This window comes from Camelus dromedarius, chromosome 8 (genome assembly GCF_036321535.1).
Source record: "Camelus dromedarius isolate mCamDro1 chromosome 8, mCamDro1.pat, whole genome shotgun sequence".
In the NCBI taxonomy this organism is placed as follows: Eukaryota; Metazoa; Chordata; class Mammalia; order Artiodactyla; family Camelidae; genus Camelus; species Camelus dromedarius.
In genome coordinates, this window is record NC_087443.1 from 57,725,147 (window position 1) to 58,013,504 (window position 288,358).

The 288,358-nt window shown below is 40.3% G+C and overlaps 6 protein-coding genes across 17 annotated transcripts in view; 1 reads left to right on the forward strand and 5 right to left on the reverse strand.

Annotated features, from left to right (window-relative positions):
* The first annotated feature begins 6,811 nt into the window (after positions 1-6,811).
* On the forward strand, positions 6,812-63,560 carry ABCC2 (ATP binding cassette subfamily C member 2). 2 transcript variants are annotated; one of them, XM_010974424.3, is made up of 32 exons: positions 6,812-7,076; positions 9,104-9,277; positions 20,275-20,388; positions 21,796-21,930; positions 22,132-22,239; positions 22,798-22,853; positions 24,062-24,296; positions 26,146-26,309; positions 27,125-27,302; positions 30,288-30,542; positions 31,583-31,648; positions 33,652-33,789; positions 34,335-34,481; positions 36,135-36,219; positions 36,928-36,994; positions 38,451-38,577; positions 40,187-40,363; positions 42,037-42,204; positions 44,747-44,927; positions 46,745-46,868; positions 47,157-47,292; positions 47,996-48,215; positions 48,366-48,520; positions 51,025-51,180; positions 52,683-52,882; positions 54,355-54,481; positions 55,843-55,944; positions 56,368-56,511; positions 57,359-57,517; positions 58,468-58,634; positions 61,093-61,287; positions 61,935-63,560. In XM_010974424.3, exons 1-32 carry the CDS (start codon positions 7,044-7,046, stop codon positions 62,065-62,067), a joined length of 4,626 nt encoding a protein of 1,541 aa, XP_010972726.2. In that variant the 5' UTR covers positions 6,812-7,043; the 3' UTR covers positions 62,068-63,560. The 2 variants fall into 2 exon arrangements, with proteins under 2 accessions (XP_010972726.2, XP_010972727.3); XM_010974425.3 differs by having other exon boundaries at positions 47,163-47,292.
* Positions 63,561-67,015: 3,455 nt separating this feature from the next.
* Positions 67,016-159,686, reverse strand: DNMBP (dynamin binding protein). 4 transcript variants are annotated; one of them, XM_031461585.2, is made up of 18 exons: positions 159,495-159,686; positions 157,400-157,515; positions 129,721-129,875; positions 128,101-128,223; positions 119,127-121,133; positions 86,952-87,145; positions 85,989-86,088; positions 81,344-81,491; positions 80,712-80,729; positions 80,132-80,331; positions 78,652-78,782; positions 77,611-77,715; positions 76,055-76,183; positions 74,571-74,903; positions 74,019-74,198; positions 72,630-72,828; positions 70,067-70,605; positions 67,016-68,640 (listed from the first exon to the last, which is right to left on the reverse strand). In XM_031461585.2, the coding sequence occupies exons 3-18, from the start codon at positions 129,863-129,865 to the stop codon at positions 68,455-68,457; spliced, it is 4,737 nt and encodes a 1,578-aa protein (XP_031317445.2). In that variant the 5' UTR covers positions 129,866-129,875; positions 157,400-157,515; positions 159,495-159,686; the 3' UTR covers positions 67,016-68,454. The 4 variants fall into 4 exon arrangements, with proteins under 4 accessions (XP_031317445.2, XP_031317444.2, XP_064344397.1 ...); XM_031461584.2 differs by lacking the exon at positions 157,400-157,515; XM_064488327.1 differs by lacking the exon at positions 159,495-159,686 and having other exon boundaries at positions 157,400-158,501.
* Positions 159,687-172,123: 12,437 nt separating this feature from the next.
* On the reverse strand, positions 172,124-205,997 carry CPN1 (carboxypeptidase N subunit 1). 4 transcript variants are annotated; one of them, XM_064488328.1, is made up of 13 exons: positions 205,825-205,997; positions 204,192-204,358; positions 203,816-203,924; positions 203,185-203,234; positions 195,107-195,281; positions 190,833-191,029; positions 185,308-185,463; positions 182,436-182,618; positions 181,271-181,382; positions 178,997-179,136; positions 177,659-177,758; positions 175,300-175,418; positions 172,124-172,400 (listed from the first exon to the last, which is right to left on the reverse strand). In XM_064488328.1, exons 5-13 carry the CDS (start codon positions 195,228-195,230, stop codon positions 172,242-172,244), a joined length of 1,290 nt encoding a protein of 429 aa, XP_064344398.1. In that variant the 5' UTR covers positions 195,231-195,281; positions 203,185-203,234; positions 203,816-203,924; positions 204,192-204,358; positions 205,825-205,997; the 3' UTR covers positions 172,124-172,241. The 4 variants fall into 4 exon arrangements, with proteins under 4 accessions (XP_064344398.1, XP_031317449.2, XP_031317450.2 ...); XM_031461589.2 differs by lacking the exon at positions 205,825-205,997 and adding an exon at positions 204,467-205,469 and having other exon boundaries at positions 203,816-203,921; XM_031461590.2 differs by lacking the exon at positions 205,825-205,997 and adding an exon at positions 204,467-205,469.
* A 5,178-nt stretch (positions 205,998-211,175) lies between these two features.
* Positions 211,176-230,735, reverse strand: LOC105084313 (cytochrome P450 2C23). 2 transcript variants are annotated; one of them, XM_010974429.3, is made up of 9 exons: positions 230,526-230,735; positions 228,315-228,477; positions 220,654-220,803; positions 219,868-220,028; positions 219,204-219,380; positions 216,443-216,584; positions 215,282-215,469; positions 213,234-213,375; positions 211,176-211,818 (listed from the first exon to the last, which is right to left on the reverse strand). In XM_010974429.3, the coding sequence occupies exons 1-9, from the start codon at positions 230,703-230,705 to the stop codon at positions 211,637-211,639; spliced, it is 1,485 nt and encodes a 494-aa protein (XP_010972731.2). In that variant the 5' UTR covers positions 230,706-230,735; the 3' UTR covers positions 211,176-211,636. The 2 variants fall into 2 exon arrangements, with proteins under 2 accessions (XP_010972731.2, XP_064344399.1); XM_064488329.1 differs by lacking the exon at positions 228,315-228,477 and having other exon boundaries at positions 230,526-230,585.
* Positions 230,736-238,168: 7,433 nt separating this feature from the next.
* Positions 238,169-271,143, reverse strand: ERLIN1 (ER lipid raft associated 1). 3 transcript variants are annotated; one of them, XM_010974430.3, is made up of 12 exons: positions 271,070-271,143; positions 270,623-270,746; positions 268,775-268,856; positions 264,974-265,020; positions 263,487-263,548; positions 261,025-261,150; positions 259,051-259,124; positions 252,273-252,331; positions 250,279-250,370; positions 242,805-242,894; positions 241,834-241,913; positions 238,169-240,433 (listed from the first exon to the last, which is right to left on the reverse strand). In XM_010974430.3, the coding sequence occupies exons 2-12, from the start codon at positions 270,733-270,735 to the stop codon at positions 240,212-240,214; spliced, it is 1,047 nt and encodes a 348-aa protein (XP_010972732.1). In that variant the 5' UTR covers positions 270,736-270,746; positions 271,070-271,143; the 3' UTR covers positions 238,169-240,211. The 3 variants fall into 3 exon arrangements, with proteins under 3 accessions (XP_010972732.1, XP_031317460.1, XP_064344400.1); XM_031461600.2 differs by having other exon boundaries at positions 271,012-271,128; XM_064488330.1 differs by lacking the exon at positions 271,070-271,143 and adding an exon at positions 270,047-270,167 and having other exon boundaries at positions 270,623-270,742.
* Positions 271,144-273,180: 2,037 nt separating this feature from the next.
* Positions 273,181-288,358, reverse strand: part of CHUK (component of inhibitor of nuclear factor kappa B kinase complex) — a 29,204-nt gene continuing 14,026 nt past the window's right edge. Inside the window, exons 10-21 of one of the 2 annotated variants that reach the window (XM_031461596.2) lie at positions 288,141-288,335; positions 287,031-287,133; positions 285,087-285,210; positions 284,531-284,682; positions 283,746-283,807; positions 282,695-282,804; positions 282,008-282,057; positions 278,277-278,373; positions 277,865-278,012; positions 277,211-277,327; positions 275,128-275,227; positions 273,181-274,387 (exon numbers count right to left, since the gene is read on the reverse strand). In XM_031461596.2, the coding sequence (XP_031317456.1) occupies positions 275,159-275,227; positions 277,211-277,327; positions 277,865-278,012; positions 278,277-278,373; positions 282,008-282,057; positions 282,695-282,804; positions 283,746-283,807; positions 284,531-284,682; positions 285,087-285,210; positions 287,031-287,133; positions 288,141-288,335 (1,227 nt within the window). In that variant the 3' untranslated portion in view covers positions 273,181-274,387; positions 275,128-275,158. Of the gene's footprint in view, positions 274,388-275,127; positions 275,228-277,193; positions 277,328-277,864; positions 278,013-278,276; positions 278,374-282,007; positions 282,058-282,694; positions 282,805-283,745; positions 283,808-284,530; positions 284,683-285,086; positions 285,211-287,030; positions 287,134-288,140; positions 288,336-288,358 lie in introns of both variants that reach the window. The other variant, XM_010974431.3, reaches the window with a different exon arrangement.

Sequence of the window (288,358 nt, forward strand, 5' to 3'; positions counted from 1 at the left end):
CCAGCTGGCTAGCAAAAAAAAAAAAAAAAACATGAACAGCAAACCAAAACCAACACTAATTAACTTAGATTTACGAGTTAGTCCAGCTAAATTTCCTTCACTATGTGGTTTGCAGTATTTTTCTTTCACATATTGTAATTGTGGATACAGTATGCATTTGTCAAACCCATAGAACTATTCAACACAAAAGTGTAAACTATGGACTTTAGTTAGTAATTATCAATATTTGCTTATCAATTATAACAAATGTACTACACTAATGCAAGATTATAATAGGAGACACTCTGTGTGTGTGTGTGTGTGAGGTGGGTGGGAATTGGGGGTATATAAGTACTCTCTCTACTTTCTGTGCAGTTTTTCTATAACTCCCCCTGCTACCAAAACAGTCTGGAAATAGTTTTGGACAACACCAAGAAGTATGAGACAATTTTGAGATAGTAAATATCTTTTCTCATTCGTGATGGCAGATTATTTGAATAAATCCTTGAATTTATCTTATTTAAAATTATATAAACACTTATTAGTCATATTAGCCAATCAGAAAAGGAGCTCCATTAAATTTTAAGAGGCCTTATGTGGTGGTGTGAAGCAAAAGCCGGGCTGGGCTAACAAGCTAACTCACAAATCTAAGTGTAACAAGTGTCGGATTACTGATCTGAGTTCTGCTGGGCTAACTCGTAAATCTAAGTTAATTAGTGTCGGTTTACTGATTCTCTGTTCATGTTTTTTTTTTGCTAGCCAGCTGGATTTTCAAAGAGACATATCTGGCCTTGAAATGTTGGTTTGCTGCCTCCCTGCCTCTACTTTTGTGATAATGATGCTGCTAAAGCTGTTCCATACCTATTGGCCAAATACCCCAAGCTTGTAATTAACCCTATAAAACCTCATGTGCACATCTTGGAGGTGCTCAGAGCTTCAGAGCAGAAGCCCCTCTGAGCCTGCTGGCGTAATAAATCTGAGTACTCCAACCCTCCGAGTGGTGGTTGTTTCTTGGCTGGCCTGTCATTTCTGTAACAGTGGTTTTAAAAATAAGTCCACAAATAATTTGACATATCTCCCTTCAAAGGTGATATCTAATTTCTTGAGTGTGGGTAGGGCTTAGTGATGTACTTCTGAAAAACAGAATATTGCAGAAGTGAAGGTATGTGACTTTTGAGGCTAGATCATGACAAGTTTACAGCTTGCTCACTCTCTAGTACACTTGCCTTTGGAACTCAGGTGCCATGTTGTGAAGAAGCGCAAGGCACAGGAAAAGGCCGTTCTGCCAACAGCCCCAGCAAGGCCACCAGTCAACACCATCATTAACTGCCAGACACACGAGTGATGATCCCACAGTTGTTTCAGCCTCAAGTCTGCCTGCTAAGACCTCAGATAGTATGGAACAGAGACAAGACATTTCCTCTTTGGCTGAATTCTTGGCCCACAGAAACTGAGAGGTAATAATCTGGGTTTAAACTTAGACTGATTGTTATGTAATCACCTATATTAAAAAACAGAGAACTAATACAGATTATAATCTATTTTATTCCTTTTCTCCAGAGGTAGACAAAATATATCACTTTTTTGCTCAGAAAACATTTCATACTCATAAAATGAAAAAAAAAAATTAACTCCTCTAGCAAACCAGAGGAACTAATTGTGATAAAATAGCCATATTTAAGGTGGAAACAGAGGTGCTTTTCTCTATTAGGAATTTAAAATTATTAAGATAAAAGTGGTGGTTCTCGAAGTGCAGCCTAGGGATATCTAGGGTTTATGAGACACTTCAGGGGATCTGCATAGTCAAAACTATTTTCATTATAATAGTAATATGTCTTTTAAGACTCTCATTATTTAGCAAGTGTACAGTGGAGTTTTCTAGAAACCGCATAGTGTGTGATATCACAACACACTGAATGAAGAAACAGATATGAGAATCCAGCTGTCTGGATGTCCAGCCAGACATTAAAAGCTATTTGCAAAAATGTGAAAAATTTTCAGTATTTTTAAATTAATTTGGAAAAGATAGTTATTTTAGATAGAAATACATTATTTTTGTTAACATGAAATATATTTGTTATTTTTAAATGAACTAATAAATATTTTAAATTTTTTGTTTTAATTTCTAACATAGTAAATACCAATTGATGTAACCTACATAAAAACATTATTTGGGAGCCTCATAAGTTTTTAAGAATATAAAAAGGGCCCTAGTACCAAAAAGTTTGAGAATCACTGAGTTGAAGGAGCTGTGAATGAAAAACATTGCCTGCCATATCAGTAAACAAGGGATGTAGCAGCCATCAAGCCACTACAGCCACCTTTGATGGTGACCCCTGAGGGAATTCAGGATGGAGATAAGTGGGCTGCCTGCTGCCAAGCCTCAGCCACTGCAGCCACCCACAACAGTGCACCTTGAAGGGACTCAGGATGGGAAAGAACAGGATACTGGCCCTAGATAGCAAAGGTGCATATCAAAGGAATGATTTCAAGGAGCCCAGATCTTGCATCTTCCTGTACAAAGAAAGCACTAAATTCACTAACTTGGGGTGTCTGGTTTTCTTTAATTAACAGTAATCTTTTGACGTTCCAACTACCTGGTTTTTGTTATATATACCTCCTATATATCCTGGTTACTCTCTTACCTCTTCAGAGCAGTCCCTCAGAGCTATGTGGGAGGCTGCCTCCTAGGCTTGAAGTCCTTAGAATTTCCACCGAATAAAACATAATTCTCAACTTTTAGGGTGTGCTTTTTTTTTTCAGTTGACAGCAAAAAGACATATTCGGATCCCTTGGAGGAATATCATTACAGTGATTCTGAGTCATTTCATGGTTTCCTTTTGAATCTGGCAGGGAACTGTAATACTGGCATTGTTTTTCAATCAATTTTTTAAAAGAATAAAACTTGCTTAGAGTTTGGCAATGTATAAACCTTAATTTATGTAATGGAGCCTCATTTTAAAAATTTTAATTTCCTAAATTTTAATAACATAGTTTTTTTCTCTCTCTAGCCTTATTTAAAGAGTCCTGAAGGGACCTAAATTGGATTTCTGTGTTAATTTAGAAACTTTAGTGTGCTAATCAAAGAAAGCTGACACCTGTATGCTAGTGATTTTTGTTCCTTTCTGTTTTAAGTCCACTTAAATATTGTCCTTTATTAGAGTCAAAAGTTCCTGTATATTTTTGTCATCCCTGGCACAGGAATTCCATTTAACAGATATTGACAACTAATGGGTAGACATGAAAAAAGCTAGAGGTTTAGAGGGAAGAGAAAGGCTCTGAGCCTTAGAATTACACATTGGTGTTCATCCAATATACACAATGTATTCTTACTCTGATCAGAAGCACATGATAATAAGAACAGTCTCAAACATAGTTATAAATGCCAGGAAATGTAACTATGCAGGACCCGATAGGACCTTCCTGGGACAGACCCCTCCCCCATATCCTCTGCTTTAGCTCCTCTCTGAAGTACCTAGATAGTAGTATCTGATTCACATTTCCTGAGTTGTTTTACAGATGCTAAAATCATCACCAAATGGAAGAAATTAACTACTTGATGATCATGAGCACGTAGCCCCCAGACCTACTGGCGCCTAAGGATTGATAACCTTCTGACACCGCCCTGTTACCTCAACATCAGCCAATCAGAGAATTGTGCACAAGCTGATCACTTACCCTGGGAAGCCCCTCCCTCACCTTGCCTTTAAAAATGCCTTCCCGAAACCCATCGGCACGTTTTGAGTACTGGCTGCCCTGGACTCCTTGCTTGCCCCCAGCAATAAATGCTGCACTTTCCTTTACCACCACCTCGTGTCAGTAGGTTGGCTTTACTGTGCATGAGTGAGCAGACCCAATTTGATTCAGTAACAGCAATATTAGAGTTATGAAAGACAAAAAAATTCAAGGCTAAAAAAACCCAAATTTCCTGTTGTCTGCCACCTGCCACAGAATGGATTCCTGTTGAACACTACCTGATGGAAATCACCACCAGTGAATGGTGAGACAGCCAAAATCCCACATCACTGATGCCAGAGGGGAAGAATAATTTGATAAATGCAACTCTGAAAAACGTTTCGGCTGGTGAGAGCCAAAAAGCTCCATCGCTACCTGTACCACTCACCAGACGAGTCAGGGAAGGTGAGCTGTGGACCTGTGGGATCTGGGTAAGCTGGAATGAGATTCACCTTGAGGCTGTGTACTTGTTTTGATTCTGATGGTAGGACCCAGCTGAGAAAATCTTGGTTAAAGCTCTCTGGGTTGTTTACCCTCGTTGCTGCTCCTTGCTTTCTGTTTTCTTGGGAGACCTCCTTCAGCCCCGCTGCCTCCCTTGGCTGTTCCGAGGATGATTGGGGTTGTCTCACTCTCTGTGAAGGTGTAATTGCATTGGAGGGATTTCTCTCAGCTCTTTCGCCTCTGCCCTAACTTTCTGTAGGTGAAAGCTTAGAATGCCAGGTGTTTACTCTCAGCTCTCCTAACTGCCTCCTCCCATTTTGTCGTACTGTTTTTAGCATTTAGTAAGTCCAGTGTGGCAAAGAGTTGGGGTTAGTGCAGTCTGTTTCTGGGGCTCCTCTAAATTATAATGCTAGCCCCACACATGGCCTGGAAAAGTTCGTTAGAATATAGACTGGTTTCTCCTGAACCCCCCTTATGGTATATTTTTCCTCCTTGCTCCCAGGCAGAGATGAAATCTTCTGTGCCTCTCTCCTGTCTTGTAAAGGTCTTGTCATTTCTGGAGTTTAGTTGGCAAACTTTTTCTTTAAAGGATCAAAATAGTAAATATTTTGGGCTTTGGGGGCAAGAGGCAAAACTGAGAAATTCTTATTGAAATTCTGTTCATGCTGAATAGTCTTTTTCACACTTTATAGTTAAAAATGTGAAAACCATTCTTAGCTCCAGGGCCAGACAAAAACAAGTCAATTTGGATTTGGCCTACAAGACAAACCAAGCTGTCATTTGGTTCGTTTAGATTTCTTTGTATCCTCACCGTGGATTTTTAAAAATCTATAATTACATCATCTTTCCAGCTTGATTCTGTTGGTATGGTTAGAGGTCTGTGCCAAAGTCACTATACTGATGTCATTCCTTTATCTGATCCTGGATCTTACTTCATACCAAGGCCTAAATCATTTTACGCTGCTATAGACACATAGAAAAGTGTGGAAGTTCATCTTATGGTTATCTTATGAGAAGATAACTAAAGGAATGTCTAAATAAAACTTATATTCCTTTCAGATATTAATAATCCAGAACATATCCACCTGTACTAGTGGTAAATATTTTTATCATTTGTGAATTTGAGGTAACCAAAGGTATAGTTAACCTTTGGCCAGACATTAAAATATACATTAAATTATATGGTATATATACATTAAAGTATGCATTACTTTCTTGTTTTGTTAATTAATCTCTGTAGATACAGTCTGTATATACCACAGAACGAAGAGTGTTTTTTTGTGTTAACAACTAAAATGGTACCACATGATCCTCCAAATGATGGTGTTTACACTTTAATATGTTGGCAAGCATGTCCAGCTGCTGTTATTTTAGGGTACACTGCTTTTATTTTATTTTACTTTATTTTTATAACAGAGGTACCAGATTGAACCCAGGACCTCATGCATGCTAAGCATGTGCTCTACTACTAAGCTATACCCGCCCCTCAATGTGCCCTGATTTTAAAAGAAAAACTAAGGAGGGTGGAGGTGGTTGTCTAATGGGTATAGATGAAAAAGTTTGCAAGATGAAAAAGTTCTGGAGATTGTGCACAACAGTGTGACTGTACTTAACATTACTGAACAGTACACTTAAAAATGGTTAGGATGGTAAATTTTACATTACAGGTTTTTTTTTTACCACACTACAAATAATTTGCTTTAAAAATATTATTACAAAAATAATAGCTGACAATTATGGAAACATCAGAAAATACAGACAAGCAAAAAGGACAATAAAATGGTCCACAGTCCTGTCGACTGAAATAAAATCACACAACCTAAAAGTTGAGAGTTACATTTTATTCGGTGGACATTTCTGAGGACTCAAAGCCCTTCAAGCCCAGGATGACAGCCTCCTAGATCACTCAGAGGGACTGCTCCCAAGAGGTAGGGGAGAAGACAGAATATATAGGAGTTTTACAGCAAAGACCAGGTAGTTGGAACATTAAAAAGAAAACCAGACATCTCAAGTTAAAGAATTTAGCACTTTTCTATGTATGACAAGGAGCGAAGGTCTGGGCTCATTGAAATCATTCCTTTGACAGGCACCTAGCTATCTAAGGCCAGTATCCTGTCCTTTCATATTCTGAGTCCTCTCAGTATGGCTGCAGAGACCGGCCTCCCTTCTTGTGTGCATCCTGAGCTGGCCAATGACTTGATGGCTTCGGCATTCTTTGTTTACTGATATGGCTTACAGTATTTTTTCGTTCACAATCCTAACAGCTAAATTAACATTTTATTGCATAAATGCGTAAATTACGTATACATAGGTAGGTTCACATTGGATATGCTATTTTAAGCTCTGACTGATTCAAACAAAGTTTACACTATTTTTAACCATATTTTAAATTCTAGTTCTTAATTAAAAATGTAAAGAAGTAGGATATTTCACATTTCTATAAACTCTAAGGCCTGAAAGCAGAAGTAAAATGGCATGTTTAGGAGTACAAGCCCTCCCCAGTGATGCTTCTCTTTTTAGGTCAGGTGTCCTCAGGAGCCGGAAAGGCTGGCAACAGCTGGCTCTACTGACATCTTTCAGGGGCTTCTTTTAAATATCTACACATCAGCAGAAGTTTCTGGTACTTTGGGAATTAGTGCGTCTGCCTGTCCTCGGGGCTCTTCAGTCACATATCTATCCACTGGGATGATGTAAATACACATCTCAGCAAGGTTAATGATTAAACTGTTGGGATGAAAGGTCAGAAGACCTGCCTTTGTTGGAACATCAGGACATCAGAATGGGAGATAACACATTGCTACTTGCCTTCCACCTTCTTTGAGGGAAAGAGTGAGTAAGAAACAACACAGTCATACAGGAGTCTTCATTCCAGAAGTGATCCAGGAATCATGCTGGAAAAGTTCTGCAACTCTACTTTTTGGGTAAGAAATTACACTTGTCCTCACTGACTCTTCTCAGACTCAGAATACGTATTAGATGAGCCTAGAATAACAAACAGAAAAATTAGATGTGCAGTTGGTCTAATGCTCAGTTTTTTGTTTTTTGTTTTTTTTAAGAAAAGTCATCATATCTCCAGAGGATATTTTATGTGGGAGAGATAATATATTTATTCTCTAACATATGTTTAATTTGTGTCCCAGACTTTCTTCTTAGATTAGCTAACTGAAAAACTGCCTTCTCTAAAGAGAAATAGGGGAAAGGCTTCCAGTTTCATCAGTGTTATGAGGGGAAATTATATAGTTTGTGGAGGATGGAGGAAGAAGAGAAGGTCCATGGTTGAGTCTTGTTGAGATATATTGATGTCGAAATGATACTGATATGTTCTAGAGTATCTGGCAATTAGTAATAAAAATACGGACTAGAAGTTGAGGCTAGGGATGCAAATTTGGGCATAAAGAGAACTGGGACAATGTTTGAACCATCAGAGCAGAGAATTTCAAGACCGGGTGAGCAAGAGTACCAGGTGGTTTAGTGGAATAGAAATTTAGTGATTTTTGAGAAAGTGTGATCTGAAGACTCTTGGCATCAGCATCAGAATCACCTAGAGAGCTTGTTAAAATAGTTTAACTGTCTTAGGTAATTCTTTTGCATTCTGAATTTAGATAATTTAGATAAGAAGTTCAGGCGGCATTTCCCTTCCTGGAAAGAACCTGGGCCTCAAGGCCGAGGCACGTATACCACAGGAAGGTGGGGCTTAAGATTGCCACAGGATCTCGCCAGGCCGCCTTCTGAGAATTCTCTCTGAGAATCATCTGACAGATCATCTTGGTCAGGGCACCTCAATCTTTAAGAGTATGTGCAAACAGCTGTACAAAGCAAAATATATTTATTTGTAAGAAAAGAGAAATATACCTCCACATGACTCCGATATAAGAACTGGTGCCCCAACCTTCACCTCACAAGACACTTCTATTTTTGCAGAATGCAAAGACTGGGAGAAAACTTGATGAGAATAAGCCTTCCTCCAGTGTGCCATTGCTGCTCCCATGCCTAAGGCCCTTGAGTTCTGACAGAAGCCCTCAGGGCCATAGGAGATTGATTATTGGAGTATGACTAAGCATTTTTGAGCATTAAGCTCAAAACTAAGCATGAAGCCTATCTGTTTGAATGTCTGCCAGTGAGTTCAATCAGTGCTAGAAGCTAGAAAAAGAAGTTTTTATAACCCAGGGGTATTCTCCCCTTTGGGTCGGTCCTCTTCCCACAACTTGAGGAATGGTCCCTCTTCTTGCCACAACTTGGTAAATGTGGTGTTGAAGTTTACTCAGAATAGTTGTTGGAGAAATTCACTTAGAATCACTGAAAGAAAGGTTTTTAGAGATTGGACTGGCCAGAAAAGTCACTAAATGTTATTAAATGGCAACTTTGTATCAGTGGAGTTGAATAGTTAAATGGTCATGTTGTTGAGTCCAAACTTGTTCTGCTCACAGCACGACAGGCCAATAAATCCGGAGATGAGGTGTTGGGGCAAGGAACAGTGACTTTATTCGGAAAGCTGGCAGACCAAGAGGATGGCAGACTAACATCTTGGAGAACCATCCTGCTCTAGTCAGAATACAGGGTCCTTTTATACAAAAAAATGAGGGAGGGGATGTAGTTGATTGTTGTAATCTTGCTGCAGGCATTCTTTGTTCTTGCAGCCGTCCCTGTGGGCTAGGTCATGGTGTCCCTGTAAACCTCCAACAAAACAAAGGTTATTCTCTACTACAGTCAGGCTGAATATGGATATAGAACTGAGTTGGGCTGGGGAGTGGGTAATAGCTCAGTGGTAGAGCACATGCTTAGCTTGCACAGGGTCCTGGGTATAATCCCCAGTACCTCCATTAAAAACAAAAAACAAAACTGTGTTATAATTGTTTAGAAGCAACGGTAGGGGTGAGAGTAGGCAGAGGCTGCTTTCCTCTCTTCAAAAATGTGTGTATCCAACAACCATTTTGTTTTGGTCTTCCAGAATTCCTCATTCCTAGATAGCCCAGAGGTGGACCTGCCACTTTGTTTTGAGCAAACTGTTCTGGTGTGGATTCCCTTGGGCTTCCTCTGGCTCCTGGCCCCTTGGCAGCTACTCCATGTATATCGCTCCAGGACCAAGAGATCTTCTATAACCAAACTCTACCTTGCTAAGCAGGTATGGGAACTCTGTTATTTTCCTAACTAATTTCGTGATGCACAATAGAGACATTTTTTTAGTAGTTAAAGTGTCTTCTTCCATTTCTTGAATCTGCTTTCCCAGGTGCTGTTGTCTCAAGAAGAGCCATGCTCTCAATGTCCCTGTCTCTACCTGCCCTATGCCTCATTGGTCCCTTGCCATATTTCTTAGTTAAGATTACTTTGATTTTTGCATAAGAATAATGACTGTTACATTTTATGGATATTGGACTCCTGAAACACCAATGATGAGTAATCAGTCAGTCAAGTAGTTGTCTTTTCAGCAGTTGAGGAGCAAACACTGGATTATCTATCTTTAAGCTGTTATAATAAATCAGGAGACTATAATTCAGTTGGTAATTTTCACGAGGTAAAAATTAACTATATATTGTGTCCTCTGCACCATTCAGGCAATCCAAACATTATCTCCCAAAACTTGCCTCTGAAATAGGGTTTCCATTTTCCCAAAGTCTTCTATGAGTTGAGGATGATCATCACAGTAGAGGAAGGAAGGGTGAGTGCTCAAGGTGACATGCCTGAGTAGAGAAATAATGGAAAGGACAGGGGCTGCGGGATAAAGCCCAGGAGGAATAAAGGTAGGAGCCCCTCAGCCAGCTGCACTGATTAATGCAGAGAAGGTCTTACGGGAACTGAAAGATTCTCAGTTGAGGTTGTAAAAGCTACCTCTTAAAATCTACCATCTGCTTCTTTTCACAAGGCTTTTTTCTGTTTGTCCTGATCATTAAACAGAGCTTTAGAAAGGTAAATTACTGTTCTATGGGCATACAGACCAACGACTCCAGGTTACTGCAGTCTTAAAAGAAGGAAGGAATTTGGCCAAAGGAAGTTGGATTTACACTGACACCCTGAGGTGGAGTGGCGGTGGGTTTTGTGTACTCTGAATAGGAAAAGAGCAGTCTCTGAGAGTCCAGAGCTGAGTCATTGTCTCCTTTGTTGACCTGAGTGCCCAGCACAGGGCCAAGCACTCAGTACCCATTTGTTGAATGTTAGTATTAAATGCACTCCAGGTATTGGGATTGAATCAAGAATATGTTAGACCCTGAACCTTGGACAGCATGCTTCAGTACCCTTAGGGATGAGATAGAGCTTTGGGTTAGAGTCAGTCAATTAAGAGGTCTTCTATCATTTTCTGCTTCCAAGAAAAGGTTGGGTAATGAGTAAATCAGTGTCTTGTTTCTTTCATAATTATTACTTAACTTTAAAAAAATAGCTTCATTGAGAAATAATTCACATGCTATACAATTTCACCCTTTTAAATACAATTTTTAAAATATTTTCATATGTGCAACCATCACCACAGTGAATTTTGTTCCTTCAAAAAGAAACCTTTTATCTGTCAACCCCTGTCTCCCCCTCTCCCCCAGCCCTAAGCAACCAGTAATCCACTTTGTGTCTCCATAGTTTCCCTATTCTAGACATTCCATACAAATGGGACCATGTAATACGTGATCTTTTGTGATTGGTTTCTTTTACTTAGAGTAAGGTTTTCAAGGTTCATCCATGTTGTTCAAGTTTCAACCATAATATTCCATTGTATGGACATATCAGTATTTTGTTTAACTTTTATAAACACAAGTCTCTATAGATAAAAGGAAAAGCAACATAATTTGCTTCCCCTCCCCCCTATAGCTAATAATCATTCACCCTTGCTCAACTAATAATCCACTCATCCTTGCTCATAGTTTCAGGAGCTTCATTTATAATTTATACTTTTTTTGGTCCTCCACCTTGAGAGTGACAGGCCCAGATTAGCTTCCTCTTAAAAATTTCAAAATAATGGTTTCTTCTCTGGAAGAATTAGAAGCATAATTCCTCACAAAGTAACAGTTCACTTCTTCTATGAGAACCTTCTAGGCTCACTCCTCAACTTGACTTCATTTCTCCACCTCCTGTTCTACCTGCCTTTGGGCTGTTTGTTCCTCTCTGACTCTCTTGAACTGTCATTGTTGTTTGGTCATTAGTGCAGGGTTTACCTCATCTGGATTAAGTCAATTTGCTTGACTAAGCTGGTAAGAGACTCTACCAGTTTGTTCAAAGGTGCACCCTTACTGAAAGGACCCTGTGCACAGTTGGTAATTGAATGCATTGAATTAAAAAATAAATGAATGAACGAGCTCATATTTAGTCCCAGGGCAACAAAAGAATTTTGTTCTGAACGTTGTCGACATGCTGAGGTCAGATGTGTAGCAAAAATGGGCTTAGTGTTGTGAGCCAGTGAGATGTGGTAATCAGCTTCAAGTGTTTGTAGAAAAATATCTAGAAGATTGCCTAACTTGTTCTGAAAAGTTTCAGACAGCAAGATCAAGGTAAGCAGTATCGGTTGTTTCTGGAGACCCAATTTTAGCCCAACATACAGAAGAATTTTTTCGTAATAATATCTCTTATAATAAAATGGACTGCTGGGGGATATAGTTCCTGAAAATATTGGAACTAAAGTTAGACATTTGTCTGCCAGGGAGTTGGTAGAAATAGGCACCCTCTGTAAAGGGTAGAATGTTCAACCAGAGCGCATTCATAAAGCACTGAGAAAAGGAGGACTGTGCGGAGATGGAAAGATATTAACTATGGCCAAACCACTCTTTCTTTTTTAATACCAATGAGACTGTGTCTCCTTAGGAAGTTGACTTTAGTAAACTCCATGTGTGCTTGCATCTCCTCCAGTGAATCAGAGATTAAGGGCAAAGACTAAGGGTCTGGTAATCATTAGACAACCGCAATATTTCCCTGACCCTGATTAGAAAAGCCTGCATGTGTTTCTGATTATAAAAACAATGCATGATTATTGTAGAAAGTTTGTCTACTCTATGGAAATAGGAAAAAATGAAATCCATTGATAATTTTATCAGTATGATAAAAGTACTCCCATTAACATTTTGAGATGTTTCCTTGTGTTCTCTTTAAAAAAAAAAAATGAAAAGAAAACATCTTTTTTCACCCCTCTACTTTCTGGTCCTGTTCTTTAGAGGCCTCCATTTAAAATTATTTTGATGGTTAACTCCATGTCTGCAAATAATGTGTTTAGACCTATATTTCTTGATCCATCAACTTAAAAAAAGACCTATTTCTGTCCTCTATGAAAGACAAGGAATTTAGCTCATTGACCCAACTACCTAGTTTCCTTTTCCTCTCTTCCTCTTTCTCTTAGTCTTTTAATTTTGTATGATTATTTTCTGTTCTTCTGTAGGTTACCTTTTGTACCTAAAAAAATCTGCCATCAGTTTTATACTCTACACTCTTCCTTCCTTTTTTCCTTCTTTCTTCCTTAATTGACATACAACATTGTATAAGTTGAAGTATACAATTCGACAATGTGTTGATTTGATACACTATATATTGCAATACGATTACCACCATACCTTTAGCTAACAGTTCTGCCATGTCACATAATTATTATTATATTTATTTTATTTTTATGAGATATATAATGTTATATGTTAATTATAAGTTTAAGGTATGCAACACGTGTTATTTGATACATTTACATATTGCTATATGATTACCACCATAATACTAGCTAATGCCCCTATATGCAATTTCCTTTTTTTTGTGGGTGTCAATTTCTGATGTACAGCATAATGTTTCAGTCATACATATACATGTATATACTTGTTTTCATATTCTTTTTCATTATCGATTTCTACAAGATATTAAATATAATTCCCTGTGCTGTACAATAGGCACTTGTGTATCTATTTTACATATAGTAGTTAGTGTCTGCAAATCTCAAACTCACAATTTATCTCTTCCCACTCACCTTCCCTTGCTAATAACCATAAGTTTGTTTTCTATGTCTGTGAGTCTGTTTCTGTTTTGTAAATAAGTTCACTTGTGTCATTTTTTTCATATTCTATGCATAAGTGATATCATATGGTATTTTTCTTTCTTTTTCTGGCTTACTTCACTTAGTATGACAATCTCCAGGTCCATCCATATTGCTGCAAATGGCATTATTTTATTCTTTTTTATGGCTGAGTAGTAGTCCATTGTATAAATATACCACAACTTCTTTATCTAGTCATCTGTTGATGGACATTTAGATTGTTTCCATGTCTTGGCTATTGTATATAGTGATGCTATGAGCATTGGGGTGCATGTATCTTTTTGAATTAGAGTTTCCTTTGGCTATATGCCCAGGCATGGGATTGCTGGATCATATGGTAAGTCTATTTTTAGTTTTTTAAGGATCTCCATTCTGTTTTCTGTAATGGCTGCACCAAAAACTGTATTCCCATCAACTGTGTAGGAGGGTTACATTTTCTTCTTACCCTCTCCAGCATTTATATCGTTTGTGGACTTTTGAATGATGGCCATTCTGACTGGTGTGAGGTGATACCTCATTGTAGTTTTTTGATTTGCATTTCTCTGATAATTAGTGATATTGAGCATTTTTTCATGTACCTATTGGCTATTTGTATGCCTTCATTGGAGAAATGTCCATTTAGGTCTGCGCATTTTTGGATTGGGTTGTTTAGGTGGTTTTTTTTTGTTTGTTTTTTGTTTTTTGCTTCTTTGTTTGTTATTAAGTTATATGAGCTGTTTGTATATTCTGGAAATTAAGCTTTTGTCAGTTGCATCATTTGCAAATGTTTTCTCTCATTCCTTAAGTTGTTGTTTTGTTTTGCTTATGGTTTCCTTTGCTGTGCAAAAGCTTACAAGTTTAATTAGGCCCCATTTGTTAATTTTTGCTTTTTTTTCTATTGCCTGGGTAGACTGTCCTAGGAGAATGTTGCTGAGATTTATGTTGTAAAATGTTTTGCCTTCTAGATTTATAGTGTCTGGTCTTATGTTTAAATCTTTAAGCCATTTTGAGTTTATTTTTGTATATGGTGTGAAGGAGTGTTCTAACTTCATTGATTTACAGTTTTCCCAACACCACTTGTTGAAGAGATTGTCTTTTCTCCATTGTATATTCTTGCCTCCTTCGTCAAAGCTTAATTGACTGTAGGTGTGTGGGTTTATTTCTGGGCTCTCTAGTCTGTTCCATTGATCCATATGTCTGTTTTTATGCCAATATAATACTGTTTTGATTACTGTAGCTCTGTAGTATTGTCTAAAGTCTACAAGGGTTATTCCCCTAGCTTTGTTCTTTTTCTTCTGTATTACTTTGGCAGTTCTGGGTTTTTTGTGCGAGACTCAGAATTTAGGATAAATTTTTAGGCTTATTTGTTCTAGTTCTGTGGAAAAATGTCCTGAGTAATTTGATAGGGATCACATTAAATTTGTAAATTGCTTTGGGTAGTATGGCCATTTTAACAATATTAATTCTTCCAATCTAAGAGCATGGGATATCTTTTTATTTCTTTAAATCATCTTTAATTATCATTTCTTATTTTGTGTGAGAACACAAGATCTAGTCTCTTAGCAAATTTAAGTATGTAACAGTATTTTGACTATTATCACAATGACAAACTTATAGTTAGAATATAAGTTCTGGAGACTAAATGAGATTTTTTCAGTTTATAGTCTTTCTTTTAAATTAAAGGTATAATTCACATATAACGTTATATTAATTTCAGTACATAACATAATTATTTGAAATGATCACTATAATAAGTCCAGTTAACATTCATCATCATACATAGTTACACATTTTTTGTGTATGATGAGAACTTTCAATATCTACTTTCTTAGCAACTTTCAAATAGACAGTACAGTATTGTTATCTATAGTCACCTTGCGGTACATTATGTCCTCATCTTGACGCCCCTTTGTGTAAGACAAGAGAATTAGTGCCCCCACATTTCTTGGAGAACAGCCTCAAATTAAATTTTCATAGACAACAATAGTAAAGTCTCTAGGTCCTTGCTTTCTGAAAATGTTGATCTAGAAATGGAATGTTAGGTTCAAAAAAAAATTTTTTTTAACTCTGAAGATGTTGCTGTGTTGTTCCCCCAAATCCTGTGTTACCAAGTTAGAATTCTTTTCATTCTTTGTTATCCTCTCTTGAAGCTTTTATCCTTTTTCCTTGATGTCCTGAAATTTCATGAGGGTTTTTATATTTTTCATTCAATGAGTTCTTTTTTTCATTCAATGGGTTCTACACTTTCAACCTAAAGACTCATATCTTTCTTATCTGCATAATACATACATTTTTATGTATTATTATTTTCATTTCCTTTCCTCTAAGTTTGAAATTCCATATCTCCAGAACTTCTTTTAGATAGATGTTGGACTCTGAACTGATCATCCTTCTCAACTTTTTAGAATTTCTTTTTCTCTTTTCCCCTATGTTCTGAGAGAGTTTCTTAATTTTTTTCTTTTAATCATCCTAAAGAGCCTTTATTTTAGCAATAATGGATTTGATACCTAAGAATTCGTCTTAATTTCTGAATATAACTTTTTTTTTTTTAACAGCAACATATTAATGGATGCAGTGTCTTCTCAAATCTCTCTTAGGACACTAATTTTAAAATAATTTAAAATTCTCTTCTGCTCACTTCATTACTGTTTGTTTCATCCCAGAATCAGTTGTTCTGTTTAATTATCTCAGCTGTATTCTTTGCTAGTATTGATTTTTCTCAGCTTCCTGGTGGTTAGTCCCCACAAGCTATCCCTCATTTCTCTTTGGCCATAATTGTGTCACATGCCCATGGCTAAAATAGTCATAGGCCAGAGGAATGGGACCATCATGATTGGTTTTAATTCCCTTCTTAGGGTTGGAGATGGGTGCAGCATCCACCCAAGCATATGGCTGAGCTGAGTAGGATAAATATTTTACAAAAGAGGGGTTCTGTTAGGAAGAAGACATAGCTTTGAGTAGGCAACTCTAATTGTCAGGGTCCTAACAGGAGACAGATGGCTGAGGCAAAATAGGATGATGTCAGGAGGTTGTATTTACAAAGGAACCTGGGGCTTGGCAGTGAACTGTTACCACTCCTGGCTCTAAGGGACAAGGGTAGAGAGTGAATCTGGGGGGACAGACAGACAACACAAGCACAGCAACCAGTAATGTCTATCTCAGGCTTTCACTGCTGCCTTTTCTTGTGTGTATTTTGGGCCATGGTTTTCTCTGCTCTTTTATCTGACACCATTGACACATTGTTTTTTGTCTTCTAAAACGTAATCAGTTTACCGAGTTCACCCTTTCCATTTCATACTCTCAGTGCTATTTTGGATTTGTTTCTTGTGTATTCTTTACCATCATTTCAGTGGGGTTGGGAAAGATGGGAAACAGGTGGACTAACCTTGCATCCTGGACTGGAAACTCTTGTCTTTTTCTATGCACATTTGAAAAACATAATTGAATTCATTGAATGCAATTTTATAGTCTACTTTTTTCACTTAAGATGATATAAAAAGCATTTCCCAATGTTACCAACATTATTCTTGAGCATAATTTTGATGACTACAAAATAGTTCATCACATGAATATACCATAACTTATTTTAACAACTCTTGCAACACCTCCCAACTGTAAAAAGAAATAATTAACAGAAACCTCAATGAAATAGAGGTGGGAGACCAGAAAAAGGAGCTCTCACCCACTGTGACAATAGCTGAGCCCAACAGCAAGAAGAAAAGACTCCTTTCTTTCCTGGCTAGGACTCAGCCAAAGAAAAGCCCATGGCCTCTTTGCTAACTATAGTCTTCCCAACTTCCTTTTCCTCTCTGTAAAATGAGTTCTCCTTCCCTTGTCATGGGGGGACTTGCATTTAGCTCACTGTGGTTTCAGACCTGGAAATGCAGTTCTCTGCTGAATAAACCCATTTTTGCTGGAGAAATATCTGGCGGTCTCAGGTCAACACAATAATCCCTCCATCACTGTTTTGGGTTATTTTAGGTTTTATAAATTCTTCACTATTAAAAATGAGATGCCAGTTAACATTCTTGTACATAATATTTGCCTGCAAATTGGATTATTTCCTAGAAGTGGATTTACTATATCAAAGTATATGAGCAGCTTAAGGCTTTTAAAACAGAATAGAAAATTTTTATAATTTAGAAAAGTTTTTACCAACTTACAGTCTCACCAAAAGTGTGTTCAAGTGCTTGCCTCTGTTCCGTTGCCAGCACTGAGTAATGTATTTTTCTTTAATTTTGTGTGCAAAAATGGCATTCTGTTGTCTTACTTTGCATTTCTGTAAGTACTAACACAGTTGATTCTTAAAAATTTGTTAAGGATATTTCTTCATTTGTGAATTGTCTGTTCACGATGCTTGCTCATTTTTTAAAATGAGGGTTGTTAGTGTATTTACCTTTTTTTCTTTTGAAAGATAACTTGCAGAGGGTTACCAAATTCAAAAGGTACAAAAGGATACACAATACTCTTGTCACTCACTCCTGTCTGAGCTCGCAACCATTGATACCAGTTCCTTGTATACTCTTCCAGAAATAATGTATGCTTTTACAAACACCTCCATATGTATATTTTTTTTCACACAAATGTTAGTATCTTAAATACACTCTCCTGTGTCTTGGAGATGTTTCTATTTTAGCACATAAAGGTCTGCTTCTTTTTAATAACGACTTTGAAAGTGCTGTTATTTGGATATATCGTAATTTATGTGTCCTGTATGATAGAAATTGAGGTGATTTCTAACCTTCTGCCGTTATAAGCAATGCTGCAATAAGTAGCTTTATACCTGTGCATGTGTCTGTAGGATAAATTCCTAGAAATAAAATTACTGGGTTAAGAGCATGTGGACTCAAAATTTTCAGGCTGCAAATTGCTCTCTAGAGGTTTTTCCTTAGTTTCAATAACTTTTTACTATTTGCTAATCAGTTAAGTGAAAATTATATGTTGTTACAATTTGAAATTACTCCCTTATTATTAGTGAGGTTAAGCATCTTATTATGTATTTAAAAGCTATTTGTGTTTCTTTCTCTTTAAATTATTCATGTATATTCTATGCCCATTTTTTGCATTGGGTTGTTAGTTTGTTGCTGTCTTTTAATTGCTTTGTAGGAAATTCTGATAATGTAAGTTGGTCCTTTTTGATATGGATTGCTCAGTGTACTTCTAATCAATTTGTATGAGTTTAATATATGTAAGATTGTGGCAAAGTCCCCTCCTTTTCCTTGGCCTGGGGAATGGTCTGCAGGTTTGTAGTTTCTTTACTCAGTGGTCCTAAGTTTGGATGCTTTAGCTCCAGCTTGCTCTGTTTTATCTCATAACTTACCTTAAGGGAAACATAACCTACCAATTAAAAAGCTATGAATTTTCTCAAAAACTCTTATGTCTCATATGAGGAAAGTGCAATATACTTGGGAAAAATGCATTTCTCTTATTAACATGTCTTTGACTCTACACCTTGCCAAATAATAGCACTGGTACTGTTAGTTAAAGGTGCATTCATCTCCCTCCTTGGCTGGTTTTCATTACTAAGGGCTCAATATCTCTGCCTGAGCCATTCTGGATTAATGAGATTTACAGAAATGAGTAGGCATAGACGGACAGGAGTAGGAAGTGATGAGCATAGGACAGGTGGTACTAACGATCTTCATTTTGAGGGCTAAGATACTGGAGTACCTCCTCAGCAGAGGTAATAATTTTCCCTCCTGATGGGTGGGTAGGGGGTGGTCCTTTAGGACAATACAATGTGTATCATGTCTTATGAGATCATAGGACAAATATTGACTAACTTGGAGTCATCCTGGGGTCACATATTTGCAATCATTAACTTCAAAGTTTTATGGAGAAAAGGCTGGCATTAATGACTGAGGAAAGGGAATAGTGCCATCCCAGTTGGGGTGGAGAAATTCCCCCTTTTAAATCTGTTTTATTAGTTATCTATTGCTATGTAACAAATTATCCCCAAACTCAGCAGCTTAAAAATAAACACTTTTTATCTCACAGTTTCTGTGGGTCAGGGATATAAGAGCAGCTTATCTGAGTTCAGGGTCTGTCATGAGGTTGCAATTAATATGTAGTCTGGGACTAAGGTCAACTGAAGGCTTGACTGGGCTAGAAGATCTGCCTCTAAATTGACTCACCCACGTGGCTTTTGGCAGGAGGTCTCAGTTCCTTACCAAGTGGACCTCTCCATAGAGCTACTTGAATGTCCTCACAAGGAGGCTGGTGGTTTCCCCTGCTGTGAGTGGTCTATGAGAGAGAACAAGGAGGAAGCAACATTGTTTTCTATGACCTCTCTTGGAAGTCACACACCATCACTTCTGTCATATTCCATTCATTATAAGCGAGTCAGAGTTAAGCCCATACTCAAGGGAAGGGGAACTACACTCTATTTTTTGAAGGGAGGAGTATCAGAATTTGTGGACATACTTTAAAACCATCACACTCAACATTCCTTAGCAACACTTATCATACCACACTTTGAACATTATTCTATTGCTTGAACAGTATGTATCCATTGATTCCAGAAATATTTATTGAGTGTGTGATCTGAATCACTGCCTGCTATTTTTTTAATTGAATATAGTTGATGTACAATGTTACATAAGTTATAGATGTTCAACATAGTAATTCACAATTTTTAAAGATTATACTCATTTGTAGTTATTATACAGTATTGGCTATATTCCCCATTTGTATAACACATCCTTGTAGCTTATTTTATACCTAATAATTTGTACCTCTTAATCCCCTACCTCTGTTGCCCCTCCACTTTCTCTCTCCCACTGGTAACTACTAGTTTGTTCTCTATATCTGTGAGTCTGTTTCTTTTTTGCTATATTCACTAGTTTGTTGTATTTTTTTAGAATCCACATATAAGTGATATAGAGTATTTGTCTTTCTCTGTCTGACTTATTTCACTTAGCATAATGCCCTCCAGGTCCATCCATGGTGCTGTAAATGGTGAACTGTCATTTTTTTTTATGACTGAGTAGTATTCTATTGTATATTTATACCACATCTTCTTTATGCATTCATCTGTTGATGGACACTTAGGTTGCGCTGTTATCTTGCACTGCCTGCCATTTTTACCATCCATTACTAAGAACCATTCTGTTCTAAAGAATGATATCCTCCTAACAGTGGTCTTTTTGCCTTCTCAGGTGATTGTTGGGCTTCTTCTTATTCTGGCAGCCATAGATCTGGCCCTGGCACTCACAGAAGACACGGTCCCTGCCGTTAGATACACCAATCCAAGCCTCTACCTGGCCACATGGGTAAGGCCCATCATCACTTCCACCCTGTTTATCTTCTCCCTACTCATAGTCAGCTGAAATTTGCTCTGGTGGATTGAAATTTAGTCCAATTTCATCAACCTTTTTCACGGGACCTATGATGAGGCAAAGCTTGGTTGTAATAGGGTAAAACAAACTTTAGCTTTTCATTTGCTTTTTAATACTTGTTTATCATGTTTCCTTCCTAGGGTAAGTACTAGTTTTAATGACTAAGATGTGTCCCTTATGCCCTCATATCTTGCCATCTAAGGATCATAGATGAAACCCAAGTTTCTTAATGTAAAATAATTTTCTAAATGCTGTAAACATTATTTTTAAAAATTGATTTGTGACTCTAATCAGTGGATCACTGAATCTAAAATTGTTTGTATAAACTTGACAGCAGAAACTGCTCTGTCTCCTGCAGACATAGTTTTTTTGGTAGGGAAGGGAAGCTGTACAGTATTTAAAAAACAGTTGATTTAGCATCATTTTAAAAGAGGACAATCCAATATAATTGTTTGGATTTCTAAACTTTCTTGAAAAATCAGAATGCCTGGGAACTGTGGGCCTACATTCCCATAGGGCAACAGTCAGCTAGGACTGAGTAGCAGTTGCTCCCATTAGACCAGGCTTGTGCTCAGCACCATCCTCCATCCTCACTTCACTGAGCAACATGGTCTGCCTGGCCCCTGTAGGAACTTTGTTACCATTTTATAAAACAAACAAACAAGGGTCTAGGCAGCGGTGTGCTGGAGCTGGCTCAAAGAGCTGACTATGTACCTCTCTTCCCAACCCTGTGTTTGGTGACATCTTGTAGGAGATTGAAATTCACTATGGTGGGAGTATTTGTACCATGAAAATTGGCAGATGCCACAAATCATGGCTTGGTTTTCAGAATGCTGATTTACTATCATAGCACTGGGTCTGGGAAAACAATTCTTAATTACAACTAAGTGAGATGATGCAAGGCAAAGTTTTTGTTATTGTTGTTAATTGCTTAGCCTAATATTTTTAGAAAATAGGATACAGACACTTGCACCTATCCAGCAGAATCTGCCTCCCCCACCTGATTACTGTAGTGCCTGAAATTATTTCCTTGGGCCTTGAAAAGATTTATCTGCCTCCTGAAGTTACTCCATTTAGATGCAGGTGGTGACCCTTTGTGTTCTTGGCTAACTCCCTACCCAAGTGTAGATATGGGGTAGGGAACAGGATCCCAGGAAAAGCACCGGGGCCCTGAAAGAGACAGTTGGATGGTATCAGGGAGGAAATGTCCTATTTGGCATGAGATTAGTTACAACAATCTCCTCCTTCAGCCCCTGTTTCCCCCTCTGTTCTCTGCCATCCTTCTTGCCTCTTGTCCTTTGTGACAGTACTTTTCAAAACATAATGTGAATTTCTCTCTAGATCCTGGTTCTGCTGGTCCAGCACAGCAGGCTCTGGTGTGTACAGAAGAACTCTTGGTTCCTGTCCCTGTTCTGGATTCTCTCAATATTCTGTGGCACTTTTCAATTTCAGACTCTGATTCGGACACTCTTAAAGGTAAGGAGGAGAGAGAAGGTGACGTGAGGAGGTACTGCTGGGCAGCTTCTAAGTTGGAATAAATGACATAAGGTAAATTGAGTTCCAGTACAGAATTGTATTTAGGGGATTTGATAATAAGTTTAATCACAAGCATTGCTAATATGGAGGCTGTTTAGACTTAATTCGGATAAAATTCTTTGTTTCCCCCTCCTCTCACAGGGTGACAATTCTAATCTGGCCTACTCCTGCGTGTTCTTCATCTGCTATGCATTCCAGATCCTGGTCCTGGTCCTTTCAGCATTTTCAGAAAAAAATGACTCATCAAAAGTGAGACTCTAAGAGGTGGAGGGTATAGCTCAATCGGTAGAGCACATGCTTAGCATGCACAAGGTCCTGGGTTCAATCCCCAGTACCTCCATTAAGTAAATAAATAAATAAACCTAATTACCTCCCCCTCAAAAATTGTTTTAAAAAAAGGTGAAACTCTAAATATGCCAACCTCATGTATTATTTAATTGGATGGTATCTTGACAAATGTAACTTTGAGATGTCTAGGTCTCATGAAGGTCTCACAAGCCCAGAATACAGTAGTATAGACCATTTTGTGACATAAGGAAACGGAGTGACTAGAATATGGAAACATTGGCTTTTACATTGACCCAGTAAGCTTCACGTTAATTCATACATCTATGCCAAAAGTCTTGATTATCATTCTACCGGTGACCTTAGGGTCTCCAGACAAACATTGACCAGCCTGCTTCAGTATCGTATCTAGTTGCTAGCACAACATCATGTTTAGAAAAATCAGTTTCTAATTTTAGAGTACCATAGAATTCCTGTTTCTAATTTGATTTGCTTTATGATTTTTTTTGGTGTGTCTTGCAGAATCCTTTATCCACGGCTTCATTTCTGAGTAGCATCACCTTTAGCTGGTATGACAGGTAGGAAATGCCTGGACTGTGGCTTGTCTATAGGCCAACCCCCTCCCTTTTCTGAAGGTGATGGAAATCTTAAAATTAAAGTGCCTCCTGTGGCCTCCATTTCTTTTCTACTTAGAGATTGTTAAAACATTCATATCAATTTACTGCAGTTCCTTCACTGGGCAGATTGGGAACCTAGGAGAGAGGATGGAGGGGGATTTGCTCTTGGTAGCCTGAGGGTTCCACAAAAAAAAAGGACAGAAGGAAAAGGAGGCAATAGGACAGGAAAAGGGAAATTAGGGGGCAGGGTGGGTGGTACAGACTTGGGTAAAGGATAAAACAGCCATCCCGGGCTGCCAGAGGATCTGAGCAGTCATCCTTGGCCTTTGAAGTTCCATGGACCCCTTTGGCAGCCTGGTAACACCCATGAATCCCGTCTCAGATGTTTTAAATGTGTATGATAAAAGACATGGGAGTATAAAGGAAAATAAATATATTGAAATATAGTTACCTAAACTTTTTTAAAAAACCAAATTTGTGATGTAGTAATACATGTGCTTTTTATTAACGCATTAAATAACAAGACCTAGTGGTGGGTTTAATAGTTTCAAAGCAGCGGTGAGTGTAAATGAGCCATGAAAACATCTATGACATCTCCTGGTGACGACACAAGCGCTCATTTTTATAACTGTGGTTGTAATATCTTAGCATTACATTCATCTTAGAAGGAAAGGCTAAATTTCAGATAGAAGGTAGTAAAAATAAAGATGTGATTTATTTTCCATCCATGTTCTCAAATCCCAGGGTGAGGAGCACTGATCTAGAGAGACACTATAGGGGTGGCCTCCAGGTCTGCTCAGTTCATTAAGGGCATCGTGGAGGCTCCTCAAGGAGATGCCAGAGTGGCAGAGAGGCAACCAGTGTTTGAGGAGGAAGGAGCAGGAGCAGGGGGAGGTGATGCTCTTTTGGCTCCTTAATTCAGTAGTACCCCTTCTCCTTCTCTTGTTGTTTTCTTCCCCCTTCACCTCCCATCACCCCTACCTGCTCCCTTTTCTGCTCTCCCACTCCTCTTTCAAGTCCAAGGGCTAGGAGATGGGGTATTGAGGCAAGGGAGAAGTCCTATTCTTCTGTTCCTCTATCCAGAACTGGATGGTTTTGATAGAGACAGCAAGGAGACAGCCTCTGGCCCCACCTGTAGGGCTTCAGTCTGTGGGTTGCTCTTGTTCCAGCATTGTTCTGAAAGGCTACAAGAAACCTCTGACACTTGACGATGTCTGGGATGTTGATGAAAAGAGTAAAACAAAGATACTAGTCAGCAAGTTTGAAACACACATGACAGGAGAGCTGCAGAAGGCAAGGTGGGCGTTCCAGAGAAGACAGCGAAAGAAATCCCAGCGGAACTCTGGAGCCAGGCTGCATGAGCTGAACAAGAACCAGAGTCAAAGCCAAGACGTCCTTGTCCTGGTAACTTTACCATGAGTGTCCGTTCAAATGTGTTGTGTGTCTTAAGCAAAAGGTCATCAGTGTTCTGGTGATTCTGTCCTTCCATTTTGACAGCACTTTATACTTTGCATTTTACTTTATTAGTAGTTTTCACAATACTAATAATCCCTTAGTGGTGGCTACATCAGGGTATAATGTCGCACTATTATCTCTCCTTTGGGGAATATTGAAAATGTCCACAATAAGATGTTTTTGAAATAGAAAAATAAAATAAAAGAATACCTTAGCATTACTAGAATGTGCGCGTTGGTGGGATTTAGCATTAGCAGCTAATTTATTTATTTATTCACTTGAAAATATTTATCGAGCACCACTGTGTGTCGGAGACCATTCTGGGCACAGGTATAAAGAACAGCCTGAAAGAGTCCTCATCTTTGGAGAGCTAGAAAATAAATAATAAACCAAATATGTATGTTACTTTTTCAGAGTACTAAGTGCTATTAAGAAAATAAAACACAGTAATATATTTGGGGTGAAATGCTATGTTAGACAGAGGAACAGGAGAGGGTTCTCAGAGGAGCTGACATTTGGGCAGAGATCCAAATGATGAGAAGAGCCCATCAGAAGGAAGCGTTTTCCAGTCAGAGGGAGCAGGAGGGCAAGGCTGAGAGGGGAATGTGGTTGGCTTGTTTGCAGAAGTAAAAGAGGCTCTGGGAGCATGGAGGGGGAGACTGAGTGAGGGGTGCAGTGAGCTCAGGGAAGTGGACCAGGGTTAATCAGTGCAGATGCTTGTAGGCCATGGTAAGGGGTCTGGATTTTATTTTAAGTCTGCTGGAAAGCCAGAGGAAAGTTTTGAGCAGGGGAGTAATTTACATTTTTTAAAGCCCGTTTAGGCTGTTGCCAGGAGAATGGACAGTTGGAGGGCAAAAGTGGAAGCTGGGAGGCAGGCTGGGGCAGTTGTTCAGGCAAGAGAAACTGGTCAGATGGGACCTCAGTGAGAGAAATGACAAGAGGATGTCACAGAGGCTGAGAAGCTGAAACTGGGGTCATGGCAGGACTCCTGAGCATGTAAATGAGGAGGCCAAACAAAACACAAGAAAAGGAAGAGGCGGGTGAGTGGGTGGGGATGCCCCATGTAGTAAATTCCCAAGGTTGCTGAAGCAGCACCACTAACTGCATGGCTTACAACAACAGAAATGTATTGTCTTACAGCTCAGGAGACCGGAAGTCTAAAATCTAAACATTGGCAGGGCCACAGTCCATCCAACACCTGGAGGGGAGGAACCTTCCTTGCCTCTTCCACCTTCTGGTTTTTGCCAGCAGTCTTTGGTGTTCCTTGGTTTGTGGATGTTTCACTCCACTCTCTGCCTCTGTCATCATGTGGCCTCTTCTCCCTGTGTCTGTGTCTCTTCTTGTAAGGATACCAGTCATGTTGGAGTAGGAACCATTTTATGACACAATCTAATGATGTCATCTCAACTTAATTACATTTGCAAAGGCCCTATTTCCAAATGAGGGCACATTCTAAGGTCCTGGGGGTTCTCATGTCCATGCCCTTCATTCCCATGGCGCCCCACAGGCCTCCACTCAGTCTGTTTTTTTTGTTATTACATAGTATTCCCACTGGCTTATTTGTCTGTCTGTTTTCCTAATCCAGAATAGATCACAAGTATCAGACAGGAGTGGGGGAGCGGAACAGTGATAGCAGCTGAAAGGGTGGGTGGTGACCAGGCAGTGGAGAGAAGACCAAAACCTGTACGAGGAAGACAACAGGGCTCAAGGGCTTAATACTCAGGAGCTGTTTAGAGCAAGGCAAAGTCTTCCACCACACCGCTCTGTAAGCACTGTTGTCATTTGGTTTTGTACCTAGGAAGAAGCTAAAAAGAAAAAAAAGAAATCAGGCACCACGGAAGACTTCCCCAAGTCCTGGCTGGTCATGGCCCTCTTCAAAACTTTCTACGCCATCCTCTTGAAATCATTCCTACTGAAGCTAGTGTATGACATCCTCACGTTTCTAAATCCTCAGCTGCTGAAGTGAGTCCCCCCAGTCCCAGACTGTCCTTTCAGGGCCTCCTCTGCCACTCTCCTTTTTGCCCCTTGTACATGCAGGCAAGAGCCTATTTTTAAGTTTTCATCTTTAAAAATGCTCATAATTTTCTTCCACCTTACCATGTTGTGTTCATAAAAGGCACAAGGCATTTTCCAAGATCTAAAATGATCTGTCCTTTAGCCTCCCTCTTTTCCACATCCTTCCCCTCATAGGAAGCCAGAGACTTGTTAGGGGCACCTTCTTGTGAAACAGAGCTGCTGTGAGCTGAGCCATATCCAAGAGGTGAGCAGAATACCCCAGGGAAGGCGTGTACCCAGCGTTTGTAACCTCATTGCTCCACAGACAGGCCTTCATTGGGAGGTTCAGGTTAATCGTGACAAGACTTCACAGCTACCAGGCTCTATGGAATGAACTGTCCTCCAGAGGAAACCCTTCTAACTCATGCTGGATACATGTCCTAATTCATTTTCAGGCTCACATTGTCTGGGAATAAATCAGCTTGCCCCACACAGCCTCTTTTCCCAGGGGGTAGGGAAACAGAGGGCCTTGCAGTGCGGTGGCTGTTCTGGGGAGCACGTAGTATCCCTCCTCACAGCCATGGCTCATCAACCCTAAGCTCTTGCTGCTCATCTCCAGACAAAGGCAAAAGCGCTAGTGTGACTGTGGGGCTCAGTCTTCCGAGAGCATTGAACAAGTCTGGTCACCTTTGTTACCCACAGGAGAGGGTTGGGTGGCTGGCTGTGCATGAGGCGCCCCCGGAGGCTTGATGGGCATCACTTACTTGGTTTTGCTCTGGCAGATTGTTGATCTCCTTTGCAAGTGACCGTAGCATATATCTGTGGGCTGGATATATCTATTCAATCCTCTTCTTCGCCGTGGCCCTCATCCAGTCTTTCTGCCTTCAGTACTACTTTCAACTGTGCTTCGTGCTGGGCATGAAAGTACGGACCACTGTCATGGCTTCTGTGTATAAGAAGGTAAGTGGAATATGCCAGGCATCACCAGAGAAAATCCCCTTAGTAAATGTGAGCATTTATTCCAAGATTGAGGAAAATTTGACAGAAATGATAACTGACCTCAACACTTGATTTTGACCCACTGTACAGCCTTCTTTAGATGTTTCTCTGGAAATTAAAATAAGGAAAGTGTGTATACAGATTGGGAGTGAGAGAAGGCTGAACGCCAGGGAAAACTGGTACACTGCTCTCTGCCCAGCATCTGCCTTTCGGCCTTGAAGGCTTGCATACTGTCCCTCTCTTCCTTCCTTTCTCCATGAGCTGAGAACACCTTGGGAAAGAATGTAAGGTCAGAAAAGCTGGCCAAAGGCAGACTCCTAAAACTACCAACATTTAAACCAAATAGTACTTGAAATTGGGCTCGTAAGACCTGGTGCATCCATCTCAAATCACAATTTTGCTGTAGATTAGAACACACTGTGGACCAGGGCTCCATCTCCCCAGACCCACTTTTGTCTAGTGACTTCTTTTTCTAAATCTTTTATGGTGACCAACCCTTTCTCTGCCTGATTCCTTTTTTTTTTTTTTTTGATTTGTAAATACCTTCACCCTGGTTACTAAGTTCTGCAGGCTTGGGAGCTTTTCCATTTCCTTAAGGTGATTTTGCCCATCTTCCCTTTGATACTTTACTTTTAGTGTTTAACTTTCTCAGAGCAACTCTATTTTCCCCTGCCCTGGACACTAAGGTGAAATCTCATTTTGTCCCCTTATGCAATGAAAATAGTCAATTGTATCTTAAATAAAAAATAAATAAAAAAGAAAGAAATGAAAATAGAGGAGTGACTACAAGCCTGAGGAGGAAACTCATACATGAGGAGATGAGACTTTTTTTTATAGGTCCGAACATCAAACAGTTGCCTTTTCTTCCTCTTTTGCATCCACCACTGGAGAGTTCTATCATCATGACTTCTCTATTACAGCTCTTGATTTTCTCCTTTACTTTCCTCTCTTAAAACTCCAGTGTGTCTTTGTCTTCCCTGAGTAGATGCTGATTTGTCAAGGGACCCAGACAGGTATTCCAAATGTCTTAAGATCAGAAGTCTAGGTGGGAGGGTATAGCTCAGTGGTAGAGTGTGTGCTTAGCCTGCACAATGTCCTGGGTTCAATCCCCAGTACCTCTATCAAATAAATAAATAAACAAATCTAATTACCTCCCCCTCCAAAAAATAAATGAAATGAAAAAAAAAAAAAAGATCAGAAGTCTGGTCAAGTTTTTTGAACTCCCAGATACCTTTACACTGGAATTTGTCGTCTCCAAAATTAATTTTTTAATACCCTTGTTCCTTTTTGAGATACTGGATTTCTGCTGGTTTGCAGGATATAAGGTCACTCACCAGGCTGTCTCAGACATTTCTATGAACGTACACTTTTACAGTTGTGATGATCCATTCCTACTCTTTTGATTCTTAATATATTCCAGGTTTTCCAACTGTTATAATCAATGAGGAATGTGTAAAATAAGCCCTTAATGAGACCTTCTTTCAAAACAGTATTGCTATTAGAATAGAATTTAAAATGGCCTAATTTCATATATTTAGATAATGCTCATTTATGAAATGTTATAATAATATAATGTTATAAAACATTTTTTACATCCATTATTAATTCACAGCCCCGTGAAGTAACCGTGTTACCCCTAGTTTATAGAGAAGTAGGGCTTAGATCATTTCAATGCCTAGAATCGCATAACCAGGACCTGCCCCCAGTCAAGGACTATCAAGACTAAGTAACTTTTCCACTTTGATAAAAGAAAAATATAGTGATTACCTTGAAAAGTAATTATGTATTACTTTTTAAAAAATTTTTTTCAATATCAAAGGGGAGGCATAGTAATAGACTGACTTCTCTAGAATCTTGGTAGCCTAACATTTTAGGAAATTTCTGTCTTTTTACTGTACAACCAAGAATCCTGGTATGTTCCAAAGAAGAGTATATTGATGGATTAAGGTGACAGAGCTTCTAGGAGGAGGGTGAAGGTGCATATCTAGGGCCACTTGTAGCCCATACACTGCCTTTTGGGAACCTTCCTCAGGAGAGATGTAGCCCACACCAGAGGGTGGCTTGGCGAGCGTATGCAAGCCGATTTCATGCAGCCCCCAACCCCTCCTCCCAGAGTCCCTTGGCTGGGAGCATTTGTACAAAGCACTGCCGTAAGTGACAGACTCGGTATCAGCCTTCTTCTCATCTCTCTAACATGAGAACAGGAGGCCCATGCCCAAGATTCAGGCATCTATGTGTTTCCCTCAAATTCCTGACAATAGACAATCATTTTGCTTCCAATATGTAAAACCTTCCTCTCTATTCTGAGATCTCTGTCCTTTTTGGGAATGGTTGCCTTCTCCTTATAATATGGCTCCACATAACCTTGCCACATTAAAGTCTGCAAGGCCAGAATCAATACATGCTTCCTCTCTTCATCCCTCCGTCCCTTCCATCCTTCAGTATTTGATTCCCCGCTGTGTGCATGTGATACAGTAGTGAATTGGACAGATGTAGCCCTTGTCCTTAAAGAGTTTACTACTGGTGGAGAAACAGAAAAACAAGACAGTTACAGTTCAGTGTGATGAATGTAATGGCAGAGGTGAGCACGGATGTTAGGAGAATCCACAGGAGGGGTATCTAACCCAAACTTGGGAGTCAGGGAAGCCTTTACAGCACAAGTTCCATCTAAGCTGACACTAAGGGATAAATAGGAGTTTTCTGAGAAACAAAAAGTATGTGTGGGGAGGGGACAGTTGGGGAAGGTAGGAATAGCAGAAAAGAGTGGTCAAGAATGAGGGAACACTGTAAGATTTAGAGGCAAGAAGATCACAGCCCCTTGGAAAAGTTGTGTCCGTATGGAACCCATCCTTCTACTGTCTCCTCACTTCCTTCCTGAATTTCCCTTCTTACTCTCCAGTACCTTTGGCCTTGTTCATGTATCCCAATTCCAATCTTTATTTTTAGGCGTTGACTCTATCCAACCGGGCCAGGAAGCAGTACACTGTTGGAGAAACAGTGAACCTGATGTCTGTGGATGCCCAGAAGCTCATGGATGTGACCAGCTTCATCCACCTGCTGTGGTCAAACCTTCTACAGATTGTCTTATCTGTCTACTTCCTATGGGCAGAGCTGGGACCCTCAGTCTTAGCAGGTGTTGGGGTGATGGTGCTCCTAATACCAGTAAATGGAGTACTCGCCACCAAGAATAGGGCTATTCAGGTAAAGAAACAGAGTCACTGGGGATGTATACACATTCTTCAAAATCTGAAGTCTTTTACTTTATTCTGACTTGTGATCGGAGTTTGGGCAAGGCAAAGCTGATAGGAGACTTGCCACTATCCCAAAATAACTTGGCTTTATCTTCCCTTTCATCTTCTGACCACTCGTAGGGTATATATACTCTATCTTTATTCGTGTTCCTGATTGGAGAGAAGACTACCCAGGGACCCTGCATGTAACTCTTCCACCCTACTCTGCTGGGCTGTTCTTAGAACAGTAATATTGGCCCTGTTTCTCCATAGCATTACAAACCAACCATTCAGAGCAGTCACATGAGTAACCCAAACTTTAAACCTAAATCCTGGCAATCAACCCTGCTGCCACCAGGTAGCCGGGCTCCTTATGGATAGTCCTTAGCTTGCCAGAAATCATTGATTGGATGGGTGGGCTCAGTGGTGTATGTGATTTATTCATTCATTTGTTTTGCATTCATTAGTTACAAATATTTTTAAAGTATTTATTGCACATCCTGTTTTGGGGGAACACAGCAAATTACACAAGGCTTCTGCTCTTGTGGAACTTACTTCCTACTTGGGGTGGAGATTCAAGCCATAAACAAATAAAAGCAGAGAAGAAAAATATCAGTTATGATAATTGCTATGCAGAGAATTAAACATGATAATGTGATCGTGAGTGGGTGATTGTTTTAGGTTATGGGGCTAGGAAAGGCCTCTGTGAGGAGAGGACATTGAGCTGAGCTCTGGACAACACAAACCTGAGTGTGAAGGAGGAAGCCTTGGGAAAAACACGCTGGGGAGTGGGCACAGTCAGGCCAAGGCTGTTCAGGCGCAGCGAGGAGGTGGGTGTGGCAGGAGCAGGGAGGGCAAAGAGGAGAGTGGGAGAGACACATCCCATCACTGGGCACCTCAAGTTCTCACCAAGTGACAGCCACAAGTGCCACCGAGACTTAGCATCCGCAGCAAATCTGGACCCTCTCACATGGAAGTGTGTTCTGTTTTTGTTTTGCTTTTTCCCTGCAGGTAAAAAATATGAAGAATAAAGACAAACGCTTAAAGATCATGAATGAGATCCTCAGTGGGATCAAGGTGAGAAGCTGGGCGTGGGTGGCCCTCCGGGTGCAGTGACAGCAACAGTGGGTTCTGGGCCATGACAAACCCTGCTAAGAGATTGAGGGCTCCCGCATCGGGGCCTGTGGTGTGTCACGGCTCCTGATTCATCAACCCCCAAGTCTCCTGTTCCTTCTGCTACCCCTCTCAGGCCCTCTTTTGATCATGATTTCTATTTATTCATGTTAAATGGTTTTTTGGTTTTTACTATAGAAATTGTCAAATATGCACAAAAGTAGAGGGTATGATATAATAAACCCCCATGGATTTATCACCCAACTCCAGCAATCATCAGCATGACCTAATTTGTTTCATCTCTATCCCTGCTCCCCACTTCATGCCTGCTAGATTATTTAAGAGCAAATCTCAGGTATTTTGTCATTTCACTTGTAAGTACTTTGTATGTATTCCTAAAAGAGGGATTTCAGTCTTTAATATACAATACCTAAAATACCTAATAATACATTATAATACCTAAAAAAATTAAAAAGCCTTCTTTGATACCATTAAATTTCCCCAGTCACCTCATACATGTCTTTATTTTATTTTTTTTTAACTGTTGATTAGTTTGAATAATGATCCAAACACTGTCCACACTTGGCATTTAGTTGATAGTGCTTTTCATCTACAATGGTCCTTTTCTCCTGCCACCTCCTCTACTTTTTTTTTTTTTTTAATTGTAGAAACCAGGTTGTCTTGTATCCTGTGTTTCTCTTAAACTGGTAGTTAGATCTAGCGTCTTGATTCAAATTAGGCTTGTGGTTTTGGGGTTTTGTTTTTGGGTAGGGGTTGAGGAGGCAAGGATACTTTCAGGTAGGGTTGTGTACTTCCAAACTTAGCTATGAGTGTTTGGGGTCCAGGCGTTGTCAGCCTGATTCATCCCTTATTGAGTTTCCAACCATTCTTTCACCCAGAGCAGTGATTTGTGGCCCTTGCAGGACATTTCAATCCCCTGGGAAGTTTGTAAAACCCACTGAGGCTTGGTCCCTACTTTAAACCATTTAAATTGGACTCTCTAGGGGTGAGAATATATGTATTATATATATATATATATTTTATATATATATAATTTTTTTAAAGCTCCCTAATTGATTCTAATATGCAGCCAAGGTTGAAAACTACTGTCATAAAAGTTTTAGCAGCCACTGATGATCCTTGCCCTGGTCTATTATTTCCTTAATAGTTGCAAAAAAGTGATCTTTTAATTCTGTTATTCCTTTGGCATTGATTAGCTGGAATTCTATGATGAAGAATGATCTCAATGAACTAGCTGGTTACCCTAGAATAAAGTTTGTACAGGATAGGCAGGATAAATGCATGCTTCTTTCCTCTCCTTACCAGCTTTCAAAATAATGCATTTCATCCTTCAAAGGTGACCAGTAAGTTCTTTGTAAAATATATATGTTGTTTTGAATTCATGGATTTTAATATTACCCTAAACCTCTTGAAAGTGAAATAGCCCCTTTGAACATCCTGATACTTCTCCACACAGGGCTCTGATATGCCTTCTTGCTAATGTGGCAAAATGAAAAGATAGACCTGGTTTTGAGTCTCAGCTCTACCACTTGCTAGTGTGGTGACTTTGGGCAAGTTACCTAGCCACTCTCAGCCTGTTTCCATATTGTTAAAATGGATACAATAATTCTAGAAGAGTAAGCGGCTAACTCTTCCTGATTTGCTCAGAACTTTCTGGCTTTAGCACTGAAAGCCCCATGTCCTGGGCAACCCTTTAGTCCTGGGCAAACTGGAACCATTGGTCACACTTCGGTTGTTATTAGGATTAAGTAAGATAATGAGCATAAAACGTGTTGTGCATAGGAGGTTGTCAACAAACACAAGCTACCTTTTTGTAATCGCACTTTATAATCTGGATTTCTACTTCCCCAATTTGGGGGAGCATATCATGAAACCTGGGTGGATGAGATGTACCTGATGTCCTTTGGGGGCAACAGTGTGAGCTGTGCTCTCTTCTATCCTGTTAGATCCTGAAATATTTCACCTGGGAACCTTCGTTCAAAAACCAAGTCTATGATATTCGGAAGAAAGAGCTAAAAAATCTGCTGATGTTCGGGCGTTTGCAGTCTGTGATAATATTTCTATTATACTTAACTCCAGTCCTGGTGAGTGACAGGAGTCAGTGAGCTGGCTCAGCTTCCTGGAGAGGAAGGTCTGTTTTGATAGATTTCCCAGCACCTGTCAGCCTGACCTTGAAATCCAGGGAACTCTGTCCCGCTCCTCAGCTTCTCATGCTACTATTCCTACCTCATGTCCCTAGATCCAGCCTCACCATTGTGCACAATTTGGTGGCCTGGATGCCCAGGGCAAGTTTCTAGGGGGTTCAGCGTGAATGTGGTATCTGGGCATGGTTTGCATGGGAAGACTTCTCATCTTCTCAGGGAGGCTGCATGAATCTGTAGTGGAAGGAACCCTGATACAGGAGCCAGGAGACTCGAACTCTGGTCCAGCAGTGCCATTAATTGACTTTGTGACCTCAGGCAAGATATTTCCTCCCCTTCCAGGCTCAGAATTCTTATCTGTAACATGGGAAGGTTGAGATATTCCCCAAGACTCCTTCAAGCCTGATACAGTGCTGTGTTCCTGAGACTTAAAACAAGGTTCCTTGATCCCTTTTAGGAATAAATCACTGTTGGCTTTGCTTTTCCAGGTGTCTGTGATCACATTTTCAGTTTATGTCCTGGTGGACAGCAATAATATTCTGGATGCACAAAAGGCCTTCACCTCCATCACCCTCTTCAATATCCTGCGCTTTCCTATGAGCATGCTTCCCATGTTAATCTCCTCCATGCTCCAGGTAGGTAGGAACTCTCACTGCTAACTGACTCTCTCTCTGGTTAAAAGTCTTATATTATAGAATGACTGATCTGTCATACCTCATTTCTAGCTTCTGCTGGTGAACTTTAAACTAGAGAGATTTGTTTGGTCTCTGGAGACCAATAGTTTGACCTTAGTATATTCAAGGTCTCCAAACCCCAATTTTTCTGACTGTAAAATGAGGATGTAACCATACCAATCTCATCCATCTCACAGAGAGACAAGGCTTGTGAGAGCATTTAGTGAAATTGATGATTCTGGTACCTGGAACATTTCTAGGCCCTTTTCCCAGCTCAATTTCCTCCACATTTTCCCAATGCTCTTGGGGTATTTATATAGCATTAGAGAAATAGGGCACAAAAAGGAAGAAAAGGCTTCTCTCTGTGTGAAGCCCTCGGGGGTTAAAACCTAACATAATCAGGAGCCTCAAGCTGTCAGACAATGAGTTTGGAGTCCAGGAGGCCTTGGGTGGGCCAGAGGGAGTATATGCATCCTGAAAACTGAGCACAGTCACTGAGGTGGACCAGGCACCAGACCTCAGGAGGACATTCAGAGGGCAGGTGGCAGACTGGTGAGGCAGCCAGGATGACAAAGTGTGGTGACCTGCATTTATCCCAGAGGTGGTTGGCTTCAGATAGCTCAGGCCATAGGAAGGACTGGAGTTTAGGAGAAGGCCTCCTGGTTCTGGAGAGTGTTAAGGAAGCCTGATAGATTTGGCTGATAAAGAAATTACATGCTCTTTTTAAATTCAGATGGTTTAACACATAGCAAAAGCAAGATCAGCAAAGGGGACCCTTTGTGTCCTTCTCCCTGCGTAAAAAGGGGCCAGGTGACCATGAAGCATGGGCAGTGAGGCACTCTGTTTCTAGGAGCTGATCCATGAAACAGCTTAGAAGTTTTATAGCCTGCAGTTGCACTCCAAGGAGGGGGCAAGGCAGAAAGTATATTTCATCAGAACGCAGGTGGTGGTGAGAAGCTGTCTCATGACAGCCTTCCTGGAAGGGAGGCAAGTGAGAAACATTCCTGTAAATCCTCCAGAGTTCACCTGTTCCAGGAGGACCACAGGGTTTTCTACCAATGCTTAGGTCAACTGCAATTTAAGCTTGACCTATGTGGAGGTGTGCAACGTCCACTGTGGTTCTATGGCCACTTCCTCTACAGAGGATCCTAGTAGTGGCTCAGTTAGGACACTGCATGGGTCATCAAGGTATGGACTCAGTTAGAGAAGAGCACACCAGGGGCTCAGTCACCACAACCAGACAGTTTTGTCTTAGAAGAAAGCTGGAGACTGTTTCTGGAACTAGGTCCAAAGACTGGAGAGAGAATAGTAGAATTGACCTCCCCCTCTCCCAGGTGAGTTTTTCTGAGGGGCTGAAATGGAGCATCTTAATTTCCCTCTGTTCAGAGTGGGATGGCTCCCAGGGCTGAAGTGTGGCTGAATCTATAGGGGTGTGGGTTGGAGGGTGGGAAGCCAGAGGTTTCGGCTATGGCAAATTGCAAATTGCGGGCAAGAAGTCTGGTAGGTTGACTGTCTGCTTCCACATCCAAGGCTGATAATGAAGTCAAACTCCTCTCTCTACTTGGGCTTGTCATTGAATTTTTTATTCTTGAGATCCTTTGTGTCCTTCTGTAGGCAAGTGTTTCCATAGAACGGCTAGAGAAGTACTTGGGAGGAGATGAGTTGGACACATCTGCCATTCGACATGACTGCAATTTTGGTAAATGATTTTGGAAAGTGCTTCCTAAACTAATTCACAGTGCTGGCACCAGAACTTTGATATACAAGGGCATAGCAGCAGCAAACTGATGGGGAGAGAAAGAGGGGGGACTTATCTTGCACCTATATTTGCATAATATGCATACTGTTATTACTTAAATTATGCTTTCATTTAGAACAGATTGCCAAGCAAAGCTGGGCCAGCTATTCTGAGGATAAGCAGGGAATCCTGCAAAGGATCTAGAAAACAGAAGTCAGGGTGGAGCCAAGCATGTGGAATTGGGAAGATAGGTGGGAATGAAAGAACAAACAGGTTCTGAAGGTTTAAGGATTGTGGAGCATCCTTAGCCAGAGTGAACAGTGGATCTGGAATCCAGGGCAGGGAGTGGCTGGGTTTATATGTGGAGGTGGAATTTATACAGGAGACTAGGCGACAGAGGGCCCGGGAATGTACCCAGAGTGTCTGTAGGTCAAGAATCTGGGCTACCAACAGGCTTGGGACTCCTAAATCAAAAAGGACTTCATATCCAGGCAGCTTTTGGTCTCACCCCAGAAGCTTCCATTTGCCTCTTGCCAGCTTAGGAGTCAGCACATGACAGAAGTGATCTTGGGCTCTGCTGGAGGAAGTGGAGAGGGCACACAAGGGCTGAGAAAGGGCACAGACTTGGGGACCTACATCTGACTTAAAGAGGGGCCTTTTTCTCAACAGACAAAGCTGTGCAGTTTTCTGAGGCCTCCTTTACCTGGGACCACGATTTGGAAGTCACAATCCGAGAGTAAGTTGCTTCCTTTGCATCTTGCTGTTTTTTAAGGATGCTCCTTGCCAGTCTTGTTGTTGGAAAATTTCATGTAATAGAACACATGGGAAAATGAGCTATGTGCACATGTTCAGTTAGATCCTAGTGCAGGCTAAACCCATGGAGGGATGAGCTGACAGCAGAGATCCCGAGCCCCTTCCCTATAACGGCATCTACCTCCTTGCTTTCCTACTGTGGGACAGTGTACATCCAGCTGAGAACCCATGAAGACACTGGTTGTCCAGACTGTGGATGGAGGTTGTGCAGGGTTGGCAGGTAGCCAGGGTCTCTAGGTATGGTAGAGGATACACACAAGAACCTGAACTCAATTTAAGTTTACTTATTCATTGAAGAATAGTAATCATGAAGAATTCTTCATGAAGAATGAAGAATCAAAGAAGAATTGACCTTCTTTGCCCAGAGAACATCATATCTGGAATTTTTCATCTACATAACCCATTCTCACATTTCACCCTGTAGGCTACCTCCTCTGCCTTAAGCCAACCCTTTCTTGCCACACTGCTGCATGTAATGTGTTCCTTAAGCTCTACATGTAGCAGTGCATCCAACTCAGCCCCTGAGCACAGAACAACAGAGGACACCAGGAGCCTGAGCAGGCCAGATCTTTTTCTTCACAACTGAGCATAACTAATCCTCTCCCTGCTACACCCAGGACTTTCCACTCTTCTGTCCTATTCCTACATCCTTTAACATGGATTCTGGAGCTTGCCCCAGCAGGTGTCAGGCCAGAAGCTCCGCCTCTGAACCCTCCCAACCAGGAAGTCTCACTTTGCAAAGAGGAAACTGGACATAGCTCCCACTTTGCTAGCAATGTAAGTCTAGAAGGAAACCGGTTCAATGGGCAGGTTGAGAAAGCCTGTGAACAAGTTCCCCATGTTCCTAACATTCTAGGGACTCAAATAATAGGGCCAGTACAGAGAGTTTCCAGGAGCCTAGCCCAGTGTGGGCCCCTCCCAGCCAGACTCAGCCAGACCTCCAGGAGAGGGGACAGGGAATCTGTGCTTTCAGCAAGTGTTCCATTGGATGGCCAAGTTTGGGAAACATCTTGTTCAACCTCATTGGTTTAGAAATGAGAGTCCAAAAGAGGTGACTCTCCAAGATCATACAGCTCAGCAGTGGCAGAGTTGGGACTTGAACTCAGGTCTTGTTCAATGGTACCATGTTGATTCTAAAATAATTTTTCTAGTGGAAACTCACATTTGGCACAAACAACTTACAGATGCGGGCTCACTCTAACCTCTTAGAGCTAAAAAAATAATAATCATTAGAGAAATATATTGGACTCTTGTATATCAGGGCAAACGTTCCAGTCTTGAGGGAAAATCCCCTATACTAGACTTCTCACCTAAGGAGTGGCTTGAGCTACTCTTGAATAACTCTCCTCATCTCCTTCAAGTATACTTCTTTCTTTCAGCGTGAATCTGGACATTATGCCAGGCCAGTTGGTGGCTATAGTGGGCACTGTGGGCTCTGGGAAATCCTCCTTGATGTCAGCCATGTTGGGAGAAATGGAAAATATCCATGGGAACATCACCATCAAGGTGAGGAGGATGCTGGCACTCAGATGTGGGTCTCTCAGTGCTGCTTTCTCATTGGGAGGATGGCCTAGAATCTGATAACTACTCCTGTCTTATTTCTGTAGGTGAGGTTGTGGAGACATCTGGGAGACTTGTAAATTGTAGATTCTTTGCCCCACCCCACATACATAATCAGATTTTGGTGTAGATTCTAAAAACCTGCATTTTTAATAAGCTCCCCAAGTGATTTTTTTTTTTGGTGGGGATAGGTAATTAGATTTACTTATTTATTCATTCTTAGAGGAAGTACTGGGGATTGAACCCAGGACATCATGCATGCTAAGGATGTGCTCTACCACTTGAGCTATACCCTCCCCTCCCATTTTAACCTCCTCTCCCAGGTAATTCTCATATGTGTCCTGAAGTTTGAAAACTATTGAATAGTGCTGTCTTCTTTCAAAGTATAGGCAATTCTACTATATCTATGTTTCTGAAAACCTCAAGTTCTGCAAAACCATACAATAAAAATAACAAGACCTGGGGGAAAGAACTAGAACAGTATAGATTCTGAAAAACCAAGGTACCAACAAAAGCAGTAACAACAATAATCATAAAAACGATAACCCTGTAAAACCTCTACTGATAATTGCACCCAGCTTCACAATTAGTTCTGGGCCTCTCACCTCCTCCTTTGAGAGGTTGGAGTTTAGGACATTTGCTTCCAATACAAAAATATGACATAGGATACAGACATCATCAATTATGATTACTTTAAATAGAGAAAAAATGTTTTCATGGCATCTTTATCAGCACTCTCAGCTTCCCCTGAGAGCTAAATTTAGGGCAAATTATAGGTACTTGGAATCATTTAATGAGCCACTACTTACACCAAAAAGAGGCATGTCTATGGATTTTTAGCTTTTCTTCTTAAGATCTTCATATATTGCTAAGCCTTTGTTTTTAGTAAGAAAGCTTGCCCCTAATTGCTTTCACAGACATGCTTGGAAAAATTTTAAGAACTAACATTTCTTCCACATTACACTGACATTATTCCCTGATTTACTAAGGAAATAATTTGCATTAAATAAGCACGCAGTATAGCAGAGTAGACTCTATAGATTTAATTCTGTCTCTGAACTCCTCTCAGGAAGCATTTTCTTACTAAGTCATAACTGAGTTTGTCCTTACACAGAGGCGTTTGTCAGGCTCCATCTCTCCTTTGACATGATCTGCTTCATGTATCAGCCTGGTGCCCAAATGTCAGTCTCTTAGTTCTTGCTTGCTAGGATGTCATCTATCCCATTCCCCAACAGTGTCAGCCTTCTGCTGGTCCTAGTAACCTCACTGGGGTCTAAAACCCTGTTCTGGAAGCAGCATATGCATTCATGCACCAATTTTTAGATCATAGCTAGAGAGTGATAGTCCAAAAAAGGAGAAGTTAAGTGATGAATAGGATATTGAATCTTTCTCTCTGGTTGATGTAATTTATAAATAGCATGTGCTCAGCCAGCCTGACATATACCCTTTTCAGATCTAAGTTCCATTTGTTCCTCCCACCTCCTGCCACCCCCTTCTTCAATCCTGCTTTTCCAGAGGTACAAAACTGTCACATGGTCTAATCCTTCCCATCTAGGGCACTATAGCCTACGTCCCACAGCAGTCTTGGATTCAGAATGGTACCATAAAGGACAACATCCTTTTTGGAGCAGAGCTGGATGAAAAGAAATACCAGCAAGTTCTGGAGGCCTGTGCCCTCCTCCCAGACTTGGAAGTGCTGCCTGGAGGAGACCTGGCTGAGATTGGAGAGAAGGTATTTGGGACACCAAGGGGTCACCTTGAAGGGTGAAGAAACAGTGAAGAAAAAGAGTGAGGATGGTGAAGAAGTACATGGCAACAAAATAGTTGACCAATTTTGGTAGCCAAGTCTGGAACAAACACCAGAAAATAGAGGAGTTTGCACAATATTTTGTGCAAATAACTCAGAAATTTAAAATTTTGTTACTGGAAGCAAATATAGGAATTGTGTAAATCTAAAGGAAAGATGATGAGACTAGGACCTCAGAGGTTAACTAGCCAGCGGCGGATCCAAGGTTGACCCCACAGGTGGAGGGGCAGAAGTAGACCAGAGCCTAGTTGTCCTAACCCTATTCTGTATACTAGTGAGGGCCAGAGTAGGGTTCTTATCTGCTTTGAACATTTACAAATTTAGTATGTATTATTTTCTCATGTTATTAAATGTCCTTTTAAAAAATTAATTTTTAATGAATTACTATATTCATTATATGGATGTAGCATAATTTGTTTAGAAATCCCTGATTACTACATATCTAGGATGTTTTAATCCTCTTTCTCTATTACTAAAAATGAAATAGCAGTCTTTTGGGGAAGGATCTTGAGATGTTAGATGACTAGTGAAGATATAGCTCTAGAGTGATTTTGTTCACTAATTCAGCATACAATTATTGAGTACCACTGTGTGCCAGACACTGTTTTAAATGCTGCAGTTACATCCACAAACAAAATAAAGAAAATCTACCTTGGTAAATTCTACATTCTCATGGGGCTGGAAGCAACAGCAACAAGAAAATAAGTAAATTACATGATACAAAATGGTAAGTTGGGCACACTTTTAATTATTAGGCCTAAAGTATTTATTTGAATCAAAGATGCTTATTTGTATAAAGGAATTATGTTACTGAACCAAATTTGGGTCCAGTCACCCACATTGCAGCAAAGCCAATCTACTGACAGCGGGTTGCAGTGAAGGAAATTACAGTGTTTATTGCAGGGTGCAGCAAGGAGAATGGGCAGCTCATGCTCAAAAGACCCAAACTCCTCAGTGGCTTTCAGGGAAGGGTTTTTAAAGGCAACATTTGGGGTGAGGGTTGCAGCTTGTGGACTTTCTTCTGACTGGTTGGTGGTAAAGTAACAGGGTGGTGTTTCGGGAATCTTTTTTTTTAATCATCAACTTTCTGGTTCCAGCCACTTTGAGGTCTAAGTGCTTGTGGTTAGCATGTAATTACCATCTTCCACCGGGGTGAGAATCTTAGTTTCTGCAGAACAATTCAAAAAATGTGTCAAGATTGTTACATACACCCCTTGAGGAGGAACTAGGACTCTGTTTTATTGCTGAACTGTGGTTTCTTGATTGTTTTTCCCTTGTTTCTGCATTCCTGCACTTCCCTATGAGTAACTGCTTGAGCCTGCTCTTTAGAACTCAGGGAAGGCCTAGGAGACTAAAGCTTTTTTCTACAACAAGAAACAAGAACACAGAGGGGCTTTGGTACCCAGGAGGGCCTCGCAGAGTTCTGCTTGCTTTCAGTCCCCCCTTTTCATTGATGCTCCTCCATCTTGAGGGGAACAGGTGTGGGACAAGAAAGGGAATCGACTTTTAGTAGCGATGTGAATCATAAATTCAATAGAGGAACTCAACTTTAGGGGGACTTGGTTTCAGTACTTAATAGAAATTATTTTCTTCTTCAGGGTATAAATCTCAGTGGGGGTCAGAAGCAGCGGATCAGCCTGGCCCGAGCTACCTATCAAAATACAGACATCTATATTCTGGATGACCCCCTATCAGCCGTGGATGCTCATGTAGGAAAACATATTTTCAATAAGGTCTTGGGTCCCAGTGGCTTGTTGAAAGGCAAGGTGAGAAATTAAAGTGATGAAGACATGAGGAGGGGCACATATCTCTTAGGACTGCTGGGTCCTGAAGCAGATTTCCTTATTCACCTGCCCCCCTGGGCTGCTGAGGAGATACAGGGTTGGACTTGTCTTTCAGGAGACCACCCAGTGAGGGCTTCCATCTTGAGGTCATAGCTTACGTATGGACTGGCTAATTTGAGCTGTATTCTCTGGCTCCGACACTGAGCCTCTTAGGATGACTGATTATGATAGAAGGTCCTTTGAGATATGTGGTTATGTGGTATCATAAATATATTTGGTCTTTGTCACTAGTTCTTGGCATAGAGCTCCTCACCCTTAGAACTTCCTGAGTGACACTAGGAGTGTCTTCTGCTTTTCATAATGAGCCCCGTTAGGTCACACCTGAGTTTATGCTAAATTAGTGATTTAGGGAGGGGCCCTTAGGCAGCCTCTGGACAAGGCTGTTCCTCAGAAAGACCAAGTGATGGGAAGGTTGGAACTTTCAGTCCCACTCACCAACCTCTGGGGAGGGGAGGATGGGCTGGAGATTGGGATATAAAAATTCTTGAATGAGAAGATTCAGAGAGCTGCTGGGTTGGTGAGAACATTAAGGTGCTGGGAGGGTGGCACACCTCATGAGAGCATGGAAATTTTGCACAAGCACCTCCCCCCACCCAGACCTTGCCCTATTCAGCTCTTCCATTTCACTGTTCCTGAGTTGTATCCTTTGAAATAAACTGGTAAACAGTAAGTAAAGTATTTTCCTGGGGTTTATGAGCCATTCTAGCAAATTATCAAACCTGAGGAGGGGGCCATGAGAGTCTTCAATTTATAGCTAGTTGATCAGAAGTATGGGTGGTCCAAGACTTTGGGCCAGCATCTGAAGTCAGGGCAGTCTTGTGGGACTGAGCCTTTAAGCTGTGGGGTTTGTGCTAATTCTGGGTAGCTAGTGTCAGAATTGAAATTGAATTGCTGGACACTCAGAGAATTGGTTGATGTCAGAAAACACCCTAGAGGACCCAACAGTTTACCTTGCTGGTGGGACACAGGTCATCCTGCAAGTATTAGAGCTATACTCTAAGAAGGCATTTCCCTAAAACTCTGGCAGGATGTAGGAGCACTGTGCCTAGAAAGGATGACCCGACCTGAATATAGAAATAAAGCTTACATTTTCTGAGTATTTATTATGTCCTAGGCATGTGCTAAGCATTTTGATTGCTGTCTCATTTGAGTCTCACAATGCCCTGTGAGATAGTACTGATGAAGTGGCCAGAGCAAGTCACTAGAGTCATGGGCTTTCCTTACCATAGGCAAGTTAGCACAGTGGGCTGAGTGGGAGAGGGGCTGACAGAGCCCCTCGAGGGTTTGAATATGCTCCTCACCAGCAGCAAGTGTAGAGTGCGAGCTATCAGCACGCCATCTGTATTTGGCCTCCCTTCAAGATTTTTTGAGAGCTGCCCATCAGAGGGTGAGCTAGTATCCCACTGAGGCCTTTTGCCTCTCTCTTGGATCAGTGAGTCGACAAGAACTCACTCTCCCTCCTATTCCTGGTCCTAGCTTCTGTTCTTAAGGCTAATTGGCTCTGTTCTTTCATGAACTAAATACCCACCCTGTACCTGGTTCTTTGCAAAGACTGCCAGTGCACAGATGGTAAGGTCTTGTCCCTGCTCTCAAGTAACTTACTGTCTAATTGGCAGATACACCAAAAAGCAAACAATAATATGACACAGGGATTAGTTTAATGGCAGTCTATACAAACTACAGTGGAAACATTGGAGGAATACCTAGTTCTTGCCTGAGGACTCAGGAAAGGCTACCAGGAGAGTTGGCCTTGAGCTGAGACTTGAAGGATGAGCATCTCCTGAGTCTTCCTGGTAAGAGGGACCTAGTGCCTGTAAAGGCAGTGGGCTTGGACTGTCTCTCCAGAGGCCCATCTCAACCCCATGGCCCCTATCTGAGCCTCATTACTGATCCATGAGTGTTTGTCTTTCTCTGAGTGGAGTCCCTGATTCAGGAGTCAGTGTGGTCCATAAATAGACAGGAATACAAGGGATGCCAAGTCTTCCACATTGGGGAGGGCCTGGGCCAAAGACAAAATTTCTTGCCCCGCAGTGTGTCTAACATGCTAAAAGAATCTGGGCAGTTCTTGTTAGTTCAGTTGGTTCGCTGTTTAGTGAGAGGGGCAGTTAGTTTTGCATGCCTCAGTTGTATTGATAGCTCTTGATCTCAGGTGACATTCCTAAGCCCAGCTCTTAGCTACCCTGGAAGCTGGAGGAAAATGTGTGCAAAGCTCACTGCCACTCCAGGAAAATAACTATGAATATACCCATGATGACAGGAGTCTCATCTTACACACGGGGGTCAGGTCGTCTGTTAGGTTAGGATAAGATGCTGGGAAGCAAAGAGAAAGTAAAAGAGGGCAAGTGATCAGGGCCATATTTTGAAGCAAAGCCCCACAGTAAATCTTTTTTTTTTTTTTTTTCCTTTTTAAGAGTAAGCTAAGGAAGGTAGTGGACAGAGGGTCAACTTACTGTCATTTTTACAGACTCGACTCTTGGTGACACACAGCATTCACTTTCTTCCCCAAGTGGATGAGATTGTGGTTATGGGGAACGGCACCATCTTAGAGAAGGGGTCCTACAGCACTCTGCTGGCCAAGAAAGGATCGTTTGCTAAGAATCTGAAGACATTCATGAAACAGACGGGTCCTGAAGACGAGGCCACAGGTATGTGAAGAGGACTGGAGCAGGATAGCACTTGGGTGTGGGAGAGGGAGGAGTAGTAAACATCACTGTTTACCTCCTGATCTGTTCAGTATCCAGTGCACTAGACTTGGAAGTGAATTATCCAGAGCTCTAAAATCTGTGTTCTGTGTCTCTATAAAGAAATACAAACATAAAAACTTTTTATATCTGAGCCAAACTGGGGGTTACCCTGCTCATCTGGTCTGTGACATGCAGAGGGCACTCTGAAGAAGGCAACTAGAGGTTTGTGGTGATCAGCTCTTACAGGAGACACACCAGTGGCACAAGGGGCCCCCTTTCAGGGAATGCCCTGACTAGTCACATCCCACCCCATCTACCCTAAATCCATTAAAATCATTTTCTGAACACCTTCATGATACCCGGTACTAATAGTGTGCCGCTAAATTGTTAAGCCCTAACAAAGGGATCTTGACTAGTACACCAAAAACCACCGAGTGGTTTGCACCAGAAAAAAATGATGGCAGTTGCATAGTCTCACAGTGTGTCCCAGGAATAGCCTCTGCCCAACACCACTACCCCTGGGGTCACCGATTGGCTTCAGTTCCCTGGGGCTCTTCCTAAGAACCTCTCAGCAGCAGTCATGTGCGCGGCTCTGGGTATCTGCATCAGGTAGCAGTCGTCAGCAGGTCAGGACTGAGAAAGCAAGGTCTGGAGGGTACAGGGGACATTCCAGAAGTCAGTCAGAAGAGGCAATAACTACAGAGCCTACAAGTGGGAACACATATAGGCCTTGAGGTCAGGACATGTAGTGGTTTAAAACTACAAGAGTCAGAAAAGCCTAAACCATGAAGTCTATAAGCATTGGCAGCACAGAGCAGGAACAAAGAATAGGATGGTGTGGGCTATGGGACTGGGAGCCAGCCCCGGGAAGTAGGTCAGGGGTACCAGCGGGACGGGAAGGGTCAGAACTTCCCATCATTCTTTATGTGCTCCAGGGACTGGCCTGGAGAAAACAAAAAGCACCTGCCTGGGGAGTGAAGGTCTCAGGCAAAGGGCAGTGTCTGATGCTGGATCTCCCAGAGTCACTGCTCAGGCAACCACATCACTGTAACCTGGACAGTTTTCTCATACTAATTCTAAACTTTTTTTTCTGATTTGCCTGGATCTGAGTTTCTGAGTTCTGTTATAAACCCCCATGGGTAGACGGCCCCTTTGAAAAATCCTATCTTTTGTGTACAAAAGACAGTTTGCAAAATAGCTCATTAAACCCTTGTTCTTGTAAACATTACTAGGCCATTTCTGAGAAGTGATGTAAGCCCCAGTGCCTGGCATGGTGCTGTGTTGGTTCTGGGGCTCAAGGTACAGACCACAAGATGGCAGAATAAAGGGAAGGGCAGGAGGGCAAGGTAACCTGTATCAGTATTGACTCTGTGTATTTCCTAATTAGCTGCCATAACAAAACCTTACAAACTGGGGGCTTAAACAACAGAAATTTATTGTCTCACAGTTCTAGAGGCTAGAAGTCCAAAATCAAGGTGTCAGCAAGATTGGTTCCTTCTGAAGGCGATAGGGAAGGATCTGTTCCAGGTCTCTCTCCTAGCTTCTGGTGGTTTGCTGGCAGTCTTTGGCATTCTTGGCTGTAGACACATCCCATCAGTCTCCACCTTCATCTTCACATGGTGTTCTCCCTTATGTGCATTTCTGTGTCCAAATTTCCCCTTTTTACGAGGACATCAGACATTGGGTTGGGGTCCAACAAGATCAGAAGACTTCTCTTTCTTCATAGAGCTCTGAGAGCTCTATGCAGCTCTCTCTCTAACCTTTGATGTGTCTCCTAGTCAATGAGGACAGTGAAGAAGAAGATGACTGTGGGCTGATGCCCAGTGTGGAGGAAATCCCTGAGGATGTGGCCTCCTTGTCCATGAAAAGAGAGAACAGCTTTCATCGAACACTTAGCCGCAGGTTGGTCATCTATTGAGCAGGCAGCCCCCATCACTCCCATAGATCCACTTGATCATTCTGCTATTCTCTGTGGACTTTTCCTAAGGGAGTGGACACCATGGACACTCCCAGCTCTTCCTTTGTTTCCTTGCATGGGGAGGAGGGTGGAGGTGGTGTGTTCCCCCCATGGCTGTCCGCTCTGAAATGCACTTGGAGGCAAGCAGAGCGACTGTGATATCTGCTTGCAGGAAAACCCTAGGGATGCACCTGCATGCTCAGGAAAGCATCCCCTGCATCTCAGTCTCTCAGTTCTAGGTCCAACAGCAGGCGTCTGAAGTCCTTAAAAGACTCCTTGAAAACTCGGAAGGCAAATATCCTGAATGAGGAGGAAGAAGTAGTCAAAGGACAAAAACTAATTAAGAAGGAATTTGTACAAACTGGAAAGGTGAACATCACAGTAAAAAGTATCATTAGAAGTGATACAAAGCTTGGGATTCAAACATTTTAAAGTTTCATGACATAAATACATATCTACAGAGGGATGTATCTTAAACGTGGTTTGCAGGTCTTTAAATTTATCATTGAAATGTTAGCAGAGGCTCTGGACTTTTTATGAAATCGTATTTCTATGAAGAATGACATGTTTCCTATGAATATCCTCATACCACACTTTATGAGTGTTTGATTCCATTCTGATGTGGTGAAAACAACAAAAGTGCTCTGTTCTGTGGCTTTTATTGGATCGAACCTTTTGGGAGTCAGAGAACACCAGTGTATCAATTTCCTATTACACAATTCAAAGTAAGAAAACTTAAAGCCAAGGTCTTAAATTTAAGGTCTTAACTTTGACCTTGGAATTTGTTTTACTAATGTTTGTGGTATAGATTCATCATTCTTACTCTATTTTTATACCTTCCCCTCTTCATTGCACCTAGAGGCTCATTAATTATCCTGATGGCTGTTTACCCTGCATTATATCTCAGCATTATTATCCTGGCCCAGTACAGAAATGGTGATCACAGACTAGCAAATGTTGCTACCTGCTATCCACTTTTCTAAGAGACTGCACTCCCCCTAGGATTGGCATTTTAGGTAATTCCTTACCAAAATCCATTAGGAATTCTAATGTTGACATGGGGATTTTGCAGGTGAAGTTGTCCATCTACCTGAAATACCTACAAGCAATAGGGTGGCATTCGATGTTCTTCATCATCTTTGGGCTTGTGCTTTATTCTGTGGCTTTTATTGGATCAAACCTCTGGCTCAGTGCTTGGACCAGAGACTCTACAATCTTCAATAGCACCAACTATCCAGCCTCTCAGAGGGACCTGAGAGTTGGCGTCTATGGAGCTCTGGGATTAGCACAAGGTATGTGTGATGGCTACAAAAGCCATCTCTTAGAGAATCTGCTAGGTCCATGTACTTTGCCTGGCCTCAGAAGAGTTTGCCATTATGTCCTTGGTATAAGTCTTCAGGGATCCCTGTGCATGGTGCTGACTAAACTGGTTCCATTTCTAGGTGTATTCGTGCTCATATCAAATCTCTGGAGTGTCCATGGTTCCACCCATGCATCAAGCATCCTTCACAAGCAATTACTAAGCAATATCCTTCGAGCACCCATGAGTTTTTTTGACACAACACCCACAGGTCGGATTGTGAACAGGTTTGCTGGTGTAAGTATCTCAAGGACTGTAAGAGGTATTTAAGTGCTCAGGATCTTTCCGTTTCTGACAGAAAGAATTCCCATGTGCCCCTAGGCAACACTGTGCAGTTCCTGTGCTTTTGTCCACTCAGTATGCAGATGTTTCTTGAGTACTTGTCTGAGGTCCCAAGGATCCTGGGGGTATAGGGATGAACAGCTCTGGCTCTTTAAGTAGCTCACCATCTAGTGAGGGAGATGGCCAAGGAAATAAAGGGCTAGGATAGAATACGGGAAAACCAATAACCACCGTGTGTACAGTAGCATTCCAGGAGTCCAAAAGAGGGACAGAGAAAAGTGGTACCAGCTCAGCCTCAGTGACTGAGGGTGGGAAATGTCAGGAAAGGTGACACTTAAATCATAGAAGTTAGCCAGGGAGATGGTGGGGATCTAGGGTAGGTGGGTGGCAGTAGAAGCAGGATGTGAAGGATTTTTCTGAGGAGAGAAAAAACCAAGTGAAAATACCACCACTGGTTGTGACTGAGTAAAAGGGACAGCAGGATAACCCTTTGCTTGGTCGCTGCCTCTATTCCTGAAGCTCCCATCTTTGATGCTTTAAAAATAAGTAAATGAAAAAAAAAAAAGTAAATGAGATCTGGATTGTGGAAGAGAGCCACCTACGATTTTAATGGGGTTCTGAAACATTGTCTCCATCTACTATATATCCTGGAACCCTCGGCATTCATTCATTCAACATTTATTGAGTGCCTTCTATGAGCCAAGGACTGTACTAGGCTTTGGGATGCTCAATAAATGTTATGATCATAGACAGCTCTCTTCCATGGGCCAGACCGAATCCACTGATTTTTAGCGAATATGAGATGGATATTTCAGGAACAGAGGAAACCAGACAATTCAGTGTAATATTCAACCATAACAAACAGAGTCTTCAGTTCTCTGTTTTTAGAAGAAGGCACACATTTAAAAAAAAATAAAAGGTATCTAAGCAGCTTGAACTCTGATTTGTTTGGTCTTGGAGCAGACACAAAGTCCAGCTCACAGCCCAAGCCAGGTTCTGGGGACAAGGTGATTGCTTCAAAAGTGGACAGGCCCTCACTTATCACCTCCCTCTGGAACAAAAATGGTGGGTGTGATGCCATTGGTGACAACTTAAATGGGCTTCCTGCTCTTTAATAGGACCTTAAAAAGTACCCAATTTTGGATATGGAGATTTCCCACGGAAGTTTTGCAAAGATCGTACACTCTTTTCTGATATAATCTTCTGAAAAAGAAAACATAGAGATCTTACTGTGAGTTACTTAGGCAACTGTCATATTTTGCTACCTGCTTTTGCATGAAAAAGGAAACTGTCATTAATTATATGGTGACTTTTGGGGGGGGGAGATGGATCAGATCATAAAGGAAAGTTAAGTCTAGTGTCCTCTGGAGCTGATGACTGAGCCCTTAAGAGATGAAGGTAAGGGTGGAGGAAGAAAGATGGAGATTTTGTGCGAGGTCAGGGTCAAAAGTCTGCACAGAACTAATAGCTGTGGGGATTTCTTTTTTTCTGTCAACCCTGGACATACAGTTATTCGCATTCTGATATGACTTTGGGAAGGATAAATTAGACTCAGGAGTCATCCACTATTCAGGGCTCCCTAGGAAACTGTTTTCTCTTACCCAGTTTGGAATACTCCAGAGATAATTTGGGTTTACGTTGATACTCACATATTATTAATCCTAGAATTAACATAATCTAAAAATTAAGGCAAAGGAAACTCAAAATATAAGCAAGGCTTCCTGTGTGTACCAAACCCATCCATCCATCCATCCATCCATCCGTCCATCCATCCATCCATCCATCTTTCCATCCATTTGCTCATTTATTTGATATGATATGTAAGCACTATGGTGATTAAGACCCACCCATCATCTGTGGGTTCCTTGGTTAGAATAGTGGCCAGGCACGGATCACATTAAGTCTCCACCTCACTCCTGCAAAGAGCTCTATGCTCGGCAGAGGAAATAACTTCCCACGCAGAAGATGGTTCTTCATTCAGTGGTGGGTGACAGAGCTTGTTGACTGGAGCCTCCAAACAATTATTTATTAAACATGTTATGTGCCAGTCTCTGTTCTAGGTAATCAGCAGAATTAGAACCTGTGTAAAGTTAGAATAATTGAATTGGCTCAGGTATAGGAGGATTTACCTGTAAGGCTCTGTTAGCTTACAGTAGTTATATAAATTTCAAAAAAGGAAATTTCACTGAGAAGAGTGCAATTCTATCACCAACTCTATTGAAAAAGGTGAAGGATGACTGCCAAATTTGTTTGGAGGGATTTAGAAAGATGAGGAAATTACAAAAATGAGCTTGGTTATTGAGGTGAGCAGAACAGTGTACTGCAAATGAAAACCATGACATGATTAAATGAAGGAGTTACTGGGAACCCAGAACTGAGCAAATTCCCTGCCAGAACCGAGAAGATGTAAAATGTCATAGGAACTCATTAGCACACTGTCTCTCCTTATGTGTCCCTAGGATATTTCCACAGTGGATGATACCCTTCCCGTGTCTTTGCGCAGCTGGCTTTTGTGCTTCCTGGGCATAATTAGCACCCTTGTCATGATCTGCCTGGCCACACCAGTCTTTGTTGTCATCATCATTCCGCTTGGCATCATTTATGTGTCTGTTCAGGTAGGTTTGGAAACGGCTAGGTTTCCTTTTCTCTCTACTTATAAGAGCCCAAGCTCCTTCCTGAGACTCTTTTCTTTCTTGCTAGTTACTCTCTCCTCTCCAGCATCTTTGTCACTGAGCCATATATTAACATACCAAGGAGCCCCTGGGCCACTCCCTGAAGCTGAAGGGTCAGCCCTGATGGGTGCGGGTTGACAGCAAATCTCACCTTAACTGCTGCCCCCCTACAAGTTTACGTGGGGCAGATTTACATGTGGATCCAAGACTACTTTGAGGTTGGCTCTGGATAAAGTCTTGAAGCTCAGTAAGACCCTTCACAGTGGCTAGGTCATTGGTTGCTTCTAGAAGAGCTGTGCTGTGGCTACTTCCCTGGTTGACTCAGGCTTATCTCCTTGGAGATGTCTCAGCAGGGGCTCAGTCTCTTTTCACTTCAGGGAAGTTCTCCTTCCACTGGGGTGTCTGTAGATGGCCTAGACTCAATTCCAGTGTGTTGAGGACACACGTTGCTTGAGAGCCAACCCTCACAGCAAAACTGGAGCAAGTGGAAGGGGCTTCATGATAAAAACCTGATGAGGAGAGGGAAGCTGTGGATAGAAGTTCTGTCCCACTGTTATCTTCAGGATGAACTGTGAGCCTTGAGAAAACAATTCTGAAGCCAAGGGCAGCCTTGTGGCCCCTGGTAAGGTGACACCCCCTGGTGTTTGTGTTGAGTTCCTCAGGTACATTGTCATCTCTGTTAGTAACAAACCAATGAACAGAGGCAGGATACTTGAGGAAACTTCCAGGTGTAACATTTTGAATTCTGACTCTCAAATACCCAGCTCTTCCCTGGTCTCAGCAAATCCTCTTGGAATCTAGTAGCACCACTATCCCATTCCACTGAACCTCCCACTAAGCCTTCACATCTCGGACAGCCTGCCTGCACTTGTGTGACATCCAGTTCCAGTTCTTAGACCCTCAACATTCCACACACCTCCAGAGTGATCTTTACCTTCATACGCCATCAAAGCACAGTCTTGATCACTTACATGATTCTATTCAGTTTTTATCCAAACCTCAGCATACCTTTCTCGGGCCATTTGTTGCCCATCTCCACTTTCCACACCCCTCCGTTCCCAGCTGCATTTATCAAATCCTTTTGGAGACCATTTTTCTAACTACTATAAAAATGTTATTTAGACAATGTGTGCAGGTTCTTGGGGAGCATATGGATTAGGCTGACAAAACTTACGTGGTTGGAAAATTCAAACCTCTAGGGCTATGGTATCGTGCCCTTACTTTCAAGTTGCTCTGTTCTCCACCAGCCCCAGCTCTTCCCACCATCCTCTTCCTCTGAGCCTCTCTCATCACTCCTCTAGTCAGAGATGAGACCTGAGGCCTCTTCTCCATTCAGATGTGGGCTGTGACCTCCATGTAAAGAATGTTGGGTCCTGGCCATGAAGGAAGAGGTCCAGCATATGTGACGTGATTGCATGACTGGTTCTTTACTTTTTTGGCTCCAGATATTTTACGTGGCCACTTCTCGCCAGCTGAGACGACTGGACTCTGTCACGAGGTCCCCAGTCTACTCTCACTTCAGTGAGACGGTGTCTGGTTTGTCTGTTATCCGTGCCTTTGAGCACCAGCAGCGATTTCTAAAACACAATGAGATGTCGATTGACACCAACCAAAAATGTGTCTTTTCCTGGATCACCTCCAACAGGTGAGGCTGCCCTTAGGTATTCCCCCCAAATATGTATTTTGGGGTTCTGCACGTTTGATATTAGTTGTGGGCTGGCAGGCTTGGCCAGTGATGTGAAATTCACTCTGGCCAAACATGACTGTTGTGTAAGTAGAGAGAAAGCATGAGCTTTGGAGTCAGAGGCTGGGTCCCTGCGCCTGCTCTGCCACTTACAAAACTGGGCAAACTGTCTTGACCCCTCTCAGGAAGATCTCCTTTGTTTTCACAATGGCTGGAACACAACCTATCTCACAGGCTTACGGAGGAAGTCACATGCCATCTGTGAGAATTTTGTAGCCCGGGTACTATACAAGTGCTCGGTGAACTGGATCTCCTCTGGTTGCTTCCCTGAGAACGGATGTGGGATTCTTCCCAGGCAGGACACTCCTCATAGGGTGGTGAAAGCAGCAGAGAGGGAGGGAGAGAGGAGAGCTGGGAATTTTTAGGTCGAATCAGTGATGACAAGAAATGAAAAGCTCGCATCCTGTGAGGTGACTCCAAGAAGAGTGAGCATTCTTTATTCCTCCAGCTTTATTCACCCTGGCAAGAAGTGGCATGTCCTTGGAGGAGGAAGGTCTTTTTCAGGAAGTGAAAACTCTTGGGTGGCTTCCATTTCGTCTTGAGGTGTGAAGGGCAGGCTAATGACGCTTAGTGTTATTTGGAATATGAAGAGGTCAGGAAATTGATTGTAAAGATTTTTTATTTCTTAGATACTTTCCAAGAAGGAAACAGGTATAAGTCAGTTTTCTCTAGGACTCCCCCCTTTTGTAAAATATATATCATATTTATTTGTACATATGCTAGAATTATTTGTGCAAATTTATTTAAGTACATTTTACTTAGGAAAGTCAGTTTTTATAAATTATGTCAATCTACATACTATTCAGTTCTCTACAAAGCCCTGACATATCTCCCTGTGGTCAGCTCTCACCTAATTTCCGTCTTTCTCCAGCTTCTCCCTCACTTTTTTAAGGCCATGAAATCAGATAGAGTACATTGGACCTTCCTGTGGTGCTTATTCTTTATGCCATTGTTCCCCTGCCTAATCAAACAAAATAACTTGGAACATTTGTTGAAAATGCAGATTCCTGGAACCCATCTCCTGAATCTCCTGGGGAAGAGTCCAGGAATTTTTCTGCACAAATTTGCGTATTTTTAACAATTGCCACCGGATGATTCTTATCATTTGGCAAGTTTGGGAGACACTGAACTATAGGATTCCCTTAGTGTAGCAAACTCCTCTACTATCTTTAAAATGTAATTCATTTTCTAAAACCCAACTTATGAGGCCTTAGGAAATCATGGTATAGTCAAATTGAGGCACCTCCTAAGAACACAGCCCTACCAACTTGAGCCCTCTAAGAATGTTCTGTGAACACCTAGGTTGCTGGGTAAGGTAAGGAAGTGGACACCTGTTAGTGACACCTCTTTTCTCTGGTTCTGTTGCCCTGCAGGTGGCTTGCAGTTCGTCTGGAGCTGATTGGGAACCTGATCGTCTTCTTTTCATCCTTGATGATGGTTATTTATAGAAAGACCCTAGATGGGGACACTGTGGGTTTTGTTCTGTCCAATTCACTCAATGTGAGTCTGAGGTTGGGAATCTGATTGAATTAGTGCATCATTCTTAAATGGAGTCTAGAGTGTACCATGGAGTCTGGACTTGTGATTCCTTTCTAGATCCAGAGGGACCAGGGGAGACTGAGATTCAAACCCTGGCTCCATCTCTTACTAATTGTGTAACCCACAGGCACACTCCTTACCCTTTCTAAGTGGGTACCAGTGCCACCTGGGAAAATGGACATAAATTTTGTTGCCCTTGGGAGTTAAAGAAGCAATTTCATATAATTCAATTTAGTAGTTTCCTATCTCTTTGCCTGTTTGCTTGATTATAGTTAAAAGAGAATAGATGAGTTTATTTTATAATATAGAAGTAGCCAGAAAGTCTTTTGAACAAATAACTTCTGCTACCGACAGGCTCTGTATAGTGCTGTTTTCAGTAGGAGTTAATAAGGCCCAAGGTGATCATAGCCAGACACCCAGAAGGACTCTGTCATTCACCAGAATCACTGGGTTCCTTGTGCCATTGCCCTTTAATCTCCCCATCTCTAGGCTTATTATCCTAGGACAGATGGGACAAAGAATTGGACAACTATTAGATTGAACCAAACCAAAACATTCAAATATCAACAAATTCATATAGTTCAGCCTACACCAAGTGGTACTCTTAGTCCCCACCCTCCTGCGCTCTCCTCTCTCTAACCATCATGAGCTCAACAAAAATTCCCTGTGCATATGTGCCTGGCCTACGGGCCTTGCCTGAAAGAAGTTTGCATCTGAGAAGCTTGCATCTGAGTAACTCACTGATTCCCTGGACTTTAGACTGGCCCAGATCATGATAACTCTCTTCCTGGTGGTTAGATGTATCTTTGTAGTGGCAGGAAGGCCCCTGGGGTTTACTGGTATAAAGGAGGACAAGGGTCCATGTGGATGTCCCACTCTGAGGGTTGTGTTCTCATCCAAGCTGCTGTTAATTAATTGAGAGCAGACAGGAGGCAGCTTTTTGGAAGGCCTTTTCCTACCCTGTGTCTTTCCTTGTGTTTCCCCGTTGGTGGAATGCCACCCCTACCCACTAAGAGTTTTATAGGCAGGAGAGTTCAGGTCCCACCCCACCAATCACCAGCCTCAGCTTTGGCCCCAGGCCACTCCAAGTTTCCTGTGAGCACCACACAGTTGAGCACTTAATTGTCCTCCAGCCATTCCATGCGTTGGCCTCACTTCCTCCCACAAGGAGGTGCAGTTTGTCACTTACACGCTTCCTTGCTTTCTTGCAGAGTCTGGCATAGTACTGGGTACAAAGGCGGCACTAGATTGACCTTGTGGTTTGACTAGTTGAGTTGGTTTCTGAGCCTGAGATGATCTTTAGTCTTCTGGTTTTTCTGTAGATCACACAAACCCTGAACTGGCTAGTGAGGATGACGTCAGAAATAGAGACCAACATTGTGGCTGTTGAGCGAATAAATGAGTACATAAAAGTAGAAAATGAGGTAAGGAGGAATCAGAGGAACCCAGGGACAAGGGGGAAAAATGTGATTGCTTCCAGAAAGCAACTTCACTTGTTTGGAGATAATCAAGGGGGGGTCATAAAGGTTCTCTGAAAATCTTCCTTGCTCTAACTCAGAGGACGTAACTTCTTGAAATTTAAAGTAGGAAATGGTTTGGGGGAAGTCAGGTCCTGGGATGCAGGACTGGCTTCATTCTGGAGATCCACAGAGAAACAACCTTGTGGGATAGGATTTCTTTAATTGAATCATGTGGAACCTTCTGGAAGTACTGGTCTAGCTTAGTATATTCAATGCAGATGTCCACAGGCTGGGGCACTGCTACCCTGTTCTGTGACATGAGTCCCGTGGGGACTGATGAACGAGTTGTCACCATGTAAAGCACTTCTCCTCCTGTCTCCTTGCCAGGCACCTTGGGTGACTGATAAGAGGCCTCCAGAAGGCTGGCCCAGCAAAGGGGAGATCCAGTTTAGCAACTACCAAGTACGGTATCGGCCTGAACTGGATCTGGTTCTGAGAGGGATCACTTGTGAAATTAAGAGCGCAGAGAAGGTAGGTGGAGCTGAAGAAAGGCCTGGATGTGAGTCCTTGTGGACACAGAGGTGGAGAGCAGTGGACTCTGGGCTTTCATTAACCAGGTGGGAGTGGGAGGTTCAGGACACTTCCTCTGCCCTGAGGAGGTGTAGGGACACAGTGCCACCACCAGAGGGCAGGAGATTGGCACAGGATTAAACAGGTTTACGGGGGCTGTAAAGGCTTTCTTGCTTAGCCCTTCCCTGTGTCCCTGTTGGCCACCTCTACTATGGCTGACAGTGTTCATTTCCTGTTAAGGGCCACGGTGTGTAGAGGGGAAGTCAGGAGGCACCAGCCTGGGGAAGGAGCTGGGGGGGAACAGCAGTGTGGAGGTTGTCTCTGCAGAGAGAATGGCCCAGTTCTCCTGGTCTGCAAAGTCCTGCACCCCTCTATGGTGTTCTTGTTCTCTGAGGAATTAGGGTCTGATGTAGGTAGGACCAAAAAATATCTACATCATTCTGGGTGAGGATGCTGGGTCTGGTTCTCAGCTGATGGCAGGCCTGGTCCTGCCCTTTTCCTCAAGTCTAAATAAGAATTTTTAAAAATCTATAATTTCCAAGAAGAATAATTATAACAATGACAGCTGCTGCTGTGTCCACTTCTAACAGTCACTGTAGTTCTCAGCAAGCAATGAGTTAGGAGTTAGGATGGGAGGGACATCTTTTTCTCACATCTAGGCACTTTTTTCCCCACCAAAATCAATTTAACATCTTAGAGATGAAGTAGCCAATCACTGCCTTTTCCCACCTGTGATTGTGAATGCCCCAGGCTAATTTCCCCCAAGAATTATATGGTGGACCAACACGCAGAGGAATTATATTTACAGATTGGTGTGGTGGGCAGGACAGGAGCTGGGAAATCATCCCTGACAAACAGCCTCTTCAGAATCCTGGAGGCTGCAGGTGGCCAGATCACCATTGATGGAGTAGATATTGCTTCCATTGGGCTCCACGACCTCCGGGAGAAACTGACCATCATCCCCCAGGTGAGCTCTAAAACTTGCAGTCACACACAGCTTGTTCTGGAGGAAACATGTGCATCTTCTTCTTGATGCACGTTTGTAGAGCAGTGTCATTTCTGCTGTCTGTGCTGGCTACCTAAGCCAGTTTCCTAAGACACGTTGCTTCCAGAACTTAAAAGATAAGTTTTGCGTTGTTTGGTAATCCATTTGTGTGACTGCCAGTATCTAACCGGTAGGTGGCAGCAACACAACAGAAGTCAAACAGAGCAGATGATGATTTAGCATTTCTATAGCCCATCACAGTTGGCAGGACCTTTGCAATCAGCATTAGCAGTTTTGCCACTGAAGCTTGAAACCATTAAGCTTTATACTCCCCATTTGATGTGGTTAAAAGAGAGGGGAGGGAATTGGCGGCAGGTTTTTGCCAGCAAGTGGAAAGGTTTGTGCATCAGCAAGAAAGGCTTCCCTGCAGCTTCTTCTCTGGACCCTCCCAAACCAGGACTGCTCTGGGGTGTGTGGGTCCTCACGAGAACCTGGCCTGCTCTGCTCACTGCAGCAGGTCTCTGGGCTGGCTTTGGCTCGTCTGGTGTTTGCTGCCTTTTGATACACTCCTTTCTCCAGCCTCTTTAAAAGCATAATAGATTGTTCTCCTGTGATTATTACCATCCCTCCATCTCCACACCGTGAGTTTTCATTTGAGGGTGTGGGACATTCCTCTTACCTTCTTAACAGATGCTGAGGCAAATCTGGAAATCATAAATGAATCTCACAAAAACACCAAGGCCTCCTCTCAGTGCTGTGTTTAGCTCCCCATGTTCTACTCGATGCCTCCAGCAGGGAAACCATGCGGAAGCTTGACAACTAAACAGTGTTCCATCTTAGACCAGTCCTGCCACTTTCTTGGCCACAACGAGCTGCTGGTTCCTTTTCCAACATTAGCCCCAGTGACCCCCACCTTGTCCCTTGACTTGCAGGATCCCATCCTGTTCTCTGGGAGCCTGAGGATGAATCTAGACCCTTTCAACAACTACTCAGATGAGGAGATTTGGAAGGCCTTGGAGCTGGCTCACCTCAAATCCTTTGTGGCTGGCCTGCAACTTGGCTTGTCCCACGAAGTGACAGAGGGTGGTGACAACCTGAGGTAATGGTTCAAAACCCTCTTCCCCCACAGGCCGTGGAGGAGGCGAGACCACTCCTCTCATTACTCATGCAACATGGTGCCTGGGCATCAAAGAATTTTCACTCCCAGGTCTAATTCCCACTTAATGCTTAAAACGAACCCACTGTGAAGATTAAAATAGATGTGAATGTGCTTCAAAACTCTTGAAAACCTTTGTTGGTCAACAAACCCTTACAAGACACTACAAACGTGAGCTTACAGATCCCATGTAGTGAGGTTCTCAGCTGCACTCTGCCATCAGGCTGGAAACCATCCCCGTGCCTGGTCCAGCCCCAGAAACTCTGATTTCATTGGTCTGAGGCAGTGACTGGACAGGGGCGTTCCAAAGGATCCCCAGGGGGTTGTATAGGCACCCCAGTTTGAGAAGCCCTGATCTAAGGGACATGTGGGTGATGGAGGTGTGGTCTGCAGGGTCCTTGGGCAATGCTGAAACACCATAAACTAGCACAAAGACTCAGCCCTTTTCAACTTTTCAAAGCATTTCTACATACGTTAACACTTCACGCTTCCTGTCGGTTAACAAGTTGACTTGGCATTTTCTATACAACAATCTGTTTTTTCCCTCCATACACTGAAGGTCAGCTCTCAGCCAAAGCTGGTGGCTCAGGGGCGGTCTCACTGCAGCCCTGGGTGCCTTCAGTAATGGGCAGGGCAAGGACCATTAGCAGTTGGAGCTCAGAGAAGGAGGGAGGGCTCGGTAACTCAAATTAATGGACCAGCTGCTCTGGCTTCACCTGGGAACTCGGGCTTTAGTCGTACTATTTGGAATCCGCACTTTAGCAAGAGTCCTGGGTGATTTCTGTGCACATTATAGCACGAGAAGCCCTGCCTAGAAGGGTGATTCTTAAGTAGGCTGCACATAGAATCACTCAGGATACTTAAAATGTCCCAGTGCCCAGGCTGTACCCTAGACTGGTTGAATCAGGGCCCTGGGTGATTTCAGCGGGTAGCCCCAGGGATCACTTGTGAGCCTTGGTAGAGAACATCAGCAGGTTTGTTTTCCCTCAGCAACAGACCTAGGAACTAGCAGGACCGAAGTAGGTCTTTAGGACTATTAAACAGGCCATTCAGGCATTCAGGCAGTAAGTAAGTACATACTGAGCACCACTGGAGCTACAGAGGGACATGCTGCAGACACTCTCGTGACCTCCCCACACTTAACAGCGTGATGGGGAAAGACCCGGCTTGTGCGCCATTAAATGCTGCAGGTGTGGGGCCATGTGGGGTGCTCAGGCAGGATAATACAGGGGCCTTGACCCGTCTGCTTTCTAAGAACAAAACCCCTGTCCGTGCTGGGAGACACTTACGTGGCATTACCAGTGCCTTGATTTCAGACCTCATTTGGGAGTGCTGAAACTTCAAATTCTCTGATCAGAGTTTGGAGAGCAATCAGCTTGGGGAGAGAGCCAGCAGCTGAAAGGCAAGTTGACGCCTCGGCAACAGCCTGTTACTGTGAACGAGCCAGGCAGGAGCTGGCTACGAGTTAGTTAGGTAAATAGTTTTGCAGCGTCTCTGCTCTTACATTACAGAGAAGAACTGGAAGTTCATCTTGGGTGACTTCTCATCTCCTGCAGAAATTCTCTTATGGAGAATTATAGAACTTTAGTCTAGCCACCCCTGTTTGATATGTTCCCTAACGGCCACAGCAGGAAAGAGCAATTAGCGAATTCCCGAATATTTCCTCCACATCACTTCCCAAAGCTTCTTTATGTAAGAGGGCCAGCGTTCATTATTGGCTTTTAGCAAATTAAAGCTATTTGCATTTTACAGACATATTCGAATTCCACATACATTGCATCTCACACCAAGACATCACGTTCATTAGATAGCTACTATCTCTAATCAAGGCAGAAGGCCTCGCACAAATAATCAGCCTTGAGACTATAATCACACATTAAAATACCTAATGGATTTGCTAAGGCCACTAAGAAGTGCCACTGGGCATCCGTGTGTGCTGTCACTCCATACTAATGGTGTCAAGCCAGATATTGCTGAAGTGAACTTGGTGGCATCCATCTTATTTTGAAACTTGATGGTGTACTGAGATATCATTGTAGCCAAATGCAAAGCACTATTCCTGGGCTAGTGTTTTCCAACCTGGTTAAACAAAAATGTCCTGGGGTGCTTATTCACAGTGCATGTTCCTAGCTCCTCCCCATTCTGACTGAGTAGAGTGAATACTTAATATGAATTTCTAAATTAACCTGTGGTGGGTTTTCCAAGTAATTGAGAAAGTCTGGAAAACATTACTCTCTGCAACAATGAACAGCTGGTGGAAGAGGCGAAGGCATTCTAAAGGGGAATTCAGGAGTGAGTTTTGAAAGCCTGATCTGGAACAAGAAATCTGCCCCCTACTCCCCATCCCAGCTCATTCCTTGGTCCCTAGGGGCTAATGCTTGGTTTCTCCCATTGGCTGCAGCATAGGGCAGAGGCAGCTGCTGTGCCTGGCCAGGGCTCTGCTTCGGAAATCCAAGATTCTGATCATGGATGAGGCCACTGCTGCAGTGGATATAGAGACCGATCAGCTCATCCAGACGACCATCCAAAATGAGTTCTCTCACTGTACAACTATCACCATTGCCCACAGGCTGCACACCATCATGGACAGTGACAAGTGAGTGGGGGGACAGCGCTTCATAGGCACACAACTTAGTCCTTTTGTTGACGTTAATAGCACCTGCCGTGAGATACCTTATAGTGGAAGGTTTAACCACCATCATTGTACTGACGAAGAAACAGAGGCTGAGAGATCTCAATTTGCCCAAAATTATACATCAAGCTAATGAAAGCCAACAGGCTTGTCATGAGGGTAAAATGGGAACCTATGTGTAACTCTTAACCAAGTACGGGAGGTGGAGGCCAAGACACGAGTGGTAGATAGTGAGCCACAGACCTTCCCAGCTAAACGGGGCCTCAGCTGCTCCCCCTGTAAGCGGAGCTTTCTGTTCCTTCAAACTCTGTCAGATTATATTCACAATGGGGGTAACAACAGTAATCTTGAAACTAGTGAGAACAGGCTCCTTTTTTAACCAGTATATCCTTAAACAATGTGTATCCTTAAAAAAAAAAAAACTTATGTAAATGGACTCAGATTGCATATATTCTTAAACCGGTCTTCTGTTCAGTATTCCATGTGGATCTGTGCTGATGCAGGTAGCTGTGGTTCATTCATTCTCACTGCTTAGTAGCCTGGTATGAATGAACATAGTCCTGGTTTTCCTTATAAATGCCAGGATATGAGATTTTGCTTTCTTGTTTCAGGGTAATGGTCCTAGACCAAGGAAAGATTGTGGAGTACGGCAACCCCGAAGAACTGCTGAAAAACCCTGGCCCCTTTTATTCGATGGCCCAAGAAGCTGGCATTGAAAATACAAACAGCAGCACAGCATTCTGACAGCAAGTCCCACGGGGTAGAGAAGGGCTATTAGGATCATTGCTTATTTAATTTTATTTTTTGTGAAATATACAAAAGTATGCATAAAACGTACGTTTTAAAGAAGGATCACTAGTGCATACCCATGTCCCCACCTCTTGAGATTTTTTTAAAAAATGAGGATTACTAGCTATATCAGAAACCTGATGATTTCACTTTGATCAAACCTCCTTGCTACCTACCCACCCTGCCAGAGAGAAACACCACCCTGTATTTTGTGATAAATTATTCCTTTGCTTTTCGTTTTAATTCTACCACTTTGTATGTATCCTTAAACTGTTTTTTAAACTCATGCAGTGTGGCCTGACTCATCCTGCGAGTATTCTTTTATGACTTGCTTCTTTTATACAGTATTGTAGTTGGGATTCATCCACGTTGATGCACGTAAGGAGGCCGGTTCACTCTTACTGCTCTGTGGTACAGCGGTGTGTGAATACACCACAGTTATCCATTTTATGTTGGTCAGCAGTAGGATTATTTCCAAGTCTTTTCTCTCTTTTTTTCCTGTTATGAACAATACTGCTATGAACATTCTGGTATATAACTCCTAAGATATTCGTGTAAGAGTTTCCTTAGGGTTTAATGTAGGAATAGGGGGTATGCATGTGTTTAAATGCATAGAGTAGGTAATACCAATTTAAGACATTTTTGTCAATCTGATAAGTATGATAAGAGGGGGAAAGGAGTATACAGTACTTTTTAAGTAAAATGAGCATAAAAGAATTTTAGGAAGAAAAATTACTTAGGACTACTTTGGTTCTCACTGAATTAAAAAAAAATAGGCTAATATAGAGCTCCTTTCTTCAACTCTTAACAGTCATGGACTTGGCTGACATGTTGGTAATCTCTTGAATGGACAGTCATCTTGGTCCTCACTATGACAGCCATCAGGCTATTCTGCCTGATAGCTGCAGTCACTGATTTCAGATCCACTTGTCCTGTGGATAATGGGCTCTGTCAGAGCAGCAGTCTTTGGAACATTTATTTGCTGCTCAAGCCCATGGCCACTTCTTCCTCACTGGGGAACAAAGGTGGTGTCCATCTGTAAAGACTGTTGAGTTGTCTTCTGGTTACACCTCCGAGAACAGATGCCTCTCCTGGTACTTGGTACTAACACCCTTGCCTGCTGGCTCCTTTGCAGGTTTGCATCCATCAGCAGGTAAACTGTGAACTGGCTTGTCAGGGTTTACATTCTGGCATCATAAAGATGCCTCCTAGTTCCAGAAATATCTGCGAGGCTGATACATTTATTAGTTCCAATCTGTAAACCAATTCCACCTTGGCTAGCCTTTCATTTTCCTCTATCAAAATGGCTAATTTTTCCCTGCATACTTTGCTTCAACATTAATGTTGGACAGAATCCTTTTGTTTTAGCAGGACCTAGAGTTAGGGGTATGATATAAGGGCCAAATCTGGCCTGCTGTTTTTATAAATAAAGTTTTATTGAAACACAACTATGTTCATTTGTTTCTGCATTATCTATATCTGCCTTTGTATTACAATGGCAGAGTTGAGGAGTTGTGACAGACTGTATGGCCTGAAATACCTATTTACCATCTGGCCTTTTATGGGTAAGGTTTGCTGATTCCTGCTCCAGAATCAACAGTGTGGTCTGGACTGGATCATATTCCCATTCTCAGAAATGCCTCAAAAATGTCCTGTGGCTCCCTACCTGTGGTAGCTAGAACAATGGTCCCTAAAGATGTCCATGTCTGAATCCTCAAAACCTTGAGGATTTATCTTACATGGCAAAAGGGACTTTGTAGATTTTGATTAAGGCTACTGAGATGGGGAGATTATCCATGTGGGCCCAGTAATTACAAGGATCCTTCTAAGAGTCAGGAGGGCAGGTGTTGGAATGAAGATAATGAGATGACAGAAACGGACCTTTGAACATGCTAGCCTGCTAGCTTTGAAGATGGAGGAAGGGGCCACAAGCCAAGGAATACAGGCAGCTACAGAAGTTGGAAAAGGCAAGGAAACAGATTCTCCCCTGGAGCCTCCATAAGGAACCAGCCATACCGACCTTGACTTTAGCCCAGAGATTGATTTTGAACTTCTGATCCCCAGAACCATAAGATAATAAATGTGTTGTTTTAGGCTACTAAATTATTGGTTTGTTAAAGCAGCAGTGGGAAACTAATACAACACCATAAGCCCAAGTAGCTCTGATAAAACTACCCATAGTCTCCAACTAAAGTCAGTTTAAGAACTCATTGACCTTCACTGAACCCCACTGTAGCATGAGTTTGTAGAGGATTATGTCATCTTTTAAGCCCAGCTGTAAGTGGGTTTCAGTGCTCATGGCTGTCACCCCTTCTACCAAATTGCAAAGATCTTATTCAGCTTAATCCTATTTGGAGGTAATCTTTGGATCTCACCTGAGAGACTGCTGGAAGTTCCTTTGTTCAAATGAATCATGGTGATTCTGACGGCAGGTGGCGGCCATGACAGATCTGGAAGCTTTCACTCTTATCTGCTCTGATCCTGGACCTGGGGAATAGTTGCCATGGGAAAGGATTAGAGCTTGACTCCTCTCAAAGTCCCGGGGATGCCTAGGCACAGCAGTGCACAGGCAGTGCCTGTGACATGGCTCTGCTGAGTCTGCAGACCCCCTGGTCTGCTGCTGAATCCCACCCACCTGCCTGCTCCCCCAAAGTGTTCCTGAACAAAGGCATGGCTGCTGCCCTAACCAGAGCGCTCGCTCCCACCACCGCACCACTACTTACCTCTGGGAAAGCACTGCTCCTTCAGGGTCACCTCTGAGCGGTGTTAAGGAAGATACCCCTATGTAGCTTGCAAAGTCTGCAATTTGTTGTGGAAAACTTCCTTACTGATACATGCAAAACACTCGTGCTGATCATTACTCACATTAATCACAGTGGCCTGGGTGAAACGAAGCAGCACAGACTAGAGACTGGAGATGATCATCCCTGTTCTGGCCTGAATGTCTGCCACACCTCGCCCAGGTGAAACGGTAAAAACTTCGACATGACGTACTAATAGATGGGAGAGTTTGGAATCCTGAGTTGTGTGTAGTGACTAGAGAGGATTTAGAAATTAAGTATATGATGCTCAAGGTTTCCTGGTCCTCAGCCCTAAGGTTCTAGAACTGAAAACACAACTCACAGCATAACTGTGTTCTTTTAGAGCCTGTCTGTATCCCTGACCCTGAAACAAAACGCACACAGAGTTCCAGCTTCACAATTACAATAGGGTGACACAAAATTCTATCTTTATTAAAACCATGTACTTTCAGAGCTCACAGTTCACAGAAGTTTGTAGGATCATCTTATTTGTTCTCACAATAATCTTAAGGGAGGCCCGAAATCTACACGTTTCAGATGAGGACAGGGTCCCACCACCACTCCCTGTTCTCCAAGGACACTTGCAAAGAAAGCACCACTGACTACTTCCAGGCAGGAAAGGGAGAAAATTCATGACAGGAAGCAAGCAGGCAAACCGGATTTGGAAATTTTCTTCAATAACATTTTCTTCTGTTTGTGTCTGAAACATCTGACCCCTCCTCCTTCCTTGGTTTTTGTAACAGGAGTTCCGACAGTAGAAAGTTCTATTAAAAAAAAAGAATTGCCTGTACAGGTGCTTCTCAAATTGAACAGGCACACAAATCAGCTGGGGACCTTGACTCAGCAGGCCTGGGATGAGGTCTGCATTCCCAGCGAGCTCCCAGGTGCTAGAGATGGACTGAAGCCCACACTTGAAGAAGCAAGACCTAGCAGAGATCGAGTGTCTAAAACAAAACTTTTTCTCATAAACCTGCTCCCACCCCAACGGTCTCCCCTTTGTCAGTGATTCCATCATTTCTTCAACTTCCTGTTCTTCATAGGATGTTGCTGCTTTCCCATTCTGAAGCAATCTTAGGTCCAAATCAGTTATCTTCTTCCTAATTAGATTTCCTGGCCTTTGATCCAGCTTCCCTCCAAATCATTCTGCTACCATTTAATTTTCCTAAAACAGGCAATCCACCCAAGAACCCACAGAAGTCTCTTATTAGCTGACTCATCAGATCTAAGTCCCTTGCCTCGGACCTCGAGGTGCTCCAATTTGTTTGCTGTGTGCCAGGCAATGTTCTAGCACTCTCCACGTAGGAACTCACTCCCTCCTCACCACACCCCCATGAAGCAGATGGTAGTATTTTCTGTTACTTTACATGAGGAAGCCAAGGCATGGGTTAGGCAAGTTGCCAAGGTCACAAAGCTCTTAAGTGTTTGAAGCCAGACAGTCTGGCTCCACAACAAGGTGGAAAGACTGAGCCTGAGGCCCAGGTTTAAATTCAGGATCCATCGAAAACTTGATGTCAGACTTGGGCAAGTAATGTCACTGGACCCCATCATTCTGGTTCATAAAATGAAACAATAGCTTCGCTGGCCTATAAGCTTCTTTCCCATTCTGCCTATTAACCCACGTTTTCTATTCCTTCATATTAGCAGGCACTTGCTTCACTGTCCCCCACACTGTCCTCAGTGCCACCTCCGCCAGTGCTCCTGCTGCTCCTCCCCCTGTGTTCCTGCTGCTCCTCCCCCTCCCACACTGAGCTGGGTGAGCTGCTGTGTGGCCTTGCTACTTCATCACTAGTGCATCAGTTTCCACATCTGTACTGGAAAGAAAATACTTACCTCTTAGAGTTTCCAGCTCTTCTGTTCTGCTAGGATTTTATCGTAGGAAATGGCTTAAAATGAAGAGGTCTGCAGCACGGGCGTATTTTGAGTAGGCAGTGATTCTGCTGAAATCGTATTTGACAAAGTGAATTCTGAAACTGAATTTTTTCAGTTAACCACTCTGATCTCCTGGAATCTGAGCATCCCTGAATTGTCAAGAAGGTACCTCCAGAAACCAGAGAAGGGGGTTCAGGCTAAACATGGAGGGAAATCAAGAAAACATACTCAGGGCCCTTAGAAATGCTTTTATTTATAAAATAACTACTTAAATATAAACATCTCTAGATATAAACACTATTCACAAGAGACTTGCATTGCTGCTTTCTGACCGACCATCAGACTAAGGGGGCCAAGGAGTCCACAGCTGTCTCCAATTTCATCAGGACTTTAAGGCAAAGGTGCATTTGGAGGAGCAAGGGCTGTAAGGCTGTTCTTAATTCCCGTTCTTAAAAAACAAAATTCGCGGCTTTCTGCTCCAAAGTAGGCTTCCCATCCAGGGAAAACCTTAAGAATAAGAGCTCTGCTCAAATAGCAACTTTAGGCGGAGAGTCTGAGCGTGAGGATTAGCAAACATCTTCTTGAGGTGGAGGGAGGTTCAATCAGGCACTTTAGAATCTGTCTGGCGTAGACCAGGGTCTCGGAAGCATGGGGGCTGGTGAAAAAGAAAATGCATATTTCCAAGCCTAGGACAAGCTACTTCTGGGACTGCTTATCCTAGTCAAATAAGACACACGTGTTTTGTTTTCTGCATCTGCGGACAGTAGTGTGCTTGGATGAAGGAGAGGCACCCAGTCTCCCACCAGGCTGGACTGGCTTCAGTCCACTGCAGGAGGAATCCTTTTAGTGGAATGGCAGGAGCTCTGATCCTGTTCTAGGAAAATCTATCAGTTACTGGGCTGCAGGAGAAGCAGCGGAGGGCAGGAGACATTGTCACGCACGGACTGTATAAAGTGGAGATGTCTGCCATGACAGCACCTAATGGGAAGACAACCTTTCAGATGAAGGTTCAAGGTTCTATTTTCAGAGAAAGAAAGCAGCTGAATTTTGCATAAACAATCTGGAAATTCAGTGAAATAAACAAGAAAAAGATCACAGATGGTAGTTTTTTAGAGACTTTCAGAAAGTCTCTAGTGTGTGTGAATGTGTCCCAGACACTGGGATTTTTGAAACACCAGATGTGGTACAATCTCAACTAACTCCTTGCCACATGTGGAGGCACAGCCTAAAAGGGCTCTCAGAGAATTCTCTTCATCTGAGTTGGTTTCTGGATAGTTGGTCGTGGAGTATGGAGCCACCCCAACTCAGTGTGGTACAACCGACGCCAGCATCTCCTAATGCTAGAGCGCAGCCTCGGGCAAACACGGGACGCTGGTCTTCCGACTGGAAACATCTCATTTCCAAAGGCTGACCCCAGGACTTGCCTCTTCTTTCACGGTCACTGAATCACTCGCAAGCCCCAGGGTCCATTTCAAATTCTAGAAATTCTAGCGAGCATCAAGGTTGACAACCCAATCAAGGAGAACAAGACTCATCTTGTGTCCAACAGTGCCGTGGCTAAGCAATGCAGGCAGGGCCTGTGTCTCCGGAGCAGGTGCCCTCTTGGTGGACACCAGAACCCTTCTGCAGATGCAAGCGAAGGCAGCAAGGTTGAGTGGGAGGCAGAACAAGTTCAGGTGTACTCAGTCTTGCGAATATAATTGGATGGGACATAGCCCTTCTTCCCATTAACTTCGGCTAACCACCATTCTGTATTTCCTGTGACATCTTTAAACTCCAGAATCTTGAGTCTCTGATTGGCTGACACACTCAGCTCATTTGGGTTCCTTGCCTTGAAGGTATAGACAGCAAAATAGACCTGTGTGAGGGAGAGAAAGTTAGGAAATAGAAAACTGCTTAGAGCAGGGCTGTTTGACAGAACCTCCTACAGTGATGGGGATGGTCTATATCTGCACCATCCAACGAGGCAACCCCTAGCCACACGTGGCCACTGAGCACTTGAAATATGGCTAGTGTAATGAAAAACTTAATTTCTAATTTTGTCTAATTAACTAAATGTAAATAGCTACATATGGTTGCTGGCAACCATAATAGGGCAGATTCAAAGAAAACCAAAATTCATTTTTACTCTTTCAGAGTTGCCTTAAAGAGTAGAAGGAGAAATCTTCAGTCAGTATGGAAGATGGATGAGACATGAGGATGCCCTTCCATACCCCAAACATAGAAACTCTGAATTTACAAAGCTTACAAACAAAATCAAAAAAACAACTAACCTCAAAGCAAGAAAGGATGATCTCTAGGTGCCCACAGCAAAGCTGTCATGCAAAGTGAAGGTGGTATTCAGTGATCAGAAGCAGCCATGAGGCCCAGAGAGGCATGGGGATGAATACACAGCCGAGGGCTGGGGGTTTAAAACCTGCTCAGGGACTGGAGCTGATGAGGCTAGACCTGGGCTCCTTGCCCCTTAAAGGTGTCTGGAAAAACTGCCCACTGGAGGGTCCAGAGCTGGGACGTGCGTCCTGGGCTGTGGGTAGTAAGAGTTACCTGAGAGAACCAGGCATGCACTATGCTCGCCTGCAGGACTGAGGGGAGTCTGAGCTGAGAAACTACCATGAAAACCGGTCTCTGGGAACCCAAAGCTTGGCAGAGGGAAATGCCTCCATGGCCCAGGACACAATCAAGTCTCTCAATAAAGGCAACCACACACAGGAGGCGAGCTCACAGTCACACCTGGAGACTCACTGCCGTAAGTGAGCAAAGACAACAGGAGTGGGCCCAGGGATTCCGCAGCTGTGGATGTGAAAGTGGCCTTAAAATATGTAGGTTTAAAATGTTTAAGATAGAAAGACACAAACAGGCCATTATAAAAAGAATAGGAAAAGCTGAAAACAGCTAGAATTTTATTTCTGAATTTTAGAAATAAACATATAGTGACCTGAATAAAATAATAAGTAGAAGGTTAAACAGCAGACTTTATGCAACAGAAGAATCGGTGCAGTGCAAGAGTGGAAAGAGCTTCACAGTTAAGACCTTGAAAATGCCCCCGCGCCACAGCCGACGGGCCGGGCACCGGCTGTGAGGTCAACAGTGGAAGGTGCCCAGAAGGGGTGCTCACTCGTACAGCAGTGAGATTCTGCGTGTGCCTCCCAGGACTGTCTGGAAGCCCAGCTCCAGGTTCCCCCCAGGCCCGGGCAAGCCTCTGACCGCCTGCTCCTGGGCGGCACGACCTGCACCCACAGAGTGCCTTCTGCCACCTGCTCGGCACCCTAACCGGCAGCACTCACCTGGTTGCCTTCTGCCTCGCTGCTTTCTGGCTCTCCGTTACTGTCCTCCAGAGGCGGGGCCTTTCTTGCACATCCTTTTACGAGGTCTCTACCCTGACCATTTCGCCCTGGCACGGAGTGACCAGCCATTTCTGGATGTCTGTAGTTTCGGGAGCTCCTCAGGGTGGGAGCGGGCTGGTGACAGTCCGCTGAGTCCCAGGGCCGGGGCTGGGAGGGGGAGTCTGGGTCGGAGGGGCACATGGAAGGACTGCTCTCTGAGTTACACATGTTTAAGGATGCGCTCAGAGTTCCTGGGTCAAATTCCTTCAGTGAAGATGCATCTTGAGGCTGTTTCTGGCAAGACCCTGAGCTAAAGGACACGGCCATGCTGCCGGGGTTGAAGGTCAAGGTACCGCCGCTGTTCTGCCGCCGCGGGAATCTGGGGGAGCAGCCGCTGAGCTCCGACTCGGTGGAGGAGTGGCTGCCGACAGAGACGTCGGAGTGGCTGCGGCGAGCATTGTAGGGCCTCAGGAAGGAGCTGTACACGAAGCCCTTGGTGACTGCAGGGAGGAAAACACACATGAAGAGCTTTCTGGGAGAGGGGGACGGCACGGGGCGGCGTTGCAGGGAGAATCAACAGTGAAGAAACTACCGTGAAACTTCACTTATTTTGTGAAGAGACACAAAATAAGATGTGGAGAGACCAACAGGACAGACACTCCATCCCAGGACACCACGTGGTGCAAGAGAACTGCTGGGGCCACCTGCCAGTCCACGCTGGTTACGACCACACAACAGATGAGTGACGAGGGGCCTTGCGGAGAAAAATGACCATATGTCTGAGCACAAGCAGATGAAGAAAACCTAACAAGAGAGCCAGACCTTGGAAACAAAGGCTTAGGGAAGACTTAACTAAGGAGTGTACATGGAGTACGGGAAAAGGGATCTTAAAAACCATCCTCAGTGTGCAGAGCCCCTCAGATAGGCCCCCCTGCCCTCTCTGCACTGCTTACCCAAATCTCCCCCTCTGGTTTAGGACTGCAATGGGAATACTGTGAGAACTGAAGTAGGAGCTGCTTGCGTTAGAATACGCATGGAACACATGTACAACACATGTTCACATCCATAAACTGCCTAAGCTGGAGACAGAGGGCCCTCCGCTAAAACTTTCAAGCACAGATTAGAGATTGAGATCCCTAATCCACAGGAAAAAATCTTATATTAAGAAAGAATTATCTATCAAGGCAGGGTCTTGAGCACATGACCTCCATGAGAGAAGAGCCAAGATCTTCAATGTGCTTCCAGGACCTAAAAAAAGGCCAGCCTGCTTTTGTTCCATCCGCTGGGTGATGGGGAGGAGTCTCCTGGGCAGAAGGCGAGAGCTGGAGGGTCCGAGAGCTGATCCTGATGCTGTGGGCTTCCTGCTACCACTTTACTCACCAGGACTGAGGAGACGGAACCCCGAGATAGGGCGCTCCGCCAGCCTGGATCTCCACTACGTGCTCACTGTCTGGGCCCCACCAGTGCTCTCACCTGCCGTCACCCTGGGGACCCCATCCTTCATCCTTCCTTTCCCACTTGTACTATTTTGGGGTAGGCAGAATGGGGGTTTGGGGAAGGAGAAAGAAAATCCACAAAATGTTTTTAGAGAAATTGAGAAATGTTAAAATTTTAAGTTCTGGTGGTATGAACACAGACGTTCATTACAAAGGCATGATCCTTATCTAAAACACTTGGGGCCAGATGTGTTTGGAACGTGTTTTTGGATTTGGAAAGGAAATCAAATATATTACGTATTTCATGATATCCCCAGAGGGTCTGGGTCAATACCTTGCAGTCAAACCATTACTGTTTCTGTAGCAAAACATGACTATTCACACCAAAGGGGATAAGCAATAATCATAAACAGCCTCACGTCACTTTGTTCAGGTTTTGTCGCCAAATGAATTCAGATCTGGGCAGGTTTTGAGTTCTGAAAAAAAGACTTTTCAGTTCTCAGGGTATTTTGGACTCTGGAATTGTGGAAAAACGATTATGGATCAGTATTATTCTTTGTACTTTTCTTTAAATTCTGTACCACTTCCCCACCCCAACTCCCACCAAAAAAAAAAAATCTGTGAGTTGTTAAAGTCATTCCCTAAATAGTCATGAGGCAAAACTGTTTGTTAGGGGGGAAAACTCAACAAGCAAGCAATGCTTTCTTACAGGTTTTAAATTCACACACTCACAAAACACATCTACAGAACTTAGAAGAGGGCGGCTTATTCTGTGGTTCACTCAGATTTGGATCAAGACAGGACCCATCAGGCAGGATTCACTGCCTGAAATGCTGTAAAACAAGGCAAGATCTTGCAAGGTAAGTAAGGGAGTCTCCTCTGGAATTTCTAAAAAACGAAAACAAAATCAAAGACTGATTTTATCTCAGCAATGACTGGGCAGTGCACTCTCTAGAGATGGAGAGAATTGTTAAGGTTACTTTCTCTTTTAATCGAAGATGCTCACATTTTTTTCTGGCCCAGACAGGATTCAGGACAGCCCAAGTCCCTCTCTCCTCATTTACAGATCTGTCATCCACTGTGCTTACCTCCGTTGTCAATCAGCCAGCGGTTCTGACTGCCCATGGGGTCCTTTTTCTTGATCACGCCCACCAAGTCGCCTTCCAGAAGGGAGACATCCAGGTCCTGAGCAGCGTTGAAGTTCCGCTCTGCTTGAAAGAGTTTTTCAGGGGGATACTTTGCCAGGAGGGAGGCCCGGAGTTCCTCTGTCTGGAGCATATAACTTGGCTGAAAGGCAATACAAGAAATACCATCAACAAAACCCCTTCCCAGCCGTTATCCCAACAGCCATATACAATCCCACACACCGCCAGGCTCTCAGAAGTGGAGGCAGTGATGGCCAGCCGCTTCCTACCCTCATCAGATGTTTTTGTGCCTGAATTAGACCTCGGTAAGAGTCCTCATCTCTTAGGTTTTGGTGCCTTTGTAGCTAGTAAGAAGATTTAACACACCCTTAGTTTTACACCTGTTATTCTGTGACTGAAAAACATGATTAAAGTACCACCTAAAAAATTAAAATAACCAAGACTTTCCCTATCTTGACTTCCCATCTATAAAAAAGAAATAATATTTATAAGAAAAAGCAAAAGTAATAAAAAATTGGATCCCCCTTTAAGATAATGTAAATTAATGTCTATGAGATTGTATGAGGCACAAATGTTGCAAGCAAAGACAAAACAGCAGTCTTTCAGATTATGACCCCATATAATCTGGTGTTTCTTATCCTATTTTTCAGAATATGGAAGAATTGAGTTAAAAAAGAGAATAACTCCAGGTAAAAAGGCAGTCGGCCATTAACTGTCTGGCAGTGTATCAGGTAATCACCTCTTCTAAAACACGATCAAAACTAGGGAGCCTGGCAGAACTAACATCCCCTTAAACCAGTTCCCTTACTTAACTGGTCAAAGTATTAATATCAATGCTTTCTTACTCCTTTTACTGTGTAGCTGAAGATCCAAGAAGGCTTTTCAGAGGGCATTTTGAAGTCAAATCAGTGGGCACACTGGTGATGCCCAGTAACAGTGAGTGAAGGAATGAATGACTGAGCCTATGGTAAACAAGAACTCAATAACCTTTATTCTTTGTTTATTACAAAATATTTAAACTTCTATTAAATTGCTAATCTGTAGAGACAGAGCTGAGTCCATCAATATGAATAACAACAATGACAACAGCTTACTTGAATAGTGGCTGCCATGTGCCAGGTAACATCTAAGTGCTTTACATATTTTAGCTCATTTAAATCTTGTAGCAACTCTGTGATGTAGGTATGACTATTATCTGTGTCTTAGAGACGAGGACACCAAGGCACTGGCTCAAGGACACAGAGTGTCAGCAGTGGGCTCTGAGCCCAGCCGGTCTAAAGCAGAAGCTCACATTAACCACCAGGCCGGCCGGGCGTCTCCAATTCCACTCACCAGGCCCAGGAACGGCTTTCGGGCAGACTGGCGGTCCACAGTTTTCCTCTCGAACGGCCTCCTGGTCGAGGGAAGAGACTCTGGGAAGAAGGTGAAAACCTGGAGCTGCTGCAGGACCCTGCTGTGCTCCTCATGGAAGATGGCGATCAGGTTCCCCTCCCTGCCGGCCACTTTGAGTAACTGGAGTCCACGTACCGGGAGAGCAGAGAGGAAAGAAGGGAACACGCATGAAAGATCCCAGGAATGACAGTCTCCTTAGAGCCAACCAGAAGCTCGCGACCAGCTGCGGATTGCTCAGTGTGAGCTGCCAACTCTGTGGCCCAGGGCCCGCAGGCCAAGCTGCCGGCAACGTCGGGGTAGAGAGAGCCATTTAAGGCCACAGGTTACCGGCACCACTGAGGGATCAGGAATTTCGATTCCTGATGGCCTGGACCTGATGACACAGTTAATCTACCTAGTTTGAAGCTGTCTCCGACAACCTTGCTATGCACTCCCAGGAAAACTCTGGGAGAACTTCAGAGACGACTTCTCCACAGGGAGGGAGGGCCTCACCGAAAGCAGTGGCTTCAGCTGCTCCAGAGCCTGGCGCACGAAGTCGCTGTGGGCCTGGGCGTAGCCATGGACGCAGTTGCTGAACAGGCCCTGCGCGTACTGCTGGAACTTGGGCAGCTCGTCCAGCAGCTGGGCGTTCAGGGCCTCGTAGTTGTTCCGGGCCGACTGCAGCTCCTCCAGCGTCTTCTTGTCCTTCAACTTTTCTGCCCGTTCCGTGCAGTTGTAGAAATCCAGCAGCTTGTCAAAGCGTTTCTGCACCAGCTTGTGGGGCCCTGTGAACATGCTCAGTAGCTGATTCAGGGGAGAGATGACCAGCCGCTCCGTCCTCTCCTTCTGCAGGGACAAGAGAGGCCCAGTACTCAGTGGCCCTATTTGTTATTCCCAAAATACTCTTCAGGCGTATTTTATGTCCTGTACCACCTGCCTGCTTCTACCGCACAAGCTAAACCCATGCAGATCTGACAGAGTTCTGCTTATCGGACAGCACATGTACCTACATATTCCACAACACTTCTCCGTTCATAACTCTTCACCAACTGCTTGCACACACCAAAGAGGGTGCAAAATACGCTAGTCCCAGCCTAGTTCCACAGTTGCTAACAAATGCTGAACTATATACATTAACATGATGTTCGCACTACAACCCAGACACAATGGTCTGTCTGGTATCACTTCTTATGTGTACATGTCTATATGTACCTTGAATTTAACTTAAGATTTGTCACATAAATCTGGGGCACAGAAACTTTCACATACCCATCATACCTCTTCTAATCATAACTACTTTATAATAATCTGTTTTCACTTTTCAAAGGACTTTTCTCTAATTCTTTCTAGAGGGATAGACAGTGGGGGCACGGTACTGACACATAAAGAACATAAATGGGTACTTAGTGGATTACTTTAATAACATGCTACTGTGAGAACACCTGGAAGGTCCCCAAGTGAGCATGTTTTCTTCCACCTCAAGTCATCCAGAGATCTCCAAAAGACTACCCAACCCCACACATTTCATTTGGGATCCAACAATCCCATATACACCCACTTAGAATTCCCTAAGCAATCTGGCCTCTGGTACTTTCTTTATAAAGTAGCGTGTGCCATCTCAAAGATCTACTTGTTAACCTCATAACTATCCCTAAATATTCCTTTTTAAGTTATTACTCCTTTAGTTGTTTTCTCTTGATCAGCTATCAATAGTGATGCCAGATTAAATTTCCTACTTTTCCTTTGTCCACTGAAACTAGGCTGATCACAAGTTATAAAAAATCCATTTGCATATATACAGGTCCTACCCATCCTTTCAGCTGACTGAAGATCATGTTCTGAATATAAAATCTGGATACAAACAGAGCTAGAGGGTACTGGGACTCCTGGTCCATGGAAACTCATCCCCATGGAATTAACTTTTCCACAGGCTGAATGCTGGAACCCCAGGAAGAGGACCAACCCATGAAAATTGGGTTGAAGAAAGAGTCACTTACAAAATTTGTGAAGAGCTGGTCACTGATGTAGCGATGCACCCTCTCGAATTGCTCCAAGTCTCTGTGACCCCTCTCCATGCATACGTCCCACATGCTCACAGCAGCCACCACCTTCACACATGCTGATTCCTGCAGCCATTACAAACAAACACAAGATGAGATGGAACTTTCTAGCCTTCATCATTCATCCTAGATAGCAGTTAACAGTCAGAACAAACTGACCTGTCCAAGAACTGTCACCCATCGCTATGGAGAAAAACCTTTCAAGAGTTGAGTGCTCAAGTGTATACTTGCTACACATTTAGAAAACACAGGGGGAAAATAGCCAGGGGGAAATATCAAAATTAGAGCAATTGTCCTAAGGCAAGGGAACCATATTTGGTAGTTGTCAAATCTCTCACTTTAAGCCAACATACTCCTGAAAAACCTTGTAAGCCCTAATTGTTACCTAATCACATATTTAAAACATGAAGGGAGAGAGTCTGCTACTTAAAAGAAATGCAGGAAGCACTTCAAATCAGTGGGGATTACTCAATAAACGATAAGAATTGGATAAATGGATGAAAAACAGAAAGCTGGATCCCTACTTCAAACGTTATATACTAATGCACATTCCCAGCTAGACTGATGACGTCAATTCAAAAAAATTAAATGATAAAAGTCCTGAAACACGGAGATTTTTAAAATTATCTTGGAATGAGAAAGACCTTTTAAAGTATGACACAGAACTAAGAAGTCATAAAAGAAAAGTTTAATTAGACTACACAAAAATAAAACTTCTCTACACAGAGAAAACATTTTAACCAAATTCAAAAGTCAACAAACTGGAGGGATATATGTAATAAGAACATGTAAAAAAAAAAAAAAAAGAAGAATGTAAAAATAAGAAGAAATGGTTTTTTTAAAAAAAGCAAAGTATCTTTTTAAAAAATTACTTGTTTCGTAGGATGAGAATTTAATGTGGGAGGGACAGGTTTAGTATATAATTATATAAACACTATCCTAGTAAATCAGCAGAGAAATTACAGATATGAAGAGGAAGGATTCTAGTCCTGGTTTTGACTTCATGAAGGAAACACTGCCCGAGGCATTAAAACCTGGGCCCGGCTGATCTCCTCAGTTCTTCTGGCTCTCCAGACCTATTTGTGGTTCTCACAGCTTTAGGTAGGCCTTATGTACAGCAACTAAGTAAGCTGAAAATGAGTATTATTATTAGGAAGCACACTGCCCTAGGAACCATTCTCTTATTATTTGATCTTCAAAATGACTGTGACAAAATGAACTGTGACAAGTGCTTAATTCCACATTCTTTGTTGTTGTTGTTGTTTTCGGGGGGGAGGTAATTAGGCTTATTAATTAATTATTATTATTTTTATTTTTTAATTTAATGGAGGTACTGGGGATTGAACCCATGACCTTGTGCATGCTAAGCATGTGTTATCCACTGAGCTATACCCTCCCCTTTAATTCCACATTCTTTAATCAATATGCTGAATGAACAGGAGAACAGACAGAATTATATCAAATACGATCTGAAGAGTGATGTCTTCACTCACCCGGATATGCTGGAGGTAGAGAGATAGGTCTCGGATAAAGGATTTGATCAGTCTTTCTTGCATTCGAAAGTTCTTCTCTGTTTCTTCAAATACTTCATCTTTTATCTGTTCAAAATAATCAAGTGCTGTTAGCAAATCTGGACTCTCCCTCAATCTACTGGCAAAAGCATCTTTCTTAAAAAAAAAAAATCTTTTGTTTAAATGTTAAGCCGTTGCTGTTTCCCTGAACCATACCGAATTGGGTTTAAACACCTCCAGCGGCTTTGACAGATCTCCAAAATGCACACACAGGCCCTCCGGGGTCCACCTGGGCTCCCCTGCTCCTCACAGAAACCCTCTGCTCAGGGCAGGCTGCTCTCTAGCCGTTCACGGCGCCCTCGCTGGTGCTGCCGCCTTGCCGGCCCTCCCTGCTCCCTATGCCAAACCTGCCCCCTCCTTTAAGGCTCGGATTAAATCTCCCACAGGGCTCCTGCTTTCTGAAGTACTACTGCTGTAGAGAACAACCTGCAAAGCTGAGCCACTGATTCCTTTCTAGCTGGTATTTCGCACTGATTGTATTACATACACGTGGTTTAGTGAACGAAGTCTGGAGACTTTGCATCTACTCCTAGCCCTGTCAATGAACTGTTCAAATCACTCAAACCTTAGACTACATTTCCTCATGTGTAACATATGGTGTTGAGCTAGGTGATCGCTTAAATCCCTCCTTGCTTAACGTGTCTACGGTTTTAAGTCTGTCTCCTCAAACTGACGATAAGCTCCTTATGAGTGTCTAAAGCCACAATGACTATTATACAGGGTCTGATTTGGCCTCTTGACTTGCCTTTGTACACACTGGAAGCAGGTCACCGAGGCACAGATGGAGGGTTGGGGGGGGATTTAAACAAACAGTAGCTTCAGGGCCACTGTGCATCCACCAGCTAGCCAGCCCCAGAGGAGGTACTAAGAGGGAATCTCGCCGATTCGCACCACGCAGGCCGAGCCATGGATCCCTGAAAAGCGGCCAAAGACGTGCTGAGCCTTTTAGCCCAGGAACCTCACCTGTGGGGCAAAGCCAGTGAGGTGCTTCAGGTGACTGCTAACCCGGTTGGATTTCTTGATGATGGAGTGGATGTTCAGTTTGGAAATTTTCTCCATGAGGCTATCTTCATCACCCTTTCGGTACTTGAGGACTGGGGAATGAGTTAGATTGATGAGTCAGGAAAGCCCTCTTCAGAGCATGGTCAGACTACAAATGAGACTAACAGTCCAACTAGACCTACTGCTTATTTTTAATGAGCTTGTAACTGGTAGACAAAGTATTAATCCAAATCATCATTTATAGACAAACTGGATACCCAAAGAACAGCAGAGACTGTGTGCAGACTGGAGGAGGTTAGAGACAAGGAAGGAAGGAATATCGCAGAGCTGTAAGGAAAAGAGCCTAAGACTTTGAGTTAAGGAAACCTGAGTTCAATGCGTAAGCCTACCATTTCATCAAGGTGTGGCCTTAGGTCACTTAACTTCTCGGAGCCTCATTTTCCTCTCCAAAAAAACGTAGAAATTAACAGTACATGCCTTATAAGATCATCTTAAATTGTCTCATATACAATGAGATATTTATATCCAATCACCTCACACAGTGAAATGATAACAGGAGTTATCTGATTAATTTCTGTGTCATATATTAGGCACAGTCTGCAGAAAAGCCTGGAGAAAACAGTAGAAGGGTAGCAAGGGAAGGCTGGGTGGCAGCAAAAAGGCACACTTTACTGTTGTGGAAGATGAAGACGGCATTACAAGAGGAAACATGAACCAAGGCAGAGGGCTAGATGGCTAGATGGCCGGACAGCTTTAATAGCCACAGTCAACAGTACATATAAACATGCGCGACACGCTGAAGTAGGAGGCAGAGAAAACAATTTTAGGTGAAGTGCGAAGAAAAGTGGAGAGACAGGTTTATGTAGTTTACACTTATTATATGTTCTTTGAGGATATGAATAAGTCAATGTAGCATGGTCATTATGCTATATCCCTGAGAGTTCCAAATCAAAACCTCAACAAGAGGTTTGATGAAAAAAATGAAATGGTTCAGTTCGTTCTACATTGTAAAGGAGTGGGTAGTGTGGCCACTGACTGTGTTGGAGAGTTGAGGAGAGGCTCAGACCAGAGAGGCAGGACTGATGGGACCAGAGACGTGGGCAAATTGGGGTCTTCTTCCAGAAGACAATCACCCACACTTGAAGGAACTCTCCTGATGAGCAGTTCTCTAATCGGTCTCCGTATCTCTCAGGAAAGACTCTTATTGCTATAAGCTTTATCACAGATGCCTTATTTCCAATATTCATGGTGGTGCTTTTATTACTATCTCCTTTATTTCTTTCATATCACATTTCCCCCAAGTTCTATTACCATTTCTTCATCACAGCCCTCTTACCCACCATCTGCCTTGTCCATCTCTGGTGAAGTAATTACTTTTTTTGAGCAGAAGAACATTCTCCAGGGCTTAACACCTCCTCCTCAGAAAGCATGCTTCTCTTACCCAGGTCCTTTCGACGCTTGTATTCATTGATGTTAACGTTGATTTCCTTGACTGCAAGCACTGCACTGGTGAGAGGCACTTTATCTGGGTGGGATTCAGGAGTGGAATTCAGCAGCTCCATCAGCAGCAGTGGGTAGCGCATCACTCTCTGCACTGGTTTGATGAGGAAGGAGCCCAGGTTAATGTAATTGGTGCATCCCCTGTAAGAGAAGCAAACACAGGGACCTTAGTCAACCATCAGTGATACAGGGCCTACAGGTAGTACTTGTTATTCCTAAATACAGCTCTATTCTTTCACCCTACTTGCCAACTTCATTCATTCATATTTACTGGGTATTCAATAAATACCAGGCAGTGTCTACCCACAGGCCCCTGGCACTGCTGGGGACTTAGCAGTGACCCAAAAAAGGCCCTGCCCTGGTGGAAGGAGATAGGCAATAAGCAAATATTATATGAAATGTCATTTGGTGCTAAGTGCTAGGGAAGAAAATACAGCAAGGTAGGTCGACGTCTAGATTTCTGCCTATAAAGGGAGAAAGTGAGGAGACCAGATTCTGCATGGAGTGGCAAGGGAACTCACCATTCGTTGTACAGGCTCCTACAGGCAGTGAGCGTGAAAGGAAGAGAGACAGCTGATTAGCGAGAACGCTGATGCTGATTTTCACATTCTTCTCAGAACATATTAGTCCAACTAATGCCTATTAGCTGGGCAGACAAAAGCCACACGGGATAAAAGGGGAATTATGAACATCTGTGGTGGCACATCTAGTTTATTTTTAAAAGTTAATAAGCCCCTAATTTTGCTTTGACCTACTTAGACATATATTATATCCTTATAACCTGCCTCCCTAAGACCAGGAGAATCTCACCTGATGATCGAGAATAACTGAATTTGGTCTTCTTACCTCTGCTCTTGTTATCTGGACCAAACTATCTTCCTGGAAGCTTCTTACCTGGAAATGCTAACTTAATACTTTATATGTATGGATACAAGTGTATGGATAAAACTACTAGCAGGACGCTACTTAAGATTTCCATGTTCTGTAATGGGGAAAAGGGCGAGTTACATAACAGGACCTATCATAACATATGACTTCTGTTTAAAGTAAGCCAGATCCACAGATGTCATATAAGAAGTCTACACATATACATGGGAATGACTTCCAAAAGGCAGAACTAAAGAGGTATGATGGAAGTGTTCAAAACTCCTACTTAAGATCTGCCAAGGAGTCTTGAAGATGCCTCTGGATCTTTTCATCCTTCTCATAGATTTCCAGCAGGGAGATGGCCTCATCATGATTCTGGCAGTAAACCCTGTATGTTCCTTCGAGCTCATCCCGGTGATCAAGAAACACAGGTCCTTTGAAACATACACAAACAGTGTTTTTAGTAACTTTCTTTTCAGTATCCTAAATGCGAGGTATATAGCCAAACTTTAATACCAGATAATAATCCTATCACAAGAAATGAGTAAGACTATCTATCAAATTAATAAGAAATTTCCATGTAATAGCTTAAAATTCTACTTAGAGCAAAATTTAAGAGAACTATGTCATCCACGTAGTTACTTTTCAGAATGCATACACGTGTGTGCTCACGTGCACACACACATACACAGCTGGTCCCTGAAACAGCCTCCAGCCCCTTTTCAGTCAGGCAGAGTAAGGCGTTCACAAGTAGTCTCCGTACAGGTATGGGATCAGAACCTGTAAGGACCCCTCAACTCCCTAAGCCCCGGAAAAGTCTCCACAGGGATGATGAGATCCTTCTACAGCAGCGGCCTCCAACCTTTCCTTTGTGCATAAGGGAAATACATGACTATAAATGAAGTTTATTATATTAAAATATCTATAATATAAAATCCCCCAAATCTGTGATGTAACAACTCACGTTCTTCTTTATAAAGCACTGAACAACAAAATGTAGCAATAAATCTAATGACCACAATAATTTCCAAGTATAATGAGTGACATAAGAAACTGGTAACAGGTTGTTTCTGGTTGCTACCGAAATTTTGAGATAACCTGTAAGAACCTAATGTGATATGAGCATGTGACTTCAGCTGATGGCAGTCACAGGTTCTGCTAATACTGTGTGGTTCGTTTCCTATATTCATACCTTAATCCAATGCTAAACTTCACTTAGAAATAAATTGTGGTCTCCTCGAAATCTACCCACAGACCCCTGGTCTATGGCCAGTTGGGCATAGGAAGGGTTCCTAAACAAACTTCCCCAGGAGAATTTCACTTAGAGGAGCTGCTTGAATATGTGATTCTCCGACTTGCTAAAACCCCCTTCCTCTTGCCCGTCTTCCCTCTCTCAGTGCACCTGGGCCTTTCTTCATCAACTTGTACTACTCCCTCCAAAATACTGTCCTCTCATCCTTGGGCTCCTTCCTCAGAATGGGATCCTATTTACTGCTTCCCCTGTTACTCTCTCCCAGCTGCTCTGGGCATAACCTCTCCCTACTTGAACCCTATCCCTTTCTCTACAAGGTCAGCTCTGTTCCCTGTGTTGTGCCCTATGGAATTCCCTATTCTCCTGCAGAGCACTTTCTACTTAAATTAAATGTACTTTCTGTGAGAGACCTGTCTGTGGCCCTACACACCACACTCGTGCTGCAGTCTCCCTGGCAGCCAGCACTCCCAGGCCTTCACTCTCACGCCGGCGATGCTGCACGGTCCTCCGCTCACGGGTTGTCAGCTTCCCTGATCATCACTCTTCTACATCAGCTACAAACTAGCAAAGCTACACCTTAATTACTAGGGTCTTTCAAACTTGGGCCACAACCCATGAATGGGTCGTGGAATCTACTTCATGGGTATGATCAGTACTTTTTTGAGGACATGAAATAGAAAAGAATATATTTTCTGCGTAATATATATTTGTCCTGTAATACATATTTAAATATATAAGATATATTTTCCTGTGGGACATGTTTAAAGTAATTTAAAAGCCAGTCCCTTATACATTACTACATACCCAGAGTCTCCTGATACTTCTCTCTCATCTCAACCTCCTGAACATGCCCTGAACACCCACTATTCCTCCTTCCCCACCAGACCCTGTCCTGGCTGTACTGGAATCCTTCTCCAATCAGGACCATTAAACTAATTCAGTGATGCTTTCTCCAGCACCCTGGATTATCTTACATTTTTGCCAAGTTATTCCCCTCACTGTACATTTTGTCCATTTCTATTCCTGGGTCATAAAGACTGCTCAAAAGGGACACTTTTGAGAAGGGGGGAAAGGCATGGTGCAGAACAGTGTGAAGAGTATGCTACCATTTACATAATTTTAAAACATGGGGATGGGGGACTGGGGTAGAGAAAATATATATGTAATTGCTGTTATATGATAAACTATCTCTGGAAGGAGCTACAGGAAAACTAGTATCATTAGTTGCTTCTGGTTGAGAATAGCTGGATGGTAGGGGACACACAGAAGAGTTCTCGTTAAATAGTTCTTTGTATCCTTCAGATTTGTGCCATGTGAATGTATTAAAAATAAGTTACATTTAAAATATATTAAAATAAACTTAACCAAAATTTAAAATTGCTTATGTAATTCATGTCAATCTGCCCTTTGCTAGTGGCTCAACAAAGCTTTCATCTGCCTTCCCCTGCCTTCTCAGAACCTTCTCTTATCAGATGTTCAAGCCTTGTCCTTTATTAATTTCCCACTGAATGCACAACCTGCCTTTCTGGTCAACTAAGACTGGAGTCCCCTGCCATGCTGCTCTCATACAATCTCAGGTCTACCTCACACACATCACAGCCACTGCGTGTCGTCCCTCCTAGTGAATCTAACCCTCCTCCTAGGCCCTGAGCCCTTCAGCTCCCAGGCCCTCCCCTCCACCATCCCCCATGTGCCTTCAGCACATCTCAGGCGGCTACCTAAGTTCTCATTTGTCTTGGGACATGAAGGGGAAAGGGAGAAGAAAAAATAAAAAGTCGATCCATAATCTCCTACGAATATTTTGTTTTCATTTCCTCTTTTACTGTTGTCATAATATACAGGTAATAAAATACACTGGAAAAAATGATTAATTTTTTGATAAATAAATAATCTCTTTCAGGTATCAACCAATTTCTCTCTTTTCTTTCATAATTCAAATAAATGATCTACAGATACTTATTTCAAATGTCTTACGAAATCTTAAAAATTGGCTTTTATGCTTTATCATCCTATTAAAATGGGATCACCATGGCTTCCTCCAGTCAATGAGTGCTTCTCCTTCCTCAACCTCCCTGACTACTGACTTCTGACCTCTGACCTCTCCAGTTAGACTGAGAGCAGGATCCCAGGCTTCAGTTTCTCTTGCCGTTCCATACAGTACTAGACATAAGGCTGTTCTGTACAGAAGTTAACAGCGTGAGCAGGGACGACAGAAGACCTGAGTTTGGATGTCAGTCCTGTCAAGTACCAGCCATGTGAGCCTGGGCAAACTACTTTCCCCTCTAAGTCTGTTTCCTCATCTGTAAAGTAAGATTAATTATATTAAGCCTCATAAAGTGGTTGTAGGGAACAAGTGCAATCAAGCTTGACATATCTTGAAAGGGCATGTGGTGTATAATAAACACTCAAGAAAGAAACATTAACAAAGTTGCACTATCACCTCACACCCCAGAGCCTGCTTCCTGCAGGAGGGCAGAGTCCTGACTTTTTATGTCCACTTCTCTCCTAGGTGAGCCAGGCAACACTGCCTAGTCTAAGTCAACAACATAAGCCCACTCCCCTTTCCAGTGATCTAGGTAGGCATATGCATGTGATCCAAGTCTGGCCAATGAGAAAGAGAATTCTGGTGAGGGAGCTCTGGAAAAGGTCTGCTTATTCTTAAACAACATGGGGTCACTTTTTCCTTCTGCTGGATGTTGCCATGTGTGCAGTGGGATGGTTAGAACTGTGCAGCATCTTGTGGCTATTCTAGTACAATAGCAAAGGGACAGGATGTCCCCTCCCGCAAGGTACCAGAGCTGTTCTGTATGACCATCAGAATATGGCAAAAGTGATGGTGGGTCATATCCAAGACCAGGTTATAGAAGATACTGGTTCCCTCTTATCTTGAGCTCTCGCTCCCTCTTGGATCATTCACTCTGGGGAAAGCCAGCTGCCACGTCACGAGGATGGTGGAGAGGCTCATATGACAAGGGACTGAGGGCTGATGAGCTGAGTGAGCTTTTGGAAGCAGATTCTTGAGCCTCAGAAAACAGCCTGACTCTTTAACTCCAACCTCATGAGAGACTGTGAGCCAGAATCACCCAGGTGAGGCTCAGCCACTCCCAGATTCCTGACCGGCAGAAACTGTGACATCATACATTTCTTGTTTTAAGGCATTAAATTTTAGTATAACTGGTTAAACATCAATAGATAACTAACACAATTCCATTGTTTATAAGAAAAAGATCGTTGTTTTTCAGACATTTTTGACAATGACCCATGTGAATAAGTACATATACACAGAATTGAAAAAGTCTGGAAAAACTGTACTTATTATTTACAGTACATTCTGATACCTTCTATTTTATTTTATTGGAAAAATATACTGGGTGCTAAATTGATCTTGCAACCCACTAATGGGCTGCAACTGTCAGTCTGAAAAACATCATACCATGTGACATAAATATTTCTATTCCAAGCATTCTCTATCACCTCAAAGCAGGCTGCTGATAAAAAGAGAAGAAGGGGGCCAAATAACCTTTGAACTAAGTAACTAAAACTTCATTTTCCTAGAAAAACTGCTCAGTACCAGCCAGGCCCTTCTCCCCCTGCCTCCTACAAATGAAGTAAAAAGCAAACAAAAAAAACCAAAGAAACAAACAAAAAGTTGCTTCTGAACAATGGCAGGGGCTCATACCTACAGCATCGCTGAATTCCAGATCGGCTAGTAATTGCTTTGAGACCTTAATCACCATCTGCATATTTCCAAAAAGCCCCTCAAAATCAATGTTTGGTATCTGAGAAAGGAAAACAAAACATAAAGATGCATGGAAATTAAATTGATGGCATATCTTTCACATTAGGAACATGTCTTCAAGGATGACACAGAAATTGCTCAAGGTCATCTTCACTCACTCTCATGAAGTTTCCAGAATGGGAACATCTAACACCATCTTTAGTGTCACCCTTTGTTCTTGGTCCAACTACTCTGTTCTCCTCTCCCCTCCTCTATCTTAATAAAGTGATTGTGAACCAATCTGGTCTATAATTGTCCTGGGTAACAAATTCCACCCAGTACCCAAAATCTGATGTCACCACTCACTCCCTTGAGGAGTTCTTGGGAGAGAGGAGCACTCCAGGCGTACACACCCAGGCCAAGCCCAGGTGGTCAAGTAACAAGCAATAAGGACTGTAAATCCCTGGGATACTGTTAACCTTTTATCCCCAGTCTCCAGCATTTAAGAATGCCTAGCATACACACATTAGTAAGGGTTTGTGGAATAAGCCAGGTACTACCTGGTACTAGAGCCAGGTAACCCATCACCCTCGGACCTCATTACATTATTACACAGCCTTTCCAGTAGAGTGACAATCCTAGACTCACTGGAACTGTTTTCAGGAGCCACAGAAACAGGAAATGTCCTGGGAGTTACTGCAGTAACTTAAGTTAATAATAGTGGACTTGGTAAGTGACAAGATGCTGAAGGCTCAAGTTGATGACATGTATATTGGGGTCCCTGAGTTAAGAGCAGCAGCAGTAGCAGGCAAAAGCCTTTATTTCAAACCCAAGAAATCTTTATGGTGCAAGCTCCCATATCCTAATGCTTCAGGCTTGGAGACCACATTCAAGGCAAAGCTAACTTTCTCTCATAGTTCCCACCTGTGCCTGCTGCAGGGGTACCATGATCCGCTCAATACACATTTCCAGATCCCGAATGTAGTCTCTTTCTGTCTGAAGAAGTTCCTCTATCACCTTGGCTCTCTTCTCCAGTATCCTCTGCTCTGGGTTTTCAGTGGACACAGGCCCAGAAGGGGCCACCGGTGATGCAGACTGGGAGGAGAGGAGCGTCATTTCTAGAAGGGAAAAGAGACTGGTCAGCAGTTCTGGTGTAAAAGCAGGACTCTGCAACAGTTCAAAAAGAACACATTCTTTGAGAACCAAAGGTCTCACAATTGTCAACTGTCAGGAAATCTAATCCCCAAGTCAGTTCTAATCATCAACAGATGAAGACCTTAGAAGGCCAACCCTGCAGAGAACTTCTCCCATCTGTGCGATATCATTTCTAGAATTTGTCCTAAAAACAAGTAGCCGGCCCATTTTATGAGGTCAAATCAGTGTCCACAACCTCCTCGGGAAAGAAGTGAAAAGAGGTGTTGTTCTTACAAAGAATCACATTTAATTAGATATAAAACTCATTTCATGATCTTAGCAGCAGGAATACCAAGCTGGAAGTTAAAACCACTGACACAGTACATTAAAAACAATATTATGGAGAACACCATAGTGCCAACTAAGGGGAAGGTAAGAATTAGGTAGGAATTACCTGTCTGAGATCTGGGTGACTATAAGGCCCACCTTATTCCAGTTACTGTGATGATGGATTAACATTAGCATGCAACAAAATATGTAAAAATTGCTCAGACTTTCCCTATCAAAACAGTAAAGAAGACTTACAAACAGGTTTTGTCATTTCAAATGTCCTGGAAGATACAAACATACTATATAAACATGAAGTTCTCTAATAGTATTTTCAATTAAAAAAATCTCTACAGAACCATACCACATAATCTAAAAATGAAAACAAATATGTATTTTATCATTAGCTTTTACAATTACCTGATTGCTACTTAGAAACACATGATGAGAGGCATGTTTACAAAGATGAGATGGTGTTTGTTCATTTAAAATGAATACTAAATACTAACATTTCAACAGTGAAGCAATCTCTGCTATTTCAAATACCTTAAGATCCACTTTAAAAAAATGACAAATTTGGTAAGTAAACATACTAGCCAGTCTGCGTATGATAACAGGAATATTTTTACCCAGATCTATGAAGCAAAAACACAAATGTTCAAACTATTTACAGAAAATGAGGCTTTCACAGCAGATCTTAGTCTCCCAACCCCTTTCTCTAAGAATTTAGGAATTTCAATGTTTAAAAAGTGCAACCCAGACTCTGGTTTCTAAAAACTGTTCTCCACTAAAAGGAACTAGAGTTCTTTGGAGAAATGGCTCCTTCCATGGCAGGAAAAGGTATAGATGAGCCCAAGCTGTCTCATGGCAGAAAGTAAGGAAATGCTGAACAAAATGAGGGTCCGTGTCAAAGGGGCACAGATTCAACTTGAAGGGGCTCCCACTGGCCAAATCTGTACAATTCGAAGATCAAAATAAATATGCACAGCAATGGATTGCAATCCACTGACTAAAATAAGAATCCATGTGCTCGTATCGGTAATACATAAGTACATAAGTAAACAGGGGCAGAAGAGAAAGCTCTTACAGTAGAATGTCAGCTAACAAATATAGAAGAAGCAACAAAATTTAAAAATCAATATTTTGCAACGATCAAAACCATCAGTGGATGATTCTGGTGTTGGTGGTGGGGTTTGTATGATGACCAAAATATCAACATAGTTTTGAACTAGTTATTACAAATTACTTATTAATTACAAAAATGAAAATATAGTGGAGAAATGAATAATACCATGGCCTAGTAATCAAAAATTAACACCATCAAAAGGGGACAAACAGACATCATGTGCATCCAAATGTCATGTCTAGAAACAACACAGTATCCCTCATGTAGTATCCCAGTCAAAATGCATAATCTGACATGAATCTTGAGGGAACATCAGACAAACCTAGGGGTTTGCATTCTTCAAAATGTCATGTCATGAAAGACAAAGGAAGCCTGAGGAACAGTTCCCAATTAAAGATCACCAAAGATGTCCAATAAATGCAATGTGTGATTCTGAACTAGATCCTGATCTGGGGAAAAATATTGCCACAAAAGACATTAATAGGACAAATTGACAAAATTGGAATATAGCCCACAGATACATGATTAAGCCAATTTAAAATTTCCTGACATGGCAAAACTATTGTGGTCACGTATGAAAGCATTCACAATATATGCAACCTAGTCTCAAATAGCAAAGAACCCCCCCCCCCGTGTGTGTGTGTGTGTGTGTGTGTGTTTGTGTGTGTGTGTGTGTGTGTGTGTAGAGAGTGGAAGAGAATGAAAATAAGAACATGGCAAAATGTTAAATGCTGGCACATCTGAATAAAGGACGATCTTTGTACAATTGCAATTTTCCATAAATTTGATATTATTCAAAATAAACTTTAAAAAGACATAATAGGAAAATTTTCTTTCTTGAACTACTTTTTTTGTTAGAAAGAATGAAAATTTCAAGCATAATTCTTGTTTCATCAGAGTGCTAAATTATGACTAATTGTAGTGTACACAAATTTTCAGTAGCCTTGTTTTAAATTTTCTTTGCAATTTCAGAGCTATCGTATCTCAGTCTGAAACATGGCTTCATAAGCAAGTCGACAAAAGAAATTCACTTTTATAACACAAGACTAAAAAGCTCTAGAAAGGGAGAACACGTGTTGAATTCCTACCACATGCCAGGCACTTTACAAATATTGCGTCCCTGAACTCATTTAATATTCATACCAACGCTGTGAAGTAGTAGTATTATTCCCATTTAATAGATAAGAAAACCTAGGCTTTTAGAGATTGACCAACTTGTCCCAGGTTATGTAATGAGTAAATGGCAGTTCTGGCATTTGAATCTAAATATATTTAAATCCAAATCCTGTACTCAAATCCACTTAATCCTGCACCAGTCTGCCTCCCTAGTGTTGGAATCTCAACTACAAAAGATCAGGGGCTTATCTGCTTCAAATCTTAAAAATTCCCTAGAAACTATTCTCTCCCAAGAATCAAAGTTCCATTAATTATAACACTAAAAGCATAAAATACCAGCAAGCAGTCATCAATCAGAAGCCAGCAACCTGTATCAAGAGACTCAATCAGATTTTTATTTACATTAAAAGAGAGAAAGAAACGGTAACAAGTCTTATAAAATATCAGCATGCCATTTTTCCCCGCTGCCGGTGGGTTTATAAACTCTTGAACAGCCTTTAAAAAAACACCACTAAAAACAGTTTAGCTCAATGAAAAACCCTTGTGGGATATTTTTGCTAAACCACAGTTTCCTGGGTACCACCCCAGAGACTCTGATTCAGGCAGTCTGGGTGGGACTCAGGGACCTGTAGTTTTAACAGAATCCTAAGTGTATCTGAAGATGCAGGTGACCTTCGGGCACACACACATTAGTACTTAAAGATTAAGTCAAACTAGGAATATCTGGCTTGAAATGGCTCCAGATATAAAAACTGTTTTTCCATTATTCTAAATATTGTAAGGGGGAAATAATGTGGGAGAAGGAGCCCCCACCCTTAGAGCCTTTGAACTAGTTATTACAAATTATTTATTAATTACAAAAATGAAAGTGCGGAGAGCCCAGGAAAGCCCATGTCCACCTCTGGGCCTCAATGTCCTTATCTGTAAAACGAGGGTAAGAATACCTGCTTTGCAGAACTGTTGAGGAATCAAACAAGGTAATAACTTAACACAAGTCAGGGCTTTTCCCACGAGGGGCCAGAAAACGACCCCGGCACCGGGTTAAGGTAAAATGCACTGGGTAGAAATGCTCTGTTCAGATGCTAAAAAATTCTACCTTTCTGTAAGAACAATAAAATCTGGGGATGCGGAAGCACACGGAGGAAACTGAGGCCCAGTGCCAGCCTAACAATAAAATGGGCAGACTAGCTCCCACTTTCTTCCTAGGGTGCCCTGGAGGTGTTAAGGAGCTGGGGCTGACTGCACAAACTTACTGTGATAAAACAATTAGTGATGGGTTGTCTTTTCCTTTTGTTCCCCTCCCCACCCCCATCCTTCAAAGTCCCAATTCCAATCCTTCTCAAGAAGGACCTCCATCTCCTCAGGCTAGTGCACTCTCACCAGGCTCGTTCTTCAGTATTCCTGGGGAGCGATTCAGTTAACCGGGAGCTTCTCACAACACCACCGACCACACTTCAAAGCAGAGTTAAAGAGAAAAGCCACTCACTTTTCCCTCGTCTCGAAAGCTGGCTCCGTCTTTGCTGGGGAAAATCTCTGAACTCCTGGCCAGGTCCCAAGCGGCACTTCAATGAGGAAGCTGACTGTTTTACCTGTTTTCATGGGAGCTCCAGCAACCCTGGGAGGTACCTGCAGCACCAAAATTCTGGTGCAAGTGTTTGCGCGGGCCGAAGGGCCGGCAGGCAGAGTAGAATCTTCCCAGAGCTCTGGAATGCTCCACAACCCCCTAAAATCCTTTGAATAGGGTAGGCATTTCCCCTAGGCTTTCCCATATTTACATATGAATCGTCCGGAGTCCCCCAGGCTATCACAACGGGCCTGTTCTAAAGGATGGAGCTGGAATTCTCTGCTTCCTGGACTGAGATGCAAAGAGTGGGCCCAGCGCTGCTCTGGCCAACACCTTTTCCCTATTAGCTTTCCTTTCCTGGCCCTAAACAGTCACAATTTCACTTCAAGAGTTTTTAATCCAAGAGTATTATCTCCTCTTCCTACCCCTTGCTACATGTTGGTTTTTAGGGAGACTCTTTTCAGGGAAGAATTCTGAAGGCCAATCCAACTCTTATGATAGGAGGCAAAGCTTGTAAAGTGGGCAGCGATTGTCTACTTTCCTGCCCTCGGCCCTCTCGCTCCGCAGTTCTCCTCCCTGGTCAGGTGTAGCCCTCACTTTCCCTGGGGTTTTGCCAACTGGACCTCCTACTCTACGTACCTTACCCTAAAGCCATCAGAATGCAGACCTCAGCAGGCTGGTCCCAGGACAGCAAGAACAGCACAGAATATTCACAGCCCTACTCACAGCTCACAAACATTTACACTTTAAAAGTAACAGAGGGGAGAGGAGGGAAGGGCAAAGGAGAGGGGGAGGAGGAGGAGGAGGAAGGAAAGGAAAGAGAGAAAACATGCAAAACTCTCTACATATCTCCATATACACATATATAATGTGTAAGTGCATAGAAAAAGGTCTGGGAGGAGAACACACTAAACAGAGAGTTTGTCTCAGGGAGGGACTGGGATTTGGGGTAGAAAGATCAACGGGGACTTGAGCTGAATCAGTACTTTCTAATCTCACAAGAATCTATTAACATATTGCCAGTAATTCAAGACAAACTGTCACGCTAAGACACATCCGTGTTGGTGAAACTTCAAGCAGTCCAAGAGAAAACAACTTTTTGTAAAGAGTGGGCCACTGCGAAGATGGTACCACTGACTCGTGAGGCTTCACTGGATGGAGACGTCCAGGGTGCTGCTTCCCTCCACCATCCAATGGAGCACCTTTTAACTTCAAATTTTAAGAAACATTTATATGGCACTTACTCTGTGTGTCAAGCATTGTACCTAGCACTTTACAAATACTGGCTTATTTAACGCTCATAATGATCTTACTATGTCCCCATCTTACTGATGAATGAAGAGGAATTCAGTAACTGGCCTAGTATGTGGAAGATCTGCGCCCACACTGCTCCAGAGGCTGCAGTAGCTATTCCGCCTCCAGTCTTTTTTCCAGGCAGCCAAATCACAGGAATTGTGACCCAGAATTCTACCTGTGGGTTTTGGTGGCCACCTGGTAGCTAATGATAAAACAGTACAATTCTGAAGCACAACTTAACCTCTGCACCGACACCATTCACCCACTATTAAGACTGTGAACAATTATGTACTTAAGCACGTGTACATATGTTCATTTCATTACAGCTATAAAATCCTACTCAGTATAATGGAAATAATCCCTCAGACAGAATCAAATCTAGTGTGTCACACACAGTAAATAGTTTATGGCAGAAATTATGTGTGACTGAAGGGAAAAGCCTATTTCACCACATCCTTTGATGGATCTCTCTGACTTAAAAACACTGATCATCTTACTCAAGGAAGTGGAGCACCCTCTTCATGAAACCTCAGTTCCTTCCTGGTCACCTGGAGAAACATGGCACCCAAAGGGATAAGTGCAGTAAATAAAAACTTTTAATACTGTCTCTATTTCTTACAAAATAAAAGGCAGAAACTTTTAACTCATGAGCCTACTTTCCGGAATTTATTCTATGTAAACAATTGGACAAGTACACAAAGCTGTAAATACAGGGATGTTCATCAATGCATTAACAAATTTAGAAACAAACAAAACTTCTCCCAAAAGGGGCCTGTCAAATTATCTGCATAACAGAACACTATTACAACCACTGAGATGCAGATTTATATTTATATTTATAATATGGAACATTGTCTAATGTGTACTGTTAAATGTCTCAGGGAGGGAAGGTTACAAAATAGTTTATGAAAGAACTGCAGTTTTGTTGAAAAGGGAAAAATATTTTCAATGCATATATCTGAAAATGAAAAAGTCTTGAAGGTGAAAGAAATTCTGATTTTTTTCCCTTTTCAACATACTGTATTTTCTAGTTTTTCTCTGGTGAATGCGTAATTATTGATATGACAAAGAAGAATAAAGTGCAAAAAGAACATCTGCTATAAAACAAGAATATTCTAATACTCACAATCCTTTCTCAATCACTCTGTTAATCTCTTTCAAATTCTTTCCTCACATTTTAATAATCTGAGATTTCTGGCCTAATATCTTTTTTAACTGCTGAAGAAAACGGGTAATAAGACACTGTTGAAATAACAATTTGCTGGTCTAATAAGAAAACAAAAAAACCTGCCTGCTTAGCAGTCTGTCTAGAAAACTCTGAGAGGGAATGATCTTTATAAATCTGCTCATATTCCCCCCAGCCCAAGTAGAAGGATCATAAATCCTGGTTTTCCATGCGACCACATCAGTCCAGCTGGCCCACCCAGCCCCCACCACTGCTTTTCCTTCAGCACCTACACAGCTTGCATTTGGAGAAAGTTCATCCTGCTCGAGGTTAGACTTTCAGCTCTGTGGTCCCTGGCTTTTCTGCAGGACTCACAACGACTCTTCTTAATCACCAGACTTCAGGAAGGAACTTACTACATGCAGGTCCTAAATCTCAACAGCAACTGAAAAAACTTCCCCTGTGCCTTTTGCTCAGCCACTGCCCTGCCTATCTTGGCAAGTAGCCTCCAGCACAATCCCTGCTGGGAGGGTGTCCACCTCAGAGGAGGGGGAAACCTACCTCAAAGCTTCCCGTTTCCCACTTCCTACCCAGCCCTTTAGAAGAGCAAACAAGAGTCAGGTGCCCAGAGCACAAGAGTCTGCAACTTCTTACATCTGCCAGGACAGCGAGACCAACACCAGATCCAGTGAAACACCACTTCTGAACACTCACCCGATCCTACAGAGGTGTGCTGTTGGTGTGCTTAAAACTACGAGGTTACTAGTATTACTGAATCTTTAGGCAGCAGAAGTGAAATAATCAAGAGGGCAAAGATAATTTTCACAAAATAATAAACAGAAATAAATCGTCCCTGTTTAATAAGCAAATTTTGATTACACTCATTCAACAAAACTATTTCCTAAACACACGTCTGAGGTTATAGTCGCCAGGTCTCCCGGGGGAAAGCATTACTGCTCTCATTTTACAAATGAGGAAGCAGGGGCACAAAGCAATGAAGTGACTGGCCTGACGCCACACAGCGAAGGCTTCGAAGGCTTCGTATTCAAAACTAGCGTCTCCGGCCTGTGCTTTCCACTAAAAGTCAAGGCTAGTTCTGGATCACATGACTTTTCCATGTGAGTGTGGCCATTTCCTGCATTGTAATTCCATTTTTTATAATAACACTACGATGTTTCAAATTTTGCTCATTTACAGGACCCTCTGGCTACTTTTCTATCCTACCCTATAAAACCAGACTTATTTCAGCTTCTATTAGGTAGTTCACTTTTATTCCTTCCATTTTCTCTCATAACATTTTATGTATCTTTTATAACTGTGTACCAAAACAATCAGTTGATTTGTGTTATAATCATGTTCAAACTTTAATTACAAAAATGAATACTGAATAGAGAGCTACCAAGCAGAGTGCTAGGAGATGGGGCAAAGGGATCGAAAGTTGAAAGCCATTTCTTTAATCTCAGGCAATTCATTTCATCCATCTAGTGCTCAGGAAGAGCAAACCAAGTGGGGTGATTCTACATGGTCTTGGACATAAAGAATAATACAGAATAGAATGAACTTAAGCATTAAGAATTTTGGTTACATTTATTTAAAAGGGTGAACCCAGTCTCCCAAAATAAGGATTCTTTCCAAGTGTGATTCAATATTTTGATGGTAAAATCTGGTTAAACCTAGGCTATCGGTCAGTACTGTCAAATTCATTTCCTAGCTGAAACAGAAAAATAAATTAAACTTCAATATGCCAGAATGTACACTGGGATCTTCCTGGGACTCTAATCATTCGGGCTGTACAGGCTTACATGAGCTCTCGGCATCCCAATTCCCCCGGATGTGCCCTGGCTTCCATTTCTAGGGACACAGGTGGAGCTGCTTCTACAGCTTGAGAGTGCAGCAGGCGTAGTGAATAAAGCACTTAGACTACAAGTCAAAAGACCTGGGATCTATTCCTGCCTCCCCTCCTATCCCTGACATGTTACATAACCTCTCTGGGCTACGGTTTCCAGGTGTGTGTAACAAACAGGTTGGACCTCTTTGGTTACTTCCAGGGTCTAAAATCTTATGTACTTTCCTACTGTTACTTCACTTACTCCTCTCAATTTGGTGTAACTACACTAGTCTCTCACTAGTTCCACAAGGAGTGTCACTTAGCGTGTCACTCAGTGTCGATCAGTGACTAACCTGGGCAGTTAGTCACTTCCTCTCTGTGAGCCTCGAGGCCTGGGCACTTGCTGCTATTACGAAACTGAGCGCAGCATACTTTAAGTATTTGTTTCCTTATTATTCCTTGAACATAACAAGCCCAGCTTGTCTCCGTGCCCTTCTGCTCACTACTGTCCTGTAAGCCCAGCCAGGTGAAGGCTTCTCTAGTCCCTGGATTACTCTTTCCTCTAAACTTCACTTCTTGAGTAACAGTACAAAGAAAGATTTACTGCTTATCTTTTGATGTGCATGTTCTGTGCCCTCAGAGTTATTTAATTTGATAACAAATATTCATTGAGCATCTATTATACACCTATTATACTATGAAAGGGCCTGGAAACACCATTCTTACTGCCAGCATAGAAATTAGACTCTTCTGGACGTTTCTGCATACCTAACATGCACCTAATCGACAGTAATTAGCACAGCAACCAGCACTTAATAAACACCATCAATTATTACTGTTTAGAGGGCCCTAAGCATTGCTCTGCTTTGGTTGTGATGGAGAAACACTATGCAAAGATTTTTAAAAATCATTAAATATCCTAACTTTTGTTTGCCTTAACTACTTGCTGCCACACCTACGACACTGGGGTTAACTAGGTTTCAATCTTCTCCTAAGACGGGCGGGGGCCAGAGAGCAGAAGAAACTAAATTTCGTATCTCCAAATGACTGAGGAAAGAACTAGAGGAATTCTACAATAATTTTCATCTAAGTATTGCTGTAAGTCAGCGATCAGTGAAAGCACCTCTACATTTCAGTAGATGTTAAGATGCACATTTTTTCATATTTTAACATCTTGGAAATCAAGGTGTGTTTTCCAATTAGCAGCATGTTAATTTGTCTTCTAATTAGAAGTCTTTCCTTTCTAATGCTACATAAAATTATTCGATGTCTTATAACAGATGGTATTTTAGATTCAACGAAATGCAATATATTTCTTCTCTTTGCCTCCTCTCGGCTTATGATTCAAAGAAAGGGGTTTCTAGACAGCATGGAACAAGGTCAGAGATTTAGAACCTAGCCCTGCCCACTGCTGTGGGGCAGTGCACATAAATGTGCATCTTCCCACCAGAAATGATTGTGTATTGCACTGTCACACCCCTGTGACTTCACAGCCCAATGTTCATGCAGTGAGGGTACTTTCTGGCTTCTCAGGAAACATGAAATTGGAAAACTCTGTGGTGTCAGGGTGGGAGTGGCAAGTTTCTCAGCTCCCAGCCCGACATTCCATGAAGGCTGGGCCTGCCTTGACACTGCAAGATAGCAGCTTGGATTAACCCCCTCCCACTGCTCCCTTCAACCTCCTCAGGTCCACAGGAAAGAGGATGCCCTAGAAGACTGCCTCCTCCTGTCCCACCTAGATTGCTTACCTTCCCTGGAGATCTTTTGCTTTTACAGAGACCTGGGATCTCCCCAGACCAATATCCCTTTATTGTTGATGAAACATTACATAAAAATAATTTAAGCAACAACTTGTGGAGAAAGTAGAGAGCCCAGCTTCTTCTTCTTCTTTTTTTTTTTTTTTTTTTTTTGATTTATTTTTTTGTGGGGGGAGGTAATTAGGTCTTTTTAGAGGAGGTACCAGGGATTGAACCCAGGACCTCATGCATGCTTGAGCTATACCCTCCCCACCAGCTTCTTAAGAACGTAACGCATGATCCCAGTAGGCAGGACTGCCTTATTTTCTCTAGAGCTTAGATTATCTCCCAACTCTTGATGAAATAGGGCCCTACATTTATTTCCTTTTGCCTCCATATGTTTACTTTTTCCTATTTCTTTGCCTCCTACCTACCCATCTATTTTCAAACAAGCACTGACACCCTGATTTTAAAAAGTAAACACAGACAACTTTGTTCAACTCTGCGCCCCCCTCAGCCACAGTCACCTCTCTTTGATTCTTTTTGTGCAAGGTCTTGAAAGAGTAGTCTTCATGCCCTCCCTTTACCACCTCCACCCCATAATTAGTTTTGTGTCATCACTTTTCCAGTAATACTGTCTTTTCAGTCAACCAATAACCTCCTCAGCAAATCCATGGCATCATCCTTGACTGTCCTGTGGCGTGTGAAACTGCTGGCCATTCCCTCTTACATTAAGCTCTCAGGTCTTCTTCTGCCCCCTTCCAGTGCCCCTGCCCCTACGCTGTGGGCATCCCCAAGGCCTGGTTCTCAGACACCTGTGATTTCCCCAGCCATTCCCGTCCTCAGAGAAGTCATCTACCCACGGTTTCAGTGATTACATCACAGAGGGTGAATCACCACGTGCAACGTCCAGCTCTGACTTCTTCCTCAGGCTCTGGTCCAAACTCTGATCTGGTTTCTAAGATTTCAATACTCCAGTTCTTCCCCACGCTGTGTTCCTCTTTGTCACCACAACTCTGCATCTTTGCTCATGGAGTCTCCCCAACCAGGAATGTTCTTCCTGCTTCTCTTTGCCAACCTCAACCCCTCTACTCCTTTAAGTTTAGTTCAAATTCAAACATCTTCCTAAGTCTCTTCCATTAACTCAGAGAAAAACTGAGCTTTTCCTCTTCTGACTGTCCACAACATTTACTGTCTATGCTATATGCTTCTGTACTTTATTTAATTATTCATATTTTTACACTTAGTCTCTTCAACTGATCTGTAAACTCCTGTGGGGGTGAGGGTTAGAGGAGGAGGTATCCTTCCCTGGGTACCTCCAATAACTGGTACAGTGCTAAGTACAAACACTAGTTAATAAACACTTATTGAACTGCATTCAAAGGGGATATGGGATCTATGTCCTGGTATAATTATGATTTATGATGATAATGACAGCAGCTTCTGTTTATTTAGCATTTACTGTGTGTCAAGCTCTGATGCACTATTCTAAGTACTTGCACATCGATAAACTCACCTAATCCTCATAATGTACCATGTAAGTACATTATCTGGTTTTACTGATGAGGAAACTGCAGCCTAGAGAGAATAAGTAATTTATACAAGGTTACACAGGTAGTAGAGCCACGTAAGGGAAGGTATCTAATAATTCTCCTTACAGCACCTACAAAATTGTGTTTGAATCACTTGCTTATATGATGTTTTCTGAAACTGAGTTCCTGAAGGCAGGCACAAGTCTTACTCATCTTGTCCAGTGTCTCACCAGGGACATAGTCTGCACTTAGGGCAGAACAGTTCTTCATTGTGTGTAGGATGGTCCTACACACTCAAGACATTTAGGGTTCCTGGTGCCTGCCTCCTAAAAGCAAGTAGTCCCCTGCACCGTCATTGTGACCACCAAAAGATACCATCCCCCATCTCCAAGTGCTGGGGCCGCACTCACCAGGCCTCAGAAAGCCTGCGCCTCCAGAGCCCACTACCTACCAAACCAGCACATCGCCAGTCCCTGCGGCCATGATTCAAACCAGGTGACTCCCCAGCCCAGCCTCTGCCATCTGGACCACGGATGGGCACCTAATCAATGAGTGGTTAATTCCTATGATGAGGCCTAACTAAAAAATTCAGGCTGAGTCAATTATACTCACTCTCCTGGGATCTGAATTAAGAACTCTAAGGCAGATCAGACAGGACAGAGGCAGAAGCAGCAGGAATGCCCCAGAGAGTGCTGGGACAGCTATGATTTTGAGTAATCTAGTGAAGAAGGAGTAGAAACTATGAGTAAGTGGAAGGTGTCAGTCAGAGGAGACCAAAGCAGAAGCCCAGAGGAAAGGAAAAACATCATGAGGAAGATGGCCTGTGAGAGAAGGATACAGAGAAACATAATAGCTGGTCCACAGGGTACCTGACATCAGTTCACTTGTCCTAGAACAACAGCCCCATCCCTCCTCAGGGTCTCAAGGTCATCTCTGTCCAACCAGAACACAGCACAAGGTTTGTTACTCAGTAAATCTGTTAGATAAAAATACACGAATGGCTCACATTTCTCATAACAATGAAATCAGAATAAAAGCTGCACAAAGGGCTTTGAAACCAGTAAAGCATATAAATTAAAGGGTACCGCTACTACTTCTGCTGATACTGAAAGGCTACATTTGTTCTGCTGGCCATTTGCTACTGTCCAGTTAATTCCTAGGAGCAGGCCCCTGGTTTCTAGGTGTCTGCTATACTCATGGCTTGCAATCAGCTCATGAAATTATTCAGGACAAAAAGCTCAGTGCCTTTCACTGACTGGCAGATATTTTATTCCAGGAGTTTGAATACAGACTATTGCTACAGAGATATCATATTCATTTATTTGCAATGAAAAGGAACCTTCACTGTCAAAGTCCTAACACTTTGAACTATCTGGGTAACACTGGTACAAGTTTCAAATCTGTGCAGGTTTTTATCTTGGGAGAAAAACAAAAGATTTTCTTGGATTCTGCTGCTCCACTGAGGTTACTGTCCAAACTTTTAAGGAACTGCTTTCACAGTTGGCCCTTCATATCTATGGATTCTGCATCTGCAGATTCAACTGAGGATCAAAAATATTTTCTAAAAATTCCAGCAAGTCTCAAAAAGCAAAACTTGAATTTGCTGCACTGGCAACTATTTATACAGCATTTACATTGTATTTACAACTATTTATACTGTATTAGGTATTATAAGTACTCAAGATGATTTAAAGTATATGGGAGGATGTGTGTAGGCTACATGCAAATACCATGCTGTTTTATATAAGGGGGTTCAGCACCCGCAAATTTGGGCATCTGTGAGGGTGTGGGGGGGTGCTGGTATTGGAACCAACCCCCCCCCATGACCACAAATACCAAGAGACGACTGTATACCCCTCACTACCACTTCCCTGCTAAACGTCCTGTAATGTTTTGTGCCTCTGGTGCTCCTATTCCTCAGCTCATGGACCAAATGCAAAGGTCTTTCCTTAGAACACATCCTCCTCTCTTATATCTCTGCTGCATGTAACTCAGCTGCACTCATTCACTGGAAACCCCTTCTCTGGCTCCCCAAACACAACACTTTTCTGCTCTTCTAAGTTCATTTATTTGAAATGAACTTATAACTGCACTTCTGGCTTCAACTATGGTGCTGCAGCAAAAGCACAGATCTGGGTATCAAGAGACCCAGCTTCTATTCCTGATCTAAGGATTGACCAATTACCTTGGACACACGGTTTAATTTCTGTGAACTCTGTCTCTTTGTTTATAAAGTGAATGGATTTAGGTATTTTTCATACCGTGACACACATTTTACACTGTGGCTCAGTATATACATACACATATTTACACAGTACATTGTGTCATGTATATATTTGTAGGTACACACACTCACAGACAAGTATTATATGCTTATTTTTACTCCATGAGATATACTTGAAATTTTCTAATCACTTCTATTTTATTTTTCAAAACATGCTAGTTACAACCCACTAAATAGACTTTAAAACCCAATCATGAGTGGTTACTCACTATATATTAAATACTAGACTTGTTGAAGTGTCAAGTTCCTTCTAGTAATAGTATAAGAGGATTCTGTGTTGTAGCCTTCCAACCTTGAACCATTAGTCTTAACTCTCGCCTGAATTCAAGTTTCCTATTTCTCTCTGTAAGAGTTCTTCATTTAGATATTTTCATACCACATAAATTAACCTAGTTAATGTGGAATTTGAAGCACCAGGTCCCCTTGGATCATAACTATTTATGTTATTAGTAAGTGTAAAACCCTAGTGCTGACTTTTGGCCTAGTAATGGTAGTGTAGCTTACATTGGACTAACTTCCCTACTGATAACTATTAGCAACTCTGGACACAGTACTTTTAAAAAGTAACTATGTGAAGGCATTGGAAAGCAACCAAAAGCAGCCAGAAACTGGAGGGGATGTGACTGGAAACATGGGAAGAAAACAAGGTTAAGATCCCTATCTGATCCCTGTCCCCCCACCCCCACCCCAAGGCAATCCCTAGTCTTTCAGCATGTAGGGGAATAAAGCAGAAACTGAAAGCCAACAAGTGGCAATATTTTGGGGCTACAGAATCAAACGTTCAGGACTCTGGCTCTGAAGTGGCTAGACATGAAGGGAGAAATCCTGAAAAAGAGGAGGCCACAGAGAAGGCAGCCCCAAAAGCTGTGTAGAAATTCCCTTCAAATCCTTGAACTGTGCACACAGGTGATGAGATTCCAAGGAACCTAGCAGGAAGCAACAACAGTTGGAGGCTAGAGAGCTGGGCAGATATTCCAAATGTATAGGGCTGGGAAGACAGAGTTAGAAATTTGAGTCCCCCCAAGTTAGAAGGTTCAATAAACAGGTCCTGTTTGGAAACCACTTGGAAGAGCCTTACCTTAGGAGTAAGGCCCTCCTCCCAGGAAGAGAAGCCACACCCTAGGTCTAAGGGCAAAACCATAACAGACCTGCCCTAAGCTTGAGGCCTTCATAGGGGAATGAACTGATAAGGCAGAAGAGAGGAAGGAAAATTCCTGACAGAACAACTTTGTTTCTAGCCTGGGAGATGGGCTAGGAGCAAGCCCTGAACAGTGCTTTGTTTCTCAGATGGAGTAGGTGGAAGGTGGGGAAGAATGGGAGAGAGGAAGGGATGGGGCATTACACTTGGATAATTACACCTGCAAACACAGGGTCCGAGGGCAGATGTCCAATGGGGGGGGGGTGTCAATCTGGATCTCAGGAAGGAGGGGACCATGCAGTGACAGTGGTGGGGTGGGGGTTGGGGGTACTTGCAAGGGTGAAGGGAGATGGATAGATAAAAGATAAAGAAATCATAACTTATGAGCACCTATGTTCCAGACATGTGATTAAGTGTTTGGTTTATATTATCTCACTGTGATTCAGGTATTATTATCGTCATTTTACCAATAAGGAATCCAAAGCTCAGAAAAGTAATTCATGTGAAGTTACACTATTAGTAAATGGTGGAGCTGAGATGTGAACTCAAGGCAGAAGACCAACTCTGAAGCTTGTTGCTTTTCTATAATTACATGCTGTGACTGAGTAGCTTTCAAGAAGGGCAGTGGCACATGTGCTACAAAACAGCTAGCAAAGAATGTTAGAAAGCAAAAAGACCTCTGGGACAGACTAGACTTTGTTATAGGTCAAGGAGGATTTAGAGGTATAAAAAAAGGTGTCAATATGAATACACTATCAAAAGTTAAGTCCTCATATAGTATCACCTCACACCAGATCGAGATGGTTATCATCAAAAAGTCTACAAATATACAAATGGCCAATAGGCACATGAAAAAATGCTCAGTATCGCTAATTATCAGAGAAATGCAAATCAAAACTACAATGAGGTATCATCTCACACCAGTCAGAATGGCCATCATTCAAAAGTCCACAAACAATAAATGCTGGAGAGGCTGTGGAGAAAAGGGAACCCTCCTACACTGTTGGTCGGAATGTAGTTTGGTGCAGCCATTATGGAAAACAGTATGGAGATTCCTCAAAAAACTAAAAATAGAGCTACCATATAATCCAGCAATTCCACTCCTGGGCATATATTCAGAGGTAATTCTAATTCAAAAAGATACATGCACCCCAATGTTCATAGCAGCACTATTCACAATAGCCAAGACATGGAAACAACCTAAATGTCCACTGACAGATGACTGGATAAAGATGTGGTATATTTATACAAGAATACTACTCAGCCATAAAAAAGAATAAAATAAAGCCATTTGCAGCAACATGGATGGACCTGGAGACTGTCATTCTAAGTGAAGTTAAGTCAGAAAGAGAAAGAAAAATCCCATATGATATCACTTATATGTGGAATCTAAAAAAAAAAAAGGCAAAAGAATTTATTTACAAAACAGAAACAGACTCATAGACATAGAAAACAAACTTACGGTTACCGGGTAGGGGAAGGGGTGGGAAGGGGTAAACTGGGAGTTTAAGATTTTCAGATACTAACTAATATATATATATAAAATAGATAAACAACAAGTTTATACTGTATAGCGCAGGGAACTATATTCAATACCTTGTAGTAACTTATGGTGAAAAAGAATATGAAAATGAATATATATACATTCATGTATGACTGAAGCATTATGCTGTACACCAGAAATTGACACACTGTAAACTGATTATACTTCAATAAAAAAATATATATACAAAAAAAAGTCTACAAATAATAAATGTTGGAGAGGGTGTGGAGAAAAGAGAACCCTTCTATACTGTTGGTGGGAATGTAAATTGGTGCAGCCACTATGGAAAACAGTACGGCAGTTTCTTAAAAAACTAAAAATAGAGCTACATATGATCCAGCAATCCCACTCCTGGGCATATATCCAGAAAAGATGAAAACTCTGATTTGAAAAGATACATGCACCCCAGTGTTCACAGCAGCACTATTTACAATAGCCAAGGCATAGAAACAACCAGTGTCCATCAACAGATGACTGGATAAAGAAGATGTGCTATATACATACAATTGAATATTACTCAGCCATTAAAAAGAATGAAATAATGCCATTTGCAGCAATAAGGATGAACCTAATGAATATCATACAAAGAGAAGTCAGACAGAAAATAACAAATATTATATCACCTATGTGGATCTAAAAAATAATATAAATTAATCTATATACAAAACAGAAACAGACTCAGACCTAGAAAATAAATTTAAGATTACCAAAGGGGTGGGGGGAGGGAGAAATTAGGCATATGGGATTAACAGATACAAACTACTATACATAAATTAGACAGGCAACAAGGATTTACTGTATAGCATGGGGAAATATAGTCAACATCTTGTAAAACCTATGAGGGAAAAAAACATATATATAACTGAATCACTTTGCTGTACACCTGAAACTGACACAATATTGTATACCAAATATACTTCAATTTTAAAAAAGTTAAGTCCTTAAATATAAAGAGAATTGCAAAAATGGAACTGGTATAAGGTGGAACTGAGCAGGTTTCAGAGAGCTCATAGGGCATATTACAACACTCCAGAGAAAAGGGTTTGACTCCTATTAAGTCAAACATAATAAACAGAGTTAGGAGGCTTAATACAATAAGGAACTAAAGATAGGAAACAAAGTTCATCTAAGGAACAGCTGTGGGGGAAGGGAAAAGGGATTATATAAAAACTAACTTAAGGAATCACAGGATCAGACTTTTCTGAGCTGGAAAGAATTAAGAAGTCATCCAATCTCCATCATTTCAGAGCAAAAATGCACCTAGGGAAAAATAGCTAGCTGCTAAAGACCTCAAACTTTCAACCTCTCAACTAAAGCTGGGCTTGGTTTCATTTTTACCTTTATGAATGCAGGAAGAGAGCCTGCTTTGTCCAAAACAGTGCCCTGAAAATTCAGGTTAAGTCAAGCCTGTGTTGGAAGACCACTAGACAAACCACTGGCAGTTCCAGGATCACACCAGGGCTTGTCTTTTCAGTGGCTCCCACCACAAATTTAACCAGTGGGTCTATTCTGAAGGAGACCTGGACAAGAAAGCTAGAAAGCTTCTACTTGGGAGAAAGCTGCGAGATGGATTTTCCAGATCGTTCACATTTTCTGACTCTAACCCTTATCCTCTCGCCATAACCTGGACTCCCCCAAATTGGCAGAGCCAGAAAGTCTGCTTGACATGAGGATAACATATATTAAAAAAAAAAAAAAGGTTTTGGCAGGAAGTCCAGTAATTACAAAAACAACAAAATAAAATAAACAGTTTGCTCCCCGGACCTGGAGAAGAGATGACAAAGTGGCAAGAAAGAAACTCTACAGGATAAAGGACTCTTAATATCCCCATTTTACAGGTATCTTAGTTAAAACTCAGTGAGATGAAGTCATTTGAATTCCTAACATGTACAAAGTACAATGAAGAATATAAAAAATCTCATTTCCACAGGAGTTTTAGTGCTCACCATTCACTTCAGATTCCTGAATGTCAAGTAATGGATAATCTATAAAACAAAATAAGTCTTCTTTTCCCCTGATGTCTAAAGGATAGGGACCGAAAGAAAAAACACGCCAGGAAAATAAATTTTCACTTGGAGCCCTGCTAATGAACTTGCCATCCCTATAAGACAAACAAAAGTTATTAAAGTAAAAATGGAAAGATACTTGGGATTAGAGACATATGACAGACCAAGAAAGGTCAAGGAAAGGTCCCACGAGAACAGTCTGATTTTGAAAGACATCTCACAAATTTACAGCCTTATGCATGCACTGTTCTGTAAAGTGCTACCGAGGGGAATTAAATCTCTAAGGCTGTTCTAACTCAAGATACTATGAATAAGAACTTTGGGGGCCAGGTTCCTTAAGCACGCAAAGGTTCCTAGTACCTGGTAGAACCACCCTTTTTATCTATTCCAGGCCATATCCTTCTAAGGCTGGCTGAGTCCGTACCTTGGGCTCTTGTCCTGTTTTGCATGAACTCTGAGCGTCTCAGGGTGCTGGGTGCTGTGCGGCGGAGGAAGTTATTCCTTTTCCAAATCTCTGGGTCATTTAACTTTCTCTCTTCCTCTAAATCCCAGCTATCCTTCTGTAATGAAGTGCCCCAAGGAATGCCACAGTGATGTTCTCCTTGGCCCCCTGTAGTCCACTGATTCCGCAGACCATCTGGGAGGACCCCTCTGCTCCCATGTGCCGTCGTTTCTGGTGTACTAATTCCATTACACTCTGAAGTCTTCATTGGGTGCAGAGAATCTGTTCCTCTGTAATTCTGAAATTTATACTCACAGGTTGCAAATAGAGTATCACAGCTTCTATTTTCTGTATCAAAATTACTCTGATCCACGGCATGAGTCTTTGCTTTGAGATCAAGTTTATCATTTTGATAAACATTCTTGTCCCCATCATTGTATTTGACACATTCCTTACCTTCACTGACACCATTTAAATCTGGGAAGTCCACAGACTGACCATTAGTACAATGCTCAGGAACATTATATAATTTGTTGAAGTCTCTATAATGAAAATCAACTTCTTTACAAGCCTCAAGATTATAATCAAAATTCCTGCGATTTATGTGCCGGTTTTGAGGTTGACCAAAATTCCCCACAGATTCATCCAAACCCCTGTAGCCAGTCCACTGTCCAGTTTCTTTACAGTCCTCAGGATTATGATTCAGATTCCTATGATTTACGCAGCCATTCTTCTCCCCATATCCTCCAGCTTTCCAGGTTTCATCTGGGCTTCCTGTAAACCAATCATCCTCAGTCACAGGGCTCAGATTCCCATAATCTCTATTTTCTGAATTCTTAGGACCATCACAGCTTGGAGTCACACTTCCATGCGACACACAGTCCTTTCTACTTTCCTCTGTTTCCTCATTGTCCATATAGCTCGGTTCACTCTGCTCAAAATCCCAGTATCCACAATGCCTTTTTCTGTAGGGCCAATTCTGCCCTGTAGTCTGGTATCTGGAATCCAAGTCATCATCTCTGTAAAGTCTATCAAGCGCTGTAAGGTCCCTTTTCTGTAGACTCCTGCAGTCTTCATACTCCCAGATGGAGCTCCAGTGCCCTTTCTTCTCCGATTCTCTTTCTTTTTTAAACTTGTGGCTTTCACACATATTCACTGTGCTTAAAGACACACGTTTCACTGCTCCCTTCCATGGGCCTGGGCTGGGCTGAAATGTGAACAGGTGCAGTGTAGCCTGAGGCTGTACCTGTCCCTCCTAAAATGTCTCCCAAAGCACTTTAAACATTCTTCTTGCTACTCCGGTTGGAGCAGAGAGAGATGTGGAGTTATTTCGACCTCAGGATCCAATCAGTGAGCTGCTCTGTCTTTCGCCACAGAGCCCAGAAGATAATTAGTAACTAGCGTTCGTGTGATTGGAGTTGGCAGCTTTGTTTGGTGTTTCCCTCAAGCTGGTCAAACTGGTTTGGCTGCTTTATGTGCTAAAGGTAGAAGCATTCTGCTGCTCTAAAGGTTTTGCAGAAAAAGCGGAGTGAAAGAGAAACAGCCCCCTTTAAAAGCCCAAGGCAAGATCATATATCAGTCTCACGGGCTTCTTTAATCCTTCAATAATCAATCAGAGGTATGAATAAATGCTTTCACATGCAGCTCAAACTAGACCTCCACTGCCCCCGTGCCTGTCCTCCAACTTTCTACTCCTTAGACACCTGAAACTCTCCGGGACTCCCTTCCCTTTAAGTTAGAGACAGGACTCTTCCGCCTCTGAGAGCTTTGCTTTTACAGGGTTCAGGTTACCAGTTAGGGTGTACTCAAATCACAAGCTGTTTAACTTCCTGTCGCAGACACTTTGGCTGTCCCCCTCAAGGAAGAAAAAGTACGTCTTTTATTCTGATCTGATGTATGGGTAATTTTATAGCGTAAAAACTCTTCCCCAGAGGAATACAGTTATGTATGCTGTCCCATTTTTCTTGACACTTGTTATGCCAGAGAAGCATCAAAACCATTCCTCTCCTAAGTTTCTTTTCCATCTAATTCATTCAGCGTATTTAGGAACTGGAGAATGAGGTTAGAAATAAAAAATGTGGGTATAAAAATATCATTTTGAATTCATCAAACATTAGATAGATATCTATTTTATGTGAAGCACTGTGGAAGAGAAGAAGACGACATTAGTCCCTGCCTCTTAAGGTACAAGAGCAACACACTATAAAGTTAAGACTGGACCTGACAAGTGCTGTAACAAACACAAATTGTGACGGCAGCAACCAAAGCCCCTGGTGGGGCAACTGGTGGTTTCATAGAAGTGGTGGCATCTGAGCTGTGCCCTGCATAAGCAGGATTTCCAAAGACTGTCTACACATGGAGAACTAGGAAGTAGGGAACAGTCTGAAGGATACAATATGCAGGAAAAGTGATAGATCAGGCTGGAGGGCAAGGTTGGACCAGGTCCCAAGGGATAATGAAGAGTCACTGAAGGTTTCTGAGTAGGGGAGTGACATGCTAAGAGAGTCTTTAGTAAGGCTACTCTCTTGGCTATCTGCTCATCTATCAAGAGTCCTTGAACTTTTATCTAATCCCTATTTGTGAAATAATACTAAAAACTCTGAGATCAGGGTTACAGGCTTTGTCAATAATTAGATGTTTACTCTCGGGTAAGCCACTTACTCTCTCTGGGACTCAGTTGGACCATCTATGAAACGAGGCAGCTGGCCCCAATGACATCCCTGATTCCTTCAGTTTCAAAAATCCAAATTCATGCTATTTTCCTCATAACTTCTTTTTCCTTTCCTCAAATATATAATGTGCTATTATGCAACTTTTGGATACTTTACTAGGTTACTGAACAAACCTCTAGATTGTCAAATCTTCTGATTTTCACACAAAGTTTGTCATTTGTTCTGCTGCAGTAGCAGGAACAGTCCCAGTGGTGTCCATGTTGCCAGTGTTTGGCTCAAGATAAGCATTAGAAAGTTGATGTACGTTTTGTTGGACCTTCACTAACCTATAAGAAGGGTGTATTGTCTTTATTTTACCACTAATAAAGACAATCTCTGAGAGTATGAAAACCTGTCCAAGAGCCCATACACCAGCACAGAGCAGGGCCATGATGTGAACCCAAATCAGCAGCAAAACCTGAATTCCCCTCAAACCAAGTAAATAAACAAGAAAATCCTATCATGGTCTAATTCAGGGGTGGACCACTGCGGAGGCAGGTGTGCACACAGCATCCCTTCCCCCTCCCTCGCCATCCCTCTCTGTCTCCAGTCCTGGTCTCCTTCCACCTGCCACCCTCACCGCCCAGCCACGGCGAGCACACCCACCAGCACAGAAGCAGACTCTCTGGTACTAGCTGACTCAGAAATCTAAAACCTACTGCCTAAACCCAATAAAGATTGTGATTTGGCTCACAAAACAACAGGATGGCAACATCATTTGGGAGGACAGCTTTCACCATGAATGACAGAGTGTGAGATAAGGAATCAGGACAGCTAGCTTCTAGAAGTTCAACGTCTGTTAATAACCAGTGTGCAGCCATGTTTAACTTCTCTGGCTGTCAGTTTTCTTATGTGTAAAATGAACAAGTTATCAGTTTCTCTTCTAGTTTAAACCTAATATTCTTTGATCTTACTTATTTCTAAGTAAGGTTTAAAAGTAAGGATTTATCCTTCCCTACCTGTTATGGAAAGCAAAATTTCCTTCAGCAACTTTGATATCAAGTGTTTGATAAAGGTAGCATGATAAGAAACACACATCTAGTAAATTAACCAAGAAAAGAAACAAAAGAGGATAAATTATAGGTAAGGATACTAGCTATAAAATGATCCAGTAGAACAGGTTACATAAAGGTAAAAAGAAATGATCTTTGGATAAGTGGAGAGTGAATGGCTGGTTTTAATATGGGGCTCCCACTCCCACCTCACCCCCTTTCTCTTTTTCTAAGCTCTACAGCCCTTAAGGTTTACATAAAGATGTAAAATTCCTCAGCTTTACCTCATTACTATGACCCAGAACTAATCAAAAGCTGTGATTTTTCATGTGATAAATCGATGTGCATAGAAATGTGGCCCAACAGTAAGAGGAGAATAACTTTTCTATTTTTCCCAGTCCTAGTCCTACTGGTGAAATGCAGCCTTGTAGATCATTATCCCTCTCAGCTGCTCTCCCTTTCGTTTGATAGAACAGTCACATTCCACAGGCTCTTTTCAAAAGCCCCAAGCGGCACTCTGCCATGATGTTACCTGTGACTAGAGGGTGGGCGACCAGCTACAATGACTTACCTGTGGATAGAAATTCTGCTGTAACTAACGCAAGAGGTGAAAGTGGGTGAGAGGAAAGGGAGAGAGAGCAGAGGCAAGGTCACGGAAGACAAGGGAAGAGATATAGTTTAAAAAAAAAAAAAACACCTAGCAAGACCAGGTAATTACCTAAGCCTCTGTTAATGTGTCTTTAACTGCTCATGTGCTTCCTACAGTCTGATGATCAACTCCTCACTTTCTAAGACTCAGCCCCAATGACGATCTCTCATTCCCACAGTTCTTGCTGTTTTCCAGAGCACAATGCAAATATCCCTCTCATCTTACCTGCTATTTTATCATACTTGTTTATCTCTGTCTATTACACTGAAAGCCCCTGGAGGGCAAGGACCATGTCCAATCTCCAGCACAGCTCTGTATGTGGGGCACACAGGAGGTACTCCCATGTTTAATGAATTGATCGTGGTTGTGTTTATTGGGCACATGCTAGATGCCACGCAGAGAGCAGGACAGCTTAGAGGTTAAGAGCTGTGTTAGCCCTGGGTCTGAATCCTGACTTTGACACTTACTAGCTGTATAGTCTTGGGCAAGTTACTTAAGCTCTCTAAGCCTGTTTTTCATCTTTTCACTACTAAATCCACCATCTTACCTGCACCTGTACTGGGATGCTCTGCCTTCCCTCCAGTTAAAATGGAGGAACTGTCTCTGCTCTGATAACAGGCCAATCTCTTGGTTGGTTCACTGGATCCCATTCCTTGCTGATCCCTCAGACTCTGCTCCAGCAGTTAGGCCCTCTTGCTCTTGCCTTTTCAATGTACCCACTCTAACAATCAATCCCATCAGCCAATGAACATGTGGCAATGTTTCCCATATTACAAAACTTCTGTTGGCCCCTCAGTCTGATGCCCCCTCCAGCTACTACCCCATTTCTTTGCTTTCCTTTATAGCATAACTTTTGCTTTGAAAGACTTTTGAGCAAGCCAAATACTCAACACCTCTATTTCCTTACCTCCCACTGGATCTTTCATCCACTCTAATAAGGCTTTTATCCGTTCCTCATCACTTCACTAAACCTGCTCTTGACAAGGTCACTAAATCCAACAGTCACTTCTGAGACTTCATCAGACTTGGCCTCTCAGCAGCTTTTTGACACACTCCCCTTCCCTTCCTTAAAGTTCTTCCTTCACTTGGCTGGCTGCTCCTTCTCCTGTGCTAGTTCACCTCCCTTGTCTTCCACATTCCTAAACCTTGGCGTGCCCCAGGGCTTCTCCTAAGGATCCAATTACCTAGCACACAGTAGGAATTAAAGGAATTTCTTGACTAGGAATGCAGTTTCCACTCTTAGTGTTGCTTCCTCTCTGCCTCAGGGTTACCCTATCATTATGGTTAAAGTTACTCATGGGTTATCAATATAGCTACAGCAATCTGGCTGTGTGGGAGGGTCTGGAAATGAGGGAGAAGACCGACACCCAAGATTTAAAGGTAAATAAGTTCCCTAGTAAAGAAAGAGACTAAGCACTAATGAAAAGGCCGACTGATGGGGACAGGGGAGGGGCAGAAACAGAGAGGAAAGAGGGGAGAGGAGGGCACTGTAGAAGGAAATGAAGACTGGAATATAGAGAAATAAGAGGTGTTTGGGGGCAGGGGATCAGATGTACTTTGAAGGATGTAAATGCTTAAAATGGGTCAGGTCTGTAAGAAGCATCTGAGATGTTGTAGAGTTTAAACTTACGAGGAACTTAAAGGGTTATGAGTTAGGTGAGGGTTCAAATAGAGAAACCGGAACTGTGAGCAGCTTGGGGATGTTATTAGCATGAATGGGTCAATATTTTGGAAATTGTAACTCCATGAAAGCTATCAGTCAAAAGTATATCTGTGAGGAAGAATGAAATATTTAAAAATATGTATATCAAGACATTCATACATGCTCTTAAATCCACAAATACACGTAATTTGGCACAAAGTTTTCAACAGAGGAGAGTACTGAAAAATGTTATTGTTGGCATAAACTGTTTTGGAAATAGGCTGGCAAGAGTCTGTTGGGATCCCTCTACCTTGACCACCTGTAGGTCTGAGTTTTTCAAGTGGTGCTTCCTACCACCCACTCTCAGAGATCAAGCAGCCCCTCCTTAAGTCGAAACACACTGGCATTACAGTGTAGCAAGGTGGAGAAGTACATAAAGCTGTGAGTGAAACTCACCTGAATCTGAATCCCATCTGTGAGACTTCGGGCAAACCTCGGTTTTCTCATGTCAGATGTGGGCAATTTGGGAAAAGTGTATAAAAGCACCTACCACACTGTGTGACAAATAAAGTCTCAATTGCTGTCACCATCCTACTCTTTCAGTTCCTTTCTTCCAGAGAGCTCACAGTGAGGCTTACTCCCCAGGCCTCTTCTCTTTTTCTCTATCTATACTTTTTAAAAAAAGTAATCTCATTTAATGTCATGGCTTTAGATTATGTCTATGTGCTGTCAAAATTTATTTGTCCCGAATTTATGTCTCCAGGCCTAATTCCTCTGAACTCTGGGTCTGTATACCAAATTGTGCAGTTGACTTCTGCCCCGTCCCACCTCCACCACCAACCAGCACACCCTGCAGTCTCCACCATTAATTGAGAAATTACTGGCAACTCCAGTCCTTCCAGATGCTCAATCTCAGGGTCATCCCTGACTTTTCATTCTCTTACCCTCACACCCAATCCACCAGCAAGTCTACTGGCTCCAACTCAAAATAAACCTAGAACTGAGCACTCTTCCTCATCTCCGCTCTACCATCCCAGTGCAAGCTACCACCAACTCTTGTCTGGGTCACTGCAGGGGTCTCCTATCTGGTCTCTCTGCCTCTGACCTTGTGTCTCAACACCCTAGCCAGAGCGACTCTGTAAAGCTCTATGTCGGATCATATCGCTCCCCTGCTCAGAACCTTCCTGGGTCTTACTCCAAATGATGGGCTACAAAGCCCACGCCTTTGCTCTAAGCTGAACTGGCCTCCTTGTTATTCCTCAAACACCAGGCACACTCTTATAGTTGCTGTCCTGACTCCCAAAATGGCTTGGCTGGCTCCCTACAATCAGTCATTCAGATCTTCACTCAAATGTCTCTTTTCAATGAGGTCTTCCCTAATTCCGCCCACAGGTTCTTTTGCCTTCTAATACATATTCATACTTTTACTTATTGTTTGTCTCCCCCCATGGGGGCAGAGATTGCTGCTGTAACTCCAGAACACTAACTAGAATATAGTAGAAGCTCCATAGTATGTACTGAATAAATGACTGCCCCAGCGTTTTTTGTCTTTGAGGTCTTGCTATACATCTGGTAAAGTGAACAGTAGGAGTCAGCACACTTTGGTAGTCAGCGGTGGCAAGAAAGTTTGTGGCTGAGGGGTCCCATGCTAGCAGGAAACAGGTCCTTTCATTCAGCACTGCAAAGCCTGGGTGAAATCTGATTATTGAAGTTCCTGGAGCTATTCCAATTTCTCCATCCTTTTGCCTGGAGCTGAGGATGAGGAAATGTTCATAAAACCATACTATAAACTGCAAAGAATAGTGATTCACAGGCTAATTATTACTAAGTTATTCCTAGCTACATTTCTTTTTTTTTTTTTTTAATGGAGGTACTAGGGATTAAACTTCGTGCATGCTAAGCATGTGCTCTACCACTGAGCTATACCCTCCCCACTACATTTCTTGACATATTAAACCATCTATCCTAAAAGGAAAACTAGTCTGTCCTGAATCAACATAGACTCTTAATGGCTTCTGACTATGGTTGCTGTTTTAAACCAAGATAAAATCCATTACAAGCAACTAAGCTAATTTTTACTGAGCCAACACCCTGAACCAGATGTTACACAAGCTGAGGATACTGACTTTTTTCTTAGGTACTGACAAACTAGAAAGAAATATCATTATTTCTTTTACATGAACTTTTATATCTCGAAAGACCACAAAATGTTTTAACTTTTTAACTCCATTATCCTTTACTAGTTCAAGAAAGACTTTTTATATCTGAGTAATTACAAGGAGTCTTCAAAATAACAAATTGCTTCTGTATGTAGAAAAAGTATACTTTCAATTTAAAAAAATATGCCTGGAATATTATGTATCAATTTAGTATAAAGATGTTATTGTTCCATATCAGTCATTCTCCAGCTGGTTATAGTTTATATTCTCCATTAGGTTATAATGGCTCTCTCTAGTGGGCCTCAGATCTCACCCAGTATCTTGCTGAAAATGTTACTTTCCTGGAAAACATATTCTGATTTAATGTGCAAGAGTCATTTAAAACTGAAATTAAAAATTACCCTGAGAGGGGAGAAAAGTGAAGAAATAACTAAAATAGTTTCATATTAAAAAATAATTAACCTGGGAGACTCTGGTCCTCTTGACATGACCAAGGGGAGAAGTTGAGGAGTGAGGTTTCTGATGTGGAAGAGGCTGACTCTCTCTACAGTTTACCATCCACTGCACTGATTTAGAACAACAGGGCCTTGGCCCACACCGAAAGTAACTATGGCAGTAAGACACATAGTGTGATTAAATACAGAGGCTAATATCAGTATGATCACTAGAGTTTCAAAGAAACACAAATATGAATATACTACAACTACATCCTTTTTGTTAATCAGTGTATAGCCAGCGCCTAGCTCACAGCATATGCTCAAGAAACATTTGCTGAGTAAAGAAATGAATGCACAACCCTGACTGTCAGATTCACCATGTGAACCTCTCCTAGAGGTAGAAAAGGACTATGATATGCTAAAATGAAATCCTCTCAGGGCTACAGGATGTAGTCCTAATCAGGACTTCTAAAAGTAACAATGTACTGGGAAATCTGAAAGTCTATGGACTAACTCTGACTATTTTTATTGGTTCAGAAGTCAACCTATTTATCAGATTTGAAGGTAATGTTTTAGATATGGACTTTAACTTATTAATTAACAACTCATTTGACCAGAAGCTCCTGGAGGGCAGACAGCACATCTACGTTTATATACCCTGCCCTTAACATAGCTCATAGTTAAAAAGTCAACCAACATTTGCTGGATGAATGAGTGACTGACCTGAATACCATCCTGAAGCCTGCAAAATGACATTTCATTCCCCAATACACTATACTCATAAATGCCTCCTAGTATTCTACCCTGAATCTACATAATTCCAAATTTAAAACTCCTAATTCTCAGACAAAGCCAAATACTGGCTTAGCTAAAACTTCTAATATTGGGCATCTATTTCCAATAATTAAAATTTTGGTTATTTAGACCAAGCCTCTCACAGAAAGAAAGCTAAAAAAGTTAGAGGAATTATTTCAAAAATCTTAAAACTATCAATACAATGACAATGGTAGAGTTACAGGCCAAAACCAAAAGGAAAACTAGAATCCAGAAAGGTTAATAACCACAGAAGCTACACTGCCCTGGGACATCTGCCAGTTTCAGAAAACTCAACTTTCGTTTCAATGGCCCTCTGGGAAAAAGAGGTCAAAAAATCAAAGCCCAAGGCAAGGTAAGGAGACTAAAAAGAGACCTTTTCTATAATAAGCTAAGATTCCAAAGGACTCCTGATAGTGAATCAGAATTGGACTAACCCTCTTGCAAAATTAGCTGGGATTCTAATATCTTTATCGTCTAAGGTACTTTAAGCCTTGAAATTAGTTTAAGGTGGAGCTGGACTGAGAATGACTATTGTTTCCATGTGGGAACTCCTTCTCAGCATTTCTTGGGAAATGTGTATGTCTTTCTGAATCCTAAGAACCGAGAAATCAGGAAAAAAGGGGAAGATACTGTAATTCTCCTGTGAGAAAGCTTAACAATAAATGTAGGGACGTTACTGGTTTGAAAGTATCCACCAATGTCAATTTGAAAGCAAGAGCACAAAATACTGACACACAGAGCAAAAGATTACGGTTGACCGGGAAACGAGAGTACATAGGACAGAGTGATCAGGATCTAATCAGTATTGTTTGTGACTGTTGCTATGCTGTGAGTGTGTTTATAAAGAGCAGGTGTTCATGGCCCTGTGTGCAGCTAACAGTGAGTCATTCTTACAAATAAAATAAATAAATAAGCTTAGTTGCCTGGTGTATTTTATACAAATCTTGTAAGTGATGGCCCAGGAAATACTAAATTTTAGAAGCAAAGTAAGTCCCTAAATTGGCAATTTTGACACATGATTTTGTGTACTGTTAAATCTTGCTCAGAGAGGCTTAAGTTCCACTATTTTAATAGTATCAGAAAATGTTTACTCAGTATTTTCTAGTGTTTATATTTGCTACAGTTTATAATTCTTTATAAATGTGTTAACAGAAGAAATGCAGAGATGTAAATATTAATATTGAATCATGTTGTACATCTGAAATTAAAATAATGTATATTAATAATCTCGATAAAAATTTTTTTCTTTAAAAAAAATTTTAGTGGGGAGGTAATTAGATTTATTTATTTATTTTTAATAGAGGTACTGAGGTTAAAATTTTTTTAAAGATGTGAATATTGTCTAAAATTTCAATTAGCAAAACAAGATTGATTTCAATGGCAATGTCAAAATTGGAGTAAGTATCCAAAATATTTTCATTGTTAAAAAAGAAAATGAGTTTATGCAAAGCAACATGCACCCTAATGGCCCCACCTGAAGATGCTCTTGGATACACTCTTAGCAATTCAAACAACATCAATGCAAAAGGGAAACATTTTTCTGTCTGGAATACTAGTCACAAAACAAAGATCAATACCATAGACATTGTATGGGACTGAATTCGAGGGGTAAAGCATGGTGCTCAAACTGATTAATTTTTGCTTCTTTCAAGGAACTGCTTATATTGTTGGATATACTTTTTATGAAGACAGAAAACGACGACCTGAAGAAGCATTGTCGGTGATTACAAGGAATAAGTAATTTCATCATATTAGCAATTGATATAAACAATACAGCCACTGAAAAGCAATCAACTCAACATCAACACAGCTAATGCTGCATTTGGTAGATTCAAATAAAGTCTTCCTGATTAAAGACTCCACCTACCTACTGTAGATCTTTCACAATATCAAATTTTTAGAATTAAAAAACCTAACATAGTAAGATCATAGTAAGAACACCAGCTGAATCATTAAATTGGTCCTGAAAAAGGTCAGTTGAATGAAAAAGAATACCAATCCTTCACTCCATGCATCCCTTTAAAAACACTGCACAGTGTATATAAGCACAGAAGACATAACATTCCTGTGGGACACTACTAATTCGAAAACGTATCATTATTGAGAAATTCCTACTACCTGGAATTTGGGAGACTTTTGTTCTGCCACCTGTATACCTAATGCAAAAATAGTTTACAAATATATCTCAAAACTTGTAGGTATGAAAGGTGATGAAGAACCTGGGGCTTGCTATGGCTTTAGGGATGTAGTGCTGAGTCAACGTTCCCTCCAGATTCCTTTTCAGGCACTCTGAAATCATCCAGGTACCTGGCATTCCCCCAGGAGTTCAGGCACTCATATTAAAGGAACACCCTTTAGAGGACAAGTCCAAGTGCTTATGCTTGTGCTTTAGCTTGACGGCAAGTGTTGCTGCTGCCCCGTTCAGCACAGACGACCCAGGGCCCAGCAGCCTGGGCTGGCTCTAATTTACCACCCTGCACTTGCTCCAGGACCCCCTCCCAGAGTCACACCTCTGAGTCTGGAGTTCCCGCAGAACTGTGCCCAGTTGTACAGCAACCCCAGAGCATATTTTAGATAGAGGTTTCCCTCTCTTTCCATAATGCCACCTGCTTTCCATCTTTCAGAAAATTACTCAATTTCTGAGCTTCTAACAATACTTTTGGGAATTTTTTTTCCATTTATTTTTAGAGATACAAAGGACAAGGGGAGGCAGGTATGTATACTTGGTCTGCTATCTTGATCCAGTCTTGCTGGGCCAGCATTCTCCTGCTTTTATTTACTGGGATCCTGCAATTCCTCGATGCACAGAGTGCTTTTTATTACCGACTTTCCTGAGGTCATGTAGGGTCAGAGCTCTCAGGCGTGCATAACAAAGGGCATGCATGAGTGCTCCCTGCGGGCCCTAGAACAACTGCTGCTGTCTCACGCTCTTCCTCTTCCTACTTCACACATTATTTCTCCTGGTAGTCTGGTGAATACGAGTAAAGTCTACAGAGGCTGGCCACCCCCAAGTTAAGGGACAACGTTTGAATTTCTGAATGTGCAAGGTGGGAAACGGTAAACCACAGTAGTCAAAGACATGAGCTCAAGTCCCCGCTCCCTTGACAAGTTATTTAATCCCTATAAATCTTGGTTTCCTCATCTCTAAAGTAGGCATATGAATTATCCTGGTACCTTCAAGGTGGCTGTGAAGATTCTTTGTGACAAATGCTTATTAATACATTAATAAATGTTTGTTATTATTATTATTATTGAAATCTAGTTCCTGGACCACAAAGATAAAAGATGCAGTTTTCTCATGAGTATAAGCCTGGAAGTCTTTAGTCCTTAGCAGAGCCTGGTTAAAGAAAGTTACAGTCCATCAAAGATGGTAACATATCCCTTAAAAACCTAGGTAGGCTGTTACTTGCTTGTGGGTGTCAAGAAACAAGTATATATTATTTCCTCAGCACTTACCTCTAAGTTGCTGGAGTTCCATATTCAAACTCTCAATATTATTCTCATAGAATTCAAGATTCTCAAGGGTCTCTGCCCTTAGTGATTCTTCTTGCTTCTCCTCCAGCAGTAAGTTCAGCTCTTCTTGAGCCCTGCGACACATATCCAAGTCCTGTTCCATTTCCTGAATCCTCACCAAGACTAAGGGACATTGGGAAGTTTGGTCCAAAGTCTTTTCCATGCTCTCAGGGCTCTCCTTTTCTAGAGTCTCCCAGCCAGGACGGTTGCAGGCTAGGAGCTTAGGGGATACTGCATTCATTCTCTGCTGGCCCGAGGGAGGCAGGGGAGCTGGTCGGGAGGGTCGCATTGCCAAGGGTGGTTCTGGTCTCAGGTTCTGGTCCACTGGCAAATGGAGAGAAGTGGATGCTGGAGTACAGGGACGGGGTGGTGGTGGCCTTAGAACCTTTCTCCTCTCGGGTAGCTCCTGCTGGGTGATTAGCTTCGAGGAACCTCGGAAAATATCCTTCTCGGAATTAAAGTCCATGATTGAAAAATGGCGCAAAATTTTATCTGGTTCTGTGCCAGGCCCTGACAAGCTCTTCTCAAACTCCATCAGCTGTTGTGTCAACTTAGAGTCCAGGTCCATGCTGCCGTCTCCCTGTGAAAGTACCGCTGCTTCAACGGCGGGTGCCTTATCTTGCAGACCAGGCTTCACCTCTGACTTCTCTGATGCAGAGCAAAAGCTGGAAGCATCTTCTTTGGGTGTGCAGAGCTTTTTCACATACTTTGCCATGCCCTGGAGCTGAGGGCTCAGCTGGCTGGGTCTGACCACCCTGGCGGCTGAGAAGGAAGAGCTGTTGTGAAAAGGAGACACTGGCTTCTGAAGGGTTTTTGGCTGGGAGTATGTTCTTCTGGGAGGTAGGCTGGAGTAGTCTCTAGTCCTTGCTTCTAGAGGAAGAGGGTCAGAATACCGGTCAGGGCTTGGATGGCTCCCTCCTGCTGTGGAATAATACTGGTTTTTCTGCGATTTGGAGTGAAAAGGTACTTGAGGTTGGGAGGCAACACCATTGACTACTTCGTGTGAAGGATCTTTCAAGGAAGCATCTTTGGCAAGAGGCTGTTCATGCCCCGTGCACGTGTTTCCTGGGGGCCCTCCTGAGATGCCCTCCTCCCAGTGAGAGATTTTATCTACTTCATACTCAGGAATCAGATGCTCCAGGGGAGAAGTGGATGTTTCAGAAATAACACAGTCGGAATCCTCTGCTTTATTCTCGAGAGATTCATGTCTTTCCCCCTCCGCTACTAAGGCGTCCTCTGAACAATCCAAAGTGTCAGGGACCTTGACGAGGCTGCTTTCCTGTGGCAGATCCGCGGTTTCCTCTACCCTTGTTTCAGGACATAACTTTACAAACCGATAAGGAAAGATGCCTGTCCTACCCTTCAGTGACCCTTCTAGCCAGCCATCTTCCAGCGTCCCCAGGATTCGGATTTTATCGCCTACCTCGAAATCCAACTCATTCGGCTCCAGGGCCTGGAACTGGTAGAGGGCAATCCCGTAGGTGCCTGGCTGCTCGCCGTCCTCTTCTGGCTCTCTCTCCTCTTCTCCTGTAGGGGTATCCACTTCCCCGTTAGTCATGCAGTCATCACGGTTTCCAGAATTTACTGACTCAACCACAGTCCTCAGGGGCCCTAAAAGCTCTACAAAACCTTCGGGAAAAATGCCTCTTCGACCCTCTAACTCTCCTTCAAACCAGCCTGGTTCAGGAACTCCAATAATGGTAATCACATCCCCTTCTCTGAAGTCCAGCTCCTCGTCCAGCTGGGCAGAAAGCCCCATCAGCGCCCGGGCCTGTCCCATTGAATATTCAGGAATCTGGAGAAGGGCACTCTGTGAGTGCCACCGCCGGCTCCATGAGGAGAGGCAGAGCTCCCTGACACAGGAGGATGGGAAGAAGCCCCGGGCTCCCCAGCAGCTTCGGCCCTGCAGCCAGCCGGCCGTGGGAGTGCCATCGAGAATCACTAGGTCACCTAAGAAAGAGAAGAGAAGCAAAGATAATGACCTCAGTCATCACCCCATCAGGACGTTACTATAAGAGTGCAACTTGTCATCTTACACATCTATCAAATTCAAGGAGATATAAACCTAGAGTCTCAAGGGCATGAACGCTTTTTGACCAGTCAGTGACAACAGAGTGAACACCCCTATAAACCTGGGTTTTTCAAAATGTGGTCCATGGAACCCTGCGGGTGGATCCCTGGGATCCTTTCAGAGGATCTGTGAGGTCAAAACTATCATCATACCTTCTTCATATACTTCAGCAAAACAATGTATCGCAGCACACTGAATATAGAGCAAATAAAAGAATCTAGATTTCTTCTATTAAACCAAATATCAAAGAGATTTGCAAAAATGTAAACCTGTATTACTCTCCTCATTAAATTTTTTTTTGTTTAGGAAATTAGCTATTTTTCATAAAATGGGTTTTAAAAAATAAACTAATAATTTAAAGTTTTCTCAGTTTTAATAGTTAATATGGTAAATATCACTAGGCCCACATAAGCAAGAGCTCTTTAGGGTCACAATAACTTCCAATAATGTAAACGGATCCTAAGATCAAAAAGTTTGAAAGTGCTACTATAAACAATGTTTTTACAGTCTATGCCACTGGATTTGTTTATAAATGATAAACAATATTCATGTCCATTACAGACATTTGAATAGATGGATCTAATTTCTCACACTAAATTATATTCAATATCAAATAGGGAAGAAAGAAAGAAGTCTTCAGGAATGGGTTGGAGGTGCAGCATGTGGGCAACAAATTCTTTGTTTATCTTCTCCAGAGGCCTTCTTAAACTATCCTTAACCTGAAAATACATCATAATGAAATCTTAAAAGATGTTCTAGCAATCAGCACTTTTGCTTTTGAAAATAATCAATGCTTCCAATATTGGTGTTTCAGACTATCTTCACAAAATATAAGCTGAACAGTTAGCATCTGTCTTATAGTTGAAGAAAGTGAGGTAAGAAAAGGATGGGGGCACAGCGCTTGCTTCTGGAAAAAAACAAAACTAATATTCAGTCTTATAGGATCTGGTCCAGCTAAAAAAATTATTCTATGGTTTTTCAATAAATTGTTTTATAACAAACTTTTAATTATCTGATTATCAACTATTCATTTTGTGGATTATATTCTTTTTCAGATTCTTTTCCATTATAGGTTATTACAAGATACTGAATATAGTTCCTTGTGCTATACAGTAGGTCTTTGTTGTTTATCTATTTTATATATAGTAGTATGTATATGTTAATCCCAAACTCTTAATTTATCCCTCCCTCTGCCCCCACTTTCCTCTTTGGTAACCATAAGTTTGCTTTCTATGTCTTTGACCTATTTCTGTTTTGTAAATAAATTTGTTTGTATCATTTTTTTTAGGTCCACAAAAAATGATATCATATGATGTTTGTCTTTCTCTGTCTGACTTACTTCACTTAATATGATAATCTCCAGGTCCATCCATTTTGCTACAAGTGGCATTATTTCATTATTTTTTATGGCTGAGTAGTATTCCATTTTGTGTATATGTGTGTGTGTGTTTGTGTATTACATCTTCTTTATCCAGTCATCATCTGTCAATGGGCATTTACGTTGTTTCCACGTCTTGGCTATTGTAAATAGTGCTGCAATGAACACTGGGGTGCGTGTATCCTTTCAAATTACAGTTTTCTCTGGATATATGCCCAGGAGTGGGACTGCAGGATCATATGGTAATTCTATTTTTAGTTTTTAAAGGAATTTCCATTACTGTTTTCCACAGTGGCTGCACCAATTTATATTCCCACCAACAGTGTAGTAGGGTTCCTTTTTCTCCATGCCCCCTCCAGCATTTATTATTTGTATACTTTTTAATAAAGGTCATTCTGACCTGTGTAAGATGATACCTCACAGTAGTTTTGATTTGCATTTCTCTGATAATTAGTGATACTGAGCATCTTTTCTTGTGCCTGTTGGCTATCTGTGATCATTTGCTCTTTGCCACCACCTGAGTCCAACTCCCATCATCTCATTCTTTTAAACCTTGCCCCAGACATCTCTTCCAGTGTACTAAATGATGCATACCAAACTAAGATTATAAATGTACCAACTTTATCATCCCCCACCCCTGCTCAGACTTTCACCATGAGGCATGAAGTCTTCTTATTGCCAAAGGCATCTTCTCTAATAATCTTATTCTTACTCTGAGAAATATATAAAAAAATAAGTTTGCTTTGGATACTTTCTAAAGAGGTTCAGTTACCAAGCTACCAAAAGTCTACTCTTAAGTTTTCATCTCCGTGCAACCTAGCATTCACATCCAGTCACAATCTCCCCCGGCCTCACCTCAGCTATCCAATATTATCTCACCTATGAGACCCTATTCCACACAAAGGGACTTTCATTGTCTCCTATACAAGCCTCTCCATCTGAAACCTTAGCATGACCTAGTATCACATACATCCTGGCCATCTGTAGCCTACTAAAGTAATGATCACTTGTATCACCAATTTTGACACTCGTATTTTCACATACTACACAGCACTTAATGTAAGATTTTGCACTTAGTGGTTGGCACCCAAAACACTTTCACTGATTTCATACTGTTTTGCTTAGATGTTCTTGAAAAATAGGGTCTTGGTCCTATATTTCTATTTTCCTTTATGATTCAATATCCATTGGTCAGAGCTTAAGGTCTTGAGAATTACAAGTGATACAAGTGATTTTTTCCCCCATTAGTTCTAAGGCCATTCCATCAAGACCACAAAGGAACTCACTGGAGACATGGCTACTGTTCAGACACAATAGGCCTTTTGGTGAATAATAAGAATAAAAGCGTGCCATAACTCCCACTCTACTGGCTTCTAAATGAACTGGCTTTCTTAAAGCTGCAGAATTACAGTATTTTCTTGTTTTGCCAAATCTCCATGAAACTATTATAATAGGGCTTGTTTTCCTATTTTCAGCTGGGTGACTGTTTTGATAAGCTTTATTACCTGGCAGGCTATCATTCTGTTAGTTCTTTCTATATAACAAAGGTGACTTTTGGAAAATTTTTAGGCCCTGAAAACCACTTTAGAGGTAATTTTGTTGAACACTCTTATTTTATATTGAGTTTTTACATGAGTCTCCCATTTTCATCAGAAAGAGTATGCAGCTCTTCCCCTGGCATCCTAGGTGATTCTTTAGGAATGGAGGCTACTTAGTGGTCCATTCCCAGACTCTGGAAACAACAATATGAGGAACTCCCAGAATAGAGTGACCAGATTTTGAGAACAGAAAAATAGGAAGTGTGATGACCCTTAGGGTCAGCCTGAGCCTTTTGCTGGACATGGTAAATCCCAGCCATCACAGTGCTTGTTTCTTCCAGTTGGATTTTTTTTATTCGAGTAAGAAATGCATTAGAAATAAGATGATAAGAAAGAAAATTTCCTCCTTTCTTTTCTTCTAAGAATCTGATCAGAAGTAGTCTGACTGCAGTATTGGGTCCCTCACTGAATCCTTATGCCCAGGGGACTGTGCTCTATACAGACTGACTGTATACTTTACCCAGGTTTCCAAGTATCTGACCCTTAATTCTGACACCTACACACATGACACCGTAAACTTGTGACACGAGTGCTTTAACTGATAGATATCAATTATCAATTTATTTAAATAAATATAGCAATTTAGTTTTTATTGGTCTTTTTTGGGGGTGGGGAGGTAGCCTAGAAACATGAGGTTATAAGCAAGGGATAAGCATTCTGTGTTACGTAAGGCAATTATTGTTATTTCACTACTCACACTAATTTTTTTCTCTCCTCTTTCTGTTTTTTCCTTGTGATACTCTCATTTTTTTTGTTTTTCACTTCTCTTTCTTTTTTCCTTCCTGTCTTTATTTTTTTGGTATGGCATCTGCATTGTCTTTTAAGAGACAGACTTATTTTTGAGTATAAATATAACTCAAAATTCAGGGAACAGTCCAAAACAAATGGATCGCTTCAGGAAAAGGAGGGAGGGTGACATCTGCTGGTAGAATCACTGGTGGTTATAATTCCAGATAGAATCTACCTGGGAAAACGTACATATAGACAAGATATCACGTAATTATCAGGAAACAAGGTCCCCCACGCATATCTATGAACCCTAGGAATTCCATTTGAAGAATAAAAAATTAATAAATAATTTTTATGCCACTAGACTAATCTTTATTAAGTGACTACGCTGTGCCAGCTGCTTTACATGTATAACCTCATTTAATCCTCACAACTCACTGAGGTAGGTATTATTATTATCCTCACTTGCAGACAAGGAAACTGAGGCCAAGAGAACTTAAGTGACTAGTCTGAAGTCATAGCTATTGAGTTGTGAAGCTGGCTTTAGATCTAGGGCTGTGAGAATTCTTATCCCCTAAACTATCCTGCCTGCTCTAAATAAATACATATATCTATTTTTTGTAATATAGCTTATAAAAATATATAATTTTTTTCTTATTCATCCTAATGATATTTCTGAAAGGTAGATAATTAACAATTAACTAAAGGCAGCAAGGTAAAACAAAACAGGTCTCAAATATTATCCCACATGCTCTTAAGGTTTCCAAATCCCCTCTTGACATATATTAAATCACAGAAGAGAAGCTTCACTGCTAAACTGAAGGGTCAAAGGAAAGGGAACTGGACTGAGTCCTAGAGGGCAGAGATAAAGAATGTGTATACTTGACACAACATTGTACACTGTCTATACTTCAATAAAAAATTAACGGGGAAAAAAAAAAGAATGTATGTACTCATGAGCAGAGACACTGACCTACTGGAAGAAACAATTTTCAGCCTAAGAAGTAGAAGGGCCATTCCAAGCACAAGACTTGAAAATCAGGAAGCCTAGTTTCAAGTCTTATAAACTATATGTGATATAAAACAATAGTTTCATTTTTTAGTGATTTTGTTTCTAATTAGTAAAATTAAGATCCATTATGCATAGAAAACAAAAGGAAATAAAGTCATTTCTGTGTCTCATGCTAAACTTCCCAGAAAAAGACCAATTGTGTAGATACACCTAACATCCCCATCCTCAAAGGCTGTATGTTCAAATCCGAAGACATACAGAGCTAGAAGAGAAGCAGAAAGCAGAGAAGGAAAGAGAGCTGAGCAGTCAGTGTGTTTACGGGCAGCAGAGTACCAGGGAAGAGAACAAGCTAAAACCACCGATGGTGAGTACATCTGTTTCTATTCTCTCTTTTTCTATGTATTCCCATTGCCCTCCATCCTCTTCTTTTGAACTCCACTTACATCTTCAAGCTCCTCAGGCTTATCTGGTTAAAAGCTATCAACACAAGATCTACAGACTCCAGGACCCAGCCTGACCGTGAGTCAGTCCTGGCACAGGGGCTCACGGCTGAAAGGTCCATGTCATCGTCTTCCTGAGAATCTCTTAGGTAGCCCTGGGATTCCTGAGGTGGATTTTAACTTCAAAGCAAGTTCAGAACACATTAGACCAGTCTTCCCAGGGAAGGCATTCAGTAGAAAATCTCTCTTTGTGGTACCTAAGACTTGACTACATAAGATATAATTGTAAAGCTAAAAAAACTAACTCCAGAAGCCACGTTGTCAAGTTCCTCAAACATCGTAGACATACTGCATATTCCCACACAGTACATTCTTATACACAGTATTTGCTCCAGAAATCAGGTGTAGGATAAAACAAGTCCATGCCATCCACATCCTCTGCGCAGCTCTGCCAGAAGCACTGTGCTCTGGCCCTTTCTCCACACCTTTTTACTTGTCACATGTAGACTCAGCCCTGCAGTAGGAAAGCTGTGAGTAGGGACAGATAAGGTTCCCTCCTACATCTTCATCTATTTCTGTCTGCTTTCCCAACATTGATGAGCAAAAAAGCATAAAGAGCAGAGGTAGAGGCTCAGTGTACAGTGAAGTGCAAGCAACTCTGAAAACAGATTTTGAGGATTAAGATCAAAATCCAATATTTCTTTCTTCTCACTAACGGTTAGGAAATTTGCTAGGTCTCTCTGCCCACCTCTGCTCTCCCCCACCACTCATATGTGTACATGGTTTAAGAAATTAAAAAAAAATAAGCTTATTCCTTTAAGTGCCATACTCAAAAGAGCAAGTAACAATATTAATAACATAGCCAATAAATTCTACCATTTTGATTACTGTTCTGAACCCTCACAAAATTGCACTGATCATAAGCCTCAGTTTGTGGAACATAACTGGTTTCTGTTTTTATGCAGAAATGTATGGACTTAGTCAAGTATATGAGGTGAAATGGTTTACAGTCACTCTTTAGAAGTTCATATGTCTATCAGAGTGCAAGAAGTGAGAACTACTTGGAATATCATTGAGACATAGCTATGACCATTGCTTTAAACAACTTTATTTTAAACTGGCTCTGATGAGAACTTTAATAACATTACCTAATAGCTGAGTAGCAAGGGGGCTGTTTTGCATCTCTCTCTCAATCTGCTTACCACAATTCCTGCTCTACTATTATGCATTAATAATAGTGATGTTGTTAGCAAAGTTTATCAGTTTTTATAGGAAAAAAAGATAATTGTAGTCTGAAGTGTGGTTACAGCCTGGAGCAGCAGAAGGAAATACTGAACTTATGATCAGGTGATAGGACTTCACTTTCTGAAGCCAAAACTTCTCAACCATAGGCAACATTCTTTGAATCTTATTTTCATTACTTTTTAAATGCAGTTAATAATACCCACTTTACTACCTCCCAGGTCTGTGTTGAGGATCAAATGAGAGTGTATTTGTGAGAAAATACTGTGGAAACTGTAAAATGCTATTCAAATATAAGGCATTGTTATGGTCAGCACTCTCTTGATATTACTGAAGACTCAGAAGTTAGTCCCTTACAAAAATTCAAAAAAAGAGCTCTAGTTGTCAAAATGTACTGACTCTACCAATCTTATTTTTAAACAATCTATTCTTGGATGATCAACTTACCTCGATGGAGTGGAAGACTGTTCAACTCTAGGGATGTAAATTCACAGATACAGACAAACAGTCTCTCTCCCTCTTTTAGACTGGGAATGGTAACAATTTCCACAAAGCTGCTGGGGAACTGTCCTGAAAATAAAAGCAAACATTTCCAATATTGAAATTCCTTTGTTTCTGTCTGTGTACCAGGACAAAAAACTTTTTTTCTGAGTCCATTTATAGATCCTGAATTGAAAACTCACTGAGTACTCATAGTTGGAGAATCTACTGTAGAAAACGTGCAGTGCACAAAATTAGATGCGTGCAGAATACAGAGCATGTAATTCAATCCAATGTGCATTTACTGGGTGCCACTCTATCAAGGTGCAGTGCAGAGTGAAAAATGAGTGAGACAGTCTTCACCCTCGAAGATCTTAAAATCTAGTTCAGAAATATAATCTAATTCAGACATAAACAATAATTCAGTTCTGACATCCGTGTCACATCATAGGTACACAGATTGCTATGGAAGTTACAGAAAGTAGAAAATGGGTCAGGGAGAACGTGAAAACTTTTATGAAAAAGATGACAGTTGAGTCTGAAGATGAGTAGGGTTTTAATAGGTAATAGTAGACAGACAGGGTCTGTCAGTTGGAAAACATCCGAAAGTTTAGTTGATTCTACCTTTTAAGTACCTCTTGTATCTGTCCACTCATCTCCATACTTACCACCTCAGTCCAAGCCATCAGCACCGCTCAGCAGGATTACTGCAACAACCTTCCATCCCGCCTCCCTGCCTTTGGCTTTGCCCTTTCTTATCATTCTTCAATCTGCAGCAGTGACCTTTCTAAAATACAAATCTGATTGTGCTTAAAGCACATTCACAGTACCCCATTTCCGGAACTCATTACCGTGGCATGCGCTGTCCTCCGTGATCCAGCTTCTGCTCATCTCCCCATGTCATATCCCCTCCTCCTCTTAAGCCTTCATGCCAGACTGAACTGTTCTCATGTTCAGTTCTCTCCATGTTCTCTCCCTCTCGTTCCAGGGTCTTTGAATAAGCAATACTCTCTGCCTATCCTCTTTGCCTCTTTATCTTAGTGGAGACATCATTTCTACTGGGAAATAGACTATCATCTCCCAAATGTGGGTTAAGTGTGAACTGAGTTTGTTCTAAGGACTGTATGATGTACTCCTGCCCAGACTTACATAAATATATGTATTAAGGACTGGATTTAACATAGGTACACAGTGTGGGGGGGAACTTCCAGACTTCCCTCAGCAAATTCATGAAAGAAACTGGCACTAACATACGTTTTCAAGAACAGAAGAAAGGAAACCAGGTGCATGGAAAGTGGGAGGTAAGTGCATCTAGGGTAGATGGCAGCTTTAATAAATTTAGGCTAACCACAGATCTAGAGGGCAGCTGGGACCTAACCATGTCAACCTTTGAAGAGCAAATAAGGAGAGATGGAATGATAACAGACACTCTCCCCTCACTGGTAGAAACCACAGCAAAGACATAGGGAAAACACAAAAGGGTCTGAAGTTTATATATGGGGCTTCCCACCAAATCTTTATTTTTAATATGGAAAGAAGGGAGGGCCTTCGCTCTACTTTGTACGTAAAGAATTATGAGCCTCTTACCTGTCACATCCTCTTTCTTTCCTAGAAGCCAAAATTCATCCACCACTGCCAACACCTCGATAATATCTCCCACAAAGAGTGGCAGTTCTTCTGATACACTAGGGCAGAAGTCAAAGATGGCTCGAACCACTGAGCCAGCCTCCATGCTTTATAATCTGGAAAGAAAGGTCAAAGAAGCGGGAAAGTGTAAGTATTTAAGACATTGTAATATAGATCTGTATTTTGAGAATTATGATTAAGATATAAAGGTACTTATAATGAAGTCAAAGCTAAGCAAATAAGTTTGTACTCTAAAAAAATCAAAGTACTGTCTCATTTAATTCTTTAAAAACATATAGTTTCATCTGATTTTCAAAGTCATTCTGGAATTCAAAAAAAAAAGTGACCTATAGCTGTGAATGACAGAAAAGATGCAAGTTGGAAACATAGACTTCAATATGCCCGAGGAAGGCAATATGGAAATTAACATTTGTGAAGTTCTGAGTAAGAAAGTACTTTTAAAATATGGCATTTAAAAAGTTGGAATTTTAAATATGGCAATTCATCTATTCCCCATAACTACCTTTTTTTGCTTACTTATTTTCTCTCTTTGTATTTCCACATATATTTTAATTTTTTTCTTTCAGTTCTATTGAGATATAATTGACATACAGCACTGTATAAGTACATCATGAAGTGATTATCACAGTAAGTTTAGTGAACATCCATCGTCTCATACAGATACAAAATTAAAGAAATAGAATAATATATTTTTCCTTGTGATGAGATCTGAAGATTTACTCTCTTAACTTTCATATATAATATAGGACACTGTTAATTATATTTATCATTTGTACATTACATCCCTAGTACTTATTTATCTTATAACTGGGAGTTTGTACCTTTTGGCTGCCTTCATCCAATTCCCCCTTCCCTCAACCCCACCTCTTGTAACCACAAATCTGACCTCTTTTTTCACGAGTTTGTTTTTGACGTATAACTGACCTATAACACTATGTTAATTCCTGTTATACAACTCAGTGATTCAGTATTTCTGTACATTTCAAAATGATCATCACAATAAGTCCAGTTACAACGTCACCACAAAAGATATTGCATAGTTATTGATTATATTCCCCACACTGTACATTTCACACCTATAAAATACACCATTATTTTACAGCTGGAAGTTTATACTTCTTAACCTCTCTCACCTATTTCTTTCCTCCCCTCATCCCCCTCCCTTCTGGCAACCACCTGCTTGTTCTCTGTATTTATGACTGTTTCTACTTTGTTTGTTCATCTGTTTTGTTTTTTAGATTTTACATATAAGTGAAACCATACAGTATTTGTCTTTCTCTAAATTATTTCATTTAGCATAATACCTTCTATGTTATCAAAAATGGCAAGATTTCATTCTTTCTTATGGCTGAGTAGTATTCCATTGCATATATATATATATATACATATATATATATATATATACACATATATATATTCTATATACACACACACACAATATCTTCTTTATCTGTTCATCTATTGATGGGCACTTAGGTTGCTTCCATATCTTGGCTATTGTAAGTGATGCTGCAATGAACACAGAAGTGCACATATCTTTTTGAATTAGCTTTCTTTGAATAAATACCCAGGAGTGGAACTGCTGGATCATATTGTAGTCCTATTTTTAATTTTTTCAGGAGCCTCCATACTATTTTTCATAGCAGCTGCACCAATTTACATTCCCATCAACAGTGCATGAGGGTTCCCTTTTCTCTACATCCTCACCAGTTCTTGTTATTTGTTGTCTTTTTGGTAATAGCCATTCTGACAGGTGTGAGGTGATATCTTATCATGGTTTTGATTTGCATTTCCCTTATGATTAGTGATGCTGAGCATCTCTTCATGTACCTAATGGCTACCTGTATGTCTTCTTTAGAAAAATGTCTATTCAGAACCTCTGTTCATATTTTAATTTTTTTAATGTTGCTTGCATGAGTTCTTTATATATTTTGGGTATTAACTCCTTATCAGATATATCATTTGCAAATATCTTCTCCCATTCAGTAGGTAGCCTTTTCATTTTGTTGTTAGTTTCCTTTCACTATGCAAAAAGCTTCTCAGTTTGATGTAGCCTCTCCCCATAGCTATCTTAAAGATGGAGGTACTGAGGTTCAACAAGTTAGAAAACTTAATTTGTCCAAGATCACAGAGTTTAGCAGCAGGGCCAGGATTCAGACTGAGGGCATTCTGGCTCCTACCTACTGAGATTGTGTCTGCCAAAAAATGTAACCTGTCCTGAAGAACAGCTGCAGGATCACACCCCAGTGGCCCAGATTTAAAATGCACTGAAAAATAAAAATCCATAAAAAGAACAAGAAAGGGCTATGTAAATGGTGCCTCCAAACAAGATTTAGTACACTATGCCAGATCAAGAACATGTATTTGGTTCAAAGACACCTATGCCCCAACCTTGCATACTACCTGTTATGGAGTCTGTCCTATAATAAGATGTTGTGTCCATTACTTTGTGTCAAGGGAGCTTAAGGACACGGTTAAGCAACAGAAAGGGAGGTAATAAACAGAGTGCATATGTCCACCTGTAAATCATCAGCCATGATTACCTACACTTCTAGGTCTTTTATAAGGAGCAGTAGAAGATCTCCAGTGTCCAGACCCCAAGTCTATTTTCCTTTATTTACCTTAAGTATTCATTTGGTGTTGGTGGAGATGAGGATTCTAACTTTCATCTCACATATAACTATAATCTGCACCAAAAAGCACCAAGTGCCTAATTACAAAAAAAAAGATGGTTATAGCTTCATAAAGTTTAAATCTAAGAATGATGTGGATAAATATGTTAGGCATATAATAAATTGTTCCATCTATTAATGCTAAGTACTTATAAGATTTTAATGACTCATGCAACACAATTAAACATTACATATGAAATCTGAACTGTTGAGTGAAAAGAGCTTATCATTGTGTTACTGAACCTTTTTTTTCTATAATGAGATGACTTGGGTACACAATGGAAAAGAGAAGTGGCTAGAAACATTCCCACAACCTCTATCCTCTCTCACCACATATTTTCTCTAAGTATTAAACATATATATATAAAATCACACACCAAGGAGGCAGCATAATGTGAATGCAAAGTACTAGGTGCCTGGAGCCATAGAGATCAAGGTTCAAATCCCAGATCCACTATTTATTAGCTTTTTCACCTTGGATATGTTAACTCAACTCTCTGGGCTTCAGCTTCCTCGTTCAGAAAAATGGAGACAATTATATTTGCATAATAATTATCAAGAGGATGATGATAATGATAAAAATAATCACATTAATGCCTGATATTTGAGCACTTACTATGTGCCATGCATTGTATTATGACTTTCATTGAGTCCTCACCACAACCCTGTTGTATATAATTGGTTCCCATTTTACAGGTGAGGATACAAGTTCAGAGAGGCTATATAATCTGTCCACCCAGATCTACCTGTCTCCAAAGCCTTAACCAGTATGCTAATAGCATGAAAGGACCTGGGACAGGGCTGATACAATAAGTGCTCAAGAAATGTTAAACTGTTACTAAACACCATTTCCATGATCAGCTACAAGATCACATCTGTGTCACCAACAGCATCACCAGAGAATGGGATATTTCAAATATATAAACACTACAGAATTTACCATTTCAACATGTCAGAACTTGGTTAAACTCTGACCATGTTTAAAAATAGACACATTAAATTCATCCCTGCCAAAAGACATTGAACATGATTTCCTCCTTGCCTGATGGACACAAGTTCATTACTAAGACCTTACCTTACTGTACCCTGCTGTAATACATAATGCCAGTACTATGTAACTTTTGGGTCTTTCTCTTTTAATGTCAGCCTTCCCTCTACTATGAGTTTATCTCTTCTGTTAACTTTTCTACCTTTTTCTAGACTGCTGTTTATAATCTGCTGGGGGCAGGGTACCACACATACACCACCAAAATTATTAAAAGTTCCCAGATAAATAAAAAGTAAACATGCTCCATATGCGAGGCTAACAAATTCTTCTGCGGTGGTCAAGTACATGTGGTAGGGCTAGAGTTCTTCAACAGTTATTTTATGTGTTCTGAGGCCCCTTTCTTATTTCCTGGCTGTCTTCCAGTTAGCTGAAGTTGCCAGATGTCTGATTTCCACATAAGGGTGGTATAATAAATATTTTTTCCCCTAAAACAAACAATATTTTGCAAAACCCTTAACCATCTATACATTATTAAAACAACTCCTCAAGGTTGGGCCAAAGTGGATATTATTTGCCTTCTTCTACAAATACACTTTCTCAAATTCCATCTCACTATCAGATTAAATATATCTCATTATCTAAAATATCAAGTAGAGAATTAGAATTAGCATAAACCCCAAAGGATGACTTGGAAAGCTATCCTCTTACATAGAGGAGTAACCTTTGTGATCTGAAAGAGTTAAAGCTTCTCCCTGAGAACTTCTTGCTTTACCAGAAAATGACTCAGAAGCAGAGGAGGGTCTGGCTCAATAAATACTTTTACTGACTGACCTCCTACCCTATTGGAAGGAGTGTGTAATCACTGAGGAATACACACCCTGGAAGGGGGCTGAAGTCAGAGCCTGGCTAAACTACAGGACTCGTGGGTGAGACTGGAGAGGAGATCTTAATGTCCTCTGTTTTACGTGAAATATCATGAATTTCATCTCAGTCTTCTCTGCTCTGTATACAGTATGAAAAGCAACAATGACCGTTTCTGCCCAGGGCATTTTAGAAGACAGAGCATGTTATTTTGAAACTTAATCATAACTAGCTTATACATAAACTGTTCCACCAACTCCAGATGGAAAAAGAACTGTGGAGGAAATCAGAACGCAGATGGGCTTGAGAGAAAGCAGAAGTAACTGCCTATATGGCATGATGTCAGGGCCATCAGAAAGTTTGCTTTGAAAACAACACTTTTTCTCTTGCTGGTAAATGCCTGCCTTTCCACCTCTAGAGAGTCATTCTGCATTTGAGGCTCCTTGAAGAGCCTTCCTTCTTCAAACCCTTACAAGACATAAAACTCTGTGAGGGAGGAGATTTTTGTCTGTGTTGTTCACTGGTCTAGAGTGATGCTCAGTGAGTAATTTTTGGTGAGCAAATGACTTACTGAATTTTAAGAAAATATGTGGAACTAACTATTCATATCAAAATCTCTACTTCCACTTATCTAAAACTAAATTAACCATATAAGCCTTTCAGATCAAACATTAAAATCTTGGACTTCATCCTCCACAGCCCACAGATGGTACACTAATAGCAACAGCTACCATTTGAGAATCTATCATGTGCCAGACACTGAGCTAGGAGCTTGTAACACCCCCGCACTGCAAGGTAGAGGCCAAGGTGCTAGAGCCAGGGTTCTTGGGTGCAAATCCCAGGGCCACCACTGAGTAATATACTTAACTCTGAAGTTGCCAGAGAGTCCAGAAATAAACCCACACATCTAGGGTCAATTAATCTTTGACAAAGGAGGCAAGAGTATACAATGGAGAAAAGATAGCCTTTTCAGCAAGTGGTGCTGGGAAAGATTGGACAGCCACATATAAATCAATCAAGTCAGAACATTCTCTCACACCATACACAGAAATAAACTCAAAATGGCTTGAAGACATAAACATAAGACAAGCCACTATAAACCTCCTAGAAGAAAACACAGGCAAAACATTCTCCAACATAAATCTTAGCAATGTTCTACGGCAGTCTGCCCAGGCAACAGAAATAAAAGCAAAAATAAACAAATGGGACCTAATTAAACTTATAAGCTTTTGCACAGCAAAGGAAATTATAAACAAAATGAAAAGACAACCTTTGGAATGAAAGAAAATATTTGTAAATGATGTAACTGACAAAGGCTTAATTTCTAGACTATACAAACAGCTCATACAACTCAGTAACAAAAAAATAAACAACTCAATGAGAAAATGGGCAGAAGACCTAAACAAGTATTTCTCCAATGAAGACATACAAATGGCCAACAGGCACATGAAAAGATGCTCAATATCACTATTAGACAAATGCAAATGAAAACTAAAATGAGGTATCACTTCACACCAGTCAGAATGGCCATGATTCAGAAGTCCACAAACAATAAATACTGGAGAGTGTGCAGAAAGGGAAGCCTCCTACACTGTTGGTGAGAATGTAGTTTGGTGCAGCTGTTATGGAAAACAGCACGGAGATTCCTTTAAAAACTAAAAATACAGTTACCATATGATTCTGCAGTCCCACTCCTGGGCATATATCTGGAGGAAACTAATTCTAAAAGATACATGCACCCCAGTGTTCCACAGCAGCACTATTTACAATAGCCAAGACATGGAACCAACCTAAGTGTCCACTGACAGATGACTAGAAGAAGAAGATGTGGTAAACATATATAATGGAATACTACTCAGCCATAAAAATGAATAAAATAATGCCATTTGCAGCAACATGCATGGACCTGGAGATTGTCATCCTAAGTGAAGCCAGAAAGAGAAAGAAAAGTACTATATGATGTATCACTTACATGTGGAATCAGGAAAAAATACACAAATGAACTTATTCACAAAACAGAAGCAGACTCACAGACACAGAAAACAAAATTATGGTTATTGAGGGGAAAGGGTGGGGGTAAAGGGATAAATTGGGGGTTTGGGATTTGCAGATACTAATTACTATACATAAAATAGATAAACAGGAAGGTCCTACTGTATAGCACAGGCAACTATATTCAATATCTTATAATAACCTATAATGAAAAAGAATATGTAAAGGAATATAGATATGTGTAACTGAATCACTATGCTGTACATCAGAAATTAACACAACACTGTAAACTGACTATACTTCAATTTAAAAAATAAAAAAATTTTAAAAGCAAAGCAAAACCAAAAACCTCTGAAGTTGCCAGATGTCAGATTTCCACGTACAGCCAAAAAGCTAGCAAAAAGCTAAGCCAGAACCAGAATTCAGGTCAGTTTGACTCCAGAGCCCACATTCTTTCTACTATAAACATTGCTACTCTCAAATCTCACTGGTTCTTCCTTCAAAATCTCTTGACTTTCATTTTTCTCTCTTTGGTTCTCCAACATTTTACTATGAAAATTTTCAAACAGCCAAGTTGAAAGAATTTTACACCTACCATCTAGGTTCTAGCATCTTACTGCAGTCACTTTATCACACATCACCTATCTCTATCCATTTAACAATCCATCTTATTTTTTGATGCACTGCAAATATTTTTTTTATTTTTGACACATTTCAAAATAAAGTACAGTTATTTCCCCCAGAATTTCAGCATATACCTTAACTAGAATTTACTATTTGTTTACAGGTTTCTTCCTTTCCGAAGTACCATTTTCCTCTCTTCTTGGCCAAAGATACAAGTCTTTTGTCCCCATTAATCTGTCAGTGAACTTGGTTAACCTTTTAAACTGTCAATTTTTACATACTACATAGTTGCTTAAGGATTTACAAGGTCTTCCTATTGTCTATAATTCATTCACATATTCAACAAATATTAAACCAGATAAATGGAGTCAAATTCCCACACAGGCTAAAAATTTGGCTCTACTGGGTAAGCTAATAATTTTATGATCCTTTAACCCAATATTCTTTAAATATTTATTCTCTAATTCTGCTGGTGACTGACAGGAGCCTGTAAACTCTCCTCTACTGTTCTAAGCAACTCAACCCCTATCCCAAAGTACCCACCCTACACAGGACAAAATAAACCCTGCAGATAACCTGACCACTGTCTCAGAAGGAGATACTCAAGCTTATCTTTCAGAGAGAAGGGGAGGAGGGAAGGGAAGGAGGGGAGAACTGACTCTTAAATCTGCAGTGTTTTTTTTTCAAGTGCCTCAAGGATATTTTTAACACTTTTTGTGAACTAATGACCTTGGCAGCTACCTCTTAATCCAGTTTTACTCCCATGAAACATCAAGGAACACTGAAGATATTGTGAGATAAGTTATAGTTCCTGCCCCTAAGAAGCTTAGCTTAGTCTCTCCCATTTCCCCAAAACATGTTCTGAGAACACTAATCACATTACTCTCAAATACAAGAGTTCTACGGTCATTACAAACCTGAGGAAGGCTATAAGCCATATCCCTCTTGGAAGGGCATAAAAATTCTAGAATATTAAAGGCTGAGACAATCCTCACAAGAACCCCTTTTTAATTCAGTTTTCTTACACTTGTCTGGCACAGCACACTTTTTTTCAGGTCAAACTTTAAATTTTTTTAACCACATCTTACTTACCCCACTTATTCGTAAACCGTCCTTGTGCGGTCCTATCCAATCAAAATGCTCTCTGCTCCTATAACACACTTTCTGTCCAGAACGTGCAGTTTACATGCCATTTCCATGGTACGTTCCACTGCCTTTCCACACATTTAAAGATTCCCCACTCTCTACTTTCTCCGGATGATGTCCTCCCCTCTTGCTCAAGCCCACCTCCACTTTTCAAGCCCCAGCTCCCTTGCTCTTACATGACCTTGCATATACTTGTGAAACATCAGACGGGATGTGTAAAAGTTAGTCATGAGAGTGAATCTATTAATGAAAACATACTCAGAGATAAAACAACATTTAAAAAATGTGTATCATACAACCCAAGTGTCCATCAACAGGTGAATAGGTAAACTGTGGCACATACATACAACGGAACATTATTCAGCCTTAAAAAGGAAGGGCATTCTGATACATGCCACAATATGGATAAACCTTGAGCATACTATGCTAAGTCACAAAAAGGCAAATACTGTGTGATTTCACTTACATGATGTATCAAGAGTAGTCAAACTCAGAAACTGAAAGTAGGTGGTTACCAGGGGATGAGGGGAAGGAAAATGGGTAGTTTCAGTTTGTGAAGATGGAAAAGCTCTGTAGATGGATGGTGGCGATGGTTGTAAAACAGTGTGAATGCACTTAATGCTACAGTACATTACACTTAAAAGTGGTAAAATGGTAAATTCTGTGTTATATACATATTTACCATAATAAAAGAGATTTTTAAAAATCTGCACCATCAGATGTGAGAGAATGTGAAAGAAGGCCTGGGAAACTTCAGCAATTTTTAACAAGCAATATATCTACAAGTCTGAACATACTTTACCTAAAAAAAATCTCCTGAGATAACAAACTATAAACTTTTCCCCTGATAGATACTGATATCAAACCTGGGACAGACTGAGAACACCAAACAATGAGGCGGTGCTGGGTGTCTTCCATTCCCCCTCCCAGGTCTGTCCTCCACCCTTTGCCCTGCTCTGTGCTCCATGAGGCTGACCCACGAGAACTGCATCAGGGCCCTTCCTTGCCTCTGGCTTCCAGTTATGTTCAGCCAAGTTCTGGCACCAGCAGGAAAGCTAAAGGCAGAGGAACGATGAGGCTGGGTATTTACTTCCCTGGTTCCCTCTCTGCTGGGCTGTGAGTTGGCTGTGTTGTTCTACTAAAGGCCACAGCGACTGTCAGAAGACCTCCTCAAAACAGCTCTTTCCCTTGAGTCAGGCACCACCCGGCTCCCTGCCCTGAAGGCTGGGGTGGCTGACCTGCATCCCTCAGGTACAGTACAATTCTTGGTTATTTTCCCTAAGCCTGTTCATTCCATTTTAAGTGGGACCTCCTCAAATTATCCAATTTGAGTATGCCTTCTACATTCTGCTGGGCCCCTGATGGATGATATATGCCCAAAACGATTTTTAGAATGTATGAGAACTATGCATGAAAAAAATGGGGACAGAAAATATAGGAAGCTATAAAGTTTCCTAAATCCACCATTCTAAATCTAGATGAGAGATAAGACGTATAGATGTAAATTCTGAAGGCTTAAAAAATATTAAGAAAAAAAAACTGATGCCTGGTTTCCCCTGCACTCGCCCTCCAAAACAAACAAAAAACCCGTCCACTTTTGAGTACATAGGACTCAAATTCTAAATTCTTGCTTTGAAATTCTGAGCAATCTATTTTACTACTAGGAAAGTAGGACACAATGTGTGAGTTCTGAAAATTTATTATATTCTTTCAAAAAGCACTGATGCCACCTTACACATTCTTCCTAATACTGCCCAATTCCTAGTACAAGTCTAAATTCTGGACTTTCAGAACAAAATTTCTAAAGGAGTCTTAACTGATAAACAGTTTCTCATTTCTTGTTTGCTCTTACGAAGGAGGTGTGCTGGGAGTGGCACAGGTCTGTCTCTCTGCCAACTTGAGGGGAGCTAGGAAGAGGGGCTTCTCGGTAGGGACTCTCCAGGATAGATTCCTTCAAAGGAACCTGCTTTCATGAGCATCTGGAAATTTCCTTATGTCTTGAAACTTAACTCTCCATAAAACAACAATTTTTGGGAATGGGAATCCATTTAAAAAACTTCAAGTCCAAGCAATGAAAAGTAATATTTAACCTCAAAAGCAGTTGCACAGTTCTCTTATTCTTGACAACACAGGACTAAAAAGAATGGGCTCTTCCCTCTGGGTATAAGGATAAGAGGTGTCAGAAAATGAAGTCTAAATCTACTTCAGGAAGGAAATGAGAGAAGCTAGGAAAACAGTATTTCCTCCTCTGGTTTACATCGCTGGAGTTCATTTTGGACAGAAGGTCAGCAGTCACTGCCAGGTGATTACTCAGAGAACCAGCAACAGATGAAGAGGAAAAGTAGAGCCCATCATGATCACAGTGTCCCCAGTGAGGCTGAGCAGCACGGCCTGGGCCAGCTGCCCTCCAACAGCATCTTCCAACCCACTGGGCTCTCCTGATGACAGCAGCACTGACTCACAACATGTACCTTGCTAAAACAGGTTATGGAATGTTGGACTGTAAGAAAAAAAAAAAAATCCTGCTCTGACTTTGGTGGGATGACCAGAGAAACGAGGGTAGAAAAGGAAAGGAATCTGCTATCACAAACTGTCTTACAAATTATTCTACATTTTGCTTATTTCAAACTTGTCCCAAGTTGGAAGGCAACAACCTCAGTAGATGGAATGGGACACAGATCGGAGTTCCTGACAGTCATGGAAGGACCCTTCAGTCCTTTTCAGGATTTAAACTGAACGCTTCTCGTCTAAAACATCTAAATACTTCTATAATTGTGACAAAAGACAGAATTTAAATTAAGAAAGCTTCAGGATTGACTTATGGTATAGCTGCTTCAACTAACTTAAAGGATTCCACCCTCCCCCTCTATCTCCTACATTAAGCTGATTATTTTTCTCCTTTTTGCAGTTATTTTTTTAACTGCTTATAATCTCTACATCAATTTTGTCTTTTTTGACAAATTGCACTGGTGGAGGAAGGTCCCAAGATTAATATTTTAGGACTACCAAGTTGAGGAAATTTATACTAAAGAAACATTTTTCAAATGGGTCAACCTAAGAGTTCCTTAGGTGATACTCAGGTTCCCATTTCTTAAATCATGCATGAATCTCAATGATGAAATTTAAGAATCATTGACTCATAAGCAAATACTCTGGACATGTCTGAGCTAAGTAGCTTAGTGACACATTAAAATTAACAGCTCTGACATGTTGTACATATAATAAATGCCCAGATAAAACATCCGATAGCAGCTGCAGAAGTGCAGATGAAGCTGAAACCATAAAGTGAAACCTGAGGGTGAAGCTGCAGCTAACAAAGAGCAAGATAAACATGTGATGACAGGCAGTTTTTAAGACAGTTTCCAGGAGATGCCAAGAAAATTTATTAACACAGTGTTCCAAGATATGAAAGTAAGATCTGCAAGGTAAGCTGTCTTGTTTCTTTCCCTTATCTCTTTCAAGTGCAAGCTAGTTTTTTGGCTAAAGAAGATTTAAAAGACAATAAGGCGTTTCTCTACCCTTCAGCCTATTTTAGAGTATAAAATATTCCTGATATTTTGGAAGAAAGAATCAGGAAAGGAATTTAGAAAGCTAAAGATTCTGAGGAAGAAAAACACAGAGGAAAGAAACTGTGCAACTGGAGTTAAAAATAATTGAGACTATTCTCAGGGTAGGTGATTCTAAATCACTGTATGCAGTACCAACATCCAAGGACCATGGAAAACAAGGACCAGCAGCTTTATACAAACAAGCAAAAACTGACGCTTTTAGTTACAGAAACTAGAGTCACGATACTTAAAAGGAAAATGTATGTATGGAATCTTCTGGTAGTTTCTGTTCAAGATGAACCAGAGAGTTAGGCCAAGATACAGCAAACTGGATGAATGGTGGATTCCTTAGATGGTGTCAATGAGAAGGATTTAATGCCCTAAATCAGGATGTTCAAATCTAAAATTCAACAATGGAAAGGTTCACCTGATATAAAAGAGATTTCTAACAGGAAAGGAGGGGCAATGGTATGATATGCAAAGAAAATAATATATCTATATGGAAGCCTGTCAATCTAGGAGCAAAACACTAAGAACTATAGCTGGGACAAGAATAAGGGAGAAACAAACAGGTGGGAGATTTATGATACAGACTGCCACGACAGATGGAGAACAAAGATGGTATTTTAAAAGTAAGATTACAAAACTGACACAGAAACTAGCCAACAATAGTACATGGTAGTTGATATACGCTGGAACACTAATTCCCTAACAAATAGCAAATACATACAAATCACATGCCAATTAGTTACGTCCTAGAGATTTCAGAGTCCTCTGGCAGTTAGCACGTCTGATCACTGTGATTCCTACCAAGAGGAAAGGAGAGCATAGTTTAGGACTTTGCTCCAGTTCCCTGTACTGTTTTGTTTTGGCTTTTTTTAAAACCACGAATAGTTTTTGAATTTTATCAAATGCTTTTTCTATATCTACTGAGATGATCATGTTTTTTCCCCCTTTATTCTGTTAATGTGGCAAATTACACTGATTTTCAAATATAAAGTCAACCTTGCATATCTGGAGTAAATCCTACTTGCTTATGATGTATTACTCTTTTTATATAGTGCAAATTTGCTATTTTGTTGAAGATTTTACACCTATGTTTCCCAAAGGATATTAGTCTGTAATCTTCAAGTGTCCTTCTCAGATGTGCCTATAAGGGTTAGGCTAGCCACATAAGGAACTGGGAAGTGTTCTTTTCTCCTCTACTTTCTGAAAAAGTCTCTGTAAGACTGGTATTTATTTCATCCTTAAATATTTAATATAATTCATTAATGAAATAATCTGGGCCAGGAAAACTTAGAGGTTTTTCATTAAAAAATCAATAACTTTATCAGATATAGAGCTATCCAAATTTTTCATTTCTTCCTGTTGTTGATCTGAATAAGCTATATTTTTCCAAGAAATTTGTCCATTTAGTCCAAGCTGTCAAATTTGCTGGCATAAAGCTGTTCAAAACATACCTTTATTAAGCCTTTAATATCTGTATGATCTATGATGATACTGGAAATTTGTATTTTTTCTTAGTCTTTCTAGGAATTTATCAATTTTGTCCATCTTTTCAAAGAACCAACTTTTGACTCTGTTAAATGTTTCTATTGCTTGTCTGTTTTCTATTCCACTGATTTCTTCTTCCATTATTTTTATTATTTCCCTCCCTTAACTTCAGGTTTAATTTGTTCTTCTCATTCCCGTGAAAACTTAGATAAACAGATTTTAAACTCTTCCTCTTTTCTAATAGAAGCACCTAAAGCTATGAATTTCCCTTTAAACACTGTTTTAGCTGCATCCCCCAGATTCTGATACAGTGCTTTCACTTTCATTCAACTAAAATTTCCCATATGATTTATTCTTTTAACTGTGGGTTATTTAGAAGTGTGGTATTTACTTTCTAAGTATTTTGAATATCCAGAAATCTTTCTGTTATCAAATTCCAGTTTAGTTCTGCTGTGGTCAGAAAACATAGTTTATATAATTTTAAATTTATTGAAATGTTTTATATCCTGGCATATAGTCTATCATACTGAGTGCTCTATGTACACGTAAAAATAATGTATATTCTGCAGTTATTGAGAAGAGTGTTCTATAAATGTCAGTTAGGTTAAGAAGATTGATGGTATCATTCATCTTATATATATATATCCTTGCTGATTTTCCACCTACTTTCTCTACTACTACTAGGAAAGGAATGTTAAATTCCTACCTCTTATTAGGATTTGCTTTTCTCTTTAATTCTGTTTCACTTCATGTATTTTAAAGCTCTGTTATTAGATAAAAGCACATTAAAAATTTTTCTACCAGCCTGAAGAATTGACCCTTTTATCATAATAAAATGTCCCTCTTTATCTCCTTACCTTAAAGTTTACTTTCTCTGACATTAATATAGCCATGCCAGCTTTTAAGGCTTACTGTTTACATGGCATATCTTTTTTTCTTTTTTTCTTCTTTCTCTCTCTCTCTCTCTTTTAACTTTCAACATACCTATGTCTTTATATTTAAAGTACATCTCTTGAGGGAGGGTATTGCTCTCACTCCTAAAGTTGTCCTAGCTGGGGTCTCAAATGAATGCCTTAAGTGCTCCAAGTCCCTCTACTCTGGCTAGACTAGATATCCAATATTTCTGAGTACTGTGCACCTTCAGGTATCTTTACTCAGCTCTTAGCCCCACAGTAGCTGCTGTGTCAAGCCTCACAGAGTCTTGCCCTACTCATGCCTGGTCCAGTGCTTGGCCAAAGACCTGAGATAAATCCCCAAGCAGATTCCTGCTCCTATATCCATTTGCCACACTCTCCTCCTTTACCTTGTCCTATAAATCTCAGCCCTCTCAGACCTATGAAAATGAAGACAAATGGTTGCTGTAATACACCATTGAGATTTTGAAGTTACCTGTTGCACAGCCAAAAGGGGGGGGAGGGGCACAATATGATGTTAGTTATTTTGACTGGACCAGCTGAGCACATCACTCTTTCATCAAACACATACAACTCTTATTATCTGGGTAAACTCCTATTATCTTCTAAGATCCAATTCATGACACCTCCTCTATGAAGCCTACAGGATTAGTCCTTATCTCCTACATGCTCTATATCTAAGGATTCTTTAGTCTGTTTTATTCATTGATGTATATCAATACCTGGAGCACTGCCTGGTACACAGCAGACCCTCCATAAATATCTGCAGAATGAATGATTTAACACACTAAATTACTTCAAGTTATATATCAAAACATGCATTCATATCCCCAATGATCATGCTACCCTTTCCCACATCGCTGTACATGGTCTCACAGGACTCATTTCCTATTAGGAAGGTTGGGCTTTGATTTTTAGGTACTTGGAAGCCCTTGAAATTTTTGAATAGGCAAGTATAATGGTTAGAATTGGAACTAGTTGCAAACGACTGAGCACCCCCAAATATAAGAGAAAAAAGGGGGGAAAAGTGTGTGTGTATGTGTGTTTACAATTTTCTTCCAGATGAAGACAAAAGGGTATCCTAAGGAAAATTATTCTGGTCATTTATCTTCATATTATTTTTTAAAAACAGGTTTACTGAGTCAAAATTCACGTATTATATAATGCACCCATTTAAAGTGACCAATTCAATGGGTCTTAGTATATTCTCAAAATTGTGCAACCTGCACCACTATCAATGTTAGAACATTTTCATCATCTCAAAAATAAACCATACCCATTAGCAGTCACTTCCCATTTCCTCCCGAAAGTCTCTCTACCCTTCCCACCTCAGCCAACCAGTAATCTACTTTGTCTGGAATCACACAATATGTAGTCTTTTGTGACGGGCTTCTTTCACTTAGCATGATGTTTTCAAGGTCTTCATGTAATTTTCAAACATAAATATGATCAGCTTAAAGCATATATAATAATTAAAAGCACAGAATACAAAGCCAGACTGCCCAGATATATCTTCCAGCTCCATCCCTTATTAGAGTTATGTGATGAGGCAAGTTGCTTAACTTTTCTGTGCCTTAATTTCCTCACCTATAAAATGGGTTTAGTAATAGAACCTACCTCACAGGATCATATTGAAATTTAAATGAGTTAATATATGTAAAGCACTTAGAATGGCACCATACACAAAGTAAGCACTACACAGGGGTTAGCTGCTATCATCATCATCCTCCTCCTCCTCATCTTCATCATCACCCACCTTAAAGAGAGAAATTATAGATAGTCTCAAAATCTTTTCCATAGCTTTGGGATGAGCTTTGGTATTTAATAGGTTTTAAAATGAGTGTCTCAGGAGTGAGAAATGGGGAAGAATTGATAATGAGTATAGGGTTTCTTTTTAGGATGATGAAAATGTTGTGGAATTAGATAGTGGTGGTGGTTGCAGAAATTTGTAATATACCAAAAACAAAACAAAGCAAAACCCCACTCAGCTGTATACTTTAAAAGAGTGAATTATATTTCAATTTGAATGTCTCTCTTCTTTCAGAAACCGCTATACTTCAAGCCAAAAAAAAAAAAAAATAGCAAAGGCATACGTGAATATCCTGCCTTGAAAAAAAGCTAGAAATGTAAATAGTTTCCCTATTCTGCACCCTCCCCATCCCCTCCCCAGTTTTTCCTACACTTTATGTTTTAAAAATGTGTTTGCATTTTATTCCTGCTATTAGCTGCAGATGGAGGGTAGGTAATACAGTGTCTGGTTACGTGGATTTTCACTGGGCATGACTACATAAAAGAGCAAATTTTAAAAGAGAAATCATTTTTGCTACTAAATTACATTAAGTAATAACTATATTCATAGCAGTTAAGGGCTCAGACTAAAGTCAGAGAGAACTGGGTTCAATTTTTGGTTCTGCCATTTGTCAAGCTACGTTGACTTTGGGCAAGTTATTGAAACCACTCTGAACCTTAGTTTCCTCATCCGTAAACTGAAGACAGTAAGTAATTTACTTCACGGTGTGTTATGAGGATTAAACCTGATCATGTAGGTAAAATATTTAATACACTTCCTGGCAAACAGTAAGCATTCATGTTATTTTGTAAATGTCAGCTATGAGGATGGTGACAGTGACAATGAAGGAGGAGGAGGAGAGGAACTGTCATCATCTCCCAGACTGACTATAACATAAATAATACAGATGAGGCAGCAACTTCTGCGTGGAGCCAACTGCTCAAAACTACTGTCTTCTTGAGAGGACAGGGGAGTAATAAGACTCTTACTTGTGATTACTGGTCACAAGAACACCAAGCAATTGACATTCCCCATACCGTAAGCTCTAAATGAACTGTGTATTCACAACAGACCCACAAGGATTTGGCAGCAGTTTACAAACAAGACCTTTATATATGGGTCCAAGAAAACTGTTGCCAAACGCCTTCTAGGGATAGAAGAGGGATATGAAATTAATTTATTTACTCTTATAAAAAAAAATCCTGTACTTCTAGGAAAACCACTGATAATACTGTTAAATCTTTCAAATGGATCTACCTTTTAAATTTTGTTTTAAAAATTGCTCTTTTGGGACTTCACATTTACAAATCTGAGATGGCCAGGGCCCTACTTTAGACTCTCCCCATCTTTTCTGGGACCACAGCAAAAGCTTCCTAAATGGTTACCTACCCAGTCCCTCTATTCTGTTTTCCACACTGCATCTAGGATTTTTTTTTTAATACAAAAATCTCATAATTCTCTACTGCTTGAAGTACGACAAGAGCTTTCCATCCACCACTGGAAGGAAGCGACTAAAACTCTTTTTTGCAGATCGTACAAAGCTCATCATGACCTGGTCCCCACCCACAAGTCTGGTCTCATTTCTGGACACTCTTCATCCACCATGTACCCTAAACTCTAGTCTCATCAAAATACTGGCAGTTCTCTACAAGGCGCTACAGCTTTATAACACATATACCACAATACATTATTACAACACAATACATCTACAGACTGCTGTTCAAACATTATCTCATGTGTGTGATAGTGCTACTGTGGACAGGGGTGAATAGGAAGTCGTATTTTAGTTAAATAATCACAGCAAGGAAGAACAATCAATAACTTGCAAATCAGCTCTGATTAACACTTTTATTGTAAATAATAATCATATTTTATGTTTTAAGTATTTGGAGTTACCAAAAGAGATTATGACCAAGGCCAACTTCCACCTACGGAATATAAGAAAAAAGTTTGAACACACTGGTAAAATTCAACACAGAGATTTTCATTAATTTACTGTTATCAGTGCCTTTAACTAAAGCAAACCTCTTAACATAACCAATTAATCTTATAATAGAAGTGTAAGTAGGGCTGTAATAAATGTATTAAATGTCTTTCCATTCTATGTTAGATTTTTAGCCGTGGTTTATCACCTATTTGGCTTTAAAACTAAATGAAAATACTGACATTGAGATACTTTATTCTTACAATCATCAAGTCACTAAAGCCGAACATAGTTTCACACTTCAACAATCTTCATCCTTTTTACTTTAATATTGACTCATTACCCTGCAGAACTATCACAGTTGACTAGTAGGTCAAGGCAGCAAGACTAAAACAAAAATAAAACAAAATTGGACTTCTTCCTGTCTACAATGGTCCAGATACTGTAATTACTAAATAACATCTAGGCAGTGGCAGCAAAAAGAACAGGTAATGAAAACTATGGTTCTGAAGAACATTCACATTAGTATTACACTCCACAGCTCAGCTAGACGTTCAAGAATACAGGACCCCAGCAGGCACTAACAAAGGTCTGGTTTTAATGTAAACTCATTCTCCTCTTCCCTGACCCTCCAGGGATTCTGTTTCCTGATAAGCAGATCTAAACTGTAAGACAATAATATCCCAAGGAGGTTCTGGCACTGAGCCCCAGAAATCCTTAAAGCAACAAACAATGTCCACAAGAAGAAAACCAGAGCACTCGCTCCCCCATTCTCCCCTCTGACTCGAGGGAACATGAAAATGCCTTGCCAAAGAGAAGTTATAAAGTTCCTTCTGAGGCAAAATGTTTTTAAACAGAGATGGTCTGCTGTTGATAATGTCATTCCCTGTCACCTGGGACACTCTGTAAGACTCCTCGGAAATGACCTCCAGGACAGACCAAGCTATCTGTGGGCCAGTGAATCCTTTCTATTTATGGAAGCTAAATAACTTGGAACCTTGTGGAGTAACTGACAGATTCAAAGTGTAAATTAACTCACAAGACAATAAGGTGGCGTCACAAGCCATTTAAAAAAATCCAGAATGTGGGAAACTATACAAAATTCTTTAACAAAATAAACTGTAATCAAAAATCAAAATGAAAGTGGAAGGAAAGGGAACTGATTAATTAAAAGCTACTTAAGAAACATATTAACTGAATACCATGGGTGCCATTTCTTGAATTCTTATTCAAACAAGTCAATTGTTTAAGAAACTGAGACAAATGGGAGAAATTTTGAACACTGACTGGCTTCTTGATTATATTAAGGAATCAGTGCTACTTTTTTAAGGTGACAGTAATGGTATTGTTGTCATATGTAAGTAATAGGGAATTATTTTTCTTTTTCTAGGTCACCAAAACCAGAGGGTCTGTAAAAAGGCAAAGGGAGGTAGAACACAAACCAACTCAGCTTTCTAGATCTTACATAGAGTGTTGGATACATGGATGTTTGTTGTACTGTTCTTTAATCATTTTTGCAAATCTTAAATACATCTTTAGGAAAAGGTCGAAAAGCCAAGCAATGCTCCCTGGATAGGTAGTTTCAGAGCCTTTCCCTTTTTGAGGTGCCACCGGTTTGTGACTGCCCACAGAGCCAACACAGGATCTGGGAAAGAGCTCCCTGAGCAGCTCCAGCTGCAGACAAAATCCTCCCGGCGCTGGTGAGTAGTGCGGTGAACAAGAAAAAAGGACAGCCCTCAATAGCCATGTGACTGTGTCAGTCACTCCTGGTCTTCAGTCACCTGCTTACCTGAGGCCTGCTACGGCACGCTGGTTCAGAATAGGCTTTGGCAAAAAACAGACATGAGTTTGATTTCCAGTTCTATCATTTAACAGCAGAATATAAACTTTAGGGCAAGTTTCTTAACCAATTTGTACCTTAGTTTCTCCATATGTAAAATGAGGGTTACAACAGCTCCTTCCTTAAAAACTGTTCTGGAGATTAAAAGGGAGTGCATTTAGTATGGTGGCTGGCTACCATATTAGCTGTCATTATTACACTATTGTTGTTTTATATTCCTTTCATTTGAATTCAGACTATTAGTGAAACCCAAGACATTCATTATTGTAATTAATAATTACTTATTGCTATCATTATGTCATTACTGTTGTAGGAGGGAGAAAGAGACACATCCGATTAGAGTCGAAAGTGGGGACATGGAAATTAATAGAATATATATGGGTAGATCTGGATCAGACTTGAGGGCCAGGCAGCAGAGTCTAAGATTTGCTGGGTAACAAGTGTCGAGCAGCAACATAAATGAAGGCAGTATTTCAAGACCATGACTCAGACAATGGTTTATACTAGATTGGACCCATGGCATTGGCCTCCAGGACAGCATTATGGTGTATTTGTGGCAACTTTTTCCTTCAGCATCCTATACAGTGCTATTAATATAATTTGAGGCCTTGCTTTATTATAAAGTGACATGACTGCTCATCATGACGATCCTCAACCAAATCCAAAATGACAGAAATGCCAAATGCTTTCTGCATGGCTGGGGATGGGAGGAAAGAATAAACGAGAAAGGGGGAGGACATGGGGCATGAGGCTGGGAGTTCAGCACAACTCGGCACATCCATTGCAACTTTTTCTGCTGATGGAGCAGATCATTTATCCTTAGAGAATCAATCACCTCATGGAAACAATGCAGAGTGTATGCTGGGCCCAGAACCCACGGCCAGAACGTCAGCACTGACCATTCTCTCTGGGGCCCTACTCACACCATGTGCTTGTCAGCAACACAGGCTCTCACACTCCACTTGCAGAAACCATAGACCCCACAGGAATGGCTACACGAGATGTGGAGAAATTAGCTCTGTGGCTGGGTTGACAGTTATACTGGCTTACAAGGTCAAGGAGGAAATGGGGACTCTACCAGTTTACTGAACCCATACGTTTAAAAGAGACTAAGAGAACTTTCTTCGCTTACCCCTCCCTTATATCTCCCTGTCTCTGTATCACAGGGCTGCCTCCTTACAGACTGATTCATTTTGTGGGTTCCCTCTGTTGAGGGTACGTTATGCACCAGGCAAGGATCCAGGTGCTTGGGATTTATCAGTGAACAAGATTCCTGTCCTTGATGAACTTCCTCCTTAAAGGATGGGGAAGGCAGACAATAGCATTTTCTGAAGTGACAGGTGTTTCGGCAAATGAAAAAGAGCAGGGTGAAGGGATGAGCAGTGAGGAGGGGAGGGCAGTTCGGTATTGAATCCACCAGGTGACAGGAATGTTAACTTAAGAATTCTGTCTGTCACTTCCTGTAATTTATTACCACAGCCCCTCAGCAGTCACCACACTAGCAAAAGGTGATTAGGGAAACAAGACAGAAGTGTTGGGTTTATTTCAGGATCAAAAGAAAATAAATTACAACCATTTTCTCTATATTTTTTATTTTCTGAAAGATGAATGCAAATGTAGTCCAAATAAGGAAGGTGCTAACTGAACTGAAGCAAAGTGACATCAAATTGACTTCTCTCCAAAGGGAACCCTTCTACGCTGTTGGTTGGAATGCAGTTTGGTGCCTCCACTGTGGAAAACTGTATGGAGATTCCTCAAAAGACTAAAAATAGACTTACCATATGACCCAGTAATCCTGCTCCTGGGCATATATCCAGAAGGAACCCTAATTCAAAAAGACACCAGCACCCCAATGTTCATAGCAGCACTATTTACAATAGCCAAGACATGGAAACAGCCTAAAAGTCCATCAACAGATGACTGGATAAAGAAGTTGTGGTATATTTATACAACGGAATACTATTCTGCCATAAAAATGACAACATAATGCCATTTGCAGCAACATGGATGTCCCTGGAGAATGTCATTCTAAGTGAAGTAAGCCAGAAAGAGAAAGAAAAATACCGTACCATATCACTCATACATGGAATCTAAGAAAAAAAAAGAAGAAGATGAACTTAAATATAAAACAGAAACAGACTGAGACTTAGAATACAAACTTGTGGTTTCCAGGGGGGGAGGGAGGTGGGAAGGGACAGACTGGAAGTTCGAGATTTGTAGGTACTGACAGGTATATATAGAATAGATAAACAAGTTTATACTATATAGCACAGGGAAATATATACAAGATCTTGTGGTAGCTCATGGTGAAAAAGAATGTAAAAATGAATATATATATATTCATGTATGACAGGAAAATTGTGCTCTACACCAGAAATTGACACAACATTGTAAACTGACTATAACTCAATGAAATTAAAACAAAAATCAACTTCTCTCTCCCTTCCCTCCCCCAAGCTAGTCTTTGGTCTGCTGGCATTTGGGCTATGGCTTCTCCACAGTCTGATAATGAGGCTGGGCTGTCTGTACACTGACACAGCCTGTTCAAAATGTCCAATTATCAGCAAGCTGTAACCCTGCCCCTAATAAGCTAATCATATCTTTCTTGTTGCTTTTTTTCAGAGGACCAATCAAAGGAAGACAAACAAGAGCTGATGACCTAAGCCTGAAAGAGGAGGGGTGAAACAGAATTACATAGCCCAATGTTAGGTTCACTCTCCTCCTCTGCAATACATCCCGCAGCCCCGCAAAAAGATCAGAGAGTGAGAGAAAAATACGTAACACTTTAACAGGGGTTGGTGCTAAGAGGCAAGATTAAAGATTTGCTTTTCTGTATCTTGCAAATTTTTGACAATGAAGAGGTATAATTTTTACAATTAGAAAAAAAAAAATAGCTAGTTAAAAAAAAACAAAAAACCAACCATGTGCCGAAAGAGATGGCCGTGAGAATCTACTACCAAACACCCTAGTAGTTGCTGGAGGGCTACCTGCTGAACTAACTCAATGTTTCGTGAAATGTATTTAGGTGAGATTTATACCCAGAGCAGAGACTGATCCAGAGTAAGGAAACTATAATTTGACATATCTTATATTTACAATCATGCTGACGACTACAGTTATGCTGAATATAGCACTCTCATTCTTCACACCAAATATTTAAATTCTGACTCTTTGCAGGAGGAAAAAGTTGATCTAATGGTCAAATAAGCTTATATTGGAATTGTGAGATGTTTATCATAAATGTATATATGTAGGATTCAGGAATACTGAAGACTTTTATAAATCTTCTTACGCTTGAAGGTTAACCTTGGCATAGGCTTACGAGTTTGGTAAGCGGCCTCCTGATGCCACCTTATTTCTTTGGAGACAAATTCTGAAAAAGTATTTGACAAGGCTTAATATCCATTTATGATGAAAATGCTCAGTAAACTAGGAATACGTAGAGGAGACCACCTTAACTCGACAAAGGTACATCTAAAACCTAAAACAAACATTATAAGAAATGGCAAACTTTAGACTCATTCTCTTTTAATATTGAGAACAAGACAAAGATGTTCACTAGCACAGCAAGTATTCTGACAAAGTCCTGGACGTTCTGGTCAGTGCTATAAAGGAAAGACAAATAAGAAGTATAAGGATGGGAAAGATGCAACAAACTATCACTGTTTTCAAAGGATATGATTAACAATGGGGAGGAAAAAACCAACAGAAATGAACAGACTATTTGAATAAGACAGTAAAGCCAGGCTGTCAGATACAAGATCTATTTTCAATAATCAGTATCAATAGCCAACTGGAAAATAATAGTAATAGAAAGAAGCATGATTCACAATAGCAACAAAACTATCAAGTATTTAGAAATTAACTTAACCAAGAATATGCTCCTAGACCTTTATGGAGAAAACTTTAAAGTTCTAAGGGACTTTAAAATGAGTTGATGAAGCACTTAGGGGTACTAAATGATGTCTGCAACTAACTCAAATGGGTCAGGAAAAAATGCACAGAAATGCAGAGAGGGAGTGAAAAAGCAAATATGGCAAAATGCTAACATCTGGTGAATCTAGGTGAGGGATACACAGGAGCTCTTTGTACTAATCTTAGAACACTTCTGTCAGTTTAAAGTTATTTCCAAATAAAACAAAAACCCTGAAAAAAAAATGAGCTGAGTAAGTGAACACATTACATGCTCTTGAATGAAATGAGTTAATATCAAAAAGATGGCAAGCCTCTCCCAAATAATTTATAAATTCAATGTAATTCCAATAAAATCCCTCAAAAAATTTGAGGAACTTGATAAACTTATTCTAAATTTTATATGGAAAAATAATGGCCCAGGAGTAGCTAAGTAAACTTAAAAATAAAGAACAGAGATGGGGTGCTTGCTGTGCCAGTCATAAGTATATATTACAAAATTGCTGTAATAAAAGCAGAGTAATAAAAAATAGAGCAAGAACTGACAGACTAATGGAACAGAATAGAGGTTTAGAGACAGATCGGTATATCCATGGAAATCATAGAGGAGAAAGAGGGTACCACAATGCAATGGAGGAAAGCATGGCTTTTTTGGAGATGTTATTGGAAAAACTGGTACATTAAATGGAGAGTAGTAAGGCTGGATCCCTTTCTAACATACTGTGCAATGTGGGCTTAGATGAATTAAAGAAACAGCTATGGCCTAGGGACTGCGAGGGCCTTCTTAAACAAACTCTAAAAGCATAAAATATAAGCCAAAGAATTTATTTAATTACATTGAAATTAAGAATTTTTCTTGATGAAAGAACAAAGACAAAACTAACAGATGAGACAATATCTGCAAAGTGACGATGAGTGAACATCTGTAACTGTCTTCCACAAGTCAACAGCAACAATACAGACAGCAGTTCCAACAGAAAGCAGGCAAAGATAGGAATAAGTAATTTACAGGTGACACTATATAAGAGATGTTCACAATTATTAGTCATCAAAGAAATACAAAGAAAAATGACAAGGTATCCTGTGTACCTATGAGATTAGAAAAGGTGAAGAGCTGGAGGAAGCTGAGTGTTGGTTGGGACATGAGGATGTAGGAACGAACCCTTGAACACATCCGGTGGGAGAGAGACTGGTGCATTGTAGGGAGGAATCTGGCACTGTTTAATCAGATCAGGACATGCAAGCCTATGACTCAGCAATGCCCTTCTAAGTATATATCCTGCAGAAATACTACACAGCTTTATAAGTGGACAGGCATGAAGATGCTCACTGCAGCAATGTTTGTGGTGGCAGAGAGTAGGGACAACCTGAATAACAATCACACAGAGAAAAGTAAAACTGTGGTTCACATATGCAGCATGGAATATAATGCAGCATTCAAAAACAAAGAATTAGATGTACACATAAAAAGACAGGTGGATCTTAAAAACAGTATCTGGGGCAGAGGGTATAGCTCAGTGGTAGAGTGCATGCCTAGCATGCATGAGGTCCTGGGTTCAATCCCTACTACCTCCATTAAATAAAATAAATAAACCTAATTACCTTCCCACCAAAAAAAAGTTAAAAAAAAAAAAAAAGAAAGAAAGAAACAGTACCCAGAGGAAAGAGAAGCAAAATGAAACATAGCATTCATTACAAACTAAAATACATAATTATAAAACAAATATCCCCACTTTGCAAGATCCTATACAGATTAAAAGAAACATACGCGTTAGAATGAGCACCTTACCGGGCATGAGGTAAATAGGAGAAGGATAAGGGAATTAAAAACAAAAAGAAATCTTTTAGACTCCTTGCATGTAAAAAAGAAGAATTCAAATAACCTATGATAAAAATAAAATTAGAATTGTTTCCTTCCCCTAAGTTTCCAACTTTCCTAACAACAAAAGCAACTTTGGTTGCCAGCTCTGCTGATGAGTAACAGCTTTTCATCCTTTTTCAAGCAGGAAGGGAAAAATTTAGGGATCAGCAGAGTACTAAAGGGATCAGCGGAGAATGATCACGAAACAATGTTTTTGTTCTCGTGACCTGACAACCTGACTGAAAAGACCTGATTACGTCTTGATTAGGAGTGATTCAGCTAAAGGCAGGTTGGCGGCATCAAGTTTTCAGGTCATTTGAAACAAATTACCTTTAGACCCTAATCAAATACAGTCCTCTGGGTCCTCACAGTGATTCCACACTAACTTACAATCTAAAAATTCTAGAGCAACAGGGCACCTGGTTATTTTACAGATGAGGAACAAAGGACTGTGGTTGAGGGTCACACAGCTGGTATGAAAGGGAAGCTAATGCTCACTGCCCTTGAGCCCCTTCTGTCCATCTGGCCCTGCAGCCAGACTGATGGTGTTAAAACACAAGTCGTCATAAGCTTCTCTGTTCAAAACCCTCTACTGGCTTCCCCCTCACGCAGAACAAAGACCAAAACCCTGGCAACTGCCTCACTGCTGTGCCCCTCCCTACTCCCACCACCTCTCATCTGCTGCACTTTCCCCTCGCCTACATGGGGACCGCCTGGCCACCACGACCTCACCACCCCGCACAGATGCCAAACATGCTCCTGCATCAGGGCTTGGAATGCACTCATCCCTCCGCCTCCTGCTCACTCCCTCATTCCCCTCAAGCCTGAGGTCAAAAGCCATCTTAGTGGAGGCCTTCTTTGATGGCTTTGCGTAGAAAATATATCCTCCCTGACCCCTGCACACTTAGCCTTTTCCACTTACACCTCTTTTAAAGTTCATAGCCCTCACGACCATGTGACCACGATCCATGTACTTTTTATTTCCCATCTGTCTCCACCGCACAAGAATATCTATTGCATGAGGGCAGTTTTGTTCACAGCTGTATCCCAGCACTTAGTACAGAGCCTAGCATATACAGGTGCTCTATAGTAAATATTTGCTGAATGAATGAACAAGTCAAGACCACAACTCATGCCTTCAGACTCCTAGCACGGTACAAAGTTACATGTAAACGCCCTATCTGCTCCACCCTGCTGCTCAGCTCTTGGTGGTCACATCCTCCAAATTAGAAGACCCTACAAATCTGAAAATGGAATACTACATTTCAGCTATTCTGCCTCTATTTTACCTCCTATGGCTGACTTTTATGCATCGAGGATTAAGAACCCAACCAAAACTTAACGCCTTTGTTTGCTTAACAGCTCTTTCATCATAAAGCTGATCTGATTTTACAGCTATTTTAGACCTTTCTGCCTTTCCAGGTGAGAGACTGATAGCTTATAATTAGCTCCTAGCCAACAAGACTAAGTTACCCAATCTTGAACATTAGTTTATTCAGATGTTTTCTTAAGCAAGGCATAATAAGAAACTATTTAATAGTAATTGAATTTATGTTTAAAACTTTTCTTAAGTATTCTGAATGAATTTTAAGGATGCTTGAACTAAGACCAAACACAACTGAGAATTTCAGAGCAGGTAATCTTGTAATAATGCTGCAACATATGTAATACATTAACTGACAGAAACAACAGAATAATAAACCTAGAAAATAATTCAACCTTTATACGTGGCAAGAGGTATGCAAGCCTCCATTTGCGTTCTAGTGTAATTGTTTTTATCATTTAAAAAAGTTTTCCAAATTTAAAAACTATCTGCAATTTGAAAAATCACTTAAGTGTCTGAAATTTGAGAAATCATTTTTTCTTATTTTAGCCCAAATGTCATAAAATGACTGGGAAGATTGAGAATAATAACACGTTTGAAGATTCACTATGCATCCTGCAGAAAGGATTTCCTTCTGAGGCACACATAAGTGGTATTACTGGCCCTGAGCGTTCCTAGATTGCAGTCTCCAAATTTAGGGAAGGTAAAAATCTAAACACATTCTACTTACCCCCTTTTCAGAACCAGAGCCTCATGAAGTCGTGCACTACGTTCTAAAAATGAATACCCACTCTCAGTTTTTAGGAGATCCTAAGTGGTGATTCAAGAGTATCATTCATCATGGTCCTTAAGAGGAAAAAAAGTAGTGTAAGTTCCATCAGTGCTTGAAAGAGCCTCTGAATTGCAATGTGGATGAAAGGAATGTGAAAGGGTCTCCACAGAGAAGAGGGGTATTCAGAAGAAAGGAACCAAAGAAGGCCCAAGAGGCAGGAAAGGCTGCAAAACAAAATAAAGAACTTGTACACATTTGAACAGATTGTCTCTGAAGATTATTATCATATTTCAGTCAAAAATTCACACAATATGAACACTGTATAAAAGACATCTTATTACATTTTCTGAGGCAGAATGTCCTTGGCTTATTGCAAAAGTTATCTGTGCACTGCACAGACCCCAATCCCAGGCCAGATTTTAGCTATTTTCCACCACACACAAAGCACTCCATTCCAGTCTCCGAATTTAGTAAATTTAACACTGAAGTCATTTGAAAAATCTCTTTTCACTTACATTAGCTCAACGCTGAAAAAGTGACTGGGAGGGTTGAGAATAATATTGAATTTGAAGGTTCACTATGCATCATGAAGAATTTTTCAAAAACCTGTTTTATCAAAATTTTGTTATTGTCATAATGAGTGACATATGTTTCAAATTAACATGTAAAATCAAGGAACTTTAAGAGCTGGGAGTCCTAGAGGTCCTTTAATTCAATAATTTAGAGAAAAACAGGTGCTGAGGGATAAACTTGCTCATCACCTGGAATCTATTCAATGCTGTGAGAGTAACAAATGCAGCATCAACTCTGAGAAACCACACCTGTGCGCTGGCAGGTACTTCACTCTTCAATATGTAACTATTGATTAATGAGTCTTGAAACTTCAGCTACACAAACAGGTGGAACTAAACCATGCTCAAACCCTAAATACCACATACTGCTTCATATCACAGCATCACTGATTACAAAAAGTGTTTCAACACAAGATGCTCATATTATACAAAAGAATTACTGTAAAACAGACCTAAAGGCAAGTTACCAATATTACAGAAGGTTGAGTGCCCTTCATTATTATGTAAATGAGACAGACAATAAAGGATAGAGATTGCATTTAAAGTGTTTTTTTCATTTATAATTTAACTCTATAAACAAGGTCCTACTGTATAGCACAGGGAACTATATTCAGCATCTTGTAATTACCTATAATGAAAAGGAATATATATATTGTGATAGCCTATAACGAAAAAGAATATGTATATGTATAACTGAATCACTATGCTGTACACCAGAAGCACAAAAATGTAAACCAACCATACTTCAATTAAAAATAAAATTTAACTCTATACATCAAGCATTCTCCACAGCGCCTAATTCACAACAGACATGGCCTGTCTGCAACCCCCATATTCCTCTATTCAACTGACAGCATCAACATCCTTTTCCAAGGTTACACACCACGAGAAATTGATGCCTGGTGGACATCAGTACCTGCGGCAGGAATGCAGGTGTTTAAAACTAAATTATAACCAAATTTGCATCTCTAGCCAAAAAGGTCTTACTGTTGCTTCGGAAACCATTCCCCCTTGCCTCCCTGACACTGAATCACGGACTCCTATACCGACTGGATGTGACTCTGCCAGACAGAAGTATTTTCTTCATCTGTAAAATAAGGGGGCTGGACAAATGCTGGATTCTTTTCCAGCTCTCAAATTCCGCCTCATTGCCGGAGTGGCAGGGCGGTGCAGTGAAAAGAGCTCTGGGCTTGCCTGACACCATTTAAAAAGCCCACGTCCGCATCCCTCTGACTGCTGGCCACTCGGCCTCCCCAACTCCCGGGCACCTCCCAATGTCCGACTGACCTGGACCGGAGAACTCCGACGAGGGCCCAGCGCCCCCACCGCCCCTCGGGGGCTCCCGGCCGGGACAGCGGCCGCGAAAGGGCAGGGGCGGCGCAGGCCCCGCCGCCAGGCGCCTTTCGGGGCGCGGGTCCCCTCCGCCCACCACCCCTGGACAGCGACCCTGGCTCCTGGTCCGGCCCCGCCCGGCCTCTGACCTGCTCTCCACAGACCGGCGGTCCCTCGGCGCGGCGGGCAGCTGCGGCCGCCCGTCCAGGGCCCGCTGTCACCTCCGCCCCTGGAAGAGGCGGGCGGGTCAATCCGGTGTGACTCAACGCGGCGGCCCCGCCTCCCGTCTCTCGCCTCCCGCCTCCCTCCCAGGCTTCCGCCTCTAGCGGCCCACGCAGCTCGGGGTCGCCACGCTCCGTCCCCGCGAACCCACCCGCCTGGCGTCCGCCTCGCGCTCGCGCCCCTAGCGGCCCGCTCGGCCCCGCCCACCCCGCAACGTCAGAGGGGGCGGTGCCCCACGACCTCCACTCTGGGAAACTGAGGCAGAGGGCCGCGCCCCGCGGATTCTTCTAGTGCGGCCCCAGAGTCCGCCGCTCGCGGGGCATTCAGTGCTCTGTGCAGCTCCCGCTGATCGAAAGTTCCTTTCCTTCCTTGCTGATCCCTCACCCGCCACTCTCCCCCTCCCACCTAGCAAAAGGTCAAAATCCCATTTAGAGAAGGTCCGTTCAATTCCTGTCAGTGGTGCCGGCCTTTAAGCTTCCCTGAGGCAGTTTCCTTTATCACGTCACAAATACTTGGCGTTCACTTTGGTCTGTTCATTTTTTTTGCTGAGAAAAATCTCTCAGGACATCTTTGAGAATTTAAGAGCAAGGAATAACAGAATGCAAAAACTGGGCAGGGCCGAGAGCATGATTTTAACTCATTCCTGAATCCTTGCAGGATTCCCTTTGTGTTAATGGCCACACAGTCACACTGCACTTGGTCAGTTGCTTGAATTTCTGTACCTGATTTCTCGGATTTACCTAGGAAATGCTCAAGAAAGCAACAAGTCTATTACTGTGAATACATAACAGATAAACCTCTACAGACGGTCTCCACTTACAACTGTTGGACTTAAGGTTTTTTTCCACTTTAGACGGTGAGAAAATCGTAGGTATTCAGTAGAAACCGCACTCTGAATTTTTATCTTTTCCCCAGCTGGCAATACGCCCTATGATATTATGCGCAGCGACAGCGAGGCAGCCACAGGATCAGGAGGGTAAACCACCTACACACTTAGCAACCATTCTGTACTTATATAACCATTCTGTTTTTCACTTTCAGTACAGCATTCAATAAACTACATGCGATATCCTATAAAGTAGCGAGGGTAATTAGGTTTTTTTTTTTAATGGAGGTAACTAGGTATTGAACTTAAGACCTACTGCATGCTAATGCGCTCTGCCTCTGCCTTATTCCCTCCCTCGAATTGGACTCTTCAGTGAGTACACTAAAGTTTAAGAACCACTGCCCTAGGGCATTGTAAGGACTAAATTATCAAAAGCAAAACAGTATTCTTTCACTCCTCAACAAAGATTTGCAGTGCAACATTTGCAATGCAACAGGCATTGCGGAAGATGTCTGGGACCAAACGTACAACAAGCTCTCTGCCTTCATGGAGCTCACATTCTAGAGTGAGGTGACAGAATAAATAAACAAATAGTAAGCCAAATAATTATAGGATGTGGTGAATGCTGTGAAGGAAATAAACCAGATGCTATTCTAAATTAGGTCATAGAGAATTAAACCCTAATGCCCTCGGCATCCATTGTATGTAATGAATTAACCTCTCTCCTATGCCAGGAGAATGGTACAAGTCATACACTGTCTTTGAGAGAATTGAGAACAGAATCACTGAGTTCTGTGGTTTAGATGAGGATCTGGTCTGATAAGGGCCAAAGTAAGAAGTGGAAACCTCCTTTGAATATACTGGTTGGTGGTCAGGGCAAGTCTCTGGGGATGTAATGTTTACTTGAGACCAAAATGATGAGTAAGAATCAACCATGTAAAGTGCTGAGGAAGTGCCTTTCCAGTGGAAGAAACTGCAGGTGCAAAGCCCTGAAGTGGAAAACAACTTGATCAGTTTCAGAACAGAAAAGAAGCTTGTGTGAGAAAGACCAAGTATTATGAGCTGACGTTATCAAACAAACAAGGGTGAAGATCATCCTGAGCCTGACGGACTGTGGTAATGAGTTTGCATTTCATTTTAAGTCAATGTATTGATAAATTATAAAATATCCTCACTTGAAGGGACTGAAATGAAAAGGGTCAAAAGAGAGAAATGTGTGTGGAACTTCTTCGTTAGCAATAATGACTATAGCTGTATGTGTAATATTAAAACAAAAAAGTTTAATTTCTTTTCCTGGATAATCCTCAGTAAACCAAAACACAGAAGGGTACAACACTTACGCATGTTAATCTCATTGATCAAAACTATTTAGGTATGTCATCCTTTGCTCTCATGTCTGAACCTAAATCCAACCTATCAGGACACACCCAGGCATCCACCACGGTTATGATGAACTGCATCATTAATGGTTTCCATGGCTTGGCCACAAATCAAAGCCAACTCCCTGTGGCATCCCTCTGGAACAACTTAGTGGAAGAATGTAGAAGGCATAGGTTTAGCTTTCTAAGATGTCAAAGAAGGAAGAGAGCACTTGGAAACACTATTAACTATTCATCAAAATGGTGCTGGAATGCACCGGGAGAGAAAGGAGAGGACTCCAGTTGGATGGAGGTGGGAAGGGTGAGGGAAGTCTGGAGCTCTCTTTGGGAAGGGAGGCGCCCAGGATGATTTTGGAAGGAGGGTATCTGTCTAGTGGACTTGCAGTAGGGCAAGGCCAGCTCCCAGAAGAAGACAACAGAGGCCATTTGGTTCCATTTAGGAATAGACCTCAGTTGGCAAAAGTAAAGCCAATTCCCATTCTGTTCTGAATTTGGAAAAAGGACTGTATCATGTTTATCCTAAGGGTTGTTCTTTTACATTGAGGTAGAGTTTCCTAGGGGCTGCTTCTCTTCCTATCTACTTGTAAAACTTGAAATTGGTTTAATGAGGAACAGGAAATTCCTTCATAATTAGAAGTAAAAATCAAACCAGCAAACAAACAAACAAATCTGCCTTAAAATACTAATGCCTAGTTGAGGTAATATTTTGGAAAAAACTCATACTCATATGTAGCTGTCAAAATAATATTTAAGTGATATTATCAGAGCTCTTCCTATTTCCATGAGGAGACAAGAAATAAAGAAGATATTTCAGGATCTGGAAGGAGATAGGGGAAAGAAAGAGAGGGGAAGCTGAAATACTGAAGACAGTTTTATAGTAAATGTTTACTGAGAACCTGGCTTACCATATATTATCTTGTTTTTTCTTGTATTAATCAGAAAATTATTTATTACCCTAAGAAATAGAACCAGGGTTCCCCCCATTTGAAAAGAATCAATAATTCTTTTAAAATAATTTATAAATTATCTCTATTTTTCTTTTCAGGTTGTCTTCATTAATGAAGAAAGAAAATCAAGCTCATCTTTTCCTTCTCTAAATAATATTGGTTGTTTTGTCTGAGCACATATCATGACAACAAGCCAGCAAGTTATTGTTATCTTTAGCTTATAAATGAGGAAGTGAGGCTCCATGGGGTTAAGCAGCTGGTCTAGTGCTTTCCACACTTTCCATACTTGAGACATCTCTATACCATTTTTTGCCATAATCTTGTCCTCTCAGAAAACCATCATAATAATTCTTGACTAAATGGCATATTATCTTTCTATTTTTAAAATATTTTTATTTAAATCCACTCACTTTATTTTTAAGGGACATTTTGTGCCACTCCCATAAATACAAAATCAGTATATGGATTGCAATTCATAGGAGGTAATCTTTAAAACAAATACAGTGAATACAGAATGGTTACTAAATTCTAATCCTGAGTCTGAGGTCTACTCTCCATTTGTTAAAAAATGAAACTAGCCAGTGTTAGAAAGTTAGCACCAAACAGAAACCTTCTTCTTGACATACTCAGAAAAATCTAAAGAAATTGTTAAGACAATAACTTTTTCACTAAGTAGTTTATTGCTTGGTCAGAGCATCAAGCAGAATTGGCTCCCAATCACTTGTATTGTCCTGAAGAGTATCTTGAGTACTACTCATGATTCCTTACCCATATTTTGGGAAATACCTGATTTTCCCAAGATAACAGAGCTTGTAAAGGGCAAAGATAGAATTCAGACCACCCTCTGCCAGTTTCAAAGTCTTTCCATTGTGCAATGTGGGCTCCCCACTCGAATAGTTTCAAAACTTCATTCTGAGCTGGCCTTGTTTGTCTTCCGTATTTTGTCCTGGTGAGACCATAAGGTTTAGTGATATCATGACCTTCAGTGTCCTTCCTGAAAATGTACCAGGAACTATACATCACACTCCAGAGGAAGCCTGACTCTTGTGGGGCCTGGTGGAACTGTGCTCTTCTGATGTGATACTGTGCCTCTTTAGCACAGTCTGGGGTTTAAGCAGTTGGACGACATTGCTATCTCTGCTTGAACTGTGGTCACACTCGTGTGCCCCTACCTCCACCTCCTATACGGTATGTATCTGTTTGAAATTAGTGTAAAGTGTTTCACATAAATGAGTAATCTGACATCCTGTTGTACTAAGTCGGGTCTACATTACAGAGTAGGGGACTGAATAATAGGACGGTGATTCTCTGTCCTTTGACAGGGCTGATCTCAGTCACTTCACACGTTATTGTAAAAAGTGCCTACTTTCTTTCTTCACAGAAGGCGAGTTCACTGAAGGCAGAGACTAGTGAATTTATATTTATATCCTATTGCGTAGCAAAGTGCCTGGCCCTTAGATGTATCTAATAAATGTTTGTTAATGACTGAGTTCACTTGAGTTAAGAGTCAACAGTAAAATAAAAATGGTGCTTGAGTTTAATAAATATGTAATGTTCTTTTGTTGTTTTTGTCCATAACCATCTATTCTTCTTTATTTGGTAACAGTGTTTTGTTTTTTAAAAAATGGGAACTAACTCTTCTACATTAGTCTCCCATACCCAGCCTCTGCCTTGTGGAAGTGGGCTTAAAACCCCAGACTGACCAATCAGAGTTACCATGATAGTTTTAGGGGCAGACAAGTAACTGAATTTATGCTATTTAGAGTCAGGCCCCAAATCAATAATCTATTGCTAGGCTGGCAGAGTACCAGCTTGAAGCTGCTACTGGTCATCTAGTCTCCACATGGGAAGCATCTGTGTGAGAAGGAAGTCACCACTGAAGACAATAAAATCAAGAAGAGGAAAAAGATTCCAGCCTGCATAACTGGGGCACCTGGATCCAGCCATGTCTGAAAATCTCTTATATAAATTTTTAGTTATTTGGGCCAGTAGGCACATGAAAAAATGTTCAGTATCGCTAATTATCAGAAAAATGCAAATCAAAACTACGATGAGGTATCACACCTCACATCAGTCAGAACGGTCATCATTCAAAAGTCCACAAACGATACAAATGCTGGAGAGGGTGTGGAGAAAAGGAAACACCTCATACACTATCCGTCGACAGATGACTGCATAAAGAAGTTGTGGTATATTTATACAATGGAATACTACTCAAAGATAAAAAAAAAAAAGAGAGAGAATAAAATAATGTCATTTGCAGCAACATGGATGGACCTAGAGATTATCATTCTAAGTGAAGTAGGCCAGAAAGAAAAAAAATACCACATAATATCACTTAAAAAATGGGAGCCATTTTTGAAAATGTGGACTCTAAAAAAAAGAAAAGAAAAAAGAGGACACTAATGAACTCATCTACAAAACAGAAACAGACTGGCAGACACAGTAAACAGTTTTACGGTTACCAGGGAAAAGGGAGTAGGAAGGGATAAATTTGGAAGTTGGAGATTTGCAGATGATAAACACTATGTATAAAAATTGGTAAAAAAAAAAAAAAAAGATTTTCTTCTGTATAGCACAAGGAACTATATTCAATATCTTGTAATAACCTTTAGTGAACAAGAATATGAGAGGGGAGGGTATAGCTCAGTGGTAGAGTGTGTACTTAGCATGCATGAGGTCCTGGATTCAATCCTCAGTACCTCCATTTAAAAAATTAATTAAAAAATATGAAAACAAATATACGTATACATATGCATGACTGGGACATTAGGCTGTACACTAGAAATTGACACATTGTAACTGACTATACTTCCATTAAAAATTTTTTTTGTTATTGGAACCACTAAAAGTCCCATCTTTAAACCACTGGTTCAGAAATACCAGTCTGAGATGAAACTTACTGTCCCAAGCAAAATGAGAAAAATAATTTCATTGATAGCACTTTTTTATTCTCAGATTGTATCTTTCCAATTTTGGGCATTAAAGTGTTTATGAGTTGATGGTGATAGTAGGTAGCAATTGTACTTTTCTACTTGCCCTTAATAGAAAACTAGAAAGTTAGCTCAAATAGAAAGTTAGCAGACACTTTATCCATCCCTCTGTCTTAGTCTGCTCTGGCTGCTATAACAAATTCCCAGAGACGGGGTAGCTTAAACAACAAATACTTACTTCTCACAGTGCTGGAGCCTGGAAGTCTGAGATCAGAGTGCCAGCAGGGCTTGGGTTCTGGTGAGGACCTGCTTCCTGGCTTGGAGCTGGCCTTCTTGTAGCCTCATATGGTGGAGAGAGAAAGGGCTAGCTCGCTTCCTCTTCCTACCAGGACAACAGTCCCATCATGGGGGCTCCCCCCTCATGACCTAATTACCTCCCAAAGCTTCCATCCCCAAATACCATCATATTAGGGCTTTAGCATATGAATTTGGGGGGACACAAACATTCAGTCCATAGCACCTTCCATTAAAAAAAATGTTACCAGTCTGCGAAATATTTGCTTATAAACTACAGTGTGTGTAAAATACTGTATTTGAATATACAAAACACTTTAATAAAGTTGTGATCCTTTTATTTCTTAGTTTATTTGTACTTCATCTGATTCCAGAAAGGATTTAAGGAAATTCTCTTGATTCCTTTGATCTAATGCCCAGGATGGACGCTTCATTCCAAAGGCATGGGACGATCTAAAAGGAAGTCAAAGAGACCTTTCCTCCCTCCTCCTGTGGGGTAGACATGGATCCAAGTGATGATTTTATCTGCCTCCTCCCTGGGACGAGCAAGGAGAGGCAGTGTGTCCACAGAAACAGGCACCGCTCTGAAGGCTTCTCCTCAGCTGCTGGCCACCGACCTGGAAATGGCTCCAGGTTCCCTGCTTCTAGGTGAGGCCACATCCCACATGCAGCAGAGCCTGAATGGGGTAAAAGTAAGGGGTGCAGGGAATGTGTGGGAAGTGAAGAGAATGAGAGCAGAAGAAGGAAAGACCCATGAGGGGAAGGGGTGTGGGGAGGAGCATTAAGTGAGGAGGGAAGGAGTGAGAGAAAGTGAGAGGGAAGAAAGCCCCTGTACATAGTGGAATTTAGCTTTCGAGAGGAGAGAGAGAATCGCTGTTTGATTAGGCATTTGCCCAGGGGGAATGTTTACTCATGGTTTAATAGTCAGAATGAAGTTAGTGTTAAAGTTGAAGTGAAGTAATACGCTAGGCAGGAGGTGGGCATGGCGGCATGGCGGTGCAGGGTGTGTGTTGGGAGTGTGTGTATTAGACAAATCACGGTACCACACGTGTGAAGAGGATGCTCCAGGCACATGAACTTTGACTTCTTCCATTCTGATGGCAGATTTGTCCTAAGCCAGGCTGTCCCACTTTCTCAATCCTTGTTTTTGAGACAGCTGGCCTTGTTAGGGGCGTTTTCTGCAGCCATGGAAAAAGTGAGTCTTATTGGCTCACATGTGACTAGACTCAATGTGGTCTGGATATTATGCAGTGTCTTGGACCTATGCTGGGTTAGGCTTCTAGCATGTTAGATTATAGATCGGGAAGCTAAACACACACACATATACCCTTAGACCCAAAAGATGCAGCTGCTACAACCAGCCAGGTTCCTTCTTGCTGCAGGGTCCTTGGGCTTGCTATTCCTTCTGCCTGAAACTTTTGCTCCTATTTATAAGCCTTCCTTTTTCTTATTCTTTATATCTCAACCCAAGTATCACCTTTTCAGAGAAGTCTTCCCTAACCATCCTATTTCAAATAAACCCTCCTGGCATTTCCTCTCTCAGCACCGCTTCTCAGATACTAACTCTTTTCATGTATTTGTTTATTAACTTGTTTTATTCCTTGTCTCTCCCTCCAAACCCTCCAGTTCCAAATTGGTAGGAACCACGTCTCTCTGGTTTATTGCTGTCTTCCCAACTCTTAACACAGATAACACAGGGTCTATTTCATAAATGAGACTCAACTGTTTGTCAGATGAATGAATCAATAAATGAACTGCCCTGAATTCATATCCTGGTTCTTTCGCAGATAAAAACTTGACACCATTGTATTGGGATCTTATTGTTTTAGAACAAAATTTCAAACTGTGCAAAATTATGTTGGGCTATTTAAGAGAGCTCCTGCTTTCACTTTTCCTTCAAGTGTCCTGAAGGTGGGTAGAAGAGCTTGGAATGTTACACACTGGTTATTGATTTTGATCCTTTGGGAAGGGCAGAAGAGTCCCCATTTAAAGAACAGTTCTGTCTACAGAGTCTCTGGACACACTTTCATTTTCTCTTGCTTTAGTGTTTGTGCCAATGGAACATGTCCACAGTCCAGTAACAAGCAATTTGGTGTAAATAATTGGGACTCTTTGAAGCAAGAAACTACAGTTCTCCAAAGGCTGAAGTCCCTGCTGTCAAGAGACACGTGCTCTTTAGAGAGAGAAAATGGGTTGACTATGCCAGCCCTCTTCTTTAAAAATGTTGGATGGTTTTGTTTTTTCCCGAGCTTTGTTTCACATACACTCATATGAGGTAGGACTATGGCAACATACCACTCAGTAGGGTAGGGTGATCACAACTATTTGTGTCTTACTGATTTATACCCTAATTTACAAAACAATTTGAGATACCTTACATATTAGTTTTGTATTCCTGTGTAACAGATTAGCATAAATGTAGAGGCTTCAAACAGCATGAATGTATTATCCCTGGTTTCTGTTGGTCAGGAGTCTGGACATGGTTTAGCTGGATCCTCTGTTCCTGTCTCACAAGGTTGCACCAGTTGTTGGCACAATCCACTTCCTTGTGGTATATGATCGTGTCCTCATTTTCTTGCTAGCTGTTGGCCGGTACCCTCTCAGCTCCTGGGGGCTGCCTCTCTTCATAGGCAGTTTCACAACCTTGCTGTCTTTCTTCCTCCCAGACCAGCAAAAGAAACTCTCTGCTTATAAAAGTCTTATCTGATTAGGTCAGGCCCACCCACAATTATCCCCTATTTGATTAACTCAGAATTGGCTGGTTTGGGATCTTGATTACATCCGCAGAGTCCTCTTGCCACACAATGGAGCGTAAGCAGGGTGGTGATATCTTATCATAGTCACAGGGCCCACCCACATGCACGGAAGGGGTTATACAAGGCAAGAGTCACGAGGAGTCATTTTAGAATTCTGCCTACCATGGCTTATAATAATAACTTTTAAAATGGATGCTCAAAACTATATCAAAGAAGGAAAACAGTGAAAGAGGAGAGAAGGAGAAAAAGATGAAAATAATCCCGGACATCATTCATGCCACAAGTACATATGCTGTGTTTATATATGCCAGGTACTGTTCTGAGTTCTGGGCAAACTAAAATGAAAAGACAAGGTGGTCACAGCTTACCAGAGCAGGCACTTCTTCAGGAAACAGTACCAGGTCCAACAGTCATTAGGTATCATCCTGTCTGAAAACTGGAAATTCTCCTGTCTAGTCGTGTGAGGAAAATCACTGTCATGAAATCTTCAATTTGGAAGGAAAAGTGCCAGGAAGAATAAGGAACAAATAAAGAACTTCCAGCACATGAGATTTAAAAAAAAAAAAAGACAGGATAAGCTAAGTTCAACCCTCACTTCCAAACTCCCCTTTGCCCGCCTAGTCCTCACTGTCCCTGTCAGCCTCACTAGTTTATAGTCATCCAGTCTGACAAGTGATAATGCTCTGAGGAGTCCAGGGTAGGAGCTGCCTCCCCTCTTTCCTGGGTTATAAGTGTATCACCTTTCATTCCAAATGAGGTAGCTACTATCTCCATTTGTTTTTTTGTTTTTTTTTTTTTCAGATGAGTAACCATGATTCAGAGAAGGTAAGTGACTTGTTAATAAGGAGCAGAGCTAGGATTAAAACCCAGGTCTGTCAGAGTCCAAAACCCATGCCTTTAACTATAGTCTTCTACCTCTTTAGGAAACATCTCTCGAGGCTGGCATTTTGTGTGGAAGATTTCCTCTTTAAAATAAAATCCTAGATATGAAATAGAAAGGAGGCTGGCCAGGAAAATGCTGGACTCAAAATTGGAGGACATTCCTGCTTGTCCTGTGAATCCTGCCCTCTCTCCCCATTAGCTCTGATTTCACATCCTTCCTCCATAAGCTGTGAAAAATTTTCATACAAACATGACTAGATTCTACATTTTCCACAGTATTTTCTGTCTATACCATCACCTCTGGCTTGGATGAATTTTACTCTGGATAGACTTTAAAGTTTGGTTGAAAACCTGCAACTCCTTTAGTGCTTAAAATTCTGAGGGTGGCAGGTGGGAAGGGTCTGAATGAGAAGGCTGCAAGTCTTAAAAAGGGCAGTGAAGCCCTTAGGGGCAGACAGGAAGCCTTCTGAGTGACCGGAGGTGGACTCAGTAACTCACGAGTGGCCTGGGGTTCCCACCCCTGTTGCCCTGCCCCAGATGGGGCCACCTTCCCACCTGGCTCTCAGCGGTCTCCTGGCTGACTCAGTCCTGCCTCTGTCCCTGCCAGCTCTCAGGCTGCAGCCAGGGTGAGGGTTCTAAATTGGACTCTGCCACTCCCCTTGGTTGAACACTTCAATGGCAACTTGTTCTTCTCAGGATAAAGTCCAAACTCTGTAATATGGTCTAAAGGTCCTGCATGGTTTGGTCTCTCCCCACCTCACCAGCCTCTTTGGCCACCTCACTCAGCTTCCCCTGTGCTGAATTTCTTGCAGCTCCCTGAAGGCTTCCCTCTCCTGAGCCTCCAGACCTCGGGACTTGCAGTCTCCTCAGCCTAACTCTTGCTCCCCCATTTCTCTCCCGTGGCCAATGCCTCTCTATCTGACCTTATTACATCTCACCATAGACTTCACCAGCTCTGAGATGCCTTTCCTGATCTTCCCAAGACTATGGCAGCACCCTTCCCACAGGCTCCCCACCCCCTACCTCAGGGTTCACTGAATCACAGCAATTATCACGAGGCAGTGCAATGACCCAGTTGTCTTCCCAACTAGGTCATGGCAATCCTGAGAACACGAGCTGTATCTTACTCCTCTTTGGATTCTCTGCATTCATTGAGAGCAAGGATTCCATGAATGTCTCCTATGTGAAAGAATGAATGAATGAATGAATGAAAGTGTATGGCTGGGCCAGGGAAAGCACTGTGACCATACTTTGCAAACATCAGCTCTGTTCAGTGACTATGTACCTGGGAACTTGAAAACAAAGTGAAATGCAGACAACTGGAAAAATCGAGTGCATATGGCAACCTCAGGCATAAAGTCTCACTGAATCGAAAAGAGCCCTCTCAAGTAGCTCCTTCTTCATAACAATAAGAAGGGAACCAAGGAATGTGGGATTAAAATTGGGAAGAAAGAAAAAAATGTAGCAAAGGATTCTTCAACTGAAGAGAGAATTCACTTTTTACGTGGAAGAAGATATATTTTCTTCTATTTTCCTTTTGACCAGAGATTGAGAGATTGCTCAAGTAACAGAAAAATAAATCCTGTGTTAATCTTAATCTTGAGTGGCCTCCTGCAGAGGGTGGGTTGTCACAGTTAGGGCGCCTCTTGTTTTCTGGCGGGAGTGGGAATATTTGTTGAGAGCGGCTGAATTGCTCAATGTTAAGAAAGGGCTGGGTTAGTTAGAGGCTGGGGGTGGGGGGCGATGCGGGGAGGTTTACAGGGTGGGAGGCGGAGCAAGTGGGGGAAACTGGAGTCTGCCCTGTCTCACTGAGGCTGAACCCTGAAATGGGTGACAATGGGTAAAGAACCCCCACCACGCCCCGAGGACAGGGCACTCGGGAACCCCAATATACTCAATGGGAGTTTATGAACTTGTGGGCCACATGCTGTGTGATGAAAGACTGCACATCCCTTCAAAACCTTCAGTGACATCTGCTTTGCTCAATAACGCTTTTAGTACAAATGGTTTTGTTCTGGGGAACTCAGCGGGGTGGAGAGTACTGTGTATCGCTGGCACAGGGTCAGGACACAGTCCTTCCACAGGGGCATCTGCATTACACTCATACACCCAGAAAATGTTTGAAAGATACATATTGCTTAAAATGCCCATGTATGAAAATAGGCAGCAGTAGGACTAGGTGTTTGTGTGTGAAATCCTTTTCTCAGTAAGAAATTACTGACTGTTGTTGAGATGGTCCTCTGGGATTTCAGAAGAATTGGTCACCTGGTCTTGCTATGTGGATCATCTCAGCCTTTCAGCCATTCATCCAGAAGCATTCATTGGGTACCTACTATTATGCTGCAGGCTCTGTACCAGACTCCGGAGACAGAGCGACTAACCAGCCAGAAGCAGTCTCCAGATGTACTGTGGACTGGTATGGAGCCTTCTGGACCTAAACCATACCCCTAGAATCAGAAAACCTTACTAAATTTCACTGCATGTGTGTACCGCTGCATCAGAGGGTTTACCCCTGGAACAGATGGATACCATTCTGAATTGTTCTGAATGTGTTTATATTTAAATATGTCTCAGAAAAATAAAATAGAAAGAATGCCTCATCTGGTGGAGAGCAGGAACAAAGCCTTTCTAAAGTGTTGCCCCGGGCACTGTGGATTTCAGGCAGGGCCTCTCTGGGACTGCTTCATCTTCAGTTCTTTTTTCCCAGCTGCCTGGGGCTGCACTTTCTTTGGTAAGACCTTGTTTCTGTGCCCTGAGTTGGGAGCTTTCCTCTTAGGGGTTGCTTGTAGGATGCTTCTCTTGAGTTGGAAGTTAACCTGGGGGGTAAAAAAAAAAAAGCAGCAGCTAGGAGAGCAGAGGAGTAAGTTTTCTATTTCCTAGAATTGAAAGTGGGGGAAGACCAGCTTGGACCCTGTTTCACCACTGTTCCAGGTTCTGAGGACAAGGGACTAAGGGGACTATTACAGCAACCACCCAGAGCAGCACTGGCAGTGTAACACGGCCTTTGCTAATATTCCCCCCAAAGTGGCACATAATCACCAGTGCTACATAGGGTCTGTCTAGATGAACTTAATATACATTCTACATTCATTTTATATGTAATAAAAAAAAATGTACCTCAAACATCAAACCACGAATTTACTAATACTGTTGTTCAGGACAAGAGCTAAGGTTGATGGTGCCGTAACAATCCCCTTTATGCTGACTGTGTGACTAACAGGTGTTGTGCTCAGGCTTGTCAAAGAATGCCTCAGACCTTCAGAACTAAAGCTTCTGTCATAATTGTTTGGAAATATAGACAGTAGAGATGATACAGATTATTAGTATGAATTCGTAAATCCAAATTTTCAGGTGCATTAATGCACTGTGTCCAGCAATACATTGAAACTTCCCTTCTGGCCACAGCACGCCGAGGTAAAGAAGCGTTTGCCTGACAAGTGTGGGGTAAGCTGGCTGTGCAGGAGCTGCCGAGCCATCCCAGGAAGGGAAAGGCAAGGGCGTGGCCCAGTGTTCTAACCACACTCCCCTGAGGCAACCTTGGCTCTCAGGCCCTTGGAACAGTTTGAGCTGCTAAAGCCAGCTAGGAGTTGGAAAACATTTGACAGGCAGACCCCTTCGTAGGGTTATTTCTTGCCCCCTTCACAGAAATCCACAGCCAGCTTTTCTGCTGGTTCCTCCCAAGCAGGGGGATCCCTGTATTACTACATAAACAGTACTGAGCCAATTGCACTGAACCAGTGCTATCTTCTATACAGGAACACAAGGATTTAGGAAGGAAGAAGAGAGAGAAGAGAAACAACAAAATAAGGAGAGGACAGAGGAAAATGAAAGGAGCGGGACATCTGGAGGGCTGCAGGGGAAGCTAAGGGGAAAACACTGGACTCTTGGAGATACTTTAAAGCGTTTTAATCATAACATGAAAACCATCTCGTAAATCAGCTTTTTTCTTTTCTCTTCCCCCTACCAGATGGATCTCTGCTGTAGCATGGGAAGAGACTCAACTCGGATCAAAAAGTGGACTCTTAGTTGTGACTATATCTGAGAACTGTAGCCAGAAAACAGGTTTTTCCCCCCTCTCTGAGTTATATTTGATATAATGATGGGTTATGTCAATTTATTTAAAGGCTGTATGACAAAGGAGGTGAGATCTTTTGAAGCAGAATTTGTTATTCAAGAGGATTTGCAGTTGTTTGAATTCACAATTGAATAGACTTCTGTATGCTGCTGCCAAACAGTCATTTGATTCTGGGTAGATGAGGAGCAAGGGGAGAAGAAGAAAAAGGGGAAAAGGATGCACGGGTTGGGAAACTGGGACCAAGTAACAAGCTGCTGTGGAAGAGCTACTGTTTGCTTCCTGCACCTGCAAGTAGAAGTCGTTTATAACAAGCATGGGAGTGGAGGGGCTGGGAGAGGAGAGAGGGGGAACTGTCTAGAAATTTCAGAGGCATTTTTGAAGGATTTAAAGAACTCTTTACCCTGATCCTTGTCTTAAAATAAGGGGTTATGAACACAGGCTGTGAGCTTAGCATGAGGCCCTGTAGCTCACTGGCTGAGAAGGCAATCCTGAAAGCCCCACAGAGGCTGGAACTGGGGCTCCCACTTACTCACTGTGTGGTATTGGACAAGTTACTTACCTTCTCTAAGCTTCAGTTTCCTCAGCCACAAATGGGGACAGGTATATCTACCTTACAGGGTTGTTGGGAAGGTGAGATAAGATAATTCTGGAAAGTGCTCATACAATGTCTGGTATATGGTAGCTGTTCAATAAACAGTTTCTATAACTGTATTTGAAAAGGCAAGATACTTGGCTGCACTGCATTGAGGTAACAGGGAAAGGGGAGGGAGGGTCTGCTAAGCTCTTGGGTTGTATAGCGATGGAACAGGACAGAGTGGGAGGCCTGAGGGAAGAGTTGCCTTGTGAGAAAAAGGTCCACAGATGCTCATTAAACAGGACTGCCTCATCCTTGTGTGAGAGACCTGAGGATTAGTGTCCATGATCTTTGAGCCTCTTTGGCTCTGGGATCCCAAAGTAATACGACCAAAGCTAAAAAGGTCCAGGCTACAGATGAAAAAGTTCCTTGCTTCTGATCCTATCTATAAAAGAAAGCCTTGGAGAGTTCAGTATTAAAGAGTAGCTGGCTCTTTGCCGAGGAGAGTGGAAAGCAAGGCTATCTGGGCACATGGGCACCAGAAGGGGGCAGAATGCCATCTGGTGGTAGTTACTTGCTGATGGCGCAGAAGAGTGTAGCCCAGTGAAGCCTGTGCATCTGGGCAAGCCTCTGGGATTTACAAAGGGACACTTTTTGAGCACTTTCTGTGTGTAAGTCACTGTACTAAAGGCTTTACATGCACCTTTTCATTTCAAATTCTTGCGAGGGAGGCACTATTACCACTAATTTACAGGGGAAGAAACTGAGGATGAGAACGATTAGGTAACTTGTCCAAGGCCTGTGGATAAATGAGCTGGATTTAGTATCAGGTAGTGTTTTAATCACTATGTTATGTTAAACAGAAGGAAAAGGAAAAGGAAAAGCCAAAAGGAAGTGGGAAAGGATTTAACAGGAGAATGACAGAAGAAAACTTAGCATATGAGAGCAATCAATTTTTTCTTTGCTGGTAAGAGGGAAGGTTGTGGGCAAAGATTAGAACCATACAGTCGATTGTAAGTTTGTATAAGTGACCTTTACAGCGCTCTGTAAAGTCAGCCTAACTCACCAGTTTGGGTTCCCCAGGACCCACAGTCACAATCAGTGTCTCTGGGTCAAACCCAGGTGCTGTGGCAGTGACAGTGTAGGTACCTGGAAGCAGCAGCCGGAAGTAATCACCATGGTCACCTAAAAGTTACAAGGATATAACTCAGCCTGCTGATGAGAAATCTGCCCCAAATAGGATCTTCATAAGAAAAACGATCTGAGGGTTTTAGCTGAACACAAGCTTGATTTTTCTTAATAACATGATGAAAATGCTTAAGGTCTAAAACAGTCATAGGAGATCATAAGAGCATGGACCTCAGCTCCTGGGAAGGAGTTTCACTGTACTCTGCACTGACAGTACTGTGTTTAATTTTAGATCTTGTATTTTAAAACAAACTTGTGTCCAGTAAAGGGTCGCTAGGAGAAAGGTCAAAAGACTTACGAATGTAATGACTGGCAAAGAGATTACATAGGACCTCTGTTTCAATGTTCAAAAAGTCACTGTGAAGAAATGATATCTATCTAAAGAAATAAGAATAAGGATGGAAGCAAAAACTACTGTGACAAAATATGAGCTACCAAAAAAGAAATGGACTGCCTTATGAAACTGTGAGCAGAGACTGAATGAGGAGCCCTAGAAAAGCTACAGAGTTGTGCAGTGCACAACCTGCACCAATGGACATGGTGGCCCTGGGTTGGACAACCACCTGTCAGTGGTGCTGTATGTGTGTAATCTTATATTGGGTAGGAGGGCTGGACTAAATGACCACTAAGGATTTGATCTGGAGAATCCTATTTCTAATATTTCTTCCATTACCATCAAAAGGGGAAAATAAAATTCAAAAGAAAGCCTATTTCTCATAGCAGGAATGTAGCATTTTGGCTAATGACTTTACATCTATTTAGAATAAATTATGACTATGCCTTTAAAATTTCTTTTAAGTGTACAGCAATGAATAATTGAAATAATAAATGCAATTAATAATGAGACCAATAATAAATAATGAGGAGGTCTGTTCTCTGCTCCCTATTAAATGCCTGTAATTTATTTCAAAATTGTTTAGCAAAAGCAGTGTGTTATAATGCATTATGTTGAATACTTTCAGTTATACCCTAGTGGCTGTCATTTTCTTTAATTAGGGGCTCACATCCAGGAGTGGTTAGCTAGCTTGTACCAGAAAGGCTCAATTCCAGATGCAGCTATTACAATGGCTTCATCTATCTTATCTCTAAGCAACACTAGATGCTTTGCTAAGTAGCATAATGAATGTGAGCAAAGAGTTCTCCCAGCAGTAAAATGAGTAATCTCTAGATTTAACATAATGGGTGTTGGAAGTTGGCTCTTACTGGTGAAATTAGTGGTGTTCAATAGACGTGGATTGGCTAGAATGTTTCAGAGACATTCCCTACCCTTGCATGAATAGGGTATAAGAATCTAGCAAGCCCTGAAGCTCTGAGGGATGCCTGAGGTTTGTTTCCTAAACAGTCCTGGCTCCAGCCACTCGGCTGGAAGATTCTGGTTGTCAATGCTTGACTATAAGGCGACAGACTTCTACCTTTAGAATACTGTTGCCTTTGCCTTGAATGAACCTTTCAAGTATGAAGTGTTGGGTTCATCTTAAAGAATATGTTACCTCCTTAGAGCTGAAATTTCATCCAGTTTTAACAGACTGGTCTGAGCTACAAGATGCCTGCTTGGCAAGGCTTGAGTGGTGAAGTGTGGCTGAGTTGTGCTTGTATCGAGGTTGGGGGAGGCAGGTAAACCTCATCTGCCCCTAACTATTGGTAGCTACTGCTCTACCTGAAAAACCAAACAAATAACCCCAAAACCCTAAGAATTGTGCATGATCAAATTGGGCTGGCACTGTTTGCAACACTGTCATACCGTGAGATATTCTGTACCATTCTAGAAGTTTCCAAGTTGGCTCCAAGAAGATCTGCCCCCACCATCAATCTTGCCCTGCAGCAAGTTTATGGAAAGCATCTTGCTAATTTTTCCCTAAAGGGAGGAGGTGTTGCGAAATGCTTGGTTCAGGGACAAGACTAAACATCCGTTCTACAGTCTTTTTTTCTTTTCTATCCCATTTCACACCAGTACGTGAGCTATTAATAACCCTCAACTGGGAAAACGCCCCTATCAAAGTTGTATGAGGCAGTGACTCCTGAATGCTGAGAGAGATGTCAGATTTACACCTTCCTGACCCTTGCCTCTTAATTCACCGTCCCCATTTCTATCGTCTTTCCTTCCTGCAGTCTCCTACCCCCAGTGTCCTTGACTTCCTTGCTAGTCTCACTGGCTGACAAACTGGCCTCCTGACGATGCTGCACAAGGTGAGGGAGTGAAAGCCTCCTTCTCACCCCACTAAGCGGTGGCCACCTACCCGAAGTGACATCATGGTTAATCCCACTGACAGAAATGACAGCGTTCGCAACATTGTTATAATTCTCATCCAGCACCATTCCCTTGATGCCCTGGTGTACCTGTAGGAAAGTTTACAGTGTACAGTTATGCTCATAAAAACCTTTGTGCAATGTTTCGGAGTCCTCAAAGCTCTTTCTCTTGTGTTTTTGCATTTGATCCTCACAAAGATTATGGTGACAGACCCTTAACTAACCTCTCCAGTCTCACCCTAGTCCCCAGTAAATTCCATAGAGCAGTCAGAGTGATCCTGTTCAAATCTATGTCAAATCACGTCACTAGTCTACTTCCTGTCTCTATGAATTTGACTACTCTTGATACCTCATAGAAGTAAAATTATACAGTTGTCGTTTTGTGACTGGCTTATTTCACTTAGCATAATGCCCGCAAGTTTCACCCATGCTGTAGCATGTGTCAGAATTTCCCCTTTTTTTAAGGCTGAATGTCCAGTGTGTATCTATCACATTTTGTTTATCGTCCATCAATGGACACTTGGGTTGCTTTCACCTTTTGGTTATGGTGAACAAGCTTCTGTGAACATGGGTGTACAAGTATGTCTGAGATTCTGCTTTTAGTTCTTCTGGATATACACTCAGAAGTGGTATTGCTGGATCATATGGCAGCTCTATTTTTAATTTTTTCAGGAACCACCAAACTGTTTTTCATAGTGGCTACACCATTTTACATTCCCATCAACAATGCACCAGGGTTCCAATTTCTCCACATCCTTGCCAACACTTGCTATTTTCTGTTGTTATTTTAATTTTTTTTATAGTAGCCATCCTAATGAGTGTGAGGTGGTATTTCATTGTGGATTTGACTTGCATTTACCTAGTAATTTCGAGCATCTTTTCATGTGCTTGTTGTTGGCCTTGCATTTGTCATTGTGACCTCATCAGGGAGCCCCTTTCCCCCTAGTTACCTGCATGGTTCTCTCCCTCATCTCCTTTAGGTCTGTTTAAATGTCACTTTCTCTGTAAGGCCTTCTCCATAGCATTTTACATTTAACATGTTATAAATTTTATTTTATTGATTTGCTTACTATCTGTCTCTCCTTACTAGAATATAAGCTGCATATATGCAGGAATATTTGTTTGTTTACTCTTAATCCCCAGCATATAGTATGGTTTCTGACAGTTGCGCTCAACAATGTTGAATGAACTAATCTCACTGGCAGAGAAGCTCAGATCTATTGTATTGAGTCAGAGCAAAAGTCAGACCTGAGTCACACAAAAAACCTTGCCTACGGTCAGAAAACACTTCTCTTTCTATAACCATGAAAATTAAAAATGTGATTTACCTGTTCCAAGAACTGGATTAGAGCTTCCCGATTACCCAGCCACTCGCGCTGCAATTCCTCTTGACGAGGAAACTTGTCACAGCTCAGTTCCAGCGTGATCTCAAAACAGTTGGTATGAAGATAATTAAAGTCTTGCATTCCTAGGGAAAAGAGGGCGATGGCCGATTTGGATAACCAGCTTCCCACCCAACGCCCCATCTCAACACTTTTTAATCGCAATTTCGCCACACACACACCCCCATCACCTTCTGTTCTACCTCCTGATCTGCATTAATTTTTCTCTTCCATAAAACCTCTCCCCAATTTCCCAGTTCACATGCCTTTCTATCTTTCCAGTTTTCTCTCTTCATAAATGCCCATTTTGTAGTCTCCATCCTCTGTTTTTTCCATTTCATGACTTAAATTCACTTCCTGTCCGTCTCAGCATTTCAAAGTCTGCTTATTGGTCATGTGCTACTATTAGACACGTGCTGCTTTCAGGGGGACAGATTTTCTCTTTGGACTATAATGTTCTTCAGATCTGGGGGGGTAGAGATGAGACAGATATCTTGATGTGGAGACATCCCTCCTCCTAGCTGAGAACACAGCACCAACCTGAAAACAGTCATCCCAGAAAAACAGACTCCTGAAAAGCAGAGGCAGCTACAGTTTTCCTCCATCAACTGCTTGTCTGCTTCTTCTACATTACTCAATTGAATCCATTATTTTTGAATATGTTTCTGATTATTAGAATAGTATTTATATCACAAATTTATTTGGCTTAAAAATTATTCACTTAATCAACTTTCACCTGCTCTCTCAGCTGCAAGCAGCTGTTGTAGAAAGAATGGGGAATGTTGGAGAACAACTGTAGCCTGTTACACGGGTTCTCTCTCTCTGCATCAGAGTCAGCTGTAAGGCTGTCCCTTCCAGACAAAAACAGACTGCTGGGCCTTGGCCCCAGAGTTTCTGACTCAGCAGGTACGGGCTGGGGCCCCGATATTTTTGTTTCTGACACATCCCCTGGTGATGAACTTGACGATGCTGGTCTAGAGACCCCACTATCATCACACTATCATTTTGATATAAACTTCATGATTTTGGAATTGTATCCCTTTAATTTCACTTAACGATTTCCAGTGGAGGCATGGTTCATGCTTTCCCAGAGGATGGGAAGGGAAAGGGAGGAGCGAGTATAATTTGAAAAAGTATATTTTATATTAAATATTTTTTTGGAGTGGAGAGAACCTGTTGCATTCTTAATGCAAACTAAAGAAAGTAAAGTTCAACAAAATCTTCTTGCCCTGGGTTCAAGTGAGTTTTCGGCCACCAGAAATCTACCACCTTCTCAGTACATAGTGACCCCCTAAGTTTCCTCCTCCCCACTCCCCATAGGACCAGCCATCAGCTCAGCCCTCAACAGTGAGCTTTCTACTACCGGGGCTCTGACAGGTCAGCTCTGAGAGGATGAGCCAAGACAGCTGCTGAGACATGATTCCTAAGAGAACCTGGCTTCCTGCTTCAGCCTCTTCCCTATTCTTGGGGTCCCTGACTACTGAAGGTTCATGAACAGAGGTTCTATCTTGACCCTCAGTGATCGGAAAAGCCCAGGGAGTAGAGACAGAAGCCTCTTGCTGGAGGTTTCTGCTACGTTATCAATGGCCAGTGTCCATGGCAAACTCCTGCCTATGGGATATGGGCAGGCAGGGTACAAAGAGCACATATCAGAGGAACCATCTGTGTTCAGGCTGGCATCTGTCCTCATCTTTGCTATGTGAGGCATACCTCCTGCTACTACAGAAAAAACCTTAACATTTTAAACCAGGCATTTCCAAATGCTCTAAGTGCATTATTTTATTTAATATTTACATCAAAATCACAATGCAAGTCATGTTACTCTTAAAGTACACGTGAGGAAACTGAAGCATGGAGAGGTTAAGTAATTAGCCTGAAGGCACGTAAATGGTGAACTGGTAAGCAAGCCAGGTTTCAACCCAATGTTCCCTGAGGGCCCACAGTCTTAACCACTTGATTGCATTATTCCCCTCCTCTGCCCTCATCCACTATGTAAACCACCAGTTTTAAAGGACCACAAGGTGTCCCTACCTCTGTCTGAAAGAATCACAAGATGATGTTAAATGTCAACTTAAGACTTCCCCATTTTTCAGATCTCTACTTGAATGCAAAATAGCATTCCTGTCATGTCCCTGGGGAAAAAACGATAATTTAAAAGGAGAAATGAGCCCGATTCTACTTCAGCTTGCAGCTGTGCCCAGTGCCCAGCACTCTTCTTACCCTTGCTGAGAGAGTACCAGGAAGCCCCATTGGTGATGCCATCTGGGAAGTAATCCCCACAGTTCCAACCTTGGTGCATCCATCCATGTGCGTAGGAGTAGACCTTGGCCAGCTGTAGGGAAAGCAGGCGGAAAATGACCCTGAGTGTTCCCAACTCATCTGGCAATGCTCACACTCGAAAGCAAGGTGAGGCCAAGAACCCCACTATGTATAAAAAACTGGTTATTTGTTTTAGTTAAATAAAATACCAGCAGGAATAGCGAGGTGGGGTGTGTGTGTGTGTGGAGTGGACTAGAGTTGGGAGACCTGTAGTCTGATTTTTCCTCTATGTTGGGGCTACATTTCTTCAAACGCAAAGTGAGGGGTGACACTTGATAATACATAAGCTCCCCTCTAGGTGTACCATTTTCCAGCTAAGTTTTGTAAAGGAAGTCAGAAAGCAAGTAAGACAGGCCTTCACCATAAGAAGAATTATGTATTAGTGGTGAGAGGTATGTGTGGGAGAGAGAGGAATATATTAAAAAATCTCTATAACACTCTTTCATTACTATTTTATAATGGTGAACAAAATGAGATTATTGGAGAAAAAAATATAGTAGTATACATGCTTTGCAAAGCAACAATTGGTGTTATCCTCTGTGTAATTCATTAATTGTTGAATTAATCATCAATGTTATTATATTACTTATACATTATTAATAATATTAACTATAAAATAACTAATCTGTTCATTTTATTCTATTGCTGTTTTGAACTATTATGTAAACCTTTTTCATGTGCATTTTCCATTTTTCATTAATATAGCCATATTATCATAAAACTATAAATTAGAGCCCTCCAAATTCACATTTAATGTACTAGCTTACCGCCAGCACTATTAGGCTTCCGGCATATTTCTTGCTTGTCATTAGCTTAAGTTTTTTTTTTTTTACATTGTGATAACTGTACTATAGAGGTTTCCTATTTATTTACTTTTTCATGAATTTATGGCTTATCACTCAAAACAAAATATAATATATAGATTGCATGCACCTAATGAGCAGGAGGTGTTTTTGATCGTTTTCTATGGGCTCATTCCCAATAGGGTCCTATGTTACTGACTCAGTCTGTGTCACTCTCCTGAGCCCCAAGTTCCTCCGGCTGGACAGGCGGCCACTCTGCATACCTTCTGGAAAAGCTTGTCATCAGGCGTAGGGGTATTGGCAGTGTGGCGGAAACCTCGGACCCGGTGCTCAAAGGACTTGTCATACGGGTAATTGGCCACCACTGCCCCTCCGTGGAGATTAGCTGAAAGAACAAAGTTGAAGGAGCGGATCCACTGGATCACGGCCTTGGTCTCGGGTTCCACCTGAGGAGAGATGAGAGTTTACTGGTGAAGCTGTAACCGGAAGTGCCAAATGGCTGTTCTCATGGGTTTGTCAGGACGTGGCCTTAGAGGATGGCATGTCTGACAGGAAGTGGCCTTAGAGGATGGCATGTCTGACAGGAAGGGACCTGACAGGATGGCATGTGTGACAGGATGGCATGTCTGAATAAAGCAAAGAGAGTCCTACCGAATATGAGAAGTACAGATGGGGAAATTTAGATCTTTTGCTTGGTGGTTTTAAAAAGTAAGTGAAAGGAACCCTTTTTCAAAATGAAATCTCATGGAGAATCCCCATATTCAAAATAGCTAAAAAGAGATTATCTAGGGCAGTGTATGATATAAAATGGTGGATACGTGTCATGATACATTTGTCCAAACCTACAGAATGTACAACATGAAGAGCAAACTCTGATTAGTAAACTACGGGCTTTAGGTGATAATGATGAGTCAATGTGGGTTCAGCACTGTAATAAATAAATGTACCACTCTGGAGGGAGATGTTGATAATGGGAAGGAGGGAGTATATGGTAACGCCCAATACTTTCCATTCAATTTTGCTGTGAACCTAAAACTGCTAAAAAAAATTAAGTTTATTTAAAAATAGAAAACGAGAAAGAGCAGTTTGAAGAGGGGTAGCATGATTGGAGAGCTCAGAGCCCTAGCTTGGCCTATCCCTGGCAACAAAGAAGGGATTCTCCAATTTACCCACTGCTCCAGTGGCTTCTGGAGTTCCACTACAGAAATTTAGAGCTCTAGTAAATATATTTGAAAACTGCTGGTTTACAGCAATGATTTTCAACCTCCTCCTTCTCCCAACACATCTGCCATAATGTTGACATGTAGAACTCTCTCCTGTGGTCATATCCAAATTTCATGAATTACACATAGTATAATATGGGCCAGTCTTGGTTAAGTAGTGAGAGTCCACCCTTTCTATTACAGATTATATTGCTAGTAAGTGACAGTATTCTAAATAAAGCCTTGAATCTACTCAACTTGTAGTATAAGTAAATATTTTATAGTCTTCACTGTTTTTCTTCCCCTCAGAATAGATGTGCTTAGAGGTTATGTGTTAATGTCTCCTCTTGGACCAAGAGTCAGCTGTGAAGGCCCCCATCTCTTCCATCCCAAGGGACACCTAATGAATAATGTTGAGTCTTACCCAATCAGAATGGATATAATCCCAAAGGCACCAGTCCGCTCTGCAACCAGGGCTCAGGTGCTTTGAAACAGTCCTTTCTCCATGTCCTAAGCCTCTATCCATGAGAAGGGGGCCAGGATCTCACTGTTCCTCTCCCTTAAGGCTGTCCCATCAGGGGCAAAAGAGAATTCTCATTGTCCTTTTTCCTTCTAAGATGCAGACAGAGGAGCCAGCGGGAGTCTAATTATTATTGCCTCAATTGCCCTATTTTACTTAGACAAGTTTACTAGATCAGAACATCCTCTGGCTGGATATGCCAACAAGTACAAAGTGACTTTTGATTTATTATTTACTTGAGCCAAGAGATAGCTGCTATCCAAAATCTAAACATGTTGGCACAACTTTTGCTTCAATTCAGGGAAAAAAAACCCTGAGAATATTCCATCTAGAAACTCCCAATATAAAGCCTTACACCTACTTTATTTTTCTCTCCCCAGTCTCTAAGTTTAGATATTCATAAATCAAATGTTTAGAACGAGCCCACACAGTGTAAGAAACAGGGTAGTGGTGATGTTCCGAGGATGACAGCAGTCATTCTCAGGAACAGGCCCACCATTAGGAGGAAACCATTCACATTACCAAGGGATGGTATCTCTCCTGGGAGAGAGGCCTGGGAGCAGCAAATGGGATCCCCTGATTGAGAAAGTAAAGGACATGAGAGTCTGGAAAAGTAGTCAAGGGTCACACAGAAAGGAAGAAGGAAAACTCTAAGGGTGAGATTCCCTGAACCTCTTTCTGTAGCTAATTGTTGATAAGCATACAGTTCATCACATGTAAGAAAGAGTTCTCTACAGAATGCTACAGTTCTCTGTCAGTAGCAGAGTGTGGTAGAAAGAATAGTGGATAAGCAGTGAGAAGGCCTGTTTTTTAAGCTTTTTTTTTTTTTTTTTTTTGGAAGGGGGAGGTAGTTAGGTTTATTTATTTATTTATTTATTTATTTATTTATTTATTTAATGGTGGTACTGGGGATTGAACCCAGGACCTTGTGCATGCTAAGCACACACTCTACCACTGAGCTATACCCTCCCCCTCAGAAGACCTGGGTTTTAGTTCTGAGTCCATCAATTACTAGCTGTGTGAGTTTAAATTATTTTATCTGTAAGTACTACCTGTAAAATGGGGGGTGGATTACGCTGCTTATGCATTTACCACACAGTGTTATCATGATCAACCGAAATGCCAGCTGGGAAAGAATTCTGTGAAGTTACAAAGTGCAAGTGCAACGGCGTGATGCCACTTTCACTTCCCTCACCGCTGCACCACTGACATCAAACAGCATGTGCTCACTGAAAGGCTCTAAGCTGGGAATAAACACAAAAAGGCATAAGGTGCGGTTCTCACTGCTCTGGGGGGATTAACACAGACTTGAGCTGATGCTTAATTCTTGCTCATTGAATTGGATGTGAAGATTGCGAGAAGAGATTCCAGATGCTGATTTATCTGCTTCTGCATGCAAATTTCACCTCATACCTGACTCTTCCAGTTGTCTGGAAGGGGCAAGTGGTGGTTGGGGCCTCCGTTCTTCTCATTGTAGTAGATGTAGGTATTGAGATCGGGGAAGTTGCGGTTCAGGTCCACTCCATTGGCATTGTTCCTGCCAACCAGGTACCCAAAAGTGTCTGGGCCCTAGTGGGAAAAGGAAGAGATGAAAGATGAAGGTTTCAGACTGAATCCTCTATTTAAAGAACACTATACAGTTCTTCTTACACATTAGCTCAATCTATCAAATGATGTCGCATTTTCTTCTTTAACTCATCCAAAGTCCGAGTGGCATGATTCAAGTTTCCCTGTAGACCATGTGCTGGAGGTACAGAGTCCAGGAGAAGCCTTAACAAAAGGAGGGTGTTTCAGGATAATGGAAGCCCCTATTTTTTTAAATTTATGTCTGTTTAATCAACATGGTAGAGGTATATGCAGTGAGAAAGTAAAAATTTTTTTCAATGATATATATTTTCAGAATATTTTCCAACATAGGTTATTACAAGATATTGACTATAATTCCCCATGCTATACACAAAATCCTTGACTATTTTCAAGGATGAATATAACCTCACTTAGTATGATATTCTCTAGGTCCACCCATGCTGCTGCAAATGGCAATATCTCATTCTTTTTCATGGCTGAGTGATATATTCTATTGGATATATACACCACATCTTCTCAAACCAATCATCTGTTGATGGGCACTTTCCATATCTCAGCTATTGTAAAGAGTGCTATTGTAAACACTGAGGTGCACATATCTTTTTGAATGAGAGCTTTTTGTCTTTTCCAGATATGTGTAATCCAGGAGTGGGATTGCTGGATCATGCTATAGCTCTATTTTCAGTTTTTAAAGGAATCTCCATACTGTTTTCCATAGTGGCTGCACCAATTTACATTCCCACCAACAGTGTGGGAGGGAGGGAGCCCCTATTTTTTAAAAATAGCTTTATTGATATATTACTTACATACTGTAACAGTCACTTATTTTAAGTGTACAATTCAATGAATTTTAGTATGCTTACAGAATCATGCAACCACTACCACAATTTAGTTTAAGAATATTTTTGTCACTCTGAAAAGAAACTTCATGCCCATCTACAGCAACTCCTCATTTTCTCTCCAGCCCTAGGTAATAACTTTTGGTCTCTATAGATTTGCCTTTCCTGGACATTTCAGTAAATGGGATCATACATTACGTGCTTGGCTTTATTCACTGGGCAAAATGTTTTTGAGATCCCTCCATGTTGAAGCATGTAACAGTACTTCATTCCTTTTTATTTCTGAGTAATTCCATTATATGGATTTATCCAATTTTGTTTATTTACCTACCAGTTAATAGACTGTATTAGTTTCCTAGGGCTGCTGTAACAAATTACCACAAACCATGTGGCTTAGAACATCAGAAATGTATTCTCTCACAGTTCCAGAGACTAGAAGTCTGAAATCATGATGTCAGCAGGGTCCTCCCCACTAAAGGATTTAGAAGAGGAGCCTTCTCTCCTAGCTTGTGGCAGTTGCTGGCAATCCCTGGTGTTTCTGAATTTGTAGATGCATCACTCCAATCTCTACTTCCATCTTCATAGGGACTTCTTCCCTGTATGTTGTGTCTCTGAGCACAAATTTCTTTCTTCTTATAAGGGCATCAGTCATATTTGACTTAATCCCCCTAATCCAGCATGACTTCATTTTAACTAGACGGCGTATGCAGAGACCCTATTTCCAAATAAGGTCACATTCCTATAATTCCCATGTTCCAGGTAGACATGAATTGGAGGGGGTGGAAACATACTATTAAACCCCATACATGGGCACTTAGATTATTTCCACTTTTGGGCAAATGAGGATAATGCTGCCATGAACATTTGTGCACAAGTCTTTGTGTGGACATGTGTCTTTATTTCCCTTGGGTAGATACGTAGTAGTAGAACTACTGGCTCACCAGGTAAGTCCATATTTAACTTTTTCAGAAACTGCTATACTGTTTTCCAAGGTGGAAACCACCACCCCCCCTTTATTTATTTATTTTTTACTTAGGATCCTTGTTTATCTGTCTTCTGAGCAATATCAACTTCTTGGATCTCTGCTTACACTTCAAATTTCATCATTTATTTGGTCATGTATTTGCTCATCCATTTAATCAATCCACATTTGTTTAAGTCTATCTCTATTCAAAGTCCTCTAGGCAAGACACTAGGAAAAGAGACGGTGAGACATTATGTGAGCTTTCTAGGAATTCATAGTATACACGGGGAGATAAATACATAAATAATTAAAATGTGTAAAGTGATGGACTAGAGATAAGTTCACAGGCCCTTGCAAAATTGAAATTCCATTTGATGTCCTGTTTAGCATTGGAGAAAGGGACTAGTGTCTATTGGAGCCTGTGGACTGAGAGGTTGGAACCCAAATTGGTGGCCATTCCTGGAAGTAGGGTGAATAGATGGGTACTGGGCAGCTAGAAACTCACAGGTGTATCACCAATCTCATACTTTTCTAAGAACTCTTTATTGTTCTCAGATTTCTCTATTTTTCATGGCATCCTGCTCTTATTTTGTTCTGAGATCTCATTGAGAACATAATTTTTTTTTTTACATTCTCTTAGGTTTCCGACATCAATTCTGTTTCAGTGGAAAACGTTTAAGTGATTTTTCTATTTAGAGTCTGATTTTTCACTTCTATGAGATAATGATATTCCTTATGCTTCCAGCAGTTTTCATTACTTGTCCATTTGCATTAACATAACTCATAACTGTCCATATTAACAGCTATGTTAATGTACCTATCAGTTGATTTACTACTCACACCAGGTCATTAGTTAGGCTGGCAGGTAAGGACGTCTTTAACAGAAAGTTCCCATAAACAAGGTTGGTTTATTAGTTTCCTATTACTGCTGTAACAAATTACCACAACCTTAGTGGCTCAAACTCACACAAGCTTATGATCTTGCAGTTTGGGAGTCAGAAGACTGAAATAGGTCTCACAGGACTGAAATCAAGGTGTCAGCAGGACTGTGTTCCTTCTGAAGTCTCTGGGGGAATCTGTTTCCTGACTTTTCCAGCTTATAAATCACTCACATTCCTTGGCTCTGATTTCTGGTCCCTTTTTTCATCTTCAAATCCAGCAGCATAACATCTTCATATCTCTCTTTGACTGTGACCTTCTGCTTTCCTCTGCCACATGTAAAGGATCCTGTGATTGGTTATACTGGGCCCACCCAAATAATCTGGGATATTTTAAGGTCAGTTGATTAATCACCTAATTCTGTCTGTAACCTTAATTCCCCCTTGCCATGTAACAGAACATATTCACAGGTTCCAGGGATTAGGACTTAAACATCTTTGGGAGGTACAGTGACACTATTCTGCCTTACTTACAGGTAGCTTTAAATTATGGTGGCCAGGCAGGTCTTCCCTTTGTAGCCAAGAAGACAGGTTTCTGCTTGGTATGACAGGTAGCTCTGGGAATTTGAGAACCTGATGGGTCCTCTCTTGGGTTCAGGTTCAAGATTTGCTCCCTTTGAACAAGTACATAGCAGGTGAGCAGAGGTGACTAGCTCCCCAGAGATGGCTCTAGGATTTAGTGGGCTGGCCCTTTCTCCCACACCACCTCATCCCACAAAAGATGTGGGCAGGTCTGAGGCACTCCTCCAGTTCCCACTGTGATTCAGGGAAGAGCCAATAGAAGGAAAACAGTCAGAAACTTAAGGAATGTTAGGGTGCAGCTCTCTGACTTCCAAGGGGGAACACTGTTCTCTTTTTGTTGTTGAGTCATGTCTAATGTCAGCCAGAGGGTCAAATTTGTATTTGGTTCAGCGTCATGGCTCCTTTCCCCTTCCAGCTTCTACTCACCCTTCAGCCCTATCCTCAAGTAGGTTTAAAAAAGGATGGGTGATTTAAGGAGAGATGCTGAGTGGTTCCACTTATACGGGCAGAGTGATCAGATTCATAGAATCAGAGACTGGAGGATAGTTGCCAGGAGCGGGAAAAGGGAAGTTACTAATTAAGTGACATAAAAGTTTTGGTTAAGCAGGAAAGATGAGTTCTGGAGATCAGCTGTACAATACTGTGCCTATAGTCAACAATACTGTATTGTACACTTAAAATTTTGTGAAGAGGGTAGATCTCCTCTTCTGGTGTTCTGACCACAATAAAACAAATTTTTTAAAAAAGTGAAGTAGTGAAGTCTAGTCTTGGATATTAAAAAAAAAAGAATTCAAGACTACCCCCAAATAAGCATATCTTTAAATGGAAAAAAAAAAACCTTAATTTATACTCCCCCCCCCCCGCAAAAAAACCTCAAACAAATCAAGTTGAAACACAGATTTGAAATGAACATATCCATTGTGTAAGGCAGATGCCTGGCTTCACCCCTCCCCCTCCAAAATTCTAATTCCATAGATTCTGGGGATGGGAGGAGAAGGAGGACCTGGGAATCTTTATTTCAAAAATCTTCACCTATGATTCTGATGCACGGCCACAAAAGAATCACTGAATTAAATTAGGCACACTGAGGGGGTGGGGTTAATAGCTCAGTGGTAGAGCAGAAGCTTAGTATGCACGAGGTCCTGGGTTCTATCACCAGTACCTCCATTAAAAAAATTAAAAATTAAAAAAAAATTTTTAAATAAAGTTAGGCACACTAGTATTTTGAATTTATATTAGGAAACAAAGTAAAAGCCCATAAACATTTTTTTTATCTGCCCCCTGCAAAATGCAACTCTAAAATAAATAATTAAGATCACAGGAGAGGAGACTAGAAGTCCACATCACACCCTGATGAAGTTTGTCACAAACTATCCTATCTGTCCTCTGTTCTTCTAAGGGCCCATTCATCTTCCTTAAAAGTAATTCACTCTCCCCTAAGAGATCTGTATCCCCCACCCCTTCCCCTATTAAGAGGGCACACAAGCTCTCAAATCCCACCACTTTGGGGGTTGTTCACTTTGTTTTTTTTCCCCTGTGATGCCCCTGTCCACATAATATTAAAATTAATACATTTGTATACCTTTTCTCCTGTTTAAAAAAAAAAAGAATTAAAAGGCTGAGTACTATGCTAGAAGAGGAAAAAGCTGTACAGAAATGTAATAAAGTATGAAGAATCTAGAACTACTCTGTAATTCTGAGAAAAAAAGCCTGTTCTATTTTCCTCTCAAATGCAAATGGAAGTGTAGTGTGAGAGGAAGAAAGAATATTTAGGGTTTGAAGCTAAAAGTTCAGGGAAGGAGGGCTGTTTGCAAAATTCCTTCACCCCTGTTTAGTATTTTCTAGTCGACAAAGTGTTGTCACTGATATTCCCTCACTGACCCTCACAATGAAACAGAGAGGTCAGCTGGAAAGACGTGGAAGGAACTGAAACTCAGCCAGAAAGAACCCACATTCTATTTCTCTGGTTTTTTCCTCTACCACATCGTGGCATTCACAGTGGGGCAGAGAGGACACCTTGTCCCCCGGCTTTTCCTTCTCCCCTAAGGTGGCTCTGCTCTCTGCAGGGCCCCACCTTGGGCTCAGTACCTGGGCAGCGGCCACCTCGTAGCCGTCGGGGTTCATGGACGGCATGATGTGGATTCGCGTGCCCTCCACCAGCCGGACAATGCGCTGGTTCCCGTTCCGGAACTCCTCGCACAGGAACTCCGACAGCTGCAGCAGCAGCTCCCGGCCCAGCACCTCGTTGCCATGCATGTTCCCCACGTACTTGACTTCTGGTTCCACTGCAAGGGGAGAAACACACGCAGGAATACAAAAAAGATGGGGAAAGCTTGCAAGTGCCATTGATTCCTAACCGTGCATAGGGGCGTTTTCCCTCCTTTTCAGTAATTTATAGAAGAAAACCTCCCGCTTCCATTAGGTCTTTTCCAATAGTCCTTGAGTCCCCTTTGAACAAACTGCAACTATAAATGCTACAAAAATTCATGCCCGAGATAATAATGTCTACTGCTTATTGAACTCCTACTGTGTACTAGGTATTTACATTATTTCTAATCTTCACAGAAAACCTATAAAGTAGGCATTATTAGGCTCAGGATGAGGGTACTGGGTATGGAAGAAGTTAAGTAACTTGTCTCAGGTCACCTGGCTGATTAATAAAGAGGGGGTGGGGGGTGGGGAGGAAGAGCTCAGTGGTAGAGTGCCTGCTTAGCATGCATGAGGTGCTGGGTTCAATCCTCAACACCTCCAACAACAACAACAACAAACTTAATTACCACCCCACCCACACCTAAAAAAAGAAAAAAGAAATGAAAGGAATTGCTTAAAAAAAAATGGAGGTCAAAGCCCAGATGGCATTGAGGTAACTTAATGCTTCTCGGAGACAGAACTTTTCAGGATAAGAATGCTCTTTTTTCGAGATGTGTGGGCATAAAGTCCTCCAGGTTATAGCATAACAATTCCTAACTGAATCAGTTGAAAATTTAATTTTCCCAGTACTCAGGAAACTAAAATCTCTCTTTCATATCTGAGAATGCTGTGTCTTGAGGCACAGAGTAGGAAGCAGTCTACATATGTCTCGTTCCTTAGTCTTCTCTTTGGCTATGTTAACTGTTCAACGGAAGTAAGAAATGAGGTCACGAAAAGAGCCTCTAGAACCACTTAAAGAAAATCATTCCTGCCCTCTTTTAAAAGAAAGGAGAAAAGCTCTTGCCAAGCAATTTCCCTTACACTCAACACTCTCCTGCCTCCATGACTTTTCTAATTCTTTACCTATTCATCTCCACATTTCCAAGTCCTCCTCACTATCCTTCTAGGCTTGGTTCAAATGCTCCTTGCTCCGTGAAGCCATCTTGGGTCCTCCTTGCTGGGAGTGAACTCGATGCCGAATTTCCTTTTCATGATACTTACCACTTTCCACTCTGAGTTTTGTTTAATTCTGCACATGTCCTATTTCCTTTACTGGAGCTGGCCTTTGCAATGTATGTGATTTTTAATTTTCTTTAGGACACAATCCATTGTTATTTATCTTAGTAAATCTACTGCAGTCTCTCCCCAAGGAAAGTCTATAACTCATAAGGATCATGTGGTAGATTTTCTATCACGTGTGTCCTTTACTCTTAGTGTATTTCTTTAATCTTACTATATCTTTCTTACTTTTCTGAATGTTAAGTTATCCCTTCTTTTAGGAAAGGATGGTGATAGCAGATGGCAGGTAGAATTCTTCAATACCTTTGTTCACTAAAATAAAATTTGGGAAATCTATTTTAATCCCCTCAAATCCCTCTCTTTTATTAAAAACACACACACACACACACACACACACACACACACATACATATTTTAACTTCTGCGAAATCCAAAAGTCTGGGAACCACTGCCCTATAGAAACTAGCACAGTGCCTTGTTCTTTGGCAGGTACTCAACATAAAATTCTTTTGTCTCTACTTTTCATATATCCAGAATACAACCACTTCTGCTAACAACCACTACCATCATTTTGGCTCAAGCCCTGACACGTTCATGCCTGGATTATTACAATAAATCTCTGACTTGAACTCCTTGTATCTGCCCAGCCATTCAAGTCTATTCCCCTGAGTCAGTGGTGGCAAACTTTTCCAGATCAGATAGTAAATCCTTTGAGAATTCTGGGCTCTACTGTTTTTGCTGCAGCTACTCTAAAGCTTCCGGTGAAAGCAGACACAGATAATACAAAAACAAATGGGTGTGACTGTGCTTCAATGGAACATCATTTACCGAAACAGGTAGCTGGCCCTTAGGCTATAGTTTTCTGACCCTTGTTCAGAGTGATCTTTAAAAAACTTTAGAGAAAGAAAAATACCATATGATATCACTCATACATGGAATCTACAAAGAGGAATAAAGAGGACACTAAAGAACTCATCTACAAAACAGAAACAGACTTGCAGACACAGTAAACAATCTTACGGTTACCGGGGGGAAAAGGGGTGGGAAGGGATAACTTTGGGAGTTTGAGATTTGCAAATGTTAGCCGCTATATATAAAAATAGATTTTTAAAAACCCCACAAGTTTCTTCTGTATAGCACAGGGAACTATATTCAATATCTTCTAATAACTTTTAATGAGAAAAAAATGAAAACAAATATATGTATGTATATGCATGACTGGGACATTGTGCTGTACACCAGAAATTGATACATTGTAACTGATTGTACTTCAATTAAAAAAAATTTTTTAGTTAAAACTGACTATACTTCAATAAAAAAAGAATGCAAATTAAAAAAAAAATTTTCAGTTAGATCACGTCACTCTTCTGTTTAAAACTCTCCAGTGGTTTCTCACTTCACTGAGGGCAAAAGCCAAAATCTTTGCAAAGGCCTATGAGGCCCTACATGATCTCCTGTCCCGTGTCCCAACCACTCCGCTCTGACCTTGGTTTCCCATGGCTCACTCTGCTGGAGCCACAGGGGCCTCCCTGCCTCATGGTCACACACACCAAACAGCACCCTAGAGAAGTTTTTCCTAAAAAGCAACAATGTGCTCCCCTACTCGATCCACAACCCTCCAAGACTCCCTAGCTCTCCTTCCTGGTTTCCTTTTCTCAATAGCACTTATTTTCATCTGATATAATATATATTTATTTAGTTACCCATTTATTGCCAGTCTTACCCCACTAGAATTAAGGCCCTGAGGGCAGGGTCTTTATTTTATTCTCTGTTGTACATTCAGAGTCTACCAAAGTGCCTGCATCGAGTAGATACTCAGTAACATTTGTGGAATAATTAAGGAATGAATGAAAGGAATGAATGGATGCTATTCATATAAGACTATGAAATGAGAAAAGTAGTTATAGTGTGATTTCATTTTTATTAAAAACAATGTGTGTGAATAAGGGGACGTGACTTTACCATGCATAGAAAAAAGTCTGGAAGGATACACATCAATATGTTAACAATGGTCATCTGTGAGTGGTGCAGTTATGGGTGAGGTTTTTTTTTTTTCTTATCTAATTTCTATTTTTTATTTTTGGTGGGGAGAGGTAATTAGGTTTATTTATTTATTTATTTATTTTCTTAGAGGAGGTACTGGGGATTGAACCCAGGTCCTCATGCATGCTCAGCACGTACTCTTACCACTTGAGCTATACCCTATTCCCTCTAGTTGCTATTTTAATCCAAACATGGATTGCTTTTACAATAAAAACAAACTAACAAAAATAATCCAATGCATAAAATTAATACCCCATGCCTCAAACTTGCTCCAGGATCCCGTACTGATATCACACTGTCATCCCCCAAAGAGATATCCCCAAACTCTCCTAAGTTCCCACAACTAGAAGGGCTAATTGTTTCTCCCAAGACATTGGCTAGGAAAAGACAGAACAGCAAGAGCAAGGGAGAAGGAAGGGCAGTGGGAGGGAAGGCTTGGGAATGGGATGAGAGCAGGGAAGAAGACTCATCTTTTACCATTAAGGTCTTTGGGGTTTTTTTGTTTGTTTGTTTGTTTGTTTTTGGTGGGGGGAGGTAATTAATTAATTAGTTTATTATTTCTAGAGGAGGTACTGCGGATTGAATCCGGGACCTCGTGCATGCTAAGCATGCACTCTACCACTTGAGCTATACCTCCCCCTTTACCATTAAGGTCTTGAGCAAACAGAACCCAAAAATGAGGGACAGACTGGAGCCTGAATTGGGACTGCAACTCCCCAGAGGCAGGGGCAGTTTGAGGGCCAAGCAAGGAAATTCTTAGCACAGGCTGAGAAGCTGGTGATACTTTATGAGTGAAGGGATCCACGGACCTCCCCAGAAACCACCCCCATTACTGGATTTGTAAGGGAAGGGTCCTGCCCCACACACTCTAAGACATGCTCAAGGCTTACGGGGCTCGTGGGTTCCAGGGTAGTCGCTGAATTCCAGCACGTAGAGGTGTCTCCCCTTCACGCTGCGGCCGATGCTGTAAACCCGCGTGATGTAGGGGCATTCGTTGTGCACCTTGTACAGCATCCGCACCAGCTCATCGTAGCGGTGGTGGCGAAAGGTCACCGGGGCAACCAACTTGAAGAAAAGGAGGTGGAGGAAGATTGAGAACAGATGTGGCATCTTGCTGGGCTTTTTCGGAGACTCACTAAAATGGGCCCCACTTCTCCCAGTAACCAGTCAAAATCCAAGTGCCAAGAACCAGCTCTTCCTAGTTTCCCGCCAGTAAACAAACACCAGTGTGACGGCACCTGGGAAGAAAGTTCAGCAATGCCCTCCGCAGCCGGAGATTATTTACGGAGCTCAGGAATAGCCATTTATTTCCCCTCCCCCATTTCTCTGCCTCTCCTAATCCACGAAAACCTTTTGAAAGGTTTTTGCACTTCCCCAGATTGGGTAGTTTCACTGATTCTGGGTTACTGATTAACTGGACAGTAAACGGGCTTCAATAAATAGCTGCTTATAACCCTTTGACTCCCAGAGAATTTTGAGAAACTTTGCCTATCCTTGTTCCCTCTATTACAATGTAGGTAAGGGTAGTAAAACAGAGTACTCTGTCCTTTCCATCCACCCTACACCCTATCTTTCTGAAGCATAGCTCTGTCTTGTCCCTTTTCTCCTCAAAAATCTTTCATCAGATACCACTGAGAAGATGAAGAGACACAGGTTGGGAGAAAACCATTGCCAATCATATATCTGATAATACATCCAGAATAAATCAAGAACTCTTACAATCCAATAATAAAACAAAACCCCCAATTTATAAGTGGGCAAAATATTTGAATACACATTTTGCTAAAGTAGATACATGAATGACTAATAAGCACATTAAAGATGTTCAAGACGATTGATCATTAAGGAAATGCACCTTAAAACCACAATGAGATATCACATCACATCCACTGGAATGGTTACAATGAAAAAGACACAACAACAAATGTTGGTGAGAATAAGGAGAAACTAGAACCCTCATACATTGCCAATGAGAACATAAATGATGCAGCCACTTTGGAAAATGGTTTTGCAGTTTCTTAAAAGTTTAAAAATATACTTACTATACAACCTAGCAGTTTCACGCTTAGGTATCTACCCAAGAGAAATGAAAAACAGACGTCCACACAAAAACTAGTATGTGAATGTTCACAGCAGTATTATTTACAAGAAATGAAAAGTGGAAACAATCTAAATGTCCATAAACTGGTGAATGGATAAACAAACATGGCATGTCCATATAATGGAATATCATTTGACAATGAAAAGGAGTGAAGCACTGATACAGTGTACAATGTGGATGAACCTTAAAAATATGCTCTTTTGAAGAAGTCACACACAAAAGACCACATATTATATGATCTAATTCATATGAAATGTTTAGAAAAGACAAACATAGAAATAGAAAGGAAATTAGAGGTTGGCTGGGTCTGGGAGTAGAAATGCAGAGTGACTATAAATGGGCACTAGATTTCTTCTTAGGGTGATGGAAGTGTTCTAAAATTAGATTGTGGCGCTTGTACAACTCTGTAAATATACTAAAATTCACTGAATTGTAAATGTGAAGCAGATGAATTTATGGTATACAAATTACATCTCAGTAAAGCTACTTTTGAAAAAAGAAATAAAAATAATTAAGCACAGCCCCCCAAAAGTTAACTATAAATCTACCAGACAGCACAACAATTCCTGGGTACCTACCCAACAGAACAAGACTCCTACACAAGACAGTTCATAGCAGCATTATTCATAAGAGCCCAAAAGTGGAAACTACCCATATGTCCATCAACTGATGGATAAATAAAATGTGGTATATCTATACAATTGAACACTATTCAGCAATAGAAAGAAATAAAATACTAATATATGCTTCCACATGGATGGACTTCAAAAATACTGTGCTAAGTGAAAGGATTCAACACAGAAAATCTACTTACTTATTGTATGATTCCACTTATATGAAATGTCATGTAAAAAAGTAAACCTAGAGAGACAGGAAGTAAAATAGTGACTGCCTAGGACTGGGGGTGGGGATGGAGTTTCACTGTAAAAGGGCACGTGGAATCTTGTTGGATGAGGAGGATGTCCTAAAACTCGGTGATGGTGATGGTTGCACAACTCTGTAAATTGACTAGCAATCATTAAATTGTACACTTAAAATGGGTAAATTTTATGGTATGTAAAAGATACTTCAATACATTTTTTTTGAAACAAAGTTTCAGGGGATCTTCATGCACTGTAGTGTAAAATCTAAATGCCTCAGCCTGGCTGCCAAGTCATTCCTTTGGGGTTCAATTGTGACCTCACTCCAGTACAGCCCCACCACACTGCCTACTATCTTCTGAGCATGTCCTCATCGTCTGCCTTCCTGCTTTTGCTTATGCTGTTTCCCCAGGTAGCTTAACCCAGCTCCAAGCCCTGGGTCTTCCTCATGTCCCCCTGCAACTGCTGTTACCATCAGTCTTTGTATCTTCAATCTTATTACTTTGCCTGTTATGCATTTATCACTGTGCTAGGTGTCAGATGTTCAGATAGAGCACAGCCCTGTGGGTGTTCCTGCCCCCAGGATGGTCATCAGCCTCAGCACAGAGCCTGGAACAGGTGCACATGGGCTGAATGAATGAACGAACAGACCCATTACTGACTTTTCCTCTTGCATCCCGCTGCTCTGCCTTCAGCAAACTTTCCTAAGGAAATCCTATGCTTTCATAACCTGTCAGTAAAGACAGCTATTCCCTCTTGGGAACAAACTATAGTCAGGCCAGTCTGGCCCATAGATGGTCCAGAGGGTTGGCCCAAGATAAGTACCAAACTGGCAGCACCACAGAGTAATAACCCCAGGATTTTATACCCACTGCTAAAACGCCGTAACTTTCTGACGCGCTCCTACCACCCCAGGTGGCAAGGGCAGGCATCAAGAGAGAAGGCCAGAAGGGCATCACCAATGCTGTTACTTATTAAGCCCCTGATCTAGGACTGATGAAATAAAATTTATATTTTAAGGCAGGACAAGAAAAAATGAAACAAAATTCTCTCTGTGTGTTTGTTGGACATCCTCCCTCTCTCCCTACTGCACAGTGTGCATCTGCATTACACATTAACCAGAGCTCCTCAAAGATGGGCCTGCTTTACCATAAAGATCAATTTTTTTTCTTTCTTCTGATACTAGCAATGAAACTTCTTAAAGAATAGTGTTCTTCCCAGCTCTATAGGGGACCATGGTGGCTCACTGCTCGCTGTGCACGTGCTGACTTGCACTATGTCTCCCTGGTGAGCTTTATGTAAAATATCAGTATGTCACTTGGATATATGATCCTTTGTCTTGAAAATGTATATGACTGTGCCTTTGACTTCTAACAGGCAGAGCAGTTCTCAGAGCTTTCTAAGAATCTGCTTTCTGGGGTATAATCCTCAGTTTGGCTTGAATAAAATTCCATTTTTTTCTTCTTAATTTGATAGTGAACTGAATTTTTGTCGACAGGATAATATCTATCACTACTGAAGGCTTGGCTTAGTGATCCCCAGATAAGCCCAAATTGTTCCTCTGCAGAAGAATTCCCATTTCTCTGGCAAATGTGCCTACAGTTCTTATGGTGACCTCACTTATGCCAAACAGATGACATCCACTCTCCAGGAGGGGGATGTACCCTCCCTGCCTGTGAACTTTGGGTTGTCGTAAACAGGGGATATCAATCAGGGTTGAGATTGGCACTCCTTCCCTGGAATTGCACATAGGGTGCCAGAGTTGATGCCTTGAAGCCAGAGGGCATACAAGCCTCTCAAAGCAACTAGAAGTACAAGGAACTTGAGTGCCAGGGGGATATGATATTTAAAAATTTTTTCCAGCTTCATTGAGATGTTATTGACATAAACATTGTGTATATTTAAGGTATACAACGTGATGATTTAATACATGTATATAGTGCAGAATGATTACTACCACACTAGGGTTAATTAACACCTCCATCAGCTCACGTACTTATCTGTGTGTGTGTGTGTGTGTGTGTGTGTGTGATGAGAAAATATAAAATCTACTCTCTTAGCAATTTTCAAGTATATGATATAGTTTGATAATGCATGAAGACCTGCCTGGTGCTTGGCACACAGTCAGGGCTTAATAAATATTATTAGCAGTATTAGTAGTAGCAGCAGCAGCGCTAAGCATCTATCTACTCTTGTGCTAAAGACCAGGCTAGGTGATGGGGACACCATTCATTCATTCAACAAATATATACATGCATACATACATGTATGTGAGTGTGTGTGTGTATGTGTATAAAGCCTCTACTACTAAAGACTAAAGGCTTTACTTTATTATTTTTGATATTGAATAAAACCAGCAAAGATCCCTGACTATGTGGTGCTCACATTCTAGTGAAAAGATAATGAACAATGAAAAAGGCAGTTACTATTCTCAAAGATACAGACAAGAGAACAAGCACAACACTGGGGGAAGAGCGGTGGACGTAGCCACATGGGCCACCAAGCAGGGTCACCTATACTAATTTTGAAGGGTCAGGGAGGGCTTACTGGAGGATGTGTGGGAGTTGAACCAGATCAGAGAGTCCTGTAGCCTCCTGTGGTAGGTGTAATAGTGGCCCCCCACAGTGTCCACATTCTAATCCCTGGAACCTGTGAATACGTTATGTTACATGGCAAGGGAGAAGGAAGTTTGCGGATGGAATTACAGTTGCTAATCAGCTCATCTTGAGATGGAGGGATTATCCAGGTGGGCCCAGCATAGTCACAAATGTCCTTATAAGTGAGAGAGGAAGGCAGGAGGGTCAGAGTGATGAGATGTGAGAAAGGCTCAGTGGGCCATTGCTGTCTTTGAAGATGGAGAAAGGGGCCATGAGCCAAGGAATGCAGGCAGCCTCTAAAACCGCAAAAGCCCCCGAGGCACATTCTCCCCTAGAGCCTCTAGGAAGGAATGCAGCCTTGCCAAACCTTGATTTTAGTCCAATGAGACCCATTTCAGACTTGCCATCTCCAGTACTATAATGAATTGGGGTTGTGGTAAGCCACTACACTTGTGATATTTTTTACCCACAATAGGAAATGAATACACTCCCTAATACCTTAAGTCTTGGATGGAGCTGGGGCTCCTGGGGGTCAGAGAAGGCTGGAGCAGAAAGCTCACTTGTCTGATATCCCCCTAAGGTCTTGACTCAAATCTTGGGAAGCCAGCCCTGCAGGACTTTGTTTAGGCAAATGTTTAACCAACTTTCCCAACCCACACCTCCAGCTATCTTAGTTTTAAAAGTTCTTACTATCCTCCAGTAGTAACTCTGAACTTCTGCAGAGCAGTCTCAATGTAATTTAAGCCTGCTTAATAAATTACTAGTCGACTGGACCTATAAATGAACCGAGAGTCCAGCTCAATTCAAATTAGCAATGTCTCTCTGATAGATATTTGGGTTTAAATGATAGGAGAGTGTGTAGGGCAAAGGGAACCTGGCCAAGCATGGAGTAAGAAAAGTCAGTCTACAGGACAGATCTTCCAATTCTTTGCCTGGAATGTTCTTCCCCCAGCTCATCTTATACTTCTGATACTAGCACAATGGTCAACTACATGTGGAGACTTTCCCCAGATACCTCATCTAAAGAGGATTCCCCTGATTACACCTGGTCTTATCCCCTGCTTATTTCAATCAGAATATCTGACTTATCAGTCTGTAATTATCTCATTTACTTATTTAATTGTTTATTGTCTACTGGCTGTCTCTCCCGTTAGAAGATAAACTCATTGAGGGCCAAGACTAACTTACCTTACTTACCATTCCCTAAATCCCAGTACAATGTGCTGGATAAATTTTAAAATGAAGGAAGCAATGTACAAACTGAGATCTGAGATCTGAACAAGAGGTTAACCAGATAAAAACGGTGGAGGAATGTGTGTTCGGGGAGAGTTTTGAGATGAAAGAGTATTGATTCCTCCTTATCACTCTGACCCTGCTGGAGTATGCTAGGCTCTGTTCTTGAATTTCTTCTCTGTACCTGCACTGAATTCCAGATGATCTCATTCACAAATCCCACTACAAGCTGATGACTCAAATTTATAGCTTCTACTTCTCTGAACCCCAGAACTGTACTTCCACCTGCCTACTTCCATGTATTTCACACCTCCACGAGGATTCCTAATAGGTACCCCAGCCTAAGGGCACCCACCCTTCTCCAGTCCCTGGAGCCAGAGCAGAGCTTTACAGATACAAATGGGTGTCCACAAATGGCACCAAAGGATGATGGGTCAACTGGATAAAGAGAAACCAATCCTGTCCCCAGCTTCCCCTTCCACCTTGCCCTGCACTTATTCTTATTTCTTCAAAGCACTTATTGCCACCTGACATACTGTATATTGTATATATAATTGTCTGTTTATTGTCTTCTCTCCCTATAAAAATATAAGCACCTTGTGGGCAGAGAATTGATCTCTTTTATTTTCTGAGTTGTCTCCAGCAACTAGACTAGAACCTGGCATGGAGACGTTCTCACTAAATACTTGCTGAGTGAGTGAATGACTGAATCATTAAGTGCTTTTACCCACATGATCCCATTTGACATTCACCTCAGTCTTTCTTGAGAGACTGTTGTATTCCATTTACATATATGAGGACCCTGAAAATTTAAATGATTTTCTCAGATCATATAACTTATAGTTGGAAAATCTAGAGATTAAATTAACTTTCTGACTCCAAAGTCTGGCACTTTCCCCAACACTGGGATGCTCTGTCATGTGGGCCTAGTTGCATCATGAAAACCGTCTCCAATCTGACTTCTCATTCTTAAGGGTACCTGAAAAATGATTCTTTTAAAAAATAACCTCATATGCTTATGTAAAAATGAAATACATTTGTTATACATAGAAAAGTATAAGGATAAACAAATTAAGATATCACCCCTGTACCCCATAGCTAGAAATAACCACTGTTACCAGCTCGTAACAATCAGTCTTACTGCAATGACTCTTAACATCTGTTCTGGCAAATGTTACCAGCATTAATCCAATTTCTTAGGCCAAAACCTGGGACTCATCCACAGTCCCTCTCTTTATCTCATTCTCCATATCAGCAAGTTACAGAGACTGCTTTGAAAATTAGTCTGGAAATTATTTCTCTCTCCTTGACCACTGTCATCTTAGTCCACAAATGACCATATATTTCTTGCTTCGATGGTAACAACAGCCATAGATTTCTTGTTTGATAAGACAGTAGCCTCCTCTAATATTCTCCGTCCCGCCACCAACCCCCCTGCTTTTTTTTTTTTTTTTTTTTGGCCTACTCGTTTTATTCCCTATAAAGTAGCCAGAATGTTTTAAAAACATAAATCAAATTACTTTCTGACTCAAAACATTTCAGTGATTTCCCATCATGCTTAAAATAAAAAATTCTTGCAATGATACAAAAGTCCAGTAAGTAATAGTCACAAAATCCTTTTTATTTCTTGAACCTATCAAGCTTATTTATACCCCAGAGCCTATACACTTGCTACTTCCCCTGCCTGGAATGCTCTTTTCTTAAATCTTTGCATGACTTTTCCCTTTGCATCACTTAAGTACACACTCAAATATCACCACCTTAGGGTCACTGGCCCTGACATTCCCACCTAAACTAGTCCCTGGCTGCTACCCCCCTTATCATTCTCTATTTCTTAACTTAGTTCTTATAATACTTATCATTATCTAAAGGCACACCATATAATTGTTCCTTTTTTGGTCTGTATTCACCACTAACATGTAAGCTGTATGAAGACAAGGATTACTGTCTTTTTTTTTCACCACTTTGTCCTCAATGCTCCAGATAATGTAGAACACATACGAGTTGCTCACGAAATAATTGTTAAAGAATGAATCTGCAGATAGGATCAGTAAATAATTTTTTTAAAAAAAGGATCGTAGTCTTTATGCTTGTAAAATTAAAAGTTACTATACTGAACATATCTTACATTTAACAGAAGAAAAAGAAGTTGAAATAAAGTTGAAGGAATCACTTACCTTTAGAAAAATGTCTCTTCGCAAGATGAAATACTAGTCAACTAATGGCTCTAAAGAAAAAAAACAGAAATCATTAAGGAATGGTGAGTATGTTGCCATGTTTTTTCAAACACATTTGTAGAGAAGGAAAAAGATCTCAACAGAAATATAATTCAAACTTAAAAGAAATTTATTTTTCCATGGAATTAGGTTGATGCCTTTCCAAAGTGCATTCATCCAGCCTTTGCAGTAAGTTTCATTTACTTGTAAAAACCTGCCACAAAATCAAAGCTGTCAGTGTCTCTTCTAAAAAGTCGTGTGCTCCTCCTGGTGCTCCAAGGCTGTACTGAGCTCTGTGATGCTTTTCTTCTTTTCTTTTACTTTTCTTTCTGAACTCTTCCTTTTCCCACCTCCCTGCTTTTCTGACTTCCTGAAAGGCTTTCTCTGTACTCTCTGATTTTTTATTAATGTTCCCTGCCCCTAACACCCTATATCCTTTAGGATTAGATAGAAAATGCCAAATGATTGGAGCTTTACTTCTTTCTCACATAAATGGAGCCTGGAAGCAAGCGGTTCAAGATCAGTGTTGTGCTCATCAAATGGCCCAGGCTCTTCCTAGCTTGTCGCTCTACTTGTCTCAACATACATTTACCTTATCGTCCAGACAGATGTTCCAGCCTCATTGTCACGGTCACATTCCAGCCACCAGGAAGGAGCGTACCTTCTTTCTTCAAAATCAAACTTCCCACGCTCACACCCTGCTGATGCAAATGGATAAATGGAATGTGCTAGATACATATTCAGCAGTAAAAAACAAACAAACAAACAAAAAAAACGGAGTACTGATCCATGCTGAGACATGGGTGAACCTTGAAAACGTTATGCTAAATGAGAGAAACCAGTCATAAAAAACACACATTGCATGATTCCATTTATATGTGGTTTGTGCATTCTATCTCAACAAAACTGCTTACAAAAATAAAGACAAAAACAAACGTTCCACAGTTTTAAACATGGCTCTGACTTACATCTCACAGGCTGGAAGGCAGTCACGTGGTCGTGCCCAAATGTAATGGAAGCTGAAAAATGTAGTCTCAATCTCAGCCAGCCTTGTGTTCAGCTGAAAATCAGAGGGTCTCATACAGCACATGGAACTATATTAAATATTCTGTAACGACCTATAATGAAAACGAATCTGAAAAAGAATATAGATATAACCGAATCATTTTCCTGTACACCTAAAACTAACACAACCTTGTAAATCAACAATACTTGATTGAAGAAAAACCAGAAATTCTCTTACAATGAGAAGAGAGGGCAGATATTGAAGAACACTGACCATCTCTGACCCACCGTTAGTCAGATCTTAGACCTTGTTGCGTACCCACAGATCACTGGATGTACTTCTCAGGAGCATGACACTTAATTTTTGGTAAATTGATCTCTTTCCCAGAGTCTGTGCAGAGATGTGTTGGCTCTGTGTTCTCCTATATTTTAGGTCAAAATTTTCTTCATTTGGCAGTCATTCTTCATAGTTTTGTTTTATAACTTTTCCCCTGTTGAATTGAAGATGGACATATATTTTTCATCTTTTGCTCTTTTATTTTGCTTTCAGTTGGTTTCCAGAGTTGGAAGTGAATTCAAAATGCCCTTTCCCCACTAACTTTAAGTGGAATTTGCCAGACGAAATATTTGAATACTCTTGCCTCTAAATGCAGCTTTTCTGGGGTTTCCTCCATTTGGGGACTCAAGCCGGACCTCCAAGGTTGGATGTTCATTGCTCTCTCTATAAACAGGTTGCTCCTACCGAGCAGATAAACTTCCCTCAGAACCCGCCCCCCAGTACACAGTCTGCTCCAGTCACGTCTCACTTTTCCGTAACAGTTTTGTGTAAACTGTAAAGCGCGATGCACATGTCAGTTGTATTTAGAATTTTCTTACTGCCTTGCTAGGACGCCTCCCGCCTTTGCCGCATCCTCAGGGCCGTCAGAGGCAGCCCGGCTTCCCCAGAGCAGCTCTCCTTGGGAAATGGCACCACCTGTTGCCCAAGGCGGAAACATGGGAGCCATTCTGAAGTCTCCCTTCTCGCTCATCTCCCGCGTTCCCTCAGCCTTGAAGCCCTCTCCGTTGTTTTCTTGCTGATCCTCGCAGCGGCTTCCTGCTCCTCTCCCGCACCGCCACGGCCTCGCTCTGCTCTCTTTCAGCCCTGCCTGGAGCAGCCCTCCTGCCCGGAACTCCCCGCTCCCGCGGCAGCCGGCGAGGTCTGCCTTCAGCGCAGCCGCGTCACGTCCCGCGCGAGCCCCTCCCTCCCACCCTTCAGACCCTTTATTGGTTTTCCGTTCTCCTCCGTTAAATCCAAACATGTGTTTCCCCGCAGCCAGGCCCTCCAGGACCTGGCGATCCCTGTCTTTCCAGCATCAGATCGCCTTTTTCCCAACACCCTTCCTTCCTTCCTTCTGGCCCTGCCAAAAAACGTGCAGTCTTTCAAAGGCCTCTGCATTTTTTTTCTCCTCCAGTTGTTAAAACTTATGGTAAAATACACCAACATGAAAAGAGTTTTTAAACAACTCTCCTTCTTCCATTTGGAAGCTAGCCGACTCCTATTTGTATTTCAAAACCAAGCACAGGCGTCATTTTCTCTAAAACTTTCCTACCACTTACCCCTGGTCTGATTGCAGTTGTCTGTCTCTTGTGTTTCCACAGAGAAAGTTCTGTGCATACTTCTCTACAAACACAGCATTATGTTGTAATTTTGGGTTTTTCCATGATTAAAGCATAAGGCTCTGAAGACGAGGGACAACATCTTATTTGTTTCTGGATTCCCAGTCCTTCGCCTGTACTAGATATATAACAGGTGTTAAACACATGATAAAGAGCAGTAACAAAAAATGAACTGTCTCCTCTGCACTTACATTTTGTTGACTTTTCAACAGGGCTGGAAATGACTAACTGGAATTCCAGAAACCCAGGCTCTTCCTCATGCCCCCATTAACCCTGCTTCCAATGGGGTAATCACTGGTTCAGTGACATGTTGATTCAGGCTGCCCTCTAGCCTGGGGGAAAGCATGCATGGCATGGACTCTGAATCCATTCTGTGTACCAGGGTTGCCTAATTTGTCAATAGCTTGTACCTGTGCAATCCTCCTTACTGGGAGTAAAGCCGTTCTTTCTGAGTTTGAAAAAAACTAATGTAATATGTGTTTACGATATGACATCATATTAGGTATGAGGGTTTCAGAGTATTAGGCAGAAGGTTAGCTGGAAAAGAGGAGCCTGACTCTTAAGTGATCTGGTCATCTGGGAGGAAGGAACTAACATGTATCAGACTTTGAGCAGCCTCTTAACTGGATCAGTAACAGTCTATGGGTCCAAATGTAGAAAGGGGTGACTGTTTCACGGATTCTAAAGTGCTCTTTATTTCATATTTTAGTCCCTAAATGTATCTTAAAACAGATGGCATCTTCGATTCAGAGGACTATAATATAATACTAAGAAATGTAAGGGAAATCCAACATGTCACTATTATACCAGAGAAATATCATAACAAATGTTAATTGATATAATAGTAACTAAACCTGGAATATTACACATTAAGACAGGAAAGAGTGGAAAAAAGCAATGACTAGCTTACAAAGAATGTCTAAAAACTTAAATTTGCATTAACTGTGGTAGAATTCTCAATGACTTGATAATTAAAACCATCATTTATGAGCCCCTCCTAATTGCCAGGGAAAATACATACATTATCATTAGTCCTCAACCTCCTAACCTGAAAGGTAGGTGTTACTAATTCCATTTTTTAGATGAAGAGCAGAGAACGTCTAGACCTGCCTAAGGTCACACAGCTAGAAAATGTCAGATATGATCAGATTTTAAAATCTATTAGCTTTGTTTTATTCTATGCTCCCTCCTGAAGCAAGCACTGATCCTAAAGATAAAGATAATTGTTATCTAAGACCAAATTTTGTTTTCAGTTTGAGCAACTGGATTATCATTGAAAAAACATATTCCTTCTGTGTTAGAAACTAATGGAGAAGATAAACAGAAGAGAGTCCTGAGCAAGCTTCTTGGGTTTGGTTTATAAGCGCCCCGGGAATGGAAATTCATGTGGGTTACTTCATCCAGAATGACCATAAATATGAAGTTGAGTCCAGCCTCACTGATAATTCAGAGCTAGAACTGACCACCCAATATATTATAACTTTCTGTACCGATTATGTAAGGCCTTTGAGATTTAACATTTTATAATCACTAAGGCCAAAAGTATTTTGTCCTAAACCTTTCTCAGTGTGATTTTAATTTTGTAGAAATACCTCGTATTTAAGACAGGATCTGCATGAAACTGAAGCCGTCTCTCCCATCTCTTCCTCCCATAACAACAACAGCTTCAATCTAGCCTGAGTTTGCCAAGCTCCCTTGAAAACTCTAAACTAGACTGTTGACTCCCCACAAGTGGCCCAGTTCCCTCCAGTTCTGGCTGTGCCTGGTTCTAGGATGTTCCCCTTCACCTTACTAGCCTGTTCCAACTCCATACTTCTGATGTCCTAACTTGTCTTGACCTGTGATACTGCCTTGAACCTGAATTTTGACTGTTGTGTGCCCTGAGGCAGGGTTTACAAAATACCAGTGAGCCATAAAGTACTTACTAGTCATCATACTTCTATTTTATCAGGACAATTTGTGCTAATTATTGATGTTTTTGCACTTGTGTGTAAATTATTTTTTTTAAAAGTCAGCTTCATTGAGATATAATTCACATACTATAAAATTCGCCCATTTAAGTGTACAGTTCCGTGGGTTTTATAAAATACAGAGTTGTACAATCATCGCTGCCATCTGGTTTCAGGATATTTTCACCACCCTCCATGAAAACCCCATATCCATTTGCAATCACTTTCCAGCCCTAAGCAGCCACTAATCTACTTTTTGTCTCTGTGGATTTGTCTATTCTGGACATTTCATATAAATGGAATCCTACAATACATGAGCTTTTGTGTCTGGCTGCTTTCAAGTTTTGTCCATGTTTTAGCAGGTTTTTACTTCATTCCCTTTTTATGGTCAGAAAATATTTCATTGTATGGCTATAATATCTTTTGTTTATCCATTTGAGTTGTTTCCACTTCTTAATTATTATGAATAATTCTATGAACTTTCTTGTGCAAGTTTTTGTGTGGTTGTGTGTTTTTATTTCTCTTGGGTAGATACCTAGGTGAAACTGCTGAGTCATATGTAATAAGTAATATCATACTTAATATTTTGAGGACCTGCCAAATTGTTTTCCAAAGTGGCTGCACCATTTTACGTTCACACAAGAAATACATGAAGATTCCAACTTCTCCACCATCTTGAAACCACTTGTTTTTGTCGGTCTTTTTAATTTTACCTTACTAGTAAGTGTGAAGTGGTATGTCATTGTGGTTTTGATTTGCATTTCCCTGGTGACTAATGATACTGAGAATCTTTTCATGTGTTTCCTGGCCATTTGCATATCTTCTTTGGAGAAATGTTCATGCAAATCCTTTGCCCATTTTTAAAATTGGGCTGTCTTTTCATTGCTGAATTAGAAGAGACTTTTTCTGACCTAAGTTTGTTAATATAGGAGGAGCCAACCATGCCCATAACCCAAAGTTAGGTGGTGTTCTCTTGGGCAGAATCCCTTTAAGGTCTACCTTTCCCATAGGCTAACAACTTATCTATGGGAAACACCCACACATCCTTTGACCTAAGGAATTCTGAGTATAGGCAACTCCAAACTAGCTGAAGCCATTGTCTCTCAAAGACTTCCCCAGGTATATCTCAGACCTCAGTACACTATGCAACCCCAATCCTAGGAACACTAGTCAATCTTTCTAAATTGTTGCTCAGTTAACCATGAGGTGGAAGCATCCTCCTTCTATCCCTCTTGGTGAGAGTAGGGAAACACAACATTCTGACTACTCTTGCCTAAGAAATACTGTTTCTCAACTTCAATCTTGTGATAATTGCCTGGAAGATGAGGGGCTAAAGGTTGCAGAAACTACTTTTGGAGCAACAATTTCTAGCAAACTGTTTTCGTAGCAACTTCTGATGGGTAATCTAGCACCACGTCTTGGAACGTGGTCGTGTTTGGTATCTATTGCCTGGGCGTCCCAGCTTAAATGGAGACAGAGAGTTTCATTTTAATGCTCTATTAGATATCTTGAATGAATGGTTTTGCCTTAATGCAACATTAGCTCAATTAATCTCCATAACCACTCTGAAAGTGGGTGTTGTGATCTCCACTTTATGAATGAGGAAATTAAGGTTGCGAAACATTAAGGGACTTGCTCAAAGTGATATTTCTTCAGTTTCATCTCAGCAGTGTACAAATGGACAGTTAGATCTGCAATCCAAATGGCTCCAGATTTCATAGCCTGTGGGGCTAATAAAATCGTGGAGCTGACCCTGCATGGCATAGTCTCTGAAGGGACATGCATGTAAAGAGAACAGTCTAACTGCCAAAAATAACTAAAAGGGAATGCCATTATTTATTTCTGTTTTTTAAAGAATGTTAAGCCACAGCCATACTTCCATTCTCTTCCCTTTGCTCCTCAATTCCCTTGCTCTCAGCAGCTTCCCTAGAATTTCTCACTTGTCTGCTCCCTGTCTCCCCAAAGTCACTAAATCAAACTGAATTCTCCCCACAATTATCACCCTTTGGTTCTCTCTTCCCTTTTCTTTACGTTCTTCACTATGTGGTTTAACCTGGTCTCCCAAACTAAAGTTTCCTTTTCTGTCTAGTCTCTCATTATTTCACTAGTTCTGCAACCCGAGTCAGGGAACTTAACTGGCCATTTCAAAACTTCTCAGGATGCATGAAAGGAGGAGAATCTGATTGACAAAAGGCAAAATTCCTGTTAGCTAGGAAGGAGTGTGAGGGTGGGAAGAAGGCAAAGATACATGTGAGCAAATCATATTAACATTTAGATCCAAAATTTACAGCTTCCAAATCCCCACCTGTCTAACTCAAGTACCTCAGCTCTACTTGTGTGTGTATACATTTGTGTGTGGTTAAATATACATGGCATAAAACTTACCATTTTACCCATTTTTAAGTGTACAATTCAATGACATTAAGTACATTCACATTTTTATGTAATCATCACCATCATACATCTCTAGAACTTTTTCATCTTCCCAAATTAAAACTCCATACCTGTTAAACAATAACTCCCCAATCTCCCCCTCCCCCTGCAAGCACTATTCTACATTCTGTCTCTGTGAGTTTGACTACTCGTGTAAGTGGAATCATACAATATTTGTCCTTCTGTGATTGGCTTATTTCATTTGGCATGATGTCTTCAAGATTCATCCAAGTTGTAGCTTGTGTTAGACCATGTATCCTTCCTTTTTAAGGCTGAATAATATTCCACTGTACATATACATCACATTTTGTTTATCCATTCATCCACCGATGTACATTTGGGTTGTTTCCACCTTTTTTTGGCTATTGTGAATAAGCTGCTAGGATCATGGGTGTACAAATATCTGTTGGAGTCCCTGCTTTCAGTTTTGAATATGTGCGCAGAAAGTTAGCTCTGCTTTTAAAGCTTCTTTCCCTCCCAGTGTTCTGGAGGCTGGGCTGCCTGCTGGGATCTGAGTCATCCTTTTGGTGCAGCTGCTACTCACAGCATGTCACTGGGTCACTGCTGGGCATTCTCTTCTGGGTCACTGTTCTCTTGGCAGTTCTCAGTCTTTCTTGCAACCTACCCTCTTGGTCTCCAACCCCCAGCCCCGCCCCTCACCACTTTCTGAATAAGATGGCCACTATGCATGTCTAAATCCTAGTTGTGGATATGGTTTGACTTCTTATTCAAGGGGGCTCCTTGGGCCCCCCTGGAAATCAATGGCTTCAGTTAGATGGGGTGGGGCAGGGAGAGATTTGTTATGGGGGTTATCATTTAATATCATCTATTTACCATTATCCTAATTATAGAGTGCCCCTCCTCAAGGAAAGGAATTTTTGAGGCTTAAAGTCAAATACACAAAGAAAATCTGTGGAAAAAAAGAATTTATTTTGTGAATAAATCATATAAGTGCTTTCAATTGGAAATAGGAAAAAATACATATAGATCATTATATTAGTTTCGCTATTTTGAAAAACTATAGAAAATCAGCTTATCTTCAAAGCCACAGACAGAGTGAAATCTATTTCACTATTTGCTGATTGTCCCAACAGAGGCCTTCTGTCGGTATGGTCTTGGTTCTGCTGGACCATGGTTTATAAAGCACTGTAAAGAGTATAAGTATACTGTTTGTATCCTTGGAGTTTTCAGGACCCAGCTCCTTTTTGTCAAGGAATTTTTAGACTTAATGTCTATCAAACTTTTAGTAAGTAGAGTTTCTGTCCTAGGCAGTATTTAAAACAAAAAGAGAGACTATTGGGGTGAAGGAGGGAGTAAGAGGAAAAATTAATTACTTTGGTTTAAATTATTAAAAGAGAAAATTTCTTCTTTTATCTAGGGATAAGGCACATCTTATAGGGTGGTGGCAAGCTGAAAAGCCCAGTAACAATGGGTTTGGTCTCTATTTCCTTGGGGTCTACCAGGGGCTTCAGGACAAAGTTCTGCAGAATGGTGGTGAGAAAGAGGAACAGCTCCATGCGGGCCAGGCCCTCTCCAGCACAGGACCGTTTCCCTGGAAGGAGGAAACATTTCCTTTAGCGCACAGCAAATTCAAATACAATAGCTCATATTCAAATACTAGAGGCTCCTAAAAGCCACTGAAAACACCAACCAGAAAAGAGACTGACGGGGGATGGGAATAGCTCAGTGGTAGAGCTCGTGCTCAGCACACACAAGGTCCTGGGTTCAGTCCCCAGGACTGCCATTAAGAAAACAAAAGCAAATAAAATACAAAGACAAAAACAAAAGGGATCACTCAGAAACTGCTGGAGGACAATGAACTGGTATAGTTTTTCTAGAAGGATATTTGTCAATACATATCAAAGCTCTCTAAATTTTCATTCTTTAATTCAGTAATTTTCTTTCTGGGGATTTATCTGTAGGAGTGAGATCCAATTATGAGCTGTCACTTGCATTTGTTATTTATGACACTAAAGACTTGGATGAAAATTAGACATACATCTATATTGGATTAGTTAAATAAATCCTTGTGCGTCTATCATACAATGCAATCTAAACTTGTTTATATGGAATATTATTTAATACTACAGGCTGTCTTTTATCACAATACACTAAGTAAAAGCAGGTTATCAAATAGATTGCGCAGAATGAACCAGATTTTATTTTGGAATATACATCTATTATGTATACATAGACAATTTTTTGAAGTATATATAGTAAAATATTAGCAGTGATTATCTCTAGGGTGAAAATGCAAAATTTTTTCTTTCTCTTTCTTTTTTTTTTTGCTTTTCTGCATTTTCCATTTTTTATACTGAATACTTACTATCATTGTAATTAGAAATGAAACATATTAACTGTTATTTTTGAAAATAAGAATCAAATGATTGAATAGGATAACAAAGAGAAAGAATGTGTGCTGACCAACTCCAGTTGTCTTTATGAGCTCATGGGAAATAGTAACTGGGAGCCAACAGTTCTTGCAAAAAGGCTCCCAATTTCAGAGGGGAAGAAAGGGTGAAGTGGCCAAGGTCTCTTTGATGGCCTCTGACTCTAAGAATAAGAAAGTTAATAATGGTTAATAATTTTAAAAGAAATTGGAATGTTTTGTTTAGGAAAAGTCAACATCACAAAGGGGAAATCAACAGACTAGAGTTTGAGAGTTTGCAAAATCAGGTCACTCTGTCATCTGGTAATGTGTGACATCTAAATTGAATTGATTTGCCTTGGTTTCTGTAAAAACTGGCATTATACTCAATCACCAAACAACAAAATAGTCCCTGGAATACTCACCTGATCCTATTGGTATACAAACTTAAATGGCTCCATCCTGATATAGGGGTTTATAACATTGATTTGATTGACTTTACTATCATCAGTGGATTACTTATGCCATACATTCAATGAAGCTAAAAGTTGTCCAAAATGTGCAAATGTATGGTTTGGAGGGGGTGTATTTGTATTTACCAATGGAAAAAGGCATGAAGTATTCTGTTTTCCTGAAGCCGCCATTTTTATCCAAAAAGTGGTTTGGGTCAAACTTCTCTGGGTTGGGAAACTCCTTGCAATCGTACAAGACCGAAGACAGTAATGGCAATATAGTGGTGCCCTGGAACCAAGAAATGGAGAGTGGAGAGGCACATTATCATGCTTATCTTTGATTCATAAAAAGTCTAACATTCTTAACTATAGTGGATTAAATAGGACCAAGCACTCTTAAGCTTGCCTGGCAAGGACTGTCTTATGTGATGGCTGTTTCACACTCCCTATCATATAATATCTTTTATCGAGTAATAAGATGATTCTCTGTGGAAAGAACAATGTTATGGTCAATGTGCAATAATCAATTGTTGAAAAAACTAAGGTGTGCAACCCATACTATCTAGATTTATGCTTTACTGGAATTGCTGCCTCCAATGGGGAAAACTCACTTTTCACAGTTTTTTTCTTTCTGAATTCAGGTGTGAGGGGAAGAAAATGAGATATGGAACCTTGTAATCTACAGAATCTATTGGATCAAACCCTACTTTCCTCAATCATAAAATGGGGTGCGGTGACAATAGGCTTTCCTCTTTCCCCATAAGATTTTGTGAGGTATAAATGACAACATAATAATGATAACTGCCATTTACATGGGATACTTCACATTCACCTGACACTGTGCTTAGTTGTTTATAAACCTCATTTAATTCTCACTTCAGCCATATCCAGTATGCTTTCTGGGGGGGGGGCTAACATTGTATAAATGCAGAAATTGAGATTCAAAGAGAAGAAATATAATTTGCTTGAGGTTATATTTTTAGCAAGTGGCATGGTTAGAATTTGACCCAAGTTCTATCTGATCATAAAGCACCTCTGTTTAAGTGAAATCTTCCTCTTTCTATTTTTACTTCATTTTATATTTCCTGAAACATTATTTCACAATTATTGTAGTAGGTAATGCATGCATGCACATGGTATAAAATACCAAAAAAAAAAAACAACCCCAAAAACGTACAAACAAGTATAAAGTGAAAATGTCTCTTTCTTTTCCCCATACTCAAGTCTCCTAGTTTCCTTTTTAATGTAATAATCACTGTTACCAGTTATAATATATCCTTAGGAAGAAATCATATGGATTAAAAAAAAAAAGACAGACATATTTCCCACTTTTTCCAAACAGTAGCATTCTATAATGTTCTTTGGCTTGCTTAGTATTTTACTTCATATAAATAAAGGAACTTTAAAAGTCCTTTTTAAATGACTATTCAGCACAAGTATTTTCTGGTGTGAGACCTCGCCTGTGTCCCTGATGACCTTCGCTTGTTGGTGGTACAGTATTTTTAATGTGATGCTAGATTTGAGTGCTAGTAGACTTTTGCATTGACATTTGTCGGTAAGATGGGGGCTCTTTCTATTTAGTAGTACTCTACAGGTTTGGCACCTTTTCTTCCTCTTCTATACTCGTGAATGGATTAAATGTAAAACCTAAGCCCTTAACAACTACAGAAGACTGACTGCATGCCCAAGGTGCACGTAAATGTTTTGATAAATGCTGTTTTCTGCAAATGTTGACTGTTATGGACAGCACTATCCCACAGGTTCTGAATATATGAGGTCCTGGGAAGAGAGCCAGGCTTGATTATCTTAGAGCTGCAGACACATTTTCCATCTCTTCCCTTTTTTTAAAATCCATCATGAAAAGTCAGATTTCAGTTCACGCGAGATTCTCATTAATGCAAGTCATTTCTCCCTTAATACATTTTATATGAGAGTGGGAGGGGGCCTGGGAAACCCCAGGTCAGCTCCCCCTATTCCAGGAAGGCAGAGACAGGACCACAGAACTGAAAGAAAGGCCTGAGGCAATGACAGATTTCAAACCCTGGACAGGTGACTCTGACCCTATGTTCGTTCCATGACTCTCAATTGCTTCTCTTCCTGAAACAGAACTGAGATGCCTCTCAGAGGCCCCACTGAGGCTCCCTGCTGCCCCTTCTATCCCAGCCAGCTTTCCCAGATTCCAAGACACCTCTAACCTTGGGGATGACGTATTGTCTGAACTTTGTGTCCCGGACCACGGTATGGGGTAAGTTAGAAGGAACGAAGGTGATGTATCTTTGTATCTCATGCACCACGGCCTCTGTATAGGGCAGCTTCATCTTGTCCATCATGGAGGGGCGTTGGTTGCGTCCAATCACACGATCAATTTCTTCATGAACTTTGGCTGCAGAGACATGAATCATGAATGCTACTGAAGAAATGTTCCCTTGAAGATCTGGAAATGACCTGAAAATGCTTACAATGTTTAATGGAAAGTGGCCTAGAAAAGGATCCAAAGGTCAAAGACATGCTGTTAAACAGCCCATGATCTGTTCCTCATGGAAATTCTATTTTCTATTTTGCTGCAAAGACCAGAGAGTCTGCTGCAGGAAACATAAAAGCTAGGTCAGGCATGTCCTCAGCCTCCTGCATGAACTGGTTGTCCTCCTGTACAGGTGAGGAGACCACCTCTGTGGCAGGGATTAAGGTTTATCCCATAATTCCTAGCAAAGCAGCTGTAGAGGAGAAATGTTTGATCCTCCCTCTGGTGGGAGTGTCTCCTTGGTCAGACTCATCCACTCTGCTACAGATTTTGTGAGAATGGCGAAAACCATTTTGTTGCGCAATATAAACCCTAGCTTTCCAAGTCCTGTGCTCTGAGAATGTGCTTGAGCAAACAGAGCTACCACAATTTCATTTTTGAATTTTAAATTATATTGATCCAAAAACTCCACTTTGAGGAATCTTGTCTGTTTTCAAGATGGAAAAACAGAGGCCTACAAGTTGACATAACTTGTTTGAGGTCACATGGCCAGGTACTGGCAGGCCCAGGATAAGAATCCAGCAGGGGAAGCCAAGCAGCACTCATCTGAATAGGGCTTGCTCTCCAGCACTTCATCATATATAGAAGAGCTGGGATTCAGAAGCTGCTCTGTTTTTAAACCTAACTGAGAGACTTTTGAGTTCTTAAAGGTCTCTCTTACATAGCATCATTTGATATAATTCTGATGTACAAACACAAAGCCACATGGATGGCCCTTTGCATGATGCTCTCTAAGGCAGCCCAGACAAAGAGAAATCATCACTATCAGTGTCTTCCTGCCCTCATCAGTACCAGGAGCTCATCTTTTATTTGGCCACTAGGATATTTGCTGTACCTTGAACTTCTGGGTGTTTCATTAGGAGCAGGATCCCGTATCTCATGGTGCTTGCGGTTGACTCTGTTCCTGCTACAAACAGATTTGATCCACAGATTGTCAAATTCTCCAAGTGAAATTCAGACTTTGGGTTCTGTTTCTCCTGTAGACGGTAGAGTTAATGGGCCACATGAGTTAGAAAGAAGACAATGAAGGTGAGTATAGCTCAGTGGTAGAGCTCATGCTTAGCATGCACAAGGTCCTGGATTCAATCCCCAGTACCTCTATTAAAAAAAAGAAGGCAATGGCTTATCAGAACTCCACAATCACACCTCTTCACTAGCAATAGGCTTCATTTTGTGCACTGTAGTGTAGTGATAAAAAATAGGTCATGGAATCAAAACTTCCAGTTCAAATACCAGGTTAGTCAATGAACAGATCGAAGTGTACCCTTGGCAAGCTATTTTACCTCTTTACTCAGTTTCATCATCTGTGAAATTGGGATAAAAAGTAGAACACACTTCATCAGGTTATTATAAAGATTAAAAGAGTTCATAGGTGGAAAATCTTAGAACAACACTTCATATATACATCTTCTTTTATTATATTTAATGAAAAAAACTAGATGATAAGCTGTATGAGAGCACAATGTAGAGAAGTCACTGGTTTGTGACTGGTCTGTTTCCTTCACTTACAAGGACTCAGGCATTCCCAGCCCCAGCCGCTCACGTATGACACTCATCATTATTAATGGCATTTCTAACACAGCAACTGTACTTGTAGATAGAACATTTTGACCTATATTTTTTTGCATGGGATCCACAAAGTGGTTAGAAAATAAATTGATCCAGGGCTTAAAAATAGTGAGTGAGCTTTCTATTTTACCATGACTATATGAAAAATAATACAGATTAAATCTTTATTGATGTATCTCCAACCCTTGGCATAATAGCTGTCACTAAGAATTTGTTGAATAAATGAATGTTTAATGTATAAAACTATTTAATAAAAATCTTTGTTTTTTTACTATGTTTAAATTGTTTTCATTGCTGATTTCTTTTTGGGGGTGGGGTGGGCTTTTAATGCCACTTGTTTTTAAAAAGGCCTCAGGGCCTTTGCATACCTTGTTTCTCTGCTTGGTATATTTTTCTCTGTCATCTTTACACAGATAATCCTTACTCACCCTTCAGCTCTCGGCTTGATTGTTCACCTACGTATGCAGGGACATATCCAGTGGGCCTTGGTGTAGAAGTCCCTCCCTGACTCACATTAGACTAGCATTAGTGTTCCTGCCAAGTTCTCCCATGGCAACTTGTAACTCCTGCATTAGCACTGCATTGTTACTGCTTGTTTTGATGATCTTTGCACTAGACTGTAAGCTACATTATGCCAAGGACTATATATGTATTAATCAGTTAATTTATTTATTCAACAAATATTTACGTGCACCTATAATATTCTGGGCATTGTGCTAGTTCCTGGCAATACAAAGTGTGGGAAATCGACACTGCCTCAGCCCTTTGGAGTATATATACAGTGTAGTGGTGAATATAGAGGTCATTTAAATAAATATTTTCTTAAACTATGACAAGTGCTACAAAAGAAAATTGCAGGGTATTATCTGATTCATCATCTCACTCCCTTTACTAAGCACCATGACTGATACAGAGTTGGTGCTAAATAAAATTTTAAATGATTGGATTAAAAACCTGGCTATTTTTTTTCCCTCTTTCCCAGACAAATGCCTAGTCCTTTGAGAGTCAACAACTTTTCCCATCAGAATGAAGACGATATTTTGATGCACATCTTTGGTAAATGGAATGAGCTTAAATGCCTCTACTGATTCCAGGGAAATTTCTGAGAATTAAGTAAAAGGCGTATCAACATGCCTTCCTTTGATATGTTTTCTAAGGAAATCAGTCTTTTCAAATCAGCCCTCATAGAGATTAAGAAGAATATACAAGTTATTATTAATTAAATGTTTGCTATAATTTGTACATTTACGATACAGTTGAGTGGTGTTTTTCTTTCATTTATACATATTTTGGGGAACTCTGGCATCAGTGAGGTTAATTTTATAGGACTCAAAGAATAATTTTCAGATTTTAAGTTGTTACATGTGTTTATACATTTAAGTATCTTTTTTACAATCTATTTGTCACAGTCTTGACTGTTTTTCTACTGATGTGCTCATGGACACTCACGCTGGTGTTTTAAATCAGTGACATTCTGAGGGTTGGTGGCTGTGTGATACTTTCTATTTAATATATTTACTATTATTACCCATGGTTAAAGTATAATGCATTTGCATTAGAATCCTTTCCCATCACCAATTTCAAATAACAACATTGTTTCTATGGGAAAACACAATCAGGTTTTTATAATGTATTGATCAATGACATGCTATCTGGGAAGCACTGTGGCAAAAATGGCTGACTATGTACATGTAAAGAACATGTAGGGAAGATGCATGTGTGTCTTACCCACCCCAAGATAAATACATGCTCAGGAACACGCATTTTCATACATGATGTAGCTCATAGTAAATATGTATAAAGAACATTTCATTAAATGCTAATGTCCAAGTGTAGGAAGTAAGCAGAAATACAAAGGAAAAAGAGGGCTCTGGACCATTCTAAAATTTATATTATTGTTAATAGTGTACCCCACTGCTATAAGATAGCAAAAATATCAAGAGTTACCTACATGCTGTGATTACGCTTTCCTGCACTTCCATGGAATGATAAAATAGAGTATCAGGGAAAGATGTCACTTACAGTACCTGCTCCATCTTGCTGAGGAAACAGTCAATGTAGTCTCGAGGGCTATTAGGATCCAGGGACTTTTGATGCTCCTTCACTTTTTCCAGAATAAAATACTGAACATCCTTAACCCTTTTTGAAAATGTTCTGTGCTTTCCAGGGAGATGCTTTATGAAGTTTGGCCATAGATTGTAAATCTAAAATGTAGAAAATACACCAGAAATTCAGTTTGTGAAGGGAGACTAAGGTTTCTGAGTGGCGTCTGGCCAGGGAGAACGTCCTCCAGCTTCCAAGCAGAAGAGAAGGGAGGGTGTTCATCAGGTGCACAAGAGTGGCCCTTCCTTTCATCCTCCTCATCCACCCTTGGCCAACTTCAGAGTCACAGAGGAGGAGAATGCATGTAGGGGTCTTGAAAGAAACCAAGGCACCTGGGAACACTCTGTCTTCTTTTGTGGGAGTAAACCCATATAAGTGAACAGAGGGCAACTGTCCACAGATGCTGGAGTAAGAAACACTGCACTCATCCCCTCGGCATTAGACACACAAGGAGGGAAGGTGATGGTGCTCATGCTGGCACTGTGCTCGCTGGGGCAGGTCTGGGAGCTCACAGCCCTTTACCCTGCTCGCAGGCTCCCAGTGGACCCCTGAGATCAACCGCAAGGGCAGACGCAGTCTTGGCCTTACCTGGCTCCAGGGAGAGTTTATTTGATTAAAGTTTTCATTTAACAGACCCATTAGGAAGAGTAGCGTCTTGTTCTTGTAGTGGAAACGCTCATTGAAGAGGATGGAGCAGATGACATTGCAGGGAGCACAGGAGATGATGAAGGTAGGGTCAAAGGGCTGAGCTGGTGTGAGAAAAAAACAACTCTCACACTGAGAAATTTCATCAACCTGCATCAGGGTTTCAAGAACAGGGCCTCCCTTCTGCTCAGATGGATACATAGTCTGTTTTCTCTAAGCTTCCCGAAATTAGGATGTAAGCCTCTTCTACCAATACTAATACTATATGCTGTATAGTATTATACCATGCTACTACTACTAATTATTATGTTATTCTATGAATGCTATAATAGTCATAAGAGCAACAAGTAACTTTATGGAGAATTTACTGCATGCTGGATACTGTGTTAATGTTTTACAAAGTATATTATTTAACCCTCATTCTGAGGTTTGATTTTTAGCCCCATTTTTCAGATGAGGAAACTGCCTCTTGGAGAAGTTAAGTAACTTGTCCAAATTTACATACCCAGTAAGTGCTGAAGTTGGGAAATGAATCCAAACAAAGGGATTTGAGAGTTTCCTAAGCAACAGTTTTGGGTCATTTTCTTCTCACCTTTTTTTCTTAGCCAACCCCCTAATTAATAGAGCTGATCATGGACCACTGAGTGTTTCTCAAAGGAGGCGCTTCAGTTGGAGGCTGTGTGTGTAGCAAGTCCCCTTTGCCCCCAAAGGATGATCAGTGGAACTCACCCTCCATTTTCCTGAGCTCCTCCACCAGAAACTGGGCTTCCTCCTGGACCCTCTCCTCGAGGCTTCTTTTCCCCATCCCAAAGTTCCTTAGGGTCATGAGGGAGAAGCGCCGCATTTGCTTCCACCTGTCTCCATTACTGAAAATGATTCCTTAGGAAAAGAAGCAAAGAGCAGGAAAGCATTTTGTATTATGCAGTCAGATTTCCCTAGAGTGGAGCTCATGTCTACCTTAAACTGTTCCCAGTGTCCCTTATCAGGGATCCAGAAACTGGAATTTTAAGAGCACAACATATTCTGTGGTTTGGGGGAGATATTTGTCACAAAGGAAATAAAACCCAAGCTCTGGTCAACAGGGGGCAGAGATGATGGAATCAGGCAGGGGATCATTGGCAGGTGGAGAACATTTCCAAGCGTGGGAAAGGCTCTCTGATTTTGTTAAAGATGGTAAAGATGTTAAAGTTGTTAAAGATGGTGCGTGTTCTTGCAAACCCCTTTCATGCGTGTCTGTTTTTACACTTCATCTCTCTCTAACTTTGTGGTTTAGTTCCATATGTGATTTTTCTCTGTTAGAGGATAAGCAGCTTCAAAGCAGATCGATATGGAACTTATGTTTCTATTCTCTCTGTCTTACTGAGATTAAGCTAATGTCAGCCTAATCTGAATAAGAAGAAACACAGGAGTAAAGGAATTCAGTATATTCTATACCAGTGCTTTTTCATGTCTTCCTCTGTACAAAATCAGTTACGTATCCTGAATTCCCCACTTCTCTTAACGCACCACCAGTTTCCTAGTGCCCCAAACCCAAATCTCAGGGCGTCTTCACATCCCTCTTGCCTTTCACCCTACATGTCTGCAATTGGGAAGCCCTGCCGATTCCACCTCCAAAATGTCTTTCTCATTGTCCTTTCTTGTCAATTCATCCTACACCACCACAAGGGGTTCTAATATTTTTACAGATTTGAAAAGTTACAGTCATCTACCACCCCTCTAAGCTACAGTTTCCAGGTTACTCAAGATCAAATACAGGGACAATTATGCTAGGGCTTAAAAAGCATTTGGTAGACTCAACAGCCTTGTTGTGACACCTTTAAACCCTCAAACCTGTCCGCCATTCAGCTCTAACTCTGAGCTGATGGGCCGGTCACAGCTGTTCACTGAACTCGCCTCCATTGTTTGCACCCGCATTTCGTTCATTCTCTTCCTTTTGCTCACCTCAGCTGTTCTGCTCCCACCCTATTTACTTCATTGAGTTTCTAGCTACCCTTTAAGAGCCATCTCAGAAACCTTCTCTTTGAGTCTTCCCTGTCATCTACTGGAGGTAATCTCTCTTTCCATTTAAGTGAATTGGTTTAATACAATTTGTCTTTTCTGTCTTGAATTATGGCAATTTGTTTACTGGTGTTAATTCCTATACCAGATGTTCTTTATTTTAGTGACTGGTGCATTTTATTTCCTGTGACACATGATGATCTCTTACCTTGCACACAGAAGATATTCGATTTATAATAATTTAAATATTCATTTCACATCTACTGAATTAGCAAGCATTAAAAAATTATTTTACCCAAAAAAATCAAGCTTGTGGCAAATTTGGTGTGTTCATTTAGCCTCATTGCACATCACTACATACTTTGGGAATTAAACCAACATTTATAGCAAAAAACTATTCAAATTGTCTTTGACCCATTAGTTGCTCGCCTAAGAATTTACACAAAGAAATAATTCAACAAAAGGTAAAAATGTGTACACTGCAATGCCATCAACGCTAATTTAAGAAATTTGTAAACAATCTAAATGCTAATGATAGAGTAACTGCCAACTATACAATGATAGTAAATCAATATTAGGAAAAGTTAAGCAATTGTTAAAATTATGATCATGAAAACCATGTAAAAATATCAGAAATGTTAATATTTTAAAAGAAAAATCAGTATACAAATGCGTCTGTACACTCTAATTACAACGATGTAAAATATGTGTGCGTATGGACAACATCTGGGAGATAGTACATGAAGATAAAAATAAATATGTTAGTGTGTTGAGACAGTATGGTTAGTGGCTCTGGCCTCTAAAGCTAGGCAAACTGAATTCAAATCTCTGCTTCAAAACTTTCTAATTTGGGCAAGTTATTTAACTTCTATTCCCTCAGCTTTTCATCTGTTACAACGGAAATAAAAAATATCTTCCTCATGGGGCCATTGTGTTGACTGAATGTGGTAATGCATGTGAAACCCCTAGCACAGTATCTGGCACATAAGTATTTAATAAATATTAGCTCTTATATAATTATAAGAGAGCTCTTATATAATTAATAAGCTATATAATTATAGCTATTACAACCCTACTTCAATTTAATAATAATCCAATTACTATAACATCTAACATTTATAATAATTATCAATAATAACATTATTATTATTGTTTTTAGGAATATTTTTATCTCTCCAAATTTTTAAATGGTGTTTTTATATCACCTTTAAATCAAAAGGTAATTATAAATTTGATTAAATTATTTAAAATTAATTAGACATTTAAATATTGCTCTTTTTTTGCTCTTTATTCTTCCACTTAATAAATTTGCACTGCTCTCCTGTGCCAACTAAAGAATCCTCTACAAGGATTAGGTCATTAGTCACTGCAGTCATCGACTTTCAAGACTAAGGAAGGTCAGGGTGGAGGATCAGGAGTGAGGCACACTGTGCTCTACGAAAACTGACAGAACAGGTCTTCAGATATAATTAGATATTTCGAGAACATTTTATGAACCCAATTTCCTGCATCTTCTCATACTTAGAAAAGCACTAAAGCCATTAAAGGAGACATCTGTTCCTCATGGCTAGCAGCACCCTTCCACTGAGATGGAACTTGATTGCATGTACTCCCTTCACCAAATTGTATGTGTACTGACCTCCCGCACTACCTCTTCAGAGCAGTTCCTCAGTGGTATCTGAGAGGTGTCTCATGGGCTATAGTCCTCAGTAAGTCCCCAAATAAAACTGAACTCACAGCTCTCACGCTGTGCATTTTTTGTTTAGTTGACACTGCTGTATGCCAGATTCAAAAAATATTACGACTGTAAACATTCTTGTTTATAATTTCGTTCCACATCTTGCCTTATCTCTCAAGATAGATTTCTAAAGGGGAATTACCCTTCATTGTGAATGCCTCTTTAGAGAAGTTTGGTTGTTAAGGGATAAGAAACCTGGGACAAACTAAAGGGAGTTGTGAGGAGAGTGCTGAGGAAAATGTGCATGTGAGTGAGTTTATCACTCTCAGTGCAAACAAGAAAAGAGAAGTCTCTCGAAATATTTAAAACAGAGGAAGTTTAACCCAGGGAATTAGTTTTAAGATATGGAAACACTGAGAAGCCAAACCAGGGACAGGGAGACAACTGGTAATTATCAACAACGGAAAGTTGCTACCATCTCCCCATGGAAGGGACAAGGGGAGGAGCTGGTGTGACCAGAGCTCAAGGGCTGGGGTTACCTGGCCAGGGCTGAAACCAAGTGGCCCAATTCTAAAGGAGCTGGAGCCACAGGGGACACGCAGCTCATGGAAGAGATGCCATCTGAGGCACAGAGAGACGGGGACCTCTGGCTCTCCCACTTTCCAGTCTCTGACCAGTGCCTGTCTTCGATTGATTCCAGCCAGAGCCAGCGGTTGAATTTCAGCCTGTGGCCTCTCTAACATTGTGAACCAGGACCAATAAGGGAAAAGAGAGGACTGGCTCTCAGGACAAGCAGAGAAAGGTGGATAATCTGGGATGAAGAAGGCATTATCAAAAAAGTAAGATTCTTGGGAAGGTGAGATAATATAGGATTTAGAGCACACATGGAAATTGTCCCTGTTAAGAAAAGGGATACTTTTTCAATTGTAACAGGAGGGGGGAAAAAGGAGAATATGAGTGTAGAGGCAGATAGACCTATAGATAAAATGTTAAGAAACTGAGAATTCTTTCTGATACTTCTGTTGTTACAATGAGTGTTCTGATACAATGGTTCTGAGCATAGATATGCATAGTGGGGGTGTTACTTAGGAGGAAAGAAGAGTCTCTGAGACTGGAAAAGGGAGCCAAACAGAGGAATACGTGGTATTAAAATTCTAATTGAGGTTTAAAGGTATTAATTTAAAGGGAAGCCAGTGTAATCCCTGGAGAATTTTTCTAGCAGCACTTATCTTCTGGGCACAAGCACAGAGAAGATGGTTGAATTCTTCCAGAGTTGGAATCCATGCTAGGCAAATGTGATGGCAGGAGAGCGTGCCAGTATATTCCTAGGGACTGATGACAGTAAATGAGCTATGTGAAGGCTGCTTTGATTCACTGATGCTGACAAGTAAAAGTTTAAGGTCAGAGCTTTTGACAGTATTCCACAGGAAAACCTGTATCTTCTATTGCCCTGTCCCCAAATTAAAGTGTTTTGGGGGAGTCCAAATCTGGGAATATACACATATATGCACACGAATCTTACACAGACTAGTCAGTTTCTTCTGAGGAGAGTTCAGCTTTGGTCCAGTGTTGTCTATGACTCAGTGCGGAATCCTCTCTGATTCTAGCTTCCATTGCAGGACCATTTGGCTCCCACTTAAACCTATATTCTTCAAGTTTTCCCTTATCAGTACAAAGGTGATACTTTTCTCTCTCACCTGCTCACTGTGGGCAGATTGTGTTTTCCAGTGAGAACTACAACAGTATCTCTCAACCCTCATGTTCTTCTGCAGTGTGACCACCACCACTTTCCCATTAAGAAGGGAAGCCTAATTCCTCTCCATTTGGATCTGAGTTGGCTTTTGGGAATTACCTGCAACAAATAAAACATGGTCCTATGTTCCGAGATTTGGTCTAAAGAAGCTTTGCAGTTTGGAATGCTCACTCTCCAGATGCCCCACCTCAGGACACCCCTTCCTGGATTCCTGGCACTGGCGAGAAGCCCAAGTCATGTGGACAGGCCACTCGGAGATGCTCTGTTGACAGTCCCAGCTGAGTGCAGCCTTTGGGTCATCCTTGCCCAGAAGCCACACTTGGAAATGAAGAAGACTCCAGATGATTCTAGCCCTCTACTATTTGAATCACCCTTAGCTGCTCTATTTGGAAAAAAACGGATGTCTTCTGAGGCCCCAGGCCTTGCGGATCAGGAAAAGCCACTTCACTTCCACTGTGCCCTGTTCAAATTCCTGATCACAGAATCCATTAGTATAAAAAGAAAAAAAAAGTTGTTGTTTTATATCCCTGAGTCTGGGAGGTTTGTTACACAACAGGAGATAACTGGAATGCTTTCTTATTTTTCTCACTTTGTTCAGAATCTATACCTATTATGTAAATATATTTTTTAAAAATACACTTCTTTCTCTTTAGCACACCTACATTCCTATAGGCTTGGAGTATTCCAAGGAAGCGATGCCCTCCCCACACCTACTGTGTTAGGGTGAGCTTGTGTGTGAGTGAATAATTACATAGTGCATTTGTTTCTATTTATGTAAACTAGATTCCTCAAAAAGTCACTGCAGTTTCTAGTCCACAGATACACTAGATTATTTTCCAAAAATGTTATAGCATCTGCACTCCTCCAGGTAAGGGATGAGTGGCTGTTTCTCCAAACCTTGAAGAGCACTAAGTAATTTTAATTTTTTGCACTTTAGTGAGTGAACAATGGCACCTAATACTGGTGTGTGGATCAAATGAATAACATAAAGGTTTGAGCTGTTACAATCTGTCAGAGATAAATGTTTAAAGATTAAGAAACTAGGCAAAATATTGAGTTCATAGTTAACAGAAAATGTTTCAACAAATTGATTAGTTAAGACACAAACTGCAGGAATCTGCAGCACTATATTACAGTGTTCAAACATCACTAGATCAGAAAGCCATCTAGTATTTTAGCAGATACCTCACTTAGGAAGGTGTTATGGGTTGAATTGTTTCCCCTCAAAATATGCTGATGCCCTTGCCCCTAGTATCTGTGAATGTGACCTAACTTGGAAATGGGGTCTTTGCAGAGTTAAAATGAGATCATTAGGGTGGGCTCAACCCAATGTGACTGTATGCTTCTTAAAAGGGGAAATTTGGACACAGAGACATACACACACAGAGAATGCCATGTGAACATGAACGCAAGGATTGGGGTGATACATCTACAAGGCAAGGACAACGAAGTTTGCCTGCAAACCACCAGAAGCTATGAGAGCGGCATGAAACACGTTCTCCCTCATGGCTCTTAGAAGGAACCAACCTCACTGACATCTTGATCTCAGGCTTCTGACCTCCAAAACTGTGAGACAATAGAGTTCTGTTGTTCTAAGGTTTGTATCCAATTTTTGGTACTTTGTTATGGCAGCCATAATAAATTAATGAAGAAGGAAAACTAAAATATCAGTGAATGGTTCTTCTCTTTTTGGGGGGGGGTGAGGGTGGGCAGGGATGTAGTTAGGCTTGTTTATTTATTTAATTTTAAAAAATGGAGTTACTGAGGATTGAACCCAGTACAACGCATGCTAAGCACGCACTCCACCACTGAGCTATACCCTCCACCCTCTTCTCTTTGTTATTTTCCAGGATAGAAAGTTTTAGGAAAGGAAGAGTTGAATTATCTCTTCTCATTACAGGCAAGTAAGAACCAGTAGCAAGAATTTTATAGGAAATTTGTAAACCAGTTGTCTCAGAGTTGTGAAAACTGCAATGTTTTGAGCAATAATTTTTTCCCTTCTTGAGCTCAATTCAGCTCAGCAGCCTCCTATTCCAGTTAAAAATTAATATAAAACTCACACACACCAAAGTAATCAACTTGTTTAGAAAAAAGGGAACAAGTAGAGGAAAGGTTTGGTTGCTTCTTCAGGTGAGCAAATTCATCCCGATCTTATATAAGAGAGCTAAATAATTGCTTCTCTTTGATCACTTAGTATACTGCATAATATTTAATTGCTCATAAATATGCTTTGAAAAGAATTAAGTTTCTATTTCTCCGGAACTTGCAGTTTTACAATTTTAATGGTTTGGAGGAGATTTTCAGGCTGTTCTAGGACTTTTTTTGTGTGTGTGTGTAATAACTGAAACATAAAGGAATATATGTAACACATATCTAAGTTTTGAAACATAATATAAAATGAATTGTCTGTGAGCCCATTATCCTACTGAAGAACTAGAGCCCAACTAATGAAGCTCCAGTTAACAGCTCTGGACACCAAAGCTCTGGTGAATTTTCTGGTTAGTGAACACACCAATGCATCAAATGGGTAATGTATTCTGATTCCTAGGAAGAGAATACAGAAGCTCTGCATGTGGGACCCTCCCAAACCTTGCCCTGTGTGTCTTTCCATTTGTAAGATTGTAATTCTAAGTATGGCATCTTCCTGAGTTCTGTGAGTTGTTCCAGCAAATTATTGTACCTGAGGTGGTCATGGGAACCCTAAATTTTTAGCCAGTTGGTCAGAAGTATGGGTAGCCTGGAGACCCCTGAACTTGTGGCTAGCATCTGAAGTGAGGGTAGTCTTTTTGGGAACGACACCCTTAACCTATGGTGTCTGCACTACTTGTGGGTAGTTAGAACTGCAGTGTGGTATTGCAGCATCTCATTTGTTGCTTGGTGCAGAACAGACACTCATAAAGTTAGTTAATCAGACTTTTTTTTGCTAAAGAGAAGTAACCTGTATTTTGATTTGAAACATACCATATCCTTTCTGGGTATTGTCAACAATTGGTACAGTTCCTCTGCCAAGGAATTCGTCGCCTTGATCAATCAGAGCTTCCTTCACTGCCTTATATCCATGTAAGACCACGGTGAGATGAGGGCCAACGTGCAGAGTATAAACAGGGCCATACTGTTTGGCCAACTGGAACGAGATGCAAGGGGTTGTGTGAGTGCTATTGTGAAATCTCTCCATTGGAGGCTTTGGTGAAAATTAGTAATTCACATGTAGCTTAGACTTTGCCCTATTAATTTCATTTTAGGAATTTAACCCTGGGGTACAGTCATGGGTTCATTCTTTCCTTCCTTTATATGTGCAAGCATTGAGCAAATATTTACTAAGCACCTATACTGTGTCAGACACTGTGCACAGCCCAGGAACTTAGAGTCTAGTGGAAGTAACAGGCAGTAAATTGCCAAACTACATTTGCAATACAAACTGCAATACAAATTTCATAACTCTATGAAAATGATAAAGAACGTACTGTTAGATGATCATGGGGAAACTTAAGAAAATAGAGAGGTGAGGAATCTATGAGGAGGTAACAATTAAGATAAAACTAAAGGTGAGAAGGAAGCCACCAGGATAAGGGCTTGGAGGAGAGCTTATGAAGCAGGTATTAAAAAGGATGAAATCTATACATTTATGATAGCATTGTGTCAAGGGGAAAAGTAAAGTACTATAACAGCTGACAGCTGGGGTTGGTTTTCAAACTTATTTTACATCCACGCAATTAAATTCAAAACAGCCATTTGAAATTACTTATGTGAAGATATATAATGGTATGGAAACATGTTCAAGTTCTTAATTGTTGAAAAATAAAATTACATTTAATAATCCATTTGTAAAAAAAAACCCATTTGTATATTATAATCCTCAATTTTTTGGTTTATGATGATTATTTCTAAGAGGCAAAACTTCTGGACTTGTCACCTAATTTTTTTTTTCTTTCTGCCTTTCCTTTTTTTAACTTACCCTTAAATGATGGAAAATTTTGTCCCTTTGTACCCCTTTTCTCTGTCCCAGGAAAATGAAACTTACTTCCTTTGTTCCTCTGAATGAGAGTATCTCTTTATTTTGGGGTTCAAAATGCCAGGCCCTTCTCACCCAGCCTCACACTCAGCTGAAGACTTTGCTATTTTCACAGAGATAGTGGAAAAAAAGAGAAGAGAATTTCCATATGCTTCCACCATAGCATCTACCTGTTTACCTGCATCTGTGCCCATGTACATAGTTTTCTGTTACTATAAATGACTCTCCATGCTCCTAAAAAAGGCCCAACTCTCCAACTTGTGCACTGGATTCTATTCACTTCCAATTACTACAGCATGACTTACCTCTTTACAGCAAAATTGAGCACCGTCACCCCATTTCCCCCTCGTCTGTACCTGGCAACCACCATGCTACTATTTCTGTAAGTCTGACTATTTTAGATTCCACGTAGAAATGAGATCATACAGTATTTGTCCTGTGTCTGGCTTAAATCACTTAGGATAATATCCACCAGCTTTATCCATGTTGTTGTAAATGACAGGATTTCTTTCTTTTTTAAGGAAAAATAATATTCCAGTATGTGTGTGTGTGTGTGTGTGTGTGTGTGTATGTGTGTGTATCATAGTTTCTTTATCTATTCATCCATCTGTGGACATTTAGGTTGTTCTGGAGAATATATGCTTGCACAATGAACTCATGGAGGTATCTTTTCCCCAAAGAATATATCCACAGGAGCGAATGTCAGTTAGGGTAGCAGAGTTGGGCTGTGTCAGAACAAGATGTGGGAATCACTCTTTAGGAGGAGGACCACAAATCATCCCATAGAGTATTTAGTATAAAATAGAAATAATAATAATATAAGAGGAAACTTATTACATTTTCACATTTGCTAGGCTTGCCTTTTGCTAAGTGTTATATGCAAGAGGGGCTTGGAAGCCTTTCAATTAAAATATGTTCTGACCCCAGAATTTCCCCATTCACTATAATTCAACCTATATCTCAGGTCAGGTCAGCACAACTCACTTACCTGCTCTAAAGTGATCCAATCCAGGAAAAAAAAAAAAAAAGGCTATCTATCTTGTAATACAGAAATAGACATACAGTGATGAGTAAAACTAAGAAATCTTGAAGATGATCTGAAGAGCCTGAAGATGACCCCCTTGCCTGGAGATGATCAGCCCCTAATGAAACCCTCTTACCTTGGAGAGAGATGCAGGGATGTCTTTGAGATTTAGTTGCATCAGATTCCCAATGATGGGAAGGGGAGTTGGGCCAGGGGGGAGCTTTCCCCTTTTGTGACTTTTCTTCCACACAAAAAGGAAACCCAGGAAAGTGACACAAATCATAAGAGCAAGAGTAATGATTTCCAGCAGCTCCATCTTAGCTTCTTGATATTAGTAACTGTCAGGATTGCCTGTTGGCAAAGTTTTATACATATGCAGGTTGTGACCTGCCAGCCAAAGGTTGCTCTGAGCTCTTGGACTTGGGAAAAAAAAACAACACTTGGAATTTGTTTTGGCTCTGTTTACCTTCCTGAAGCTTGAGATTAGGAAGGATTCACATCTTTCCCACCTCTCACTCAAAAAATCTGCAACTTTTGATTTTTTAAGCCTCTCCATTACATGTACTTTTTCTTTCAGTACTAATGTTTCATTAAATATAAAGCTGCATTTTATTTTTCATAACTTTCTGAAACTGTTTAAATAACTGAATTCACAAATTTGGGGAAAAAAATTCATACATCCTAAGATCTGATTTGGAAAAATAACAGCTTTCAGGGTGGTCCTCCTCAAACATAATTTTTATCCTATCTCCCTCGTCAGCTAAAAGTCTACGGTGCCCATCAACAGATTAGTGGAGAAATAAAATGTAGTATATACATATAGTAGAATATTAGTCACCTTTAAAAAGGAATGAAGTTCTAGTATTTGCTACAACATGAATGAACCTTGAAAACTATGTTAAGTGAAATAAGCATTATGTAAAAGTACAGATGTTGTTTGGTTTCACTCATATGAGGGACATAGAGTACTCAAATTCATAGACATGGAAAGTAGAACAAAGGTTACCAGGAGCTGGAAGGAGGAGAGAAAAGGGAGTTAATGTTTTAATGGGTACAGAGTTTCTGTTTTGGATGTTGAAAGATTTCTAGATTCATCTAGATCTGTCCTGGATCCATCTCCTAAAGCAAAGGAAATAAAAGCAAAAATAAAGAAACGGGACCTAATTAAATGTAAAAGCTTTGCATAGCAAAGGAACTCATCAACAAATTGAAATGACAACCTACTGAATGAGAGAAAATATTTGCAAATGATACAACTCACAAGGGACTACTATCCAACATATACAAACAGCTCAAACAACTCAGCATGAAAAAAAAAAAACCTGATTGAAAAATGGGCAAAACTGATACACATTTTTCTAAAGAAAAAATGCAGATGGCCAACAGGCATATGAAAAGATGCTCAACACTGCTAATCATGCAAATCAAAACCACAATGAGATATCACCTCATACCTGTCAGAATGGCTATCATCAAAAAGAACATAATTAACAAATGTGGGCGAGGATAGCAACATTATTTATAATTGCCAAGATATGGAAGCAACCTAAGGGTCCATCAACTGATGAATGGATAAAGAAAGTGTGGGGTATGTGTGTGTGTGTATATATATATACCTGTACACACACACATATGCACAATGGAATACTACTCAATCATTAAAAATGAAAACTTGCCATTTGCAGCTACATGGATGGACTTGGAGGGCATTATGCTAAGTGAAATAAGTCAGACAGAAAGACAAGTGCTGTATGATACCACTTATATGTGGAATCTAAAACATCTAACAGACTAGTGAATATAACAAAAAAAGAAGCAGGCCTACAGATATAGAGAACAAACTAGTGGTTACCAGTGGAGAGAGGGAATGGGGAGGGGCAATATAGGGATAGGGAATTAAGGAGTATAAACTATTGGGTATAAAATTAGGTATAAAATAAGCCACAAGGATATATTGTACAACACAGGGATATAGCCAGTGTTTTATAATAATTATAAATGGAGTGAAATCATTAAAAATAGTGAATATCAGGATGTTGTACACCTGTAACATATAAAATTGCACAGCAACTACAGTTGAATAAAAAATAATCCCCCCAAAGCTAACTCAATAAAAATAAATTATAATTTACAATGACTGATTTTTTTATGAATGTGAAAAATCCATTTCTACTTATTCTGTATTTAATATATATGTCTGCAAATTAGAAAATGATGGAAATCAAAATATCTCTATTTTATTGGAAGATGACAGCATCCACCACTATACAACAAATGAAAGACAACCCTTATGCCCTGGACATTTACATCGTACAGATACTTACAAGAGAAAAGGAAGAAGACTGCATTTACCTTGCATTGTTAGTTGTATAACAATGACTGATTTTTAAATGTTAAATTAATCTTGCATTCCTGGGATTAACAGCTCTTCTTTCTCATGTAGTAAAACATTTCTGTTTTGCTGCGTTTGACTTGCCAATAATTTGCTATGGATTTTTGTACCTACGTTCATGAGGAACATTGGTTTGCAGTTTTGTTCTCTATAATGTGTTTGTCTGGTTTTAAAAACAGGTTTATGATGGCCAGATAAAATAAGTTTGTAAGTGTTCTATTTTTATTTTTAATAAGAGTTTTTCAAAATTTAATTAAAAGCTTAGTATTATTTTTCCTGAAAATTTTGATAAAATACTACAGTGAAACAATCTAGTATTTTTCTTCTGGGAAAATTTCTGTTAATAAATTTATCTAATTTAAAAAAGAGTTCTAGAAATGGATTATGGTAATGATTGCACAAAACTTTGTATGTACTTAATGCCACTGAACTGTACATTTAAAAATGGCTAAAGTGGTAAATTTTATGTATATTTTTCCACAATAAAGAAAAAGATGATTACTAAGTTGGTATTTGGAAAATGTTACCTCATTTGTATTTGCATTTGAGATAATTAATGCTTTTACTGATTTATTCTTTGAGATAAATCTTACTATTAATAGTAATGTCTCAGAGTCTAGACATTATTTTATGGGGAATTTGTTGTAACAAATCTTTTTCAAAATCTAAAAAATAAGTCTACTGTGGGTTTATTACTTATTATAGAAAACATTAAAAATCTATTAAGCCCTAAAATTCTTCATTAAATGATTTCAACTTTACTATTTTTCACTGATTTCAGAGCCACTTCTATTTTTCCACAACAGACTATTTGCTTCTATTAAACAAGCTTGCTTATTAGCCCACATTCACATATCCACTAGCCACAAGGCTGGGATAGAGCCACAGCCGATGAAGGATTTGTGCATAAAGAACCCAGGCAGAGGTAATTAGCTTAGGGATCTCACATACATTGTTGTATTCCTTCCAGCACCTGTGAAACCAGTGTCCACTGATGCTTATGCTGAGTTGTTTTCAAGCATTTGGCTGCAGACATTCCACAGTGAAGTAAATTGACTTTGAAATGTTTCAAAAGTTAAAACTTTGATATTGTTTTGGTGTTGAAAGCAAGTGAATAGAATGGACTGGTAAACACGTTAGGAAAGGGCAGTTTTAAAATTACCTAATCAATTAAAAATCTTGAAAGGTTTTTGCAGCCATTATGTAAAACAGTATGGAGATTCCTCAGAACACTAAAAATAAACTTACCATATGATCCAGCAATCCCACTCCTGGGGATATATCCAGAGGGAACTCTAATTTGAAAAGATACACACACCCCAATGTTCATAGCAGCACTATTTACAATAGCCAAGGCATGGAAACAACCTAAATGTCTATCAACAGATGACTGGATAATGAAGTTGTGGTATATTTATACAATGGAATACTACTCAGTGATAAAAAAAATAAAATGCCATTTACAGCAACATGGATGGAACTGGAGATTGTCATTCTAAGTGAAGGAAGCCAGAAATAGAAAGAAAAATACCATAGAATATCACTCATGTGGAATCCCCCCAAAAAAAAGAAAAGAAAAAAGAGGACACTAATGAACTCATCTACAAAACAGAAACAGACCTCCAGACATAGTAAACAATCTTATGGTTACTGTGGGAAAAGGGGTAGGAAGGGATAAATTTGGGAGTTTGAGATTTGCAAATGATAACCACTATATATAAAAATAGATGAAAAACAAATTTCTTCTGTATAGCACAGGGAGCTATATTCAATATCTAGTAATAACCTTTAATGAAAAAGAATATGAAAATGAATATATGCATATACATGCATGACTGGGACATTATGCTGTACACCAGAAATTGACATATTGTAACTAACTGTACTTCAAAAAAAAATGCTTCACGGTGGGGTGGAGGACGTATACAGTTCAGTTTGCGTGGACATGACTTAATTCTTCTGGGTAGATACCTAGTAGAATTGTTAGGTCATATGTTAACTCTATGTTTACCACCTTGAGGAACTGTCAAAACATATTCCAAAGTAGCTGCACCATTTTTTATTTCCACTAGCAATGTATGAAGATTCCAGTTTCTCCACATCCTTGCCAACACTTGTCATTGTCTGTCTTTTTTGTTATTGCCATTTTAGTGGGTATGAAGTGCTCTCATTGTGGTTTTGCTTGGCATTTCCCTAAAGACTAGTGATGTTGAACATTTTTCATATTCTTACCGGACATTTGTATATCTTCTCTGAAGAAATGTCTACTGGGATTTTTTTGCCCATTAAAAATTTTTTTCTATTGTTGTTATACCCAGATCTTTAACTGGCTAGCACAGTTTCTCATTCTTTATCTCTCCCTTCTCTCACTTTTTTTTTTTTAACATTCCTAGCACTACATTCCTCCCATTTATATAGCCTCATTATAGTTGAAATTCTTTGATTTTAGTATGTGTGCTGCTGAAACACGAAATTCTTTGATTAAAGTCCACCTTCCCATGAGACTTATGATTCTAAGAGAACAAAGACAGTATCTGTCTTATTCATTATTGTTTTGTTCATTGTTGGTCCAATACTTAGGTTTTAGGTTTCCTGGCACATACCAGGCATTCAACAAATACTTGCTGAATTTATGTTTAATTCATAAATTTAACATAAATCATGTTGTGTCAAGAGGGTTTCTGTCTCCATTGAAAAGATTTCTCTCTGCCCATTTGTACTTCTGTCCCCCCATTGGTTGAGGGTTGTCCCTCAGGATATTAATTCTTATGTAGCTCTGAGTTGAGTATATGTTCCAAACCACTGCAGCTTCCACAGTGTGGGAGGAACCCTGGGGTGAAAAACATGTTAATTGCATGCATGGCACTGCTGAGGCCTGGGGACCCAGTGACCTGCATTTTAAAATTCAATAGCATGTGGTGCTCCCATTGCCTGAACACATTCCACCATCAGCATCACTCTCTTCAGCTGGCTGGCTGCCTCCTGTGTATCCCTAAAATTTTGGCTCAGGTCTGACACTGCGTCCTAGAAACCACCAGACTGTGCTGACCCTCATCTGTGCTCCTCGCATCCAGTGTCTACTCTGCTGTGGTAATTACCACACTACTATACTTGCCTATTTGTTGACCACCCTACCCTCCCTCCACACAAAGCTAAAAGCCTTTTTGTTGCCTTAGCAACTAGCACAGACTAGATGCCCAGTAAACATTTATAGGAAGAAAGGAAGGAAAGATAAAATTTTTTTGAAGATAAAAAATAGAAATAACTGGTATCTTGGTCTGCTCGGGCCACTAGAGCAACATATCATAAGCTGGGTGGCTTAAAAAAACATTTATTTCTCACAGTTCTGGATGCTGGGAAGTCCAAGATCAAAGTGGTAGCAGATCTGGTGCCTGGTGAGAGTGCTCTTCCTGCTTTGCAGACGGTCTCCTTCTTGCTGTGTCCTCACACAGCCCAGAGAGACATCTTTCTTGCATCTCTTCTTGTAAGGGTACTGACGGCTCCACCTTCACAACCTAATTACCTTTCAAAGGTTCCATCTCCAAATATTATCATATGGGGCGTTAGAGTTTCAACATGACTTTTCAGGGGGACACATTCAGCCTGTAGCAGATAAAAGGTAGTAAAGTGGATACAAAGAGATAATAGGAAAAAAGAAGAAAGGCATTAATTCCAAAGAAACATGGTAAGGAAAACAAGAAAAATGTCATTCTGAGTTACAGTCTATGTAATAATGGACACTTGGGATAGTGAGCAATGAATTAACAGTAAGTTAGCTTTAAATGCTTATACAAAGGCAAGAGAGCAGAAGAGAGCAGAGAAGCTGGCTCAGTTTGCTGAGATGTTCCCAGAGGGTTATGGCTGAAGTTCAAAATCCAGCTAGCTTAGGCCACTGCTGCTGAGGACATAATTCAATGTGTATTTTATGCTGCACTCGTATCAGGCCCTGTGCTCTCTGTCCACCGCAGGAATTTACAGTCTACATAGAGACAGAAACACACATTGACTCTTATAGGCCGGGTGAACTAATGCACCTCAGCATTCACCATGTACAAATCCTGTTCCAGGTGCATAAACATATCTTGCTGAATCCACTGAAGAGCTCCCCAAGGACAGGCAAACAAGTTGAGAGATATTAGGTAACTTCCCATGGACACACACCAAGTTCTGAAATGGACACTCTAGCCTAACTTCTGTGTCCTCTTCCCCCACTACTCACCTGCATTTCACATTCATCCTTTTGTTCTTTTATAACTGACCAACTCACAAGGGCCAGGCACTGCCAGGCACGAGCAATAGATACAACCCCTGGGAAGAGCACAGCCCCAGGCCCTGTCCTTAGGGAGCCGAACGTTTGTGAGAACAGACACTAAGCAGGTTAACGTGAGGCATGTGGAGTGCTACAAAGAGGGAAGCTTGGGGTGCTGACCTGAGCAAGCAGTGCCAGGTGACCTCGCTGAAGAAGTGAAGACTACTTAGGAGTTAGCAAAGGGAAGTTGGAGCTGTAAGGGAGGAAAACTGAGCCAGGTGGATGAAATAATACATGCAAAGGGACAGAGAGAAGGTACATTCGAGGACCTGGGGTGGAGGCCAGTGGGGGCGAGTCATGAAGAGCCTTACATGCACACATTTGGGACTTAATCCTAAAGCAGTCAGAAGCCACTTCTTTTTTTAATTCACAACTGCTCATTCACAAGATTCCTTCCCCACAGCGAGAGGCAGAAATCACTTAATTCTAAATCAGTTCATTTTCAGACCTACTAAAAGCCTACAGGATAATTAGTTTGAATTAAACTTCCCTGGTCTGTAGTCACAAATGTAGGATACTGTGGGGTTGGACCCCACAGGAACCTGAGTAAAGGGCTGCTCCTTCCCAAACTCCCAATTACCAAGCCTCACTGCCCCCAACATCCCTCTAAAGTTGTTCCTGAGACACTGTGAAATTGTCCTACAGAGAGCTTGGGAAGAGCAGGTCCAACCCCAGCTCTTGGGCTAACATCTGAATTAGTGAAGTTAATTCTATCACACTGTTGCCAGTTACAATTTATACAATTTGTCCTTCTTTCACCTCCGGATAACCCTCCCCACCTCCTCTCAGGCAGTCTCCGAAGGGCACCATGCTCCACCCACCCCCTTGCTCCTCTGCTGCTGGCCGTATCCCACACAGAATCAAAGAACAACCCCCGTTAAATTCCGTGAGTCAGGAAACAATGGAAACCCTGCTTTCAAAATTCTTACAGGAGAATTCTGGGAAGACTGTAAGAAGAACTTCTACAGTTCAGTTAAACCAGTAAGGAAACCAGCTCCCGTGCTGAGCCGCACAGGACAGCCCTAGGAGCAGGGTAAGCGGCAGAAGAGTGGAGACACATGGGAAAAACACAAGTCACTGATAGTAAAATAATTTTATTTAGTTTCTTTTAAAAAAAGGTAGCATTTCACATACAAATTTAGACTTCAAGATTACCAAAAGGAACATCCCTGAAGGAGGGACAGACTGAGAGCTCCAGCGAGCACAGGGAAGCACACTCCACGAGAGTTTAAGCGGAAGTCCTTTCTTGCAAACTTCACAGCGCTATTTCCCTGTTCCTCAACTCTGCCACAAGGGCTTGTGGCTTGTAAGAAACCCACAGCCATCACTTTGGGGCAACAGCTTTTAGCTCACGGGAATAGGAAACATCTCTAGGAATGAAAATACAAAGGTCAACGATCCAGATTTCCCACAACAATCATTATTTATATGCAGCAACAACGTATGACAGGTGAAGAGTTTATTTTATAGTTCAAAAGTTCTTTTAAAGAGGGCTAGAACACAAAATTCATTCATAAAGAAAACACGTATAATTAAATGAGCAGAAACAAAACAAAATAAAGATTCTTTCCATATTACAAACGCCTTTATAGGATAAGGCCCAGGGAAAAGACCTCAAATCGGATTCATTTTCCATAGAAAGTGTTTGGCACAACCTACAAGCTGTCATGAGACTGACAGTTAGCTGAAAAGTTTCTGGAAGTGGTCCCATGAATTTTCTGTCTGACTTGAACATAGTGTACACAAAAGGGGTCTTAACAAACTGCATAAACTCAGGCCTAACTACAGGGCACACTGATTCAGGAAAATTAATCTTAAGGAAAAAAAGGTCCAGATGAAACAGATCTCCCAACGCCACAGGCTAACTGTCTTTCTCTCAAGGAAGATTAAATCTATTGGCTGCCCAGAAAGTCAGTGGAATAATACTGATCTCCTAGATTAGGTGAAAGCTGGGGAACAGCTTTGATGTCAGCATCTCAGGGCCAGAAGGGAAGGAGACAAAGATGACCAAGGATGCTTTCTAGGTCACTCTTTGCTCCACACTATGTGGGCTCCTGATGACCAATATTGAGAAGGAGAGTCAGTGTGCTAGTAACCATGGCAGCCCCAGGATTTAACCTTTAGGCAGAGGTATCGGGGCAAATGAATGTACCCCAAATCCAGTTTTACAAATAAAAACTTCCTGCAGTTATAATACTGTGCAGTGGAGGAAATGGACACTGCTCCTCTTTCTGGTTAAAGCCCTGTTCCACTCTTGGCCAGAGCTGTGAGTTGACATATAGAGCTGTCTGTGGCTAAAAACCAGGCACCTTAGTCACACATGGCCCAGGGCAGTGACACAGACAGTCATCACCCAATGGAGGGGAACACAGGGCCCCAGAGCTTCGGTTCAACACAAAGGTTTCATCTCACCCCAAACTTCAAACCAAGCTCTATCTTTGAGCCTACTAATGTAATAAACTAATGATTAGGCATCTCTATGAGGAATCTCTGATTGGGTGGCACATCCCAGCAGGCCACCATCTTGACTGTAGAAAAACAAAAAGGTGCAAATCATATTAAGCAAATGGTTGCTCAAGTGGAAGATCATTTCCTGGGGAACTTCAGCAGACTAGATGCTAATCACATGGATGAATGCTGGGCCTGGACCCCAAAGAGAGAGTCTGGGTCCCGGCACGATCAGTCTTCTTTACACTTACCACATCGTGGCCATCTTCTCTCTGGCCTCCTATCTCTTGAATGGCTGAGCACACACTTCCCCGGGGACCAATGTAAACATTATTCAACAGATCTCAGCTTAGAAAAACACAGCTTGTCATATACTTAGTGTTTAACATTCCAGTGCAGGCAGTATCTTAGCATCAGAGTTTCCCTCATTCATGAGTACCAGTTTAGAAAGGAACACAACAGGATACTTGATAAAACTGTGGCTGAAAAGACCATTTTGGGTGCCAGACAGCTGGCTCTACCCTGCAGTCAGCTGATAAACCAGGACTACCACAGGAGAGGCAGAACAGAGGGAGCTTGAGTTCTCTGTAAATCTGAAGAGTCTTATAACCATTGTTCCCACTTAACCCCTTGGGCCACATCTTGATTCAGGAGAACATTTCCACCTCTTGCATCAACCTGTGCTCTCCTTGTTTTGGATGGGGTTCTCTCCAGAGGGTTCAAGAGCCTCCTCAGAGGGGAGCGAGCTTTTTCTTCCAGTCCTAACATCTGAATATTTCAAAGCACAAGAGGAGTCCACGAACATGCTAGGGATGTTGCTGCCAAAGTAGATCTTACTGTTAGAAGCAATGGCCTGGTACCTTTTGAGCTCCAGATATTCCGGGGTCAATTTGTGCTGTGAGAGGCAAAGAAGAGCAAAGACATCGGGACACTTTGGTGTGACAGTCATCTCTCTCTTTCCTTACATACATTTTCTCTATTGCTCTGCTGAATATCACTACTCAACTCTGAATCGTTACCAATGACCCTCTCTCACTTTGAAGTGTGGCTATCACATAAACGGCATTTTCCAAAATGGCATAGAACTACTGCCCCTTTCAGCATAGGGTTGACCTCAATGACAAACTCTTGATACTTGTGCCTGGCCAGATTCTCCCACGACAGACTGGGATCACTGGCTTCAAAACTGAAATTTCTCATCTTGCCTTCATCTTGACCAAATACCATGCTGTTTCTATAGAGCTGTGTCCTCCAATATGTTAAGTTATTTCTAAATTTATACTGGATTTCAAAGTACTGACAACTCTCATTCTGACAATCTATCATTTCCTATAATTTCTTCTGAATATAGATTATGTTGTTTCTTCTTAAATCAGAAAGGTTTAAGCCCTGTCTATACCTTAAATCTTGACTCTAATCCTTCGAACTGTATCATGTACCTTAGCAACCTCTTTCTCAACTTTTTCTCTGTTCCACTCTACTGTACAACTGATAATCTCATAAACCTTGGTCACATCCTTCCTTTTCCAGAATTCTAGGGGTTCTAGCTGACTTTTATGTGAGTAATTCTTACTAACTAGGTCTCTACTCCCTAGAGCTAAACTCACCCCAGTACCTGCACAAAAACTGTTCACCCATATATCACCAACCCTCCTTTCTCAAGTTACCACATATGAAATTCCCTATGATTAGAGTATTTTTTAAATCCAACAGACAAGCAGTTTTCAATTGGGGGCATTTGGAAATGTGGCGGGGGTGTGGATTGTTAAAATAATTGGTGAGCCTACTGATAGTTTAGTAGGCAAGGGCCGGGGATGCAAAATATCCCATAATGCATGAGATAGTCTTCAACAATGAAAAAGTACCTCAGCCCAAAATGCTAAGAATGTCTGATGAAAAATGCTGCTATAAATAAGCTTAGCATCTACCCTGAAGGGCTATCTTATCTGGGAAGCAATTCTAAATGAACTTCACTCTTTTCTTGTCACTCTTGTCATTTCAGAAAAAGACCCTTAACTTTCTTGATTACTGAGCCCTTATGAAGGAATTTATGGCATCTGACCCGGATGTATGTATCTGGTGCCTCTAGCCCCCCACTTTTATAAGGAACTACACAGAGAGTGTGCAATGTATGTCTATGTCTCACTAAGGAACTGGCTGATTCTAGAGGCTGTGATGGTAACCACCCTTCCTTGACACTGGATGAAAATCACCTCTATCACACTAGAGCCCCCGACAAAGGAAAGCAAACACCTAAACTACATTATTAGGAGCGTGGCAGGGAAAGCCGGTCACCTTGTTTGAGGTGGCATACTTGTGTGCGGTGTAATACTCAGCATCTGCTTTCGCCTTCTCTCGGGCCAGAAATGCAGCATCTAGAAAGCAAAACAGAGTCAGGTGTTTAAAACAAAGTGAAGTTGCAATCCATTTCCTCAGCTGGTTAAGAGTTCAGACTCTACCTTAAGTAGGAGCCCCTTTATCCACTGCCTGATATTCTGATCATTTACTTTAAAGGCATTAAAAACATTACCAGTTTCCAAATCCCAGTTCCCAGACAGCACCTGCTCAGACGGTGATACTCCTGTCACTGCTGAGTTAACTCTCAGCTTGTCTAAGCCCTCTTCATTTTTCCACCTAAAGTTGCTCTTTCTTTCCTCCATCCCCCAAAGCCTCAATCTCCAGCCAGGCTCTAGGCTTTAAATAAAGTTCACACATAAAAGCTCTGCTCTATTTACTGCCTTGTCCCCACCCTTGGAGATCTGATCCAGAATCAGTTAAAGCAGAATGACAGGAAACAGCAGCATGTAAATCAAAAGGCTCAATGTTTGGTCTTCAAGACTGTGAGCTAAGACATCAACATCTCACTGTGTGTAATAAAGAGCTGGGGAGCCTCTATGAAAACTGGGGCTGCTTTTTTCCCCGCTAATTGTTTGGTTATTTTTTGTCTGACAGGTAGAAAAGAAACTGGTGGTGGTGAGGTTTCTTATCTTTTACATTCTTTACAACTGATTACTTTGCCTGAGAACAAATAAGACCCAGTTTAAGGATGGAAAATGAAAAATTGAGTTACCCATAGTCACAAATCAAATAAAAGCTAGAAATGTACTGACAATTAAAAAAAAATTTGTCTACAATATCAGGCCAGCTACTTCCTTCAAGGCTAGATTATTCTGTCTGTGGCCTTCCCACCCACCACAATCATGAGCCAATCCCTGAGACAGAGAGGCAGTTCAGGATAGTCAGAGCCTCTTTCCTCCCTGATGTACCTTCAATTTCAGAAATGCGTTTTTCAGTTTCCTTCTCCATCACCTTCTGCTGAAATCGAATTTTTGCCACCTGTGCAATCTTCTCTGCTTCTATAATTATATAGAAAAGAAGACACCTTCAAAACCATTTCTCTAGTTCCAGTGGTACTTAGAAACAGCAGCACATGGTCTAACATTTAATTATATAAGGTTTTATGGGCCAATTAAGTTTTATCTATCCAAACTATAAACAACTCAACAGAAAAAGAGGAATTTATTTCCTACTTCACTGTTCTATTTTGACAGTGCTACATTTACAGGAAGGGGGAGTACAAAAGGTAAAAAAGTTCCAGTCCTTCGTGGGATTAAACTGCAATGGTCCACAAGCTAATGGGAAAAAAAAGATACTTCATGAAAGTACCAAGAACAAAAACAGAGCAACACAAATGCATGGCAACTTAGGACAATTATATAATGTGGCAGGAGAAAGAAAGAATAAGGAAGACAAGTCAAACTAAGGGAGGCCTTCTGGAAAAATCTCTCAGGCATGACCTAGGAGAATGTAGCAGAAAGTATAAACAAAGACAGGAAGATATGAATTAGCAAGTCACAACTAAGAGATGATAAGGAGCCAGCTGACAAGAGAAGACAATGAAAAGATTACAGAGAGGGCTGGAAGACCATGTCTTGTGTGACAGGCTATGGAATTTAGCTCTGATATATACTCAGGATCAACTGTTAAGTTACCATTAGGGAGATGATGTGATGAAGGGTTACCAGAGGAGGAGTATTTGGACAGCTGCAGGAGATAAAAAGGAAAGCAGGGTAATTCATCTGAGAACATGAAAACGAATGCTGGGAGTGAACAAGGTAGCCCACAGCAGGCAACTTCAGACAGGGAAACAGAACACCCCTAAAAAACCGCTGGCCAAACCAAAGGATCCAGAACCAGGGAAGAAAGACTCTAATCATACTTTCTATTCAATCACTGCAATTCTTGAAGAACATTCTCAACTCTCCTTTTCAGCCAAAGAAGTTGAGTATTTTAACTTATCTCACCTCTGGTCTCTGGAGGAAGTACATAATGGAAAGAACACTTCAGAGTGGTTTCTACTTTCCAGAAGGCAGACTCCTTTACCAACAACTTCAGGCATACTTCCCTATTTTCCCAACAGCATAAAATCAATCTATTATCATACCATCCTAAAAATGGACCACTATGTTCAATTGTGCTAAAAATTTAGCTATAAGTAAAAAAACAAAAAACAAAAAAACCAAAAAAAACAACAAAAAAACAAACTCATGATAAAATTGGAGTAAAAGGTGAGGAATCTGGACCCTGCCCTTAGAACCCAGAGAATGGTGTCTCAACATGGGGAGCTGATGTGTAATCCTCCTAACACTGTTCTCTAACATGTGGGCATAAGTCAATAAAAGAACAGCCTGACCTCTAGTTTTAGAAAAACAGTGGGGTAGGTTAATAAGAAACCCTTCAGCTACCAACACATTAAAATGCTAGATAAAATATAACAAATTTGTTTTTGAATGCACTGCTGAGATCACAAGAAAGAATGGGAGAGCCTCAAGAGACACAAGTAAAGGGAGAGCTGAGAGCTTTCATGGTGGCAGCCGTCGGGGTGGTTATTAGACAAGTAAGGGAGAGGGACTTGGGTTACTCCCCACGCAGGGCTGGGAGATGAGGCCTTGAGATGTTAGAACTGAAATTTCTGTATAAAACCCTAGATCTGCTAAAGGGCTGCAATTCCAGTGAGACCAAAATACTCTACCCATCAACCCACTGACACACCAGAGTGTAAATGGAGAACACCCAAAGACAGAGAAAACTCTTAAAAGTAAAAAGAGGAGAAGACGCCAAACAAACATGAAATAATGCTGCCAAAGTGACAAAGTAAAGTAAGTTTAGTTAGGCTAAGAACTGTAGATTAAATTCAAGAATGAAATAGAAGTATTTCAGACCAGGGAAGACTGAATAAGTTTTCCACTCCGTAGCCTTCACTGAAGAAAAGCTAGCAGAAAAAAAAGAATGAATGGCTAGGAGCAATGGAGAGGAAAAAATTACACAACATATTTAAATCAAAATAAAATGTTTACTGTAAGAATTGATGATGATGATAATCAATGAGGGAATAAAAACAACATAAAACTAAAATACTAGGCAACAATAATATGTAAAATTGGAGGACAGTGGTAAGAGTTAAAGTATCCTAAGGTATTGTTCAAAAAGAGAAGGGAAAGAATGATTAACTTCAGAGTCTATCAAGCCTGGTGTGCTTATTAACATTTTACAGGTAATGACTAGTTATACATCCTAGAAGTGGAATGTAAAACTTCCAATCAAGTAAAAGGAAGAAAAGAATAAAGAAAATTCAATCAATACCAATCAGAAAAGGGGGGGGGGGAGAAGCATGGTAAATGACACAAAATTAAATAATACAAACAAATCCAAATATAGCAGTAACCACAATAAATATAAAAAGACTAAACTCACCAGTTAAAAGACAGATTCTCACATTGGATAAGATAACAAAATCCAGCTATATGCTGTTTACAAGAGACATACCTAAAACATAATGACATAGAAAAGTTGAAAGTAAAAGGATGTGAAAAGATACATCAAGAAAATAACTAACCAAGAGAAATCTGTCATAGCTCTATTATCATCAGACAAAACAGACCTTAAGTCAACAAGCATATCTGGGATAAAAGAGGGTTATTACAGAGCAATTCTCCAGGGAGATATAACAATCCAATTCTGAAACTGAATGATTTTAATGATATGGTCCCAAAATATATAAAGAAAAAAGTTACAAATCAACTAATCCATGGTAATCCCACCTAATCTCCAGTGAGAGATTTTAACACACCTCTCTCAGTAACTGATAGCTCAAGATGGCAAAAATTAGAATATAGTAGATGTGAACAATACAATCCATAATCCTGACATAATGGATATACAGAGAAACCCGCATCCAACAGAGAATATACATTCACTCTTTCCAAGCACACATAGAACATCTGCCAAAAAAGGACTATGTACTGATAGGCCACAAAACAAATTTCAACACATACTTAAACAATCCATATAACAGATCATATTTTCTGACTACACTGTAATAACATTGGAAATCAACAATAAAAAGTAGTCCCCTGAAAACCCATTCAATTAGAAATTTTAAAATACACTTTTAATAATTCGTGAGTCAAAAAAGAAATAATGGAAATTTTTTTAATTAAAACCAAAGACCAATAAATAAGCTACATTCAAAATATGTGATGTGTACCTAAAGCAGAACTTAGAAGAAAATGTATAATCTTACATGTTTCCATTAAAAAAGACTGAAAACTAAAGAATTACGTTAATTGAAGAAGTTAGAAAACAACCAATGAGTAAGATCAAAAAAGGTAGAGAATAAATTAAAATAAGTGTAAATAATAATTAAAAAGAAAGTGGCAAAAGAATTAAATCAAATCAAAACCCAGTTCTCTGAAAAGATGAGTAAGACAAATCTCTGGCAAAACTGATCTAGCAAAACAGAAGAAATAAATAAACAATATAAGGAATGAAAACGGGCATACAGATTTGGTAAAGGCTTTAAAAAAAATCATAGGAGAACTCTACAAACAAATTTATGCCCCCAAATTTGAAATATCAGATGAAACAGACAATTTTCTAGAAAATATAACTACCAAAACTGACTTAAAAAGAAACAAATATCTGACACAACATAGAAATTAAATCAGTAGGTTAATGTTACCATAAAAAACAAACAAGCAACAGGAAGGTCCTACTGTACAGCATAGGGAACTATATTCACTACCCTGTAATAAACCATAATGGAAAATATTATGAGAAAGAATGTATGTATGAATAACTGAATCACTTTGCTATATACCAGAAACTAACACAACATTGTAAATCAAGTATACTTCAGTAATAAAATACAAAAATAAAAAAAACCAAATCAGCATACAAAAAAGCACAAACCCCACTAGACCAAGATGGTTTTTATAACTGAGTTTCACCAAATCTACAAAGAGATAGTATATATTTTATACAAAATGCCCCAGAACACAGGAAAAGAAGAAATGCTCTCCAACTCATTTTGAGGCTAGTATAACCAAGATACCAAAACAAAACAAAACCAAAAAACCCAAGTGTAAGAGTTTAAGAAAAATGTTATAAGCTGATCATTTATGAAAATAAGAGTAAAAATTTAAAAGAAATTATCAGCAAGCCAAATAGAGAAATGTACTAGGGTGAACCTCCTATATCATGACCAAGCTGGGTCTATGCCAGGAAGACAAAATAATTCTTTAAGAGAAAATCTATTAATATAATTCATCATATTAACTGCTTTAAAAATAAAAATAATAATGGTCATCTCAACAGTTACAGAAAAAAATTCTAAAAGTTTTAGCAGCCACTCATGATAAAAACTCTTGGCAAGCAAGAAAACAGAAAGAAACTTCATTAACCTCATAAAAGTTAAGTACAGCAAATATCATTGTGACCATGTATTTAAAGTTAGGAACAAGACAAGAATGCTTCTCACCATCTTTCTTTTCAACACTGCACTGAAGTCATAGCCTAAAGCAGTAAGATAAGAACTAAAAGTTGTGGGATTATAAGGAAAAGACCAGAGTTGTCCTCATCTGAAAACAAATGACTGCCTGGGAAATCCAAGAGACTATTAGAAATGATAACATTTTTAGCAAGATTGCTAAATGAAAAAATCAACAGCATACCTATACAAAAGTAAAAACCAGTTAGAAAATGTGTCCTGAAAAAAGGGCCTACTTAAAACAGCAAAAAGCTTGAGGAATATATAGGAACAAATCTCTAACAGAGTGTGCAACTTTAAGGAGAAAATGTTGACACTTTTTTGAAAGCTATTTCCTTCAGTTCTCATTCTCATAAATGAAGAAATATAACAGATTTATAAGACTTGCTATTACAAATATTGTAATTCTCTCCAAACTGATGTACTATAATACAAGTAATGTGTGATTCTAATCAAAACCCCAACACAGTATTTTATACAACTTGAGGAGCTGGTTCTAAAATGTATACGGAGGAATAAAGGGCCTAGTAATAAGGGTAATTATGAAGAAGGCTAGACCAACATATTGCAACAAAATAGCCTAGCAACAGAACAAATCATAAACAGGGTCTTATTATATAACAGAAGTGGCATTAGAAATAAGTAGAGGAAATAAGAAACTATTCAATAAATAGCCCAAGACAATTAACTTGCCATTTGGGAAAAATTAACCTGAATTTCTATGTCACTCTAAATATTACAATAAATTTCAGATGGACTGAAGACCTAAACGTGAGAAGCAAAACTAAAACTTTTAGAATAAACTACTTTGGGGTTGGGGAAGAATTCTTAAGCAAGACAGAAAAAGCACCTCAGAAAGGAAAAGATTAAAGAATTTGATTACATGAAAATTAAATATAAATGTATGTCAAAGACATCATAAAGTTCAAAGATAAGACACATATTGAGAGAAGATATTTGTAATGCATAAACCTGGTAAAGGATTAATATTTAGAAGATATAAAGAACTTCTACAAATCAGTTCAAAAAAAGTAACCAAATAATGGGCTAAAGATATTAAGAGGCAATTCACGTATCAAAAAAAGGGAAATCTGAGTGACCCACAAACAATACTCTAGTAATTGGGGAAATGCATATTGAAATTATATGATACCATGTCCACCATCAAACTAGCATAAATTTTTAAAAAATCTGATGACTCCAAGGGTAGAAAACGATGTGTGGAAATGGGAATTGAATATGGCAGGACAGAAACTGGAACTCAAACACTGCTGAGGAGAGGGTGAAATAGAATCACTTTGGAGAGCGATCTGGCAGTGTGTTGTAGTTTGCAGCCTATGACTCAGCAATTCTACTTGGAGATACAGATTCCATAGCAGTGCTTCTCAAACTACCCGTGGGAAAGCACCTTTTTTTTTGGTATTTCAACTTGTTAGGAGCCAATATTTTATAAGTTATAATAAAAATGAATTCTAAAACATATTAAAAAAAATATAAACTCCAGTTTTTTTTATTAGATCCAGCAGACAATAGAATTACTGTGTTAAAATGCTGTAAGAACTTCTAAATACTCATTCTCAATTTCTGTACTCATCTCATCATGGATCAGAAACAAAAAGCTGGGGCAGGGGATCGACCCAATCACATGCTGAGTAGCATTTCTCTAGGAAAACTTTCATGTGTGCACAGAGACATGGCTATGGGCATTACTACAGAACTACCTGTAATATGGAAAAAGCAGAGACTACCTAACTCTTCATCAGTAACCCATCAAAATCAACTGAGGCTCACTCACAGAACGAAATACAACAGCCATTAAAAACAAACTAGATCTACATGTATCAATAGGAATAAAACTCAAACTATGTTGGTAAAAAGAAAAAGGAAGTTGTGAAATAAAATAAAGAGTTTGTTATCACTTTCATCATTTAAAACAATTCTACGAATTGTTTATTGTTATATATTTAGAGTAAAAGTATAAAAATATGGGGGGGAGGGTATAGCTCAAGTGGTAGAGTGCATGCTTAGCATGCACAAGGTCCTGGGTTCATTTCCCCGTACCTTCTCTAAAAATAAATAAATAAATAAACCTAATTGCCTCCTTCTCATAAAACAAACAAATGATAAAAAGTATAAAAATATGGACAGAAAAGATACACATCAGCTTCAGAGTAGAAGCTACTCTGAGAAGACAGATCAAGAAATACCAGGGAGGAGTACAAAGGAGGCTTCAAACAGATACATTAACTTTCTCTTAAAAGAAAATACTATCTGAAGGAAATATGGCAAAATGTTAAGCCTTCGTTATATTGTCTTCTGTATGTTCCTGCATATTTGAAGTATTTAATATAAAACTCCTTAAATTTTTAGCATACCAACGAACAAACAACTGAGAACCTAAGATGTCAGTTGAACAGATGGTATACCTGAGTGTTAGGGAAGTCACTGTGATTCAAAATGAGCCGTAGGCAATCCTGTTGTACTTGCAGAGATGGTAATATCTATCCAACCAGATAAAACTAGGTGCGTGTCAACAGTAGGATGTATATAAACAGTCTTGAGTTTTGGCCAAAAAATTTCCCTATTCTGAACATGTATAAACAAAAACTCTAGTCCACCAGAGGCTACAGCTGCTCCCAAACCCTATCCACTTCTCCCTGTCTTTGAAAAAGACAACAGTAGGGGGTCAACAACATGGTGGAGAGGCAAAGCACTTCATTAAGTACTGGCCCCATCTACTTTTAAAAGCTTTAGGACATCTGACTTTACAAAGGAATTTCCAGAATTCTCCACCATATATGATGCAGTCTTATTTGATTCCCATCAATATCCAACATGAGACTGAGAAAGAACAGGACTACCTTGTAACACATGTACTTAGAGACATCCATTTCCAAAAGAAATCCAAGTACCTATAACAGCCTTTTTCCTCTCTGTCTCAGCTTCTTTCTCCACAACCTTTTGTTTCTGTGCAGCTATAAGAAGTTTTGTCTTCTCAGCCTCCCTGTGGAGTAAAATATTACAAAAAATTAAAAATAATGTGCAGTCACAGGTAGTAATTCTGACTCTCTAGTGGGTCAGAGAACTATTTTCAACAAGAATTTTCCGGCCCATTAAGGTAGGCAAGAGAGGTGTTACCCTATTTTACTAATAATGAATCTGAGGTTGAAAGTTAAATGATTTGCCCAAAGTCACCCAGAAATAGGAATCAGATTTAGTATATCTGAATTTTAGTCTGATCCTTTCCTCTAACTGTATCATGGAAGGGCCTTTGATATGGAAATGTCTGGCATATATGAATGCCTCCTTTGCTGTTAGGCCTTCAGCTAATCTGGACCAATTAGCAAAAGGCACTAACCTCTGGGCAGATGCAGCCCATCAGGTCCATGGTTTGGCAAGCAGAAGGGAGCTGGATTTCGGCCCCTCTTCAGGCACCCTTGTGCAGTGGCCCTATCTGTTTGTTGTACAGAAGATATAACTAGGTGGCAGTTATTAATTAGGTGGTGAATGGGGGCTCAATGTAAAGAAGAATTTTCTGAGAATCTGAGCTTTCTAATAATGGAAATAGCTAGCCTATCATTGAGCATGTGCAAGTGGCAACTGGGTGACTATATGGCAAGAAGGATATAAAAAAAGACTATATTAGGTGGGAGGTTTGACTGGATGATCCCAAGGTAGCCTTTAATTCTGGAATGCCAATCATCTATAAAATCAGGAAAGATCCAGAATTATCTGAAAAGTAACTCCAATAGTTTCCCCAAACATCCCCTGCCCCCACCCGCAAAGATCTCTCCTTTCCTCCAGTCAATACTGATAAAGACATAAAATGACATTCTGGATACTGTAAGTTATTTTCAGGCAGAGAACACACAGTATTCATTGTTCCATCACCAGAAGCTATCATAGTTAAAGCCTAAGACATTCTGAACCTTTAAGAAATTTTTTTCCCTCTGTAAATGGATCAGTCCCATGATCTACCCAGCCTAGCACTCCATGTTTTATAGTTTTAAAAGTTTCTTTCCTACAGTGAAAAAGGGAAAATAAAACTGCCTAACAGAAGATACAGACTTGGGAACAGTAAGAATTCAGAAATATATCACTCTATAAAGAAGTGTTATTATTATTTTTTGGACCTCCTGTATTTACACATCTGTTGTATTCTTGACTTCTGCAAAGTTAGTTTTCCAGCATTTCATAATTTTCCTCCTAACACATTAGCCAAATTTCCTAAAGACTTTTTTGTTTCTTCTTTTTGGTACCTGTCATATGAGAATAATACTGTCATTCCAACTGCAATAGGTACTTCCCTAAAAGGGATCTTCTGTAACACGTAGAAACTCACGTTAAGCAAGTAACTTCTCACTCCCAGTCAGCTCTGGACACATATAAGAAAAGACTACCAGGGGTCAACTCAGGCAAAATTTCCCCAGAGGCAAATTAAGACCAAGTCTAATTTTAGATATACAATCACACACAGTGGAAAAGCAAACTTGATACCAATGTGTTTATTCTTACCATTTATAACACAGTAACAAAATACAGGCACTCTCTTCAACCTTAACGCTAGGACTCTTTCTCTTCGCTATTAATATTTAACTCAAGGTATTATTCACATCCAAATTATAGCTCCTTAGGCTTCCAACAAAGTCCTACAGTCCTACAGCAAACTGCATCCTTAGCCACTGAAGCTGCTCCTGAAATGTCTATATATAAAGAGAAAACTAATAAGAGTCTACTGGGAATTAAGACACCAGAACAGGTAACATTACTAGAATTAGAGTGTGGAAGATAGACATATACCCCTCCCCAGAGTGTAACGTCTCACACACACGCCTCCTCTAGACTGGTAGATTAATATGTAGACAGCCCTAAGTAAAAATATTGGGATCCCATGCACATTACTCACATTAACTCAAAATTTCTTCTTATGGCTTCTGGGATTTTGGGTTTTGTAACACGCACAGCCTAAAAAATAAAAGTAAAAAAGCCAAAATATATTTGAAAAATAAATCTTCAAACTAAATCTACAGAAGAGCTCCTCAAATGAAACTAATAAAACAGCTATGACATAGCTGACAACTAACACATGTAGGGATCCCATTAGAAAATCTACTTTTCCTGCCATCAAAGTCAAAGATAAGCTGCTTCTTGTTTCCTTTAAAAAAAAAAGCCTAGCTATAGGAAAAAATATTCTACTCATTAAGTAAATAAATTCCTTTACAGAAAAAGTTCTCTCTTAAAAGACCTTTCACATAGCCCTTAAGTTAGATACTTTTGTTTCCTTTTCAAACTTGCAAACCAAAGAAACAGAAGTAAGGTAAAATTCCAAGATTTAAATTGTAAAGAAGGAAAAAGTCAAAAACAAAAATAAAAACAAAGAAAAACCCAGGTCAGTATATGCAGCTTAATACAGTGGACAGTGGAAAATTAATTTATTACTTCCTAAACCTGCAATCACTCAGCAATGGTTACAAGTACATAGTCCAACCCTGAGGGAAAACAAGAATCAATTAACAATTAACAAATACCAATTAGCCGCTTACATTCTTTCTTCCTAGACTTTCACTTAGAACAAAGTCTACTTGTCTCTGTAGACACTGCTTACTAGACACTGTTTCCCTAACATCGTGTACTTTGGCATAATTATCTACAAAACAGGATAATTTTGGAGTGCAAGAGCTGGGTGCAAAAGCCCTTCTGTGTCCCATTTCTTGTTTGTAGAAAAAGTCTTTAGTCTCCTAGGCCTTTCCTGAGTTCAAAGTAATAGATTCAAGCAGTTACTAATGAGTGAGTGAGGAAATGCAGAAACAAAAGGAAAAGCAGTCAAGAAACAGTAATTCATAAAATAAAGTCCTATTTTCTCCTCAAGGGATATACATAACAACAATCTAATGCATATCTTTGAGTTGTTCTACAGGAACTAAGACTCCCACCCAGGTGGAGGATGGTGACTTCCAATACTAGACTCCAGGCTGGCTGGAATCAGGTTGATGATTAAGATTCCTGGAACATCACCCGGAAGAAAGTCATGCCCCCTCAACATTCTCACCCCAAATGTTGCCTCTAAAGATTTCCCTGAAAACCATCAAGGAGTTTGGGTCCTCTGAGCATGAGCTGCCCATTCTCCTTGCTAGATCCTGCAAATAAACCCTTACTTTGCTGCAAACACCCACTGTCAGAGTTTGGCTTTCTGTGCCATGGGTACACAAGCCCTTACACAGTTACATCTACTTGGGAAATACAGTTTTTGAAGGCTGACTTTTCTATATCAAGGACTTGTTCTCCCCAAAATGTTTGATTTTACTAGTTAAACAACCCACACCATCTTCCACCCTACTGTAAACACATACAAAACAGAAGAAAGTTTTAATTTCCCTCTGAAAATTGGCTGAAGTTTTAAGCAACAAGGCCTTTGAACACACAGGCTTCTTTAAGGGCTTTTGAAAAAAGATTTAAAAAATTTTAAGCAACATAGCCTCCTCCACATATTTGAGAGAAGTCCAATCTGTACATAACTTTGAGGATTATCATAACTATATACAAGAATTAGAGTGAAATGAGAAAGAATCTGGGGACCATGGTGAACACTCAATGGATACTGAAGGTGAGGCAAGTGAGGCCATAAGAAACAACTCATGGATTTATCCAGAAGACAAAGAAAAATTCAGAACCAGAATCTATGAGAGATGCCAGATTTCACTAGTTGACTACCAGAAATACAGATGACTTCCAATATGATTTAGAGGGAAGCACTGTCATATTGCATTTAATTACAAGACTCGCCATGTATCTTTTTATTCTTATAAAAAGAAACAAAATAGGACTGTCTTCCGAAGAATTCTATCTTGCTGTATGTGGCTGAAGAATATACTACATGTTTGCTAATCTTGGGAAATCTCGTGATTTTCAAATATGTGAAATATAAGCACATACTGTAACAGATACCATGAGTAGTTTGCTTCATAGGAGATTTAAGAAATAAAATGGCAACACATCCAAAAACAATGGCCAACACACACACACACACACACACATACAATGAGTGGAGAAAGAGAAAAAAAGTCTGATGAAATGAATATATCCATTGAAATGGACTCCTGGGTTCCAAGCATGTATTTTTAACCAAAAGCCAGAATATAATACACTCATTGCCTTCAATAATAGGAAAAAATACCAAGGAAGCCTACCACTTTAATTTGTCACAGTAGTTATTCAAGAAGTAAAAATGAGGTGTAAATATAGAGAAGGGAAAAATTAAAACACTGATTGTTACAGAGAAGGTTCATTCAACAACAAATATTACTGGGTGCCTAGTCTGTACCAACTGCTGTTTGCTCCAATCACTGTGGATACAGCTTTGCTCTCATGGACTTTAAAATTTTAAAAGGAGAAAAGAAACAATAAATAACAACAAAAAGCAAATAAATAAATAAATAAGAGAATTTCAGATGGTTACTAGTGTTATGTGAAGAATTAAAACAGGATGCTTTCGGGACTGGGAAATACTAGGCTGGGGGCAGAAATCAAAATTTTTATTATGGCATAATTACATAACTAAAAAATCTAGAGAAATTCATAAAGTTTCAGTCAAGCAAGATAAAAGCTCCAGAGGTCTGCTGTACAACACTGTACCTACAGTCAATAATAATGTACTGTATACTTACAATTTTAAGAGAATAGATCTCACATGATTTTTACTGTGTGCACACATGCACACACACACACACACAAATCTAAGGAAATTAACCAAAAAAATTACTAGAGACAGTTAATTCAACAAACCTGTAGATATATAATAAAGTCACCAAGAATCATCTGCATTTCTCAATGCTTAAAAAAAAGTGACTACAAAAAAAAAATGACTATATATTTAACAGTATTAAAACTCATTAAATTCATGAATATTAATTTAAACTGGGATATGGGTCTCTCACCTAAGTCAGAAATTCTAAAAGAAATTGAAATGATGATACAATTAAGTCATAAATTATGTTCCTAATTTTAAAATGTACATGCCAATTTAGGTACCTGGTATATTGAAAATTTCAATAATGAAAACCCATCCATTAGAATAAACTGGCAGAAATATCAAGGCCCATTATTTTTGAAAATATACCTTACTAGATTTTAAAAGTGAATAAAAAGTTGAATTATCGTAACCATATGATAATATGTTAAAAATAGGAAAGCTGAAAAATAGCCTTGAAGTTCTAAAAATGCATTCCAACTGTCTAAAGAAACTATTTTCTAACAAGACCAAAGCAACGAAAACAATGGAGACCTTGATTTATCAGTTTAAAAAAAGTAACATAAAGTGACATTTTTCAGTTCAACAACTGTTTTTATAAAAACAACAAATAAATGCAGGTACATTTAAAAGATCCTTCTTGCTGCTGCGCAGAAAATGATGTGGACAAGTGAAAGTGAGGAAACAAGATAGGAGACTACTGTAGAAGTCCAGGTAAGACATGGTACTTGACTTAAGGAGGTGGCAGTGATGTTTCAGATGGATTTGGTAGAATCAGCAGGATACAGGGACTGATTATATGTTAAGGGTGAGAGAGTTGTCAAAGATGTTTCTCACACATCTAGACTGGCCTGAGGGGAAGAAGAAGCCATTTATTAACAAGAAGGGAAAAACAGGAGAGAAGCAGATTGGATGGGAAAAGACCAAGGACTCTGTAAATAATGAATGAATAGGAAATAGAAATATCAATGGAACAGGAGAAGTCCAAAAAAGGCTTTACCATCTAATAGAATTCAGCAGACAATACAAATGGCATTTCAAACAAGGAGGAGAGAGGGGCATAAATTATTCAGTAATCACTGATGCTAATAAATTGGGGGAGAGGCAAATTGTAGCCCCACCCCACAAATGACATCAAAATGGATTCCAGATGAATTAAAAATTTAAATCTAAAAATATAATTGTAAAAGTAGAGAAAACTGTTGTAATTTCTGATTTTATTTAAATCTCTATATTTTAAAGTGGTGAAAGGCTCTTAAAAGCATGCCAGCATGCCAAAATGCCACAAAGAAAAAATACTAAAATTACTACTAAAAATACTAAAATTAAACTCAGAATTGTCAAAGGGAAAGGAAAAGTTAAATGGCAAAGAAAAAATTTGAGAAAATGTTTCCTATGCATTTAAAGAAGAGTTGCAATAATTAACATATCAAAAATAGTTTAAGTCAATGAGAAAAACAGATAAAAACTAAAAAATGAGCAAACGTAATAAACAACTCACAAATGGCCAATAAATACCCCAGGGGCAGTCAACATCAATAATTAATACAAAATACCAGATTCATTTTCTCTAAAAAGATTTAGAGAGTAGGTAAGCATCTGTTAATTATTTGGGTACAATCACACAATCAAATGTGTAGGAAATGTCAGCTCATCAACACTGCTGATGAGTACATGGTGCTAAAAATTTTTCTGAAAGGCAATTTGGCAATAATTTGTACCAAAAAGCCCCCAAACAGGGCATACCCTTTGATTCATCAATCCTACATTTAAGAATTTATCCTAAGGGAAGAATTTTAAAAGATGTATGTACAAGCTTGTTCATTACAATATGTAAATAATAATAAAAAATTGGGAGCCATAGAGATTAATTAAATGAAAACATTAAAAGTTATGATGTAGCAAATCTGTATTTTTGACTTGAAAAGATGCTTATGTATACTGTTGGTGAAAAAAGCAGCTATGGTATGATTCCATTTTAGTTCAACATTATTTGTAACTAAAAACAGATGTTCCTCTACATTAAGAAGAGTCTGGAAAGATACAACAAACTCTGTTATCTCTGCATAGTAAGATTACTGGTGAACTCCACTTTGTTATTCATCTTTTTCCTAGTATCTAGAAATTTTTTTTTACAACATACATAACACCTGTGTGTATAAAAATATCCAAAATGCACAAAGTATTACTACAAATCAGTAAGAAAAAGAAAAATATTTTAACAGAAAAGTGGGCAAAAGATATGAATAGGCAATTGACAGAAGGGTATAAATGGACCAAAAAAAAATCAAAAATCCTCACTAACAACTAAGGAAATACAAATCAAAGAGAGAGAGAACTTCACACCCATCCATATGGCAAAAATTAGCATGTCTGACTGCTTCAAGTGCTGATGAGGTTGTGGAGAAACAAGTATTTACACACACTACTAAGAATATAAATTTGCATAGCCGCTGTGAAAGATAACCTGTACATACAAGAAGATGTATCAGGAATGTTCACTACACTATTGCTTATTAACAGCAAAATAAAACTGGAAACAACAGGTAAACAGTTACGTAATATAAGGCAAGGAACTCCAGGCAGCTGTTAAGAACCACCTAGATCTCCAAGCAACAACCTGAGCAGAATCTAGGAATCTGTGACATTCACATTTATTATGTTTAAAACTGAAAAGCTACTCTAGCCACAAATGAATGGACAATCCAGAGCGTTTTACAAAGTTAGCTCTGGACATTTCAAATCACTCCTTAACTTTGGTGGCTCCCCCTCAGGCACTGGTTGGAGACAACGGCACAGCATGAAGGAAGACAGACTCGCTTAAGAGATCACTCACGATCACTCACAGTGAACATATACTCTCAGTAATGGTGTGACACTTGAGACACATGACATCAGAGGAAGCTCTACCTTTAGCTGCAATAATGTTCATCACAACAATTAACTGATCTCCTAGAAACTGAGAAAAGACACTAGAGAAGCCGTATTACCACTTATCAGGTAATTCAGATCCAGAGCCACAGCTCTCCAATGTTACAGACCATGACCACAGTAGAAAAGTCATCTTAGAGTGACACCCAGTATTAACACCTACCCCACACACTCATGTAAAACAAACTAAAGTTTCACAGAATGATACTTAAAATTACTACATGCCATGTGCTTTTCTTATTCAATTCCACTTTATTAAAAATGCTGGTCATGACCCATTAAAGTTGATTTTAGAACCCACTAATAACCCACTAATGGATTTCAGCCCAATCTGAAAAAATACTGACCCCCCAAAAGCAGCTGTTCTCTCCATTCTATCTCCCAATGCCACCACCACTCCACTAAATTCATCTGCTACCTTGCTTGTACTCAGGCCATTCCACCCACTAGAAATACCTTCCGTTCTCCTTTCCCCCACAAAAATCCTATTAATTCTTCCAGAACTACCTAAAATCCCAACTCAGTCATACTTATTTACAGGCAGACTCTCTTGAAATGTCCTCTAAACTCCTAGAGCAATAATCATCCAATCACTTCATCTGTCACTTAATACTTAGTGACATTTACTTTGTCTAGTTATTATTTAAATCTTATACTTGAAATTATTTTTCATAATCTTACTGAGCGCAAGGATTAGTCTTACACTGATACATGACCATTACTGTATCTTACTAATGCCTCACACATAGAAGAATATGGATGTTATTTCCTTATAAGAGCCGCAGTTTATCTGTTCCCTCTAAAGAGTTCAGAAAAAAAGGCCACCCATGGTAAGCTACAAGAATATTTTATTTTGGCAGAAACCTAAGGTCAAACTGAGACAGATATTCTATAGATCACCACAGCACTTCAATTAAATAACTGCTGACTAAACAGTCCAGTGAAAAGACAATTAAATTCAAAACTCTCAAAATTCCCAGAGAATTTCCCTAGGAGAAGGGCTTACCTGTATGGTGAGGCCTGGGGCCATGATGTTTAAATCTTTCTGCAGAGCTTGCTTCAGGTTTTCATCTATTTGATCTGTTTTAAAGCCAAGAACAACAGCTCTCATAACATTCAAGAAATATTTAATACTGAAACAAAACCAATCATTATCAGACCTAAAGTTTTCATGGTACTATTCTTTTATATAGCTTAAGCCATTTCTCATATATATGAAAACAAATATATATATATATATATATATATATATATATATATATAGGGGTGTGTGTATATACACATACTTAGTTTTCCTTTTGTATGGGAAAAAGTGTGACAAATTATTAAACAAGGAAATTAAGGAAGAAAGATGACAAGCAGCTAGTTGAAGTTTATCCAATAAATGGAGAATCTAGGTTCCTAGTATCTTTTTTTCACTTTTTTTTATTGAGTTATATAGTCACTTTACAATGTGTGTCAATTTCCAGCGTAGAGCACAATTTTTCAGTTATACATGAACATACATATATTCATTGTCGCATTCTTTTTCACTAGGTTTCTAATCTTAATTCAGTGTTGTTACTTACTGTGTCCTGATTCTCATAAAAAAGCAAATTCCCATCTTCAGTCAAGCTTTATCCAAGTCTCCAAATAACTAAATTTCATTTCCATGGACCTCTGCCTATTATTTTAGATTTAAAGGGAGGAGGGGAAGGCTCATAGGAAGGTCTCTGAAGCACACAAGAATGGACAATAAAAAATGTCACTTCACTTGGCCTTGTAACTTATGAATTTTCTATCTACCTCAACAGTACTTTCACTATTATTAAGTAACCAATGACCCGACAAATCAGGACAGACTAGTTCTCTTAAACACCACCCCAACAGTTCTCAATCATCAACGAGGAAAGAATTGGTAGATTTCTAAATTGATTAATCACCCCTATGCCTGCCCCTAAGAAATTCATTAAGAGTTCCAGGAGGGAGAGGAGCAGCCAATAGTAGTAACCCAATCCCTGGCCAGAGTGTTCACGATCACAAATGAAAAGTAACTTGTGCAGAAGAGAGTTAACAGAGCAAGGCTGAAGCTACTATCCTTAGAAAGGCCTGTTTGCAATTTGGCCTCAGGCTGTCACCTGAGAACATGGACTTGGAGAGGATTTTCACTATTCCCAGAATGGATAAGAATGACTCACCGTGCCTAAACTGTTCATACAAACACTGTGGTTTATGAACAGGTATTTTCCTTCTGGGAATTTGGAATTTTGGTATGTTCTAGGCAGAGGGTACTGACATGACCAGCCCTCAGCACAAATCCTGAGCAGTGAGTCTAACGAGCTTCCCTGGCAGACAACAGCTCACACGTGTCGTCACAACTCATTGCTGGAGTAATTAAGTATATCCTGTATGACTCCACTGGGAGAAGACTCTTAAAAGCTTGTGCCTGGTTTCCTTCAGACTTCCCCCATGTGCCTTTTCCTTTCAGTGATTTTGCTCTGTACCCTTTTGCTGTAATACATCTCAGCTGCGAGTGCGATTATGCTGAGTCCTTTAAGTCCTCATAGCAAATCATCAAACATTGGGGTGAATCTTGGGAAACTACAAAGCAGACTCCTAAATTTCCCCAAATTATCTATTAACAGCAACAAAGCTAATTTTCAGTAAGTTATCATAGTAAAAATAGAACAGTCTTTTAAGTAATGATCTTTTTCCAATCTCTACCAAGTTACAGAGTATACATTCCTGAAAATGGTCACCATTCTTAAAATCTCTTGTATGAGTAACTATTTGCTTAATTTAAGCAATTTTAAGCAAATTTAATCAAAGAAGAATTAAACTTAAGATAAAGAATGTTCTAAAGATAATTGCTTTAATTTAAATTCAGAAGAAACACTCAAATACCAGTGTTTACTAACATTATCACAGCATTATCACACAAACAAGTTGAACAAGATTTCTAATTGGTTATTTACACATTTAAAACAAATAAGATACTTACCAAACAATTCAATGTAAACTTCTTGAAGCGTGTGGGCACTGCAAAACTGGTTCAGTTCGTGATGGATTTTATTGAAGATTAAGGTCTTGTCATAATCTGCAGTGTAGTTCCTCACAATATCAAACACTGAAACAAAGAGGTACAATCCATGTTTCCCCATGTATTCTCTAATTCAGCCAAGGTTAAAGTTACAGTGAAAAAATATACACGAGGAAAAGTGCCAGTGAAATAGTCAGAACATGAAACCCAACTCCAAACCTTGATGTGTTCCTTGTGCCTAATTTTCCAGACATTATTGTATTTGTAATTCTAATGGGCAAACTCTGAATTCCATACTAAGGAGCATATATATTATCTTAGAGGTAATAAGGAACTGTCAAATTTTTCGAGCAAGGGCATGACACAACCAGATTTGTACTTTGGCAGCAGAGTGAAAAATTGTGAGGCACAGAAATCAGAGGCAGGGGAAGAAGTGTAAGGTAATTATTCCAAGGCAAAAGTTTCGCTAAGAGGTAAAGAGGGCCTGGATTATTTGAGGAACAGTGAGAATGAAAGAAGGAAGCAGCTGCAAGAGACCATTTTCAAAAAGGCAGGTTTTAAAGGTTGTTAAAAAAAAAAAAAAGATAAAAGTTTTAAAGGTTACAAGGGAAAGAAGCTAACATTTACAGGACCAGGATTTATGTCAAGCAATTTATATACATTAACACTAATTCTCACAAAAAATCTACTAATTTTGCATAATATGAAACAGAATTTCAGAAATGCGCCTAAGGGTACATACTAGACCAGACCAGAATCTGTGCTCTACTTGTTAAAACACGCTGCTTTCTCCCTTCAGACTGAAGGCGTGTTCTACCGGTCTTGCCATGGAGGACTAGATGTAACTGGATTCCAGATCACAACTGATGGACAGGCCATCAATAAATACTTGCTGATTAACTCATTCCCTTGGTCATTTCCAGATGAGTTGGTGATCCAACAGTTTTCATTTTATCTCTGGCCAGAAAATGAGCAATTTCTCCCCTTCATCTATTTTTCCAATCATATTCCATTCCTTTGATTTGTGACCAGGGAAAGTAGATGATAAAAAACAGGAAAATACTTAATTGCTGAAAAATATAATCTAAATCCACTTGACTGTAAGACACCTTGCTCTCTGCTCTGAAATCCTTTTGCTATTTGTGCCTGTAGCAGTAACATGAATTTTAACATAACCTTACACACCAATATGCATTTTTTTAGGTCAGTATCATGTTTTCTCAAGTAAAATAAAAACCCCTTAAGGAAAAGGCTCTAACTTCACCTTTCTGAATTTTTTTTGCCGAACACAGTATCCTGACATATTAAGCATGCAAATTTGAATAATAAGGATAAAAATAAAATGGTAGATCTTTTCATGTACACCCATGTTCATAGCAGCATTATTCACAATAGCCAAAACATGGACATAATCGAAGTGTCCACTGATGGATGAATGGATAAACAAAATGTGGTATATACATACAATGGAATATTACTGAGCCTTAAAAAGGAAGGAAACTCTTGACACATGCTACAACATGGACAAACCTTGAGGACATTATGCTAAGTGAAATAAGCCAATCACAAAAGACAAATACTGTATGATTTCACCTACACAGAGTATTTAGAGTAGTCAAAATCACAGAGACAGAAAGGAGAACAATGGTTGCTAGAGGCTGGGGAGCGGGGAACAGGGAGTTACTGTTTAATGGGTAAAGAGTTTCAGTTCTGCAAGATGAAAAGAGTTATGGAGATAGATGTTGGTGATGACTACGTAACAATGTGAACGTATTTAATACCCACTGAACATTTAAAAATGGTTAAGATAGTAAATTTTATGTTATATATATTTTAGCACAATGAAAAAAAAAACCTGGGGAAAAAATCAAACATTAAAAAAGGCCAATCTTACTTCACAACTTCTAATTAGGTTTTTGATTTGAAAAACACTCCCATTCCACCTCTGTGAGTTTTCATCTTTTACCAAGAAAATGCTTTCCCCATACTAAGGACTTTCAGATTCCTTTGCAAGTTCTGGCAAATCTCAACTAGAAAAGATTTTTCTACAGTCAAAATCAATGTGGCTAAGGAAATGATTGCTTACAGAAATGTAAGGAAATCATTCCTCATCCTGACTGGATAAAATGCCACTTTCTAGAAATTCTAGAAATAATCAGTGACTGGCATGCTCTTAGATACACTTGGCTCAGAGAAGAGTAACCCATACAGTTGGAGAAAGTCAAGTCTGTCCAGGATTTGTGACCTAATTCTGTCACCACTCTCTAGAAATGGAAAATATTGCAGTGATTATATATACATATATCTCAGAAATGTATGAGGTCATAAAACTTTAAAGGTACCTTTCTATTTCTCAGGGAATGTCTCATTTACAAATACTCTGATTATAACTATAAAAATAACAGAATAGATGGGTATCATACCTGCACAAGGGGCCAACATATTAACCACTTCTATTCGGTCAATATAGATCATGACCCCACCACTAAAAACAAAGAAACAGAGAAATGTGAGCCAAGTACAAACTTATTATAGTCCCAGATTAATCCCATATCATCAAACATATCCCACACGAGAGAAATTTAGAAGGAAAATCTACACATATACTACTGATTGATGAAAAGGATCTCACTAATCACTACTCAAGTGACCCTACACATACTCATCTGCCTCTTTTCATAACCAAAGGCTCACCTCTGTAACTTCTGTGATCAGATCAGCTCACATGAAGACTAGACTTATAACCTAGAGCTGCTTAGCACTTTGACCGTATTAACTAAAGTCAACAGCTAAAGCAATGCACTTCTCAAACTCTTCCATTAAGGAACCAGGTAAAGAGGTAGGAAGGCTAGCCGCAAGCTTAAATTCTTTTGGTTTCCTGCCTTATCTTGGTCTACTTTTCATCTGTATTTATTCTAATATGAAAAAAGAACCACCCCCCTCAAAACTTGAAGTAAAATCGACACTTCAGAAAGACAGATCTTGTTAATTACTGGCTACCCACACTTCCTGGCCTACCAGCACAGACCCTGAGGGACATGTGAACCTCAATTTCAGACACATGAAGTTAAGAGATTTTGAAACTACACAAGTAAGCCCTTCAACCAACTTAAAATGACAATTTTTTCTTGATAAAAAAGGGTTAATACCTGTTTGCCAAAAAAAATCTCACAAACACAGGAAAGCATGAAGATAAAAATAAAATCTACCCAACAGCTCATCAGCTGCCAATTTTGAGTCATCTCTAAAGGGATCCCATAAAAGTGTGTTACAGATGGACCTAGGGAGAACCTGATATCAAACATGTTAACTTAAAACACAGGGGATTTGCTCCGTTTTTAAGAATATTTCTGTCCTTCCACAAATGTCAAGCCTCTTTTATAGGCTTGTAATAGTGATATTTTAGTCATTTAAAATGCAGAATTTAAAATACACTTTAAACTTTACTTTCTTTTCAACTGCACTTCAATGTACTGATTATATTTTAGAAATAATCTGGGCCCTGCTTGCCTTTCTCTCCCTAAAACCATTCAGGGCAGTGATTTTCAAAGTTAAGGTCCTCAGACCAGCAGCACCAGTATCACCTTGGAACTTCTTCTGAAAATGCAAATTCTTGGGTCTCTTTCCAGACTTCCTGAATCAGAAACTCTCAATTAGATGGCATTTAATACTACAGATGATAAGAATGTGAGCTGATTTCATTTTAAACTATCTGCCGCTGAGAGTTTAAAATGGCTCCTAAGACGGGAAGTTCCTATTTGGAGATATGGCTTTTCTCAAATAATACTCAGAAGAGAAAGCCCCCTGGGTTCCTATCATGCCTATTTGAAAGGTGTTTAAGTGCTCACAGTTTATGAACAGAAACTACATCTGAAACAAAGGGAGGTTGGTAAGCAAGGGGAATGCTTACCTTGTTCCACAAGGCACATTTTTAACTTCATCAGTTTGCAGTGTTGTCTGGGGAGGAAAAAGTATCTCATCAATACTCAGCACACATATCACCAAAGAACCTCTGGTCTCAAAAGAAAACCTCTAGAGAAGTGCTGAGAGGTAAGTACAGGAGAGCTCCATTACTATTTCAGTCCCCAAAGATTAGCTATCAGAGTAACCTCATTTTGTATCCTAGCAGACATGAAAGACTAGAGACAAAATATTTTATAGCTAATGTTTGAATCAAAACACACCAGGAAAGTTTCAACATTCAATCTCTCAATCAGTCCCTTACTTGCCTGGAGCTAGCCTGGGACTGTAAACTACATGGATTACCCACAAGGATATTACTGCTAGGACTTGTACTCTGAACTTTGATATTTAATACTAACATTACTATTTACAATGAAGGTAAAAGGTAACTATTATATGCATACAAGTAGTCTACAACTTCAAGGGGCCCCTGAACTCAACAGCAACCTTTTCATCTAAAGCTCAGGCTCTAGTGATCTCAGTCTATTCAACTTCCTTCTTAGTAAGAGTGCCACCATCAGCACTGCTTTCTCCTAGTGAACCAACAATCTTGTACTTAATTACTCTGCCCTTGTCACTATGTAGTTCGGGTCCAGAATGACTCTCCACTGCCCTCTAAGGCTTCCAATAGGTGAGTACATACTGACTATATTCTGGACACACTACACCTAATTACTAAGCCCACAGAAACATGGTACTTTATGGAATACAAAGGAAAAAGGAAGCATGGTCCATTTCCAGAGCTCACAATCCAACAGGAAACAAAGATCCTTACAAAGCAATCCATAACAGGTACAAATAACAGAGTGTACACTGAATTGTTAGGTATTAAGTGACAGAGTAAAGTAATTGTTTGAAAAGCTCTCTGAGGTGAAGTATTTATAAGCCAGGTTTAGAGGAGAATTAAGAACAGATAAGGCAGAGGAACATGTTAGGTTCAATAAATACTCTATTCAAGTACACAAAGTTGAGGACAACCTGTGTGTCTAGGTGTCAGGAAGCAGTTGGCTTGCCTGGAACAGTAGGGGCAATATAGACCAGAGGGGAATTCTGAGAAGAGCACATGATGACATTAGTTAGAGGACCCTGGAATGTTTGCTGGGCGGCTTGGGCTCTCCCTAGTCCATCTTATATACAGCCACAAAATGTACCTTTCAAAAACATGATTTCTCCTTCATCCCTTGGCTTGCGCCTGATGTGGTTCTCTATTATGTCTGGAGACAAGGAAACCAGCTGGGTAGCTAAAGTAGTAATTTATTCACCTTAATGAAGTAAAGGCCATGAAAACTGAAAGCTGTCATCTAAGAGACATAATAGAGGAAGGGTTTGACAACTAATTGCATATAAAATTCCAGAAGGGAAAGGAATAGAATATTAAGCCTGGGGCTAAACGATTAAGGTAATACTAAACATTAGTGACAGGATCTAGGTAGAGTGAAGGAGCTGATAAAGAGATGAGCTCAATTTATTTCCTTCAAAACTTTAACCAAATTCAATTTCCATATTCCGCATCAACTTCAAATATACATTCCTATTTAAACCTAAAGGATACTCTGTACCCAATTTTCAAACCAAGAAGAACTAGGAAAGAGTTCAGATGTTGTGTCTTCAGTGTAACATCCTATCTTCATGTACTTTTATACTTCTTTTATATTACCTCAAAAATTATTTTCCCAGTATTAGTATTTATTTTATAAGTTTTTGGTTATGTTATATACATTTTAAAGGCTGAAGGTTTTTATATTCCCTAAGCATAGTTTTTTCCTAACATTATATATAGGATCTCACATTTCCCCAAGATGCTTCTTATATATTCCTTTCAAATGCCATGTCTGTTAAGCTATTTGTTTATGTAGGCTATGTCTTCTTATGTGTTTCAAAAGTTTCTAAAATAAGTTTGTCTTATTCTTATAAGAACAATTTCTTAAAAGGGTTTTATTAATATAATTCTTTCCTAGAACATTGCTATTTCACATATAAGGACAGAACATTCCTATTTAGTCACACTGGCTCCAGCATTTAATCTTTTTTGTAGATGAAAAGTAAAATAGTTTACACAGAAATCTTTTTACTAATCTCATTTTCATTTCTTATGATAGTTTATCATGCTATTTGTGTATGTGGGTACATATATGTACACATACACACAACACATATACATATAATATATATCCACACACACCATATATTTGTTATATATGCAATTAAACTTTAAAACCTATTTTTTATTGTCTGTATCTCTTTTATATTTCTCTGCATCAGTATGACTCAAGGTACTGAGCTCCAAGAAGGCAGAGACAGATCTGCCTGGCTTTGAACAAGATCTAAAAGAGCCCCCAATTTCTAAGGGTCTGACAATGCCATATCATTATAGACTATTTAAGCTGTAGGTAAGTTCACAAAATTAAAATTTCTTCTTTCACAGAGGAGAAACTGAAGTCTAGAATGGTTAAGTGATTTTTGCAAAGTCATGCAACCAATTGGTGGCAAAGCCAGAGCAAGAACCAAAGTTTGCAGGTTTCTGGCCCCATGTTCACTACACCATACTGCTTCCTGAGAAATCAGCTCAATTTAACAACTTCCACCACAAGTAGAAAAGTTAGAAATTTAAGTGTGTTACAACCATTGCCTTCAAGAAGCTTGGAGACTTTCTGGGAAAAAAAAAATACATACAAAAACTTAAGAGGATAATACCAGACAACATATTAAAGGAAATAAGATCAAGGGCCACAATTCACAATACAGACATTAAGAAATACAGAATAGGAGGAGAGAGATTTGTGATGAGCCTTAAAAAGACTGGCAAGATTTAGACAGGAGATAAGGAATGAAGGGAAAGATGGTAAGAGAAGAGGTGACAGCATCAACCAAGGCGAGTAAATACAATAAACATGGGAAAACAATATGGAAGTCAATCTGAAGAACCTATACTTCACCTTAACAGACACGATTCTTGCCCTAAGCCATCTAAAAGGGAATTGGAAGGAAAACTGGAAGGGTTAAGTAATCACAATGAAACTCTCACTTAGCAGGAAGCCTAGACTTCAAATTTCCTCAGTCCTGTTAGCAGCAGATAATAGACAACCTTCTGAATCCAATGATTTATGATCACACAGAGCTTGCAAAAGTAGTAACCATCCAATCCTGTTTTGTCATCTTGTTATATCAAAAGATATTTACTAAGTGTCTCCCATGGCCAAGACACTATTCGTAAGAACCAGGCACTCATTTCAAATATCCTGGGATGCTGTCAAAACAGAACACTCACTAAGGCTCCACATAAAACTCTGCTTAACGTTCCAGGCAAAAATGTGTGGCAGAGAAGCTGTGTATAAAAATTCAGATCCTCCATATGAACAGTAGCCCAGGAGCTTGCTACTATGGATACCAAACACCGTCCTAAACCAAATAATCACTGGTTTGTATCTCTGGTTGAGTTGTCTTAAGTCCTGCTTTTAGTTTGACAGCACCAACAGAAAATCTGCTGCATACTACTTCATAGATGGGAGAAGTCAGTCCTTCCAAGCTATCTAGCTCATGCTGCTAATACACTTCAAGAGTGTGAGGCTGTTCAAAATCATAACTTACACTGTGACAATTGTACTTTGAACTTTAACTCCTGCATTTAAGTAAATAGCACCATTTGCTTAAGCAGTAAGAAAATCTGTCTCCACCCATGAATGTGGTAACTGTTCCTGTCACACCTGTCTATCCAGTGCGGGGGCTTCCCTAGGTAGGAATCACTCACCTGCACAGATCTGAACGTAGTAATGAAAGGCAACATGATATGATAGCCTGGTCCACTGGGGCTAGTTAGTAAAGCTCCTCCCCTGCAAAAAGATGTTTTAATTGGACAAGATTATAAAGAGAGAAATTCTCTTTCCAAATCTAAAATGCTATAATAAATATTCACTCTTATGCACCCTACTGACCTACTAAAAACTCACTCACATGAGTTACTCATGATGAATAACTAACTACTGGTCCCTAAAATATCTGCCACACCTAAAAGGGTGAAAAGATCAAATTAAACTGCTCATGTTACACCTTGTTTAATAAGCTCTGCCAACCAGACCTCTGGGTCTCCAGCACCACTCTCAGGTACAAAGATTCTCCTTAGTCTTTAACCTTCCAAGAAATACTTGTGAAAAAAATTCAAATGGCTCTTGGTTGATGTACTTTAATTGTACATAACATGAGCCAGATCAAAACATAATACATTTAGTCACCAGGCTGGAAAAAAAAGATAACATAAACTCTAAAGGACGGAGAAAATTTCTGAGGCTCAAGAGTCTTTTAATCTACCTACAAGGCAATGAAAATACTGGGGGCATAAAGTCTCGATAAAACTAACAACAAGAAATTAGCACAGAAAATGAAGGGTGAGGGGATAAGACTATAAATAGGATATAAGTAAGGACTTGTTCACCAAATTCTAGAATGTAAGAAACCTGAAAGCACATCCTGGAAGTTATAAAAAGGAGGCATTTTAGAGGCAAATATAAAAAAGATCCTGCTTTACATAGTGAATAGTAAATTCATAGAACTTAGCTTCCTATCTTGAAAATATGAATAGGCTTGCAAAGAATTCATAACAAATAATTAAGAAAAGATGAACTGTTTGAGGTCCATCCCTAATTCTTTGAGCACCATATCTTGAAATGTTCTCTCCTTGGCTTTACTATCAGGAAGACGATGCTGAACTAGATAGAAATACAGACTAATCTGTCTTTTTTTTTTTTAAATGCAAGACCCCCACCTGCTAAGACATATCACTAAAACTGTGTTTGAAACTAGCACTTCACAGGGAAGACTTTCTAAGACTCAATACGGATCTAAAAGGAGTTTTAGGTGATGATGGAAGCCAGCAAAAAGTTGGAACTCTTTCAAATACATTATTGAAATTCTCCAAACTGTCCTCTCTCTGTCTATATGTAAAGAACTGGGGTAACTACATTGAAGGAAGAGCTATTCATCTCAGCCAGAGAATAACATATTCCACACCATTCCTTTCCTCAACCTGAAAAGGGAAAGGTGGGAGGAGGGTGGCCCATCAGTGCTGTGTTTGCCTCCCGAGGTCCAGGAATTTAACAATTGTCGTGGTCATTATGGCCTTACAAGTCAAAATCAGACACCAGGACCTTTAAAAGGAAAAAAAAAAAGAAATCTAAGAAACAACCACAAATAGGACCAGAGTTTCTAAACAGTATCTACAGCTGCAAACCGAAAGCCAGTGCAGCTGTATGGAGTTTTAACAATGATTTATCCATTTTTTTCATCTACAGGTGGAAAGACCACTGCCTTCCACTCTTCACTTTTTTTCTGCAAGTAACTGATTTTGCTGTCTATTAGCAGTAACGGTAGGGTGTCTTAACCTCTGCACCCGATGTACATAGCACTGAAACTGTCCAACACCTGGAGGGTGCTCTGCAGAGGCCTACTACAGGCCCCCTACTCTCCCTAGGGCTGCAACGAAACCGCTTCCTAGGACTGGAGAGAGGTCCCAGACACTGCAAAGGGAACAACTTCCCAGACTCTAATGGGAGTTCCCTTTCTACCTGCTCTAGAACCTGTGCTGACTGCACATGCCGCTCACCTGTAGTACACGGCCAGGTGTCCTTCTTCGATCTTGTGAATGGAGGCGTAGAGGAGGAGAACCACCAGACCCACCACTCCAGCCACCAGAACCCGGGCCTGAGTCATATTCATCCTTGTTCCTCCTGGATTAGGAAGGAACGGAGTCCCAGCCCCGTGAGTGACAGGCCCACCTCCTCCCGTTCCCAGTTTTCCCTCCCGCGACCTGGCGCCCTCCCGTCGGCAGAGCCGGGGAGTCCTTCCCCTTTTCGCTCCTCGCAGAGCCCGCTTCCTCCTCGTCGGCCTCTCAGACCGAGGGGGCCCGTGGGTCGCCCCTGCTCGGTGAGCGTCGTGACAACCCCCTACCAACAGCCGCTCCCCGCCGACCCCCGCCGGGCAGAAAGCACTAACTGAGAAACGGGCCAGCCGCAGACTCCGGACGGAGGCCGAGCCCTCCGCCGCCTCTCACCGATCAGTGACGCATCGCCCCCGCCGCACGTGCAGCCGCCTCCCCGGCCGGGCCAACCGCCGCCAATAGACGGCCCTGCCCACTCGCAAGGCACTGCGGCTGCGCGGACACGCACGCCGACGCCGCGCTCGCCCAGCTACTAGAGGGACGGGGAGCGGACGGGACAAAATTCTCCCAGCTGGACAATCTCGCGGGAAGGTACGTGGACTCTTCTCTGTGTCCTGCTCGTTTCTTGCTCCGGAAGAGAAGGGAAGTCGGTAATGTGGAGTAAGCAGGGGTGCAGAGGAAAGGAGAGGGCCTCTGGAACAAGGGATGGTCAGTTTGTTCTAGTGCAGAGACGTGTCAGAATGCTATTCAGTGAGGGCTTTATGAAGGCCATTCAAGCAATAGGAACAGAAAAAGCTAAGCATGTAAGTAAGCGTAGGTTTGTGTTGGGGGCTTCTCCAGGAAGACTAAAAAGAAGAGTAAGCATTTGAGCTTCTTGAAGCCTTTGTGATGGTTAGGAATGAGATGCTAGGCTAGGCCCAGATTGTGAAAGGCTTGAATGCACTTTTTCTGTAGGAAGGGGAAACTGGATGGCCAGAGAATAGAGACACACTTTCTTTTCATTATATATTGTCCAGTTCTTTTAAATTTTGCATTATCTGCCTTTATTACCAAAAGCAGAGAGAACAAAATTAAAGAGTGGAAATGGGAATGAGATAGATGTATACAAGGGAAATAAGGGCAGCATGTTAGAATAGGTTGGGCAGTAATGAGTAAGCCTTGAAATGCTAGCAGTGTGACCATGGACAAGGTCGACTTAAGGTTGGAGGGCTCCATAACCCCTTGGGCAGGGAAGTATGGGAAAGCAGTGCTTTAGGGCCACGAGTCTACACAATGGCTTAGAGTGGAGACAGATTGGAGCGGGGAAGGCAAGTGGTTAGGAAACTGCAGGCCCAAGGTTATGATCGTAGTAACAATGAAAATGGGAAGGGGTAAATAGAATCAATTTAAGTCTTAGTTAAAGCAAGCCCTCCCAGACCACTCTACACTCTGCCTTCAATAAATGCACTTACCTGTATCGTTCATTTGACTTTTATTACCTAGGAATGTATGAGACCTTGTCTGCATCAGGTAAATTATATTTGCAGAGCTTATTTTAACTTCCAGAAAGCAAAAAGAATGAAAAATAACTTGTCCAACCTCTGTTTTCTGGATGGATTCTCTTAGTTTTTCATAATATTGCTTGAATTAGAGAATGAAATGTATACAATTGACAACTGCCATTCAACTCTGAAAAGTTGTCACCCAGCTAAAAATAAGAGTGGTTAACCTGTGTATCGAAAGCAGATCTGAGGTGATCTCACTATAGTAGTCTGTTCTGGCTCACACCACCTGCCCGTATCACATAGATCAGGCTATCCTGATGTCACACCAGTCACAAACCATAAAAATGGCCCCACCCTGTACCAAGTCTTTAATCAGTTATCACAATATTTAGAAAATACACCATCACTTAAAAAATCATTTAATAGTAATTTCAATGCTTGGATGGCTTGCAAGGTTCGGACTCCCAGATAATCATTCTTACTGTACCGTCTACGTTACTGGTTTCTGGTCTTGCCATCTTGCTCAATACTTCCAAGCAACAGGTACCCAATACATATCTATTGATTAAAACCTTCTAGAACTAGAGAAGCAAGAGAGAGACTGCCTATTTTATCAGCTGGTAGTCAGAATTTCCATATTCAAAGAAACAGTAGTACCAGACAACTAAAAAGTTAGAGGAGAAGACAACCCCAAGGTTTCAAACGTTGATGACTGGGAAAATGACACTACTAGCAAAAATGGCTATGGTGTAACTTAAGACATCACTTTATAGGGCAAGGTATGAGCATGGATTTTAGACATGGATAGTGGTGTAAGGACATCTCAGGAGAAAGGACTATATTAAAGAAGCGACCCAATGCTGTCTTTACTGTAAGTCCTGTTTAATTCCTAAGGGAAGTACAGTGAGAGACCATTACGTTATTCTGTGCTCCAACTCTATTCATGGAGCCTTCCTATTTTTCCAAAGCATATTCAACTACTCTATTCTAATCTGAATTTAATGACTAGAGATTCAAAAGTAATTTAAAAATCATTTAATACACAAAGTGAAAAACTGTCTAGAATACAAAAGCATTTCACATTTTTTTTAAACAAGTGATAACCTTCTAAATTATTTAACATGATAGATCCACAGTCCTTTATCTGAAACCCTTAGCGCCAGATGTTATAGAATTATGAAATTTTCAGATTTTAGAAAGGCAATTCAGTGCATATACCATACTACATGAACTCCCAGCGGGGTCTGTGGCAGCACCTTCCTCCCAATCAAACAAATTATCATTTATGCAGCAAAATAAATGAATATTCACACTAAATGGGATAAGTAGATTCAATGTCAGTTCAGGTAAGATGTGCAAGCAGATGGTTTTGTCACCAAGCTTATGAAAAACGTTGTTTTTAGAGTTTTTTAGATTTTGGAATTACAGATAAGGGAATGCAGACCTTTATAAATTTCTATGACAAGACATGAAACATTTCTTAAACAAGAAGACCCATTTTTACAAATGAAAAAACAGATAAGCTTTCAAATACATTATAAATTAACAAGCATCTTCTCTTTGATATTATTAAATGTACATCTTAAATACATATACACACAGCACACTTAAGATTTGTAAGAATCAAATAGTATTAAAGGCACAGATGCACAATCCCTTCTGTAGGAAAGGGATACTGTCAAATGTGCAATAAAATTGAAAAATGCAATTAAACTAGTTACTTATAATGCCAAGAGAACTGCTGAGTAACACAAGGAGGTAGGGTTTATTCTTTAAGAAGTACAATTTTACTTGTGTGCAGCCTCTTCCACAGACACACAAACAGCTTTTACTTAGAATACATGTCAGTTGAGGTCTTCTCTGTATACATTATTTTGGCCTTATGCCCAAAAGTTAAATGTTAAAAGACAGTTAAATAAGTAATGTTTTACCAAGTTTGAAGGCAAATCGATTCCAATGATATTCCTAAGTAGCTGTACTATTTAAACAAGTCCACTGACGTATAAAATTTTATCTGTTCAGGGTTTAAAATTACCCAAAGTCAAAACATTGTGTTTGTAAATTCATGTGTAGGTTCTGATCATGCTCATTTCTTCCACTGACTGGTGTTTGAAGAATAGTTTCATGGAAGAGAAACAAATTTCCAACACATTCAGCAACAACTTCATAGGTTTGGGGACAGTCAGTAAGTGGCAAGTCATTCTGTTAACCAACTCCAATCAAGATTCTAAAACCAGGCATAAAAAAGTTACAATTAGATATTGACTATACATGGTAGGTATATGGGTGCTCATTTTGGAAGTTTTCTGTATATTTGAACATTTTATAATCAAAAGTTGAAAAACCAGAAGTATAAGTTACAGTTAAAGGTTTAGTTTTACCTTATTTTCTGCTAATTAAAAAAATTTCAAAGAGTTTTCATAAATACTCAAAGCAAATAATTAATGAAAGAGGAAATATAAAGAACTGACATTGAGATTAAATATAGTAAAACTTAATTCAGTAAACATTTTATTGCAGTTCTCCAAGTTTTAACAAATCAACAATTCACAGTAACCAAATCTTAATATAAGCACTTCTATTAATTACAACCATATTAACATTATTTATTTTGCATATGACAGCTGTATTTGAGTTATAGTACAAATCATGCCCTATCTTATTGGAGAAAATTGACTGCAGAAGCAAAACAGTACAAATCATTCAATTTTAGTGGTCACATTGCAAAGAAAGTTCACCACTCATTTAATGTGACCAAGAATGCTTTTGTTGAAGATTACTGATAACATAATCCTAGTATATCCATGAATAGGAGAAGATGGGGATTTGAGGTCAAGCATTCCTCAAATGCCCAATTCTGCTATTCCCCCACATGGATCCCAAATGCCAGATAAGTCTGGTGTGGAAAGTTAAACCCTTTGTACCCAGCAAACCTGAAACACACATCCATATCCACATAAAACTTACCATCAAACTATTGCCTTGTTTCTCATTTGCCTCATGAATAATAGTGCTTAAATGGCCAAGACAGTTCAAATTCTCTTCTATCATTTGTGCTAAAGTCTCCCTGTGGAATGAAAAAACAAAGCCTTTTCAAATTCAGCAAAGGGGCATATGAATTTCCTCTACTTTCTGGTCTTTAGGGTCAGGATGATTACTGCCTTTGCTGCAACCCAGCAACCCAGCAACCCAGCAACCCAATGCAGCTGATTCCTGTAGTCTTCAGTTTCCTCATCCTCCTCCCCGCAGAGTCCTGCTTGTTACTCCAAGCTGCTGCCTCTGCCTAGCTCTAATGATAAGGAGTCTACTATAACTCCAATCTGATTTTCCTCTGAAATACAAGTGGCGCTTATACCCAACATTTTTCCCCCAATATTTTTCCCCCTAAAAATGCTCACCAAGGGAACAAAAAAGAGATCCTTGTGGCACAGACACAAAGAGATCTATGGAAGATCTCTTTTTGTTTCTGGGATATTTCCCCTTGTTTACAAGTAGTAAAAATATCAGCATGATTACTTTAGAGACACAAATCTAAGGGGAGAAGTACACTCTGTTCTGCAAAGATCAACAAAGGTGAAATAACTGTTTGGAAACTATAGATGACAGCAATGAAAAAAGAAAACAAGCAAGCTGATTCCTGAGGACAGCAGAAGAAAACACTGTGACAGGGGAGCTGCCCGGAACCAATAAGTATCCCTGAAAGTTTGTATATGAAGGAAATCCTGAATCTGGTTTCCACTTTCCACACTTTCCTCCTCCATATGGCTTCTATCCTTACCTTTTACTAACCCTCAGTTCCTACCCTACCAGAATCAGTTCTAGGCCATGGATGATAGCCACTATTAGCTTAGAACTAAATTCTCACTCAGCTTATTCAACAGATGGAAAAATTGAGGCCAGCAGTTCCCAATCCTTGATGCTTAAGTACCACAAGTATGTTGTAACTTAAATCAGTTTTCCTTTATAATATATTCTGTAAAATAGGTTTCAAAATTCCTGTTGGATATACTTTTGCAAGCAAACACAACCTCCAATTGGAAATTACCTGTATAGAGATCACATTTTCAACCATTATCATCCCCTAACAAATCTAAATGCCTTTAATGAAAGCAAAAAGGTATTAAATTTTATTTGCATCAACTCTGATTAATGGAATATTTCCTGAAGTCTATATAATTAATTACAGCCTGTGCTATAACTGTGTATGTATTACACTGGGCCAAATCTATAATGACCCCAAGAATATACCCTGGAACTTGCTTTCTTTAAAAAGATAAAATACCTGATATCAGCTTGCCTTCCTGAGCACTTTTGCAAAACTAATTATGGGCAGAGCTTCCAGGAAATGCTGGCCCTGTAGAGGTCTCCATGAGTTGTGAGAAAAGCAATAATACACAAGCTATCAAAGAGCCACTGGCTCTGGATACGGCACATCTTATGCTGAGAAAAATAACAGAAATGGATAGTCATTCAGCTTTTAGCAGAAGAGTAGGAATTAAAAGAAAATATAGGACTTCAAACTTGAGGTATCTATAAAACTGATTAAAGGCATTGAAAAAAGTCTGATTTTAGAAATAATAAATTATAAAATGAGTAGATAAAACTCAATTCATTAGAGGGGTGATCAAAGATCCCAAAATAATAACAGCAAAAAGAGCATAATGTCTCAGAGATAAATGGTTAAGTTAGGAATAAAGTTTCGGTAAAAGATTTGATAAGCCAACAACAGATAAAGAACTCAGAACACAGACTGAACTAATAAGTAACATTTGCTGAATATTCACTTCCCAAGTTAGACAATATATACATCATCTAACTGAATTTTCACAGTACTTCTCATTTTACAGGTGAGGAAATGTGAACATTAAAAGAGTCAAGTTAATTGCATAAGGTTATGACAAAGGGACAATCAGGATTCAGCCCTGGTCTGTAAGGCACTGAAGACTATGCTGTAACCACTACACTCTACTATTGCCTCATTCCCACCAATGCCGTTGAAAACACAACTATCTATTGTTATAAAGTGAACCCACCCATCTTGAGGAGTTACCACGCATGACAGAGGATGTTCACGTTCTGCTGAAGTTGGAGGCAGCCATGCTGAGGCCTGAGGGGTTACTGCACCTTCTAGACTGGATCCTACAAGGGATCGGGCAGAACTCTGTGTCTGAAAGAAAAATAAAACAAACAAACAAAAACAATTACAGGCACGCATCTCCACGCATTCATATTCCTAAGACTTACATTTCCATCACCACTTTTATGCATAACCAGAGTATTTCTGTACAAAACTATCCCCACCATTACACATTACTACTATCTTGTCCTTGTCCCCTTTCTTCACTGACTAAAACCAAATGTATCTATCCCTCTATCCTACTTTAGTGGGAGAAAAAAACTCCAGTTGAACAAAGGGCTGTTTTCTTTTAACTTGTTAGGCACATCTATCCCCAAATTGCGTTGCGATACCACAGCGGTCTAGGGCTGGGAGAAGTATAAAAACAGGAGACTGGAAAGGAGACAGATAATGAGGGATGATCATAAAGTCCTGCATCTGAATTGCTAGTCAGACACCAGGCAAAGAACACCAACACAAAATACACACATCTTCAAGAGGACCCAGATCGTGCTGATATAAGTCCCTTTTTGCAGGAAATAACAGCAAATCAATGTCATATTACATAATTCATTAAAAATTACTTACACAGGCAATTTTAAGGAGATGCCATATTTCTTTCTGCCTCTTTCCCTGCATAAACATGACAGTATTGTCAGCTTCTTTGATGTTACTGAGGGCCATTTCCACTTGGGGCAGCAGATCAATAATCTTCTGTTTACAGCCCAACAACTTGCTGGAGAGGTAAAAATTTGTGTCAGACATTTACACATCCTCTAAGACCGTATCTCATACTCCCAAACCCAGCTAGGGAAATGAATGACAATCAGCATCAGATTTAATGACTAATCTGCAAAGCAAAGGACACAAACAGAACACCTAAATGCATGCAGCTGGGGTCAAGCTACCCAACGTACTGCCAGAAAGGGGTACTACACTTTGAAAAGAAAATGATGAAAGTATCCCAGATTTTCAACAGAAAATAAAACATTATTTCTACCTCAGATGACCAAACAGCTCTTTGAGAACCCGGTCCTGACTCTGCACAGTATGCACAATGATTTTCACCATCTCCGTGCTGTCGCTGTAGGAGTGATCTACAAAAGATCTCAGTCAGTACATATAGCCTCTCTACTGGGTGAACATATCAGCCTCCAAACAAAAAATTCCTAAAAATCTGAAACTAGTTTTAATTAACATCTCCATTTAATTTCAAAACTAGATTAGGATAAAAGATTTTAAGATTATATAATATATATCTATAAATAATCATATATCTAAAAATGAAATCTGTGCTGTTTGTGTGTGTGTAATGTATGTATAAATTTATCACTGTATCTTCAGAGACCTTAGTTGTCCTGAAAAGAATCATCTTGGCTATCTTTAACCCTTACCAACCCAAGCCCCAGACACATAGGCAGCTTTCTGGCCAAGAGATCAATATTCCTTGAATGATTAACATAATTTATTTAAAAACAGGACAATTCATCAATCTTTCACTGACTCAAAGGAAGGAGTCCAAGCTAGGTCGACTGGAGTTTCATGTTATCCATCTGTTTACACCCATGAACAAATGCTGAAAAAAGCTGACCAACTTAAGCGAAATCTGATGCACTAATAAAAGGACCTGTAGACACCTTGAAAGTTCAATCTGAGGGTAGTATGACATTTTAAAGCAAACTGGCAGCTGACAAATATTCTCAAATGGGATGGTTGTGTGGTCACAGTGAGTAAGTTCTACTGTTTATAGGAGAAGCCACTTCATTTAAAAAACAAAACAACTAGCATTAATTGCTATATTTCAGAAAATGGCTATTTAAGTGTTAAAAACTGGAAGGGTGCTCATGGATCATGCTGGTATTTCCCTGGACAATAATCTTGAATGCAAAAATAATAGTTATTATTTGCTAATACCTACCCATAATTTTCTCATTTAACTCTTACAGGAGTCCTGTGAGATGGCTACTGTTGTTACCCACATTTTACTATGAAAGGAGTCTCAAAGAAGTGTTTTAAAAGAGTTGTGTCCTTTGTTAGCACTGCAAAGACCTCCCCTAGCACTCAATTTTATTCCCCACACATCTTTTTTTGTTTTTTTATCTCTCTCTCACCAACAACCAGACACAGAGACTCCAAAAAGGCTCCTCTCCAAACAGCACTTCTTCCTAAATACCATGGACCAGGCCCAACACCTTTCTCATATAATTAGCCTTTTTAGAAGGTCAAAGACCTCAGAACTTTAACCTTCTCCAACATAAAGAATGAAGAAAGTTGATTTTCACCATTTTCAGTTGAAAAACAGGGTCTCAAGTCAACTCTAAACTAGAAAAGACACCAAGACCACACCTCAGTGTGATTATATAAGGCCCGACAATAGACAAGACTTCTCACAACTTGTTTGTCACTCAAGATGACTATCAGTTTAAAGAAGCTACCTGGATAGCAAATTTATTTCTGGCCCTGTAAATGCTGATATGCATGGCTACTGCAAGGTTTTTATAAAGATAATCCAAACAAATGTTATCAATAACTGTGGAAAATTAATTTGACTAAGTTAATGGATGTATCACCTTACTGATCACTTTCTTCTTGAAACTCTCTCTGTCCTGTTCCTATCATATCATTCCTGCTGTTTTTTTCTGTCCATTCCTCAACCTTTGTAGGCACTTCTGCTTCCAGCGATTTCTTGACTGTTGGTACTCCCTACAATTCCATCTTTGGTTTTCTTATTCCACATACTTTTTCAAGATGATCACTTTACTCCTATGGCTGATTACTCTCAAAATAGCTAAATATCTAACCTGGACTTCTCTACTAAATCCATGTACATATGTGTATACATATGTGTGTTTATATACACATGCATATATACATACATACATATATATCTAATACAATTAGCCGTGTCTATTTGAATGTCCCACTGACACCTTAACATCAACATGTTCAAAAATGAACTCATCTTCTTTTCCCATTAAGTCTGTCATCTTTCCTACACTTCCCATTATGGTGAATGGTCCTACTATGCACCTGGCTGCTCTAGCTAGAAACTTGGCAGGCATCCATGACTCTCTACCCCATCACCCAACACTATCAGTTCTACCTCCTATCATCTCTCTTGCCTTACCCTCCTCCTCTTCACCCCACTGTCATAGTTCAGGCTCTCTGCCTTAGCTCATGGCCTGCCCTATCCTAAGCCATGATTATTTTGACAACCTCATAACTAATACATGTCTCTAGTCTAGTGACATTTTAATCCATTATCCACAATGCTATCAGAGAAGTATTTCTAAAATGCTAATCTGATCATGCCATTCCCCTGCTAAAAACTTCTTAGGATTTCTCTCTGTCATCATGATGAAATCCAAAATTGTTACCATGACATAACAGATCCTTTACAATCCAGCTACATCCTCTCTCCTTCTGAAGCTCTACGATCCGTCACACTGCATTTCCTCAAACATGCTAACTACCGCTGGTACACGTCTTTACCTATTATACTTGTATATACAAGAGCCCACCTCCTTTCACCTACCTGTTGCTACTTATCCTTTAAGGCTCATCTCAGAGGTCATCTCCTGCAGGAAACCTCCTCTAACCAACCCTGACCCCAAGTCAGGGTTAGATGCCTATCGTATGTGTACCTCATAAATGTTTGCAGAAATTAACTGAACAAATTCCACTACAATAAAAACCAATGTGGCAGGGGGAGGGTATAGCTAAAGTGGTAGAGTGCATGCTTAGCATACACAAGGTCCTGGGTTCAATCCCCAATACCTCTTCCAAAAATAAATAAATAAACAAACCTAATTACGACACCCACCAAACTAATGTAGAGACCATGTTCTTTGTTAAATACAATTTAAGATGTGTATTAATTTGCATGTGTTGATAAATTTTAAAGTGTAAACTGTATATTTTTTGTTTGTTTATGTACAATTTAGAAATATAGCAAATTAGGACACAGACTTCACCTTTTATTTCTTCTATAACCCTTCAAAACAAATCAGTTTTTAACTGAAGGATAATATCGTGGATATACATACTTTATAGTTTTCAAAGCATTTTCACATTCTCTCAAATACACTGCCACACACACTCACTGAGTTAAGAAAGCTAGGTTTCAACCCCAATTTGCAGAAGAGGGAAATGAGATACAGGGGGAAAAGGTTATTTGCCTGAGGTCATTTGGTCAGTAAAGTGCCCAGTCTAGAATTCAAGTCTTCGAGTTCCCAATCCAGTACTCTTCCCAGCAGATCATGCTCTGTATTCAGCAGAGTTCAACAGGAATAGTTTTGCCAATGAAATAAGCAATCAGTGACCAGATGTAGATGAAGGCATTACTTTCAAAGTAAACTACTTTGGCCTAGCACGTGGGCCATCCATCTGAACATTCCACGTCAAATTCTTTCCAATCTCTAATTTTAAGCAGCACTTATTTTTCCCATCTTTCCACACATTTTCTTGCTTCCTCTTTCCCTTCTGTGAGTTCCTTTTTTTCTCTTTCATTCCTTCTTTTCACTTCCCTTTAAAGTTTTTTCTATTTCAATTTTACTTTGCCTTCCTAATTTCTTAAACTCTCACAAACTAAAAAGCTGTACCATAAACAGCTCGATGGCAATATCAAAACTGGAATTTATTCTGCAGCTGATTTAAAATCCAATCTCCTAGATTTGTTAAGCTAGTGATAGTTTCCTAAAATGCCTTTGTATACTGCAAAAAGTGTCTTACCTGAAGGTCTGTGCTTCAACTGCTTATATAGATCAATGGCGCGCTGTTCCCTATGAAAGAGAAAACATACTTTTATATGTGAATATAGTTTAATGACTTTAATAGTCCCCAACATGAAATGAACAATACTACCTGAATAGAGTAATAATCCCATTTTAAAGCCAAGTACATATTGCCAACGAACATTTTACAGAGCATTTCACTGAGTACTAAGCAAGATCTTAAGATGCAAAGATTACGTCACATATATATTACCCTTGGTGCCAAAAACAGTTGAATTATGACAAAAATTATGACCTATGATTAGAGAGAAAAATCTGAAGTTTCTAATCCACTTAGGAAGTTAACCTCATTTAGGGAATTTAATAGACAATAACTTTGTGTTGTCTATTCATAACCAGAAGTATGGTAAGTAGGGAAATAGTTTGTAACTTAGAATACTTGGAAAATTCTTAGCATGAAAAGATGCTTTGATTAAAAATGCAAAGATCAACCCAAAGAGTTATTTCCAAAACTTCCTGTGACTAAAAAAGAACTTCCTTTTGAAATATGTGCCAATATATTTGGAGAAAGGAAAACTATACAAAAGAACCACATATAGGCTTAATCTGCCAGAATTACAAAGAAAGAACAATCTGCTACCAAAAATTACAGACACCAACACCAACAACACGAGTGCACCCTTACAGAGATTCCATCAAGTCTCCCTGACGTCGTCCATAGGGGCTCTTCTGTAGCTCCATGATTTCAGTGTGCAGAGACATGATCTGATCCTCCAAGTATCCAATGACACCGACCTAAAATATAATAAACACAAAAGAAATGACAGTCTCACTACCACACAACACAGAGAAGAACTCAGAGAATAACTTGCTGCAATAAAAGAACTAAATGATTTAATGCAAAACACTATCTTGTTCAAGCCTTTTTATCCTTCAGATTATGACACTTAGCTTTCACACAAGACCAAACTTATTCCTATGCCTCTCCCTTTCTCCCCTGACAACAGTAGACTACTAGCATTTTCTTTCTCCTCCTGAGAAGCAAAAAGATAGAAGTGTCACTAACAAGAAAAAGTGGCCATCAAAGCCACTGCATCTCAGTTCTATGATTTTCATCACTTCTTGTTCCCATCTGCCTTGAAAAAGGATACTGAAAGATAAAGACACTGGATTTCCCAGTGCAGGGTACCAACTGCCCCACCCATGTCCTCAGGTAAGTAGAGCAACAATTTAGTGGGACCATGGACAGATGTACCAGGTAAGGAAGGAATCTGCCACCTAGAGAATCATCTATACCTACCTATAGCATATAATTTACTATCCAAAACTGCATAGTTTTGAGAGTGAATAGTACTGATAATTATGGAAAAATAGGTATAAACTGAGACTGTCCCAGGTAAACCAGGATGTCCAGCCATTCTATCTAAACCAGTAATAAAAATAAGTGATAACTACCATTCCTTATTCACTCCCATTTAATTTGTATAACCCTACTGAAAAAGATATAGTCCCCATAATATAATATGGAAACTAAAGCTCAGTGAGGCTTCCATTTAGTCTCCTTTAACAAAAGCCTCTGTTTTTATCCACTATGGTACTTCCCTCAATGTACACAAAGCATCTACTAGATATCTGATATTCAGGATGAAAAATATTCTATGTACCAAAACCAAAGACAATTTCTAAGGGAGACTTCAGGAATTAATAAGCACACAGAATGAGCTCAGTGATTTTACCTCAGCATAGTGGATAGCCTTTTCTTTCATTTCTTTCCATGCTTTTAACATTTTTTCTGAGGCTAAAAAAAAAAGTCTTAATTGGTTATCTGAGAAATAGCCGTAGTTTCAATTACTGACCTACCCATCTCCTTGTCGTAACAACATCAAAAACGGCATTATAGGCTGACTTGTGGCCCCCAAAGATACGCTGAAGTCCTAACTCAGTACCTGAGAATATGACCTTATTTGGAAAAAGGGTCACTGCAGATGCAATTAGCTAAATTAAGATGGACTCTTAATCCAGCATGCCAAGTGTCCTTATAAGAAGAAGAGAAGAGACACAGACATATGAAGGGAGCGTTCCATTTGACAATAGAGGCAGAGGCTGTGTACAATAAAAAATGGTGGGATTCCACAGTAGGAGGTTTGGGGGAAAAAAAAAAACCCTGGGATTATTTGTATTATTATTTACAGGAAGATAAGTAGTCTAAGACTTCCCAGGCTAAGAAGTCACTCCACTACAGACTTTGTATCTATTTTTTAAATGAGGTTTGACAATCACAAGTTCTTAAATCATTTTTGTATTTTTCTGGAGCTGAACAATTTTAGTCCAGTAGGGGAGAGAGGGGCGACAGTAAAGTTGCTCAATTAAAGGTTAAAAAAAAAGCACTAACATTCAAACCAAATATGGTTTATGATGATTTGAGATGTTCTGTCTCTTGTTCTAATATGAATGTAAATGAAACAGCTTGCTATCTTCAAGAGACTAGACAGTTCTTTCAAACACATTACCGCACACTTACATATCCCATAAGTCATCTGCTCACTATATCTTTCCAAGTCAAGCTGAATGCTTTTGTGAAAAAACTCCAATTTAGCTTTCAGCTGCTGAGATGCTGAGATCAAAGTGTTCTTCATTTTTGTCAAGTTAGCATTATATCTAAGAAGACTTAACCTAAATCATAGCAAGAAAAAAAAAGGCATCAGCATTTCAGAAACATTGGACAAAAATTTAAAACCTCAAACTGCCATAAGCCCAAAGCTTATGTTTCTATTATCAATCTATAAGAAATAGCTAATCTCTACAATCTAATCTCTAAAGACTTCCTGCCTGTGATACTCTATGATAATAAACAATCTTCTTATACTAGGACCATTCAGGAACTACTGCTAAACTATTGCAACTGGATGGTTTCAGACCATTGGTAAGAATTCTACAAGTCTGATCAGAATACTACTTTCCAAGTTGGCCCAGCAATTTAGTATTGCATGGAATACTGACTAGTGAAAACTGGCGAGATTAATTCTCGAGCAACAATGCATGGGTCGCTGCACCTATGAACAACAGAAGCCACTTACATCGCTGCTCTCTGTCCCTGAAAGAGCCTGCTGTAGTCTTCTTTTAGCCCAGACACATAGTGCACTGCTTCCGCCCATACTTTACGCAGCTGTATAACTGGAAGCTGTATTTTGCTGTCCTGTACTACATGTAAGAAGATAAGGAAAAAGAAAGGGGAGTTACTTTTTAAGATTTTATAGTTCTTTTATTATTCTTTGTGATTTCCTGTCCATATGCACAGCATTCCCACAGATGCTAGAAACTGATGCCAGAAAGAACCACTTATTACTGCTTCATTCAATTTCAATGTACATTTACTGATCACTTGCAATACATAAGCCCTGCTCCAGATACAAAGGGAAATAGAAATGAAGACATAATTACTACATAATCACAAAGCTTACAGTTATTCCTGTATCTGTCTTTTTTCCCCCTTGCTTCTTTCCAGCCTAGAATACTTTTTTTCTCTCCACTAATCCAAATTCTTTATTTCTTTGAAGTTCTAAATCAAATCCCACATCCTCCACAATGTGCCATGGTCTTTACTGCTTCTGAACAACAAATTTCATCTCCTGGACTACCAACCCACCTTCAGGAAAACATACAGGGTAAACAGCACTTTAATAAGATATGCTTTCTTCAATGCAAGACTCCTGAAAGAGCTCCTAATGAAGTTTGCAACAATCTGAACAACAAAATAAATAAACTCATACTGGATTATAATCCATGATATAAAATAAATAAAATTTTTATAATAAATGATTAAATAAATTAATAAATGGGAGAGAAGAGATAAATCTCATGTGCAGAAGAATTCCGAACAAATTATATAGTCTACTAGTCTACCCTAAAGCGTGGGTTCTTGGCATAGCGATTTCCTTCCAAAGAGTACAGTATGGAAAGTTGGGGGGTGGGGTGGGGGTGAGCAGGGAGATTAAACTTTACAGTGGAGAAACCTGACAAATGCTACTTTAGCCAGGTGATCAAAGTCAACACCAACAGTCATTAATCATATTGACAGTATGTATCCTTTATATAATGTGATGTAAATGGTACCTGACTTCTGTGATTTTTCTATCAAAAACCCATTATGCTAGTCTAATCATGAGGGAAAAAAATCAGGTAAATTGCAACAGAGGGGCATCCTACAAATACCTGACCAGTACTTTCAAAGCCATCAAAAACAAGGAAAATCTGAGAAACTATCACAACCAAGAAAAAGCCTAAGGAGATGTGATGACTAAATGTAATACAGGATCCTGGAACAGAAAAAGAACATCAGATAAAAACTAAGGAAATCTGAATCAAGTATGAACTTTTGTTAGTAATAATATATTGGTCCATTAACTATAACAAAAGTACCATACTAATGTAAGATATTAATAACAGGGTAAACTATATGTGTAGGGGAGGGGACTAACTGTACTATCTGCTCAATTTTTCTATAAATCTAGAAATGTTTAAAAAAAGAAACATGAAAAGGAAAGATTATATACCTTTAACCCTTATACCCAATTTTGCTCTTGACTTTACCATTTTGTGCTTGTTTTTAGTTTTGGGTAGACAGAAACTGATCACTTAACTACTCCAAAAGGAAGTAACTCTCAAGATAAATGAAATCATTTGAATGTTAAACAGTATTCAAAGGATAAAATGAAGTATTTGAACATGCTTAAATAATGAAAGAGCAACTAAAAAGTGGGCTTAATTAACAGTGGAGATTGTTTTTAAATGTGAGAGCCCTATCTGCAGGAAAGTAAATCTCCCAAATGAGGGATCTGGTGGTAATTTAAAATCTACCTCTTCACCTTCCAAACCATACAAACCCATTTTTCACCACACACAGAAACCTGAAGTGTAAGATACAGAACAGAAATACCAAAAGACCATTTCTACTAATCATGTTGAGTTTAAATTACATTATTTCAGATTTAAAGCTCAGTCAGTAAATGGACTATACTTACCAATATAATTTACACAGTCAGATAAACTTCTAGAAGCAAACGGTCCTTCATATACAGTCTTACTTTTATCAAACAAATAAACCATATAGCTATCACAGCCCCTCTGAAAAAGAAATAAGCAATTTTTTAAAAAAGGAAAAAGGTCCTTGAAGATCCTAGGTTCTCTAAATGCCTAAGCACCAGATTTCCTACTGTGAAATGCAAATGGTGAAGTCAATTTCATTAGCATATATCTCATAGATTTAAGGTCTAAACTTTTGTTTAGGAAAAATAAATAAATAACTGTAGTATGGAATAAAGTGAAAAACAATCACTAGACCCTAAAGGACAAAAGCAAAAAGTCATAACAACATATATCCATACAATGGGAATATTATTCAGTAATCAAAAGGAATGAAGTACTGATATATACTATGACATGAATGAGTAACAGTAAGTGAAAGAAGTCAGACACAAGAGATTACAGATTATATCATTCCACTTGCATAAAATTTTCAGAAAAGGCAAATCTATAGAGGTAGAAAGTAACTTAGTGCTTTTCTGGGGTGGGCAGAATGGATATTAACAGTTACAAACATGAAGGATCTTATTGAGATGGAAATGTTTTTAAACTGATTCATGGAGATGGCTGTAGAATTAAGGTAGCTGCAAAAAAAAATTACTGAACTGTACACTTGAAATGGGTAAATTCTATGATATTACAATGATATATAAAATATGCATCAATAAAGTAAAAAAAGAAAGAAAAATGAAAAAAGAGTGATGATCACAATCATATTTTACCACCCATCTATCCTCTGGCAGGACTATGGGGCTATACATCTAATTTCGAAGTTCTAGGCTTCAAGTACAAAAAGGGGAAAAAAGAGGAAGGAGATAACCGGTTCCAAAAAGAAAATCATGTAAAGTTCAAAACAATAAAAGTTTCATTTCTATCTTTTCAACTTGCAAAGCAATGATAAGAGTAATGAGTAGGATAAAACTAAAAAAATAATTCTAAGATAAGTATGACACCCCAAAGGATTCCAACTATGCATCAAAAATGCAAAGCATGCAATCCCTCTATGCTAACAGATTTCTTATACTCTAGGTATATTAGAATTGTCTTACGACTCCATCCAGAACACATTGAGAGGCTGGTTTTCGAGGATCCAGAGAAATTCCGGTCTCTGAAAGAAGCTCTTGAGAACCAGTATTTATTCCAGTTTCACGCTCAATACGAGACTGCAGTGAATGAAGACTCTCATCAGGTGGCAACAAAAAAGAAACTATCTTTGCAGAAGTCATATTTAGGATGTGTACTATCTGTTCAAATAAGAAAAAGGAGA

Bases quoted from the DNA above. Each gene is read 5' to 3' on its own strand.
- ABCC2 (XM_010974424.3), top strand. From the start codon at position 7,044: ATGCTGGAAAAGTTCTGCAACTCTACTTTTTGG. The intron at 42,205-44,746 runs GTGAGAAATTAA...TCATTTTTACAG, and splicing joins GTGGCTTGTTGAAAGGCAAG to ACTCGACTCTTGGTGACACA. The intron at 46,869-47,156 runs GTTGGTCATCTA...TCAGTCTCTCAG, and splicing joins CATCGAACACTTAGCCGCAG to TTCTAGGTCCAACAGCAGGC.
- DNMBP (XM_031461584.2), bottom strand. From the start codon at position 129,865: ATGGAGGCTGGCTCAGTGGTTCGAGCCATCTTTGACTTCTGCCCTAGT. The intron at 121,134-128,100 runs GTAAGTTGATCA...TCTCTTTCTTAG, and splicing joins CAGTCTTCCACTCCATCGAG to GTGACCTAGTGATTCTCGAT. The intron at 81,492-85,988 runs GTATGAGCCCCT...TATGTTTCAAAG, and splicing joins GGAATTCAGCGATGCTGTAG to GACCTGTGTTTCTTGATCAC.
- CPN1 (XM_010974427.3), bottom strand. From the start codon at position 195,326: ATGCCACATCTGTTCTCAATCTTCCTCCACCTCCTTTTCTTCAAGTTG. The intron at 185,464-190,832 runs GTACTGAGCCCA...TTTTCCCACTAG, and splicing joins ACGAGGTGGCCGCTGCCCAG to GGCCCAGACACTTTTGGGTA. The intron at 177,759-178,996 runs GTAAATCACATT...ACTTTCCTACAG, and splicing joins TAATCCAGTTCTTGGAACAG to GTACACCAGGGCATCAAGGG.
- LOC105084313 (XM_010974429.3), bottom strand. From the start codon at position 230,705: ATGGAGCTGCTGGAAATCATTACTCTTGCTCTTATGATTTGTGTCACT. The intron at 216,585-219,203 runs GTACTGTAAGTG...TACCGTCTACAG, and splicing joins TCCTCAGCAAGATGGAGCAG to GAGAAACAGAACCCAAAGTC. The intron at 213,376-215,281 runs GTTAGAGGTGTC...TCTTGGTTCCAG, and splicing joins GACAATACGTCATCCCCAAG to GGCACCACTATATTGCCATT.
- ERLIN1 (XM_010974430.3), bottom strand. From the start codon at position 270,735: ATGAATATGACTCAGGCCCGGGTTCTGGTGGCTGGAGTGGTGGGTCTG. The intron at 265,021-268,774 runs GTGAGTGATTCC...TTTCCTCCCCAG, and splicing joins CTACGTTCAGATCTGTGCAG to ACAACACTGCAAACTGATGA. The intron at 240,434-241,833 runs GTGACCGGCTTT...TGCCTCTCACAG, and splicing joins AGTATGCCACCTCAAACAAG to CACAAATTGACCCCGGAATA.